The 288358-nt window shown below is 37.6% G+C and overlaps 5 protein-coding genes and 1 long non-coding RNA gene across 12 annotated transcripts in view; 2 read left to right on the forward strand and 4 right to left on the reverse strand.

The window, feature by feature from the left end:
• Window positions 1-3551: 3551 nt before the first annotated feature.
• Window positions 3552-27296, reverse strand: CPNE3 (copine 3). Of its 2 annotated transcripts, none has more exons than XM_087706894.1 (16): window positions 26812-27296; window positions 24214-24345; window positions 22365-22544; window positions 20830-20904; window positions 20371-20442; window positions 19069-19152; window positions 18654-18743; window positions 16276-16374; window positions 15421-15507; window positions 14410-14469; window positions 13793-13926; window positions 11022-11076; window positions 10677-10728; window positions 9755-9888; window positions 8060-8296; window positions 3552-6673 (listed from the first exon to the last, which is right to left on the reverse strand). In XM_087706894.1, the coding sequence occupies exons 2-16, from the start codon at window positions 24343-24345 to the stop codon at window positions 6542-6544; spliced, it is 1623 nt and encodes a 540-aa protein (XP_087563020.1). In that variant the 5' UTR covers window positions 26812-27296; the 3' UTR covers window positions 3552-6541. The 2 variants fall into 2 exon arrangements, with proteins under 2 accessions (XP_087563020.1, XP_087563021.1); XM_087706895.1 differs by lacking the exon at window positions 26812-27296 and adding an exon at window positions 26007-26027.
• A 224-nt stretch (window positions 27297-27520) lies between these two features.
• RMDN1 (regulator of microtubule dynamics 1) lies at window positions 27521-42716 on the forward strand. Of its 2 annotated transcripts, XM_014069209.2 has the most exons (10): window positions 27521-27719; window positions 28791-28908; window positions 30555-30642; window positions 31262-31421; window positions 32336-32425; window positions 33884-33939; window positions 36884-36971; window positions 37374-37404; window positions 38890-39023; window positions 40334-42716. In XM_014069209.2, exons 1-10 carry the CDS (start codon window positions 27576-27578, stop codon window positions 40370-40372), a joined length of 948 nt encoding a protein of 315 aa, XP_013924684.2. In that variant the 5' UTR covers window positions 27521-27575; the 3' UTR covers window positions 40373-42716. The 2 variants fall into 2 exon arrangements, with proteins under 2 accessions (XP_013924684.2, XP_087563024.1); XM_087706898.1 differs by lacking the exon at window positions 38890-39023.
• A 635-nt stretch (window positions 42717-43351) lies between these two features.
• Window positions 43352-111045, reverse strand: WWP1 (WW domain containing E3 ubiquitin protein ligase 1). Of its 4 annotated transcripts, none has more exons than XM_087706892.1 (24): window positions 110916-111045; window positions 82030-82120; window positions 78587-78728; window positions 77529-77653; window positions 73320-73457; window positions 73166-73232; window positions 71105-71268; window positions 66534-66879; window positions 65976-66071; window positions 65008-65182; window positions 63710-63764; window positions 63549-63633; window positions 63331-63459; window positions 60690-60762; window positions 60527-60598; window positions 59203-59291; window positions 56608-56767; window positions 50516-50649; window positions 50282-50422; window positions 49455-49575; window positions 49147-49251; window positions 47230-47326; window positions 47034-47106; window positions 43352-46121 (listed from the first exon to the last, which is right to left on the reverse strand). In XM_087706892.1, exons 2-24 carry the CDS (start codon window positions 82097-82099, stop codon window positions 46022-46024), a joined length of 2757 nt encoding a protein of 918 aa, XP_087563018.1. In that variant the 5' UTR covers window positions 82100-82120; window positions 110916-111045; the 3' UTR covers window positions 43352-46021. The 4 variants fall into 4 exon arrangements, with proteins under 4 accessions (XP_087563018.1, XP_087563019.1, XP_013924678.2 ...); XM_087706893.1 differs by lacking the exon at window positions 110916-111045 and adding an exon at window positions 97686-97938 and having other exon boundaries at window positions 73166-73229; XM_014069203.2 differs by lacking the exon at window positions 110916-111045 and adding an exon at window positions 97686-97938.
• On the forward strand, window positions 97947-151209 carry LOC148049156 (uncharacterized). Its single transcript, XR_015695609.1, has 2 exons — window positions 97947-98226; window positions 150699-151209. It is a non-coding gene; the product is annotated as an uncharacterized LOC148049156 (long non-coding RNA).
• ATP6V0D2 (ATPase H+ transporting V0 subunit d2) lies at window positions 129006-152423 on the reverse strand. Of its 2 annotated transcripts, none has more exons than XM_087706897.1 (8): window positions 148754-149466; window positions 148012-148183; window positions 142029-142207; window positions 137817-137896; window positions 136000-136077; window positions 134696-134872; window positions 132510-132587; window positions 129006-131454 (listed from the first exon to the last, which is right to left on the reverse strand). In XM_087706897.1, exons 1-8 carry the CDS (start codon window positions 148788-148790, stop codon window positions 131293-131295), a joined length of 963 nt encoding a protein of 320 aa, XP_087563023.1. In that variant the 5' UTR covers window positions 148791-149466; the 3' UTR covers window positions 129006-131292. The 2 variants fall into 2 exon arrangements, with proteins under 2 accessions (XP_087563023.1, XP_087563022.1); XM_087706896.1 differs by lacking the exon at window positions 148754-149466 and adding an exon at window positions 152201-152423 and having other exon boundaries at window positions 129008-131454.
• A 118194-nt stretch (window positions 152424-270617) lies between these two features.
• The window catches only part of LOC106540908 (carbonic anhydrase 2), an 18067-nt gene continuing 326 nt past the window's right edge, over window positions 270618-288358 (reverse strand). Inside the window, exons 2-7 of the mRNA XM_014056209.2 lie at window positions 285909-286106; window positions 277607-277725; window positions 275580-275672; window positions 274553-274615; window positions 273365-273520; window positions 270618-271206 (exon numbers count right to left, since the gene is read on the reverse strand). Coding sequence (XP_013911684.2) covers window positions 271087-271206; window positions 273365-273520; window positions 274553-274615; window positions 275580-275672; window positions 277607-277725; window positions 285909-286106 — 749 coding nt within the window. The 3' untranslated portion in view covers window positions 270618-271086. The remainder of the gene's footprint in view (window positions 271207-273364; window positions 273521-274552; window positions 274616-275579; window positions 275673-277606; window positions 277726-285908; window positions 286107-288358) is intronic.

Below are 288358 nucleotides of genomic sequence, written 5' to 3' on the forward strand. Positions count from 1 at the left end.
TTTTCCCTTCCTCTTCAGCCAACTGGAACAGGAATAAAGGTAAAGGTAAAAGTCCCCTTTGCACATATGTGCTAGTTGTTCCCAACTCTAGGGGGCAGTGTCATCTCTGTTTCAAAGCCGAAGAGCCAGTGCTGTCCGAAGATGTCTCCATGGTCATGTGGCCGGCATGACTAAACGCCAAAGGCACACGGAACGCTGTTACCTTCCCACCAAAGGTGGTTCCTATTTTTCTACATGCATTTTTACATGCTTTCAAACTGCTAGGTTTGCAGAAGCTGGGACAAATAATGGGAGCTCACTCTGTTAAGCGACACTAGGGATTCAAACCACCAAACTGCCTACCTTTCTGATCCACAAGCTCAGCGTCTTAGCTACTAAGCCACCACGTCCCTTTTGAAAGAGGAATAAGCACTCTTAAAACAGTACAGGTAGTCCTTGACTTATGGTCACAAGTGAGCCCAAAATTGCTGTTGCTAAGTGAGACATAGGTTAAGCAAATTTTGCCCCATTTTATGACCTTGTTTCCCACAGTTGTTAAGTGAATCACTGCAGTTATTAAGTTAGTAACACTGTTGTTAATTGAATCTGGATTTCCCATTGACTTTGCTTGTCTCAAGGTTACAAAAGGTGATCACATGACCCTGGGACACTGCAACCATCATAAATGAGTCAGTTGCCAGGCATCTGAATTTTGATCACATTACTATGGGTGATGCTGCAATGGCCAAAAGTGTGAAAAATGATCATAAGTCACTTCAGTGCGGTGGTTAACTATTAACTGTCACTAAATTAAATATAGGATTACCTGTACTGGAAACAAGAGAGAACCTGGTCACAATTTATTAGGCAAGCAACTGTAGAATTCACAACTCTTAATACTTAAAATAATGTCGTTCAAATGATTTTGTCTTGAGCTCCAGACAAAACCTATTTTTCAACTTCTGAATGTTTTCCACATTCCTCTTATAAAAAAATAGTGATAAGAACTATGCACATACAAAAAAAAGGTTAAAGTTGCATAAGATTATAGGACTGGAAGACTGAAGTCCATTCTATTTTATTGATGCTACTAACCATGCATAAGCCATTCTGGAGCCTTTTCAGCAGAAGAATGGTAGTGGAACAATAGGGGTGGCGAGAGTAGTGCAGCTCTCATTTTAAACATGGGCCGGTTAAACATTCTGTAAAACAATTGACCTTTGCTTCCAAATAATTCCTCTGAAGGTTGTTTCTTACCTCACAATATACAATAATACAATAGCAGAGTTGGAAGGGACCTTGGAGGTCTTCTAGTCCAAACCCCTGCCCAAGCAGGAAACCCTACACCGTTTCAGACAGATAGCAATCCAACATCTTCTTAAAGACTTCCAGTGTTGGGGCATTCACAACTTCTGGATGCAAGCTGTTCCACTGATTAATTGTTCTAAATGTCTGGAAATTTCTCCTCAGTTCTAAGTTGCTTCTCTCCTTGATTAGTTTCCACCCATTGCTTCTTGTTTTACCCTCAGGTGCCTTGGAGAATTGTTTGACTCCCTCTTCTTTGTGGCAACCCCTGAGATATTGGAACATTGCTATCATGTCTCCCCTAGTCCTTCTTTTCATTAAACATCTTTTCTACATCGTGACGACCAATATGAAATTGAAAACCAACAGGAGAGGCCCTCCATAAAATGAACAAACTTAAGGTGCTTTTTACTAAAATTAGACAAGCAAGAATAATCTTATCATTTTTATTGGACTATCAAGAGAACAGAAATAGCAGGACTTCTAAAGTCGTACCTACAATCTTGATAATTAAAAATATACTTCTGATTTTTTCCCCATTGGGAATTACTAGTGTTAAGGATAAAGTGAAGTATAATGGCTTATACTTTAAAAAAATATTTGACTGGGAACAGTCACTGAACAATGCAATATATGAGGCAACAGTATATTCACTTCCTTGAAACTTTTCCTACTTGCCAGAAAAATTGCTTTGGATGTCTGCATAATCCTCGAAGAGGAATCACTTGTGAATGAGAAATAATAATAGATTTCTTCACCAGACTTCCTCTGTTGTGGCCATCGATCATGTTCTACTGTTTCATTCATAACAATAACTTTCCAGGGAAATGCTCCATTTTGGTTAATAAAGCACTGCTGGCCAAAAGGTCAGCTCCAGCTGTACTGAGCTATTCTAAAGCCATTCTGATGTTTTATGACCCTTTATTGTTCTAATGTTATCAGATTAGGGAGAGGATTGCAGGAGACTTCCCTAGCCTTGAGATTTTGCATTCTTTATATAGTGCCTCTAAGGATGAAAAGGTCTGTTGCAGGTCTCTAACTCAAAGGTGGCTGCTCCAAGGGCACTAGCAGAATAAACAATGATGGAATTGAGCCAAGAATAAAGAATGCAATTGTACGTGGCTTGTTCTTACTCCCAATAAAATACCTGTATGACTCTTGATTGAGAAGTTCCCTCCACCAAATGTCTTCTTTGCAGAATGCTTAAAGAAACTAAAACAAAGACAGGGTTTCCCAATTCTGAAAGTGATGCAATGTGAATTGCTCACCTTAAGGAGTTTAGGTTGCTATATGAACTCAACAATTGTGAAGATGTTGGGAAACCATTTGTCTGAAATGGTATAGGTGGCACTCAGAACCCTCTCTGTGGGCAGGCGCACCATCGCCAGTTGCTCTTTTGGTTTACGGTGTGCATGTGGCCATATTTTGGGCTGTTTTCTGGGCCATTTTCCAGGCCATTTTCTGGCTGGGTCAAAAGCAGCTCAAAAAATGCCTGAAATCTCCCTAGAAAATGGCCTGGTTTTTTGGCTGTTTTCTAAGCCATTTCTGGCCATTTTCTGGGTCAAAAACAGCTAAAAAAGGCCTGAAAATTTCCTGAAAAAGGCCGTGGAAATGGCTTAATTTTTGGCTGTTTTGGGGCCATTTTCTGGATTGTTTTTCAGGGAATTTTCAGGTCATTTTTCGAGCTGTTTTTGGCCCAAAAACCAGCTGGAAAATGGCCCCAAAACCAGCCTGAAAACAGCCCCCAAAAACAGGCATGTGCATCCCAGGCTGCTGGCCTTTGGGTTTTTGGTGCTCCGGCATGCACACATGCACGCATATGCACACACGTTGAAAAGGTTTGCCATCACTGGTATAGAGTTTCCTGCAAGGGGTTGGATTAGAAGATCTCCAAGGTCCCTTCCAATGCTGTTATTCTGTTAAATTGTATTTTTTTCCCAGCACAGTATTAATTCTTCCTATTACTAAGTCTTCTAGGAAGCTATTCTCAGTCTGGTAACTTAAGGTAAAATGGGCAGCCTATACATTTTATATTAATATGATGAACAACTATTTTGGTCAAAGAATAAATTGGAGAATGTAAGCTAGGTTTTGAAAAACATATGGGCAAAATCATTTCTTCTCTTCTGCTATAATTGGACCACTAGTTCAGCAAACACATTTTCCTGGAGGAAAAAGTTAAAAGACAAGAGAGCTATTGGACTATAACAAATTTGGTTTATAGGTCACTAAAATATGCCACGTCAGATTCAAAGTCAGCTTCAACATCACATACAAAAACAGGTTTATTCAGAAAATATGATAGTGCAAGACATATATATGATATTGTATTTTCAAAGCAAAATACAAATTTATGATGAAAGTATCAAGTAGGAAAAATAAAAATAAAAAAATTGGTACAAATATGCCAATATCAAATTCTATCACAAGGTGGTGCTAGCAACTGGCTAGAAAAGGTATGCTGAAAACATACATAAGAAAAAGTATTACTTAAATAAAGTATTAAAAAGCAAATACTATATTCATATTTTATGGTTGCAGTTCTAATCGTAGTATTTTTTTTAAGAAATGCAATGCTCCTATGGATTTACTTGCATAGCTGTAGCCTATGCTGTCATTTTTCAAGAAAGGAAAAGTTCAACACAGTAATTTTCAGAATAGTGAGCATTTGTTGAATTTTGTGAGCAATGGCTGACACAGTGGGCAAGGCAGTCACAAAATATCAATGGTCCAGAAGACAACCGTTCTTTTCAATTTAAAAAAATCCATTTAAAAAGTTGCATAGCTTGGCATATGGACTTAAGATCATATGTTGAAGGGAGTGAAAAACATGCAGGAAGTGGCCCCTGTTTGAGATATTGCCATTTCCCTTTTAGGTCAGAAAATACAGTATAAGGTAGTAACAAAGTGCAAAAATAAAATTTCAGTTTTTCTTACAAGAGCTCATAGCAAATATCTCAAGAGTTTACAAAATATAGCTTTTGTATTCTAATTTTTTGATCCTGAAATACTTGGGACTCCAACATGATAAACCTTTGATGCAAACTGGTCACAATACAGTAAGTAATATTCACAAAGCATACCATTACACAATACATTTTTACACATTCCGGACATCTAGTTTTTTTCACCGAACCACTAGCAACAAATCCCTGATCTAAATAAATAATCACCTATACATAGGCACGAAACAAGGAAAAAACGTTTCCCAATAGAATGCTAGAAGAGACATGCTAAATATTTTCTTATCACAGAATATTCCTAATAAAAATACCTTTAATTAGATGAATAGAGGATATTCTAAATGCATGCGTACTTTTAAACATGGAATTAGTTATGTTATAAGCTGCAGATTTTTCAATTTTTAATATGATCTTAATGCAAAGCTTCAGGACAGAAGGCTGGTATTTTCGCTTTCCCAGAAAAATGCATACCTATCAGCTTCTTTGCTATTAACACTTTCTATTTTTTATTTTTTTTTTGCCTTTTGAGACGGGCCTACATAATTTATGCTGTACAGTTCACAATCCTTTTCAGACAGCTCAGTCCAATTTCATTTCACTTAGAGTATACACCCAGAAGAACAGAACTGTTTATGGGCACTTCTTTGTTACTGAACAAACGGGAAGAAAATATACTGATTATTAGTCAGCATATAGTTGGAATATAGAAAAAAAAGGCTGAAAGCAGATAAAACACAATCACAAACTGTCACTGATGCAAAAAATCCCCCAAAGACCAGAGGACCTGAAAGAACATGCAAAATAAGATAATCTAATACATGGGAATTATGAGAAAAAGAAAATTTACACTCTTTCGCTTCTCTAAATCAGCTGTGGGGAGCACTTCTGCTTATACTACTGAATGAAAGTGATAAGGCATCCTGGAATTAGCCACAGCCACAGAGAAACCTTTTAAATAATACTTAAAATAATACAGATTCTCTTAGGACATAGAGATCTCTATATATACAGCTATAAAACAGGTGAACTTCCCCAGGCACACACACACACATATAGCTTTTATGTCAATGTTCTTATTTTATGCAGTTGTATTTCTCAAAAATCAAATTGATTTGTGATAAAATAAGCAAGAAAAATAATGCTAATCCTATTTATATCCTTTATGTGAACACAAAGATGGACACAAACTGTTGGCAGCTATGTATCACAGTCAGATGCCATCTTGATTTATGTTGTGGCCCGCCAGCAGAGCTGGCAGCAGAGTCAGATACTGAGGAGGTTGGGGAAGAACATGGGCCAGTCCTGAGGGTTGAGGAAAGCTCAGAGGGCTCTGTGTCGGAGGCAGAGAGGGAGTTAGAGAGCAGTGAGGCAGAAGAACAGCTGGAGACTGTTCCCAGTGTGCATATGCGCAGAACTGCCAGAAGACAAGAAAGCACAGTCGACTTAAGAGTAAAGCCACACCTTGGAGATGATTCGCCCCTCCCATAGGAAACAAAAGAGGAACGAATGGGGAGTTGGCTTTTGCAGGAAACAATTCATTCATCTGATTTGTTCAAGATTGGCAAGTTCTGTGTGTGACTTTAAGAGACATTGTGCCAAGTTTGCCTTGTCCTGCGTTTGGAAACTAGTTATCTGGCAGCGCTCCAAACGAGATAAGGTGTGGATAAACATTCCCCTGAAAGACTGTGACTGTGAATGAAAGGAATTCATAGTGTAAATAAAAGAGGTTTTGCAGGGACCAAGACTTTGCTTTTTGTTTTCAAAGGAAGCCTGGGTCAGAACAATTTAATACTACAAAGCAAGCTGTAAATTGTAATATAATTCCGTTCCAGTCTCCAGATGATACTCAAAAGTTTTCAAATGTTTACTGTTTCATCAAATTGCAAATATTCAGAAATAGAAAGGCAGATGGAGGAGGGATGAAAAAAGATACTTAAATATCCTGAACTTAGCACCCTGGTCTTAATGGTTCTGAAGTTTGAAAAAAAAGATTGAATATTTAACATAGGGCATATGCAAGAATTAAGCACCCACAGCAAGTTACACTATCATTTCAAAGTAACAAAAATGTTTCTACTGCTCTGGGATGTGCTGTATATATTGTTGGAGACCTTGTATGCTAGACAACTTGCAATGGGGTTAAACACAGAGCATCTTTGGCAACTCAGAACAAAAAAGGAAAAGGCTATCTTAGCATGGCGCCTTTTCTGTAAAATGTATGAAAAAGCTTTTATTGTGCATCACAATCAAGAGACACCACAGACAGGCAGCACAGAAACTTCCCACAGAGCGATTCATGCTTGCTTCTGCTGTTCTTGCTTGGCTGACGGCTTGTTTGGTGGCTGCAATTTGTACATGCTGAAGTAGCCCACGACTTGCTGTGGCACCTCTGCCAGGACACTTTGAGCAAGAGCTTCCTTGGGAGCCTAATTCAAAGGACAGAGACAGAAGTAAAGCCAATTGATTTGATTCCTGCTCATCTAGGAAGATCTCAGGAGCGCTTTTTTCAAAGGAAAGACCGCTACCACAAACTGACTTGTTCATTAAGGTTGTCTTTATGAGCTGCCGTGTCATGGTGGAGGAGTTCTTCCTTTTACACTGGCTTCATAAAGCCAAAAAATAGCAGCAGAGCATTTTGGATATGAAAATTAGATGAAAACATTATGCAAGATCTATAAAAATCACCACTGTGCATTGTTGCAAGACATAACCAAACATTGAGCAATGTTAAATTGCTTAATTAGTGGAATTTCATTAAGATTTATAAAGCCAAACTTTTCCTGTAGTCACCAATAGAGGGCATCCATCATATCCTCTTTGACTGCCAACTATATACTTGATAGCTTCCTCCAAGGTACAAACATATTAATAGAAAGGAGCACTGCCAAGTTTCTAGCTACAGCCATTCAACTGAGAGTTCCTTATCTAGATCAGGTTGGGGTCAACTACCAAGAGGATGGTTTTATCTTATTTTATTTGATATGGTCATTAAACTAATCTGTAATTACTAGAGTAGTCACTTCAATCTGAATACTTTTTAAAGTATTTGAAATCAAACAACAGGTACTATAATCAAGTTCCATTTTTCAAAGCAAATGAATCTAGTTTCTCCCAGGCATATACAAGCAACTATTAAGTAGCAAACTAAAGCGTAATTCTCCACAGTGGCAAAATTTTAAAATATAAAATAAGTCCTTTCCGTTGTAGCATTTAGCATTCAGAAACAATGGAAAGTAAGGATTAACTGGGTTTTTTTTCCCCTAGCGGACAGAGATTTGTTGCAATGATAACTATATTCACTGCATTACAAGTAGTACAACAAAGTAGTGTAATGTAAGTTTTTAGTAGTATAGTAATGTCTCGAATAGACCTATGCAGTGAGACATAGATGTACTTCAATGAAGTGGTATGGGTCAGAGAGGTGACATATAATAACTATAATATTTTAGACATGTACTTACTGTTCTCTCCCTCACAGGGATATTCCTTTAAAAGAAGGCTCACATAAACCTACTACTTCAAAAGTTTCCATTTGGGATGAAAATTGATTTCATTCAGAATTGCTCTTTGATAGTTTAATTGACTGCATGTTTCAAGCAGAATTCAATAAGAATGCTTGGGGTGTACAAGAGCACTAACATAGCATCAATCTACAACTTTTGAACAGCCATAGTTTTCCTAGATGGGAAAAGATGCAGCTGCTTTAAAGAGCAACAGAAAGTTGCTATTACATTCATCTTGTCACATGTTCTAAGCACACCTTCCTAGGACTCAACCTGAAGCAATGCACATCTTTAAAGAAGAACACTTACATTGTGGAAGTGTCTAAATGGCACAAACTGGACAATGTCTCGAACAGCAGCCTCTCCTGAACGTGATCTCAAAGCTCCGCTGTCACTGTCCAGAAATTCCATGGCACTGAAATCAGCACCTCCAACACCAACAATGATGATGGACATGGGAAGCTTAGATGCACTGACAATAGCCGATCTGGTCTCATCGAGGTCTGTTATCACCCCATCCGTGATAATCAGCAGTATAAAATATTGCTGTTGAACAAAAGGACTTTGTTAAAACTGAGGAAAATATATTCCAAAGATATATTTGGGATACCAGTTGAGACTGGGATACCAATTTATAAGGATGGCAGAAAGGAAAAGTTCAGATGCTTGGCAACTGGTTCATATTTATGATGATTGCACGGTCCCTGGCTCATGTACTTTTGCAACCTTCCTGCAAGCAAAATTAATGGGAGATGCTATATTCACTTAACAACCATGTCGCTAACTTAATAGCTGCAGTGATTCACTTAGCTGTGATAAGCAAGGTTGTAAAATGGGGAACAACATCTCGCTTAGCAACAGAAATGTTGGTCTCAATTTTGCATCATAGGTTGAGGATTACCTATACTTTAAACAGTGAAACTTTCCATTAAGTTTTCTCCATCAAATCTTAAATCAACTTTTTACCCAACTAAATTTACTTTTATGTTTGACCAACACCAATACTCACTTCTATTTTAATTAATTTCATTTTAGTTGCCAGAGACATATTTTTATACAGAACCATTTTTGCTTCTTTAGACTTTCATTTCGTCCTATCCATCCTCTTATGTAAGACTCCAGATAAAGGGAGTTTCTTGTTAATACCATATTGAGGTTTAGAGCATTTTAAGGATATTGCTGCATCTGAAAAATATAGCGTCCACTAAGGCCAACTCACAACTCAGAAAAATAGCTAATATGTGGTGAACAGGGTTCCTAAAACATGCAGGGAGGTAACTGCTATGTTCTATCACAAGGAAAGGAAAACTAGTTTTATATATATAGTTTCTTAGCCTGACAAATGGTAATAAACTCTTTTTACTTTTTTTTTCATTCACGCATTGTTGCAATGAATTATTGTTGAAGTTATATATACCTGCCTCAGGAATCTTACAAAAAGTCATAATTCATATTCTGAGCTTATATTACTGTTTTCTAAATAAGTAATGATAGAATTATTAGCAGGAAGCCATAAATGCCTGGACAATTGGAATCAGGCTGATATCTCAATTATGACTTCCAAGTAGCATAATTATTCAAATCAACAGTTACCAGCATTCGTCCCTAAGTGTAACAGATGTAAATTTGCTTTATGAAAATCAAATTGCTTTAAGAGCATCTCAGGGAAAAGCAATGGACAGGTACAGATATTTATGCTCTACACAAATAGCAGTTAGTACTGTTCTTCATGCCTCATCTTAAATAATTAATCTCTGTTTTGCTTTTTTGTAACATTTCACTCTTAGTACAAAGTACTAAAAGGATTCTAACATGGTAGAAATGCTTGCCAAATGTAGTTGCTTACTATATATGTATGGGGGAAAAAATCAACTTGTTTGTTTATATTTTGTCATTAGCATAGACTTTGGCTAATTGAGAAATTCACTTCACTACTCATTCCCTCACCGGTATCTTTTCACAACAATTAAAGAAAAAAAAAACCCATAGCAAAAAGATACTTACGGAGGCTGTTCTCTGCTGTGAAGCTGCAGCAGCAAATCTAGCTACATGATTGATGATTGGAGAGAAGTTGGTGGGCCCATACAATCTTATTTGAGGAAGGCAGACCCGGTATGCATCAACAATACCCTGGACACCTGCAGGGAATAAAAACATAATGAAGGGAATTTATCCATCATGGTCACCCTCCACTCTAGTTTATGAAAGTCTACATCAGGGGTGTCAAACCGACGGTCCCCAGGCCAGATGCATCACGTGCAGGCCACATCCACCCCAGCTACACGACGGGAGAAAACTTTACGATACGTCATATGACATCCATGGTCTATACGCTGAAGCCTCAATAAGCTTTCTATTGCAAACTGTCTATATTTAAGGCAGAAGATCTACAAAGTTGCTTATCTGAAGCATTGAAGTAAGCAGTCTAGCTAGTCAAATAGTGAATGAAACTTAAATCCCAAGGACTTTTGAAGGCCACGTGACTTTGGAGAAGAGCTGTCAGTATTTCCTGCAAAGGTGATTCTTTTCATATTGTTAAGTCCTGAAAGTATAGGAGCCAGCAGAGAATTACATCACGACACAACATCAAAATACTTGTACCAACTCAGCTTCTTGTGCCAAAGAGAAATGCCTGTAGTAAAGTATTAACAGTTCCACAAATGGCAACTCCTTTATGGAAAGAAATCATAAGAAATTCGTACACTTTAGGAGTCCCTTTGTGGCACTTCATTAGAGTGTTGTATTTGTGAAGGTTTTTAAAAAACAAATAATTCCTTCCCATATTTTCAGAAGTGTCTAACCTGTTGCTAGTATGCAAAATTAACAGTATTAATTTTAGAATGTGCAATCACTGAGTCAAGTGTTGCTCTACATTCAGCATGCCTAGAAATGTCAGGACATGCTTTTATTGTATATTAAAACTTACCATTGCAGAAGGGGTTTGATGGGTTGAAGCTCAACGGGAATTCATGAGACACCTGAAAATACATAAAGGTATTCATTTTTCCCCCGCAGGTTCACTTATCTTTCACCAAGTAGCTTTCCACTAAATCAACCTTTCACAACTTCAGCAATTTTCAGATTGATGGATGTCAACTCCCACATTTCCCAGCCAGTAGAATTCTGGGAATTGAAGTCCACCTATCTTAAAGTTGTCAAGATGAGAAACACTACTCTAAATCTACATCATGTCACTATTTTTTTAAATTCAATTAATGAACTTTAACAATGTTCTAGAGTTTAAATTATTTTCATAAAGCATACTGCTTACCTGCCACGAAGGAGGGATCTGAGCACCAAACCCAAAAACTGGAAACATCTTATCTCTGTGTAAGCAATTTAGAAAAACAATGGTAAGTAAATCCATAGTTGTGCATTCATTGGAATATATGTTCATGAACAGTACAAGTAGCCCTCGACTTACAACCATGACTGTCACAGCATCCTCAGGGTTATGTGATCAAAATTTGATCACTTGATACCTGGGATGTATTAGGAGTGATGCGGTGGCCCAGAGGTGGAGCTCTTGCCTCACAATCAGGAGGCTGTGAGTTCGATCCTAGGTAGAGGCAGATATTTCTCTCTCTGGGCACACTGAGAATATATCTGCTGAACAAAACTCTGCATTGGCAGCAGGAAGGGCATCCGGCCATTAAAATACCTTCTAGCTCCATGCCCCACAAGGGATTATGGAGTTGTTAAATGACGATAATAAGAGTCAGGCAATCGTTATTCATGACCTTCCGAGCCAGCTTCAGACAAGCAAAATCAACTAGGAAAGCTTGAGTTGTTTAACAGCTGCATGATTCACCTAACAACTGCAGTTATTCCCTTAACAACTAGGGCAAAAAAGATCATAAAATGAGGCAAAACCTATTTAACAACTGCCTTGCTTAGCAAAGAAAAATTTGGGCTTAACTGTGGTCATAAACAAATGAGTAGAGTCCTTCCGTAGTTCCTGCTTACCTGAGAATATACCAAATTATCCCACTACCAAATTATCTGAGAGTAAATTTAATTGAATCAGTGAGTGTTTATTCTAAGTAGGTAGTGCAAAATGACACAGAATAAAAAAATGAAGTCCATGGGAGGAAAACTCTTCCCCCACCTGTGCAAGCCATTCACCAAACAGACTGTTCAGGATTGCCCCAGATTGAAGATTTTAGGAGGTTCAAGTGAACAGAGAAGCAATATAAAAGGATGAGAAAAGCCTTCCTTATTTACTCTTTTATGTTAGGTTTATCTTAGGAACCAAGTGTACTCCCCCCCCCCCAGTGGACTGCCATTCCAGTCATCTGATTTACCCAAAAGAGTGTAGCCAAAGTGGAGCTGAAAATTAATTATACTTTTAATCCATCCAATAACTGAAGTTAAATCATGATTACAATAAAGCAAAAAGATCCAACATGATCTTCCACGTGACACCAACCAGTGTTTCCTCCAATTGCTCAATGCTAACAAAGTGGTTTGCCCAACTTTGGAAAGACAGAAAGCTTGCATCTATGACTCATATCTCCTTCCAAATATCTGCTAAATTATTCTGCATAGATGGCCAAGCTACGATTCTAATCTCCTCATATCACTCAGTTATTGCATATTGTTTGCAACATCAATTCCACAATAAATAACCTAGTGGCACCAACATATACAGTACATATTATACTGAAAGCTACTAAGGCAGTCCTCTAACCAATGTTTCTCAACTTCAGCAACTTGAAGATGAATGGACTGGAGAATTCTGGGAGTTGGAGTTTAGATATTTTATAGTGGCTGAAGTTGAGAGACACTGAACTAAAACATTCAGATTTCACAACAGTTCTATGATTTATATACAAAGAAATGAAAAATCTATGAAATCCTAGTGCCATCACTTATCTGCAGATGAAAGATCTCTGATGAAACTGTAACTATTGCCAAGTAACACAGTGGTTAGAATGTAGTATTGCAGGCTAATTCTACGGACTGCCAGTTCGATCACGACTCGCTTAAGCTTGACTCAGTCTTCCAATTCTTCCGAGGTTAGTAAAATGATGACCCAGATTGCTGGGGGCAATATGCTGACTCTGTAAACCACTTAGAGAATGCTCTAAAGCAGCAATATATAAATCATTTGCTAGTGCTATTTCTCCTATATCCCTGCCCTAACATGCCTCTCTAATGTGACATTGCATAGAAGATATACACACTTTTCAAAGGTTAAATACAATTAGGCAAAACTGGAGATGTAAGCCTCCTAAAATCTCTTATTTCTTTGGGAGAAGAAGTTGAGTTGAAGGTCTGGTTCTGATTTCCAAATACTCAAACTGTGGGATATTAAAAAAAAAACCTTTTGGTTCATCAGATCCAAGAACTATGCATACAGCATGGAGTTGCACATATGGTTCTGCAAGTGAACAGGAAGTACATATCTGCAACAGAAATTTGGCAGGGGAGCGCAACGAAGGATAGGAAAAATGTGTAAGATAGTGAAAAAATAAATAAATAGAAAAGCCAACTAAGTAGAGAGCCAAAAAGATGGGATAACTAGTTAATACTTCACAGAAGAAAGATGATTCAATAATAACTAGATGGGCTGATGGGTACACTGAAATAAATAGGATGTATTTGAATATGAGAATACATTTGAGAGTATTAGTGCAAGAATACAAGGAAGGAAACAGTGAAAGTTTTAGAGGGAAGGTTGCTATTGGACAAAACTCTCCTAGAACAAATTACAGAACTTTTACAAGGAGGATATTCATAATACAAAAGTACAATTACCTAAGCAACTGTTGGAAAGCCATCATTCCCCCCCCCTTTATACTTTTTTTCACTGAGAAGATACATCAGTGAGAATATTTAGTTTTAGCTTAGCCATATTATTTAATGAAAGTGTATATTGAAAACCCACAATAATATCTTATTGATATTAGCAAGGTTGGGAAATTTTAAAAATATGCAAGCAATGAATTAAAATATTTAAAATAAGCTTTGGCTTATTGAATAATCCAAGTACACTCATCATGTTCAACAGTTTAAGAACAATTCAGTAAAAACACATACGCATCATAATCCTGAATGACCATTCCTACAGACCAAATGGCTGACAAGTATTCATTCACTCCATTGGGGCTGATGTAATGTAAGGAGTCTGAAGAACGAGGATCTCCATTAGACCCAGTAAAATCAATACCAACCTGTAATAATAAAAATAACAACATCAATAATAATAATGTACAAACATTACTTTGTTTCATATTGCCTGTTGTAATATCAATCAACAGGCCAAGCTAAGTTTGTATGGGAAAATGTGAAAGGTTCCCCCCCACTCTCCGGAATTAACAGCTTTTGTTTACAAACTGTATGAAGATTAGAAACTGCACTTTCTTCAGCTTCTTTAAAGGCAATTAAGATAAAATCACAGACGCAGGAAGTTATAGGAACTGAATTCCAAAGCAATGCTGCAGAAAGCAATGTTTAAAAGCACAGAGAAGCACTGAACATAAGGCTCCTGTCCCCCAGCAGGAAAATAGAACATCATGTCTCCTGTATCCTCTTCTATAATGCCAGTGCTTTAGTACTAATGGAATAGTTCTGGCATGGAAGCATGTATCCAGTCTTTCTCAAATGAAGACAGTTTATTGCCAATACTTAAGACAGGGGAATTATAGTTTACTTACAGTAAAATTCAGCTGGCATCCTCCCATGACGTAGTCAAGGAAAGTACATTCTGTGATGACCTATAGAAAAGTCATGTAGTATAATGTCATATACATAAAGCAAGGAATCAGCTTTTTTTCCACAACATAGTTTTGTCCCAACAGGACCATGGCAGGCTTTTCTACATGTAAATTGGGGATGGGGGTGAACTGTGAGGTGGGAACAGCAGTGTCCTAGTTGCAGAAATTTAAGGATTGACTAAATGAAAAATCCAAGTAAGATATCTGATGCTTGGTGCTATCTGGTACTGTTGCAGTAGGAGTCACTAAGGCACTGCAGAGTCTCTGTTTGTAAGGCCAAGGCTGCTTTCAGAGCATGTGAGGACACAAACATAACATGTGCTGGCAACAGTTTTAAACAGTCAGATTTGGGGGGGGGGGGGATAGCACAACTGTACTCTTATAATCCCTTAGAAAAGACATTTGGTCCAAGGGACTGCAGACAGGCGCTCCAGAGTACCTTTTACCCCTTTGAAACAGAACAGCATTTTACAGTTATTTCACAACTTTCACTAGCTTCAACTACCGTTTTTCTTTTTCAAAAAAAGGAAAGCTGTGCAGTGGCTGAAGCAATGCTGTGTTTGCAATCTTTCCTCTTTGCTAAACAAGGAAGATTCAGTTCTTCAAGGAAAAGTCAGAACAGATTACTGCCAAAGGCTGCACCAAAACAACTTTTTCAGACTAACTGATATCAGAATAGTTGTACGTTGGGAGGGGGGGACACTTTGTGTTTGAGGAAAGACACTTTGTGCTCTTTTTAAAAAGCAGGATAAAAATCTAATACATGAATAAAACACTGCAAATTGTTAACCTCATAAAATTGCAGAAGCTGCATCAAAATGTTGGATTTAGTCACAGTGCAAGGAACAATGTTTTCTTCCAGTACAATCATTAAATCAAATACTATTGTTTCCCTTACTGCAGCTGGATTTGTCCACATAAATATGAACACAATATTTTGAAAGCACTGACCTCACAGTGTTTAAAGCTCACAATCCCCGAGTTCTTGTAGCTTTTCTTTTTCTGCCTCTTCTTTTCATTGATGCATTCAAATTCAATCTACAGAAAAGGGTAAAAGTGGCACGTATTTAGACTGTGATCCCATGTGTGTTTACTCAGAAACGTGCTGTCACATACATGACTTTTGGCAACCTTTGTCTAAGTCCTGTTCAGATCTGAGTCTAATAAAACCTACTTCTGAACTTTATATCATAAGTCATGATAGCATAGTTGATAATTATTTATGACAGATTGTGTGAAAAAACTACTTGTTTGAACTTGAGGAAGAAAAGAAGCAAATCTGTGCAACATGTTGCATTTACTGATTTTTAGACTGTTATTAAAATATTGCTGATATTAATATTTGGTAGATCGAATCTCACCAGGCTCAAGATTCAGCCTTCCATGCTTCTGAGGTGGGTAAAAGGAGGACCCAGATTGTTGAGGGCAATATGCTAACTCTGTAAACCACTTAGAGAGGGCTGTAAAGCACTGTGAAGTGGTATATAAGTCTAAGTGCTATTGCTATTGCTATTCTGCCCACACCACAAGACTATTAAAAGTAATAATAAACTTTTGGGAAGTAGCAGTCCAGGGCTAAATGCCATAACTGCTCTCAAACCTGTGAGAAAAGGGAACAGAAAGCAAGCGGATACTGTCATGCTGCACAGCAGTTTTCATTTTCTCCAATAATATATTTTGGATAACTTCATTTATAGGTTCCCCTTTTGAATCAATCTCTTTATTGTAGTAAAGCACCAAGGACCAGCAGTATTTGCTTCCACATTCATTTCAATTAACATGATAAAGATGTATAAATAAACTAACTGGTGAATGTCGAGAGGCTTCCTTCAATTTAGACATTGTAGCTTGAAACGTCCCTATGAGATCATGCGATCCATCATTGTCATAGTCATAGCACTCAACCTAAAATGAAGCACACAGCATGAGCCTAGAATATTGTACATGGTATCACGATATTTAAGAGTATCAAACTACGCTGCTGCTCAAACATAGTTATAAATTCAATAACTGTGATAGCATCAACTTTGTTTTTAAAAACAGTCCATCAAAACCTGAATGCAACAGTAGTAGTAATGCACTACTACTTAATGTGCCATTACAAGTCTCATGTATTTGCACCTCTGCTTTAAAAATTAAGTTTTAAGGCAATTCAGTTGCTGCATTTATCATTTTTGATGAGTTCACTGTTACTTCGTCTAATATATAAACACTGCAATGCAGCACATATCCAAAAATACATTTTTTTAATGTTCTTAAGATACATGCACAGACATTCTCTTTAATGCAAAGCATGCAGAGACTCCTATTACCACAGATGATTTGTGGAAAAAGATTTTGACATAATGAAAGCACACAGAATAAAGCTGAAGTCAGGGGTGGAAGACACTACAAATACCCATGATTCAACATGTATTTTATGGACATTCCTGGATTTTATGATTAACATACTGTAGTAATATGCAAATCATTGAGATATTCACCCAAAGTAATGTTTAATATAGATTTTATAACCTACTGAAAACATACCACTCATAATAGAAAAAAAAAAGAATTCATGCTTGCTGCTTCAACACACAAAGAGACACATTGAAGATAACTAATGAGGTATTCAGCTGAGATGCTTCTGCATTATGATTGAATAGAGAAACAAACCATTTGAACACATAAAATGACAGTATTGTCAGGAAGAAATAGAAAAGTTATTTTACTTACTACAACGAAATAGGAAGATATGTACGACACCGTGTGCATAAAGTATGAAAGCATTGTTCAGTTATTGTAAGATCATACTTCCCTGTCTTGTTCATTATAACTGATTTTTAATTCCTGAAACTATCAAAGTTTTTCCATTTTGTCAGATGTACTGAATAAGGAAGTTTATACTCCAAGCCTGATCACACATCAGATCAAACATTCACTACATTTGATTTTGCTCCATCAAAATGAGAGACTGGCATTAAAATGGCTCATTGAAGAATAGTATTATTAATTATGCAAGAATGAAAATGGAAAGAATAATTCTCCTAAAGTGTTAAAATGCTAGTTGCAGATAGGAATGAAACTATAAACATATGGCCTTTACTATTTTCATTATTTTTCCTTTCCTATGGAAATCCTTAAGTCAAAATAGAGAGAGAGTGGAACATCAACATCTGGAATAAACAAAAAAGTATCAAAGCTAACAAAGGCAAGACAAAACCATATTAATAAGCTGAAAAACTCCTCTTGAATTCAAGGAAATAAAGATGTGAGCAGATGAGATGGTGTTCTTCTATTGCGGAATGTACTGCCAGGATTGCTACGTGATTCAGTATTGCTTCACACTTTCTCTTTAAAAAAAAAAGGCTGTGAGGTATAAGAAGATGGAGAGAAGCAAACTATGTCACATTAAGCAGCCCTGGAGATAAGTTCACATGAAATACATTTTTGCAAACACTTTTAGAGAACGCAGCCTTTGCTTGTGGCTATCAGGGTGGTGTTTAAATTCCAAAACAGTATTAAAGGAAAAAGAAGGTTTAAATTAATTATCCCATTAAAGAAATGTGGCCTACAGACAGCTCAGCTACAAGCATAGAAGCAAGATTTGATGTAAAATATGTAAAACTAGTTTTAAAAACAGTTTGTAAAATCCAGCCAGCTACTACTGATTTATTGCATTTTAGAAAAATGAATCATGGTACACAGTCTTACATAAACTCAATTACAATTGTATCTCTAAAGAAGAATTAGACCATCTTTTTCCACTTTCCATATGTTGCTTTTTCATCAGCTGAAGATTGGCCAAGAGGCCTGCTGGTTGGATGCTGGTAAGAGTTTTAGCCAAATATAGTTTCATACAAATAGATGTTGATAAACTAGGGAAATTCTTGAATAGGCAGCTTCTGTGTCAACTGACACATATTCTCCTGACCTCAGATCTATCTATGATATTTTGGTAATTGATTAGAAAATTTTGCTTGTTTGATATCATATCATTCACTATCCACCAGTGTATTTTGCTGCCATATTTATGAATCTCTTTAATTTTCAGAATAGCATTAGGAAATTTTATTTAGCGTACAAATTCATTCATACCTCATAAAGCTACAGAACAGAAATTTATGTTAAGTTTCTAAATTAAAACACCTTTGTTCAAAATACTTTCAAATTATAATGATAGTTCTGCTTTCTTTCAATATTACCTTGATTGCTTTGTCCATGTCGCCATAACACAAAGAGTTGAGAGAGATTTTGAATGGTCTCCAGACAGGATTCAAATTATTTTTAATAACCTATAAAATATGTATTTGATATATTAACACGACTTCTGAATAAATCATTTTGGATAATACCTGCTGTTCAATTATTCCAACTAGCACAAATTTATCCAATAAATAACAAATGTATCACTGTATAAGAAAGTAGGCCTTTATTTCAATACTGACATTGTTCTATTAAGAAAAAACAATCTAATGAAAAAAATACCTTCTTAAAACTTACAACTGATTTTTTTAAAGAGCTATCTATTCAGAATTTAGTTGCAAAGTTTCAGAAGTCAGAACTAAAGATGAAATAAGCTATGATATGAAATAACCAAACCCAGAAAATGACACTTACTTCTGTCCTATGCACCATCACCCATTTTCCCTCAGACGTTTGCTTGTGAAATTCCAAATAAGGATCAGATTTTCCAAACAAATCCTGGAATTAGAAATAAAATATGTGAATTATATTCCAAATGTATTCTTTTGTAATAATAGTCCTGTTGTCCAAAGCAATTCTGTTTATTCCCTCTCACTGATAGCTTTGCAAAGGGCCAAGTATAATTTCTTTGATAATAGACTTTCTACCTTGAAAAAAAAATCAGGAAATGCATAACAAAAAAACATTGTTCTCTAATGGCAACAAACTAAGAAGGCAATTACACACAAAAAAATCCGGTTAAACAAGGAATGAAAAAAATCAATATGATACCAAGATGTTTGCATAAAGTTCACTGTAAATATAACCATTCCTCCCTGAAACAGAGTTATTGCAATTTTTTTACAATTTCAATGCACTAATCCCCCAATTCATTCCCCAAAAATGAATATTTAAAAATTAACATTCCATCCTTAGAACAATGCAGATGCAATGGTTCTGCCATAATTAGGTAATATGATTTGGGCTGTAGAAAGAACTTCCTTCTCCAAAACACCCCCTTATTTGAATCCCACCTATTTGCAAACTACACTTCAGTCAATTAATATTATATATTCATTTATTTCTGTTGTTTTATTTATTATTTATTTATTATATGTATACAGCCACCCATATTTTAACCAAATGGGCGGCTCCCAACCAAAAATTAAAACAATACATAAAACCATATTAAAATTATAAAACCAAATATGATGAAACATTAAAAATAATCTGGCACCAAGCCAGACTTCCAATGTGCAAAATGCAATAATATCCCATTGCTGGGGGGTGGGGGGCAGTTCTTCAAAGCTTTATGGAAGACTAGGAGGGCAGAGGCCTGCCAAATGTAAGGAGGCAGAGTGTTCCACAGGGCAGGGGCTGCCATGCAAAAGACACACTTCCTAGCTCCCACCAGATGGCAATATTCAAGACAAGTGACTAGGAATGTCCCCCACTCCCTCATCTGACCTGGTAGGATGGGAAAATGTTATTCTAAACCAAGAAATTATGAGAATCCAAAACCTTGATCTTATGCTATCAGTTTGAACCAGGTTTAGAATTTTGAGTAAAACTTGCCATAGCATGACAGATAGTGGTTTCTAAAACAGCAAGTTGTTAAGAGAAATACTGCTGGGGTGGGGGTGGGGTAATACATTTAGCTGACAGGCACTTTTTTGATCCCTAACCCAAGAAACAAAGTTTAGGAATTGGGGTGAGAAAGTTTTCCAGTTATCTCACCTTGTTGTCTAGTTTTCTTGCTTCAGCTTCAAGTAGGACGACACGGTTGTCTTTTATTTCTTCTGCACTAATCTGAATAAACACAGACCAATATTTACCATTAAGACACTACATTCTAATATGGGCTATGCTTTATTTTATGGAAGATGTTTAAACTATTTAAAAGTATAAACCCAAATCTGATATGCAGCAGGTTTGTCTTTGGATTAAAAATACAGTTTCCTATTTTTCACACCACAAAATGAAGAAGAAAATGTTGGACAAATGAGAAAAACATAATAAATAATTTTATGGAAAAACACTTTACAAAACTTCAAACGCATATTTGCAGAAAAGTAAATCAAACTATGCTGAATGACCAATCATTCATTTCTCTTGCTTATATTTAAATACTGGAAGGAAGTGGAAAAGAGAAACTAAAAAATAATCAATCAGAAAATTTCTGCTTTGTTTTCATACCGTAATTACACCTTTTCCTGCAGGTTTGCCATTTCTTAACAATAAAGGTCTGGTAAGCGTCTTGCTAGAAACAATCTGTAAAATACAGAAATATTCAGGAAAAGAAAGCAATTTATTACAATTGTCACCTCTAGTAACTGAAGGTTGTTCCAGATGCAATTAATGAAGTCAAAAGCTATAATCAAATTCATAATCTCCAGCACTGCCCTTTTGCTGATAAGCCATACCTTAGTTTTTGTTATACTTCAATTCATACATTTAATTTAAATTAAAACTTAGTTTCTTAGTTTAGATGAAATAGAAAATATTGCACTAAGGAAGATATCAGAGAAACTACAATGTACCCAAGTATTCAAAAAGAAAATCATATCTGCCATACAGAACTTGTTTCAATAAATATAAAATATAAAAAGCAATGATTATTATGGCTCAACCACCAAAGTAGTCAAATGTCCCAATATATTTTCACCCATTCTTATTTTTTAACTGCAGAATCATAGAACGTAACAGAAGGAAGAATCTTTGGAGATCATCTAGTCCAGGGGTGAAATCCAGCAGGTTCTGACCAGTTCTGGAGAACCGGTAGTGGAAATTTTGAGTAGTTGGGAGAACCGGCAAATGCCACCTCTGGCTGGCTCCAGAGGGGGAGGGAATGGGGATTTTGCAGTATCCTTCCCCTGGAGTGGGGTGGGAATGGAGATTTTGCAGCATACTTCCCCTGCCACACCCACTAAGCCACACCATGCCCACCAAGCCATGCCCACAGAAATGGTAGTAAAAAAAATTGAATTTCAGAACTGATCTAGTCCGAATGTAAAATTCACTATTTTATCAACTATGTTAAACTGAGAGAACCAGTTTGGTTTAAGTGCTTTAGATGCCAAGCTAAAAACCAGGAGTGTGACTACTAGTCTCAACTGAGGCATGAAGCCAGTAACTTTGGGCTTGTCAGTTTTCCACAGCCCTAGGAAGGAGGCATGTAAAGCCATGTCAAGAAAACTGCAGGTGTATCTTCAGGCAGTTGCTGGGAATCAAAACTGAATTGAAGGCCTGCACATATTCACTCACGCACATTAAATTAGAAAGATTTTTAAGTAGCTACTAGTTTCGTGCTTTTAATTTCTCGGAAATCTGTTTTGATTTTAAAGACAATTTAAAAATCTTCAAATTGCTTTTAAAGAGTATAGTTTTTTTTTGTTGAAAAGGAGATGGACAATAAGTAGCAATTTCTTCAATTTTCACTGTGTGTGTGCAAAGAACATTAATTAGCCAGCATAAATGGGATTTCAAGTCATGCCATTTGCTGGATCAAATTCAATAGTAAATGAACTAATTACAGTTTCTAGAATGAAACCATCAGAAAGCACAAATTAACTGAAATTATACAAAAATCTGTTGATCAAGCAATGGTTATAATAGAATGTCCCTTGTCAAAATAAAGGTATCTTGTCAATGTTTTTTAGCCTTCCCCCCTCCCTCCCCCATGGCCAATGCTATTATATGTTAAGAAATGTCCAAAACCTGTTTGCACATACCTGTGCCAATGTGCATTCAAATTCTCCTAAGAAGTCATCATCGTTCAGCTGAACAGTTGTATTGTCAATGTCAAAAACCCCAAATTTGAGTTTCTGAACCAGTTCAAAATAGTAATCAATCTGGAATTTCTTGGAAAATTTAGGGTTCAAACTGTTTTTGATCCTTTCTGTGCGATCAACCTGCAATATAGTACAGAGGTTCGTCACATATTTTTTTTCTCAAACTTGTTGAGCATTCTGAAAAATGCACTCTCCCCCAGACAATTAAAGCAAATAGGGGTAAATATGCAATCCCATACCCATCTACATTAGCATGGAGGAAGGAGTAATAAATATATTTGCCTCCTTGAATTATTTATAAAGTAATAAAGCATGGATAAAATAATGAATAAAATGATATGCATAAATCTTAGTAAGAATAAATGGATTTGCACAGGATTATGCTGAAATGTTTGTAAAGTATCAACCGTACATTTTAGGCATGAAGAAAACTTTTAAAAAAATTTATAATGAGAGAATGCTGACAGATTTTCCTTCACAGATTGCTAAAACGTATAGTTTACAAGAAACTCTTTTTAATCGAATAAATAAGTTAATATAGCAACACAGCAATAACAAATATAATACAAATATTTTAGATTACATCAATAATTAATAATCAATAATTCTGTTTATTTTGACCAAACTTACTTGGAAATAAATATGAAAAAAATGTTATTATACCGTTTTTTCCTATTTTTCAGAAGCACTTGAAATATTATGCAGTCTTTTAACACAAAATGTGATTTTAAAAAAACCTAGAAAATATGTACTTTTAAACTGACATTATTTTATTGATTCTTTCCTCAAGGCACTGCAAATCTATCAAGGAACACCTATTCAATTACAAGGAGTCCTTAATTTATCACCTTTCATTCAGCAGTGGTTGGAAATTGTAGCAGTCATTTTAGCCCATGGTATGATGTGTTTTAGGGATGCGAAAGGTCAGCAGTTCAGCGGTTCAAATCCCTAGCGCCATCTAATGGGGTGAGTCCCTGTTACTTGTCCCAGCTTCTCCCAACCTAGCAGTTCGAAAGCATGTAAAAATGCAAGTAGAAAAATAGGGACCACCTTTGGTGGGAAGATAACAGCATTCTGTGCACCTTTGGCATTTAGTCATGCCGGCCACATGACCACGGAGATGTCTTTGGACAGTGCTGGCTCTTTGGCTTTGAAACGGACATGAGCACTGCCTCCTAGAGTCGGAAATGACTAGCACACATGTGCGAGGGGAACCTTTACCTTTATGTTGTGCTTTATGACCACATAGCTTCCCAATTGTAGTCATAGGTCAAGGACTATTTGTAATGGGACTTCCTTCATACTTCTCCTTTAACTATGTGTCATGCACATTTCATCTCCCAAAAAGACACTCAATCTTCCGGAAAAGATTTGTAAGACATTTGGCATAAGAACTACTATTCTGTTTTTGTGTCAGATTGGCAAAGTGGGATGCAATCCTATATGTGAACAGCAAAATGGATTGTCTAATAAAAGGAAAAAGAAACAGAGCTCTTCTTACACTGCTTGAATGTGTAGAAATTCCCATTTGAAATGGTTAATGGTGCATTTTTGTTTAAAAACCAAGTAGTCCTGATACCTAAGGGCAAAGTCAAAAGAGGACTTCCTGAATTTGCTATTTCCCAACAAGAAAGCAATCAGACTATATTAATAACAGTAGCAATAACACTTAGACATATATAACTTCATAGTACTTTCCAGATCTCTCTAAGCAGTTTACAGAGTCAACATATTGCCTCCAACAATCTGGGTCATTTCACCGCCCTCCCAATGGCCATTATAAACATACCTCGTACCACTGCTGTCCACTTGTGTATTGAAGTAGCACACAAAGTGGGTCTGACTTGGAGCTAATATCTTTATCCAGGAGATTGTTACAAGAAACAGTCAGTTCCACCTTTGTTACACACTGTGCCGCCATCTGCAATAAGATTAGAAAATCAATTATCATGTGTATCCTGCATATATCAATAATCTGTTATCTTGTTTAGCAAATTGTATCTACATGTAATTTTTGAAACTATATCCCTCCAGCTGTTATTGTACTTAATGTCACTTAATTTATCATTTATTAGACTTTAATATATCATCCCATGTTATCCACTGCTTATATTGTCTATTTACTCTTGCTTTCAATCAAGCACCTTGTGCAAATATTAAGACAGATATGGGTAATACATGAATTTCATATTTTCAGAAACACGGGGTCGATATACACTTCTTTACTTTAGATGTAACTTGAAAATCACACACTTTATGCAATGTAATCTCATCTAGTAAAGTTTGCTATGTAGTGTCACAATCTTAAGGATATCATCAAATGCATATTCTGTAGTTTTAATGTTTAGCCAACTGTTTCTTATCCTGCTATGAGCAGTTTCCAAATATTTATCAAATCTACATCCTATCAAATTTTAAGTATCTCATAGTGAATCCTCCATAACAATGTGTCAAACAGAATAAAAAAGAAACACATCATGAATATAACTAGTAAATGTGACTGGAAACCTCTTAGACTTTTTACATGAAACAAACAAAGAAAATGGCATGTGGTTTTGATAACTGGGAAAAAAGAGATTATAGAAAAAATGTAAGCTTTGTAATTGAGAGCCAATTTGGTGTAATAGTTATGATGCTGGCCTAGAAACCAGAGATTGAGTTTTAGTCCAGGCCTACGCATGAAAGCTATGAGGGTTAGGTTGTTGTAAAATAGGAGGAGGAAAGACTATTATATATGTCTGCTACTTTGAGTTACTTCTAGAGTAGAACTTTCAAACTCCCGGCCCATGGGCTGGATGTGCCATGCACTGGCCATGCCCATGTCCAGTTTAGCGAAGGGGGAAAAAGTCCCGATACGTCACGTGACTCCGCTGAGATGGTGTGAATTTGACACCCCTGTTCTAGAGTAATAAAGGCACGATGAACAACTGTATAAAGTACTTTAATAGGTAAATTTACATTTGTCACTTATAACTGCTATAAAGACAATTGAAACCTACTTCTGTCTATATTTTTTCTTTCCTTCTTGCACTCTTGTCTTTTTTATTAGTTCTTGCTAGTTTTTGATTTTTAAAAACTTTATTAAAGTTACACACACAGACGTCACACAACTAGTGAACTAGTTAAAGAAACCAAGCTTCAGAGGCTGCACAGTCATTCTTAAGGGCCTTCCAGAAGAGTTCATTCTTCAAAATCTCCTGGAACACAACTGAGGAGAACAACATAGCTTCCAGAGAAATGGTGATGAAAAAAACCACCTTTCTTTGTACCCCTTCTCTTATGAACCTGGTATATCATAAGCAATGTTTCCCAAGGAATAAAACGTAGAACATCTGTGGGCTGTTTTGTCATAATAGTCCTATTAAGACTAAGGAAAAAATACAATAATGTACCAGCACATTAGTGCAACGATAACACTGGGTCCCATAATGTCATGTGATAATCTAAACCAGAGATTCCCAATTGGTGGTAAAGAGGGGACTCAGCAGCAGTATAAATGGGACCCATGAAAAACATTTTAAAATAATAAATTACAAATAGAATATCTTCCAGCATAATATCCTTTTCAGACAAAAATACAACCTTGTACTTCTGAGGGAGCCAGTTTGGTGTAGTGGTTAAGCCATTAAGACATCAAGTTACAAATCCAGAGCTTTAGTCCAGCCCTAGGCAGCAAGCCAGCTGGGTGACTTTGGACCAGCCACTCCCTCTCAGCCCTAGGAAGTAGGCAATGGCAAAATCCCTTCTCAAATCTTGCTAAGAAAATTGTAGTCTTGTCCAGGCGGTCACCAGGAGTCAACACTGACTTGAAGGCACACATGCACCCACAAACCTCTGAACAAAAGAGAAGAGTAAATAGCCAAATAGGTTTTTGTTTCTAACAGTGGGGTCCAACTTCTTAAATCAGCAGGATCTGCACAGTGTTAAACCTGCTCTTGCCACAGCCTGCACAGGTAAGGCATGAAGTGGACCTAGCATATCATTCATTGCCTTTGAGTCCCCAACACACCTAATTACGTCCCAGGAGCCACACCTATTGGCAGCAGCTTCTTTTTCCAAAATTATCTACAACACAGATACTAATTCGCCCAAAAGTTGTCTCCCGGCCTGTAATCCACGACCAATGTTATGACTGATATTAAGGATCAATAACAACCAACCTATTTATATACACTTTCCTCCTCTGCGGTTATTCTCCCACTCACCCAAACCTTTTCTGTCTTTTTATCCCTCTGCCACCCGCCCCACACTTCGGGATCCACTTTCGTCTACCTCCACTAGTGTTGCTCACATTGATGCCTTTCAAGGTCCACCATCCCCCGGCCAACCCGACCAAAAAGGATGCAATTCGACCCATCTGGAAGGGAATACTCGCCCCTGTACCGACCTCGAGAGATCACACCAGCCTCCGTAAGCAGCGATCCTTCTCCTCCGGCCTCGCCCAGTTTCTGTTCCACGAAGCACGGCAAATATAATGCAACGCAATGCAATCTGCAGCGGTAAGGCCGCGCAGGTATTTAAAGGGGCGGCGCTTCTGCTGTCTCCCCGTTTCCTCGCTGCCAATTGTGTAATCCAAGCAATTTTCCCAACGTGGAAAGCCTGCCAGTTGTTGGCACCCAAAGGCGCATGCGCTCTGTTTTGCGTCTATAAACCACCGTAAAGGTGGTTGGTTGTTGTTGTTGTCTTTTTAAGATTCCTAGACTAACCAAAATTTTGTGGGATGCTCTTCTTCTCCTGAAAATGACAGGGATCACGTGACCAAACTCTGGCAACTGGGCTTGTCCGGGCGTGGAAAGTCAGTGAAATGAAGTCTGCTTTTTTCAAACTGGGTAACTTTAAGACGTCTTACACTTCAACTCCCAGAATTCCCCTGCCAGTTGGAAAAAAAAAACTTAACTCCTCAGGGAAAAGCCAAGAGGGCGGTGGGTGGGATGCTTTGAGAAATCACGGTTGCCAAGGAAGAGCGGAATGAATGCTGCTCGGATCTTGTTCCTTCCGGACTTCTTCAGAATTGGGCTTTTCCGGCGTAGATCACAGACATGCGAAAAGGCTGTGGAAGAGTTGAACAGGCAGTTCCTGTTTCCGGTAAATGCGAGGAAAGGGTGATTTTGTCGGTGCCGGGGAAAAAATAGCAAGGAAAGGTTTCTTGTCATGGCGCTGGGGAGGGTGGCGGTGCGACATTGGATTCGAAGTTGCTCTTTCCTGAAGACCCGTTTCTTTTGCGAGGCTTCAAGAATAAAATCTGGCGTTGGCCGTCAACTTTCTTCAGGCCATGGAGGAAAAAGGGGAGTCGAGGTATGACCGTTGTTATAGGCGCCGCCCTTCTTATCCTCGCCTGTGCAGGGCCCGAGTTTGTTCTGGCATAGGAGAAAATGATGGTCTTGGTTTGGTCGGAAAGCACGGCTCTCTTTTTTGGCTCCAATTTGGGGATGGGGACATAAGCACAAATTTCTCGTTTTTTGTGACACTGAAAATAAAACCTTTTTTTTAAAAGAAAAGCACGGCTCTCTTAAATGTTTTTTTTTAATCTGCCCTGGTGTGAATTACTCCTTCAGCTTTAAGCGCTACTCTTCTTCGACCTTCTTCAATATCCCATATCTCAGTTACCACTGAATAGGATCCTCCAGCGCCCCAATCCTTTCATGAGGAGGAATGATTCTCAGCAGCCTCTCATGGGGTGAATGCAGAAGACAGGCTGAATCTCAGTGGATGAAATGGTCCTATGTTAACCTCTTGAAGGTTATGGTTTGGGACAACCATGATCAGCCAGACAAGGAATAATGGATGGAAGCTGAACAAAGAGAGATTCAACCTGAAAATAAGGAGAAATTTTCTGACAGTGGGCGCAATTAACCAATGGAACAGAAGTTTCCTTCAGAGGTTGTGGGAGCTTCATCACTGGAGGCTTTCAAGAAGAGATTGGAGTGTCATTTGTCAGAAATGTTGTAGGGTCTCCTGCTTGGGCAGGGTTTTTTGACAAGATGACCTACAAGGACCCTTCCAACTCTGTTAATCTGACCTTCTAATTTGCTGAGTAGGAAAATCAGAAAAATTAAGTTAATAGACCTATCATTTTTCTTTGAGAAAAAATGTATGGCATTTTGGGAGTGTCTATGGAGATTGTCAGTCATCCAGGTTCATGGTTGTCCCAAAGGTGCTTTTTCAAGAGGCAACTGGACTTTCTGATTTTTCTTTGAAGACTTTTCTTTAGAGTTGAAGAAGCTTCTTGGATGAGAAGCAAACTGTCTTCAAAGAAAAGCCAGAAAGTCCAGAAATTCCACCTTTAGCCACTTTGTGAACATATATGCTTAGATTTTAAAAAATGGTATCAGATTTGTAAATAGTTATATTGATTTTTTTTATTAGGCATTTCAAAAATCCAGAATTTTCAGAAGAGGGTTTATATTCTCAGCATTGTCCTACCTGGGATACAACACTTATCTAGTAATCTCTCAGTCTGCTATGGTTCGTGCTGATGTGAAAAGTAAGAATTGTTTTTTCTAAAAATGTACAGTTGTCAAATCCAATCCTCTATTCCTAAAATATAATCTGATTTTTTTAGAGGAAGGATTAAGTATGGCTACTTATTTTTTGCTTGTTTTTTCTCTCTGTTATCCCTTTATAGATCAAATTTGTAAATCCATACAACTCAATAGAACTCTAGTGGGATACAGATTATATAGTATAGGGATGTCAAATTTAAGGCTGGATGTCAGGATCCAGCCTGTGAGTGTTTAATTCTGACCTGCAGTGCCAGCCTGGAAATAGCAAAACACCGGCCTGAGGTGCCTCTGGCAGTCAAAATGGGGCATGGTAAGGGGCGCATACTCCCCCCCCCCCGCACCCCATTTTTGGCTTGGATGGCCTGCAGCAGTCTGCGTTCCCCCCCAACAGCCTGTTTTGGCCGGCAGGGTGCTGCAGAAGACATCCATCCCATCTCCCCTCCCCCCACCCCAAGCAGGCCCTGCCAGAGGAGAACTGCACTGCTGAGCTGACACCCCTTTTTTAATACAATACAAAACAATGTGATAACCAGGGAAACAACATACCTCAATAGAAAACACATACTCAGGTGACTCCTACTCCACCTTACCCTAAGGCCTGGAGGAAAAGCCAAGCCTTCAGTGTCCAATAAAAGGGTAACAAGATCAAAGTTATGTGATCCTATGGGGAATATCAAGAGGCCTAGCACCGAAGTTACTCAATGAAGAAAAATCCATATATTCAGCCTTGCAAATATTTAGATTCTAATTTTGTTCTCTAAAATGAAAAAAGAATGAAATATTATTTCAATCAGTATTTTAAAACCCTGAAGGTTTAAGGAATCTATTTTACTCTTCATACCCTATACCGAAGAGGATAGTTGGAAAATATTGGATCCATCTTCAGGAGATCTTGGAAACTGCAAATAATTTTGCGGACTATAATTTTGTATGCTTTCTATGAGAGCTCTTAAATAACCTTGAAGCTCAGGAATTAATTGTATATTTAAAGTAATCAAATAGAAGGACTTTACTTAGAAAAATATTGATGAGATGAAAAAGCTGTCATAAAATGATTATTGAGATGAAGATGGGCATATGTATCAAATTCTACAGAATTTGCTGCCAATGCATATAAATTGGATTTTGCATATTTTATTTGTTTACAAAATTTATATTTTTGTAAATACTTACATAAAATCATATTTAACATATTAACATATTCCTTCTCTAGCTGACTTTGGCCTTTTATATATCGTCTAATATTTATATGACCTACATCCTTTGGGGGTTTTGTGCCAGTAAAACTCATCTAACTTATCTAAGAGGACATAAATTGGGAAAGATTAGACTAGATCAGTTTTTTATCTTGTAATCTTATATCTCTTTGACACTGGCTCAAAAAGAGGGGTAGTTGTTGGAAACACTTCCTGTTAATAGAATCAGCCTAACAGTATCATATAGAGCTGTTGATAGAAAAAAAGAAATGTGTTTTGACTATCATGATGTTATTTCTATTAAAACTGTCTTCTATTCCTAACTTGAAATACTAGTATGTCTGTGTGCATTATGAATTATTTTTATATTAAGTAATACCTGCTTCACAGATGGGCAGATTCACTGAATTCTTGTTTTATTATATCATAAGTTAATGAAATCCTAGATCAAGCAGACTATCTCTATGGAAGTGGAGAAACTGAAAAGCTTTATCAGTTGCTGAGTGAACACAAAAACAGGTACAGTATGCTGTTTCGGCATGCTCTAATGAACTGAGGTTGGCATAAAGCGCACAGCAATTATACAAAATCACTAGATACTGTAGATGGAAGAGTTGAAATCAGAATTTTAGAATACATTATAATGGACCTTTTAAGTCTTTTTACTCTCATTTAAAAAACAACTTTTTCTTCTAATTGCTTTCAGTGGAAAAGAAAACACTCAAAATGAAATATTAACACATCAGTGCATGACACTATAATAATGATAATGAGCAATAAAACAGTTTGAAGTTCTAAGATCATTTTTTTAACACATTTAGCAGATTGGGAATGTACGGTTCATAAAAACATTCTCTTTGGGTAAATTTGAATATCCCCAACTTTAATTTTTGGAGTTGATTACACTTGTAGAATACCTCTTCTTTCACTAGATATAGTTCACCATAAAATACTAAGTTAAAATTATTATAGTGTCATGCAGTGATGTGTTATTATTAAGCTACCTTTATATTATTTTATATAAAGTTATCCCATAGAACTATTTGGTAATTAAAAGTATAATAAATATGTCTTTACATTGATACCTTACTATGGTACATCATAATCAATATATCCTATTATATATGTTAATATGTAGTGAAAATGCACAAGTGTTATGGCGTCTGGCACGAGCTTTACGAGACCTTGCTCAGCTTAGTCAAACTTCAGCAGAAAAAAAGAAGCAGCTGGCTTATGAAGCCCTTGATTATGCAAAGAAGGCACTTGAGAAAGACAACAAATGTTATTGTGTACACAAGGTCAGATAAACAAATAATTTACATTTTATAGTGGCTCATTTCTGAGTTTAGGAATTTGAAAGGAAAATTGCAACAATTCCTTCATATCGTAAATGACAAACTCATACTCAATTTAATTAGTATATAGCAATTATAATTTCAAACCAGCCTACCAAATGAATCGAAACCAGAAAGTTCCAGAAACACTAGCTGCAGTAATATTTCTACTGACTTGATCACTTTAAAGTAGATACAATATTGAAAATATTGCAATGAGTGATCCATACCAAAGCATATTTAAAGGCAAAACAATGCAGAAGTAGCTGCATGGTCTCAAGTAAAGATTCAGTTGCTTTAAAAGATAAAAGATACATATAACTTGGGTGACCCTGCATGCCCCACAGCACCCTTTTGCTTTTAAAACAAAATTGTTGCATAGTGGAAGATAAATTATAGAAGTGTAATTGAACTAAGTTATTGCCAGTTATTTTTGAGTTCAAATTTTAATTTTAAAAGCTTAGACAGTTGGCTTAGACAGTTATAGCTAGCAATGTCCTGTTTGAATATGAACCTGTCTAGACATTAACATAGAATTTCTTTTAAATGTCTATTTTTTCAGAGCCCTGTCTGAATGTAGGATGTGGGAAAGTTTCTTCTTCACTCTTCCAAAAATATTCTCTCAGGACTTTTATGTAATCTCAACTTGCTTTAAAACCTCCTTCAGCTTGGCCTTGTAAGAAATTGTATGCCATTCATTTAGTTTTAACTATAGTTCATTTTAGACAGTTAACCACCTAGCATTCCCTGTTGACTGAAGCTTAAAATAACAAATCTTTGTGTAGTATGGTTAGAACTGTATTTATTGACAATATGATAATAATTTAATCCCTAAATATTTCATATTGCTAAATAATCTGTTTTATTCTTTTTATTAGTGGTATGCAATATGCCTCAGTGATGTGGGAGATTATGAAGGAGTAAAGAGCAAAATCTCCAGTGCTTTTGTTATTAAGGAACATTTTCAGGTATTTCAAAGTTATTAACTTTTGTATTAACCTTAAATTGTGTCCTCTGCCACACAAACCTGAACATGAGGGAAGAGCAATTTATGATGAAGAATAAATTAGAAACTGAAGTGTTTTTAATTGTTGAATTATATATGAATCATTGATCTCATTGTCTTCATTAATAAGGAATGCTTAAAAATATTTTAATGGATTTTGTGTAACATAGAACATTTTGGTAAGAAAAATATTACAAAAAAATGTAACATTTTTGAAGCCTACATTGGATACATTTAAGTATTAAGAAACCAAAGGATAATTCGTTGTCTCTGAAAAGTCATGATAGGCATGAGTTTAGAATGGTAGTCCTTCATGTTTCAGAAATCTTGCCATTCTTTTTTCAGAGGCAATAATTTATGTTTGCTGCATGCTTGCTGAGGGACACAGTTCTAGTCCCAGAAACTTGAATGCTTCTGTACTCTACCATTGGATTTTGCATTTTTATCCTTTTCAGTGTAGTTAAACTTCTTTGTTTAAAGGGGGGGGGGGGGTTGAAATAACAAACGCAAAGAGCAGTTTAAACTTTTCAGTATGTCATTATATGAAGTAGGAAATTAACATTTCATTAACTTTTAAAATATAGAGCAGAAAAGGTTCACTAACTCAATTTATTTCAGTTTATTTGGCCATTTTCCCCCTTTAATCCATGCTTTAAATGATGTTCATGTATAGCTTGCATTCTGTTCACTGTAGCTCGGCCATATTAAAAATATGGCCACATTTTAAAAATTCAGTATTTCTAAAGGTCTTGAACTTTTCCTGCATTAGAAATCTTTGTGGTCCATTTCTCTTAAAGTACATAATAGTTAAAGTAAACTCTATGAGGATAGGAAATTACCTGTGTCCTTGTTAATAAGCTCCTCCAAAGTGGATAAATAAGTTAGGTGTAAAATTGTTTCAGTTTTCATCCTGGAGGTGAGTTTTGCTGTTCCTGTGGTATCAAAATATAATAAACTACATTCTCTTTTGGAAGATGTACTTCTGAGAATACACAAACCACTCTGAAATACTTGAATTAGGTTGTTGCAGGGTCAGATATAAATCCTAGTAAGCACCTGTTGAATATTGCATATTCCTGATTATAATTTCTTCAGTGTTTCCTTTTTCCTTCAACTACATGTTTCAGGATATTTATGTTTTCAAATATAGTTTGGGAAGCTTGAACAGAGAAAGTTAGATGCTAGAGGACTTAGTGGTAGCTTTCAGAATGTACATCTTAACTATACAAGCCATAGACATGTGGACTAAATATTAAGGATATTTCTCCCTAGACCATATGAAATTCATTACTTTTTTCAGACAAAAATATGCAATGCTGTAATTACATTGTTGCTAAGAATTAGGTAAGTGGAAAGGTAGGAGTTATGGAGGTAAATATTAAACAATGATAAAGAAATGCTTTTGCTTTGTTTTTAACAGAAAGCAATTGATCTGAATCCAAAGGATGCTACTTCACTTCATCTTATGGGCATTTGGTAAGACGATCTTTCTAAACAAAATTATATTTGAAATGCCAACATTTTTGCCTGATATGTGGAATGTGAAATAATTACACAGTGCTTTTAATATTTAGCAATATATTTCTGAACAAATGAACTACTCTATCAGCATTGTCTTACATAACATTATATATACATTTCAGCAATATGTCTTCACTAATTGTCTTTTAAAAACATTGTATTTGCATTTGATTTATCCTCATTTCCTTCTAATTAAACACCAAACTTACCCCTTCCCACTCTACTCTGTTAAGCATATTGATTTAGTGGTTTCTCAGTCATTATTTAGAAGATATTGTCAAGGAGAAATTTACTTTTTCTATATTTGATCCCTGAATAATTTAATTCAAGGATAAGCAGCGTATGGCTCTTTTGATATTTTATTATGTGCCCTCAATCAGTGACAACTCTTAACAACCACATAGATAACAATTGTTAACAATCACATAGATTTTCTCCATGACAATCTCCTTCACTTAGTCCTTCAGGTCTTAATGGTATATTCATTCCCACTGTAACTTGATCCAGTGTTCAGTGGATCAATAATGGTATATTCATTCCCACTGTAACTTGATCCAGTGATCAGTGATTACTAAATTTCAACTTCTTCTTTTTTTTACTATTATAAAATTTTTATTAACCATTTCCATAACATATAATCACATGTAAATTATTACCTAGACAATATCATGTTATAAGAGAGGACAATATACATGTGCAATCATCTTGCTTTAAAATCAAGCCTAGTATACTTCCCCCCCCCCAAGCCCCCACAACCTACCCCCCCTGACTTCCCAGAACCCATACACTGCATAGATATTTAACAACCACAGTCTAAGATATATTGATAAAAAATAAAAGTAGGAAGTTAATAACATCTTTACGTTGAACTTAGCTCCTCCTTGCTAAACTAACTTTAGACAATTTAAATCATTCCTAATTTTAAGCATAGGCTATCTGGAATTTCTTAGTCCCATATTTATTTTGAATATAATCAATCAATATAATCAATTTTTTCCAGTCTCGTTTATATCTCTCATTTGAATGGTCTTTAAGATAGGCAGATATTTTAGCCATCTCAGCTAAATTTGTGACTTTCAGTGTCCATTCTTGAATTGTAGGCAAATCTTCCTTCTTCCAGTATTGCGCCACCAACAGTCTTGCTGCCGTTATTAAATGCAAAATCAGGTTAATCTCTACCACTGTACAGTCAGTAATTATACCTAACAAGAATAGCTGAGGAGTAAATTTTATCCTTTTTTTAAGAATATTTTGTATAATCCACCATATTTTTATCCAAAATGCCTTTTGACAATTTCAACTTTTGTTAGCACTAACATACATGACAATAACAAGAGATCGAGACTTGTATATGATAGTATTTGGAGGATCATATATTTTCCCATTCCAGTTTTTACCTAATGGTGTAGAGATTGCATTTATTATTCATTAATATTTACTTTACTAATCAAGTATCATGTCTTGTCTCTTGTGATAAGTTATTGACTGATTTATATCCTAGGTGGCAACATTTTCCCCAAACCTTTTTTAATTAAAAAAAAGTCTTCTTCCCTAATGTTGAGAAGCTCCAAACTAGGTAATACATCATCTTAAAATATCTGCAAAAACAGTGATGAATATTCTTGTCTTAAACAGGGCCAAATAGCATACAATGAAAGAGATACAGGCTTTGACATGTTAGTCATATTATAGCAATAGCAGTAGACTTATATACCGCTTCATAGGCCTTTCAGGCCTCTCTAAGCGGTTTACAGAGAGTCAGCATATTGCCCCCAACAATCTGGGTCCTCATTTTACCCACCTCGGAAGGATGGAAGGCTGAGTCAACCCTGAGCCGGTGAGATTTGAACCGCTGACCTGCTGATCTAGCAGTAGCCTGCAGTGCTGCATTTAACCACTGCGCCACCTTGGCTCTTTATTATATTATTAGCAGATTGAGCCTTATCTGAGTAAATTAAGACTTTTACATTTCAGCTTTAACATTCTTTCATGAATGAATCTTCCTCAGCTTCTCTAAGCATAGTCCTGCGCACTTCAGGTATTTTTCCCTAGACTTGCATTTGTTCTTAAAGCATTCTTAAGTGAGCACATCTTTATTTATTTATTCAATTTCTATAGCTGCCCATCTCAATTCAGTTGACCCCTGGAGGCAAATTATATCACAATAATTAAAACCATTAAAACAAAATTAGTTACAAATTTGTTCCTCTTTGGCACTTTTCTTCAGCAATTCTTGAATGCTTCGGTGAGTCTTATCCTAATGTCAGCCAATATCCCATAAATCTTAATTAACTGTTCAATCCATCTACCAGCCACTTTTAATCTGGACAGAATAATGATTCTGTCTTCAACAATTATTCAGATGGCTAGTTTGTTTTAGCCACTGTTGTATGTTAACTGTCAGCCTGATCTTTCATTGATCAGTTTCTTCTAATTTTGACATGTTGTCCATGGAGGTTTCTAACACTCTATGCCACCTTTGAAGCTGCGCTTCCTTCTCCACTGAGAAACTGAAGTTATATTCTTATAATTTACCAACCGAGCATAGCATAGACCCAGAAGAAAATGTGTTTGGCTTACTCTCCCTACTCTCAAAATCATTTCAGAGTAAATATTTATATACTTATCTGACTAGCCAAGTCGTAATATCTTTGTGAATCAAAAACTAGTGTTCATACAGAAAAAAAACTAGTCAGTGAGGCCTTTCTACACTTAAGTGGCATTTAACTTACAGCTTTCTCTAGTTGTTTTTTTTGGCAGTGATTTGGAAGTGTAATATTCAGTTAAGCAAACATCATTCTAGAGTTGGGTTAGTTAGAATTCACTGGCCTCCTCTAGTTATGTGATTTTAAATATCTTAGGAGACATATTTAATAAATACATTTTTCATATGTTACAGGTGTTACACATTTGCTGATATGCCATGGTATCAGAGGAACATAGCTGCTATTTTATTCTCAACACCACCCAGCTCTACCTATGAAGAAGTATGTGTCCCATTAGTATTTTCTATAACTTTTTTGGTGTATTATCCTTTAAAACATTGGGAAAAAAGAGATTGAAAGGTCAGTCTTTATAAGCTATGAGGCTATACTGTCAGGCAATAGATTTTTGGATAAAACTTGATATTCTGAAAAATAAATATACCATCTACTAAATGAATACTTATTGATATAATCAATAATATACCAGCTATTTCATAAAATACATAAGATTGATTACATTTGTAAATAAATATATCCTTGAATATAAACTATACAGTATATAACATTCCCTTTTGTGTTTTCTCTTAGAAAACACATTACATTGCAGTTATTGAAGTATTTTAATTTAAAAGATTTAAATTACTTTAATAGTATTCCTCTAATTTTAATGCTAATGTCTTCTAGGCATTACAGTACTTTGAAAAGGCTGAAAATGGTAAGTTATGTTAAGAAAGCACATTGCATGACAATTTAATTGAAATCAAAATTAAAATGTGTTAGATACTATATGAAAGTGTAATTATTTATAGCAGAGTCCCCCAGCGTTTCCGGCTTTGCGGGGGGAGGGGGATGATTTGCTGAAGTGGTTGGCAAGCATGTGTGAACACAACTCCATTTCCACAAGCAGCATGCATGTACACCTTATGCTCACACAAATGGAGCACGCTCACATGACGATGGTGTGGGTGCCCTCACTAGCAGTTTCCATGCCCCAGTTGCAAACACAGCCCACTAATGGGCCATGGGCCACAAGTTGGGGACCCCTGATTTATAGTATTACTTGAAACAAGGATATAGGTACATGAAAGTTCTTCAAATTCCCTTCATCTCTATCTAATATATCTACTGAGGTATCAATGTAGAATGAAAAAATTAGAATCTCTAGTCATTCGAGAGATACCCAAATTATAAATTGGAAAATCCATAATGTTTCGGTAGTGAAACTTGAGTATTGAATATGCAACTTTTTAATTACACTATTCAATACACTATTTAATATTCTTTCAATAGGGATGCTAAAGGAATTGTATGTTAAAACTATCTTGAGAGCATAGAACAAACATATTTATTAAAATGTTTCTATTGATTATGATAAGATTAAAATTAACACCACTTGTTTATACATTGTGTTTCTCAGAAGAGGAATGTGAAATATTTTAGTCATAAATGAACTTGCATCAGAATTTGTATTATAAAGATGTATATTGAAGTGATTTTCATATTGAGGAACAGAAACAAAGTAATTTTCTTCTTAAATTTAATATAAATATATGTTGCATATATATGCAACATATCTATGTGTTGCATTTGTGCTGATAAATAAATAAAGGGAGACTAGTATAGATGTATTTCAAGCTATTTAGCTCTCATCAGCTAGCCATACCCTTACTGAGAATTGAACCTGGGCTGAGAAAGGAAGAGGGCCTGTGGCTTAGTGGCTAGCTGATGAGAACTAAATAGCTTGCAATAGATCTATTCTCGCTCTTGCTCTCTCCCTTCCTCTCCCTTCCTCTCCCTCTCCATGTATGTATGTATGTACTGTCACAACCCCTGGTATGCCCAAATATGGGAGGAAGCATACTGCTTCCCTTTTCTGTCTTTCGGCTCACCCTAAGAACCATCCAGGCAGAAAGCCATTTTTTTACATTTACTTTGTTACATTTGTGCTGATAAATTTATTTTTATCAACATAAATTTATTTATCAGCACAAATGCTGATACACACAGATGTCGATTTGAAATAAAAACATTACAGTGAAGATAGAACCAAATATCCTTCACCACTAAGCAAAATGTACATTATCTTTTTTCTATATATGTACTGAGATTATGCTTAACTTTTTAAAATATTAGAAATAAATAAGCTGTACATTATAAATGAAAAACCAGAAGTTTTTTGTTTGTTTTCATTTCTGTGTAGTTGAACCAAATTTCTATAGTAAAAACTTGCTGTTCTTGGGAAAGACTTACATGAAATTAAATAATAAAAAGATGGCCCTTCTCTGGCTAACAAAAGCTAGAGATCGGCTACCACATACAGAGGAAGATAAGCAGGTAAGTTACTTTCACAGCCAGATATGTATATGGATATAAAAAATACATTTTCAAATATTCCTGTGCTAGAACACATACTGAACGCATATCAATGCTGTCATTAGCCTCATGTTTTAGCCTAAAGCCGTGTTCCCCAATCTTGGTAATAAATTGTTCCACTTTCAGATCTAACCAGCCAACATGGTCTTTGTTGAGAGTAATCATCTGAGTCATTGTGAATTGGACATGGACAGCATCTAAATTTAATAAATTATTAATCTAAAGAAACAAATCTTGAAAATGTATATTGAAATAATTCATAATTTTGTTATGAAATGTTAGATGCTGACATACTATCAAATTATTATAGAAATGTTAGATCTGGCATAATATGAATATTGTTATTAAGCATTGTCAATGTTTTTCATTGAAACTAAATTTAAAAATGGACGTTTGGAATACGCCGTGGTGGTGAATCTGTGGGCATGCGTGCTGTCACTAGCTGCTCTTCTGGTTTCTGGCATGTGCATGTGCCAGCCAGCTGGTCTTTGTGAGCGCCGGAAACCCGAAGACAAGCTGACTGGTGTGCATGCTGGTCTTTGGGTTTCCAGCAGTCTGGCGTGTGCGCATTCGTTTGGGCATTTGGTGCCAAAAAGGTTCGCCATTACTGGAATAGAGGAATTTCCTGTAGATTTCTTTCTGTCCCTTTTTCAGGCTTTGAATGGGTTGTAAATGATTTTATAAATTTTGATAACGGTACTCTGGTTGGGTTCCACTGAACTACTTGTGAGAATTTTATCTGGAGCTTGGCTTATCAGTTTTAATTTATAGCTGCCCTGAGGTAAATTGGTTTAAGCGATGATTATTGACTCAGATTTGTAACTAAGCAGAAACTTGAAGCCAACTCTCTCAGTGGAAGTTCAGAGCCCAATATTGTTTGTTTGTTTAATATCTTTGTATACCAATGCAATAAAGAAAACCTCTTTGCTGTTCACATTAAAAAGAAATGCAGCCCAAAACCCCATACAAAATAAATACAAGGTTTTTTTTAAAGATGGTACTATTAAATCAAAATGGGGAGGGCTCAGCAAAAAAGCCTGGCTTTTAAGATCAGATGCAAAAGCAATACAGAAAGATTTCTGATTTCTAGGGAGAGGCCACACGGCACCAGTTTCTATCTGATCTAATCTTGGAAATCAATGTCTGTGTAGATTTTCTATTTTCTTAAAAAATAATCAAAGGCAAATTAGCAGATGAGTGCATTACACAACTATTTCTCCATGATTTGCATGCTGTGTCAAACAATATTTTTTTCACTTCTATTGTTCCAGGTACAAAAAGAAGCATTGGAAATATTAAATTCTATATGACATGATTTCTCAAAATATCTGAACTAATGAACTAAGAAACTAAAGAGAAAGCTAAACAGTTATATTGTGGTTCAAATTGGTATATGAAGAAAAGAATTTTTAGAGAAGAATAAATTCCAGATTTTATTGACATTTCCATCTACATCTATTAATCCATTTGTATACATTTTTTGTCCAGAATGGAGAGAGAAAAATCAGGAAACAGTTATGAAATTTACAAATATTCAGAAATAATAGCTTTTAATTTTAATCTCTACTTTTCTTGTTTAAACTGTTATTTTAAGTCATTTTCTGGCATGGTTTTAGGTAGTTCATTTGGATAACTATACTGTTTTTGTTTTGGAGAATTTAGTAGGATAGAATATGCTTGCTTTTATATGTCAAAGGATAATTTGTTAAGATATTGTTATAAGAGTGTGGTGGCACAATGTATGGAGCCGGGAGTTCAATCCTGATGGGCTCAAGGTTGACTCAGCCTTCCATCCTTTCAAGGTTGGTAAAATAAGGACCCAGATTGGGCCAACATGCTGACTCTTTAAACCATCTAGAAAGGGCTGTAAAGCACTATGAAGTGCATATAAGTATGAATGCTGTTGCTAATGCTATTGTTTACCTTAATATGTAAAGATATTTTTAAGCACTGTAAGTGCTTATTTTACATTTTGACTTGCAGCCAATATATGAATAATTGAGCTTTTTGGTTTCTGGCAAGATTTATTGCCTTTCACATCTCAATCATAGTTCCTTAGAGATATAATCTGTTTTCTGATTTTAAACAATACCGTTCATTTGCAATAATGTTCTTTTAAAATAAAAAAGACACCAAAAAACCCATGAACAAATCTAAATATGAGAAAGAAAAATTCAAAAACAATATAGCTTTTGACTAATAGTCTTGAAACACAATATTAAACTATACAGATAGGTATTTCTTTCGATTAGGTAAAGTCATAAGCAGAGAGCAAATGAGCTCAAGGATTTAAAACTAGGATGACATATCCTTTTATTATAAAAATAAGTTCATGCTTTACTTCAATATGAAGACTTCTAAATCATGCAAATAACTAATATCTACCTAAATAGTTATCTTTAATTTTTTTAATGAAAAACCCTAGTCCTGAGAATAAGTCAAAAATTTTGGGTGCTGTTAATGTATCTGCATCAAATAGTGAAGTTTTTCTTTAAAAATGAATATATATTTTTATAGCAGAAGAGCTAACCCTATATATTAAAAAGCTGAAGGTTTCACGCTCCTATCCTCAAAGCCTCTGTGCCTATACATAGCTATGTTTTTTTATATTGAGGTTTGATAGTTACATTATAAGAAAAAATTATAAGGAAAAAAAATGAGGACAGCATGACCATATAGTGATTAGAAAAATAGCCTCTATCTCTTTGTGGGAATGTAAATCAGCTAAGGCAAATCATTGACATAACTTATATAGAAATTGGCTTGGTTGAAAGAATTGGAAAAATGCTTTTTACTTTTAAGCACCTAGTTGTAAACTCTGCTAAAGAAATAAAAATACAGAACTCTTCAAATCACTAACAGCATCTTAGAAGACATACCAGTAGAAAAATATATACAAAAAAGGCTCAGCAGTTCTTATTAGAAGAAACTTTTTATCACAAGTAAAAGAAATTGCATTTAACACCAATTAACTTTTCTCTATTCTAGAAAATACTTCGGTACAGTTTTACTTGTATGCTATTTATTAGCTGAGAAATCCTTCCTGCAAATTCTAAATTTAAGCTTGGAGGAGCATCTGATTTGTTTCATCTTCCCCTCCCCATTTTAGCACACAGGTTCTTGGCTATCTCTCTCCTGCCAGAGAAATGCGTGCAGTTACTGAAGGAATGAATGCTTTACCACCTAGAGAATGAAGGGTCAGAAAATTATGTGAACCTTTTGAAATGCTATGGGTTGTTTTTTGGGGGGAGAGTATTTGTATATTGGTTTTTTATTTTTGTAAGCTGCTGAGAGTCATTGAGAATAAGTGGACAACCATATAGTTGTTTTTTTTTTAAAAAAATATATCACATTTTTAGTCAAGTTTCAGAGTTCCAACGCTTATTTGGAAGATATTGGTACATTGTTATTCATATAAAGCCTTATTTTTTAGAATATTGCAAAGGGTTTCATGAATGCAATACAGAAGCCAAACCATTGAAACATTTGCTCATTAAAACCAGCAAGGTGCACTTTGGTTATCCCATTAGTAACATCTTTCTCAGGCATCAGTTACTTTTTCTCTCTCTTATAAAACTGCTTGGGGAAGCCAAGGCATCTTTTTGAGCCTTTGTATTAGAGAGATGGAGATAGAAATTGAGAGTTGCACAAAAACATACAGATCCAATACATGGGAATCTGGATCCATTCTAAATTTTCCACATAAATTATAATGAGCACTATTGATTTTCGAAAGAGAGCATTTATATCTCCTTTCTTAAATACCGAAATCTTTTAAGTATATCCTTGTTTTACAAAAATATATACAAAGTAGCCAATCTCGTGGAACTGGAAGAGATATTTTTGAGAAGATTGCTTCTGTAAGCTATTGAATATTGATACTTGGATTTCCTAATTGAACTTGAACGGTTTTAATAGCTAATTGTGATGAAACATTGCACAATGCAATCTGTCTATCTTCCTTGGCAGACAAAAATACTGTTTCTTTGCTATTGGGAAATCATATAAGAAATCATAGTGTGATATCTTTAACAGCCAGTGAATCAAGGTCTGCCAAATTGTGCAAAAATTGGCAAAGTAAATAAGATATTCTGTTAAAAAAATAATAATACCCTGCACTCATGACTTGCACTTAAGTAAATTTCATTGCAGTCATTGAAACCTAAACTCCAACTGGGGTTACTGTTCATGAAAATCGCTCATTGATAAACTTAGAATACATGCACATTGCCTAGTCTTCCCAGCATGGGAAAATTGCCATAGCACATTTGTTCAACTCTTTGACAAACTTTGGGGGGGGGGGGAGGGGAGAGAAGGAATTTTTGAAAAGTTGCTCATTTCCTCCAATCTTCCAGACATAGAAAGGTATTGCTAAATACCTTATTGCTTTTCTCTTGATAGTCCATTAATCAATGTTTATGAACCTAAATATTTTAATATCTCATGCTGTAATTCTTAACTTCAGTAGTTTCCCTTCCCATGGTTGGAATTGGATTTAAGTATTCCATTCATGACTGCACATATGAGGAGCACAGTTCTCACAAAGTTAGAACACTGGGCAGTCAGCAGTGCTTGTGTTTGAGACCTGTTGCTGCTATGATTTGGGGTAAGCTCCTCTCACATGCTTCAGCTCCTGAACCAGCAGTTCAAAAGAGGGTGACAATGAATAGATTTATGGGTACCACCTCAGTGGATAACTTCATGGGGACAGAAAAGGAGCCCACAACTGGATGTCCCTAGGCAACAGTGATGTCATCGGCAAACCTATGGTGCTTCTGACACAGAAAATATCACTGCTATTAGCAGCAATTAGCTAAAAGATACATAATTTAAAAAAATGAACTGAGCCAAGCCGAACATCTCTAATTTACCAGTAAAACGTGGAAAAATACAAAATGGAAGAAAAACTACATTTACCTTTACTTACCTAGGGCTGCCCTTGTTTAGCTCTTCTAACTTCCAATAAAACTGGCCTTGAGTTTTATTTTCCTCTTTGCCCCTTTTCCCAAATAAACTTATACAAGCATTTCATTTGTATGTTTTCTCTTTGCAAATTGTCCTCTGAATAACAGACCCAATAAAAATAAGCATACTTTGTGATGCACTGTATTCTTTATTGTTAATTACTGATTTACAAGATTACCTTTGCAATGTTTCAGTCATTCAATAGTGCAAATAATAGTGTTTCTATTGTTCTGAATGTAGAATTTAGGTAAACCATTTCTTTGGATATTTTTTGAAGTTTTTTTCTTTATAAACTAGCATAATTCAGATGACTCCAGACACATTTTTTTCCCAAATCTTCAGGGTATTTTTAAGGCGCCTATGTATATTGTGGGAGGGCATTATGACATTAAAAACATATTGATAGGGGGAAGTTATCTAAAAAGATAGACTGAAGGCCCATTAATTCAGTGCTTTTATCAAAGCATTCTCAGGTTAATATCCATGAATAATAAAGTGTAACAATATGTAGAAAAATAAGGTTTTGGTAGAATTCAACTGCTATATTGAGAAAATGAATAATAGCAGATTCATACTGCATTTACAGATTTTTTTGCAGTTTGATATGTTACAGAAATGTTAATTCTAGGAAATTTATTTTGTGTGTGTACAAAACTGTAGGTTTAATGGAATTTACAATGAATAATGAATGCATGATACAATGGTAATTTAAAATGTTACTCTAGTAAGGAAGCACAGTTTGCTAAAAGTAGCATTTGATATAATTCACATCAATGTTGTAGAATTTATCATAGATTTGCAAATAGCAAATGCCCTCAATACTGCTAAAATAATTTAATGTTTTATATATATATATATAATATTGTACACTTAGTGACAAATAAGACAGCCTTTATAAAAACAAAATTTAAAGATGTTTAGCAACATCTGGATTTATTGAAGTTAAAAATGGATGAGAATACTGAACACTATTAAAATCAATTCAATTGTGCAAGCTTTTGTGACTAGTTTCAATAGGGGTCTCTAAATCCATAGCAAAAAAAATAAAAATCCATGAGCAGAAGAATTCACATTACTTTTCATATTCTACTAAATTTCAAATTAATTTATCTTATGAAATAGAGGCATATAACCAATATTGTGGAAAAGCCGGTAAAATACCAGAGTAGGGCAGAATATGAAAGCAAATTTTGTTTTTTCTTTAAGATTACCTACTGTTCTCTTGGAAATAACCCAAGATAATATGTAAACAATTTTTAATGCTGATCAGTGAGTTAAAATAGTCTGTTCAGCTTCTGTTTGTGAGTCAGAACAGTGGCACCAATATCTTAATCACATTCATTTTACTGTACATTACTCTTGTGCAAGTAATAAAGGCTTTACCTATGACCACAGCTACATAGACGTAGCAAAGAGGGTTAACAGTTATTACTTTTTAAAGAAATTAAGCTGATAGAATTATATTCTATCATTTAAAAGAGCCAGCAGCATTTTTCTATATAATGAGATGTACTTGGCAGAAGCCTTTTAACATCTTTTATAACAGCCATGCAATAGAAAGAACCTTAGAGATGTTGCATAAATTAGAAGATTACAGAGCAGTCTGTACATTTCTGAAGTCAGGAAGAAACTCCTGATCCTCTGAATGGCTGTGATATTTTTTAAGTTTAAAGCTCTATAAAACTAGAGCTCACTTGTTTATATGTGTATATATATGTGTATGTGTATATATACACAACATAAATACACATACACACACACATTTTAAAATAAAGCCTCTTTCTGCTTCAATTTCATTCTGGCCGATCTCTGAGGACAAAATAAATAAGTAGAGAAAGTAAAAGTTTTTGCATATCTTTGTGGAAGAACAGAACTGCTTTTTAAAAAGATTTCCAGAAAAACTGCTATACAGAGAGACAGCTTATGTACAACTAACTGTGCAATTTAGTTGCTCCAGCCTATCGGGGGAGGTGAAAGCTTCACTTTGATGAATCTTACTCTTGTCCAAATCCTTCTGTTTCTTCAATTGCAAAAAGCAACTTTTCTTTCAGCTGTTCATAGCTTTTATAAGGCGGTAAATCTAAACGATTAAAACTGCAGAGAAAAAAGAAAAAACATTTATTTCCTATATTATTCTTTCTGATAAGATCTCGCCATTAGTTTAATGATGCAATAACTTATCATTTTATATCTTAAGTACTTTCAAATCTCACATTTTAACATTTCTTTCCACTGATCCAAACATTCAAGAAAATTCTGAAATATGCATTACAGATTAGCAATTTCCAGAGTTATAGCTCAGATGTTTACATTTCTTTGCCAGACAAGCACAGTGATATTGACAGATCCTCCTCCACTTATTTGTTCTTGTATTTTTCACTTAGCATGCATTGAGAAATATTTTGTCTGGTTGCCCTTAAAAACCCACCTCTGCTACAGAAAAGAATTGTTTTAAATCTTTCAATACCTGCATTAAAGAACACCTTTGGTGTGAATTAATGTATATCTCTTAATAAGACAATGGCTGGCACTTGAAAGAGCTGAATACAATACATGCAGCAAAAAAGCAGATGTGTTATTATGTCGTTAGAAATCACCCCAAAGCTAAGATAAGTTGTAGTTGAAAGGGGGCTAAAAAAAATTCTAGGACTGTAAATTACTAAAAAAAACCTAAAAAAATTGGCAATGGAAACTATTTCCATGTTATTGCTAAATAAACTTTGGATTTGTCTCTGTAAGAATTGAATTGCAGTACACCTCAGCATATCTTACTAGTATGCTAAGTAAATATAACACGCACTAGTCTATATGCTAGTGTAATATCTGCAGCCAGCGATACCTTAAAAGTGTAGCAAAACTACATCATAGATTTCTTGCTTGTTGTCTTCTAAAATAATGGACCATGAATCCTATAAATGTACTTAGTTCAATGGATCTACACAGCACACAACTACGGTAAGTCTGCATTAAGGTCTTCCTCCACATCATTTTTCTGTTTTAACTCACCATGTGTGACTTCTTGGTAACCAGGTTTCCTTCCCAACCTTTTCAACACAGAATTTCTGAGGACCATTACTTCCTGGGAGAAAAAAAACCCAAACCCTTTTTTTAGCAGCCATGAAGAACTTAATATCATTTTAATATTTCAGAAAGGGTAGCTTTATAAGATACCAGTTAAGAATTATTTACACTGATTAGTTACCCATGAGCTCTGCAAATCCTCCCAGTGGTAACCGGCAAGTACCAGTGACAAATTGCATCAGTCTCATACGGACTTCATTATCAGCTTCTTTTATGAACTATAAACAGATGTAAAAGAAATATTATTCTGAAATGTCATCTAATTAAAAATTATTTTTAATAGAATTTTACTGTTATTACACTTGCCTCAACTTTTTCTACTAAAATAAAATGCAAAATGCAGGAGAACTGTAACACAAAACCAAAACACATACCCTATCAAAGAACTGAATATCATCAACATATCTGTACAAAATAAACCTCACATAAAAATCTAGGAACACAGTCCATAATAATGCGGTTACAACACATATCTCAGAAAAATAAAGAGCACCCCAATAAATATCTGCAGAACCAAGATTATCTTATTACATTATAAGATTTTACACTGATCTTCATTTATTTGACCTGTTTTCTGAATTGTTGGGTTTTTTTAAGCATTTCAGATGTCAAATATGCTGTCTTGCTAAACAGTAGAATGTGCATGACTCATTACTGGTTTCCTCTTGCTAGTAAGTACTGATACTCTATTATTTACATTTAAGGTATAGATGATGGCAGTCAGACAGGGAAAATTGTTTGTTTCCCTATTTGTGCCTTCTTTAAGTTCATATTTTCTTCATTCTTTGTTCCCTCTTTGATATTAATGATCATTTCAGCAGCTGGAAACTGCAATTCTACTTTTTGTTTTTGGCAGTCAGTCAAGGAGAAAAAGGTAAATATTTTTTTTAATATTAGCCAAAGGACACAGTCCAATTTCTTGTCTGCCTGAAAGCCTACGTTCAGACACCTGATAGAGATTTACAAGAGAATATTTATTTTAAAACACTTTTAAAGTACGTCTTTAAGGGGCTAACTGGAATTATTTTTTATTCTTATTGTTCAAACATGTAACTTATTAAGTGTTATGTGAAAGATTAAAAAAAGTGGACCCATCCTCACTTTTTATCAGAATAGATAAACCCCTATGGCAAATAACTGTTGTCAGTTGAAGACTTCCAAATTTGGCTGCAAAAGCCTAGCAGGGTCAGTAGATCAGCAGGAAAGGCTTAAAGTTTTCAGCCTTTGTCCAGATATTTGCAGCACTAAAAACCTGTCCTGTATCTAGTGTTTCATAAAGCCAAATATCATAATACTGTTTTGCTTTAGAATTTGAGATTAGTACAACATGGCTCAGGAAAACATTTCAAATTTGAAACAAAATACATATATACATGTATTCATGCGTTCCCCTAATTTCTTACAAGTGCCTTAAATATACACTCTAATGATCTTTATTTATTTGACCTGTTTTCTGAATTGTTGGGTTTTTTTTAGCATTTCAGATGTTGAGGTAAAATGATATTAATATTTCAAAAAACCTCTTTATAATTGAAAGGTATAGCCAAGGAATTTTTAAAAGATGTCAAGATGAGCCTATAAAAAGCTTTAATTGGGACATTGGATTCATAGCCCAAGTGAACGTTTTCAACATTTTTGGAATAGATTAGCAAACATTCATATGTTCTTTAAGTACAAATAAAATTATTGCTCTGTCCAAATGCATCCATGTTTGATGTCTTCACTTTGAAAAGAAATTAACATTGAATTCCATCACTACAAACTTTTCACTACGACACACGGGAAACAGTAAATTAAGAATGCAAGATTATTTCAGTGTAGAGAAAAATGGGAAATATCAATTACATTGAACAAACTTACCTAAATTTTTGGGGACTTCTGCAAATTACTATAGTAATCATACATGATGGATATACGAAAAATTCCTGCAAATATCAGGAATTTAAAAATTTTGCTTTATTTCAGAATTGCTTTTTTAAAATCCACATGATCACCCACTTTATGTTTGCTGATTCTCTGAACAAATAAAGTAGTATACCTGCCAGAACCACATTATTTGTTTGCTATTTCTTGTATAATGGCGATAAACAGTGTTTCTTTGCCAGTCCGCCATATCAACCTCTTGCATTCCACAAAGCATAACCTAGAAAAGTTCACAAAATTTAAGATACTATTAGCTTGTTTTTAAAAAAATATAAATTAAAATATTTTTCAATATACCATTTTACAGCACTGCCATCTGCTTGTTTATTTACTGAATACGGATATAGCTATTTACTTGTATTAATCCTCATTGTAATATTTTAATTTAGAAGAATTTTATCCACTACAGCTGAAAAATCTCACCTCCAGTTCTTTTTCATCAAAATACTGTAGCCATTGAAGAGGAACAACTTCATTGAATCCATCCAAGAAAGCTTTGGTTTGTTCTTGTACTCCTCGTGAAAACCGCCACTCTGCCATTAAACTAAAACAGAAGAAATATTATAACTCTGAAAATAACATTTTTTTATTTTAAAGTATATAATGCAGGGGTGTCAAACTTGCGGCCCAGGGGCCAGATGCATCACATGCAGGCCACACCCACCCTGGCTCCACATAGGTAAAAAATGTTGGGATACATCACGTGACGCGATTGAAATTTGACACCCGTGATATAATGTATAACAAATTGAATAAACCCAAAAGACTCCAGAATTACTATTTTTTTAAAGACTGCATTCATAGCATTACTGATTATGTGCCATCAAGAGGGAGTTGATTCTTAGCAAGCATAGAAAACATTTTTTCCATTGCAGTTTGTCCCTAACCTGGTCCTTCAGGTCTGCCAATAGTCTGCTATTGTTCCAACATATTCCATATTAATATTAGTTCTTTCTTCAACATAATCTGAGCATTAACTATGAACATTTGCAGCCTGAACTCTAGCTATAAAAACAGAATTCAGGGCCATTTGAAAAACTGGGCTACCCAATTTGTATGTGTGTGTATATATTTTGGGCAATTCCTTTTTCACAAAGTCTTGGGATAAAGAAAATCCTTTCTGTCCTCATATATGGTTCTTAAAGTTCATCGCACTTTGGCATTGAGAGAAAGCCAAACATTATACAAAACATACAACTATGTATATAAACAAATTTATCCTTGTCCTTTATTTTACTCTATCCCCCTACCCAATATATTCTTCTTTGTTTTCTTCAGTGACAAGTAAATTTGATCCTCCTGATTTCAGCTCATGTGATGTAACCTTTCCTAGCAGCTCCATGTCAACACAGAAGTACATTTCTAAATTACATTCTTCTATATTGTTGTCCCTAAGAGAGAAAGGTTAAAAAAAAGAGATTAACCAAAAATGTTCACTTTATTTTGACACAAAAAACTGTGAACATCCGAAAAGATGTACAAACCTTATCCAAATTAGAGAATTATAAAACTCAGTGTCAATAGATTCCAAATCTTTTATTGTGAGTTTCTTATTTAGCATGCGCTTGTAGAATGGCAGGGAAAACCCAGTATCAATGAATTTGCCATGAAACAATGCCTGTTGAAGATTTAAAAGGTCAATGTAGTATTTGATATAAACATTTTTAACTATTAACTAGAAAACTTTTAAAGAAAATAGTACATCTGATAAAAACAGTGTACTGATAACTCAAAATGGATTGTTTCTAGTTGTAAGTAGAATGACATATATGGATTGTGTGGAAGAATGCTTAAGCAGAATAGAAAAGAAGAACACTCCATACTGAAGGAAGCCTTGACAACAATTACCCTGGGAGGTGATATTTCAGATGTAGCTTCAGAACATAGCCATAGCCAGTGCTATGAACAGAATAATGGCTGTGAGCTTCATGTTCCAAGTCAACACTCTACATAATAATGCTCTAAACATACATCTGGTTAAATACCAATAATGTTAAAACCTAACCAAAAGAAAATAACCTATAGCAAGTATGAGGAACTAAAGAAGTCATTTTAAATACACTTAAAACACAAGAACAGTTTTTCCCCGAACACCATCACTCTGCTAAACAAATAATTCTCTCACCACTGTCAAACTATTCACTAAAGCTGCATTACTATTACTATTAGTCTTCTCATTGTTCCTATCACCCATCTCCTCCCACTTATGATATATGACAGTAACTTTGTTGCTTGTATTCTTACAATTTATGTTGATATTGTTTCCTGATTGCTTATTTGTTCCCTGTGAATATCATTAAGTGTTGCACCTTATGATTCTTGACAAATGTATCTTTTCTTTTTATGTACACTGACAGCATATGCACCAAAGACAAATTCCTTGTGTGTCCAATCACACTTGGCCAATAAAGAATTCTATTCTATTCTAAGTGCAGTTAAGGGATCTACCCAAACTATTCTAACTTTAGAAAATATATACATATTTTTATTTATCCAGAGGACGCAACTAAATCCAATTGTTCTAGTCTGTATTAATAAATTTTGATTATATTCCAACAAATAAGTGATTTTTATCTCTTAAGGTGGGAGCGGGCAACTTTCTTAAACTTATTTATTAGACGTAGATCATCTCTGCCCTTCAGGAGCTCAAGGCAGCCTATCTAGTGCCACCCTCTCCTCCTATTTCCTCCTATTTACTCTTATAATAACCAACCTCTGAGATATACTAACCTGAAAGGGCTTAAATTCACTTAAAGAGCTTCCATGAAGGAGAGTACACTAAAATCTGCACATCTTCACTTTAACATTTTTCCCTAATACATCCATTATTGTATGCCCATTTTAAATTGGAAGTACACTGAAGACACTGAAGAATATGAAGAACTGTCTTTTTATCAGACATAGTAGTCCAATTAGTGTGAATGATATCATCTCAGTTATAAATAATTTAAGAAAGTTAACTTATTTTCTGTACTAAATATATATGAAACCATGCAGATTAGAACACAATTCCCAGTATGTTCCAAATAAAAGCAAAGGACATATATTTCCATAACAAGATACTTTGCCTAGATCTTTCTATTAATTTAAGGCAGAATAAAATGTTAAAATATCTATGTTACATTGTTAAAACTTACATTGTCATGTTTATATTGAAATATATATTTACATTTATTAGTATTGGTAATAATAATATATACATAAAACTACATAAAATCATGATTTCCCCCAAATACATACAGATTAATATGTAGCTATGAATATATAAGTATGCATGATAATCTTAAGGATCAAGTGCATTCAGATGAAAAAAGTGTATGTCTTCTTTGATACCTGGATTTATTTACTGTTAGAAAGTAACACTCAGCTAGATACAATTTCTTGTTAATTTATGTCAACAACAACAACAAACGATTCAGGTATTTGAAATAAACTTTAAACTAAGATTTTTCTTCTCAAGGAAAACATAACTTGCTCCCTCCATATTCTAGTCTTCTGAGTTTCTTTTTTGCCTATCTCAGCACCTATTATTGTTACGCTGAATCTTATTGTCCCCAGAGCTAGACAAAGCATTAGTATGTACTTTAGTATTTTATGAAGAAAATCCTTGCAAAATCCAGTGAAAAGCCTTACTTTGATTTCGGATATTTTTACTTTATAAAAATAAGTTATTAGAGACACATCCAAAATACAATATTAAATCAGAGTAAAGTACATCCATTAAAGCAAATTAATAATCTGACCACAAGAGCTTGCTTATATGATAGACACCAAGGTTTTGTCAAATGAATAACTTTCTTCATGCTTTTCCTGTATATTCACTAACACTGCAATGGATATATACTGTACTCCTAAAGGTTTGTTTCTCTTGCTCTGTGCCAGCTTTATTACTCAAATTTCCCTTTCTCAATTAATGATTGTCCTTCAATCCCATTCTCAAATCTCTGAGGATTTCTAGCTGATCTTCCCACCATTTCCTTCAGAATTTTCTTTTTCTCCTCCCACAACCTAAAAATATTAAAATAGCCCTTCCCTCCCCTTGCTAGGTGGTACTGATGGGATGCCTTTTCAGTGTCCTGGGCATGATTGGACTTGCCTTTTTTACCAGCCCATGTGTTCCCAGTCATTCCTATATGCAAGGCTGTATTAACTCTCCTGCTTATGGTAAAGGATATTTATTGTCTTGTCTGATAAGCCACTGATGGTACAAAATTCATGAATGGAGGTGGGATAGAAGGTTATTTATTATGGACCATTCAAAATAGTTTTTGTCTACAGGGCGGGGCATAACCTTTTCCTAGGGGGTCACAGCAACACTTGTAATAACAACACAAATAATTCATACACCATTCGAAAGCCCATCAAAAACTGAGTTTATTGACACGATTTAATAGTCAGTATGACCACCATTAGCCCTTCGAACAGCATTCAAACGAGGTGCCTCTCGAAAGGCAATGCATTTTATTCTGTCAATGATCCTTTGTTCTTCCGAATCGAATTTTCCAGCCATTCTTAAAGCAAATTTAACATTTAATAGCTCATTCAATTCAGTTTTTTATGGGCTTTAAAATGAGGTGTCGCAGAAGTTGTAAACTGCTGTCGATCTTGCTGTGACCCCCTAGGAAAAGGTTATGCCCCGCCCTAGAATTGCAAAATAATGACTGTTTGAAGATTTGTTGTGTTCTTATCCACCTCGTTTGAATGCTGTTCGAAGGGCTAATGGTGGTCATACTGACTATTAAATCGTGTCAATAAACTCAGTTTTTGATGGGCTTTCGAATGGTGTATGAATTATTTGTGTTGTTATTACAAGTGTTGCTGTGACCCCCTAGGAAAAGGTTATGCCCCGCCCTGTAGTCTAAAATCTTAGGAACTTAAATATGCCCACCTGCTTATTCTATTTCTCCTACTTTTTCTTCAAGTGCTGCTACCTATACTTTCCAGAAATACATGCCAATTCATTTTTCAGACAGATACACAATCACGCACAAGAACTGCATGTGACTGTTCTATTCATATTCATGTCTGTTTCTTAAGGCATTAACCAATAGAAAAACTGTTATTTCTTTTTGTGATAATTTTCAGTAAATGCCATATTGTTTCTGGGGTAGATCAGTGTATGGGATCTGATAATACTTTCCTTGATTGAAAAGACAAAATCAGAAAAAAAAATTTAAAGACAATATATTAAGATTTGTTGAAGGAAGCATTGATAACAAGGTCCACCTGCTCTTCTACATATTTTCCTTCTTTGTTAAAGTTTCTTTAGGATGTTTTCCAGTAAGATGGGTGGGTTTATGCTTCAAGCTGGAAGAAGGTGATAGCAACAATTCCCTTCTATCTCTCTATAGAAATCTGATATTTTCTTCATCATGAAAAATTATTTGTGAATATACTAGTAATCAGAGTATTTCACTGAGGATTTCTACCCCCTCTATATAATCATAATTCATGTTTTTCATGCTTATCTTACCTACCAAAACACTGCTCTTTGAGGAGTTTGTTGTCTAATAAATATATGCATGGTATGAATATTTACCATGTGTGTCTTAATTTTTCCATTTTAGCATAATTTTCTTAATTGTCAGTGTAACTGCCTGCTTTTAAAATTATTCCAAAGTTTGTAATAATCAGAGCATATCCTCCTCAGATGTTTGACACTATAATTTTAATCTGCTGTTTTTTCCAGTGTCATTTTCAATATGTAATGTGAAATGAGTGTATATTTTTAAAGATGGGTTTTTTAGCTCTGAACTTTTATCCTCTTTCTATTTGCCAATATGTCTTTACGTTAAGGCTGCAATCCTAAATTTTTACATTAGAATAAATATCACTGAACTCGTAGAACTTACAAAAGTTCTGACCAGATAGGTTCAAGACTACAATTACATTTACTCCATGTAATTAAAACCATTTGTGAAGAAAGAAACCACACTCAAAAGTAGGGCTGTGCAAATCCTTTGAAAAGAGTACTATGGTACATGTGGAACACTCTAAAACCATTTTTCTAAAAAAAAATTAAAACAACTAAATCTTTTTGGATTTATGTGGTGCTTTAACAGTTATTTCTAATTGTCTCTACATGCACAGAATTCAGAGATAGCTATAAATAGCTACCAAAGAAACAATATGAAATTCAATGGTGAAGAGTAAGGTTCTACATTTAGGCAAGAAAAACAAAATGCACAGGTACAGTATAAGTGGTACCTTGCTCAATAGTAGTAACTGTGAGAGAGATCTTGGAGTCCTAGTGGACAACCATTTAAATATGAGCCAGCAGTGTGCAGCAGCTACCAAAAAAGCCCACACATTTCTAGGCTACATAAGCAGAGGGATAGAATCAAGATCATGTGAAGTGTTAATACCACTTTATAATGCCTTGGTAAAGCCACACTTGGAACAATGCATTCAGTTTTGTTTGCCACAATGTAGAAAAGATGTGGAGACTCTAAAAAGAGTGCAGAGAAGAGCAACAAAGATGATTAGGGAATTGGAGACTAAAACATATGAAGAACGGTTGCAGGAACTGGGTATGTCTAGTTTAATGAAAAGAAGGACTAGGGGAGACATGATAACAGTGTTCCAATAGCTCAGGTGTTGCCACAAAGAAGAGGGAGTCAAACTATTCTCCAAGACACCTGAGGGTAAAGCAAGAAGGAATGGGTGGAAACTAATCAAGGAGAGAAGCAACTTAGAACTGAGGAGAAATTTCCTGACAGAACAATTAATCAGTGGAACAGCTTGCCTCCAGAAGTTGTGAATGCCCCAACACTGGAAGTATTTAAGAAAATGTTGGATAGCCATTTGTCTGAAACGGTATAGGGTTTCCTGCCTAGGCAGGGGGTTGGACTAGAAGACCTACAAGGTCCCTTCCAACTCTGCTATTGTATTGTATTGTATTGTAATATAAACCTAGATATAGATATCATTTTAACAAGTCCAAGACACGTTTCAAACTTGTTGTAGCATATTACAAGATCCTCCTTATCAGTCATATATTCTTTAGTGCACTGACACTTAATTCTGACATCTTCCGCACAATAAACAAATAATTTCTGAAATGGAAGGCCAGATCTACTTGTAGAGTTGATTTAACATTATTTAAGAATTGTAATCATGCAGAATTCTAAATATCTGTTGCAGATATTCATTCTTCTATGTGTAGAGGACAATGCAGCCAACTTATTGAGAATTAGCTGTATGAAATCTCTGTGCCTGCTTAGCACATGTGCTGCTATTTTCAGAAACGTTTTTGTTATATATTTTTCATAGATGATTACAATAGTTTAGACACTAATGTGTACATGTATTCCCTTTATTTCTAATTCATGTTATCTGCCATTTTGTTAGTCAATCAGTATATGGTTCTGTCTTGATATTAAACAATATATGCCATTACTTTAAAAAATCAACTAAGTATTTCAATGAAGAAAAATACCCCAGTTCTTTTTCATGTATTTATTAGTAATTATTCTAATGAACAATGTTGGTGCCAAATAGAAGTAATTCTCAATATGATAGCCATATATATTTACATGCTAAATATTTCAGAAAATAAAACAGAAATCACCCTTACCATAGCAATAAATCGTCCAATGAAACAGAAGTATGAAAGATGATCTGGATTTATTGTTGAAGCTGGATTTATCTGTAAACAGTAGTTACTCTTGCCAGCGTATTCAAAAAGACAATACATAGGATTCAGCACTTCATGTGATAGCAAGAAGAACCATTCTCTATTCAAAAATATAATAAATAGATAATCAAACACGGCTATCTCCAAATGTTACAAATATTGACCTAAAAATTTGAGGAACTTAAGCAGATACGATAAATGTTGTAAAAAAGGTAAAGGGAATTACAGCATAACGAAGTTTGGTTCAAATGAACTCTGAATTAATTTAAGCTTTAATAATGCTATGAACAATTATATGAGTTCATGTAACTGTAATTAGTTTGAAAGTTAACACTGAAAGTTATCTTTGAAAAACAATTCATGTCACCTCACAATGCTTTTTTTAATTAAATGTTATTAGTGAGATATATATTTTTATATTTATATAAAAATGCATAATATAAAATAATATATAAGTTACTGGTAGTCCTCAACGTACGACCAGAATTGAACCAAAAATGTCTTTTGTTAAGTGAGACATTGTGAATTTTGTCCCATTTTACAACTTTGCTTGTCACAGTTGTTAAGTGAATCACTGCAGCTGTTAAGCTAGTAACATGGTTGTTAAACGAATCTGGCTTTTCCCCATTGCTTTCGCTTGTAAGAAGTTTGGAAAAGGTGGTTACAATCTTTTGCAACTGGGCAAAACCATCATGAATATGAACCAGTTGCCAAGCATCTGAATTTTGATCATATGATTGTGGGGATGCTGCAACATGGTAAGTGTGAAAAACGGTCACAAGTCACTTTTTTCAGTGCTGTTATAACTTCAAAGTGTCACTAAATGAACTGTTGTAAATCAAGGACTACTCGTAATTTATACATAATTTATTTCAACAAAATTATATTAATGGATGAAATAAACATAAAAAGGAATATATACATATGCACAATCCATATAGTAATAATTTGATAATATATGTTAAATCTTATAATTAAATCTACATAATTAAATCTACATAATTAAATCTACATAATTAAATCTAGATTTTGCTCCCTCTTGTTCTTGGAATGTAAACGCTTTTCAAAATTGGTAACAAGCACATATCCTAATCCATTCCTGACCATAAGGAAAATATTAAGTCCTGGTGGCATGTTAATTAAAATGTAGTATTGCAGGCAAACTCTGCCCACAGCCAACACTTGGATCCTGACGGGGCTCAAGGTTGACTCAGTCTTCCATCCTCCTGAAATTTGTAAATTGATGACACAGACTGTTGGGGGTAATATGTAAATAATGCTTACATTGTAAATCACCCAGAGAGTGCTGCAAGGTGCTATGGGTGATATATATAAGACTAAATGCTATTGCTATTGCCACCTCTTTGCTGAGCGCCAGGTTCAAAAATCAAACACAAATTTAATTTTTTCTTCATCTGGTAAATTGAATAATGTCTTTTTGTAATTTTTATCAATGGTAGAATCTAGGCATAGGAAAGCCAATCAATAAGCACTGGGTAAAAAATATTAGTAATATTTTGTTCTCTTAATTGATCAATATATGTTACAATAACTGGAAGATCCAAAATGTACTAATAGTCAATTAGAATCCAAAGAAAAAATGACCACTGAAATTTGAATATAGCAATAGCACTTAGATTTATATACCGCTTTACAGTGCTTTACAGCCCTCTCTAAGCGATTTACAGAGTCAGCATATTGCCCCCAACAATTTGGGTCTTCATTTTACCCACCTCAGAAGAATGGAAGGCTGAGACAACCTTGGACCTGGTGAGATTTGAACTGCCAAATTGCAGGCAACCACCAGCAAAAGTAGCCTGCAGTACTGCATTCCAACCACTGCGCCATCTTCTCATCCAGTTGCAATTCTTGCCATTACTCTTAGTTTCATTTTTTGTTGTTTCCTTCTTTCTGATGTTTTAAACAATTCATAAACCAATCAATGTCATTTTTATGATTTTTTATGATTTATGATTTTATTAGAATTTATAGGCCGCCCTTTTCCCTGAGGGGACTCAGGGCGGCTTACATAAAATAGGGAAGGGAGGGTACAAGACAATAAACACAAAACAATACATAAAAGTAAAATAGTAAACAACATTCATTCATCATTCGGGTGGGGACATATTATCTTTATCCCCAGGCCTGACGGGATAGCCAGGTCTTAAGGGCTGTGCGGAAGGTCTGGACGGTGGTGAGGGTACGAATCTCCACGGGGAGATCGTTCCAAAGGGTCGGAGCTACTACTGAAAAGGCTCTCCTCCGTGTGGTTGCCAGTCGACACTGACTGGCAGATGGAACTCGGAGGAGGCCTAATCTGTGCGATCTAATTGGTCGCAGGGAGGTAATTGGCAGGAGGCAGTCTCTCAAGTACGCAGATCCACTACCATGGAGGGCTTTATGAGTGACAAGTAGCACCTTGAAGCGCATTGGAAGTCATTGGAAATTAGTCAGCATATACATTTAATAAACTATTATGGTTGACAAATTATTATTATTGTTTTTAGGTCATGAAATTTCAATAAGCACAGTTACCTGGCTAAGCCTCCATAATCCAACCCTTCCTCTCCTCTGAATATGACATACAATCTTCTCCTTAAGTCATAAGGCTTTAAAGCCATGATCTGTAAATAAAATAATAAATCAAACTAGAAGTATCAGTGAATATCCAAGGTAAAATTTAGAAAAATATAAAACACATATTACAATATATTAAGCATTACATCCAACTGCTCTTCTTCAAATAGAACTACATTCTATTTCTAGAAATTAAAATGTTAATATGTTTTAATGCTTTAAATACAGTTTGTACTTTTGTTTGTTTTTAATTCATGTAGCAACCGCCTACTACTTGTCTATAGTATTTTTTTACTCCCATTCTGGACAATCAGAGTAAGGTATGCATCATGTGATTATTGAAAAGATGTAACCATAAAGCTACATTCAGCATACCACACTGCCATCAAGGACAAATAGGCCACAGCATTCATCAAGGAATAAATGCAGAGTCTTTACTGAAGGAATAGGTAACGTTCCCATATTAGAATACTTTACTGTGGACTTGTCTCTTTGTTTTCTGCAAAACAAAGTATCTCCACTGTCAGATCCTTCCTACTGATCTTCCTACTCTTTGAAGAAACAATAACCTACTCCTAAAACATATAAAGAGAAAAAAAATGGAAATAATCTTCTGTCTTAACATTATGGTCAAGTACTTCTTCCTTTCTTCATACATGAATGACTAGAAATTTTATAAAAGTTGGCCTATTGCTCCAATGGGAAAACAGCACAGTGGAAGTGGTTAATTGAGTAACAGATATCACCTCCTCCCACTCCGCCCCACCCTTCCACATGTCTTTAGATTTTAATGTTTTGTTTTAATTTATGTTTTAATGTGTGTGTCTGTGGAAAGAGGGAGAGAGATACATTTTGACTGTAAGCAAAATAAAATAATGAATACAAATAGAATAAAAGATAAAAAGTGGCATGGGCATGCTGCTTAATTGCCAACATTACACTGCACCAGTTCTGCAAGCTGTTGTTGTTGTATTTGTTTTTTTCCCCCTTTGGAATGACAATTTCTTTGTTTAATTTTAAAATGTAAGCTGCCCATAAATGTTCAGACATAGCAGTCTTAAAAAAAACTAAACAAAAATACAAACAACAAATGGTTGCTTATTAAATGTATAAAGACTTCATAGGCTACATTCTTTCTTCTGGAACTTCTGAATAAATAAATACCTTCAAATGTTTTTAATTAGAATAAGATTTTTTTCCTACATAAAAGTTATTTTTAAGATATTAATTTTTTCAGCGTTGTGTGTTAGTTTCATACTTTAGGATATTAATAGTATTTTACCTGTTGAAAGGAATCTTCAAACAAAGTTTGTCTGGATACATTGATCTTCACATGGCTTGGTAGAGCATTTGACTATAGAGAGAAAGTAAATGATTAATGCAATCACAAACACAAAAATTAGAAAGGGAAATTTAAAGTTTAAATTTAGACAGTATTATCATACCTGACATAAGTAGCGGAAATGAGCTAGTTTCCACCTAAAGCTGCGTTCATAAGCAATTTGTGGTCCTTTATTTCTATAAAGAAACATATTTAAATTTATTAAACACAACACGATTAAAATTTCTCAGCAATTTTATTTGGTCTAACAAATGATGTAACAGCTAATGTATGTATACTTCCATTCTAGCTTAATTTTATGATCTTATCTTCTAACAAGATGATGAAATTCCATCACCAGTACAGGTGTCAACAAAAAGGAACATGTGTTTGTTTTGAATTCCAAAGAAACACTATGTGGCTCAGAAGTTTCATCAAACTGTCCAGAAAGGTCAAAGTATGGTTAACCTAAACTCAGAACTTCTTGGTTACTCTGGGCTTTGCTAAGCCAAATTCTGGAAAAAATCTTATGAAGCAAATAGGACAAGTTTATACATCTTTCCTTATTTCTTAATGCAGTAGATACGTTTTTCCCAAGCTTATGGAGAAGCCTGGAAATAGCTGGGTTCCTTTAATTATTTCTGCAAAGCATTATCTTCCAAATAATATTTAACAGTATTTAATCTTATCACCCAATGCTTCAGATATCACATGGTATAACATGTAACTCCTGCATATCCTTCATTCATACAACACACAAACTCAGATATCTGCAGGTACCAGTAGTATCGGCTTATAAACATTTGTTCAGTGATTGTTTGAAATTATGACAGCTGAGAACAAAGGGATTTATGACTCTAACCCTAACCAACATAACCCTTTTTCCCACCTGCTGCCTTCTACTCAACACTCCAGCTGACCTTCACAACCATGTTCTTACTCCCGCTGCTGTTAAGACGTATCTGGACTGGTTGCTGTATGGAGCTGGCTTCGCATAGTGAAAAGGTGGTGGTGGGGAGTACAGAGCTGCTTAAAGGGGCAATAGCATACCAATATGCCACTTTTTGGGGTGCTCCATATGAGGTTGGGTTTATGCTCCTTTATTGGCACAAAGCCAATGCCATATGATCCAAGAACACAGAAAAAAAATCAATGTTTGTTGTACTCTAGCCTCTTTTTCTGTACTCTAGCTTTCTTTTTCACCATGCAAAGTCAACCCCATAGGGCAAAACAGCCAGGTCAGGCACATCTCATCATCAACAGGAACAAAAAGAAAGTGATGAAAGTGAACTGAGGTAGCAGAGGGCAGGGATCTTAAACTGTAAGGTGACAAGGATGCTCTGATCTACTTGGTGGGCTTGACTTCAATCTTGCCTTCTTATAATTCAGCGTATTAGGAAGATCTCTGCCTGAGCTGTTTCCAACTAGTATCTTAGTTTGGACTTAAAATATGGTTCAGCCCTTTTTGCCTATGCAAGTTTTTTGCTTATTCTTCCTCATTCTGTATATTTTTTGCATGTAATTTTGTTTGCTTATTTGTATCCTACCTTTATTATTTTTACAAATAACTCAAGATGGTGAAGGTGAGTTCTTCCTATTTTCTTTGCACTTTAACAACTCTCTCTTTAAAATCTTCCACTCTATCTAAAGTAATGACACTCTTTTATTGATAACCAGAGTTAGAGAAAATTGAATTACCATCCCTGATTTTTTTAAAGTCAAACTGCTCAAGTTAGCTTAAGAAAACAAACTATATATACTGGGAAAGAAGGAAGAATTATTTCACTGTATGTATTTCTTAATCCCCATTATATTTTGTAACATTACACATTCACAATGATTTAAAACAGAACCATAAAGCAGCACCAAAAATATTAAAACAATTACAATTATATAAATAAGGATGTTTAAATACCAACAATGAAAATAATTCATTCCAGAAACCATGGTGATGGTTTTACAAATGGTTTAATTCCAACCTACTGCCAGATGAGCCTTCTACAATGTTTTCAGTAGGGGAAAATAGAATATATAGACAAGAACATCATGGAGTTCATACAAAATAATTCATCAAACTACTAGTGGCCAAATACTATAAATTATGCTAACTCTATTACCGTATTTTCAGAGTATAAGACGCCCCGGAGTATAAAATGCATCAAGATTTTGAAGAGGCAAATTTTTAAAAAAAGTTTTTGCACTCTACAGATCTCAAAAAACGGCCCATTTTTTGCAAAAACGGGCCCTTTTTTTTTTTTTTAAAGGCATGAATAGCCTTTAGGAGGCTTGTAGAGTGTTCCGGGGGTGGGGGGATGAGCAAAAAAGTGCCCATTTTTTGTGAAAATGGGCCCGGTTTTTGTAAAAAAATGGGGGGGGGCATGCATAGCCTTTAGGCGGCTTATAGAGTGCTCCGGGAGGGCGGGGGGCAAAATTGAGCAAAAAACGGGTCATTTTTCACTCATTTCTGCCCTCCCCAACTTCCAGGAGCACTCTGGAAGCCTCCTAAAGGCAATGCACGGCCATTTTGGTGAAGGGGCGGAGTTTCGGGAGGCAAAAAATGCTGTATTCAGTGTATAAGACACACCCAGACTTTCAGCCTCTTTTTTGAGTGAAAAAGGTGTGTCTTATACTCCAAAATATACGGTATACATATTTAACCCACTATAAGTGTTTTCAGAATATCCATTTACTGAGTCCCCTTCGGGGGGGAAAAGAGCAGCATATAAGTATAATAAAATCAATCAAAATCAAATCAATTTACTTACGCAGACAATTTACCAGTACGAGGATCATTGAAGGTAGTTGTTCGTGTATTATGATCAACAAAGTATCTTACACCTTCTCTTGTGTATCTGATTTCCCAGCCTTCTGGAAGGGGATCTTCATTTTGTAAACTGAAAAAGTTAGTCAACAGCTTTTTTAAAAATGCAGTAATTTTTTTTTTTAGTTTTGTTTAATGAGTAAAAACAGATTATCATCATACCCTTGAGTCCGTGGATCTTCCCACTGTGTTGTCTTTGTATTGTGATTTACAAAATATACTCTGTCATTTGAATCAACTCTCCTTTCTGTAATAAAAATGAGCTATGTAAACAATATAAACAATAATGAATGAATATTATTTTACATATTTCTATTTCTTACCCCAGCCTGGTGGTAAAGGACCTAGTGGATCATTTTCAGCAGAAAGCATTGAAGCCTAGTGGGGGGAAATGGAATTATTTTTTATTACTATTTAATTGCACTTGATAAAAATCAATCCTTCCATATAAACATCTAGTCAATATCAGTTCCTTTGCAAATTATATACATTTGCTAAATAAAGAAACAAATGAGTCTTTCTAATCAGACAAACTACCCAATTCCCAAATTAAGCTTATACTATCTACCTGGAATGTAATAAAACAAAAACCCATTTTTGAGCTTTCTAACATTTTTAAAATTAACAAATTTATTATGGCAATGTTCTAAAGATATTTAGTCTGAGACCAAATAGTTTATCAGCCATGGACTGGTATCAAAACATACTGTATTTTTCGGAGTATAAGATGCACCAGAGTATAAGAAGCACCAAGGGTTTAAAGAGGCTTTAAAAAAAAAGTAGGTAGGTAGATATAGGGATAGAGAGGGAGAGAAAGAGAGAGAAATACAGTAGGTAGGTAGAGAGAGAGAGAGAGTAGGTAGGTAGGTAGGTAGGTAGGTAGGTAGGTAGGTAGGTAGGTAGGTAGATGTTTCCAGGTGTATTTATCCATGTGCTGGAGAAGAAAATTGCTGACAATCTGAAGCACCTAAGACTTTCTTTCTGCTGGCACAGCACTTGATCAATGTAATTCTCATCAATCAGTTAAAGAGCTTTCCGAAAGGGAAGGGAAAAAAAGGTTTTGCACTCTGCAAACCTCCCCAAAATGGCCCGTTTTTCGCAAAAACGGGCCCGTTCTTTTTCCAAAAAAAGACATGAATGGCCTTTTTCATGGGGGTGAGGTTTGCAGAGTGCTCCTGGGGGCTGGGGGAGACAAAAATGAGCAAACAATGGTCTGTTGTTCACAAAAACGGGCCCGTTTTTTGTCAAAGAAATTGTATGCATAGCCTTTAGGAGGCTTAGAGTGCTCCTGGGGGTTGGGAGGCAAAAACCGGCCTATTTTTTGCTCATTTTTGCCCTCCCCAGCCCCTAGGAGCTCTCTGAAAGCCTCCATAAGGCTATACATGGCCATTTTGGTGAAGGGGTGGGGCTTTGGGAGGCAAAAAATGCTGTATTCAGTGTATAAGACGCACCCAGATTTTCAGCCTCTTTTTTGAGGAAAAAAGGTGCTTCTTATACTCCAGGTTAAACAGGTCAAGGTTTTGGTTAAATCGTGGCTTCACCTTATATCTGAGTTCAGTCATTGTTAGGGTAATATAAAATCATATCCGTAAAATAATATGTATTAAATATCTAGCTTTACCGAATAGAGGTATCGTTGGTTAAATTGTTGCATAGCTCCTTGCAATTGATTTCGTTGCGACTGCCATTGTTCAAAATTTCTGACTGATTCCATTGTTGGTCTCTGCCATGTTGTTGTTCGTGTGTTATGGTCCACATAATAAACTCTTCCACGATCATCAACCCTTCTTTCCCAGCTAGGAACAAATTACAATATTGAGAATCATGTTATAGCAATAAATAACTTGTTATAGGCACTATTAACTGTATATTAATAGTTATGAAGACTTAATCTATAACTTTTTCTAGATTAAAAGGTAGAAGCTTTTAATTTGAAAGCTATTACCAGAGGAATTGCTATTATAAAAAGGAAAGCATTAAACGACACAAAATAAAATTCATAATAAATTAGTCTAAATATAGAAAAAACTAGTGGTAGCCACTCCAAATCAGAATCAGAATTCTGTGAATTTTAAAACTATTTTATGTATTACAAATTTGAATATTTTTATTTTGAATTTTATTAATTAGCATATTGACATACTTTTTGTGGAACCGTTAATAAAAGGAATCAGTACCCTCTTCTCTCTTATATAATGTGAATTGGGAGTGAAGGGCAGTAAAGCTTCTGTGAAATAGATGTGCAAAATGGGGCAGACTTCTGACTACTAATACCTTCCTATTCCTCTTCCCATTGTCCAGGAAGTTCACCTCAAAGTCAAAGGGCATAAATAACTGAAGAACTATGATGGAAGAAACTTTATACTATCCTAATTATAATTCAAGCACATGGATTTACTTTAAAGATTGCTAAAGACTACCTTTAAAAAATTTATGCTAAACTTATTTTAGCAAGCTTATTATAAAGAAACTTAAATTCCATTATATAATTTACATACAAAGAAACAAATACTATAGCAAATTATCATATCTACATTTAGGTAGCAATTTGGTAGCCCTTATTAATATATGGAAGAGTATAACTATTACCCTGGTGGCAAAGGTTGAGGCCTTTCCCAAGTTGTAGTTCTTGTGTTATGATCAACATAATAGGTTCTACCATGTGGATCCTTCCTTTGTTCCCATCTTTGAAAAATATAAAAAGTAGAATTTAATATAAAACAAAAGTTCTATCCTGAAAAGCTGAAATTTACAAAAACTGCAACAAATTTCAGGTCAGTTATAGTTACATGGTTACATTCTTAAAATACTGTTACTCTAGCATTAAAAACAAGTTAGTCATCATCACAACAACAATGCCCAATTATTTTTGCATGCATATATAACAAATTTGATGAAATATCTTCAACTTAGTTCCACTGGATAGATAAAATCAATAGAAAATACTGGGCATAACCTAAAAATATATTAGACATAAATGATTTCAAGAGAGATTAAATTCAGTTACTTTAGTATAAAGCAACACATTGACAAATACATTTCAATAACATAATGTACACACACACACACACACACACACATACATGCATACATACATTAACATTTCCATGTGAATCTAACAAGTGCATCACACTTAATCTCACATACCCTGGGGGCAAAGGTTCTACACTGGTGTTACCAGGTTGCTGCCTTATAGCTTCACCCGATACATTAGCAGATGGTTTTGCTACTTCTGTCATTGGTGTTGCATTGTTCTCTGTGCTAGAGGATACTGAATCTGAAGGAGTAGGCTGAACAACAGGCTGTGTTGAAAATTCATTAAAGGCAGTTGTAGATGTACTGCTTTCAGCGTTACTAGTAGTAGCCTCAGTTTCTATAGGAGTTTCTGAAGCAGTAGTGGTACAATCTGCAGATGTGGATGGTGCTTCTGTAGAATCCATAGGTATATCGGAGATTGAAAGATTATCAGCTTCCATTATAGATTCACAACTAACTGTAATACACAAAAAGAGAATAAAATGTGGATAAGCATTACTTTCATCTTTTGAATATGACATCTGAAATCAAATATGAAACCAGACTGCTTAGCCAGCAATGGTAACCTGCAAACATTATTGATTTTTAAAATATTATAGATTATTACAAGGCTAAAAAGTGATATGCAAAGAAAATGGCAACTGGAACATGATTTAATTATGTTATGATCAACTTAATAGGTTTTTTTCATTTTTGACTTCTAAAGTCATTTTCAACTTTTAGTAACCATATAGATTTTCTTTATGACACTATTTCCAACTTGTTCTTTCAAGTCTCCCAATGATGCACACTGTAATTGAATCTGTCTATATTGTTGCTGGTCATTCCCTCCTTTTCCTTTTTTCCCACCTCTCCCAGTAGAATAGCTTCTCCAAAGAGCCGAGTTGCCACATGACATGCTCAAAATAGGATAATTTGAGCTTAGTGATTTGTGTCTTGAATTCTGGATTTATTTTTTCAGTGATTCACTGGTTTGTTTCCTTGCTATCCATAATATACTCAGGAGTCTTTTTCAAAATGAAAGTTCAAAGGCATCAATAATCTTTCTCTTCTGCTTTTTAAAATCCAACTTTCACTTCCATACAGTGTCACAGGGAATACTATAGTTTGCACTTTTCTGATCTTGGTAAAAATAAATACGTTGCAGCATTTATTTTTTCTAAGGCCTTCATGGCTGCTCTCCTATACATGCTCCTTTTGCATAGTCTTGTTCTATACAAATATAACAGTCCAACAAATTCTATATATTATTTGTTCTATAAGTCATAATTTGAGGTCCACTGAACACTTGTAATAGAAGTTAAAACATTCACCCATTGTCTATGCAATATAGGGATCTCTGATTCTTTGTTCCATTCATTTCTTACCATCTGCATATTAAGTTGATTTGCTGATAACAAATATTTATAAATAATAATAATAAGCTTTTTAGTTCTAACAGATTTAACAGGTTCTAGTACCTCAGGTGTTTCAGAAGCTAAAATTGGTGCTAGCCAATAAAATATTACTAAGAAATGTTGCTGTAAATATTTCCATTGGATTATATCGGATAGATAATATTTAATTCTTAACACAGTGTATGTTAAATATTAATCTTCATCATCAATCAGTTAATTCAAAGTAAATATCTCCATCTCTATTCAATTTTTCATAGCTTCATTAGATTAGAAACTTGACATTCTTTTTCTGCGGTTCGTCATATTTCAGTGAGTCCTCCATCAATTCTTGTAACCCTCTGACTTGTAATGCTAATATAATTTCATTTTTTGATACTAGAGTTTCTTGTAAGTAAGAAATATCCTCTAAGGTATCTTGGATGTTGAGATTTCTATTGCATAGTGTTTCAGTATACTCCTTCCCTCTACTTTGGCCACCGTATAATTAATTACTATTTATCCATTGGTGTCCTTTAACATAGACATTTGAACCTCCTTCTGAATTCTGAGATCATTTGAAAGACTCTCCATGTTTTTCGATGCCTGTTTCCATTTCTACATTTTTGCAGATGTTGTATATACTGCATTCTGCTTGTCTCTTCTAACAGTTCTCAAAAACTGTTCTGAAAAAATCTCTTTTTGAGATTTTGTCTTCCTTGGCTCTTCTTGGCAATTTCCACAGTTTATCTTGACATAGAGTTTGCTTTCTTTCTTATTTCAGTTTTAACTGAATCGTCACAATCATATTTAAAGACTTTCTTTACATAATTCCTCTGGTTCCCTATTATTAAAGTTTAGGAAAGCAATTCCAATGTTCTTGTATTTCCTTGAATCACCTTGACATTGCAACGTTGCATGTGAAAAATAATAAACTTTATTTCCAAAGCTGAAGCTGAAAAGGTCAGCTGTCAACATTCTAACAATTTTAATGCAAGCACATTGTCCTCCTTTTGAAGTTGGGAGGAAATTCTGAAAAGTAATGAAAAGAATCTGCAGCTAAAATTCTGTACTTTACTTTAGAATAAGCTTCAGCATTATCTTCTCAAGCTACGGGACGGTTTTACCATAATACTAAGTAAAACAACATTTTTTGGCAGCAGAAGCTGGGAAATAAAAGATAAAAATTAAATACTGGGGTGAGAATCTGAGCATTACATGATTTGACTTAAAGTCCTAAGTATTTTATTGTCTATAAGAGCAGATTATGCCCTCTTGTCAGTATTAAAGATTCAACAATCGTTTTAGTCCGACTCTGTACATGACTTTTGCCTTTTGTCTTAGAGAGAAAGACAAACTATCAATCTTACACAGAGCAAGGAACAGCCAATACCCAGTAGGGAGACTCCAGCAGTAACTGAAGGTAAAATCTTTTATCCACTTTTCCAAAGTGAAAGGGGTACTCACCATTTTTTTAAAAAGATCTTTGCTTCTATCCAGCCAGAACAGAAGGTGAATCTGGCAACTTTTTTTGCTTGATAAGCAAAATCAATTAAAAACAATAGATATGGTAGATATGTAGCTTTGTCTATATACTTTAATATTAATTACCTTGAGACTTTTATAAGGAAGACATAATATCTAAGAAATAAATTACATTATCACAGCAGTATATTTTATTACATTTATGATTCTTTACTTCTAATTAGTTTGAGTTTTCAGGTAATATACTGTTACATTTTAAATCCATAGAAATTAGAAATAATAGAATAAAATAGATTAATAATAATAGAAGAGACTAGCTCAGGGTGGAATTGTGGAGTCCTTGGGCTCTCTGAGCTTGGTTGTTTCCTTGCAAACATTTCATTATCCAACTAGGTAAAAAACATCAATGCTAGAAGGGAGGGGGGGTTACCTCTCTGTTTATATACTAATCACTAATGCCTTGCCCTGTCAGTGTCAGTGACAGTATTCTTGGTGGTTCCTTGATTAGTCATTACTGCATCCAGAATGCCATTCAGCAGTCCTGTTTAGTGTGGCTTATAACCTCTTAGGGAAAGACAAACAGAGGAATATCTCAAAGGATAATATGCCAATACTACTAGAAACTTCATAAATAAGATCACTTAGATCAGCTCTAATTTGAACACTGCCTGAGCAAGTCCTACTGAAATGACTGGTATCTGAGAAGAGTTAATCCTGTGGGTCTAAAGGAAGCAGACAGAGTTCTCAATGTTTCGAGCACAACCACCTGTATGATGAACCTATGTTCCTCCTGGTTAGTCAAGGCTGTTAGGAAATATGTGTAATGATAAGGGACAAAGACTTTGGAAGATGGGGCAAAAATATGCTGCCTAGGGAATAGTCAGATGAGAGATAGCATAGTCCCCAGCTGTCTAGTGAGTGAGCAAGAGGCTCAGGAAGGACTTTCCCTAAGTTATCAGGCTGTAAAATTGACAGCAGGAAAATTGTAAGTTCAAACTTGCAAGATTTTCTTAACTGTACAAGAAACTGGAATTAGTTTATCTGGTCATGTTTCCTGTCTGGTCTACCTGGTAAAGCTGACACCAATCTTGCATCAAGGTCCTCTTCCTTACACTCTACAGGAATAGCATTGGGCCCCAACCCTGTTGACCTTCAGGAAAGAATTAAAAAGTTTATTTTTCCTGCAGGTCCTAGGTAATTTGTAAATTATTTGAATGGTTGCTATTTGAATGCTTGTACATTCCTTAACATGTTGCTATTATTATGGTATTTCATCTTATATTTAAATTATGTTTTAACCTATTATATGCTAGCTTGAGTAATTTCACTGACGTGAGTCTTTTAAATCAGATAAATCAACAATTCCACATCCCCAAGAAATCTGAGTTCAAGATTATTGCATTTTTATTCCACTTTCCCTCAAATAGATGTTGACCTCGTTCTTATAAATTAAGCTATATACATATTCTGAATAAATGTTTACAATTTGCAGTTTCCTTCTATTTCAATGAACCTATCTAATAGCATTGATAAAACATCTTATCTCAAGGTGACATACAAGCCTTTTTAAATCCATTTTTTTACCCAACATTTTTCCATATTATGCTTTAAAAGCTGCTGCAAAAAGTCAAATTTATTTGATGCAACAGTAAGTGTAGCACAACAGAGAAAGTGACATTTTGATACATACACATACTGAAATATTCTCATCCTATGTACTAGATTCTCAATAATCTAACTTAATAAATCACTTCCTAGCTTTAATTTAATATTTCCTTAAAAAAAATAAGTCTAGTAAAATGCCTTAGCCAACATTATTCTTACCAATGTTGTTATCCTGTTCACTTGACAGTGGTTTTGGTATTGGTGAATTTTTGGATCTGGTCACAATATGAGGAGATGATGAGTTGTCTCCATTGTCTCCATTAACGGCATGTATAGGGAATGAGATTTGTACTATGGAACTTGATGGTGTTTGATTATCTAATCTGTAGGAAATATCACACAGGTGATAAAAAATATGTATTACATCTATATATTCCCCACTCCAATAACCCACTACATACAAATCCAATAACCCACTACATACGAACAATTTTCATATTCTTCTTCCTTCACCTGTTTTCATTTCTCAGCACCGTATCTAATTTGTGTATCTGTCATGTTTTCAGCCATTAGAGCAAAGAATATAGGCAGCTCTTGTCAAATGACCATTCATTAGCAATCACTTAAAGTCATGATGGTGCTGAACAAGGGGGGATTTACAAAGGGTCCTCGTAGTTGCAGCCATCACAGCATACCTGGGGTCACGTGATCGCAATTTGGACACTTGGCAACTGGTTCAAAATTATGATGTTGCAGCATGCCATGATCACCATTGTGACCCTCACTGCCAGCTTCTGACAATAAAAGTCAATAGGGAAACTATCCTCAAACAGTGCTCATTTGGCTGCAGGATACTACAGCTATACAGGATTTGCTTCATGACAGCCACTGGGATTGTCACAACTGCCATTGTAAGTCACAACTGCCATTGTAAGTCACATGCCTTTTCACTTTACAACCACATCACTTAGTAACAGAGTTGCAGTTCCAATTATCATCTCTAAGAGCACTACCTGTGGTTTTCATTTGTCTGTTTATAAATAAAATTTATTGGCCGACCATCTTACCATAAGATAACTCTGGGAGACTTACAAACATAAAAAATCATCTACATTAATTCTGTTCTTTGTAAGAGAACCACATATCTATAGAAGAATATAAACAAATGGTGTGTAAAATATCAATTATTCATATTAACTATTTCAATGTGTATTTGGATGTTTATTGAATGTGATCTATAACATCTTGCCCCTTCACAAACAAGTTATAATTTCTTTGTTTTCTGAATGTGCATGCTATTTTAATAAGTATATAAGATTTCTTATTAGGTAGAACTCCCAATTATTTTTTGACTATAATAAATTTTAAATTTCATTACACAAAAGAACATTCCTGGCCACTAAAGTTGCTAATTGATACTTGATAAAACTGGAAGCATCCTGTCAAAATAGCTTAGCAAAACAATTCAGTGTAACACATTTTGCACTTCACAGTAGTTTCAAAACAAACTACCAGTGGACAAAGAAAAATGAAGAGGACAAATAAATAGATATCCTCAATGTAAATAAAGACTATGCTGCTTTATCTCTGTAAGAAAACAAGGGACACATTAGACCTAAAGAAACAAACAAACAAAAAATAGCAAGAGGTAGAATGATGTTTAGCTGGATCAGGTATTTTGCTGCTAAACTATAGCCTTCTTTTCTTACTTACTTACTGTTTACAAGAGAATCCCAGCTGATTTACAGCAAGAATAAGTGGAAACAAGGATTGATTTTGAAGTATTTTTTGTAGAATTCATCTAGGTAAGTTTCTTCCACAAACACATTTACTAAAATAATGCTACACTGCATTTAAGAAAGCAACAGCACAAGGTACTGAACCAATTTAACTATTTTTTTCAACTACCTGAACAGGAGGGAGAGGTTAAAAAGAAGATTTTTTTTGTTATACTGATGTAACATAATGTAAATTCACTGCCATTCTTTTCTTAACTGTTTTCCTATAAATTAAAGTCACACATATCCCCTATTAAAATGTTTTATCCAATATATTAATTACTGTAGAATATTTCACAAAATATTTTCATTATGTGCATGCAAAAATATACACAACTCAAATTCCTCAAAGTAAACATTTAATCAAATTAATAACATATTTGATACGGCCTACAAATTATTCCACTATCTCTTAGCCGAGGCTACAATGTAATCTGATATTCCGCATATTCTATTCAATGACATTTAGTATTCAAATAGTATTCTTCAAAAGAAATCTAACCTTGAAGTGGTCCTAGCTGGTGTTTCTCTATTTTCATGTAAAGCATCACCATTTTGCTGGACTTCTACTAAACAATAAAACAGAAAATTAGATTTTTCCATTTCTCTTTTTAAACTAAGGGATAATAATTTTAATTCCCTTGAATTTAACTTACTGGTTACTAGTGAACTGCGATTTGAAAGAGATTCTGTTTCAAGCACCAAACCATCAAGCACTATTATCAGTTCTCCTGTTTGTATCAAGCCACTCTTATTTTCCAGTGAAAGCTTCAAATGTTCTTTGACATGTTCTACTATCAGAAAAAAAGTGTTTTGTAAAAAAAAAAAAAATAAGCCACTTATTAAAACAGCAAATGCATTTTTCAGATCTAACTCTACTACCTAAATATGTAGGAGAAAAAAAATCCCTGTGTATGTCTAATCATTTCAAATATTAAGATTACATTTCTAAAACATGGTTATCAAATTATGCAGAAATCTATACAGGTATCTCACTATTTATGGAGCATAGTCGGTAATAATTGTCTAATTGCCTATGTGCAATGCAAGATATAAAGTCTTACATCAAAATGAACCTATAACACAGGGGTGTCAAACTCAAGACTTGTGGGCTGGATGGGGTCTGTGCGATGCTTAGATCTGGCCTGTGGGGTCACTCTGGAAACAGTGAAGGACCGGCCTGTGGTGCCTCTGCCAGCAAAAATGGGGCTCAGGATAACCACACACAGTCCTCCTGAGCTCCATTTTCACTGGCAGAGGGTTGCAAGAGGCCATCGCAGCCGAGCACTTGGGCCACCAAGGAGCCCAGAACACAAGTGACATTGAACTGGCCATGCCACCCTCTACCCCACCATGGTCAAACACAACCCTCATGTGACCATCAATGAAATCGAGTTTGACACCCCTGCTATAACATATAAGGATCTTTATGCATTTAAAGCACAACTCACACAGACTGAAAGCTGTTCATGAAATGGAGGGGTTTTTTAATTCCTTCTTACCCAATGCAATATTTATTTATTGCATTTATATTTAATCTTTTTTATTCTAATATTGAGCATTTTTTAATTCCCTTCAATTGTGTCTGATTCTTGGAAACTACATAAATAAGCCTTGGTATGATTTTTCAGACGTGATTTACCACTGCCTCTTCTGTAGGGTTGAGAGAGAATGACTTACCCAAAGTCACCCAGCTCGCTATGTGCCTAATTCAGGACTAGAATTCATGGTTTCCTAGTTTCTAATCTGATGCCTTAGTTACTGCATTTCTTTACATTCATTATGGGTTTTAATAATAAATTACATAGCACAAACAGAAAAAAATGAATACAATTAAAATATAAAGAAAAGTTAAACTTATTAAAATAAATAAAGTTTAAAAAATATATAAGAATTTACCATTTTCCTAAATAATGGGTGAATGGGAGCCAACTGCATCTCCTTAGGGAACCATTCAATACCTGGGAGCCATACAGAAGAATGTCCTTTACTAAATAATTGAGAGCCATGTTTTTAGCAGCAGGAGAATTTTCAGAATTGTGTCTACTGATCTACGCAGCTAGCCAGGTTCATGGTGGGAAAAATGGTTCATAGATAGTTAAGCCATAAGTCATGAAAGAGTTCTAAAGATCAACACCAGCACGTTATATTGTGCCTACTAAGCAACCCAAAGCTGACACTGGATTTGCATAGTTTTGTTCTTATCACCTATGGAAATTGCTTGTAATAGTATGCATATGCATATATCTGTGTATGCATGCACATATGTGCACATAAACACCCACATCCACAGACATATATACATATCTCCTTCAGAACAGCAAGTTTCATTAAACTGGATGAGTTTAATCCTTGGCAACAGAAGTTTTATAAAAATTGAAGGGCTTTTTTTAAAAAAAATATATCTTATTTTGGAATAAATAGCAAAAGTGTGATTAGAACATTGGTATTCTGAAAGTTGTAAATGGACCAGGGAGCCAGAGGAGTGTAAAATAGATTTTGAAATTAAAAGCAAGAATCCTTCCTGTGGATTCTTTAGAATTCTACTAAACATGAAGATGAAATGAAATCTTATGAAATTAAGTATAACAAAAATTTCCATGAAAAATGCTGTTGATTAGAAAAAATATATAAGATGGGACTTTTGAAGTCTGGACACTAGAGGGAACCAAAATGAACTAAAGATTATAATTAAAGGAGAGGAGACCCACTAATATAGAATAGATCAAATACTCTACCTTTGAAACAACTCAAGGTTATTTGAAAACAATGCACTCTGAAAATACTATTAAGATTATATGCTATCATAAAATGGTTTGAAAAGAGGTTATATAAAAATTAGTTTTACTGGACAAGAAAGAGATTGATTAAAAATGACAACTTAAAAATGATATGGAAAAAGATGTTACCTAGAATTTACAAATGAAACCAGGTGATGTCAAAATAATTAAAGGGTATACGCAAATAACAAACCTGAAGATGTACTCCAATAATTTTTTTTCTTTTGGATTTACCAAAGAGACATATTGGGTTTTCAAAGGACAAAGAAAAAATGAAAAGAAATTAAGTTCTGGGATGCTATTGAAAGGATTTAAAGATCAAGATTATTAAAAACAAAGGGAAGGAGTACATGTATTTGATCAAGGTTAAAATATATATCTTATTATTCAGACTATAAGATGCACTTCCCCCCCCCCAAAAGGAGGTGGAAATGTCTGAGCGTTTTACAGAGCAAATGTTACTGAAACCCTGCCCACCTGCCGGCCCCCACTCGCTGGCCTATGCCTCTGAGCAATTTGCCTCCTTACAGCAAACAGCAATCAGCCTGGTCAGCTTCAGCACATCTGATTTAGCATGAGCAGATGATTGGCGGTTGGATCTGCATCCCGGAATACCACTGATCAGCTGTTCCAGCTGTGGGGATCTCTGCCATCCATTGCCACTGCCACCTATTGCCATGTCCACGTGCGCCATTTCCGGGCTCCGCATGCCCCGTTTACGGCCTCTGTGTGTTCAGGCGGCGGCAGGGAAGCTGAAGCTGACCAGGCTGTTTTCTGTTTGCTGCAAGGAGGCAAATTGCTGGGAGGCAGAGGCAGATTTTTTTTTTCCTCCTCAAAAGCTAGGTGTGTCTTATAGTTCAGAGCATCTTATAGTCCAAACAATATGGTAGGTTGGTGTTTGTGGCAACTCTTAATGGATTTTGCTGACTAGGACTGAATGCCAATTAAAATTTAATTTTAATTAAAACAAATGTAAAGATTTGCTTGAGGACAAGAGATCACATATGGAAAGAAGAAATCTTCTGTTGTACTTGCAGAGAAAGTGACATTACTCAAATGAAAGTAAAGGAATTTAAAGTTGTTTTATTTAATTAAGTTTAATATATATATATTAAACATACATACATACATACATACATACATACATACATACATACATACATATATATATATATATATATACATATATACATACATACATACATACATACATACATACATACATACATATATATGTATGTATGTATGTATGTATGTTATTTCTGGAAACTTAATGGACTTCTGTTGATTAGGGCTAAATATGTTTGTTTACAGATAAGAAATGACATATGGTAAGAAGATATATTTTGTTGAAGTACCAGGGAAGGTGATAAGTTTCTGAAAATGTTTCTATTTATCGTGATAAAGGACAAGTCTTTCTTTATATAACTTATTTTTTCTTTATTATATTTTTCCTTTCTTTTTAATTTGTTTTCTTTGCACTTTTTCACCTTTTTGATGGGATCTGCAATAGACTTCTTCTGCCAGCAAGAATATAGAGGGGCAAAATGGTTCCTAAGATAGCTTGGAACTACACCATAAAGGACTTTAAAGGTAATGACTCAGGTTTTTAATTGGACCCAGAAGCAAATCAGCAGCCAGTGCAGTTGCGTAATATTGGGGTTACATGTGCCACCCTAAGAGTCACTAAAACTATATGCGTGGCTGCATTCTTAACCAACTTTAGTTTCCAAAAAATATTTCAAGGCTAGCCCCCTATAGAGTGTGTTACAATAACCCAAATAGGGGATGACCAGGGCATGAGTGATTGAGTGCAGAGCCTCATAATCCAAAAAATGATGCAACTGGCATATGACCCACGGTTGTTCAAAAGATCTTCTAGTCACAGCTGCCACGTCCTCTTCGAGTAGAAGTCACAAGTCTAGCAGAACTCTCAAGGTGTTCACTGAATCTGCCTGGGGTAGTTCAGAGGGGATTATTATCATATAATATTTAGCGTACCTATATTGAAGGCATAATGGGAGCATAAAGTACAGAATATTAAAAATAAATAAATAAGTGGATTTTATGCAGACTTTAACTTACATCTTCTATTGTGAACTTCCAAAGCTTGTCTAAGATCTATGGTGGCTTTTCCTAATAAAGCATCAGCTTTTAAAGTATGATGGCTCCAAACTCTAAATTCCAAAGTGGTCTGTGGAGTCACATTCCTATACAGAAACAAATTCCTTTTTTAAAATTGGAAATACATTACTGCATATATTTAATAATCCCCAACATGTAAAGCAATAATTACTTTATTTGAATATTGTCCTTTGATTAGAAAGCAGCATGTTTAGATAATATTACATCAATACAATTATAATACAGCCTGCGTTCAATAATTAAAAGGGTTAAAATTAGGTCATATAATATAACCTAAATACAGAATAATCAAACTGTTATAATATATTTTTCAAAGTAATCTTCATCTTCTTCTTCCTCAATATTCAAACTATCCTGGCTGTTTTATTGCTGTGCATATCTTTTTTAAAATTAATTTATATATATAAATGGAAGTATCACCAAGGAATAAAAGCCAATTGCAACTAGTAGAAATCTTCCAGTTTAGGATCTAACTTCAATACAGTATGTGATACTCTTGAAGTTTCACAAAAACAAAGGTAACTAAAGTTCTTTCTTTAAGGATACACTTTCTACAATTTCCAGATAAAGCTTTCTAATTCGCTTTCCCTTGACTTTTATTTTAACACTATTCAATATTGCCTTCTGGTTTGTTAATATAAAATATGCTTCGGTTTATTTATGTTTCCACTTACTTGTATTTCCTTTATGGATAGAAACAAAGCCAATTATTGATGAAAAAATTATTTTAAAAAATGGGGATTAATTTGTGTTTGTTTCTTCATCCCAATAGTAGGTGAGACAATCCTGGATGCTATCTAAAACAGTATCTCGTAAAATCTAACAGAGGGGAAACTACTCTCTTATTCCATCATAACACAGACACTAACTTCATATCACCCACTGTTTTTCCCTCATCTTGTCCATTAAAAAATAATCTGATTAAGTGGTCTGCTACCTGCATATTAATTCTGGACATTTGAAATAGAAATAGTTAATTATACAAATATTCTACTTACACTGTCAATTGTTCTTCCCATTTTGGATTTGAGGAACTGCCAGACTTAGACGTTTTCTTCACTTCATTGTCTGCTACTAGTTCTGTATAAATGGCAGCTAAACCAAAAAAGTTCTTTTTTCTTTTCAATTTGGCACTAGAAACTAAAAAAAAAAATACTTAAAGCTACTGGAAATAGTTCTTTTTAGAAAATGACAATTAATTACAATGTCTCTATTCAAAACTAATGAATGGGGGAGCTTAGTTTTACCACTATCCAGAAAATCCAGGCCAGGTGAACATTTTGTGATTACAAACAGTGTTTTACTGTACATTAAAATTGCCTAGAAGTATTACAGGACTCTAATTTGGAACATAGTGACAATCAAAAGGCTTCTGCTTTGTTGCAAGAAAAATCCCTTGTATATATTCCAGCATGACAGTTGAGATGCAGGAACAATCACACTTCACACTTCCATTTTCATCTAGCTAAAAGGACCTATGTTAGAAAAAAACAACTGATGGATGAGTACTACTGGAAGGGTGCTATAACAAGCAGTTAAAGAGATCTATTTGAAGTTGTTCTTCACACTTCACTAGTGACAAATCAGTACACTAATATTAACTGTTCATTGCTTGAGTTGTATTTTCACTGAAAATGGTTCCAGCTCCTTAAATAACCTTCTGAGAATGTTTTATAAAAGTTACTATAGCAACATGCCGACAGAGGTATTATGTAATCAAACAGCAAACTTTAAAATCTACAGATATAGTTTTCACTAACCCTATCATCAAGAACTTTTAACAATTCCTACTCCTTCTTAACCGACGTTTTGAAAGGTCTTAAACCTAGTTTTGTATAATATCACAAAAGCAAAAATGCTTACATGAAAGCTATACCTGAAGAACTGGTCTCTTATACCCAAAGACTATATTTTGCTTACTCAACAAGTAAAAATACAGGTATTCCTCAACTTAGGACCGCAACTGGGACTGAACCTCTGTCACGAAGCAATGTAGTTGTCACATAATCACACTCCTTAGTGACAGCACTTCCAGGGGTCCCAAATAAGATTAGAAATTGCAGAGCATATTCTTATCTTGGGATTGTAGATTTAGGCAGAGGTTTGTCCTCCGAGCTTGCTGGTTGGCTCCCAGACTTTTTGTTACTAAACTAGGTAACATCTTCAGTTTGGGTGAAGTGTCTTGTTTGTTTATATAGGTTCTGGGTTGTCGGTTAGTCTTGTGATTGTCATGTAGTTTGATAACAAAATGTCCACAAGTCAAGCAGCAAGCTCAGAGGACAAACCACCGGGATAGACGTAAAGTAAATAAGAGGATTTAATGAGGCCTGTTTGTGAAATTTTAATTTTGGTGTTAAAATTTAAAACATTAAAAAGATTTTTAATGTTTATGATTTTAGGATATACTGAACAGTCAGGTGAAAAAGAAAGCAAACCCTCCTTGAATTCTAGACTTTTACATATCAGGACATAGTAAAAATCATCTGGTCCTTAACAGTACTTAAAAGTAAGTAAATACAATCTCAGATGAACAACACATGATATATTACACCATGTCATCATGGCTTTTCCATTTTGACTTTATTTTTGTAAAATAAATGATGATATGATGCAATGTCAGGATGCAGTCCCACAAAGGATTTCCACACACATACACCTATGCATGGAGGGAAGAGGAATTGCTTCCCTGCCAGCTTCCCAACTGATTTTCTGGAGAAGCCAACAGAGAAGATTGTAAATGCCAATTACATGATCATGGGGTGCCTGGCAATTGGTCATAAGTGCAAATTGGTTGCCAAGCACTCACTTCACAATCATGTAGCCACTGTGACATTTCACAAGAACTTTATAATTTGAATATACCTAAAGCTTACTTAGTTCTTTGAGATTTACTGTCTTCCATGGGATTAAGCTTCTTTAGATTTCAAGTATCCTAAAACATATCAATGCAATGTTCTTGTTTCACAGAGATCCTTATAGCTGTTTTACTGCCTGTACTGCCTTGGAACAGGTGCTTTACAGCCGATAAAATATTTTCAACTTTAATAAAGCTTTGTACTGGATCCCCTTGATCACACGATCACATTTACTTGACAAGTGTTTGCATTTATGACCAGTTGCCAAATATCTTGCAATCATTTGAAAGTCAATGGGGAAGCCAGCAGAGAAGGCTACAAGTGAAGGGGAGGTTGAAAAAGGTCTGTTCCCTTAGCATGCTGGAAGGAAAATCTGATCTGGCGAAAATGCTACTGAACGCCATTATTCATATGATTGTTCTCCCTAATGGGGCTGGGAAGGACCAAGACCTCCGAAGTATGGTGGAAGGCCCCTGTCCTTACCCTACCATGTTTTGGAGGCACAGGCCCCCTCTCCAGCCCTCCACTTAATGACTCATGTATTCACTTACCAACTGCAACTGGGAGAGTTGAGATTGTGGTTACTGAGCAAAACAACACATTATTTAATGGCCACTTTGCTCAATCACAGAGATTTCAGGCCTCTGAGTGGCCATCGGACTATCAGTACAATACCAATAACTATAAAACCTTTTATAGGCAAGATTTGGTATCTACTTAAACTCCCAAAGCAGACCTTTCACTGAATTTACTCCCCATCATATATCCCAAACTTCTATCAGCAACTGTAACAATGTAAATAAATAAAGATACTGAGAGAAAACTCAGAAAAACCTAATGTGATTAAAACCAATTTGAATAATCGCCTAAAATATTCAAACTAAACTAAAAGTCATAGTTACTAACTGTGAAATACAAAGAGACAACGTACACATCCCTCTTAATTCAGAAAATTTGTTAATCTTAGCAATTGAAGCATAGGACAAGCTAACTGGCCTTAGCAGTTTTCTATGCCAAAAAAACACCAAAAACATTATGATTAGTGATATTAAGATTTGTTTAAAATGAATGGTACAAAATTCAAGGAAGGAAAAGCAATTTTCTCTTTCTTATCAAACTACAGGTGACCATCTAACTAAAGCCAAAACACATGGAAGTTCAACAAAACTTGAAGGACCATGATGTTATTTTATCTTTCTATGTGATTAGCTATTTTTAAAGTAAACACAGTAATAAATTCAAAAGAACCAAAATGATATGGCATAGGGTTTCCTGCCTAATCAGGGGGTTGGACTAGAAGTCCTCCAAGGGCCTTCCAACCCGTTTCCATTCCATTCCATTCCATTCAAATGTTAGGGCACCACCAGGCATTTCTCTTTGCTCAAACTAATAGGATATAATGTAGTATTTCTATTTTAAAAAGATATATAAAATACAATTGTAAATCTGCAAAGGATTAAATCTGTACTAGTCACTTCAGGGAGAGACATAATCAAACACAGATAAAAAGAACAAGAGATAAATCTATTTTTGTTTATCAATGGCAGGCAAATAATAAGACACATCGTTTGAATATTTTAACTTACTTGTTACTTGCATCTGTAGTCTTCCATCAAAGTTATTACTGCTTCCAGATGTTGGGGAGGCTGCAGCCATATCAGAGGATGCACTTTCAGCCTATTGAAGAGGACAAAATATTTGACTATATGTCCCCACTATTCTACTAAAATTGCAATTAATTGATAATAAATTCATGAATCAGGTTTAGTTCCTATAAGCCTATTCTATTAATATTATATTCCTTGTAGTGTTTATCAATGTAAGTAATGTTTACATATCTTTTTTGAAATTATTGTCAAAAATGTTTATTTTTATTTGTGTTTATGTTTTATTTTTAAGAAAATAAACAATAACTCTAATCTCATACTTCAGGTCTTCATCACTTAAGCAACCATTCAAAGTTACAATGGGCATCCTCAGCTACTTATGACCTGTTTTTAAAATTCAAATGCCCACATGCAGTCACATGATTGCATTTTGGGCACTTGGCAACTGACTGACACTTAGGGCCATTTACAGCATCCCAGGCACATGACCACAATTTCTGACATTTTTTGTCAGTTTCATTTCTAGTCCCCCCCCCCCCAAAAAAAGTCCATTGAGTATAATGGTTCACTTAACTACTGCAGCATTTGCTTAACAACCAGTGTTTACATAACAACCACTTCAAAAAAGGTTGTAATATCAGATGAAGTCACTTGCTAAACCACTTAATAATGGCTACAATGTACGACCATAAATCTGGATTAATTAGCCCTAAATCAAGAATTACCAATACCAGTGATGGCTAACGTTTTTCTCCTCGCACCGCACACAAAAAGGCTGTGCTATGCTTTTAATCAGCGTGGTCTTTCCTGAACAATTAAGGGCAGCCTCAATGTCCATTAGAAGTTCCTGAGGCAAAAGATCGTAGCTCAAAAGGGCGAACGCGGAAAGCGCTAAATCTAGGGCTAAAGAGCCCCGCAACAGCGCCTATGGCGCTATGTCACAGCAAGATATACTGTCGTTCTCTTCTATTGATGTCAAACCGATTTATATCACAATCCAACAATCTTTCCAAACCTAAGCTGAGAGGTCAAGAAAACGAGTCCTGTGAGCTGAGACTGAATTGAAAGACTGGGGACCATTGCCAAGGAGGCATGTCTTCAGAATTTCAATTCAATTAATGAACTAGCAGGCTAGAATAATGTATCCTGGACTCTCCCGTCGATACATGGAGAATGATACCATAATCAGGCAGGGGTATTACAAATAGCTTTTCAGGAAGATTGATGTGATCTAGGGAACTTATGCAGGTGGGATATAAACAGCAAACCAGTAAGTCATTTATTCAATGTTAATAGTCTAACATGCTACAGAGCTCTCTGTTATGCCTATCTTGTCCTGTGTAATACTGCAGGGAAGGTAGACTACTTTTGCACTGTAAATTTGCCTGTGTTTTAGAGGAACATGAGAGACTAGCCAACATGTTCCATCAATGCCCTTTCAATAATAACTTGTTCCCTGCCTTTGTAACTTTACCTGTTAACATGCCCTCTGAGAATGACTTTTGTTTGCTTTATAATATCAGATTGTACATATGTAATATTTAAGAAACCAGTTGAAAACAGACTTGAACAGCTGAATTTTTTTTACTGCCGCTACTGCTTTATACAGAAAGGGGTTAGGTATATAAATAAAAATATGTTTTTATTGTTTTATGTCTTGTTACCATGTAACTGGTTATTGACAGCAATAAAGTTATACATAAAGAATAATATTTGATCGCTGTTCTCAGGGTTCCTGAAAAGAAAATTTTATGTTTGTCTTTCCAAAATTCACCTAGTAGATTTCCTGTAACTGTTGACTAGACTGGTACCAGAACTTGGCCTTCTCTGGTTTTGCTTTATCATTAACAACAACAAAAAAGATCTGTATGAAATGTATGCTAACCAATTTATCTCAAACAAAAACAGAGAGAATTTACAGATAGTCCTTTACTTACAACCATTCAATGACTTGAAAGAAGGACTTGCAACTCTGATCCAAAGTTCCAACAACCAGGTCCCCTCTGCAGTCAAATGATTGCATTTAGGGCAACAGCCTCATTTAAATCCATTTGCAATATCCCACAGTCATATGACTATATTTTATGCTGTTTTTGTCAAAATACAGCACTTAGTTCCAGCTTTCAACAAAATACTGAGCAAACTATTGGCTCACTTACTGTCTGCCATATTGACTTAATGACCATTGCAAAAAACCATAAAATTGAGTCAGCCACATGACCCAAGTCATTTTACAATTGTCACAATGTAAGATCCTAATAGTCAGGCATCATTGTAGACATATGTCAAAGAAAACCTGTACTACATTTCTACAATTATGTTCCTCTTATTCTCAAATAAAAAACAAATAACATATTTTACTTTTTGCTCTCTTAAACTAAATTAGAATTATATATAGTAGTGGTATGCAACTATGTATTAGTTAAAATATAGAAAAAAATGGCTAAATATTGAGAAAAACTATAATTATAGTAAATAGGACAAAATTGTATAAGTAAAAACTAAACATAGTTTGATCCTAGGTTAATAATTTAAATATGTTACTGAATAATAATCAATTGAAAAACAGCTGACATTCTAGAATGCAAGCAGTTGTTTATTGTTAATATTAGCTAAGATAAAAATAAACTATTGATTTACTTTTAAAGTATTTATACCCAATTCTTCAGCTGAAAAGCTTTCAGAGCAGCTGTTATAATTAGTAACAACAGTTCCTGCCCTTAGGGTCTTATAATGTAAAAGGTATGAGACAAGTAAAATGATACTCCATATTTAGATTAATAATCCATATTAGTGAAAAAGTAAATGTTAGTAAATGTTACATATAAACCTTAACCTAAACTGACAAAATACTTTAGAGTGGATGTTAGCTCACCTTCAATATCTTGGTATGGGTGGTTTGTCCCCTCTACCATTCATCTCTTCACTTAATGCTATTTTTCTAACTGAAATATCAGAGCATAGCGCAGATCCATTGTAACAGCAGCTTGATTACTCATTTTTCCTTTTTTTTTTCATTCTAGGTCTCAAACCATAGTTCGAGTACCAAAACAGCAAAAACCACACCATTCCAAAGCAAACTGATCCTAATATTCCATATTGAATAATACATTTTGGAAACTGTACGTATTGAAGAATGTATATTAATTGATTTAATTTCAAACTAAGCTTTTGTACTAGTTGATATTATAGAAATGTCTACAATGTTATAAACTCCAGTGTTATAAAGCAAAGTGTAACACAAGAAGGAAAAACAATGAACTATCAAAAACCTATTCACAGATAATTAACCACTAAGCTCATTATACCACATTAAGACAAAGAAAGAACATTCTCTTTATCATTTTTCCAGATAACAGAATGTCAATACAGATATAATGTACCTTGCCAGACAAAAACACACAATCACCACCTCCCACAAGAATTTGGAAGTCTCAGAGGAAAACAAACCTCCTGCACTTGTATACAAGTTGGAAAGTATGTTATTTATTTAACCAACCTAAATTCTCATCAGTGCACATATCCACTAAGTCATCCACAACAGGTGACTATCCAGTCTTTCTAGAAAACTTCCAACAAAGGAAGTTTTTCACTACATTCTAGATAAATTGTTATATTGTTCAATCACTCTTACCATCAGAAAATTCCTCCTAATATTGAATGATTCTTTATTTCAACATGTTAATCATACTGCTCTTTTTCAAAAAAGAAATCCTCTCTTCCACATGACCTTTCCAATATTTACAAATCACTACTTTATTCTCTCCCCATTTTACTTCTCGCAAGTGAAATATGCCATGCTGATGTAACCATTCTTCATAATGCTTTCACCTCCTTACATCCAAGTAGTTCTGGTCTGAATTTACTCCAGTTTCTGTATGTCCATTTTAAGTTGAGGCACTCAGCAACTGACACAGAAGCCCTAATTCTTTCTCATATGCAGTGTCACTTTATAAGTCTTCTACTTTTTATAATATGTTAGCTTTTTCCAGTCGTCCAGCACCTCAACAGCTCTCTCGGAATTTTATTTGTTTTGCACGCCATTGCAAGTAACAAAGATTCCTGACAATTAACTTATTTTTTTAAAAAACCATAAAAACATATAAAATTGCAAAAAAAAATTAATTGTAAAAGCAATAACCAACAACAGTATATCACTATCATCTTTCAAAATAGCTTTAGAAATTTCAAACTTCTACAACTTTCCTGGTGTTTAATATTAGGGAGAAGAGTGTTACAGAAGTCATTAAGAAAAGCATGTTTCTAGGCTTCAGCTTCCCTCACATCCTAAAAAAATGAGAACCACTAATAATTACAAAGAAAATGCTAATCAGTTCTGCTTTCTCCCTATTCTGTCATTATTCCTCCACTTCCACTTTTACTGTACTTCAGACATATTAGAACACTCACAATCAGATCCAAACTCATGCTATATTTTGAATTCCTTGCTAGCCTTATTGTCTTCTGAGTTTTGTCTTTCTGACACAAAGAAACATCCTTACAAGCTTGAGGTACCAATTTCTTGTCTCAGTTATTGCTCCTCAGCTTGGTCTTATAATTGTTTCCCAGCTTGTCGCATCTTGGTCTTCATTCAATATAGATTCATATTTTTTTTTCTCACTGAGATCTTTCAAGCCTATACTTTTAATACACTTGGCCTTTGCTATCCACAGTCTTTTTATACATGCTTTCTCATATACATAATTAACAAAGAGTGTGGTGCCCCCAGCCTCCTTGCCTCTGACAGTGAAACGGAAGTCAGGGGCACCGTGCATGTCAATCCGGAGCTCATTGCTCAGCTGCCTTTCCCAAGGCCTCAGATAGCAAAAAAGAGGTGGGGGGGGCGACACATGCATAAATCTGGAGCTCATTTTTCAGCTGCAGAGGTCTTTCTGAGGGTTTCTGAGGGCAAAACAGAGGTCAGGTGGCAACACACATGTCAATCTGGAGCTTGTTTCTCGGTTCCTGAAGGTTTCTGATGATGAAATGGAGGCCGAGGGCAATGCATGCAAGGGGCCGCATAAGAAGTGGGCCAGCAAGGCGAGGCAGGTGTTGGGGCATGGGAGGCCTGGCTGCAATTGTACTAATGTAAGCAGGTGCAGGACACGAGGCAGCTCCACCCCCCATCCCTGTGCGCCTCCCATGCGCCACGCCCCACCTCATGCAACCAGGTAACCATAAAGTGGGTGCAGTCTTAATTAGTGCTTATTTTTCAGGTAAGGCTTATATTGGGCACAGACGTAAAAATCAAGCTAGGACTTATTTTTGGTGCAGGTCTTATTTTCAGGAAAATGAGATGCATACCAAATAATGTAGTTAAGAATGTTAAATCAGTGGACCAATTAGGCAGACCAATTGAACTGTGCAGTTTTAGGTAAAACCAGGTATCACAGAAGTAATTATGTTGTTTGTTTTTTAAAAATAGTCCTTGGAAAATTATGTACTACAAAGATTGTATGTATACAACCAGTGACAAATAAACAGCAGTGGTAAAGTAGTTATTGAGACTGAAAACAAATGCCTTTGCTACCCTGTGCTCTGCCTCAAAGACTCAAATATTCCTAAACTGCTTTGCATATCTTAAATCTTCCAATACCAAAAAGACATTTTAGCAAGTGATCATCTAAGAAGCAACTTGTTTGGTCAGATCAACAGTTATATAGTCCAATAATTTAGTCAAGTATTCCATTTTTCCCACTGGTCAAAGGTATGTTATTCCAGGGCAGCGATGGCGAACCTTTTTTGGCTCGCATGCCATAAGTTGGGGGAGCGCAGGGGGGTCGTGCGTGGGCATGCCACACCCATAATGCAATGTGAGACCCCCCCAGTGCGCATGCATGCATGACAGGCCCCCCCATTTTTGCATGCTTTTTTTGCACTCCCCAGGCTCCAGAGGCTTTATAGGAGCCTGGAGAGGTCGAAAACAGCCCCCCGCCCCTCCCCAGCGGCCCTCTGGAGGCTTCAAGGACCTTCAGGAGGCTTCTCTCAAGCTTCCAGAAGGCAAAAAAAGATCCTACGAGGGCCATTTTTAGTCCTCCAGAGCCTTCAGGGACCTTCAGGAGGCTTCCCTGAAGGCTCCGGAGGACTAAAAATGACCCTACAAGCAAACCTCTTAGTGTCATTCTTAGGGAAGGCTCCTGAAGGTCCCTGAAGGCTCCGGAGTGCTTAAACCGACCCTACGAGCAAACCAGAAGTCCGTTCCCGTACTTCCGGTTTGCCCGTAAGGCTATTTTTTTTGAGCTCCGGAGGCATCCGGGAAGCTCCTGAAGCCTCTGGAGGGCCTCCGGGGTGGAGGCTCTTTTCGCCCTCCCCAGACTCCTATAAAGCCTCTGGAGCCTGGGGACAGCAAAAAATGGCTTTAAAAAAGGCTGAACTCAGCTGACCAGCACGCCGCTGGCCAGCTGACAGGGCAACGCCTCACGTGCCCTGACAAATGGCTTGGTGTGCCACCTGTGCCATAGGTTCGCCATCCTGGTCTTAGACATAATTCATCAGGATTGTATTAGAACTTGCGCTTAGTTTCATGGTTCATATATGAAGCAAAATGAAAGAGTATCGTTTACTAAAAACAAAAGGCCATCACAGCTCTTAGATGAGAGATAAGGTTTTGGGGTCAAATAGTGAGATTGCTCAGCATACTTAACCCACTAGCATTAATGCAGAAGTAAAACACATTGCTATAATAATTTAAAAAGAAACGTGAAGAAATTTATCTCTTCCTTAACTTTCAGAGAGTGAAATCAGAAAACTAATCAAGAATTTACTCCACAAGGCAAGAAACATTCCTAGTATATCTATTTTATTTTGGACACTTAAGCCAAAACATAATCCAACTTGAGCTTGACTCTTAGACATCATAGGCATCTCCATGTATTGTTACCAGATAAAGCAAGTTTTTTCAAGCAAAAAAGAACTTAAAATTATTTTTTAAAAGTTCTTAATGATTTTTGTCTTTCATAAAAATGCAGAAAGGTCTACTGATATTGATTGCATAGCCAGTTTAATCAGTATACCAGTGATTTAACTTTCAGAAGCCTACCAGGATTATTTGACATGGCCATTTTAAAAACTATGCATTTTAATCAAATGTATAGTGTAAAATGAAACTTTTAAAATATTCTCCAAAAATATGTAGATCACAGGTTCTTTTTTCTGGAAACATTGCTGAACAGAGCAAAATATTAAATACAAATCCTAACTAAAAATGCTACTAATGCTATACTATACTATACTAATGCTATACTAATACTTTTCTGGTTTGACTAGAAATATATGATAGAATATTTTTCCTCAGTACAAAACTATTATTTAGGTATACCAACACTTCGATAGTTATTTGTTCTAGGAATCATGACTGAAAGAACAAGATAACATATCAAGTCCTGAAAGCATACTGAAACAGTCAATTCTTTATTTCTTCATTAAAACTCAGTAGCAGGAGAACTGAACCAATCGCTGAAGGAAAGTTTTTCTTGATATGCCAGGCCATGTAAATTTGACTAAATACATTATGAAGAATAGATCTTGTACTTTATAAAGCCTTGGTAAGGCTACATTTGGAATACTGCATCTAATTTTCTATGCCACAATGTAAAAAAGATGTTGAGATAAAGATTGCAGAGAAGAGAAACAAAGATGATTAGGGAACCCAAAGAATGGTTGCTGGAACTGGATATGTCTACCGTGTTTCCCCAAAAATACGATAGGGTCTTATTTTCTTTTGCCCCACGAAATATGGCCTTGGGCTTATTATCAGGGAGGCCTTATTGTTTTGAGGTTGCCGGGTGGCTGGTCCCTTGCAAGCGGGCTCCCAAAGAGCCAGGCACAGCCTCAGAGGCGAAGCCATGAGGTAACCATGCTCACGAGCAGCTGCCCAGCAAATCCCCTCTCCAACCAGGCAGAGCACCATTCACTGACCTAGGGGGTATCACTAAGGCTCCAAGTCATGTGATGCTCTGCCCACCCCCCGAGCTTGGCACATTCGGGATATCCCCTAGGTCAGTGCATGGAGCTCTGCCTGTCTGGAGGGGGGGTGTGAGTGCCTGTTCAACCCCCAGCCTTACCAAGCCCTTGCGCAGCTCTCCCAGGGCACTGCTGCTGGCCGGCGGCGGCCACTGCCGCCACACTCCAAGCATAACTTCCAAACTCTAAAACTCAGGGCCGAGTATTCCAGCATCGGCCGCTCTAGGAGTGCTCTCTATGGTGGACCGGCTGCCGGACAGAGAGTCTTCTGGACAGAGAGTCTTCTGGGCAGAGAGTCTTCCAGCAGCCGGTGGGTTGAATTTGATTGGTTCTTGCTATTTTATCTCTGGGCCTGACACTTCATCTTCTTGTAATGACCATCTTCTAAGTTATTTTGGATACTGACATCTTTATTGCACAAAATTTCATAAGCTCCATATTTGTTTGATCTTCTTAATCAATTAAGGGCAAGCAGCCTAGCGGGGGGCAGAGGAGCAGGACAGACCAGTCATCCATACCGTCCTTCATCAGCCACAGCAGATAGGGACAGTGAATGCCGGCAGTGGGCACTCGAGAAGCAATTTGAGAAGGCCCAGCGCCAGGCAGCTCAAACCACTCAGCAGGCCCCAGCTCCAGTAGCGCCAACCCCTTCCCTCCCCTCTATTGGGGACCCCCTGCAGGTCATTGAAGAGGAGGTGGAATCCCAAGATCTTTCACCTGACATCTCCATGGCAGACCCAGGTTCATCAGTGCCTTCCTTTGTTTCTGAAGTGGCCCCTGGGGCCATGGCGCAGCCAGATGGGAGGGCTCCAGCTCCATCTTTCATAGAAAAGTCACCCCCCTCTCCCAGAGCTGAGTCCAGGATCGACCAAGAAGTCTGAGCTTTCCGTCCAGGCGCAATCTCTCAGGGCATCGCAGAAGGGCTCCAGAAAAGAGATCATGCTTCAACTAATCCAGCTCCACCCCAGGCAAGGAAGGAGGCGCCCAGCACTACCCACAGGGTACGCCACCCTTCCTTGGAATCCTCAGTGGTCAGTGAGGCTTCGGCATGGGAAGACCCGGAGCAGGAGGAGCAGGAGCTGTTGGAGGACGAATATCTCCCCCCAGACGTCCCTGCTTTCTCTGGGCTCTTTAAGCCCACCCTCTTTAAATCTATTCTGCACAAAGCCAAGGCCACTACTCAAGTGGGCACCAAGGCCCAGGCTGCCCAAGGTTCAGCTGAGCCTTCAGTGGCTAATCCTAATGAAAGCATGTTTAAGTCTTAGGCCCCACCACAGGAACTGGTTCCGGTCCCCAGCCTTTTCCTGGATGTAATTCAGCGACAATGGGTCTAGCCGGGCTCCCTTGCCACGGCTAGTGGTGGGGATAAGAAGTTATACTCAGTGGAACCTGCACTGGAGGACATCTTAACTCTGTCTTCAGTGAACCCTTCAATAGCGGCCCTCATTCCAATCCTGTTCTCACAGCAGACCTGATGGAAGGTCTTAAGGCAGAGGACAAAAAGGCAGAGAAGGAAGGCCTGCCATAAGACTCATCAAGCGGCAGCATGGGCCATTAAGGCATCTTCCTCTACTTCGTTCTTCAACAGAGCTTCCATCATTTGGCTGAGGGAGTTGCAGGCTAAGCTCCCAGCGGGGGATGCTCACCTCTGGCAGGAGTTACATAGATTATTGGAGCAGCCCAATACTCTGCCGATGCCTCTCTTAATGCAGTGAAATTCGCCTCGAGGGCACTGGCCTCCAATGTCACATCCAGATGCCTCGTGTGGCTTCGCCACTGGCAGGCTGACCAGAAGAACAAGTGGAAGCTTGCTTCTGTCTCCTTTAAGGGAGCCAAACTCTTTGGGGAGGTCCTAGATCTGTTCCTGATCGAATCTAAAGACAAACGTAAGGTACTTCCCACTCTGAACAAAAAGCAAGAGCGTAAGTCCACTCCCTATTCCAGGAGGCAATCCTTTCATTCCAATGATTCCTCCTCCACTGCCCCAAGATCATATAATTAATCTTCCGATCGCTCCCAGGACAGACAGTCCTTTTGGGACAGGGGCAGGCAGCAGTTTAATTTCCACAAATCCAACCGGGAGGGGGCTCTCACAGACCCTTCTGCAAATCCAACAATCACCTCCCATCGGGGGATGGCCCCAGCTGTTCGCCTCCTATTGGGAGCAGACGGTGGACAGCTTCAAACGGTCAGGGAAGGACTGTCACTGGAGTTCCTCTCCCCACCTCCAAGGAACTTCATTCAATGCCCCACCCCCTCTTGTCGTCTCAAAAGAGAGCTCATGGCCCAGGAGATTCATCATCTCCCGGAGATAAATGCCATAGAGCAAGTACCATCCGACCAGGAGAGGAAGGGATTTTACTCCATTCACTTCCTGGCCCCCAAGAGCTTAGGGGGGTGGAGGGCAATCTTGGACCTCAAGTTCCTCAACCGTCACATCGCGTACAAGAGGTTTAAGATGCAGTCCCTGCAAACCATCTTTGCAGGGATTCACCAAGGGGACCTCCTGACATCCATCGACTTAAGGGGGGCTTATTTACACATCCCAATTCGGCCATAACATCGAAGGTTTCTGCTGGGTTTTTTTGCCAGCCGACACTATCAATACAGGGCCCTACCATTCAGCCTGTCATCTGTGCCCAGGACCATCAGAAAAATTTTGTCAGTAGTCGCAGCGCACCTCAAGTGCAGACCCGTAAGGCTCCAATGTTACCTGGACGACATTCTCATTCAGTTGTCGTCCAGGAGACAGGCCTTGCAGGACCTCCACATCACCATGACGTCCCTCCGCAGCCACAGGTTCTCCTTGAACCTAGAAAAGAGCCACCTTTCCCCGACTACCAAACTTCTCCACCTGGGGTGATGATAGACACTTCCACCTGCAGGGTGTCCCTCTCCCAGGACAGGATAGACAGCCTAGTCTCCCTAGCCCGCAGGGTTCAAGGGTCGAGGCAGGTCCCAGTGCTGCTTCTCTCACAATTGCTGGGGAAGATGATTTCGTGCATCTCTGTAGTTCCATGGTCACGTCTGCATTCCGGGGAGTTGCAGTGGTTACTCCTGCCCCATTAGAGATCCAACAGAAGCAACTCCACCATGAAGGTCAGTCTTCCTCCAGCAGTCAGAAGGTCCCTCAGAGGGTGGCAATCAGCCGCTCTTCAAAAAGGTCATCTTTTCAAGGAACCTGAGAGGATTGTCATCACGATTGATGCCAGCCTTGCTGGCTGGGGCGCACACATAGAACTTCGTGTGACTCAGGGCAGGTGGTCCCCAGGCGAGACGACTTGCAGCATCAACTTCCTAGAGCTAAGGGCAGCCAGGCTCACACTGCGTCATTTTCAACAGGGCATTCTGCACCAGCACGTGCTCTTGATGATGGACAATGTGACCACCAGGGCCCACATAAATCGCCAGGGCAGCACAAGATCCAGAAAGCTCTTGGGGAAGGCAGAGGCCCTGGGCAGGTGGGAAGAGCGTCACATCGATTCTCTCCGCTCTGATCACATCTCGGGGGTGGACAACACCCAGGCTGACTGGTTGAGCAGAACCACCATAGACAATGAAGAGTGGAAACTATACCCAGTCCTGTTTTGCCAGTTGTCTCGCAGATTCAGCACACCAACGGTCGGCCTGTTTGCCACTAGCGAGAACACACAACTCCAGTGGTTCTTTTACCGCTTCCACTTACTTTGAGCTCTTAAAACATTTCACTTTTCCCCATATTTTTCTCCCACCTATCAGTTCCACTGACAAAAATAGTTAAAACTACCATGCAACCTACCTAATTCGTATCCCGACCCATTTTTTATTTATTATGTTTGTTGGTGTTGTTTTTGTTGTTAGTTACAAAGTCGTGTCAGACCCATTGCAATCTCATGTATAATGTTTCTCTAGGCCTCCCTATCCTCTATCATTCTCTAGAGTCCATTTAAGCTCATGCCTACTGCTTCAGTGACTCCATCCAGCCACCTCATTCTCAATTGTCCCCTTCTTCTTTTCCCCTCAATCTTTTCCAGCATTAGGCCCTTCTCCAGTGAGACCTTCCTTCTCATTAGGTGGCCAAAGTATTTGAGTTTCATCTTCAGGATCTGGCCTTCTAAAGAGCAGTCAGGGTTGATCTAGTCTAGGACTTGATCGCCTTGCAGTCCAAGGGACTCTTGGGAGTCTTCACCAGCACCATAGTTCAAAGGCCTCAATTCTTTGGCACTCAGCCTTTCTTATGGTCCAATTTTCACAGCCATACATTTGCAACTGGGAAAACCAGCTATTATGTTTACCATGTTTACATTTATTCATCTCCGTACAAAGTCATCTCCATGTCCACTATCCTCTTTTTCCCCTTTGAGCTCCAATATATGTCTTTGCTTCTGATAGCTTTTAAAAGAAGTTAAATTAACAAACTAAATGAAATTCTACTCTTCTTTTGGATTTCTTTTTGAAGAGAATGATCTAAATCTCAGGGAAGCATGGAATAGTAGGCATTAATGCTGCTTTAGCTATTAATTATGATCAGTGCCCCCCTCCTCAACTGGACTAAGCTATTGCAAGAAAGCTCGGTTATGGTGGTGAAAACTTTACTGTTTTTGATGTCAATAGAGGAATAAAGCTAATTATATCTGCTCTGATGAAGGCCAGCCTTTCATTCTTTCTAGTGAATAGTGTAGCAACAAACATTTTACAACACTGTAGCACAATGACTTATTTTAAGGATAGGAAACTTGCTCTGGAAGCTTTATCAGCTGAAAAATAGGACATAAATACTTGAAGTAAATAAGTATGGTCATTCCACTGAATCTGCTGCATTTTGGTTTCTATCTGTCTCTTCTAAACAACTTTCATCATTGTTTAAAAAACATTGTTTATATTTAAAAACTGGTATCTGTACTGTCTTCATCCTTTTTGCAGTACTGTATTTTTTATATTGCAAAGTTGATTAAAATATGAATTAGGCTACAATAGTTCTTTAAAACAACATGATTTATAGCTTAGTGTGGCTTAGTACAATAACTGAACCTAACCTTCATGAGACTTTGTTGAAATAACAGAGAATTGCATAAGAAATGATGCTGCTTAAATATTCAAATACTTGTGTTTCTGTTTATTCATATTTAGATCTGTAATTTGAAAAGGCCATCAACATTTGAACAGAACAAGCAATTACATTCAAATCCCGCTTGCTTCATTTTGTCTCATTAGCAATAATTTCAGAGTTCTGCAAAACTATTACCTAGTCAAAGAGTAGCAACTTTTCTAATTTTCCATATCCATTAAAATCTACCTTATCTCTAGCTACTAGTGTTTTGAATTATGCTCAGAAAACAAAAATCAGTAATGCTATTTTAATACTGCCAAAATAAATTCTACTTTTTTTAGTTTCCAAGCATATAAAACAATTAACTTGATAGTATGCTTCATTTAGCTCAGTGAGACTAATCTTTATGTCACTACTATAGTTATAAATATAGACACTAAACTGCAATTAGTCACTATATTATGTTTCAGTTGATGTTTATAAGTAATACACCATGTTGCACTGTAGCACATTAACATAGATGCTAACAAGACATATGTACTTATGGCAACGCTCTCTTTGTTTCAAATATTATTAAGCTATAAATCTAACTTTAAGAGAAGTCTTAGACTGGGAAGTAAAAAAAATCTCAGAAGGATGCAAAAACAAACCACTTCCATACTATTGCCAAGAAAGCCTAACAGATATAGTCATGTCATCAGTACTAGCTGAGCTTGACTTGAATACATCTGTATCTTTTAAAATTACATATTTTTCTTTCTTTTTTGAAGTGTCATTTGCCACCAGCTTTTATACATGTTGAAATGGAAATAAATCCTGCTAACAGTACTTGGTTTTGTTCCCAGTATTGTAACTGGAAAACTTCACTTGATTAGTTTCTGCTAAAGAATAGTAAATCGATCACATATAGTACAGAATTCTTAGTGGGTAGGAGCTAAGTTAGTCCATATCTCAACTTATTATTAAGGTAAATTACCAGCTAAATAAGCAATATTTTGAAAATTAATATTTTTTGTCTTTTTTAAGTGAGAATTGTGACTACAGAGATGACAAGCTGGAGGAAACAATATTTTTATGTTTAATAGTGATAAAAACAAAACTATGGCAATTACAGCCTGTTAATGAAGAGTGACAAAGACTACTGCCCAAAATTCCTATTCCACAAGTACCTGTGCATTTTATTATCTTAAAAGATGACCTATATGTAGTTAAAATAAATCAGTTCCATACTGTAGGTTAGATCTGAACCTAAAAACATTTAAGACACTAATCTGCCAAAAACAATTGAAAACATGTTTAAGATCTAGGACATATTATTCCAAAATGTGGTAGATATTCCTGAGCAAAGCAAGCCTTAATGGAAAGCCGTGTATCACATTACAGTGCTTGATAAAAAGACAAAAATAAAAAGTTTATTCAATAAATTTTAAATAAAACTTTATTAAATAAAACACTTCAACCTCAAACAATTGCATAAAGCAGAATCAAGTATGACTTGAATACTAATATCCACCAACCCATTCCAGAAGACTAATGTCACATCAACTTCACTTTAAAATGCAGAAAGATTTTAGTCTCAAGACTTCATTATTCGGGTTTCAGAAGAATGCTATTAAACTTATTACATAATGCTTTTTTCCTACCATTTCAATCAATGCTACACCCCTGCACTTTTTTATTGAAAACAAGTCAGGGACTTAGAAAGCTGTTTTCAAATCAGCATCGGCACTATCTAGCCAGCTACAAAAAAATGTTCAAAAGTGTGTGGAAATGGGGAATATTTTGGTAAGATATAATCAAACCCTTCCAGGCCTTCAGCCTTCTAGCAGCAATATGCTCTACACTTGGAGAGAAAAGCTGTATTACTGTATGCAGTATTTTGGGGCAAGGGTGGGGGGGAGGGGGTTGCACAGAGCAATCGAGCACAAGAAACGCTGCAGAGTTAAAGCAAGTCATCCTAAAGTGAGACACTCCTTTTCCTCATCACCTCCTGCCCAGAAATAAACACCAAACAAACATAAGGACAGAACCCAATATCCCCCCCCCCCCGTCCTTTGGATCCAGAAATAAGTCACCCCTGGTGTGGCCAAAATGCTTCCCAGGGCACCGGGCGCCTCTGCCAATCAACGCTATTAACGGGGTTCAAAGTTCAGCCCTCAACCTGGCTCGTCTCCCACGGCCCGCCTTTACCCTGACCCCCTCCCGGCAGTTAAAGACCTAAAATGCGAATAAACAAGGTGACACCAGGCCAAGGAGCGAGCCGGATCTGTGAAGAGAAGGCTGGCAATCAGCCTCTGCCCTCCGGGTTTCCCTTGAACAAGCCGGGCGGGGGGGGGAGCAGAGGGCAGATCTCGCCCTCCTCTCCCATTTCTTCAGTCGGGACGTCACGAAACCGAGAGGGGTCTCCGAGGGGCACAAACACGACCCTCAAAAGAAGCAATAGCGTCTCTTCCCCCCACCCCTCCTCGTGTGTGTGTGTGTGTGTGTGTGTGTGTGTGTGTGTGTGTGTGTCAGGCCCCCCCGCCAAGGAATAGAATAGCAGGGGCGAGACTACGGCGGCGGCGGTGGCTACGCAGCCTATTTATTTGTCAAGAGTCAAAGCTGGCTGAATGGCTGCTTTTCCTCTCACTCGCTCGGTTCTTACCGTGGCTCGGAGCCCAGCTGCGAAGTAGTGCCGCCACCGCCGCCCCCCTTTTCTCTCTCTCTCTCTCTCTCTCTCTCTATCTGACAAGAGGGGTTGGGTTCTCCTCAACCTTCGGCACCGCTCCCAACCGTCGGCACCGTCGCCGTCTCCGCCGCCGCCTTTAGCGCCGCTGCCGCCCCAGCGCAACAAAATGATGCCATCTCACAGCAGCGGCATCGGAGCCTCTCCTAACAGGAGAGCGCGCTCTCGCGCTCGGGCTCCCGTCTGCCCCTGGCGGCGCGCGCCTCAACCGTCGAGGAAGCGGGTGGGGGGGGAGCAGGCGAGACAACCCCTAAAGCCGTCAGGGGAGGGCGAGGGGTGTGTGAGGGAATGGATCGAGACTTCAGGGCAAGGGAGGAAGAGTACGCACGCGCAACATCCGCCGCCTAGCCAAGGAACTGAAGTGACAGAGATGGTAGTTGCCAATGCAAAGAGCGGCCGCGCTTGATTTACTGCTCCCCGCTGGAGCAGAGGTCATGGACTGAACCACTACGTGTGAAAGGTAAAGGGGTGACATCTGAAAGTGAACACTGTGTAGCCGGGTAACATTCATGTCTCGCCCATCCCCGGTACAGTTCGGACTGAACCAATTGAGAAGAAATCGAGGAGGGGCCGTTGTCACAAACGTAACGAGAAAAGCTGGGAAGTAGCAGTCGCTTGTACCTCTTTAGGGCAACCTATTACTTAATTAATATTTATTGGATAGATCACATTATTCAACCAGTTGACCGGATAATCTGTTATCTTTAGCCTACAAGGTGTACACAGGTCTTTAGCCTACAAGGTGTACACAGGTCTTTAGCCTGCAAGGTGTACACAGTAACAAAAGTGAATTGGTACACACTTTGTATAGATGGATGCCTGTGAGTAAAGCCTACTGAACAAAATAAAATCTGCTGAACTAGTTACAAGGCAGGCTAAATATTTTTGTCTAAATTGTTTACCTATAAGTCACTTTATGTTATATATAGTAGATAGAAAACATATCTGTATATACGTATCTATATCTAATATCATCTATTAATATTAAGATGGAGAGGAAATCTTAAGGAGCTTTGGGATAAATGTGACACTTTGGTTAAAGTTGCATACGATTAAGCTATGTAGCAAGAAGCGGATAGAGAAAGAGTGAGGAATGCTATCTAGGCCACTGAAACACTAATAGACCATTGAAACAATGACACTTAGTCCATCATCAAAGTATTTTGGTACCAGTCCACCTCACAGACTGTCTTCTGCCAACCTAGCAGTTCGAAAGCATGTAAAAATGCAAGTAGAATAAAAGGGACCACCTTTGTTAGGAAGGTAACAGTGTTCTGTGCACCTTCGGCATTTAGTCATGCCAGCCACATGACCACAGAGACATCTTCGAACAGCACTGGCTCCTCGGATTTGAAACGGAGATGAGCATGGCCCCCTAGAATTAGGTATGACTAGGACATATGTGCGAGGGGAACCTTTACATTTACCTTACCTTTCTCACAGGGAAAAGTGGGCACATCCTGAGTGTGTGTCTATACACTGCATATACCTTCTAGTTGATGCGATGGAGCTTGCAAAGTCCTGAATAGAGACTCCAAAATGAACAGAATAATATAAGCATCCTTTGGGCAAAGTATTAGTACTGTACAGGGTACAAGGATGATGAGAGGGTCTGAATGTGGGACAGGTCATTATTTTATCAGGAGTGGATCTTAAGAAAATATGGACATGGAATCCAAGGAAAGAAGAAAGAAAAGGCAAAGACAAAAATGGTTCTGTATAAGAGTTTGTTTCTATTCACTTTGTTAAATAGATGTAAGGCATTTAACATATGTAACCAGTAACACTGAAGTGCTTAAGAAATGTGTTTGCTGAAACTAGAAGAAATAGAAAGGGTCATGAAGATTAATCAGTACAAAAACTATGCTAGTTTGGTTGGTCATACAATTCAGAGAATGAATCGGATACAATTGCAAACCTAATATGTAAAACAAAAAGTGAATAGATTAAGAGAATGTAAACATTGTGGTTGGATGAAATTCAAAAACAGAGAGGTCACCTATATATTGTTGCCAGTGATGGGCAAATATGTCTAATTTCACATAGGTTGAGTAAATCTAAAGAATAGGACAGGGGGAGGGGGGAAAGAAGACAATGTTTAAATAGAGTATAGATGGTCCTTGACTTACCACAATTCATTTAGTGACCATTCAAAGTTATAACTCTGAAAAAGTAACTTATGGCCATTTTTCACATTTACGACCTCATGGGTCTTGTGATGAAAATGACACTTGGCAACTGATTCATATTTATGACCATTGCAATGTCCCAGGATCATGTGATCACCCTTTGTAACCTTCTGAAGCAAAGTCAAGGAGGAAAGCCAGATTCACTTAAGAACCATGTTACTAACTTAACAATTGCAATGATTCACTTAACAACTGTGGCAGGAAAGGTTGTAAAATGCAGCAAAACGTACTTATTAAATGTCTTACATAAGCAACAGAAATGTTGGGTTCAATTGAGGTTGTAAGTTGAGGACTACCTGTAGATAGCAGTGGTATGTGATCAAACATTTTGTAAGAAAGACTGAAATGCTTAAAAGGATGGAGAAAGAAAGAAAAAACAAGTTGCCAAGTGAGAAAAAATATGCTCTACCTCTTTCAACTAGTCCCTTTTCTATTTCCTAGCATATAGTCCTCCCGAATGTATTAGTCCCAAAGTAGTATAACCCTTCTACCTAAAGCAAATGTCCCTTTGTACTCCACATAATTCTATCCAGTTTGCTGTCAAGTACAGATTTACAGATTCTGATCCAAACATTTTTTCTATTCAATGTTCTTGTTAAATTGACATCTGTGAAGACCTTGCATTACAGTAACTCACTAGATTTATTGATGTTTGTTTATAATATCTTCAAAATTGAAAGTGTAAAGCATTTTTCAGCAGGACTACATTTAGCAAACAGTACAGAATAGTATGCCAAGAAGCAATGCTCACATGAAAACTATGCAATTTAAGAATCTGCATGAAGCCTAATTGGTATAACCAAGTTTGGTGCAATATCTCATCATAATTTCACTGCAAGTGGGCCACAACAGTAGCAGTAGCAAAGTATATTTAAGCTAAATGTTGGTCCCATTATGCATGTTTGCATTGAAAGAGGGGAGGTTTTAAAAGATTAAAGTTAATTGAGGTATAGTATCAAGTTCTCCATATCATCATACATATGTTGAAAGAATAATGTGATTATTTAAAACAAACATATCCCATGGCATTGTTTATTTCCACAGGACAAACAGCATACCCATTATGGTGCCACATAACAATTCTGATAGAGGCCTGATGTTGCTGCTGTAACGCTAATATCAATCCTTTCCACAAGTCATAGCATTTTTGTAAAGATATGTGCGAATGAGCTAAGCCCAGAGACGTGCATATGGAACAGTCAGCAAAGAGATAGCATAGTCCATAGCTGAACATTAAGCAGGATAAGAGGCTCAGAAGACGCACACCCTAATATATTGAAGTATAAAGGAGACAGAGGAGGAACTGGACTTTTAGACTTGCAAGAGTCTGTTAAAATAGCCTTATAATAAAGTAGAATTAGCTTATATGGTTGTGTTTCGTGTTCTGGAACTATTCAGGTCCACTGGTAAGGCTAAAAAATTCTATAGTGATAATGTTTAATCTATTTTTTGTTCTGGACATATGTTGTTCCATAGTCAATTTATGATGTTCAGTTTCTTTTGCACATCTCATCTATGCTCTAGACATAAAGAAAAAGATACTTCAGCACTTATATAGATGAGAAACTTGTATCACTCTTCCACAATCACAAATCCTCCTAGCAGATTCCATTTTTTAACTTTTTTTAATTTACATCTATTAAGAGTATTAATAAAAGATTAATCAAAAGAAAAAAAGAACAAGAAAAACAATAGAGTGCAAGAAAAGAAAAAGAAAAAGAAAGTTAAGAAATACAGTATAGAAATAACTTATGGCCTTTTTTTAAACAGATAATAATATCTTTACTATTCCTCCTTCCTCTTAAATATTTTACAAATCCCTCATCCTCTCATTCTGTATTTTTCTTAATCTTCAAAGCCATAAATCATCAATTCACTTTTTTCTTCTTTCAACTAAAGGTTTGTGTAAGATTTCCAGACTTTCAAAAAAAAAGTTGTTATAATTTATCTTGTCACTAAATACCATATTTTTCAGAGTATAAGACACACCCTTTTCCCTCAAAAAAGAAGCTGAAAATCTGGGAGTGTCTTATACACTGAATACAGCATTTTTTGCCTCCTGAAACCCCGCCCTTCACCAAAATGGCCGTGCATAGTTTTTAGGAGGCATTCAGAGACTCCTGGGGGCTGGGGACGACAGAAATGAGCAAAAAATGGCCCGTTTTTTGCTCAATTTTGCCTCCCCCCCAGCCCCCAGGAGCATTCTACAAGCCTCCTAAGAGCTATTCATGCCCTTTTTTGACAAAAAATGGGCCCCTTTTTGCAAAAAATTGGCCGTTTTTTTGCTTGTTTTTGCCCCCTTCCCGGAACATTCTACAAACCTCCTAAGGGCTCTTCATGCCCTTTTAAAAAAAAAAAAAAAGTGGGCCCATTTTCACGAAAAATGGGCCATTTTTGGGAGGTTTGCAGTTTGCAACAACCTTTTTTTTAAAAATTGCCTCTTCAAAATCTTGGTGTGTCTTATACTTCGGTGCGTCTTATACTCTGAAAAATATGGTAAGTGAATGTCTCCATTTTTGCAAATTCTGTCATTCTTACAATCTTTTCCGCTGCTACAAGAATTTCATTATTTCTCCATCTAATGGGTTAAGTTTTGAAAGGCTTGTCATATTTAGAGCAAATAGCTGTTATGCCGAACACAGTTGCAGCACCATTGCCCTACATGCAAAGTCCAGAGAGAAAAAATGGCAGCCAACTAAACAGCAGAATTTGTCTGTAAAATATGCAAAGTCATTTCTCTGTAGTAGCTGATATCAGCATAACACTAAGCACACATAAGTTCATAGGGATGGGAGAAACTGCGCAAAAATCATAACGAATAGCATAACATCCCATTCCATACACTACATCTATGTGAAATGAATATCATTTAGTCATGAAAATAAATATCATGAGAACAAAGGGAGAATATCCTGTGTCTCTCATTACTAGTACTTTTCATTAGGCAATTTCAGTATGTGTTCACATTTATCTGGCTACCTAGAACAGAGAATGTTGGCATTAAAGGACAGTTACAATTGACAAAAATAAAAGTACATTAAACGTTATATTTGAACTGTTTTCAGTTCTGAAAATTGCTGTTTTAAATTGCTGTGCCTAATTATCCCAGCATGCAAGATGAGAAGGATAAGGTTAGAAGACCATGTTGCTGGGACTCATCATCTCAGCAGGACTGTATCTTTTCATTACACTACAAGGAAACATAATCTGCTCCATGTAGTACTCTTCCTTTGTAAATTGACCTTGAGGTGCCATAAAGGTTATATGCCAAAGCATAAATCAACCCATATTTAATTTCTCCACAAAGGGACTTCATTTAACCTTACTTGAAAAGTAGAATGAAAAACTGTAGGTCAGCAGGACACTGCAATCCAAATAACCTGTTAAAAGTTTTTTGAATATTAAAAAAAAAAACGATGTTTCTGTCTTTTTTGAAGATTTAGAATTAGAATTCACTACTACTCAAAAGCTAAAAATTGATTAAAGCAGTAATGCTGATGAAAGTAGATTAAAGTTACAACCATGATTTCAGAGAAATTAACAAAAATCTTAACATTTTGCTACATTGGTTTTTTGTTGTTGTTTTGTTTCTTTTAAAAATTAAACATTTACAAGGAGTAATATGGAATGTCTCTGTTTTAGAAATAGTTAATGATTAAGCAGCTTAGAAATATAAACAACTAAGTACTCAAATTCAACCCTCAGTTTTTGAGGGGGGAGAGCTATCACTTTATCTGCCCTTCATTTTAATTCATGGGACAAGACTTTTGAAGATAAAATGGGAGGGAAGAACAACCATGGAATATATAAGTGGAATATAAATTATTAATATATAAGGTAAATACTGTATAATGTAGTTATTACGAACTGGGCAGTGGTATATCACATGCTAGAAGTCTGATTCTAATTGGACAGATGTGGTTGTTTATGAGTAGAGTTAATATGTTTATAAAACAATACAAAGTAAGTACTAAATAAAACAAGAAAGCAAGTAAAAACAAAGGAAACTGGCATATAGCTGCTGGCATTGCTTTTTATCCTGTTCGTAATAGACAAGGGCTGCAAATATCAAACATTATAAATTTTAGTATTTTTTTGCAAAACAAAATATTTTTATACAGTCTCACCTCCAGAAATTTGTTTGTTGTTTATATCCCACAACCTACATGAATACTTTTCCCAAGATAAGTAACACAACAAATGTAGCTCTCAAATTCTGAGCCCTGGGAGGTCATTGAACTCCATTCAAGCACGTCATGAAATAGCTGCAAAACTTCTACAAGAATTTTAAATCACATCAGTGGCCTGTCTAGTTCAGAATTTAGTTCTGACAATTGCCAGCAAAAAGCCTATGAAAATAATACAAACAAGATATTTATTTGTAACAAATTTATATAGCTACCCAAGTCACACATAGGTGATTCCAGGTGGTTTATAAAAAAATTTAAAATTCACCATATAATAAAAGCCATTAAAAGAACCTTTCCCCATGGCAGCAACTGAAATTAGCCATTTGATGGGCTCCTTCTACATTCCCAGGTCCTCTGACAAAACCACATTTTCCAGCCTTTCAGAAAAGCAACAGTGGAAACATGCCAACAGTACCTCAGAGGGAACTATATTCCATAAGGAAGGGGCCACCACCAAGAAGGCCCTTCTTCATAGTCCCACTAATAACAATTCCTAATTGATACAGATTAAACTGTAGACTAAACATAACAATGCAGTACTTTCAGCTAAGGAAGCTCAATGGATGAGCCAAGTCCTCTCTCTCAGATAAATGTGGCCATTATTGTGGAGGAAAATTGGAGAGGAGATTTTTATATCCAGGGATTATGGTCTTGGAAGAAAGGCAATATATAAATCCAAACAAATAAAGAACACAAAATGGCAATTATGGGTCAAGACGTAGTGTAAATATAAGGAAAGGATAAAATATTACAATCAGAATATCTATTTTAACAAGAGAAATATTGCACTATTATTAAAGTAGCAACATTTTAATAACTTTATTCCACATTACACTTTTTTTTAACCCGTATGTACTCCAGGTAGAACCAAATCTGACGAGCAAGGAGGCTCCAAGATCCTTAGGAATGCTGAGATCAGGAAGAAAGGGTGGCATAATTATTTTATCAAGCCATCCAGGTTGGTGTGCATTACCACAGCTTGTGGGTAGTGAATTCCAAAGTTTGATTACCTGCTGTGTGACAAACAACTTCATTTTTCTTTCCAAATCTCCCATTATTCAGCTTCATTAGGTGATGCTCATTTTTTAATATAAGGAGAGAAGACAGAAATGTCCTCATAGTTTAGTCTCCACAGATATTTTTGTAAAGACTTCACCTCAAATAATGTGCATATAGTCCTTTATTTCTAAAGCCATCCAAACATTGATATAATTTGTGTCACTTGTTCAATAAATGTCTTTTGCATAATTATAAAAAATATCATTCATTCAGTGACCGTTACAACAGCACTGAAAAAAAATGATTTATGACACTTTTTTCACAATGTTGCAGCATTCCCTTGACCATGAGATCAAAATTCAGACATTTGGCAACTGGCTCATATTTATGACAGTTGCAGCGCTATCTGCTTGAGAGCTCAAAACATTGTTAGAGACCCCACACACCCACTTTACGGTTTGTTTCTGTTGCTCCCCTCTGGGAGGAGGTTTCAAAGAATTTCTAGCAGGGTTACCCGATTTTGTAACAGCTTTGTTCCTTATGTTATCAACATTAGCGTTGTTGTTGTTCCCAAAGGTGCTTTTTCAGGAGGCAACTGGACTTTTTTGTTGTTGTTTTTTTCCTTTTGAAGATGTTTTGTTTCTCATGTTATTGTTGCTGTTACCATATTTACCATCAGATAGCTAGGGAAATGATATTATTAATCACTATATTCCCTAAAAAAATACAATCACTTGTCCATGATCCAAAATGATCTGCTACTTTTAATAGGCTGACTTAATATGACTGAGTCCCTGAGTGCACTTTAAAAAAAAATCCTCTGAAATGTTGGACTGGAAACAGAAATATGTTCAATCACTTTAGGTGCCATGAGTAAATTATTGCTTAACTCCGCTAGCCTATTAAAGTTAAACCTGACTTCTTGTCCTCTGAATTCAGTGGGATTGAATGGTACTTTATTTTTGCTAGCTGCTACTACTTGTGTTATGTGGGGTATATTTTGAATCTTCAGAATCTGAATCTGTAATTATAAACTATGTTATGAAAGAATTGGATGTCCAGTCAACACACACGGTTCACCCACAAAAGGGCGAACGACAAAAGCGCGCCTGACTAAACCGCGGTGACAAAACCGCGAGTTCTAAAGCGCGCCGACAAATGAGCGCTGAAGCGCACCAACAACAGCGCGCTGACAGAAGCACGCTGTAACCCTAAACCTAACCCTAAACCTAACCCTAAATCTAACCCTAAACCTAAACCTAACCCTTACCTTAACTTAAACCGCACTTCTGTTGGTGCGCTGTTGTCGGCGCGCTGTTGTCGGCGCGTTGATGACATCGTGGTTTTAGCGACACGGTTTAGTCGGCACGGTTTTGTCGTTCACCCTTTTGTCGGGTCACGAACACACACCATGTCTTTTTTAAAAGAGTCTGCATTGCACTGCTTTTGTTGCAGCTGGCTCCAAACATTTTACTATCTAAGAAGTGTCCATAGCTTCTTCCTCCTCCTTCTCTCGTCCATTCTTCCATCCCTATTTGATGTTTTTTTCCATCTGTTAGATGGAGGCATTCACTCCTTGATGTCCTCCAGGCAAAAAGAAAAAAGTGGACCCTCAGAGTAAAGAACTGTGGCAAAAATTGCATTATAATGGGTTTAGCCCAAGTGTCAGCCCTTATCCCTCCCTAAACTGGAGAATTCATTTTTCTTTTTTCTTGCAATATCACATAAAATTGCTGAAAACAGATTGCTAGAAAGAGTTCAATGATATTTTTTTTTGTACATTTTAAGTTTCTGGTATGCCAATCTGAGGTGGATTCTTCAGAGTAATTCAGTTGTGGGTGTGGAATCTCGAAGAAGAACTGAGGCAATTTGGAATGAGTTGTGCCACTTCAGCCTTCACATAAACAACATTTTGGAACAAGCTCCAAGGTTTTTGGAATGAGTCATTACAATTGGGGCACTGACTAAAAACACCTGGCAAGCAGAATGAAGGTGATATTGTCAAATATGTAAATACTGTAAGGATTCCCAGTTGCTGGCCAATAAAAACAAACAATCATTTTGAGTTTTCAGAATGACATTAGTCACAAAACATGGTGATAGTCTTCAGTATTTCAGACACATATAAAAATATATAGTACCTTTAAATAAAGCAACCTATTTCTTGTTAAAAACTGGGCATTAAAAAAATCCTGTTGAGCTTGAAATGAAAGTGGTTTAACATGACTTTTAGGCTATAATCTTTTGCGTATTTTCCTGGGGTAATTTTAATTTAACTTAATAGCAATATCTCGTGTGCACATTGCACATAGCAAGTCCCCATAGATGACATTGTTTGATTGAAGGAACCTGGAGCACACTCATGCTGCTTGATTTCACTGGGACTCTCTCTAAGAGATAGATGGTCCCTGAGATAATCAAGGCCAATGCAATGTAGGGTTTTATAGGGGATTACCAGCATTGTGAATTGTACATGGAAGCAAACTGAAAACCATTACACTTCACAAAGTAATGATGATACATGGGCGTATTATGAGGCATCCACCAATGCCTGTAGGACTGCATTCTGGACCACTTGTAACTTCAAGAATAGCCTCATAGCAATAACACTTAGATTTATATACCTCTTCACAGTGTTTTACAGCCCTCTCTAAGCGGTTTACAGAGTCAGCATATTGCCCCCAACAATCCTCATTTTACAGACCTCGGAAAGATGGAAGACTGAGTCAACCTTGAGCCTAGTGAGATTTGAACTGCCAGCAGTGATCAGCATAAGTAGCCTGCAGTAATACATTCTATCCACTGTGCCACTAAGGCTCATGTACAACACATTGCAGTAATCCAGTCAAGAAGTGATTAGGGTGTGAGTGACTGTCTGAAAGGCCTCGAACTCTAGGAAAAGTGTAACCCAGGGATGTCAAACTTGTGTCGTCACATGACGTATCATGACTTTTCCCCCTTTGCTAAAATGGGAGTGTGGGGGACAGCGTGTGATGTATCCGGCCCACGGGCTGCGAGTTTGACACCCCTGGTACATCCTCTATAAAGGCGTCCCTGGTTAGAGTTACCACCTGCTCCTTGAGCAGGAATCTATGAGTCCAGGAAAAGCCCCTGATTGCATAGCAACCTTGAAGGGGGAAGTGGAGCTCCATCAAAGACCAGACATGGAAAACTTTCAGATCCAGGGAACCCAAATAATCACAACCACTTGGTCTTGCCAGGCTTAGGATTGAGTGTGTTTTTCCTCATCCAGACATGAACAGCTTTCAGACTCTAGGTTAAAATATTGACAGCAACACTTGGATGGAATGGGTCAAGATATATAATTGGATATCATCAGTATATTGATAGTATGAGAGCTTAAAATAATAGACAATCTTACCCTGTTATTTCATGTAGATCAGAGTTCTCCAACCTTTCCAGCTTTGTGGACCAGGGGTATTTGAGGGGAGAGGGGAACATTTCAGGTGAGTGGCTGGCAAGTTAGCATATTGCCCCAACAATCTGGGTCTTCGTTGTACTGACCTCGGAAGGATGGAAGGCTGAATCAACCTTGAATTGGTCAGAATTGAACTCCTGGCAGTGTGCAGAGTTAGTCTGCAAGACTGCATTCTCATCACTGTACCATCACAGCTCCTACTGAAATGTTCGTATTTTTCAGCTCTTATTGCTACAAGATAATCCTTAGCTCGAAGTATTTAAATGATTAAATGGAGGCATGAAAATACAGTATGATGTAGAAAAAATGTAAAAAATATCTCCCATTTTTTTCAGTATTTTACATTTTATCTCAGACTTCTCTCTACTTGGATATTGATAATAATGGGGGGGAACCATCATGTATATACAATTCCATGGGAAAAAAGAATAAAGGAAGATAAATATTCTGTCCCTGGACTTTTTCTCCAAGGAATAGAAAAACCTTGGCCAGATTCTCAATGATAACATACCAAGTGTTTACAATTTCAGCAGGGATACAATAACCTTGGCAAACAGCCTCCAAGTGGCCAATTTGCAACATAGAATTTTATTCCAATGGAATGCTAAAATCCAATATGTTCTCCCGTTAATAGAGATGTCCTTGATCTTGTTCTTTCTTCCAGGAGCTCAATCCCTGGGCATAACAATCCCATCTCCAATTTTCCTCTACACTAATGCCCGCATTTATCTGAGATAGAGTACTTGCCTCAAGGTCATCCAGGGGGCTACCTTGGCTGAAAGTGGACTTGAACTTTATGATTCCTGCCCAATGTCTTGACCACTGCACTGGCTCTCTAAAAGAGCCCTCCAGATAAAAAGCTTGATAGTTCCTAAGGCTAACAATGGCTATGACTGGCTATAATCTCACTTGATTATCTCCAGCGTCAGTTTCCTTGGCAGACCCTAGGATGCACTTGTAGATTGACCAGTAACTTTGAAAAACAATTTGCTTGGAAAGGCTTTCATTTCATTTGAACCTTGCCACCGTTTTACTGTCATATTTTACAGGGCTGCGACTAGACCTTATGCTAACCAACTGATATTTTGATATTTGTTACATTTTTATATTTTAAAGTTTCACTATACAACTATGTCACACATTTCAAGCTTCAGTTCTGCTTGTCCCCTAAAAGTGAGGTTTTAATAAATAAATTGCGAAATCAGCCTCCTTAATCTTCTACCCCCTGGCTAAATTGGGCTCTGCTAGCATGAGGGCTCTGTTGGAATGATACTAATGATTATACCAACATCAGATTAAGGGAAATTATTTTATTGCCTTCCTTTATCTCCCCCAGCTATCTTTTTTTAAAAAAAAAATAAAATCAAGGCCTACAGACAATCCCACATTCATAGGCCACACTCGCCAACACTGGACATTAATTCACACAGTTCATACCTTTAAAAAATCCTGAGTATCAGCACAATTTATTTGTAGATATCTGCTGTTATTAAAATGATAAAATATAACTGTAGCATACTCCTAAAATATTAGGGGACTGGGGTAAAAGAAAATGTGTAGCATGTGGGTGGGTGGGGGAGAAAGGGGAGGGGGACAGAGAGAGAGGCTGCTATTTTGTAAATTACCTGGAAGTAAAGAATGAATTCAATAATACTTACGCTTGAATAACCATGGCCCAAACTGAGTTGCTCGTGATCATGCAGTATTTCATGATCTCTTCTGTAGCATAGACAATAAGTGGACATTCCCATCAAACCAGTATGACCAGTTCAAATACCAGTTTAGAAAGAGCAATAATGCGAGTAGAGGGAAGACTTCTGTTTTCAGTTTAGGAAACTAGAAGACTGTCACAAATCCATTGTGTGTCTATTGGCGGGGGTGTTTTTTTTTTTTAATTCACTGTGAATTATATGTTCTTTATTGCAATATGTTGTTCACAGGAAAAGAAAAGGAAGTGTGCAGATTAACAAAAAAAAACTCTAGAAAGGAAAACGCTGATGTCTGAATGAAATGCCTAATTGTTTCCTGTTTTATGAAAGTTTCAAAATGTTCACATGACATAAATTTTAATTTTATCTTTAGAATTTGTATCAGTAGAATTCAGGAAGGCACACATACCTCCTCAAAACAACAGACTGAATGCTCAGGCACAACATGCATTTTGTGTCTTGCTGAGCCTCCAGTAAGTGTTGTCAAAGCAATTATTCTGCTCTTTTAAAAAAAAAAATAGTGTTCTCATTCCACTTGATGAAAATGCCCTTGCCTTAAAAATCTTGTCAGAGGAGAAGAACAGTTTAAATAAATGTTAATGAGTGAAGTGTATTAATCCTACCCTTGTTTAGGTAAGACATCGCCGAGGGATGTGTCAATGTCCTTTCCATTATCCAGTCCTTTCCATTATTCTGTAAGTCGCTTGGTTTCTCATCCTTCCAAGAAAGTCTTAATCCTCAATTGCAGGAAAAATTATTCTGTTTAATATGGCAAGATTGGGAATAAGGAAATGCTCAGGATGGTACACATGCTGGAACATGTTCTTTCTTACTTCCTTATTTATATCCTGTCTTTATTATTTTTACAAGTAACTCAAGGTGGCAAACATATCCACCAGCACATCTTTCTCCTCCTATTTTCCCCACAACAGCAACCTTCTGAGGAAGGTTGAGCTGAGAGAGAGTGACTGACCCAAAGTCATCCAGCTGGATTTCATGCCTAAGGCAAGACTAGAACTCATGATCTCCTGCTTTCTAGCCTGGTGCCTTAACCACTAGACCAAACTGTCTCTTTTATAGGGCCCAGATCAATGGTTTTAATCTTCAACAGTCTTAACCTAATATTCAAAAGGCACTCAACATGAGTAGCATTCTTCCAATATTAAATTGGTATCCAAAACTAGTCTGAACATTAGCAGGTAGACATGGTAGGACTGAATTATACAGCAACAAAGAAGATAATCTCTCTCACACTTCACTGGGCAAACTCCCTACCACCCATCACCAACCCAACTGCTGGTCAGTTGCTGTTCAGATTTACTGAGTTTCTGAATCATGAGTGTTGATTTACTATTGTACTCTCAGGCTGCCCAAAGCGGAATTGTCCTAGAAGTCAGTGCTCATGAAACAGAGATGAGTAGAATTTATCTTTCTCCATTCTAAGGGGGCTTATAAGTACCAGTCTGATCTCACTTTATGAAGGTTACCTGACTACATCACAGACAGAATAGTTGGTGAAGTACTTTGGATTATATCTATGGCAAAGTTGCATTGTTCTAAGCAGGCAAGGGGGAGAACTGTTTTAATGCAGACATGGCTTAGGTTGGCTTAAGGCCACCTCAAATATGTTCAGGGGAATCCGATGAAGGCAACCTCGTGGGGTTGTGGCAGAGAAAATAAGCTGACAAGGCATTTTTGTGCCACAGCTAAATGCAAGTGAGAGAAGACAGTCTGAAGGAGGGGAAAACCCAAAACTTTTTATCTTTTCTTTTCTGCAGTCACAAGAATATTGATGCAACTTCTAAAACTGTCAACAGTTGGTTGCAATTGAAAATGAACAGCAGAAATAAATTAGGGAGACAGACTAAGCCAAGAACAATGAAAAGCATAAGAGAGCTGAAGAATTTGAAGCCAAATCATTAAATAGTAAATACTCCTTTTCCTTTTTCTTTTTACCATATACTCACCTATGTGTTGAAGTTTTAAGTTGTGTTGAGTTTTAGTTTTAAACCCCCTGAGGCAGCCAATCTTATCTGAGAGGTGTAATTATTGTGATCAATTGGATATGCCTAATACATTAACCATTGCTAAAGATTTTTTTTCTATCATTGCAAGATTTGAATTGCTTCTTGATCTTTTTATCAATAATAATTAATACTTCAAAAATAATGATAAATATTGAAATATAAACAGCTGAAACATTAAAAAAAACTCAAAATGGTTCTACAATAAAATAAATGTTGCATAGATCATAGTAAATGAAATAAGTGTAACAAAGGGGGAAAAACACATAACAAAAACAATCCTTATATCAATTTAGTATCAATATGGGATTAATTCAATTCTGTTTCAGTTCTTAAACTTATCACTAAATCTACACCATATAAAATATATTGCTTTATTTTCTCACTTTTTAGAATATACTTTCCAAAAATGGAAAACAGACTTACATCTCCAAGCTACAGAGGGCCTTGGGTGAAATGAATTTTTTCACCTAGGAATCAGGTCAGGCTATAGTACCAAGACAGCATTACTTGCACTTGTGGTTAACATTTGGATATGGGTGGTATCCTGCTGCACCCTCAACTTTGAGTGTTTTACAGGTCACCCAAGTAACACCTTTGTTGCATAAGTTGCATTTCCAGTTGCTTTCTGAGTACAACTCAAGATGCTTGTTAAATAAAGGCATGCATGGCACAGGGCCAGGTTTACTTGAGGGATTGCCTCTCCCTGTGGGTATTTGCCTATCTTACTAAGTTAATAGTATGGGTGCAGTCCTTAAATGTTGCCATATAATGGAATCTCAGGAACATGTCTTCTCAGTGGCCATCTCAGTCCTTCGGAACAGCTTCCTGCCAGTGATTAGAAGAACCTTTACTTTTCAATACCCCCTTTTTAAAAAAGAGGCAGACAGAGGGGTGGGGAGGGGAGGGAGGAAGGAAGAAAAGAGGAAGGGAGAGAAGGAAAGAAGGAAGGAAAAAGAAAGAGAGAGAGAGAAAGGACAGAAGGAAGGAAGAGAAAGAAAGAAAGAAAGAAAGAAGAAAGAAAGAAAGAAAGAAAGAAAGAAAGAAAGAAAGAAAGAAAGAAAGAAAGAAAGAAAGAAAGAAAGAAAGAGAAATTTCTATTTTCTGGTTATTAATTTCTGGACCTATTTATTTTCCAAAGTTGGATATTCCAGTTGTTCATTTCATGATTCAGGTTTGCAGCTAATGCTAACTTCCCCTTCCCTTCCCTTCCCTTCCCTTCCTTCTGCAATTGCTAATGCATGGAACAAGAGACTCAGAAGGGATCCTCCCTAACTTCTCTGTAAAAGAGATGGCAGCATAATTATTCATCACGTCATGTTTCCTAACTGGAAAGATCTACCTGGGAAAGCTGACACTAATTCACAGATGTTACACATGTTCTGATTATTACATGATCAGTAACACTTTAATCATGATGCCATCCAGCATTCACAAGATTAACAACTGTTCCCCAGATAGGAAATACAAAACAGATACTCTCTACTTATCCCCATCTTTGGAGCGGTCTCCCTGAAGATAAGTGCTTACTTTTGCCAAATGCAAGATGCCACACATCCTTTCTTTCCAGGTGGGAAACCTTTGTTCTTTTGGAAATTACAAGAAGCTTTCCAGTGGTAGGAGAGAAACATGAAAGGGCTGGGGATCCAGAAAAGAAGAGAGAGCTAAGATCCTTCTCCAACCTTTGACTAAATGTGGACTTTCATAAAGAAGTATTTCCAAGTAACAAACCAGTGATGGGTTGCAGGCCCAGTATGCGCATACCGGAGCCAGCCCGGAGCACCGGATACCGTTCCGGTACGGTGATCTGGAGGGACCACCCGCCTGCCCGAGCTCCTTACCGAAGTTTAAAGGCTTTTGTTCTTCTGCCCAGGTGCATGATGCGTACAGCAGCTGCGCGACGCTCTGCAGAGCAGCTGGAGCATCACGGAGGCGCTTGAATGCATGAGTGCTGCGTGCATGTGTGCATGCGCTGTGCACGTCCATGAGGACGCTGCCGGCCTCGTTCCAACCGTACCGGTTGGAATGGGGTTTGCAACCCACCACTGTAACAAAAGGACACAAAGGCACATATTTAGTAAAATAAGATAAAGCTAATTAAAAATTATGTTGATTTGTTTTCATTCTTTTTGTTCATTTTAAGATAATGGATTGTCTCTGGTGGCTATTACCTTCATACAAATTCTGTCCTTGTGTGTAAACTATAATTATGCATACTGGCTCCTTTATATGTCATTGCTTTTAAGTAGGAGACAATTAGCATCATCTAAAGATCTGCTCAAATCTTTTTTTACTTTTTATTATTGGAGGTTCTTCTAAAATGTAGTGTGATTTACTAGCTAAATATGTTGATTTGTTCAATGATTATATTTATGCCTGGCATACTGTTGATTTTTTTAAAAAAGATTCAGTTCTATTTACTTCTTGTGTAATAATCCTATTTCCTCATAAAAGAGGAAATAGAAGATGATTTAAATAAATAAAAGGTTGATTTCCCTAGTCAAATTTCTCAGTACTACAGGACAAAGAAATAGTGCTGTAAAGTACATTAAATATCCTTTCAGTCGTATTTCCTTTTAGTTGCCAGTAAATTGCACAAGTCCTAGGAGCCCTATTTCCTTTGAATATACTGGTAATTGGTGGCACCCAAACAACCAAGTTGCTACATCAAAGCAAGAAGTGGAGCTATGCTATGTAGGCATCAGTGATGTGCGGTGAGGTTTATGGCTGGTGAGGCAGCAATTTTTTTAGACTTGTGGACTTCAACTCCCAGAATTCCACAGCCAGGCATGCTCAGTTCTGATTTAAAGCGACAGCATTTGTTTTTCTCCTTTGCTAAATAAGTTTCCTTTTTTCTTTTTCTTCTCCCTTCCCCTCCTTCCTCCCTCTCTCCCTCCCTCCCCCTCTCTCAAACACACACACACACACACACACACACACACACACACACACAAAGTTGCACCAGGATTCAGAAAATTTAAGTTTTCCTCCTCAGCCCATGTTAGCAATATCACTAGCAGCATTTTGGCTGGCAGGTGTAAGTAGAAGTGGAAATTCATTCTACTGAAAATATTGTTTTTGCTTATGATTGGATAATTAAAATTTCAGAAGACCCAAAGGCATAGTATTAGAGTGTTACATAGTGCAAAAACTAAAGAACTGTCTCAATATGCTCCCTCCCCCCTCTCTCAAACACACACACACACACACTTGAAGTTGCACCAGGAGGATGAAGTTTGAATTCCCCCCTCCCTCTGACTCACACATTTTCCAGCTGTTTCAGAGAGGATTTCAACTCTGCTCTTGCCTGCCATCATGAAAAGAAAAAAAATGTAAAAGGAAAAGGCAAGAGCTGAGGTCAAGCTGAGTTAGTTGCTGCCAGAGTCATCATGGATGACTCTGCTTAATTGTTTAAAAAAGCCTCTTAAAAAACACCCTCTACAGGAGGCAGGAGAACGACGTGCCTCATCTATGTCAATTTTTCAGCTTTTAACCCTTGCTTAACTCTGCTCGAGTGATCATAAAAAGTCAGACTAGATGAGGCATGTTGTTTTCCTGCCGCCTCCTGTAGAGGGCGCTTTTTAGAGGCTTTTTTAAACAGTTAAGCACTAAGCAGAATCATCCATGGTGACTCTGGCAGCAACTAGCTCAGCCTGACCTCAGCTCTTGCCTTTTTCCTTTTACATTTTTTTTTTCTTTTCATGATGACAGTGGTGAGGCTCTGCCTCCCCCGCCTCTCCTGACTGCACGTCCCTGGTAGGCATACAGTGTTTCTCAGAGATGCTTGAGACCTCTAAGCATTTGTCTTACCCTTTCAATCTTGCCCTTACAACTGCTTTACAATTTCTGCCCTTAATAGTAGGGTATAAGTAAGGAAGGAAGGTTGAAAGCCAGGACAAAGAACTGAGAAGTTTGCAAGCTAGCTATAAAATTGCACTCTTCTTTTATGACTGATTACATTAAGGCAAAGTCTCTATGTGTCATTTAAATTCTTTTTCTATAGAATCCCCAGTTGATGGAAGGAGGGCTCACATAAGAAATATGGCTAAACTGTCTCTCATGAAGAAAGGCAAATGTACGTGTCCCAGCATAATGTTGCAGGATCCAATCTGGATCCGTCACTGGGACCAAAGGTTTTGTCTTCTGAGCTTTTGGGCTTGTGCTGGAGCCCATCCTCAATGTGACACATTATGGTGTGTGAGAAGCTCCCTGAGGATGGGCTCCAGCACGAGTCCAAAAGCTCGAAAGACTAAACCGCGGGTCCCAGTGACCAAGCTAGCTTGGATCCTAAACCATATCTTTCATATTTGTTATATTTCCAACATCTCCCTTTTCTTTTCCAGTTTCCAAAATTACCCTTACATAGACCTTTGAAAAAAATACCCCCAAATACCTAGACCCCCACTAGACCCCCAAACTTTCCATTCTATATAGCACCTGAACCAATTTCTTCTGGCCACCTATAGATAATCAGAACTTGCAGGTTTCCAGTGGAAATTTACTGAGCTATTGGAATTTCCCCATGTTAAGAGTCCTGGCTCAACCCACTTCCCAACTTCTGGATCCTTCTCCCAACCCAGCAACACGTTAAGGTTTTGGAAAATTACTTTTTAATAGTGATATGCTACTCTGTTGACTGTATAGCTACTTCTTTTTACAGTTAGTCTTTTTACAAAACCTCAAACATCAAACAGGACATAAATTGAGAAGAAGGGACAGTGTTTGCATGTCTTTTATTTTTGCAGCCTCCTATTTTATCAGTTGGAAGTAAACTCATTGTCTTATTTGGAGTCGTTTGAATTTTGAGGTTAGCAGGGAGGTGAATGGCTTAAAACTATAAATGGTGGTGGTGCTGAAGAGATTTGAGCTTGTTCAAATATTTGAAAATGTCATGTAAAGCACTCATCATATTCTTACTTCCAAGTGCACTTTCCAATCAACAGGCCCCCAAATGGCAAAGAACTGTAGGGTTTTTAAATCATTTTAAAAGCATGGAGCAAGAGAGCTTAGTCTTCAAAGAACAAAAAAACATGTGGTTGTTTTTTTCCCCAAACGTTTTGTTGTGAATCCTCTGGAAAATAATCCTAAATTCCAAATACAATGTTTGATAAATTGTTGACAAGCTAAGCTAGATTTACTAACTTCATAAAGCAGAGAGAACATTTTCCCAACCTGACTTCCTCCAGATGTTTTAAATGCAATTTTTAGGATTTTCAGAATGTTCACTGGATCTTCTGGGAATTCTACTCAAACATCTGGAAGGTGTCAGATTGGAAAAATATTCTTTAAGGATACTGAAATTTATATCTATAACTCTATCATTACTGCTGATTTCAGCAGAAAACAACTTTCTATATTTTTTGTGTTGGGTAGAGAGTCATGTCACTCCTTCCACCATAGGTAATAATAATAATGAAGCAAACACCACTGGCTTCTTTTATGTATTGCTATATTTAAAAAAAAAAATTGAACTATTGCAAGCATATTGATGGAGCTTTCTGTTAGTTCAGTAATCAGACCATATCACATTTTGTGCTTCTGCATTTAATATGAACTCAGTCTGGGCATTTTGGGTGTAAACTTGGAGAGGGCTGGGCTGGAATGATTATGTTCTTGCTATTTTTGATTTCTTTTAAAAATGTTCTTCAACTTTGCATGGTAATCAACTAGCAGTTCGGTACTTGGGAATGCTGTTTGAATAATATACCAAGATTTATCCCTTGGAGAAATAAAAAGACATTAGTACTCTGTAGGCAACTCTGTCTGGGGAAAATAGAGCTCTCCCCACCATAGGTGCTTAGTCTTCTGTGTTGCATCCTATTATTGTGCAAAATGCATAGTTCCTGCTCATGAGGATCTTATTGTGTGCCAAGTTCACCTGAATTTTTTTAAGTAGCATTTTCAGGTTACTGCTATCCCAGCAGTTAGACTACAAGAAACTGCAATTATGACTGACTTTGAAATTATGTTGTATTCATTGTCTATCAGAGAAAAAGGCAGAAGCTCAAAATTCATAGACTTTCATTAGAAATCAAGATAAACATGAAGGAGTTGAAAGCATTATGGGAATCAGATATAAACATTTCTGTATCTGTATTTTTAGTATATTATTAAATTTATATAGAAATTCATGAAATAGATTTTGGTCAAAATTAAGGCCAACTCAGTGAAAGATGGGATTTAATGTCAATGGAGAAAAGGGATTGTAATTTCAAGTTATGGTTTATTGAGGGATGGGCATAAAGACTGGGGAAAAAAACAAGCTTATTCAACTGACGTTGAATGAACACTTAGTTGACATTTTCAGAAATAAGCTTAATTTTCAGCAGGAAGGCTAAAACATGAAAAAACAGTTCAAAGCAAGCCATAAGAAGGCTTAGAGTAAGCTTAAAATATATCTAAGAGTTGTCTCCTGGGATATCTGACCAGCTGGTTTGATCTTACAGTATTAGCATGCGCCTGGTTCCTCCAATTAAGCAATTATGACTCAGGAGGTGTGCTTTCTCTAGAATGAGATTCCCTCTGAATCTAGATGCACAGGTACAGTATAGGTGGTACCTTGCTCAATAGTAGTAACTGTGAGAGGGATCTTGGACACCTAGTGGACAACCATTTAAATATGAGTCAGCAGTGTGCAGCAGCTGCCAAAAAAGCCAGCACAGTTCTAGGCTGCATAAATAGAGGGATAGAATCAAGATCACGTGAAGTGTTAATACCCCTTTATAATGCCTTGGTAAGGCCACACTTGGAATACTGCATTCAGTTCTGGTCACCATGATGTAGAAAAGACGTGGAGACTCTAGAAAGAGTGCAGAGAAGAGCAACAAAGATGATTAGGGGACTGGAGACTAAAACATATGAAGAACGGTTACAGGAACTGGGTATGTCTAGTTTAAGAGAAAGAAGGACTAGGGGAGACATGATAGTAGTGTTAGCAATAGCAATAGCAGTTAGACTTATATACCGCTTCATAGGGCTTTCAGCCCTCTCTAAGAGGTTTACAGAGTCAGCATATCGCCCCCACAGTCTGGGTCCTCATTTCACCCACCTCGGAAGGATGGAAGGCTGAGTCAACCTTGAGCCGGTGAGATTAGAACCGCTGAACTGCAGATAACAGTCAGCTGAAGTGGCCTGCAGTACTGCACCCTAACCACTGCTCCACCTCGGCTCTTCGGCACCTCGGTGTTCCAATATCTCAGGGGTTGCCATAAAGAAGAGGGAGTCAAACTATTCTCCAAGGCACCAGAGGGTAGAACAAGAAGCAATGGGTGGAAACTAATCAAAGAGAGAAGCAACTTACGAGAAATTTCCTGACAGTTAGAACAATTAATCAGTGGAACAACTTGCCTCCAGAAGTTGTGAATGCCCCAACACTGCAAGTCTTTAAGAAGATGTTGGATAGCCATTTGTCTGAAACGGTATAGGGTTTCCTGCCTAGGAAGGGGGTTGGACTAGAAGACCTCCAAGGTCCCTTCCAACTCTGCTACTGTATTATTGTATAGATATCTCCTCACTAATTTCTTGTTTCAATATTTTCACCATCTTGTGTCAATTTTTTCGCTGACTGTATATTTATTTATTTTTATGTTGTGAACTGCCCAAAACAAATTATCATTATTATCTCTGACTATACAATAGGATGCATGTCACTGCCTACTATTGTACAGAATGGTCGAAATGCTGCTATCACTTTAATGCTTCGAGCAATAGAATTTAGAACCATGTTTCTGCTTGAAAGAAGAAAAAAAACTTGAGAAAAATCTCCGCCTGATTAAAAGGAAAATGTGGAAGGCAAGATTGAACATATGCCTCTCTTGAAAACGATAATACCTACAGGGCTGAGAGGCAGCATTGATCACAATCAAAATTAAGCACAATGCTTGGGGAAAGAGAATGAAGGGGACCATGGCTTCAAAGAGGTATTGAATAGAAAACAGGAGCAGAGCAGGAAGAGTGAAGGAGAAAGTACAAACTTTGTGGAGCATGACTATTATTCTCATTATCTTGTATCGGAATCAACTCCTCCCAGTTAAGCCCCTTTGATCCCACTGGAAGTCTTAGGGAATGTTAGGATTTCTTTGATCTTGTGCTTAGAATTTTCCTCTCTTTATAATGAAGACACCGTATGCTTCAATAAGCTTGTGCACCTTAATTTATTTAACTGTAGTGGTCACAAATTTCTATCTATAGTCACATCTTACCCTGGTTCTTCTTAAAAAGATCCTTCTTTGAAGAATGCTTCTTCATGGAACTAGCTTTGGTTTTATGTTTAGGGAGAAGGGAAAGAAAAGAGAGAATATAATGATTTGGGGAGAATCTAAGTGGCATTATATGATGCAGCAGGCATTTTGGTATCCAAAGTCTCCTTGTTGCTAAGATCCAATAAATCCCTGACTTGTTTAACTATAATTTGTTGAATAAACCAAACTTTTCTAACTATAGTTTACAAGTCAACATGATTAGTTTGGCAAGGTGCACTATGCCAAAATCAAGCAAACTAAATTGCAACTGTGTGACAATGGGATTGTGCTCTGTGGGTAAATATGTACTTTTTCCCCAAATGTGACTCAAACATTCGAAAAGTTATTTCCTTGTTGCAAACATCTGAGAGAAAGCATCCAAATCATGGTTCAAGGCTATAGCTGAGTAATTAATAATTCCATCCTGCTTGAGAAAACGGTCTGCCTGCCAGATCCTGATTAAACCGGTCATATAATCTAGCATGCTCAATTCTCCAACCAGAAGGTATAGAATTTAATCTGCATTATCAGAAAGAAATATGGATTGTATCAATTAATTGGCATATATTTCATTCTCAAGGCTAAGACAAGAAAAAAAACACCAGCTACTGGTAAAAATATTCTGGGCCTCTGGCACTGTTCATTCAGAGAAGGACCTCAACTCCTAAACAAGGCAACTTCACATTGTTTAAATAAGATCTTGTTTTCATGTGGTAAATATTCCACACAGAAGTGAATAGAAAGCCTGTGTTGTTTCCCTTTGGAGTGGGGGATCCTTGAAAATGACATTCACTCCAACTGAAAGCTAGATTCACTCAGATTTAGACACTGGCTTGCATCAAAGGCAATCTGAAAAAGAATTCCAAAGAATGTTCCGGTTTGCTGTCAGCACATTTTTCTCCATAATGCTTAGATTTCTGAATAAAAAGGCTTGGGTCACAACCCTTTTTTCAGCTCAGATTCTTCCTGTTGTCCGTGTTTTTGAAAATGGTATAGGAAGAAATTGATAGGGTCAGGCTAGGAAAACATTATCCCCTTGGCCAGTTGTTTGGAACTTCATGACATACCAGCATGTAATGCCAAGTGATCTCTTCAGCATATTTCCTATAGCACAAGGCATGCTGTAGGAAAACAACCCTTTTCGACAGCAGCACTGAAGACCTGTCACTTCCCTGTTTCCAGGGTTGAGGCCACTTGGGTGAGGATTTGTAACTTAGATTGCCAAAATACATTGGGGTGGAGAATAGCGAACTGGGGAATTCCATAGTTTGCTATAGAAAGAACAATTGGAGAAGTATTCAAACTAGAGTCATGCTGTCAAATTGTGTACATTCAATCATGATCTTAGAATGGTCACAGTCTCTTACACATAGGAAAGTTGGAATGGAATTATTGAATTATTTTGCCCATTATACCTTCTAATGAATATCACAATTGGATTGATTAGATATTGATTCTGAAATGTGCGATCCTAACCAAGATTTTACAAGTCATGAAGGTGGTATTATTATTATATACTTTATTCATTAAACATGAAACTCAGTCAACTGAACAAAACGCATCAAAAAAACCACTGACTGAGGCTAATGGTTGATATGGATTGCTGCCAGTGACCTAGGTATCAACCAAATACCTTCTTAAGATGTACAGTGTTCTGATTAGTGCAGTTCCACTAGTGTTATTGCAGAAAGCTGCAATTTCTTGATGTGTTTTATAAAATTCTTGGCATGGTACCAAGTGCCCTGATGACAATGGGTATCAATTATTAATTATTATTAATTATTATTATACAATTGTATCACAGCGGCCAGTTGTTTCGCTGGATTTGGCATTGGTTACTAGTCGGGCCCCACCCAGGGGCCTAGGACGTCGTAACGTATTATTATTATTATTGTACAATTGTATCACAGCGGCCAGTTGTTTCGCCGGATTTGGCATTGGTTACTAGTCGGGCCCCACCCAGGGGCCTAGGACGTCGTAACGTATTTTCGTAATATGCGTGCAGATCCAAGCAGTGCAGCTTTTTGCATTTGACTGATGGTGATTTTGTCAATTTTTAACTGTTTTAAATGTAATTCCAGTGCTTTTGGAATAGCACCCAGTGTGCCAATTACCACTGGAATTACCACTGCTGGTTTGTGCCATAGTCGTTCAATTTCGATTTTTAAGTCCTGGTATCTTGCGATTTTTTCATGTTCCTTCTCGGCGATCCTGCTATCACCTGGTATTGCAATGTCTATGATTGTGACCTTATTTTTCTCAACCAGTGTGATGTCTGGTGTATTATGCGCCAGTATTTTGTCGGTTTGTATACGGAAATCCCACAAGATCTTGACCATCTGATTTTCTGTGACTTTTTCAGGCTGATGTTCCCACCAGTTTGTTGCTGTTTTAATATTATAATTTTTGCACAAATTCCAATGGATCATTTGTGCTACTGAATTGTGCCGCAATTTATAATCAGTCTGCGCGATTTTTTTACAGCAGCTGAGTATGTGATCAACAGTTTCGTCAGCTTCTTTGCAAAGTCTGCATTTGGCATCATCAGAGGATTTTTCGATTTTGGCCTTAATGGCATTTGTGCGGATAGCTTGTTCTTGCGCAGCCAGGATTAGTGACTCTGTTTCTTTCTTTAATGTACCTGTTTTTAACCATAACCAAGTTTGTTCACTGTCCACTTTATCTTTTATTTTTTCCAGAAATTGACCATGCAGTGCTTTGTTCTGCCAACTCTCCATTCTTGATTTTATCACATCTTTTCTGTATTCTTGTTTTGTCTGTTGGGCCTTCAGTAGATTTTTGTTCTTTACTTCGATTAATAGATGTTCTTGACTTTCTTTTAAATAATCAGCCAGTGCATGTTTTTCTTCTTCAACTGTTTGCTTCACTTGTAATAATCCTCTGCCACCTGATTTTCGTGGCAGATATAGTCTATCAGTATCACCACGTGGATGTAAACTGTAGTGCATTGTCATTAGTTTCCTGGTTTTTCGGTCCAAAAGGTCCAAATCAGCTTGTGTCCAGTTAACTATGCCAGCTGTGTATCTTATAACTGGTATTGCCCAGGTATTTATGGCTTTGATTGTATTTCCACCATTCAATTTAGATTTCAAAATTTTCCTAACTCTGTTGGTGTACTCTCGTCTGACATTAGTTTTTACTTCTCCATGCTTGATGTTATCCAACTGCAGAATGCCTAAGTATTTGTAGGCTTCATTTTCTTTGCATTTAATTAGTTGGCCATTGGGCATTTCAACTCCCTCAGATGCAGTGATTTTGCCCCTTTTTATGGATACAGTGGCGCATTTTTCCATGCCAAACTGCATTGAAATATCGGTACTGAATACTCGGACTGTATTTGTCAATGATTGGATTTCTATTTCTGACTTTCCATAGAGTTTCAAATCATCCATATATAGTAAATGCGAAATTTTTTCAGCTTTTTTGGCTGTTTGGTAGCCTAATTTCATTTTTTTTAAGATTACTGATAGTGGGATCATTGCGATGATGAAGAGAAGAGGTGAAAGTGAATCACCCTGGAAAATTCCTCGCTTGATATTAACCATTCCGTAGCTCTCATTCCCTACTGCCAACTCAGTTCTCCATTGTTTCATTGCCTTTTCAGTAAAGGATGTAATATTTTTGCTAATGCCAGTTGTTTCTAAGCATTTTATGATCCAACTATGTGGCAGTGAGTCAAATGCCTTTTTGTAATCAATCCAGACCATATTCAAGTTCGTTTTTCTGTTCTTACAATTTTCTAATATCATTTTATCAATTAGAAGCTGATCTTTTGTGCCCCTGCTCCTTCTTTTGTTGCCTTCTTGCTCTACTGGCAAGATGTTGTTTGTTTCCAAATAATCCATCATGTTATCTGCAATAATGCCTGTGAGTAATTTGAAGGTTGTTGGCAAGCATGTTATTGGTCTATAGTTTTCAGGTGTTGTTCCTTTAGTTGGATCTTTCTGAATCAAGTATGTTTTTCCAGTTGTCAACCATTCATCAATTTGGCCCTTTTGTAAAATTTCATTCAGTTGCCTGGCCAATATTGCATGTAAACTGGTCAAATATTTGAGCCAGAAACCATGTAATTGGTCCTTTCCAGGTGATGTCCAATTCTTTACCTTTTTAACTCGATTTTTGATCATCTCAGTTGTTATTTCTAATACTTGCATTTGTTTGTTGCCAATGCTTTTCTCAAAGTCATGTATCCACTTTGCTTCCTTGTTGTAGTCCTTTGCATTTTCCCACAATTCTTTCCAGAATTCAACTGTGGCCTGCTTTTCTGGTTTTTCACTTTTGGTGTCACCATTCACATTAAGACTTTGATAAAAACGCCGTTGGTCTGATCGAAATTGCTGATTTTGTTTATATTGGATGATTCGTGCCTCATATCTTTCAATTTTTCTAGCTGTTGCTGTTATCTGCTGTTTTACAATCTCTACAGCTTCATTGATGTTTCTTGTATCCAATCTATATCTTCTGATTAGCCGATCTATGATTTTGTTGTTTTTAAGTCGTTGCTCATGCATGTTCTTTAAGTTACTAGCATCTGCCCTTAATTTTTTGATTTTTTGTTCTAGACGGATTTATTATTATTATTATTATTATTATTATTATTATTATTATTATTATTATTATTATTATGTTAATCTTTGGTGAAATTCACAGCCTTTGGGGCTGGTTGGTAGCTCAACAGTTCGGGTCCTAATCAAGGACCTAGGAACTGTTAAGGTAATGTCGGAGGATATAAGCTGTTCCAAGTAGGGTGGTTTTTTGTAGAATCAACATTATTATTATTATTATTATTATTATTATTATTATTATTATTATTAATAATAATAATAATAATAATATGGTTGCTCACACAGTCAGCCAGATATTTAGATTTGATATGTCATTTTTATCCACCTATCGAGTTCTTCCCATGGACCTGAGATAAGCAGATTCTGTCGTTAAAAGGAATGTCATAGCATGCAAGCTGCATGGTACCAAGTGCCCTGATGACAATCGGTATCACTTATTATTATTATGTGATTAATCTTTGGTGAGATTCACAGCCTTTGGGGCTGGTGGTAGCTCAAAAGCTGAAGTCCTAACCAAGAACCTAGGAACTGTTAAAGTAACGTTTTTCCAAGTAGGGTGGTTTTTTGTATTATTTTTAATAACAACAACAACAACAACAACAACAACAACAACAACTCTTCAGGAATAATTAACTGCCCACATGGAGTTGGACAATTTTGACAGAAAAACAAGGAAACTTATGACAATGAATCATGCTTTGCACCCTAAAAGTGATGTTGACCGATTATATTTACCAAGAGCAGAGAGTGGTCGAGGACTCCTACAAGTAAAACAGACTGTGGAAGAAAAAAAACACAGCTTGAATGATTACATCCAGAACAGTGAAGAACCAATGATTAAGGAAGTAAATAAAGGAGGCCTTTTAAAGACAACTAAGTCAAAAACTGAATATAAAAAAGAAGTAATTGAGAAACGAGCTGAAAATTGGAAAAACCAAGCTATGCATAGCCAATACTTGAAAAGTATTGAAGGCAAAGCTGACCAAAAGCTAACTTGAAACTGGTTAAGATCAGGAGCACTGAAAAAAGAAACAGAAGTCTTTATTTTGGCAGCTCAAGAACAAGCCTTAGCCACAAACTGCATGAAGGCAAAAATTCAACGTTACCACCAACAGCAAATGTCGCCTCTGTAATGAGAAAGATGAGACAGTCAACCACTTGATCAGTGAGTGCAGCAAAATTTCACAAACTGACTACCTCCAACGCCATAACCATGTTGCTAAGATCATTCACTGGAAATTGTGCCAAAAGTTTGGATTTGAGTACAGCAAAAACCACTGGGAACATCAGGCTCAGAAGGTTTTAGAGAATGAGAAAGTCAAGATCTTGTTGGACTTCAGAATTCAGACTGACAGGCACTTGGCCCACAACACACCTGACATAACAATAGTTGAAAAGAAAAAAGTATGGTTCATTGACATTGCAATACTGGAGATGCACGAATTGAAAATAAACTGCAAGAAAAAAATCACAAAGTACCGGGACTTGCAAATTGAAGTTGAGCGACTGTGGAAAAAGAAATTGTGTGTTGTCTCGATTGTAATTGGAGCCCTTGGAGCAATACCCAAAGGGCTACCTTGCTATTTGGAAATTTTAAATTTATCAGACTTGAACATTCTGATTTTACAAAAAAACACCCTACTTGGAACAGCTTATATCCTTCGACATTACCTTAACACAGTGTTTTTCAACCTTTTTTGTGCAAAGGCACACTTTTTTCATGAAAAAAATCACGAGACACACCACCATTAGAAAATGTTAAAAAAATTTAACTCTGTGCCTATATTGACTATATATAAGTGTTTTTCCCATGGCACACCTTACACTATGTCACGGCACACTAGTGTGCCACGGCACAGTCGTTGAAAAACACTGCCTTAACAGTTCCTAGGTCCTTGGTTAGGACTTGAGCTGTTGAGCTATCAACCAACCCCCAAGGCTGTAAATCTTACCAAATCATCATCATCATCATCATCATCATCATCATCATCATCCTGCTCACATAGCCAGATATTTAGACTTGATTTGTCATTTTTATCCACCTGAGTTTTTCCCATGGATCTAGATAAGCAGATGCTGTCGTTAAAGGTAATGTCATAGGATGCAAGCTGCTCCAAGTAAAACTGCCTTTTGTAACTGATTGATGGTGATTTTGTCAATGCTAGTGTTATTCAAGTGGTGTTCCAGATGTTTTGGAATTGCACTCAAGGCACTTTTATTACTATTTGTACTATCCTTATTTTCTTTTGCCATATTTGTTGTATTTGCAGATCTTTATATTTTGTGACCCCCCCCCAAAGTTCTTTCTCTTCTATTTTGCTATGCTCAGCTATTGCAATGTCCACTAATTAGACTTTTTTTTGGTCTTCCTTATTAACAGTTACGTCTGGACTGTTGTGTGGCAGATGCTTGTCTGTTTTTCAGCTTTTTTGTTTTCTGTTACTTTAGCTGTTTTGTGGTCCCACCAGTCTTTGCCTGAAGGCAAGTGGCATTTCTTGAAGATATTCTATTGAATTATTGTTGCTACTATGTCATGATATTGTTTGCAATCAGCTTGTGCAATCTTCTTGCAACAACTAACAAACTGGTCCATTGTTTCTTCAACTTCTTTGTAGAGGCAACTTTTGCTGTTGCTGTTTTCTCAACTCTGTCTTTATATGCATTTGTTCTTAAGGCCCTATCTTATGCAGACAGAATTAGCCCTTCTGTCTCTTTCTTCTCTTAGCCATTGCCAGATAAAGAAATTACAAGGGCCAAAACTCACATATCCATAGATATATATTGAGAAATAAAAACAGGCTATATAACCTGTAGATGAATCTTCCAAGTTCTAGCTCATAGTATATATGTTATACATATTTTGACCTTATTTTCATTCAGAGACGCAACTGAAAAATGTGTTGTTGAAATTTTTCTTGTTATCATTCAATTTTGGCAGTTCACATGAGCAGAGAAATGGTGTGGAGCAGGGGTGGGTTGCTCCCGGCATTACTGCCGGTTCGGTGCACACAAAAATTTGGTCCATGGAAAAACTCTGGCCAGCTTTCATGCCTAAGGAAAGACCAGAACTCACAGTCTCCTTGTTGCTAGGCCAGTGCCTTAACCACCTCAACATACTATCTGTCTTCCCCCAGCCCAGGGGTTGGCAACCTTAAACCCTCAAAGAGTCACAAAGATCTTAACCAGAAGCCCCCCATTCAATTCTGGAGCTGACCGGCAGTCTGGTTTTTCCCACTATAGAGTCTCCTCCTAGCATGTCCTTTTTTCCTCTGCTGACCAGAAGACCAGTTCCCCCACCATAGAGTCTTCTCCTAGTGCGGCAGAGGGATGAAAGAGCCACATGTAGCTCCAGTTTCATCATAGCCATGGTGGGCGGAATGGCACAACTCACCACAGCCATTTTGCCAGAACCAATGCGCCCCAGGACAATTCCATGTGGGATAACTCAGTGTGATAAATGTGATCTTCCACCTTTATTTCTATTGACAAAAATGGAAATAATGTCCATGAAACAGTAGTGAATAGCATTTATTACATTGAGTGAAGGAGAAGGAAGGAAAATGGAGGGAATTCTACATTGTCCATATTAAAAGAAGAATGTATGAAATATTACATTTTCTTGAAGAGAAATAAAACATAAAAACAGAAGAAAGCTTATAATTCAGATGTGTAATATAATCCAATTTATCCATTGAATCCATTGAAACATGTTTTATTTCATCAAATGCGAAAATAAGGAGGTGTATACATTTAAAATGGTAGATTCTCCTTGAAGTCAAACTGGAGTTCTGATAACGTCATGAATTTCCCAGTCTAGTCTATAGATTGGATGAATGTATGTAGGTTATTTCTGTGTATCATATGTGTACATGTAGATATCACACATGCTCACAAATGTAAAGCAAGCAAATCTTCACACAGAAGAAAAACTGAAACATTTGTGCAGATGATATTGCACTTCATTTCTGAACAATTTATTTACTCTACTAGTTATTAACCAAGCAACAACAAACATCTATAATTCAATTTTGTTAAAATCATTATATTTTATACATTTATTGCAAGTTTTTTAAACAGCAATTATAACTCAAAATAACTCAAAAATAAGATTCAAAATAGTATTAAGGAAGATTCTGTTGTTGCAATATACAGTGCTTCGAAAGGCAAGCAAATGCCAGAGAATGGGATGATTTTGTCTTTGTGGTTTCTTATTGACTCTGATTCATAAATAGGGCATTATAAGAATCTTGACATTTAACTCAAAGCCTGCAATATAATTTGATTCTTTTAATGAAATACAAGAGCTTTAAAAAGATGTTTCTTTTCCCCTCTCTCCTCCACCAGTGGTGACATTTCTTAGAACCAGCTATGATATTAAATGCATTTTGTGAAATGTAATACAACTTGTTGGAAGTGCAGACTCTAATATTTATATCCAACTCATAACCAGTTTAACTTTTTTCTCTACTGTTCTGACCCACAGGAAAATTGCTCCTCTGAAGCTGCTATTTGAATTGGAAGAATTTTTTTTACTATAATTTTAATAGTTTTGTGATATATCAGATTTTGCTACTTTAAAAAAAAATTAGGTGAGTCAAATCTCACATATAGTTTAACCTTAAATACACAAAAGCCTTTAGTGGCTAGTTACTGCTTCATATTTCTATATATGGAGAGGGGTTTTTTTTAAAAAAAGAAAATTTCTTAATACACATAGAAAATATTGCTTGGAGATCACACATTCTTAATTGGAAATTGATTCCTATCCACAATTGATGATTTAATGATACTCATAGCTTAATTAAGCCTAGCCATCCACTAGTAAATAATAGAAGGGCAGTAAGGCTAAGTATCCCTTTCTTTCCACAAGAGTTAAAATTAAAGGATAGCTTTCTTTATATATATTCAATAATACAATAATACAATAGTTGGAAGGGACTTTGGAGGTCTTCTAGTCCAACCCCCTGCCTAGGCAGGAAACCCTATACCATTAAAGACTTCCAGTGTTGCGGCATTCACAACTTCTGGAGGCAAGCTGTTCCACTGATTAATTTTTCAAACTGTCTGGAAATTTCTCCTCAGTTCTAAGTTGCTTCTCTTTTTGATTAGTTTCCATCCATTGCTTCTTGTTCTACATTCAGGTGCCTTGGAGAATAGTTTGACTCCCTCTCTGGATCAAATTGAGGACATCTTTATCACAGAAAACCCAAAGGAATCTACAATAATTTTATGCAACGTTGCATAAAATAAAGGCAGATTTTTAAATAATTACTGTGACATAATAGAAATGACATCCATCTTGTCAAAGTACGGAAGGCTATGATAAGGTGACTTATATGCCTTTGCTTAATCTCCAGCTGAGGGAGTGTTCATGGAATTCTCCAACACTGGAAATTTTTAAGAAGTGATTGGACAACTATTTATCTGAAATGGTATAAGGTTTCCTTCCTGAGCAGGAAAACCTCCAAGATCCTTTCCAACTCTGTTATTTATTCTGTTCTGTTCTGTTCTGTTCTGTTCTCTTCTCTTCTCTTCTCTTCTCTTCTCTTCTATTCTATTCTATTCTATTCTATTCTATATCAGAAAAGTCAATATGGCAGCCATAATGGTGTGATTAATGGTATACCTGTTTACTATGTGCATCACATATAGGACATACATTAAAACACTCAACATTTCAATTGCACCATTCTGCCACCAGTTTCAATTTCCTGAGCACATCCATAGAAACCTTTGCTTCAGGTGCTAATTATTCACAAGCATTAAAGTCCTGCATAAACTGATTATTATTTATCTTTAAGCCATACATGTCTTGAAAATCTCTTCAAGTGGCGCTTGCCTTTATATTGAAAATCATCTTTGACAGCCCTTTAAATGGATGATTGCCTTTCGTAAAGTAGGATATTTGAAACATCCTAATCACAAGCTTTTGTATTCACCTTACATTTGTTGTAATATAATAACTGAAAATTGCTCAAATCAGGCTATGAGTTATTTCATCTAAACAGATTTAACATGTGGGAACAACGAAATGCTACATTCTAAGACAATTTCTTCCTAATGGCCAAACATGTAAACAGACTGTTTTTTTGAGGAATAATTTAGTAAAGGACCCTTAATAAATGACAACAGGTACCACTAAGAATCAATTTAGAATATAGGGATGTAGTTGTTAATCTTTGTTCTGTGCCGTTGAGAAATGCATTCAGCAATCCATACAATATTTCTGCTTTCTTGTTCCTTCAGTTTAATGTAGGAATAAAAAACGCCAAAATGAAATTGACTGTTAAATGCCAGCACATTCATTTTTACCTATACAAAAGGAGAAATATATTTAATTATTATTTTTTTTAAAAAGGATAACTGGTTATCTCTAAATCATGTCTTTCCCTCTTTGGAATTCAAAAGAGCTTTACAAATGGCAGTAAATTTAAATTGATTTTCCTTTTAGTTTGCTCAGTAAAAGCTGGCCTGAGGTTTAACTATATCTGAGCATTTGTGGCAATGCTTCAAATAGCTCACAGGATCATCAGAAACAGCAGCCTTCACAAAAGGGTCAAGAAGGGCAAAACTGTCTAAAGCAACATTGTGGTATGGTCCTACTTGCTCCAGCCCGTTTCTATATGCATTGTGACATTATACCTGACCCATAGGGAAGTAATTTGTGGCCAGACATTCTGATGCAGCTTTCTTCATTTTGATGCCACTTATCACTTATAAAATGTTAAAAATACATCTTTTTCAAAAAAAATTAGAAGCAAGGAAGTTTGTGAATCTTAGAACAAAGTCCACACCAACCTTTGAGTCACATATCTGAAAGGCCCACACTGCAAAAGAGGATGGGTGCACCAAAAGATGTTTAAAGGGTGAGTATTACATTAAAGGCTTAGTGTATTAAAATTAAACAAATGAAATATTAGTATTATAACTTTGTTTTCATTTTATTATATTCATGAAACATGGATTTTCACACATGATTACAGTGATTTCAAACCCATCATGCCTCAGTCAATTCTTAGAATATAAAATAAATTGAGGTCTCTGTGAAGAAAATTAAATGAGCCCACAGTCACCTTGTAGGAAGAGATGGGCAGCATGATAGATGGATAGATGGATGGATGGATGGATGGATGGATGGATGGATGGATGGATGGATGGATGGATGGAAGGAACCAACCTGTTCTGTTGGTCACATAGGGAACAATAGATATACTAATCTGGGAAACCTTTTCTGAAGTCCTTTCCTAGTCTTGGGAACATCCACAGTACATATGTCTGTTGTGGGGCCCACAAAACAAAATGTCTCGGAGTACATTGAAAATAAAGATTTCGAGAAGACAATGTTTGAAAGGAAGATCAAATCTTACCTCGAGCTCAAAAAAACCATCTTCCAAGGTTTTGTCACCTGTACTACCTCCAACCATTTCAAAGCAAGCCTTGTATTCCTGAAAGCACAAACAGCTACTAAATATTATGTAAAATATTCACAAATTGCTTCTTTTTGTCTATAAGTGCTCTTGGTAAATCGCTTCTTCAGTGCATAGTTTTACTTCACATGTTTTATAAATTGCAAAGCATGTTCCCTCCCTCTTTCTTTCTCCCCTTTCTTAAAATACTCCTTCAAGGAAAGTTTACAGAGGCTAGCGCTCAATGACAACGCATTTGCATGTATAGTTCTTGGATTTAGTTCTAATATCTCCAAAGAGAACTGCTGTTCACTCACTATAAACAGAATCCAAGTAGGTGTATTGCTGGCCTGATTCAGTTTAATGTGTGTACAATGAATCTTTTATGGCAACATCACTATTACATGGACTGAAGTCACACATCATGCTAACCTATAGTGTGCTTGGTTTGTTTTCGATTTAATATATTGCATAAATCCAGTCAACATAATGAACGAGCCACGCTTATAATCAGAGTGTAATGGGATCCCAATAATTCTGATTTATTCAAGACATTAAGATGAATAACCTAGCTTAGCGTCAAGTATAAACTTCAGCATTCCTTATTGCATGTACAGTAGCAAAGAAATAAAGCCATGTTAAATATTTTTTTCTTGCAGCTATATCTTTACTACATCATTTTATTAAATAATTTTGATAATTTATAATTTTATGAGAGATCATAAAAATAGAAAAATAAGGCCTTATTGTAAAAACATACTTTATCTATTCCAGGAAATATAAATTTATTTTCTTTGAAGCCACTTACATAAATATTCTTACATTATGTTCAAATAACTAGCTCTTGTAAGCTCTTCTAAGTGTTCAACAACTGGTTGAGATAGAAAGCAGTACATATTTTCCTTTAAAGGCAAGATAGCTATCCTCATATCTTTAAATTCTAACCCAGGATCCTAGAGTGATTTTATAGGATTTGGGGGGTAATTCCTGTTTGTTTTGAGAACTTGGAAAGGAAAATAATCTGAGTTATTTTTCAACAAGAAAAAAAATTAAGACAATGAAGATACTATCAGTGAGCCCCTCGATGTGTCAGAGTTCTGGAAGCTTTATCAGAGTTATATCTTGCCTTTAACTTAATAATTTAAAGTGGTGTATATAGCACTGAGAAGGGATGTGTTGGCTCAGTGGTTAAGACGCTGAGCTTGTCAGTAAGAAAGGTCGGCAGTTTGGCAGTTCAAATCTCTAGCGCAGTGTAATGGAGTGAGCTCCCATTACTTGTCCCAGCTTCTGCCAACCTAGCAGTTCGAAAGCATGTAAAAATGCAAGTAGAAAAAATAGGAACCACCTTTGGTGGGAAGATAACAGCATTCCGTATGCCTTCAGCATTTAGTCATGCCAGCCACATGACCACGGAGACATCTCCGGACAGCGCTGGCTGTTCGGCTTTGAAAACAAGATGAGCACCGCCTCCTAGAGTCAAGAATGACTAGCACATATGTGCACAGGGAACCTTTACCTTTTCCTTATATAGCACTGAGTTCTGTTTTTCCTATTACCTGTACAGTTGACAGGAAAGGTCAATAGCATCAAAATGCAGGTGTAACTGGTGATCAAAATCCTGTCCCTTTTTTCATGCGCTATATGTTAAGAAGAGGTGTGGCCTCAATTACCCAGTTGCATCCACTATTAAGACACTCTTCTCCCCTAGAGGTCCCCTCCCACTGTCCTCCCCTCAATTATATAGAAATTCCATTATAACATCAACTGTATTTATCAGCACTCCTTCTTCCAGAACAATCATATTTCATATCACAGAAAAGCAAGAACTGGAAATGGAAATAGCAATCTCCACCATTGGCCAGAGAGCTCCATGCATTTCTTTTAATGAAGCAAGTCAGAGGTGGATTGCTCCTGGCCTGATTCAGCCCGGTTCAGCCAAATCAGTAATGGCAGTTGAGGACCGGTTGAGCGCGAGCACAAGCAAATCGGTAGTAAACCGGTTAGTAACCCACCACTGAAGCAGATTCAGTGTTATCCATTTGCTTTGTTTAGAATCTGGTATACCCAGTATGTTAAGATTTTAAAAATTTGCCAACATCTACCCTATAGAATATGGTTTTATCAGGCACAATTTGGAAATTACATACAGCATAGTAGTCCGCCACACCCTTCACTTGCTCATAATCCTCAGTCTTGGCAAGCATATCTAAGCCTTCTGGATACAGTCTGCCACAAGTTGGATACAGCTTCTGTCTGTCCTCTTTACTTAGTTCTGTTCCAAATGAATTAATTGTAATAATAAATGCTCGTCGGTCAGCTTCAAACTGAATAAAGTAAAACATACGATAATTTTACATATTTTTAAAGAATCATTCATAGATGCATAACTGTTATGCTGAGTATTAGTAATCCACTGAAATTCTCTGTCTTTTGGAAATCTTGATTTTTAAAAATTGGTTTTTTTCCCACCTGGTTAAGCTTTCTTCCCTTTGTTAATAATATAAAAGTTAAGTAAACACCTTTCCACCCCACTGGGAACTCACATTATTTCCTAGTAATGTAACATATTCCAAAGGAAGAATTGAAAGAGCACCAATAAAATTGGTTCTGTGCAGAAATAGCTAGATTTTTAACCAATGAAATATTTCAAAACTTACTTATTAAAAAGAAATCAGTAGGCTGTGTACTACAGAAGTGAATCACTTTTTTTGCAATCTTTAATTCTGGCTGTTTATGCCAAGGACCGAAGGATAAGACAAAAAAGTAGATCACTGATTGATTTCAGTTTTTCTTGGTTTATCAGTTTTCAAAATCTTTTTGATTTAAACTTTTGATAAATTTCTTAGTTTTCCATTTGGAATTTTTTGTAAATTCCATTCCTATATGAGTTTGAAATGTCTTTTTAAAAAACAACAACAATGTGTATGCATTTTTACACATTATTCCAAACAGATGTTATTTGCCATTTCCCTAATGTTACATTTTCCTAATGTTAATATTTTTGCATATTTCTTTTTGCAAGCAATTTCCCCTTAATGTAATGCATTCTTGTACATTTATTTCATTAATACATTTTTATCCAACTTCTGTCCAATAGATATACATTAATGTGAATTCATGTAGACTATATTCATAGGATACTAAATTATAGGATCAACAATAGGTATATTTTTACAGGTGGAAAAATCATTAAAGAGAGATTCAACATAAAACTAAGGAGAAATTTCCTGACCGTGAGAACAATTAAGCAGTGGAGCAGCTTGCCTCTGGAAGTTGTGGATGCTCCATCACTGGAGGTTTCAGGAAGAGACTGGGCAGCCATTTGTCTGGGATGATACAGGCTTTCCTGCCATGGGCAGGATGTTATACAAGAAGAGTGCTCCCAATGCTGTTATTTGAAGTTCTAGGATTATAAATGAGATCTAAAGAAGACATATTAATTTTTTCTTACCTCTAAAATAGGACACATTATATCTGCTGTAGTGCCACCTTCTTTTTTGCAAAATGCATAAAAGGCCTCAAGATATGACTAAAAAATAGAACAGAAAAATAACACATTTATTTGAAAAACCGTCTTTGAAAGATCACAAATAGGATTTAATTGGAGTTGTTAATTTAGATGCGAGTCCAGACAGTAGGAAAAATATGAATACATTACTGATATATTGTTTACCGCAGAATGAAAGTAAGGTTAATGTGTTTCTTCCACCATTAAACTTATAACTCATGTAGGTTTTTGTGAAGCAAGAGGAGAATTGGCTGCATCTCTGGTTTGTTTTCTATTTGATTTGACTTGATTGCTATTAGTAACCTTGGGTACGAATTTGAGAAGCAAGGCATAGGGATAAGAATAATTTAGTTTCCTCCACATCCATTTGTCAAATTTGCAAGTTTCTACTTATCCCCCGGAGACTGCAATTAACAATATGAAAACTAGGAACACTGTTGAAGCCAGTGCCTGTGCTGTGAATTTTGAGAGCATATTTATGTGTTCTCAGTAAATGTACTACAGAAAATTAAAGAAATATGTTTGCCTATGGAGATTCTCAATCATCCAGGTCATGATTATCCCAAAGGTGTCCCCCCCCCCAAAAGGCAGGTAGGGATTCTTGGTTGTTGTTTTTTAAATGTTTCACTGCTCATCCAAGAAGCTTCTTCAGTTCCGAAGAAGCTTCTTGGATGAGAAGTAAAATGTTTTCAAGGAAAAAAACCAAGCAAGTCCAGTTGCCTTTTAGAAAAAGAATCTTTGGGTCTCGAGGATATGTTCTTTACCTGTTCCTGTAGCCCACCTGAATTTCATCCCAAACTATATTGCATAAGATCAATATTAAAATAAAAGTTGAATTTGGAAATCTTGGTTTCTACTTAATAACTAGAAATATTGCTGAATTCAACATCAGCTGACAATGCTTCTTGTAACAGCAACCCTCAAGGGCTAGTCCTACCATTAGATAGAGTGATGTCAGGGCATGAGAATGGCAGTCAAATGTTAGAAAACAGAGCTGTATGTAGACAGCTTATCCTCTGATCTTTAAAACTGTATCCACTGTGGAGGAATCATTTAGTGTTAAAATAAGAATGTGTATTCCAGTGTTTTTGAACCTTGGCAGCTTTAGGATGTGTGGACTTCAACTCCAGAATTCCTCAGCCATCCAGCCAGTTGAATCAACTTGGATGTGAAGATGAAGAGAGTGGAAGAATTACTTTGTTCTTTGTCATGCACACCAAAAAGTTCTTGGGATGACTTTTGCAACCTCGTGCAAAATATAAGTTCACTAAACTCAGGAGGGCTGAGATGTGAGCGAACCTGCATAGATTAGCCTCCAGAAAGTTATTAATACCTTCTGTATAGTTGTGCAATCTTTTAATATACAATTATTGTTTGTCTATTGGCAACAGAGATTTGAAAGATTCCATTAAAATGTTATGTCAGAAAAATATGTTATAGAAAACAGAAGACATACTCGTTCTGTTTTTTCCACATGGGATTTGCATCTGAACCTGCTTAAATTCTATATGTTAAATCCTATTTTTGAACAAAATGGCTTTTGTGTGACAGATAATAACATAAAGTAGAACAGAAGTCACAAAGTACCTTTGTTTTTTTGCCACAGCCAGTAATATATAGTATACATCTATCTTATTTGTACTTTTCTTTTATGTATATTTACATGGTACCAGCGATAAATCTGCCACTTATTTTAGTAGCCTTAATCCACACAGATTTCTCTACACAACAGAATTGAATAGAATTCAAGCAGGGTTTACCTTGTACAGTTTGTTGCGCATGAGTTCAATATTCATTTCATCCAGGTCATTTTCAGATATACAATCTTGAAAAAAGTCAGCTGTAAAGAACAATATTTAAACTATAGATCAGATTTCAAAAAAGGTCATTTATTACATTTTTAAAAAAATGTTCAAATGTTAAACAGTTTTTCTAATTATGAAAAATAGAAGAAAAAGGAACAGGAATAGGATCATGATTATGAAACAATGTTAATATTAAATCCCCAGAAGAATTGTGTCAAAATTAAAATGTTAAATGATAGCCATAGCTTCCTGGGATGCTCTTCTAAAATACTAGTTTATTATAGTTGGCTCTTGTAATTGTTATTGATGATGTTATAAGAAAGTGATCAGTTTTATAGTGGCTAGGGAGTTGGCAGCACATTGCCAATTCCAGAAACAGGGTCTGAATATAGTTGCCTTTAAGAAACCTAGAACATTCTCAAATGTTGTTCATTATTGTAGAATAGGTTAGGAAAAGTGATAGAAAAGTTCTCAAGTTCTGTGATTGGTGTATCAGATTTGAAATCTTGAAGAACTATTGTTGTTAGAACACCTCAATTTGCGACAGATTTATGGTTTTTAATTCTGACAATTTTTAACAATAAGTACGTGAGCTGAGACAGTGGGAGAAGTGCCATTATTGGAGACAATTGTAGTGATCTGACTCAGCTGAAGGTAGCTTTGGTTCATATGTCACCAAACTCACATAGAGACCTATTTAGATTGCACATATGTATGCCCCCTTTTGCACGCTAATCCAAATTATCACGATGCAGCTATAGGAGATGCTGAAAGTGTTAAAAACCCTGTATGACTGGTGAAGAGGAAAGGAAATACTCAATACTGAGTTTGACTGTGCTGTGTAAATAAATCTATGAAGGCATCCTTTAAATAAACTTAATTGGGTTCTTAACAGAGGTGGGTTCCTACCGGTTTGGCCGAACCAGTAGTGGCATGGAGGCCTGGGTTGCTGGAACTGGCAGCGACCCAGGCCTGCCACGCCCTCGAACCAGTTGGTCACTGCCGTCACCACTGCCATCTTCTTTTTGGGTTCTGTGCATGCACAGAACAATTTTAATTGAACTGCGCATCCAGAGTGCATGTGCACCATGGGTAGGTTTTAGGGGGTACACCCCAGCATGCGCGTACCCGTTGGTCAAATTTAGCGTGTTTTCCGGTACCTGTTCTTCCAGAGGCCGCATACCGGAATGTTCCCTCCCATTGCCTGCCCCTTTGCCCACTCCCCCTGCCCACCCACTTGCTGATCACTTGCCCCACCTATCCACACCAGGCTTGCCCCGCCAACAGCCGCCTCATTACCAATATGGGGTGGTAAATCCATGCAGAGGCAGGAAAATGCAGGCATTCCCCACTCCCTCCATTGGGAATAAGGTGGCTGTAAGAGAGAAGAGGGCAGCACACTCCACGTGGCTGTGCAGCCACCAAAGAAGGAACAGGAGGCATGTATTTGGCTGTTGCAAAAGCCCATGGGCACGCACTGCCCTTTCTCTCTGACAGCCGCCTGGTTAAAAAGCCATCCCCTGCCACGTTTTTCCCTGGGGGGCTCTGCAGAACATCCCAAGACTGATGCCACCACATTTGCCCTCTTCGGGGACAAGTCCTCTTCAGAAGGATGAGGCCTCCATGGTCCCCCTCGCATTCCTCGTCTTCCAGCTGCGGACCCACACTGTGCAAAACATAGGTGCGCAGACACCTGCACAATTACAGCCCAGATCAGGACCAAAGCCCCTCTCCCAACTGGCCCATCCTCCCTTGGAGGGCTTCACAGGGAAGCTTCTGCAGAAGCCCAGGCGAGTGAGAACAAGTTCCCGCCATTACAAAGTCTCCAATGCTGTAATTGTATGGGGTGTGTGCACAGGCCTATGTTTTCCACGGGCTCCAAAGTCATTGTCAGCCGCACAGAGCCTCAACGCAGCTCCATGCCATGGAAAACATAGGCGCGCGCACACACCCCATACAATTACAGCCTCAGAGACTTTGCAATGGCAGGAACTTGTTCTCACTCACCCGGGCTTCTGCAGAAGCTTCCCTCCGAAGCCCTCTGAAGCCTTCCGAGGGAGGAAGGGTCAGTTGGGAGAGGGGATTTAGTCCTGCTCTGGGCTGTAATTGTGCGGGTGTGTGTGCATCACAGTGTGGGGCCGCAGCTGGGAGACGAATGCGATGACGACCAGTGGGGCCTCGTTCTTCTGAAAAGGACCTGTCCCCAAAGAGGGCAGATGTGGTGGCATCAATCTTGGGATGTTCTGTGGAGCCCCCCCCCCCCCAACACTGCTGCCAGGTTCTTTTAACCATATATTTTGGTCCTATAACTGCAAAATGCTGCAAAAAACCATAAATGCAGGGCAGTTGTTGAGTGTTTTAAATGTGATTGGAACACTCAACATGGTGACCACGGGGTTCCACCACAAAACCGCGGAGTACAAAATCGCGCTCGACGAAAGCGCGCATTTGACATCATCTCAGCGCGACGAAAACATCGCGCTGTGATCAAAAAATGTAAAAATAAAGCGAAAACCTTACCCTAACCCCCCCCAAACCTAACCCTAAATCTAACCCTAAACCTAACCGTTAACGTAACGCTAAACCTAACGCTAACCCTTAACCCAGTGTTTCCCAACCTTGGCAACTTGAAGATGTCCGGACTTCAACTCCCAGAATTCCCCAGCCAGCGAATGCTGGCTGGGGAATTCTGGGAGTTGAAGTCCGGACATCTTCAAGTTGCCAAGGTTGGGAAACACTGCTTAACCTAACGCTAAACGTAACCCTAACGCTCTAAACCTAACCCTAACGCTCTAAACCTAACCCTAAACCTAAACCTAACCCTTACCTTTATGTGAATCGGCTTGCTTTAATTTTAATTTTATTTCAATTTTTAATTTTTTTCGTCGCGCTGTGATGACGTCACATGCGCGATTTTGTCCTCCGCGGTTTTGACAGGTCACGGATCACAGTATGTGTCTGTGAGTGTGTGAGTGAGTGAGAGAGAAAGAGACAGAGACAGAGACAGACAGACACACAGAGAGAGGCACACAGAGAGAGAAGGAGGGAGGGAATCAGAGATAGACCGTCACACAGAGAGAGAGAGAGACAGAGATAGAGACAGAAAGAGAAAGAAAGGAAGAAAGAAAAAAGAAAGAAAAAGAAAGAGAGAGAGAGAGAGAGAACTTATGACCCGAGCCCAAAATTTTGGTTGCTAAGCAAAAGCATCATTAAGTGAGTTTCATCACATTTTCCAAGTTGGCCACCCTCACCCAGTCACATGACCGCCGAGCCACTCCCACAAAACAGGCCACATCTACAGAATAGGTTCTAAAATTTTTTGAAACCCACAACTGGCGTGTGTAAAGCATGCACACAAGTGAACCAGCAGTAAAGCCGGCCTTTACCACCCTTGGTTCTTATCTTAAAATAAGATCAGTGAATCAATTTCCCGAAGTAATTTCTACATATTGGATGCACCAGAAACTTTTCGGTAACGATTGTTTGGAAATACAACCAAAGAGATATTAATTTGTGTGGTTTGGATTCATTTTATTAATGCTGGATCAATTACTCTCTTATTAAAGGGGCATACACTTCTCTTGGCTGAATTAATCAATATTAATGCTTTTCATTTATAAATATGGTACTGGTTAAAATAATCATGATATAACATGGAAAGGAGAAATCTACCTGATCTGCAGCAATAGGCTGGTTTTAAAATCCCATATGATTTTTTTTTTTAATTGACTACTTTGACAAAGGGGCAAGAAAGAAGACATTCCTCAATACTGTCATGGAATTTTTGGTTGAAAACATTTTTGCAGACGGTTTTTCTTTTTTCCCCTTTACCGCTAATATTTTCATTATTATTAATTTTGAGGATATATTATATTGTTAACACTATTGTATGTATTTTTCTTGTGTTAACCGATTTTCTGTTATAAAAGAAATGCATAAAAACATCCATACAAAGGGGTATAGCATGTGATCTACTTAGCTAAAAAAATGTGTAAAAACTATTTAATATGTAATGTGTCTTCCCGGCACTAAAACGTAAATCAGAGCCTAGTAAGTTATGTTCATTTTGATGGGCCTCATGTTTTTTTAAAGGAAGAAGATATAGTAGGAAATGTTCTCTTCCATGGGAACATACTTAGAAATCTACGAAAAGATAAAGTGACATACCTAATGGTGTGTCAACCAAGATTGCATTGAAGAGCTCTGCAGGGTTTGGAGCAATGCTGACAGCTTCCATTTGCTCGAAGTTGCCCAAAGGATGGCACTTAAGAACCAATTCATCTATGGGTCTTTGGCGCAATGTACCAGTAATGAGGAGAATCACATTATCAATCATATAACTATACCTAGTATGACAAGATAACATCAGTCAAAGGTTTTATTACATTCTCTGAAAAATATTTTAAAATCCAACAATCAGGTTAATGTTAAATCTAATATCTTTCTAGCAGAACATTAATTTTCCTCTAAGCAGGGCTCCTATGATAAAATGGAAATAAGAATTTCTTCACAATGCATGCTACATTAAACAAGATGACAATATCGTCTAAAAGGAATCTATTTTGCAGACCATAGCACATTAAGAGATGGGGAAAGTCCAACTATTTTTACATTTCATTATCTTCATGTGGATTTTGTGATCCTCATTCTTCCTCACTTCTCTATCAGCCATTCTGAAACTTATAAACCTACAAATATTTTGGACCACAACTCAATCCTGCCCATAGCAGCTGAGTTGACAGTACTTGGAAAGCAACAGGTCTGGCACAAGAATGTTACTTTATATTGATAAATAGGAGACACATGCTACTGACTCTTATTAATAAGTCACATAGCAATGTGTTTGAAGACACATCTCTGCCACCTTCTTCTCTGGGTGATAAGTCATTTGGGGTAAATATTTAATTTTTCTTCTTAAAGTTTAATTAATACATTTTATAGAGAAGATGTATTCAGTCTTTCTCATTTTTACATAAGACAAGACAATTAGATTGGTGATGTCAGGGACTTAATATAATATTCTAAGAAATGAATTATCAATTGAAATCCATTTATCTAATTGCAGTATTATATACTGCTGACTCCCAAACGGACTCTTAGCAGGTTACAAAAATACACATAAAATCTACTCCCACTAAAGCAGAATACCAAGTCCAAGTTACATGGGCATCCCAGTAAGCAAAATTAAAACACATAGAATAGTTTAATTCATGCATTCCACTTTTTATTATATTAACTCAAAGTGATAAACAAATCCGACACAACTTCCTCTTCCTATTTTTCTCATAACAACAACCCTGTGAGATGAGTTGGACAGAGAGAAAGTGACATGCCCAAGGTCACCCAGCTGAATTTTGTGATGAAAGTGGGACTAGAACTCACAGCCTCCAACTTTCTAACCTGATATCTTAATATCCGTTCTCCACTTTATCTGCCTTTGGGGATAGTACCACCCAAATCTCCAGGTTTAGGATATTCTATGGAAATGGAGCATGGACCAAGAGACGCCAAGTTGCTTTCTCTTGATTTTTTTCCCAGAAGGGCAGGACAAATGCAAGACAAATGCATTGAATGGAATAGTTCTATCTGAAACAGGCAGACCTGTAACTACCTATCCATATTCCAAACCATAAAGGGCTTTATACATTAAAAATAAGCATCGAACTGTACTGCATGTTATACCAAAGCTGGCTTCTGGGTGGTCTTCCAAGGCAATTGCTTATAAAACTCTTTTCAGTAATCAATAGGATATGTTTCTAATTCAGAATGATAAAACACAGCAATTGATTCAGGCACAAAATCATAATTAATAGTTAAGTTAAAAAAAAGAAACAGTGCTTCAAACAAAAGAAGGAAATCTAATATTACTATGATGGTGTTAAAGGTAAAGATTTCCTCTATCCAGTCATGTCCAACTCTAGGGAGCAGTGCTTATCTCTGTTTCTTAGCAGAGGGAGCCAGCATGATTAAGACTTTTCCATGTTCATGTGGCCAGCATGACTATAAGCCGAGGCAACAAGAATGCTGTTACCTTTCCATCAAAGTGGTACCTGTTTATTTACTTGCATTTGCATGCTTTTGAACTGCTAGATGGGCAGGACCTGGGGAGCTTACTCCATCACACAGCACTCGGGTCTTGAACCCAGACTTGTCAGCTGTCCTGCGGACAAGCTCAGCATCTTTAACTGCTGAGCTACTGTGTCCCCTACAATGTTATAAAGAGTTAAAAGGTAAGTATTTGAATGTATGAGGAAGGTTAGAAGGCACCAGGCTAGTAACAAGGAGCCTGTGAGTTCTAGTCCTGCCTTAGGCCAAAAGCCAGGTATTTGAACTTTGGCCAGTCAATCTCTCTCATTTCTAGGAAGCAGACAATAAGAAACCACTTGTGAAAATTTTGCCAAGAAAACTACGGGAAGTAATCCAGACAGTTGCTAGAAATCAACAAAAGAGAAAAAATGTACATATTTACTGCAAATTAGGAAAAAAAATCAATTAGTAACACATAGCTTGTCTGCATGTTTTCAGTCTCCACACTAGTTTATTAAATTATCTTATCAAGTAATTTCTATGGTTTTTCTTTGAACATTACATCATTTTCTTTCACACAAAACACATAGTTTTGGACACTAGTCATTTATTTCAATGGAACTTAAAAGTGCTTAACATGCTCCATTTCTATTTAAATTTATTCACAATTCATAGAATTTGTTCACCACACAACAGTAACTGAGACTATGGGAATCATTTGCTATAAATTTATTTCCTTAAAAGTATGCAAATGTCATCACATGAAATAACATAAGGATATGTTGTTTTTCAGTACATATATTAGGCTTGTGACAGATTTTGCTTTGATAGAATCAGAAGGGGGTTAAAACAGGTTCTAGGTCACTCTGCCTCAATAGGCATTCTCAGCAAAGGGACCCCAAAACATTAGTGGCAACTCAGGAGACAGACTAAGTCATGTTGTTGCTTAAGAGATAATGACAGATGACTCCCAGTCTCCAGTCTAAGTGCATGTTACTCAAAGTCAGTCAGCTATTCTGACATTTAAGGGGAACAAAAAACCTTCTGTGCTGTAAAGATGTAGCAATAATGAACACAGCTAACACATAATTGTTCTTTTATGAAAGTCCAAATTAGTTGCTTAAGGAAAATGTGTTTAGGCTAAAATCAGTCACACTATTTTTCAAGGAAAGGTCTTTAGAAGAAATTATAGATCCATCTCTGGATCTGTTAACTAAAATAAATAAATAGGAAAACAATCAGAGATTTTAGAAGTTTCTTCCCAGATTGCCATATCTCCCACAATTCTTGTGGGCACAGAGCAGCTTCCCAAGCATCACTCATAATAAAAATCTAAGATAAAGGCATCCTGATTTGAACTTGGTAGTTGCATCCAGGAAGAACTGTATTTCCTTTGTCTTCTTTAGAAGGATGGTAGCTTTTATTTACTTTCAGTCTATCCAACAGCCATGGAATTCCTAGATGGTTCTCTATTCAAGTAATTTACCAAGGCTGCTTCTACTTAGTTTCCACATTGCTAGCATCTCAAAGCAATTTTGCCAAGTGAAATATAAACAAGGTCTCTTGACCTAGCATTTGCATCTTTAATTTTTAGATGCAAACTAGTAATTAATATATTAATATATTTAATTATCTCCAAGTATTAAAGTGGTTACAACAATAATACAAAACAATTGTAACCATTTTTTCTAAAAATTAATATGAGCATAATAATAATAATGACATATTAATACAATTTAACTCAATTTAATGACCTAAACAGTGAGTAGTAAACGTTAATAATCAAATACCACCATCCCTGCTTGGTTCCCAAACATACCGAATATTGTTCTACTTGGTTAGCTAAATGCTATATTGCCTAATTAGGTCATCACCTTGTATTATGTAAAAGTGCCATATCAGGTACCCAGAACATTACAGTAATGCAGTGATCAAGTATCCCTAGCATGTCTACTTCAATCCATGGTGCCAATGTCTGGCATGAAAGAGGAGATTTGTTGGCCTTTAGTTACTTTTGAGTTCTTGTTACAACTGCCAAGGCAAAGGCAAAGGCTAAGGCAACCGTGTGAATGCTTATAGGACATAATGTAAGAGTTGCTCACAATGCTTCCTAGCATGCTGTCTACGTGCTACAGGGTGTTTCTCAACCTTAGCAACTTAAGATGGGTGGGCTCCAACTCCCAGAATGCTGGCTGAGGAATGCTGGGAGTTGAAGTCCACTCATCTTAAAATTGCTAAAGTTGAGAAACACTGTTCTAAAGACTGATAATAATAGCACCACAATGTTATTGTGACTGCTCCAAGAGGTATTGAATTATTGGATGTCCTTGCATTTGAATTTGCCCACAAACCTTGGGAGCAACATTGGGTAAGAGCTTTGTGAAAACTTTAAATGAAAATAAGACCCAGCCACCTAATAATAAATATGGTGGGGGGGGCAATGGTTGGGCTGTTGTCAATAATAACAGTGATCATTCCACTATTCAGAATTGCCTGGCTGCTGCTTAACAATGCCAGGTTTTTACAATGATCTGCATTCAACATTCTCTGCACATAGTTCAGGCTCAGTCTATTTCATAATAATTTTTAAATCACTTCTGAAAACTAACTCATGCTACAAGGGGAGGGGGATCATTCTAGATTTGGGCTTCCTGTTTATATGACTTGTCAGCCAGTGGACCCTGAAGCCACATGAAATGATAAATTTACTTTTACTGCAAGTTTTTCAACAGAGGCTGGATGGTGAGGTCCCAGAGTTATTCTTGCAGATCCTCCACTGAATAGGATGGGTGTTAAGCTTTCTTCTACCTCTGTAATTTCTATGTTATGAAATTGCAACCCGTTTTTACAAAAAAAGAAAGATCAACAAGGTTAAAAACTCTCTGACATTTTTATGACTCATCTTTCCTACTGAGTGAAATATTCCTACAATAACAGAAAAAAAAATTCTAGGAAAAAAAAGTTGCAGTTCTGTTTCGGATTTTTAAATAAGGCTACTCAGCGTAGTATCAAAATGTCCCAAAGTCTAGCAGATGCCAACAAAGAGATACAGACTATCTAGCAGTTGTGTGGCAGCATAAAAATGTTCTATTGCTCTAATGTAAGTCTATGTATTAAACTGGCATACAAGTAAAACTAATATTTCTGGATGGAAACGTTCTTTATTTTGCTTGGCCATTCCAACAGTGTGAAGCTACCTAGCCAAGAAGACACAGTTTATGAAGCAATTTGGCAAGCATAACATGGGGATTTTCATGATTAATATTTAAACAGCAATAGCATATTCAAGAATATGTATGCTTGAGATAGCTAGGTTTTTAAAAATAAATTCTAAGATAAAAGTTAAATTTTCCTTGAGTTTAACTTCTGATGAATAGATGAAGGTGTCGGTGTTGGTTTCTTGACTGGCTGGAGGATTTTGTTATGATCTTTTGCAAAGATTTTTGAGTGTCCTACTCTAATCTACACCACCAAGATTTTCCAGTTGTCTCCCATGACGTATTCAACAGGTCAGTTCATGTTTTTAACAAGATGTTTTTATTTATTTATTTATTTATTTATTTATTTATTTATTTATTTATTTATTTATTTATTTATTTATTTTGTCAAGCATTTATTAGATAACGTACTACATAAGTATAAACATGATTTTGGATACATAAAATGGATACGAATAAAAAGAAACATTAGGGCAGGGACAGTTGGCACATTGGTGTGCTTATGCATGCTCCTTACAGACCTCTTAGGAATGGGGTGAGGTTGACAGTAGACAGTCTAAGATTAAAGTTTTGGGGGTTTGGGGAAGAAACCACGGAGTCAGGAAGTGCATTCCAAGCATTGACCACTCTGTTGCTGAAGTCGTATTTTCTGCAGTCAAGTTTGGAGCGGTTTATCTTAAGTTTGTATCTATTGTTTGCTTGTATATTGTTGTGGTAGAAGCTGAAATAGTCATTGACAGGTAGGACATTGTAACGGATAATTTTATGTACTACGCTTAGGTCAGTTATACTTTTTTATAACAGTTATGCAGTTATGTTGTACTTTTCAATAGTATAAAGACATAGGTTTTAGCTCCTCTTCATAGCTCACTGGCACAATAATTTCAGGATGTAACTTTACTTACGTAACATAATTTAGAAAAGTTGAAAGTGGTTCAAAGGCATGATTTCTAAAATACTGAAATTCTGTCAACAGTTTGAATTTTAGTTTGTCATCAATTGTAGAAACGGTAAGAGGACCAGTTTCATTGGCCAAGAAGTTTCCATAATCTGTGGTTTGTAAATGTAACTTCAGGTCTAAAACAGAATTGAAAAGATAATAACAACAAATGTACTGTTTTCAAACCAATTAAGTGACAAATCAATTGAAATATTTTCTAAATCACAATTGGCTCAAACAATAGTTTCTGTTGAATTCAAAAGATAAGTCAGAAATTAGAGAATGTATAACCAAATCAAGATAAATAAATAATTTATTAGAATGTTGTTCTCCTAAAAAGCCAGAATCTGAAAGCAGAATGTACTGTTGGCCCCACATCCTGGTTTAGAAAATCCTGCATCCTGACTAAAGAAAACTAGATAGAAATGTCATTCTTTGAATAAGCCAGCAAAATTTACTTGCTATGGCAATCATAATCTCTACTCAAAATAGGGCCATCAGATCTAAACTGCCATTAGATTGTAGCAATGAGAAAGTCTAACTCAGATGTTATCTAATGGCTATGTGGAATTATGCAACTCACATCTGGTATCCCAGATTAAATATATAAGGGGCAATCATTCTGACTGAGTGTAAGCAATTTAATCATAGGTGACATTGAGTTCAATTTCAGTTAACTGCAGTTTATATACTATCCACTTACTTACCTTGATTCAACTGCCTTCGGGATAGCAGCCCTTGCATGCCACGAAATGATCCAGTTCAGATTTCTAGACTGCTCCTGGAAGTTGAACTACAGGGACTATATCCTTTAATTGTTCCCAATACTCCAAATAGGGATTATTATATGGGATTGCACTCACCATTAAAATGGTAACCAATATAAATCCAGATATTGTTTTGTTCTATAAACAGATTACTGTTGTTGTTGTTATTGTTGTTGTTGTTATTGTTATTATTTACTTTATTCATTAAACATGAAACTCAGCCAACTGAACATTCAAAAATGCATTACAAATAGCAGTGACTGGTGCTAATGGTTTGCTGCCAGTGTCCTAGGTATCAACCAAGTACCTACTTAAAATATAAGATGTTCCGAGTAGTGCAGCTTTTTTGCAGTTCTACTGGTGTTATTGCAGCAAGCTGCAATTTGTTGATGTATCTTGTAAAATTCTTGTACATGAGGCCAAGTGCCCCGATGACAATGGGTATCACTATTACATGCTTCATCCATAGCCATGTAGTTTCGATGACCTGGTCGCGATATTTCATTATTTTTTCTAGTTCTTTTTCTTCGACTCTGGCATCTCCAGGAACAGTGATATCAATAAACTGTACACTTCAGCTCTCTACAGCCATGATATCTGGCGTGTTGTGCTCCAAATGATGATCCTTTTGTATTCAAAAGTCCCACAAGATCTCCTCCACCTCCTCCTCCTCCTCTTCCTCCTCCTCATTATTATTGTTATTGTTATTTGGTTAGTCTTTGGTAAGATTCACAGCCTTTGGTGCTGGTTGGTAGCTCAACAGCTCGAGTCCTAACCAAGGACCTAGGAACTGTTAAGGTAACGTCAGAGGATATAAGTTGTTCCAAGTAGGGTGTTTTTTGTAGAAACAGAATGTTCAAGTCTGATAAATTTAAAATTTCCAAATAGCGAGGTAGCCCTTAGGTATTTATTCCCTAAGCAGTAAAAAATTTATAGCAGCTTTTATAGGAACATTTCAAAAAGAAAACTATGAACATCTTGATTTTTTTTCTTTAAAAAGATTGCAGCTGTATAGATCAAAACCAACCAGGTAAAAAAATCTAGTTCAAAGAAATGCATCAATCCAAGCTGTAGATGTTACAAGACCAAAGTATTGCAAAGCTGCTATCATGTTGAGTCACATAACCTATTGTATATTGTCATACCATAGTTTATAAGTGAAGATTTCTTGCAGAGCACACTATGAGTGCGAGCTTAATTAATATGTTTCAAAATGTTTAAGCTTCAGGAATGCAGTAGGCAATAACCATCTTACATGCCTCCTTTTATTTCCATCAATTCCTACATAATTTCTGGAAACTAACTTCTTCCATTCCAGGAGCAGTAATTTCCTCTTTCCATTACAATGAGATTGAAAGCTCCAGTTCCTTTGTATCATTCTCATAATGATAGTTGTTGTTTGGGTGGGCCAGTTTTTCTAAGAAAAATCCAAACTTTTGGAAGTTCATTTTAGTTGGAAGGAAGAGAGAGAAAATAATTGTATGCTAAATAAATCAGAAAAATGTACCAGAATGTACAAAAAAGGTGGAGTTGGAGATGTGTGAAGAGATTGTGCTACTAGATCGGTGCTGTAAATATTCAGACAGCTGTGAAGGACAGCGACACATTTTCTGTATGTCTTTATTGATATCTAGCATCATGCAGACTTTGAAGGTTAAATCTAGCAGTCACTTTATTTCTGCTAGGCTAAAGCCTGCCAATATAAACTAATCAGGATTGTATGCTAAACAAAGGGCTGCAGAATTCAAAACAGTGGTCTGTTGGTAAAACATTGTAAAGATTATAGCCTTACCTGCGGTAAAAGGGTGAAATGTGAAATAATCACAGGCATTGGCCTGCATATTTGCTTCCTAATTTATTTCTTTTCTTTCTTTTCTTTTTTTAGATAGAAACAGTAAATAGATGAAATTCTAAATGCAAGATTTGCCTGGAGTTAATCACCTCTCGGACTGAATTCAGAAAGACCAGGATCCAAAAATAGCCTATAATGACCTCAAAACCTCAGCCTGTTGCTGTATTCAAGTGACTCTAATTACATTGGGAATTTAAAATACCATAAATATAACATAATGTATTTCTAGTAATTTTTAGTCATGCACATGATCACGTGAAATAAATTAGTAGGGATTCCTGAATTTGTGGCTTTTTATTTTAAGTAATTACATTTGTATTAATTACTCTGGAATTGCTTTAGGTTCATCTATAGTTCATCTAACCCTATTCTAGTTTCCTTTGTAAGTATTGAATGCAGCCCACCAATAGTTTAATAGTCATATATTAGATATATGTACATATTTATTGCAGCTTCTCTTATAAATCTAACCCTAACTTTATAAATCTGTTGCAGCTTCAAGACATCCTAAAGTGTAGCGAAAAATGTTTATGCTTGTGAATTTTTTAAAAAAAATTGTCCTAACATTCTACATCTGCTTGTTTCAGGTAATGTCTTAATGCAGCTAATGGACCTGGTTACTAATATGATTAAATATTAGACTATAGAAGAACATATTCTCATTATTATTAGAACTGCATAACAGAAGCACAATTCTAGTAGAAGTCATAATGTAACCCAAAAAGCTTTCCAATTTTTTTCTCAAGGTGATTTCTGCCTACACCCTACCTGAGACCTAAAGATCTCTTTGTAAGATAATCCCAGGTTTTAATTCTGGTAATTCCAGTGATATATCCAGCATTCTTTTATTAAAGTTTAATCTAATGCCAAGATATTGATGTTTTTCTCTTTTTAAGAGAGATAATATAATTTTGCATGACATGGGGTCAGGTTATTTACAGAACCATCTTCATCCCATTACATAGTCCAGCATCCCACCCAATCAGGCAGGAAAGTTATGTTGCAGACCGCATAAATTAAAGAACTTCAGCTGGTGCGGTCCAGGAAGAGGGCCTCCTCTGCCATTGCCCCCAGATGTGAGGCAGGCCGCCACTCTCCTGGCCTTCCGAAAAGGAAGCTCCATGGCTCTATGGCCTCTCTGGGAAGCCCAAAGAAGCATGCAGCTTTCAGGCTGGTTAGTCCCCTAAAAGCCTTCCTTTACCTTTTAACTAATTTTAATCTCTTGTCTATTTTTAAACTTTTATATATACTGTTACATATTTTAACATTTTATTGTACAGAGCCCAGCATCCCTTTCTGAGAAAGGTGGCCAGTAGATAGATGATAGGTGATAGGTGATAGGTGATAGGTGATAGGTGATAGGTGATAGATAGATAGATAGATAGACAGAAAGACAGACAGACAGACTGATAGATTGATATAGTTAGATAGATGAGAGATGAGAGAGAGGGGGGAGAGAGGGGGGAAAGGAGAGAGAGAGAAAGAAATAATTTTCCCAAAGCCAAAACACTAAACTTCAACATAACCCAACTCACCTTCCAGAGTTTCGCACTGGACTAAGTTAACATAATCAGAAGCTTTCAAGATTCCAGCTTTAAAGCCTCGGACCAGTCCTTCTAGATAACCATGATTAACGTTGAAATAAAATTCTGAGTAGCCTGGCATAATGGAAATCTCCCCGTGTGCAGAAACTCCTGAGTTTTGTGTTTCTCTTCAGTAGATGATCACTAGAAGGAGCTAGAACTGGTTGGGTTCAAAGTGAATTCTTTCTTCCTGCTTCATTGTTTCCAATACAAACTAGCTGTGGTTTTCAGTGCTTACACAACATGAATTTACCACACAGAACTCTAATTTTTTCCTAGAACTGGATACTTCCGTGTATAAGGGATATCTGTGCAAGGCCAACAAAGAGTAGAGACAAACCAAGGAAGCTGTACATTTTTCAAAAGTAGCTTGGCTTTATCTGACAAGAATTTTAAACATTGTGTGCAATGTAGTGCTTAAAAATATAACTAAATCTGTATACCACTTCTCCTATTTAAACTCTTGTGTCTGTAACCTTTAATTGGTGAAATGGTGCGTCATAGGGCTGGGTTTCAAAAAATTTTTAGAACCTTTTCTGTAGGTGTGGCCTGCTTTGTGGGAGTGGCTTGGTGGCCATGTGACCAGGTGAGAGTGGCTTGCCGGCCATGTGACCAGATGGGAGTGGCTTGCCAGCCATGTGGCTGAGTGGGAGTGGCTTGGCAGTCATGTGAATGGGTGGGCGTGGGCAACTTGTAAAATGTGGTGAAACTCACTTAACAACGCTCTTGCTTAGCAACCAAAATGTTGGCTCAGAAACTCTGGCATTTGAAGCATGCAAGTCTTAAAGCTATCAACTTACAAGACCCTTGCACCCCTAACCCTTTAGAAAAAAAACCCTAGGGGTGTTCAAACAGCTTTAAGACTTGTGGACTTCAACTCCCAGAATTCCTCCTCTCGCTCTTCATCTTAATGATGTGCAGACGGGTGGGAGGAGGGATCTGGAATCGGTTCTAAACGGCACTGTAGATTTGTGGAACCTCTTCTATAGAAGAGGTTAGAACTGTCAGGAACCCACCCCTGGGGCAAACCCTTGTCAACAAAGGTACCTCAAATGGGCTAAATTATAGAATGCCAGGAAGGAAGAAAGGAAGGAAGGAAGGAAGGAAGGAAGGAAGGAAGGAAGGAAGGAAGGAAGGAAGGAAGGAAAAAAAACAAGGAACAAGAAGGAAGGAAGCCCCGCACACCCTTCCTGGTCAACCCATTCCTCACGCACTTTCCCCAATCTGTGCCATTCCCCTTGCACACCTTCACCGATCTGTGCAGCAACTCTTGTTCATCCCATGCCCCCTCCCCAAGACATGCTGCCCCCTTGTACACCATCCATGACCTGCATAGCATTTTTCACAAACTCCCAGCATTCTCATGACCTCCTCAATCCAGTTGGCGTGTCTTCTACCCACCCACTTACAACTGTGCTTCAAAAATGTAACATATAGCAGAACCATCACAAACATTCTTTGATTTCATAATTTTATCAATTAATGTAATGTATACTCATCAGCAGATTTCATATTTTAGTTAAATTTATTTTATTTAAAAAAATTTATTATTATTATTATTATTATTATTATTATTATTATTATTATTATTATTTTATTTTGTTTTGTTTTGTTTAAATTAAATTCAAAATGGTCCAAAAATAGGGGGGAAATCTGTCTCAATGACATTAACATCTGTTTTACAGAATGTACTAACATTCACTTTTTTGATGTTCTTCTTATACTGTGAATTCAGGCAACATTGTATGTAAGGCATGACTTAAGGCATAAATGGCTATTTGAATCCACTTAATCATGTTTTTTAACATGAATTGTGGTTAAGCCAGGTATGGATCCAAAGAAAATCTGTTTTTGATCTTGTAATTGCAAGATTCTGCACAAATTCTCTCCCTACTCTACAGATCTTGATAGGTCCTAATAAAAATTCAATTAGGGAGTAAAAGAAACTGATCAACATGAGATTTATTCTCTTTATATTATTTTAATATTGAAAAGACCCATTTTAGATTTCAACCTAGTATGCATGATTAGTTATTTTGATTTGCCCTATGATATAATGAGCATTCATCTTTGTGTTGCCATTTGTCCTACTTGAGAAAAATGAGATAACACCAGTTTGGAAGACAAAGTAGATTTTTTTAAAGCATTGAATTGTGAAAAGAAGTAATTATGTTAATAGAAGATAATATTTGTAGCTTATGCTTGAGCTGTGAAGTCCTTGGTGTCCTCCAAGTTTGGATGTTTTCTTACAGACATTTAATTGTTCATCTAGGTAACATTTCAAGCACTGAAGATATTACTTAGTTTGTAGTGAAACATCTTCAAGAAAACAACCATGCTCAGAGTACATCAAGGATCCCACAATAATTTTATTCTCCCAGTACACCAGTGGTTGGTTGCCGATGGTATTCCCTGATACGCGCATACAGGTGCCTGCCAGAAGTAGCAGCCACGTACTGGAACAGTGCTTTGGAGGGCCCGCCCGACTGCCCTTGTTCCTTACCTGTATTTGAAGGAAATGGGCCATCTGTGCATGCATGCAACCATTTTCCAAAAAAAAAAAAAAAAAAACCCAAACCCCTCCTAATGATTCCAGTATATATACATATCTCACAAAACAAATGTATTCTATTTGATTGTCACTGTAACACTCATAAAAATATTTTCTCGTGTTAAATCACTACTATAGGATAAACTGAATTTTACTTTCTGCATATGACCAGTAGAGGTCTCCCCAACACTGTGACATAACCCCACAAAACCATTCAGGTGGAAGTAATGAGGAACAATTTCAAAATCTGAGTTGTTTCAAATCAAGAAGCAACTTGCTTTGATTTTCTATATATTTCTGCATTTCCTTATAATGTATTCATTCCCCCTCCCCCCCCCCCCCATATCACATTGTTTTCTGTCTGGGGAAAATGGTGTTGGCAAAGAGCAGGTGACAAAATGATCTCTGAGTAATCGGTACTTCCCACACAAATATATGTGATTTGAATCAGGAGAAGCAAATGGAAAATGAGGAATTTTTTTAAAGCATGTGCCCACAGGACTTACTCATTCATCTTAGCTGAAAAAAATGCTTATGCTAATTTCTTCTCGAAAGAAAGCAGACTATGAATTGTTCTAAAAAGTCAATAAAATAAGCAACTTCCTTGTTGAACAAGGTTACACCATGTGTTGGCGTAGGCTGCTTTAACAGTTTTTCTTAGCATGTTTTCAGTCAAAATAAGGGAGAGAAGACCTTGCTAAACAAAGATCTTGCTGATTGCACCAATATTTTTCTAAGCTCTGCAAAACATTAATATGCAAACTCAACCCCTGACATCTGACAGGATAATGAAAACGCTTCAGGCAGCACCTTAAGGAGGAAAAGCAGGTGGGTATAACAACATAGTTTAACTATATTATTAAAATTTGCAGTGGATAATTAAAAAACATGTTGGGTTGAGATGTTCTGCAGGCTTTCAAAGTAGCCACTGCAATATGAAACCTACTTGCTGACTGGCCCACCCTTTCACTTATTCCAAAGGCATTCAGCACTGCCAATAAACTATTAGACATGGTGGAAAAGAGAATAGGACAAAACCAGAAAGAAAGAAAGCAAAAAGATTTTAGCTGTTTGCTGTATGAAATTCTGGACATGGTTGACTCATCCTTCCATCCTTCTGAAGTCGGTAAAATGAGGACCCAGATGGTGGGGGGCAGTATGCTGACTCTGTAAAACCACTTAGAGAGGGCTGTAAAGCACCGCAAAGCAGTATATAAGTGCTATTGCTATAAATTTGCAGGACACAGTTTTCAGAAAACATTTTTTAATAAAATCAAATGCAATTAAATATAATTTAATTATTATATATGGTGGCTTTCAGGAACTATTGGATTTCTGCCCCATCATATACAGGTAGTCCTCGACTTGCAACCATTCACAGTGACTATTTGAAGTTACAATGGTAGTGAAAAAACAACTTGCAACTGATCCTTGCACATGCAACTATCATAGCATTAGCCTGATTGTGTGATCAAAATTCAGGCGTTCAGCAACCAACATGCCTTTACGATGGTTGTAACATCCTGAAGTCATGTGATCACTAGTTGTAATCAAGCAAAATCAATGGGGGAGGGAAGCCAGATTCACTTAACAACTGCATGGCTTGCAAAGCAACCATGGCAAAAATAAAAGGTCACAATATTGGGCATGATTCACTTAACACATTGCTTAGTAGTAGAAATTCTGGTCCCAATTGTGGTTGTAAGTTGAGGACTACCTGTTTGCCAAAATACTGCAAATGACAACCTTCATCAAGAGCCATCCAGCACTGTACTGATGCTACTAATCCTGGATTGTGCTAACCAGAAAAGGCTTACCTGCCCAGGTGAGCTTTTCTGAACTCCAGTATTCACTCGTTGACTTTTAGCCCTTTCTTGGTTTGTTCTCCATTTCTAACTTCTTCTACAGTTCTGTCTTCCTACTTCTCACTGTCAGGTAGGCTGAGAATATTTCATCCAACTTATTTTCTGATGCTTTGCAATAGATCAATAGATGTAGTAGTCCTGCTTAACCAATCCATCAACTGTGAGCGGATGAACAATTATTATCTTATTCTCTTGCATGGTTAGGAATTATAATAATTGAAATCCAATACATCTGGAGGAGCTCTAGGCTGTTGAAGGGTCTCTAAAATATTGTGTCCTGGAGTCATTAGTTGAGCTCGGAAATGTAAACACTATCCATGTTTATATTCTCAGGAGTGTGATAGTAATTTGGAGGCCTCTGTTGTGATATTTTTAGTGATGTGGAGAACAGTTAATACTGATGTGCTCTCCACCCCATACCATCCCACCCCAACTTTTTAGGCTTTACATAAATAAAAGACCATTTGTAAAGTTGAACTCACATACTCTAAATTGTAGCACCATTGTGACTATGGGACTTTAAAGATTTATTTATTTTGTCCAAATGTAAAAATAAACACTGCTTTGGGAATAAGTACTATTTTGCTTTAGAAAAGAGTAATATCCACAAATGGAATAAACTGAGCATCTGGAAACATATACATACCTATCCATCTGCTTGATAATTCTAAAATATTTTTGAAAAGAAAAAAATGATTCAATGAAGAGTATCCTCAAACTCATTAATGCTTGGCATTACAGTGTCGCCTCAGGTTGTCACGCTAAGATCTAGTTGCATTACCCTGTTTCCCCCCCAAATAAGACCTCCCTGGATAATAAGCCCAATTTCACTTTGAGCGCAGGGACTAAAATAAGCCCTTCCCTGAAAATAAGCCCTCCCTGAAAATATTGCAACACAGCAGCAACCATGAGGTGACCACTCCCGCCGCCTCCTGCACCTCAAAAATAATAAGACCTTCCCGAAAATAAGGCCAAGTGCTTATTTCGGGGATCAAAAGAAAATAAGACCCTATCTTATTTTCGGGAGGAAACGGTACTATCTGGAATATTACAGAACCTTTCATGTGGTGGTATCTTGAAAGAGCCAACAACCTCTCTGGCATCTTTAGCAGTCATCTTAGACACTACAGAATCCAGACTTTTCACAAAATGACCAAAACAGGCTTGTATCATCTCAGTTTAAGCTCTGCCACTTTTATATGTTATGATGTATGTACAAATTGGCATAATGTCTTTTCTTGCCCCCCCCCCTTAACTCCACCGTTGCAGATGCTTCTAAAGCAAAAGTTATCTAACCCTCTGAGAAAGTAACCACAACAAGAACAATTTAGAATTGGCAGTTTTTTCCCTAAGATGCTCTTTAGAATCTCTCATTTGAAAATGTATCAAAGTAGGGGAGAAGTATAAAAGAAGATTTTTTGGATAGTGTTAGCCATATAATTCAAGCAAATAAATCACCTATATCCCATGAGGATACTCTTTTAAAGCACACTCCCAGAAGAATATAATTGAGAGTATTTTTAGCAGCTTTAAACTATTCTTGTTAAACTGTGCCCAAGGATTGCCTGTTAAGCATTTTTTCAGCTGTGATTGTTTATGCAAGAAAGTATATTTAATAATGGATCCTTAGTGAATCATCATGCAAACATTCTGCAAAATATATACCAGTGGCAAATGCTGTATATTTAATGGTTGAAAATGGTAGGAAGCAACGTAAGGTTTCTTTTAAAAAGTCTCATCTAGATTTTATGTTTACTTATTCATGTTATTAACATCCACCTTCCAGCTTAGAAAATAACATTAAAAATGTTTTATATATACTAATAAACTATAGAAAGAAGACTTGTACGTTTTAATGTGCACATGTATACATGTACAAACAGATATCCACAAGCAGATTAACTTATAATTCAAGAACTTTCTAAGGTAGGTTCAAAATATTCCATGTAGTCAAAAGTTTTGTAATTAAGGTACAACACATATATGTTTAAGTTGAATTCTCCCATAATATACCTGGCTGGTTGGTTTATTAATTGATTCAATTTATAAGCTGCCTTTTCACCAACAAATGATGTTCCCTCATGGAATTTTTTCCCACCAAAGTTAACTCATCTTCCAAGTTGAAAGGGCATAAGCAAAATTAATATTTCAGAACGTTGACTTGAATGGAAGTACAAATGCTTACCCAGGCCTGCAAGTGAGCTGCTATAATTTGCTTGCATTCCTGATTGCTTGCTTAGCTGTGATAGCGAACCTATGCCACATGTGTCAGAAGTGGTACCCGGACCCATCTCTCCGGGCATGCCAGCCAGCACCTGTTGCTCTTCTGGGTTCTGGCCAGCTGGTCTTCACATGCGCGGGAGTGCCGAAAACTGGAAGTGCAGCTCCCTGGTACACATGCATTCGTTGGGAAGCTGGTCTTCTGGTTTCTGTTGCACACATGTACGCTGGCCAGCTGGTCTTTGCACGCACATGTGTGCCAGAAGACCAGGCACCAGAAACCGGACACTCAGTACACAACAGAAATCTTCTGATTTCTGGTAGTCTCCTGTGGCGGCACCCATTTTGGCATTCACGAACATTGGGCTATAGGTTCAATAAAAGAGAAGTAGCTATAAATCAATGTTGAAATAAGGTTGATCAGAGGCATCACTTAATGGGACATAATGTTGTTAATTTACAAGGCACACATAAAAATGTCTAGTTTACTTTCATGCACATGTACACTTGTCCACACAAACAAGAGAAGTAAGCATATTGCTCTGGTTGACCGCAATTGCAAAGCAAGCAATCAGGAATGCAAGCAAATTATAGCAAAACAATTAAAGGAAGCGAAGGTTATCTAGCTATTTTGCTTACTGTGTACAAACTTAGAAAAGATATGGTCTTTGGGGAGCTGTTTTGTTGACAGAAACAAATAACCAGCAAATGAATGAACAGCACCTGGAAAATGAAATTACTTGCTCTGTTTATGAACTGCCCATTAGAATTTAACACTGCTGGCTTCACGGACAAGTCAATGTAGTTTTCTTGTCTGTGTTCCCCAATCTGTTTGCCACTGTTTTTCTAGAATATTTTTCAAATCAGAAGTTACAAATTTTTATTTTATGCAATCTCAACAATCCACCAAACATATTGATCATCTTCTGTTACAGAATATCTGCTTGAAACTAATGCTGGGATGGGCAACCATAGTTCACCTATTAATTTTTTTGCAGAGCCAATGCCACACAGGGCTTAAAGCTTCAAAGTATCAAACTGGCGGTCCGTGGGCCGGATGTGTCATGCACAGGCCATGCCTACCCCAGTTCTGTGAAGGAGAAAAATGTCCTGATACATCATGTAATGGCAACATGACGCAGTGAGTTTGACACCCGTGGCCTATACTATAAACTTCTTGCCTGTGTATCCAAGGACGTGACAGAATGAAGCCCTACATATGATCTTCCTTCATTCTCTCCAACAACCATCCATTGCTCCAGCAAATCTGGAGAGTGGTATTCTCATTTGTTGGAAGGCAATACAGCTTGCCAGGTAATTCAGATCCTAATAAAGAAGGTTGAAGTGACTAGGGAAGAAGATCAGCATGCAAGCCCCATCCTATCCAATGAAGGCAAGAGGAGAATTGAGTTGTGCTTAGATTGCGACACGTGTATTTATATGTTTCTTAGCATAAAAAAGTGAGAAATTTGGCCCATGGTTTATGGTGTTTGTAGGTGAAATTGTGTTCTACAAAAAGATCACTGTGGTCTATAATGCTGAGGTTGGGAAGGTCCTGTGAAGCTCCTGAGGCTTAAAATTGGCTTCCCTAGGCTAACCAAGGGGACACAGTTCAATCCAAACTCTCAGGTATAAATAAATCTTTAATGTCCATTTTAGTGATTTGTACCTTCTACTTGGTAGAAGGCTGAGCACCAAAGAATTGAGGTCTTTGAACTATGGTGATGGAGAAGACTCCTGCAAGTCCCTTAGACTGCAAGACGATCAAACTGCTCAGTCCTAGAGGAAACCAACACTGACTGCTATTTAGAAGGCCAAATCCTGAAAATGAAACTCAAATACTTTGGCCACCTAATGAGAAGGAAGGATTCACTGAAGAAGAGCCTAATGCTGGGAAAGATTGAGGGCAAAAGAAGAACGGGACAATAGAGAATGAGGTGGCTGGATGGAGTCACCAAAGCAGTAGGCATGAGCTTAAATGGACACCAGAGAATGGTAGAGGACAGGAAGGCCTGGAGGAATGTTGTCCATGGGGTCGTGACTTTGCAATTAACAACAACAACACCTTTTACCTGAGCCACATGTGTTTATTTATAGGGGGAATTTTCTTCTTCTATGCTACATTATATAAAACAGGACTAGAAAAATCCATCTTGCTGCAGATTGACATTCAGTTAATACTGAATTTGACAGATTACTTCATTGCTTTCTTTTAATTATTTGTGGATAATTATGCTTCAGTTTGTATATTGCAAACAAAAGGGGGGAAATGTTTCTTTCCGACTTTTTTTAACTTTTGTGCCGTTGACCACCTGTCCAGCAGCATGATATGAAGATGCTGTTCAACACTGTCACTTAGGTAGCAATTTTATCTTGGTATAAAGATTATTCTCACAGAAAAACATTTCCAATGAAGCAATCCCTTTTTCTTATTTGCAATCCCTTGGTACTACCACTTGCTGTTACTTGCCTCTCAAGGTCTCCTGTGAGGTATCCTTGGCAGATTGTAATATGCTAACTCAAGCAGAGAAGAAGCAGAATGATTTCTTGCTGTGAATCATAGGGAAAATGACAGCTGTGTTTGGCAATGCTAATCAACCAGTCTGTGGATAGGAGTGCTAATTTTTAATCTTGATTCTGTCTGCAGGGGTGGTATTCACTTCCCTTCCCTTACCGGTTCGCAAATTCGCTGTGTCCACCATGTCCTTGCTTGCGATCAACCTTCCGCACATGTGCTTTGGGTAAAAGAAGGGCCTAAATGGGATGCCGTAGAGCCAGGGTGGATGGGTGGGTGAGGCATCCCATGATTTCCTCTACCGGTTCAGGTGAACCGGGCCAAACCACCTACAGTATGTCTGTCTTGCAGCATGTAGACTCTAGATCAGAGGTGTCCAATCTTGGCAACTTGTGGACTTCAACTCCCAGGGTACCCCAATTAGTCATTCTGGAAATTGAAGTCCACAAGTCTTAAAGTTGCCAAGCTTGGACATCTCTGCTCTAGACAGAGAATACATCCTGCATATTCCCTTTTCAGAAGACTGAAGAAAACATACTTGCCCAGAGTCAATCTTCTGACAAAAAAATGTGGCCCTCCTTTAATTACATAACCTCTATTTTATAAACTTGCAAAGTTACAAAAGTTAGTGGAACTCTTATGACAGGTACAGCTATAATTACCATGCTTTCAGGTATTTTTTCACCTGAAAAGGGAAGAAATAATTTAATAAATTTAATGTGTCTATATTATTGCTAGAAGGTGCTAACAACAACCACAAGAGCTTCCCACCCACCACACACACACACACACACACACACACACACACACACACACACACACACACCAAACCTTTTTAGAAGGAGGTTCAGAAGCAGATATAAAAGAAAACTGATATTCTGGTGTTAAAAATATACAGTAATGTCAGTGCACCTTAGCTACTGCTACAAGTAATATTCTGAGATAATCTCTGTTAACAGTGTGGACTCAAATAAGAAGGTCAGAACTCTCTTAAAGACATAGATATCCCATCTCCTCTTTCTTTTTTCATGGTGCCCTTGCAACATCACCTTACACAGCAATATTTATTTATTTATAAAAGTTTTTGGCGGCCCACCATAAGGTGATTCTAAAAATAAATATAGGTAAATATAGGTGGGTGCATTAACTTGATATTTCATGTTCCATACTTTAAAGGCTACAGCCATACAGCATAATAGATGCCAAAGATTGTCTCTAGGGTGGTTTATTTATGTAATCTATGATAGATGTGACCTTCATTTGTTGAATAAGATTTAGACATGGGCAAACAGCTGAGCAATTTGGCAATGCCCTCACTTCCTATTTTTAGGAAAGATTTCCCAGCATTGTGCAGATCAAATGATTTCAGGCTGTTTGTTATATTTTCCCATGAAGTAGATCTTTATAGTGAAAAACTCTTTATTTAATTTACATTAAGGTCTCTACTGGACAAAATTGTTACAAATTCATATTTTTATCTATTGTATTTAAACTTCTTTAAACATGTTGATAAATGACATTGCATTTAGCAGCACTTACTCCCTCAAAATACATGTAGAAAATGCAGTGCTTAATGTTTTTTTCCATGGCATATTTCTCACGGCAGTTTATTGCACAGTTCCAAATTATTCAACTTCCAGTGTTCCAATGGCGAGTTTCCCTACATGAGTAGCCAAATTGTCCTCTCCTGCATAGAAGTGGCTAGAATCAGCAGACTTGGACAACTGTAGGGAACGTGAAGTTAAAGATGTCAGATTCCAATTCTCCGAATTCCCCAGGCAAGCTGGGGGATTTCTGAAAATCAAGGGTTATCCATCTGGAGAAGCCTCAGGTTGAGGAAGGCCTGCAGAAAAGAAAAATGAAAAATGCATCCCACCTTTTTATTGTGTTTTTTTTTTAGAACACCGGCAGTGATGTTTGGGGAATGAGCAGATGCAATACAGAAAAGAGCGAATGACGGCAGTAACGGAGATTTCAGCAAACAAAACCATTTCCCATTGAGAGGCTTTGAGAATTAGGATTCTGGCAAAAAAAAAAAGTGTTCCAATGAAGTTACTACTGACAGGGCACATTTAAGGCTCTGCTTTAAAGCAATTCTTGTTTAAATCTTAAGAGAGAAGCCTCTCTGCAGACCAGTATGTACCTCCTGACGTTTCAGCACATTTCTAAGCAGAAACACTTGTTTGGTGGTGGTTGTTTTCATTGTAAATTAAAGCAGAAGTCAAAGAAGTATTAATATGACATACAGGCTGATAATTTTATATTAGACCTCCGTTCTCACCCAGATCTTCTGCTTCATTGTCATAAGCAATGGGACCAGTCAGAAGTAGGAAACAGCTACAAGAAGGGAGTCAGCTACACAGTACGTTAGGTCTGATATAGTCATCCAATAAGCATTCATTCATTCATTCATTCATTCATTCATTCCATTTATCTATTAGTGGAATTCTTGGTACTACCTTTTCCATTCCTAGAACAATATTGGCATTGAACAAGAATATCAAAGACAGGAGGAGCATCTACTAATAATCTAAACTATACCAAAAAGATATTTCTACCATTGCTTCATATAATGTCTATAAGCACTTAACTGTATGTAGAAATTCTCTCATACATGCTTTGTGTTATGAATCAATAATTGCTCAGTAGCCAAGGTTATTGTGACGCATCAGCAATGCCCAGGAGAATCAAAATCCCAGCACTGAACTTGACAAGAAATATGTCGGCTAGGTAACCTCTGAATAATAAATGGCACCAAACAGTATCTAATTATATTCATTATTTATTTGTATCATAAAAACTTCACAATATTTTTATAAGAAGCAATTTGATATTGTACAACTTTCAGTTTACTGTATTTATCACTTCATTAAATGTCTACATCATATTGCCCATCAAAGTAAGTATAAAATCTTTCTTGAGCTGAATTCAATTCCTGGTGTCCATATAGTTATATGCTATACACCAACATTCAAATTACATGCAGAACCAGGGGTGGGATAGCTCCGACTATTAGCTGGGAGCGAACTGGTTCACTCCGACTTTGAAGTGGGCCTGCCTGCCCGCCCTCCCCTGCACTATACTCATCTATATTTCCTTTTCCAAAGCCCAGCTGATTGGCATGGCAGAGTGGATTGCCACGCCTCAGCTGTTTTCCTCACCAGCAGTAATGTGGAAGGCAGGTTTTCTGTAACCTTTGCACACATGTGCAGAGCATGCCAGGTGCATGCGCAAGCAAAACAAGCGCTCAACGAACCAGTTGTTAGACCAGTAGGATCCCACCCCTGTGCAAGATTACATATTTTGATACTTGTGTTCTTCTATCCATACTTACCCTGTATTTGCAAACAAAATTAAGCATTGCAGTAAATGCCAGCAACATCTTGTGACTACCTTTCAAAGATATTAGAACTTGTGTAAGGACTGCATACTTAGAATTTCTCCAAGCCTGAAAAATTAAAGTTAGTTGAAGAATATTAAGGAATAAAGTTGGTTGAAGAATATTGAAGAATTGAGGGAGTTTTCAATAGTAAATATTTGGGTCTACTAGACTTTGTAAATCAGCAATCTGAGAGAAGTACTGCTGTACACATCTCATTAAGTTCTTTCAAAAGCTTTGGCTTCTTCTCTTACTTCCTAACTAAAGTAACAATGAAGTTTATGAAAGAAACAAACAAGCACAAATATAATTTTGTCCCAAGAGTTCATATTTTCTTTCTATAGGCACAAGAAGAAACGAGGGAGCTAATGGCTGACACAAGTGAGTTAATTTAACTAGCAATTAACTGAATAGGTATTACATGTATCTACGCAATTGCTCTACATAATGCCATATTTATTGTCATTAGCCACCATTATCATCATCAATGATAATGTCCTAAGCCATATTTGGACTTAAATTTCATTTGGTAGGCTAATTAACAGTCAGCCCAACAAAGTTATGGTCTTCCATTCCCTGCCAAGTTAATAATTATTATTCGTGGCACGACAAAACCGCGCTCGTCAAAATCGCGGTGATAAAATCGTGGCGCTAAAGCCGCGACGTCATCACCGCCGCGACAACAGTGCGGCAACAGAAGGGCGCTTTAAAACGGCGCTGCGGCAGAAAGCCGATTTCAATTAAGGTAAGGGTTAGGATTAGGTTTAGGGGTTTGTTTTAGGGTTAGGTTTAGGGTTAGGTTTAGGGTTAGGGTTAGGTTTAGGGTTAGGTTTAGGGTTATGTTTAGGGTACTGAGTGCTTGGGAATGCGCGGATTTGCCCTCCGCGATTATGTCATCGTGGTAGGGTCGCGTTTTTCCTTAGCGCTTAGAACGGCGCGAATTGGTCTTCGCGCTTATGTCTCCGCGGATAAGGGCTTCGCTGATTTGTGGTGGAACCCATCTGACTTGTTACTTTTAATTATTGGAAGTCACCTCTTTTTCAAATAGATATGAACCTCTACTGGTATAAATCTTTTATACATCTTTACATTCTTTATTATCATTCTACAGAGTGCAATATTCACCTCCATTCTTATTTTTCTTTCCAAGAATAAACTAAAGCAGGCGAAAGCAAAAAAACACCACAATTCACAGCTATCATGGATCCTTGCTGTTGTTCCTGTTGGTTGGAAGTGGTAAGAATTGCACTAAAAATATCCAAAGGCATATGGATTGGATTGACTTTGTTGAAGCAGATTCACTAAAACAAAACAAATAGAAATAAATATTATGTAAACCATATTGTGGAATTGGCTCAAAATGCTTTATTTTTTAAAAGTGAAGACAAGAAGCACTTACTATTCATTCTATGCCCTGGAATGGTATTGCTATTTAAATCTTCTCATCATTGCCAAGAAGACAGTACTCTCATCACTTGTGTGTGTGTGTATTGAGTCAATACTGACTCATGGCAACTGCCTGGACTGCTCCCTGTGGTCTTCTTGGCAAGATTTTAGAAGTGGCTTGCCATTGTCTACTTTCCTGAGAAAAAGTAACTGGCCCAAGATCACACAGCTGGCTTTGTACCTAAGGTGGAGATTAGAACTCACAAGCTCTTGTCTTCTAGGTTGATGCCTGGATTATTATATATAGTTCTTTAGCCAGCAAAGAACAGCTGGAGGAACATCTAGCCAGAGCATCTGCCCTTTCAATATCTTTCACCTGAATTCTTTTTCTCCCTCTGCTGATTGATGGGATTAATCCTCCCAATTTAAGCTTTGTCATGGAAGAAAATTAGGAAGCATATATTAAACAAAAATAAATAAATGTTAAAAGACTGTCAGCCATTATTTAAAAATCTTCCCCAGTTTTCATTTGCTAGCTGAGAATGCTGGATTGTTTTAGAGAAAAATAGATTGAGCCAGATTCCAAGTTACCCTTCTGTAATGGAAGATCTCTTTCCATTTGCAGAAAGGACTGCAGTCTAGTGGCTCCAGGTGACTTTTGCTAGTACCTGTTCCCCAGCAACCTCCTTTCAAGTTGTTCCAGAAGGTAATCCAATCCTCCAGAACAGATTTATAGGGAAACATAAATAGAAGACAGTATTAATGAAATCCTCCCCAATGCATACTTCACTTCCAAGAAGAGTATCTCTTGGAAGTGAGTAGAGCTCTATTCATGGCAAATCTGGAACCAACTCATTATAATGACTTTTGTCCATAATACTTTACGGTTGTTAGCTTGTTTTTAAATCTGTTGAAGAGGGGAGGGGGGAGAATCCTGGAGGGACTGAGAGTATTAAATTAATTCTTTCTCTATATACAGCCACTGAATAAAGGCTGTATTTCATGGGAGCCACTGAGCTCCTATGAAACAGAGGATGGCTTTAACCTTATTAAGTTACTGGATGAAGCATTATTGTGAACATTTGTTGCCAAGGTTAATGAAAGCCAATGGAAAAATCTGTTATTTTAGTTGTATAAATGAGACACGGGTAATGGAAAGTTGTTCTGTGGAGCCATTTTATGTCCCATTGTAATTTTTTTAAATTGTATCTCCTTATCGTATTTTTCTTCCTTTTCTGCTTTTTTTTTGGCAGAAATGAGCTGATGGTATAACTATTTGATAAAAGCATTTATTTTATAGCCTGTACAATATGCTGTGAGAGATTCAGAAACCTATATTTATCTCTAACTTCCTCAGTTTCAAGAACAGTAACTTCCTCATTTTGCTAAATCCCATGCCTAAAAGCTTTTTACTATCTTTCTTACAGTTATGATTAATAATGCTGGTGTTTTTTTTCTTCCAATAAAAATCAGGAAAGTATTCTAAACTTCATAAGGAAGAGGAATAACAAAAACAGAATCACAAGGACACTTATATAAATCAGTTTCAATATAAATAATGTGCCTGAGAATTATAGGCAGAGATAGAGATTTGTGAAAAGATATGACTTCAAGACTTAAGTTGCAAAAATATGGATGATCATGTTGTTAGTTATGAAGTCGTGTCTGATCCATTGTGACCCCAAGGACAATGTTCCTCCAGGCTTTCCTGTCCTCTACCATCCCTCAGAGTCCATTTTAGCTCATGTCTACTGCTTCACTGACTCCATCCAGCCACCTCATTTTCTGTCGTCCCCTTTTTCTTTTGCTGTCAATCTTTCCCAGCGTTAGGGTTTTCTCCAGTGAATCCTTCCTTCTCATTAGGTGGCCAAAGTATTTGAATTTCATCTTCAGGATCTGGCCTTCTAAAGAGCAGTCAGGGTTGATGATCTCTAGGACTGACTGGTTTGATCGCCTTGCAATCCAAGGGACTCATAGGAGTCTTCTCCAGCACCATAGTCCAAAGGCCTCAATTTTTTGGCGCTCAGCTTTTTTTATTGTCCAACCTTCACAGCCTTCACTAGACGGCTCCAAAGAATTGTACTTATGACTTTGCTGCCATGTGGTGTTCATCCCTGACTTTGCAGTTAAGCTCTAACACCTCCATCAAAAAAGAAGATAATAACATGGGGTGGGGGAGACAGGAAAGAAGGAAAATTGAGGTGTTCCTGAATAATGCTATTTTCTTCTTTACAGCTTTGATCCTTCTTTAGATTGACTTCTGCAGATAGACATCTAGGGAAGAGGAAACATTCCTTTCTTTGTCTTGAGCTGAAGTTGGAAGCCATTCTCTAAAATTATCTTCATTGTGAAGGAATACTTTTGGAAGCAAATACTTTCTGGGGGCTATTTGCTTGATTTTTTCCCCTAAACCAAGGGTGAAAAACATGATACTTGAACTCACATTTCCATATATTCCCTTTTTCCAAAGGTTTAAGGAACCTGGGCAATTAGAGGTGGAAACAAAGCAGTATTGCTCTCAGGAGTTTCATCTTTAGGGCTGTGATCCATCACAAGACACCCTCCAGGAGCCCCCCACCCCCCAGGAAGAGCCATTGTAGTTCTATCATTAGCGGAAAAAGACAGTCATCTTAGACAGCAGGTCTCTAAAATTTGTACTGAGAAGTAAAATAATTCATTCTGGTTATTGCTAAGGATCATTGATCTTTGACTTCAATGTAACAATTTCAGTGTTTGCAAAGTGTAGGCAGATGCGGACTTTATATTAACCTGTATACATTTTACCTAAATTATTATTTCCCAGAGCAAATTAACTTCATATACCAGCATAATATAAGGCATTTCTAGAATGCTTCTATGTCTCAAATATTTTCTATGCAGCCACAAGATGGTGCAGTTTGGCTAATTATGTCTAATTTGTTTCAAACAGAGCTTCAAAACAACTGAAAGCATTATTATATATTCTCAGATACATTTTTTGTTCGCTTTACTTTCTAGATGTAGAGTTCTAACTTCTGCCTAATGTAAGGAGATCATTGTGGAGCTCCCATCCTGCAGCTTGCCTAGTTTAAAAAAGTGACTTTAAAAACTCTCAATAATTTTTAATTTCAAAGAAAGACTTTGTGATACTCTCCCACAAGTGATACATATAAGTTTAGACAATTGAGATAAAAGCAGATTCTAAATTTGCTTTGTCTCCTTTCCCAGTTATTTTCTTCTATTTTCTAATATCTTAACAGTTCTAGAAGTAATCAAATTCTTGTCTATTTGCAATATTTCTTGGATTGCAGCTCAATCAAAGTAGTGAATGTAGTCCAGAAATAAAGCATAAAATTGTACCGGTTCGCACAGCAATGATGAGCATGAATTGAGTATGGAAAAATAAGGCCATCAGCCAGGCAACTAGTTGTAGATTATCCCCACTCTCCTGTATCCCATAGCTACCTATGGTTGTGAAAGATGGACCACAAAAAAACTAGATCAGAGGAAAATGGACTCATTTGAGATGTGGTGCTGGAGAAGACTTCTGGCATTCCTTGGACAGTAAAGGTGACAAACAAACGGTACTGGGGTATGTAAATAGAATACAATAACAGAGTTGGAAGGACCTTGGTGGTCTTCTAGTCCAACCCCTTGCCTAGACAGGAAACCCTACACCACTTCAAACAAATGGTTATCCAACATCTTCTTAAAACTTCCAGTATTGGAGCATTTACAACTTCTGGAGGCAAGTCATTCCACTGATTAATTGTTCTAACTGTCAGGAAATCTCCTTAGTTCTAAGTTGCTTCTTTCCTTGATTAGTTTCCACCCACTGCTTCTTGTTCTACTGTCAGATGCTTTGGAGAATAGCTTGACTTGATAAAAACAGACAATATTCCTGGAAGGCAAATATCTTAAAAGTTCACCTTAATTAGCCTTACTCACCCACCAGAACCCTTTGGCCTCTGCCTTCCAGCAATTTACCTCCTTGCAACAAATGGGGAAAATGGGGTTTGTGGAGGCTGCAATAGGCTGTAGTACAATGGTGGGTTTCGGATCCCATTGCAACCAGTATGGTTGCAACAGGGCCCGGCATCCTCCACATGAACACATGCAGCATGCATGTACATGCAGTGCGTGCACAGGTCTTACCATCCAGTGACGTCTCCGTAACGCTCCAGATGCTTGGTGGAGCATCAAGCAGGGGCTGTAGGCACCATGCGCGTAAGTGCCAAAGACTTTAAAGACTTTAAAGACAGGTAAGGAGTGTGGGTGGGCGGGTGGACCCACCGTAGCACCGTACCGGAATGGTTCCCCTGCGCTCCGGGCAGGCTCTGGTATGCCCATACCAGGGCATACCACTTGCAACCCACCATTGCTATAGTAGTGATGGATACCTTTTTGTCCTTTTTGTCCTCGCGTGCCGAAAGCAGGTGTGCCCGTGCAATAGCCCCCCTGTGTGCACTGCCCCCTGTGCATGCACACACAAACCCCCTGTGCCCCATTTTGTGCCTAGCAGGCCTCCTTGGAGCCTCCTGGGACCTCCTGAGACAAACATAGGGTGTTATGCTCAGAATGGTCAGCTTGGAAAGGAAATGAGGCCACCAATAAACATAGTAGCTAGACACAATCAAAGCCAACACCAACCAGAATGTAAAACTGAAAGAAGCTATATAAGAATGGAAAATGTGGTGAGAACAGGTCCATAGAATTGTCAAAAATAAGACATGATTGAATAGATGTAATCATTATCATCATCAGTCAGACTGGATAGAATATTTTAAGCACTAAAATAACCAGTCAGAAAACTATATTACCAAGACTAGACGGAGGGGCCTGAGACATAAAAGTTTTTAATGAATTAGAAAGAAATGCAAGTAGATGCTGAAATGCCAGCTGTGTGAATTGATGTGGTATAAAATAATTTCCCTAGGAGATTAATTTTGAACATTCCACGTATAGATAAACAAACAGAAGCATTTATTAGCTTTGAAGTTCATTAGTGTAACTAGATTTGATATCTGCATTGCAAAATTCCACCATGACTTTCTAAAACCACACTTAGATGCTTTTGTATGCAAAAGTAAGATCTCAATAGGTTTCCTGATTTCCCCTTAGAATCCAAACTTCTTCTTTTCCCATTTGTGGATGAAATTTATAAAACATCAGCAATTGTGTTGCTTCATCAGCCTGGTAGCGGACCAGGCTGGCAAGCTCTCTTGAGGGATTTAGTAATTTCCTGAAGAGAGGCAGCAGTTCTACCTTGAGTTTCTCCAGTCATTATGTTGCTATTATACATCATTCAGTCTTCCAGCTGGCTCAAATCCCACCCTTTAGCCCAAGAATCTATCAGTTCTGGAGATCTGTAGGTATATGTGGCGGTAGCAGAGAAAAAGAAACTTGATTTGCTGCCAATGCAACAAAAATGCTACCTGGTTGCAGAAATGCTTTAGCAATAGCAATAGCAGTGGACTTATATACCGCTTCATAGGCCTTTCAGGCCTCTCTAAGCGGTTTACAGAGAGTCAGCATATTGCCCCCAACAATCTGGGTCCTCATTTTACCCACCTCGGAAGGATGGAAGGCTGAGTCAACCCTGAGCCGGCGAGATTTGAACCGCTGACCTGCTGATCTAGCAGTAGCCTGCAGTGCTGCATTTAACCACTGCGCCACCTTGGCTCTTGGAGAAGAGGTATAAAAAGAAAAAAATGTGAAGAAATGAACAAAAGGTCATTAAAATTTTTGAGCATGTTGTTAATTCAGGGAAGAAATTTTTGCTGTGTAGCACTGGATGTGTGTGTATGTATCAGTGGTGGGTTGCAGGCAGTATGCCTCAGTACTGGTGTACTGAACCCTGCCCTGAACACCAGATACCGTTCTGGTACAGTGCTCCAGAGGGCCCACCTGCCTGCCCGAGCTCCTTACCGGCCTTTTAAGTCTTTGGCACTCCTGTGCACATGCATGGCGTGTACAGTGGCTGCACAACACTCCGCTGAACAGCTGGAGCATCGCGGAGGGTCGCAAAAGCAGTAAGATATATGTGCGTGCTATCAGGAGTCGTTCTCTGTACCTCAAATGGTTAACTCCTTGCCTGGGAGGCAATAGAGCATAGGTTCGATTCCCAAACTTGGGTATGGCTAGCTGATGAGAGCTAAATAGTTTGAAATAGATCTATACTAGTCTCCCTTTATTTATTTATCAGCATAAATATAACAAATGTAACAAAAAAGGCAACAGTAAAAAATATTGGGTTTCTGTCTGGATGGACTCTTGTGACAAGCCTAATGACAGAGAGTGGAAGTGTGACCTTCCTATATATGCATGTATACATACATATATACTATATACACATGTGCATGTGCATACATGCACGCATGCACACACATTCACTCTTTAACATCAGAGAATATCCAAATAAACAGATTAATATTAAATATTTGGAATAAATAAAACTTAAAGAAAAAGTAACCCACGTAAGTTTTTAATATGCTTTCAGCAAGCAGTCTCCTGCCACCACTGAAACATGAGAACTAAATGTAGAATGGAAATTAGACACTTTGGAATTTGAAAAACGGTTTAATGAGATTAATCATTGCATACCACTGACATTTAAATAATTACATTTCTCATGCTACTGTGCACTTAATATAATTTCACCATAAATTGTTTTTTTTAAGTGTAGCTATATTTTATGATTATGAAAAATGGCATGAAAACTGACTGGGTGACTTTGAACACACACACACACACACACACTTTTCTCCCTCTCTCTCCCTCCCTTCCCCCCCTTTCTCCCACTCCATCTCTCTCTCTCCCCTCCCCCTCCCATCTTACAGGGTTCTTATTGTGGGGAAAATAGGAGGAAGGAGTATTAAGAATGTTCACTGCCTTGAGTTACTTATAAAGGAATAAAGCTGGAATAAACATCAATTAAATAACTAAAGCAAATAAGATATATTTTGCCATTTTTCACCATTTATCTTCCTTTAAATTAGTAGACGAGAACTTGATTTCTGTTTCCTCGCCCCCCCAAAAGAAAAGAAAATGTAATGTAAAACTTCTCATGGAGGGTGTGTGAGCTCCCTGTACTTCCCACAGTGCTGATGAGGTTGTTAAAGTATTTGTGTGAGTGTCCTGCCTTCTACTGTGTAATCATTCTTCTAGCCAATTTCTGCAATTAAAGCCCAAGGAGAGGAACTTGAAAAGGCCTTTCAGCATCCATTGATATTTTGCTATCCTATAACATTAAAATAAACTCAGAACCACTACTGCTGCATTTTGGAGATTGAAAAACACCCAAAGAATTAGGCAGAAAAAGAAAAAAAGGGATCCTTCTGAGAAAAGAGAAGACATGTTATGACTGCCTATCATCTGTTTCTACCATTTAGCATCCATATGTAGGTCCTAATGGGCCCTAATGATTTTATCAATGCCATTTGGCAAGGCCTCTCAACAAGATAAATCTAGGTCTAAATCTAAAATATATGAGGAACGGTTGCAGGAACTGGGTATATCTAGTTTAATGAAAAGAAGGACTAGGGGAGATATGATAGCAGTGTTCCAATACCTCAGCGGTTGCCACAAAGAAGAGGGAGTCAAAGTATTCTCCAAAGCATCTGAGGGCAGGACAAGAAACAATGGGTGGAAACTAATCAAGGAGAGAAGCAACTTAGAACTGAGGAGAAATTTCCTGACAGTTAGAACAATTAATCAGTGGAATGACTTGCCTCCAAAAGTTGTGAATGCTCCAACACTGGAAGTTTTTAAGAAGATGTTGATAACCATTTGTCTAAAGTGGTGTAGGGTTTCCTGCCTAGGCAAGAGTTTAGACTAGAAGACCTCCAAGATCCCTTTCAATTCTGTTATTCTCTTCTCTTCTCTTCTCTTCTCTTCTCTTCTCTTCTCTTCTCTTCTCTTCTCTTCTCTTCTATTCTATTCTATTCTATTCTATTCTATTCTATTCTATGTGACCAGCAGAATAGAGAAAGGGATGCAGAAAAAATTAACTCCATGTGCTGCTCAAGTATAGCCAACCTATTACATTTATTACTTTCCTACTCCAAATGGAGGATGACAAGGCAATATATCTAGTGCTCCTCCCCCCCCCCATAGCATCACTTCTATGAGGTAGCGTGGGCTCTGTTTGTCAAAAAACTGACGTGAAGGATATTATTTGTCTTCGGGAGGGAGAAAAGAACTGAGGAAGAACTGAGAATAATCACATTCTCTAAACTTTTTCAGAACTTCCCGCTGAAACAAAAACACTGAAATATTTGGAAAAATTCACAGCAGCTCACAGCAAGCAGAAACTTTCAGAACAGCAAGAAAACTACAGTCTTTCTCTAGCTCTGTCGTTCATTCTTCTGATGGCAGAACAATTTGAAGTATGAGGTTCAACCAGTGGTAGGTTTCAAAAATTTTTGGAACCTACTCTGTGGGTGTGGCCTCCTTTGTGGGAGTGGCTTGCCAGCCATATGACCGGGTGGGAGTGGCTTGGCAGTCATGTGACTGGATGGGAGTGGCCAAGACGATGTCACTGAATTCTTCGCCCCAATGGATGATCTACAAAAAGAAGATATAAAAAAGAAAATTTATTATTTTGTGCACTTACTACTTAAATAAGATTAAAATAAGTACACAAAACAATAAAAGAGCTACTTACAGAAGGTAAGTAGCTTACTACTTACTACTTGTATTTCAAATGGAATAAATACATATTTAATTTTACACATGTTAACAGCTGTTGGAATTGTGCTTGCACACCAGTGGAAAAAACAAAGATATGAAAATGAATAAATATTAGAATGTTCAGGAATGAATAAATTGACAATTAAAATCAAGAAGGCTTCAAATACTTTTTCATGTGGGATTTGTTTTATCAATTGCTAACAAACTGAAACAGCAATTAGAAATCTAAAAGTATGAAAGAAAACACCAATTATGTAAGGAAAGGTCACTAAAATGTATAAGGAAATATTATTAGTACTTGATCATTATTAATGTGTAGATAACTGCGGGACATTACACACACACAAACTATGACAGTGCCAGGAAAACACCAAAAAAAATAACAATTCCCCCCCCCCCCAAAAAAAAAAGACTGAGGGGAAACCAGTTTTTTCCCTAACCCTAAGAACAGGAAAGACAAAGCCACTGGAATAAAAACCACCAAGGCATTGTGGGAAATTATAAAGGACAGTGCCAGGAAGCTCACAGAACCAGCAACCACCTCACAATTACCTAAACAACGAACCAGGTATCACACAGAAACACACAAAATCTGGCAAAGCTGCCTTGCACCAACCTGGCCTGCCCATAGAAAAGCAGCCACCTTGAGACACATGCACCAACCTGTACACTTAAAAGCAACATATTGCATCACAAATAATACATTTGCAAAAAGGAATGACATTTCTTGTAATAAACATTCTATAAACAATAAATTAATAAAATTTCCCTAAAAATAATTAAAAACCACCAAGTTTAGAGAACACCAAAGGACCCCACAGTCCTCTCCCTCCTTATGTTTTTCCCTTTTCTCCTATCTCTCTCCTCCTTCCCCCCCCCCCAACCCCACTCCCTTTTAGCGCTGATGATGTTACCTAGTTTGGTAATGAAATGTCTGTAAGAAAACCACTAAGCTCAGAAAGCAGCAAGGATTCCACTATCCCCCACCTTCTTTCTCCTCCCTCCCCCCAACCGCCCATTCAAAGTAGACTAAGACACCTTCTTTTCCCCCCCGCATCAAACTTATGGCAGTCGCCTGAGCTTCCTCCCCACACCTTCTCGCCTTCCCTCAGGTGGAACTTGCTCTCACTCACCCTCTCTCAAGGCTCTCGGCTCCTCTGGGGATGCCTCACCATCTTCCTGCTGCTGTTGCCGCTGCTGTCTGGCTCCAGCAGAATGCGGCATGGGCGGCCTTGGGAACGTAGCGCGGTTGGCACAAAATACCATCCATCTCCCCATGTTTAGAAAAGGAAGCCCGGGTAAGTCCTTTGCTAGCAGGCAGATTCTAGGATGCCTGCCGCCACCAAAGGACCTTCCCGGAGTTGATTTTCTGAGATGGACGGTAGTTTGCGTGGTGCAGCCAGCACTTAGGAGGTCCTAGGAGACCGGGCGTGCCATGTAAGCTCCCGCCCCCACCCCTGTGCCCATGCTTTTTGGTGGCCTGGCATCTTGGGCAAGTCCGGGGACCTTGCAAAGGCCTTGTGAGGTCCCCGAACTTGTCAAAAACGATGGCCATGCCGTGTAAGCTCCCACCCCCGCCCCCATGCTTTCTGGCGGCCATGCGGCCCTGCACTATAAGCGAATCCGGGATCCTTGCAAGGCCGCAAAAGGTCACTGGACTTGCTTATAGTTCAGGGCTGTGGCAGGCCGCTCCAGATGGCCTGCCGCTGCGCCCCCTGCCCCGCGCTTAGTTGCAGCTTACTTACCTCCTTGGAGTCAGCAGGCAGCAATAGAGAGCCAAACAGGAAAAAAGGTAAGTGGGTTTAGATAGGGTTCTTTGAGGTGAGTGGGGCGATTGGTGAGTCAGCCAATCAGTGAGCGGTAGGTGGGGCTAGGATAGTGCGGACGGGCAGGGGGAGCGAGCAATGGAGCAGCTTCCAGATGGGTGGGGGCGAGCAAGCAAGCGACAGGGCCGGGGCAGGCGTTCCGGAACTTACTTCCAGGTCCGGTGACGAACAGGTTCGTCAGAACCGGTGCGGACTGGCAGAAACCCACCACTGGGTTCAACTCTTCCATTTTTAGATTCTACTGTGTTTTTCTATAGCAGCCAAAAACAAAAACCACCTTCATAACTTCTATGCATATTGTAGAACACCCAGGGAATGTTTTAGAGGTGGACAAGTGGCTGTAACATTTTAAGTATTAAAGAAAGCTAGAGAAAGGTATTCCTTTTATATCCTGTCTGGAATTTTTGGACCTTTCAATGCGCTATTGTCTGCAATAAGCCTCATTGGGTTTTGCTGGCTGTTTGTTTTAAGAGATGCTTGGTCTTCCCAATCCAAGGTACAAGTCATGATTGGCTTCCATCATTTTAATTGGCGGGTTCCTGTGGCATTATTACTGGTTCGGCGCTCCATGTGCACATGCATTTGCCCTTAAAAAGGTCTCTGCATGCGCACAACATTTAAAAAGGAAAACAAAATTACGTTTTTTTCAATGAAGATTGTTCTGCACATGTGTAGAACAGAAAATCAAGATGGCGCTGCTGAGGATAGAACCAGTAAGGTCACATGTCCGGCCGAGTTACTACCTATTTGGCTGAACTGGTCTGAATCGAGAGGAACCCACCTCTGATTGTAAGGAAATATAGGAAGTAACTTAATTTTCACGTTTCAATGAAATGCAAATCTATGTGAAAGGAATTCAGCTATAGTTAAAAGCTTGAAACAGCCAATATATCACCACAATTTACATAAATTCCCAGGAGTTCACATCAATAAAGCAATTTGTATCACAGCAGAAGGCCAATTAGAGTTTTCTGTCCTCTGGAAAACTACCTTTGAAGGTCATCAGGACAGGTGCTAACCTGACTGCAAAGGAGAATCATTTTCATAGAATAGGGGCTAGAATCAGAAGATATGCTCTATAAGCTGCTATCCCCTTAACTTCTCAAAAGTGAGCTGGTTTTTCCTAGGGATCATGCATTATATTTATATCATTGCAAAAAGAAAAGAAAAAAAAGAAACACAGCATAAAAATACGAAGAAATAAAAATAAAAATAAACTAAAATAGAACAAGGGTGATAGATATAAAAAACAATACATTGTTTTAATTCAGAAAATTGTATGTTGCCCACATAGATTCTTACTGTCAGGATTATCTGGAGGTAACCTTGAACTGGCTTCTTTGATGGGTGGATTAGTTCTATATAAAGAAAGTAGCTTTAAACTTGTTTAGAAGCCAACCCACGTACATCATCGTAACTTAAGATTTGGATTGCACTTGGAAACTCATGGGTTTTGCTAGCACAGATGCCATATGGCTGTAGTGTAGTGTCTCTCACCTCCCAATAGCTGGGTCATTTCATTTCACACTAACTGCAGTACCCGCAGTTTTGAAATATATGCCCATGTAGAGAGCATTACAATTGTAACTGTTTAGTCAGGTGATAGTATGGGTGCATGTCAACCTTGCAAGGTGGTCTGAGAGGAAGCATGCCCAGATGAACCAATATTACTTTATTGTAAGATTATATTAACAGGATATTGCAAATCTGAAAGTACATTTCTTCCTGTCACCTTTACATGTCCCTTCTCCCACCCCAATTAGCAAAGCTTTCTAAGATTTTTGACATTCCCAATTTCCTCCTGTGGGCTAAGCTGCCTCTGATCTGACCATTTCCCCTCGCTTGTATGTAGGAATCACCTTGAGACACCTTCCCACTTTGTATGAAAGTCATCTCCACATACCGTTCAGTGCAACTTTCCTTCATGAATGCTCACAAGTAGCTTCAGCAAAATTAGAAAAAGTCAGTCAGACTTTTGTTTCCATTATTTGAACTGGACATCTGAAAGTGTGTCTGAGAGAGTATGGCAATATTAGACTTTGCTTCTCTATCTTGTTAGAAGTATGACAGTACTTTTGAACATGTGCAGAATTCTGCTTCCAACTGGATAATTAATTGCACTAGATCCTATCCATTGGGAACAGAGGGAACAGCTTAATCATAATGATCTATTATGCTTGAACTCTAACATCTTCTACCTATTAGAACTGTGAACATACAAGAAACTACCAGCAGTAGCTGGTACTGATAACAAACAGCCCTGTTCCCTGACTTGTTCAGTACAGTAAAATCTAATGTATGCTGTTCCTTATTATTTTGACAACAAATGCAGAATGGTGATCCCCCCCCACCTTTTATGGCAAGTTTCTTTAAGCTGTTTTTGGAAATGTCTTAGTGGAAACAAATTTACTACTGTCTGAGCCGCAAATATCCTCAATATCCACAGAAAAAAGTGGATGAAACCTGCTCTCTGCTCAACCTGATTTTCTACATTCGATAAAGGCAAGGTAAATATAAATATTAATTGTAGCTCTATGATACCTGCTTGTTTGAGCCAGATGTATTCACCATAAAGAAACAGAATAAAAATAAGAACATTTTATTAATGTTATTAATAATAGATATGAAACAACTAAAACATGCAGGCTCAACATGAGAGGTATTCATATATAAATGGAAAAGGAAATTGATGTAATTAAATGAACAAAATTAAGCCCAAAACTAAAATATAAAAATAATGGAATGTTCCAAGAAAACTGGATTTAAGATGTTGAATGAGCCAAGTTCAATTTGGGAGAAAAATTCGGAACACAGTTTTATAACTGAAAGAAACATGTATACTACAAGGGAATGATGATTCAATTCATTTTGAAGATGAACATTATTTCTTGATGGAATCCAAATACTAACCAATTTCATTGTATTTAAGTGCAATGACAATAAAGATTATACTTACTACTAAATTGGTCATTGTATTTATCTGTTTGTCTGTTTTACCTTCAAAATAGCCCAAACAGTGCATTATGCCACAATTTTTGAATCAACATATCTAAAATCCACTAATTTGAAGAATGTGCAAATAATCCAGGGCCCATTACTGCTGTGAAATTGAAATTCAGATCACTTTTATTTGCAGAGTTGTATCCATTGCAGCATCCCCACAGTCACATGAACGTGATTTCCAACACTCATTAACCGATTCTGACAAGCAAAGTCAATGAGGAAGTCAGCAGAAAGTTAGAATTTGTTCTCACTCCTGTTTGTCCATCTGTGGTCATTCTGTTTATCTGTTATTGATTTGTTATTGAAATTTAGTTATAACTATCAGAAAATTTAATGTTCATTTTAGTTCAATCAGACTGGCCTCTTTCTCAAAGGCTGGCCCCATGTGTCACTGGGCTATCTAGTTATATCTAGGAATAAAGCAAATGCATTCAAAATTTAGGAGGTTGTTAATGTAGATTAAAGGTGGATGGAAGAGAGTGAGTGAGAGAAGCTTGGGTATATACATAGAAGTCCATTTTTCCAATGTTACACCTTCTTCCTATTAATTTTCAAAAATTAAAATTGATTAGAGACTGTATGTTTCCCTGATGGGTAGTGCTAGATTTGACCATAAATTCTCATTCTGAGTAGCTGGCAAATTAACTTCCTAGACTCAGGTCCTATTTCTATACACTAGGCCTAGGAATCAATTTAGTATGGCAGAAAAGAAGAAATTCAGATATCAATGGGGATAACAAAAGGAAATAACAAAAGGAACTGTTATTATTACTCTATAAACAGATAACGTGTGTGTGTGTGTGTGTGTGTGTGTGTGTGTGTGTGAGAGAGAGAGAGAGAGAGAGAGAGAGAGAGAGAGAGAGAGAGAGAGAGAGAGAGAGAGAATAAATATGCATGAACATAGTGATAATTTGTTGACTTCTATTATTTCGTAGAAGGGGACCTATATCAATGACTCATACATTTGGGACTTTTGAATAAGCAGACACAAAGCTTGACTATTGAATTAAATGTAACTATTATCAAATAAGCCCAATGACTTCCTAGGGAATTTCAAGTCAGTAAAGATGTTCAATTTTTACTGCCTCTGCTAATAACCTTTCTGAAAAAAGGTAAGATTAGAAAGCTTAGAAGCAGGGTTGTTTTTGTTGCTGAGCAGGTCCTACAAAATGAAAATTTTGCATTAAAAAGGAGCCCAGTTTTACCTCTCAAGAGTCCCTAGAAGACGGCAATAATCTCAACATAATTAATATGATTGAGCACTAGAGAGCATCGTGTTCAGAGTTTATTAGGCACAGTGACAAATGGAGTTGGGAATAAGGAATTTAAACTTATTCATTTGTCCTTATAGGGCTTGATAGACTCCCCTTGTAAAACTATTGCTGGAAAGTAGGGAGGGGAAGAAGATTATATGTGCTTTTACAGATAAAATGAGATCCTCTGCCTTGGTTGGTTTGTTGTTAATTGGAACCCAAATGCCAACTTTGATCAAACCTTTCCAGTAACATCATAGCATCACTAAAAGACCTTTGGCAGCCCACAAGATTGTGAGAGTGCAATTCCTCTGCTTTAAAACACTGTTGTAAAGTTGGTTCCACCAGAGTTAGGAAATAGGAGATTAAACATCAGAAAATAGCTTTTTATTCCAGGCTGTAAAGCCCTCCCTGGACTTGAGATGAGGGGGGCAAAGTAGATTGCTTCCATTTAATTGTGTGGTTGAGGAAAAAAATTACGAAAGGGTGCCTAATCACAAAAGAAGAATAGAGAGAGGTGGACTGTAACTAAAGAATTAGCTTCTGGAAAGATAAAGCACTGAAGGAGCTGAAGTTAATGAAGGATGTCAAGGAAAAGGACTTTTTCAGATACGTTCAAAATAAAAAGAAGCAACATACTAGTTGTCACTGAACGTGATATAAGTGTAAAAGATAAGAAGAAAAACTCTTATCTTACTTTGGTCTTCTCTGTAAAGGGGATATACAAGATTATGGTTTCATCTTCGTAGATGCTTAATCAGGATTAGGGTGAGAGTAAGGGTTAAATTTAATCAGGTAATGGATACTGACCTCAGATGAATTAATTCTTTCATGACCAGACACCATGCATACTAGTGTTCTGAAGGCACTTGATAATCCTGGAGAACAGATGATGAATGGAAGGCAAAGTAACTGATTATTGGAATTGCTGAAAGACTAGGCTAGGAATAGATTTTCATGGAGAAAACCTATCTATGTAGTCCCTAAGAGTGAAAAGTGACTTGATGGAATGTAATCAATCAATCAGACTGATAGCATTTTCAAGCATCTGATAGGGTAGGGGGTGTCAAACTCTCTGTGTCACGTTGTCATCACATGACATTTTGTGACTTTTTTCCCTTCACGGTGCTGGGGTGGGCGTGGCCTGCATGTGACATATCTGGTCCATGGGCCACCTGTTTGACACCAGTTTGACACCAGTTTAACACAAATTTGTTTTCAACTGAAACACATCTGCAATACAGAAAAATAACTTTAACTTTCAAGGTAACAGATTACCTGAAGAAAATAAAATAAAGGGTGAAGCAGATAAACATGGAATCCATTATCAGGGATGATAGTGAATCCCCCTTCCCTGGAAATATTCCAGAAGATGGTGGTCAGCTATTTGTCTCGGATTCTTTCATTTCTACTCCAGCATCAGGGGGAAAATTGTAGTCAATGAACTACAACTATATTTATGGTTCTATGGATATACCTACTATATTTACTGATTTATAAAGACACCAACTCAATAAGTGGGCAGCAAACAACAGCAAATAGAATGAAAATAATTACATGCTAAATACTAAAGCAACACACAAAGTCTTCCTATGAAAGACTTGCCAGAGTGGAAAAAATGTCAATAATGCATATGAAGTGATTTAGGTGTCGAACTTTCTATAATTGTTAAAAAGCCTATCCTATTTACTTAAATGGCAGACTTTCCTCAGTGCTTTCTGGTGACTTCATTTTTCTAAGAAGCCCTGGAGAAGGAGATTTGCAAGAAATCCATTGCTGCTGTAAGCAAAACAGCCTTTGTAAAGGTTAAAAACAAGGTGAAAGAGAGCCTCTGGCTATTCCTCACCTTATGGAAACTAACTACTATCCTGTATAATTCTACTATGGATTTTTTTTAAAATGGCAGGAGTGAAGGTTAACTCTGTTTGGTTCTGGGCTGATATTCCTCCCTCTACCGATTCTCAGGTGCAAAACTCAATTTACTCCCAATAATGTTGATTGGATTCTTTTCAATCCATACTGCATAGATTAACAAACTGTTAAAGGTAAATGTTTTCCTCACATATATGTGCTACTCGTTCCTGACTCTAGGGGGTGGTGCTCATCTCCGTTTCAAAGCCAAAGAGCCAGCGCTGTCCAAAGACGTCTCCGTGGTCATGTGGCTGGCATAACTAAATGCCGAAGGTGCAAGGAACACTGTTATCTTCCCACCAAAGTGGTCCCTATTTTTCTACTTGCATTTTTACATGCTTTCAAACTGTTAGGTCAACAGAAGCTGGAACAAGTAACAGGAGCTCACTCCATTAACACGGCACTAGGGATTCGAACCGCCAAACTGCCGACCTTTCTGATCAACAAGCTCAGTGTCTTAACCACTGAGCCACCAGGTCCCGCTTTGTTATGTATGCTTTGTTATGTATGCTTTGTTATGTATGCTTTGTTATGTATGCTTTGTTTGTATGCTGTTAGATGCATACGTTTTAGCATAAGCAGATAAATTTCAAAGTCTGTGGATGAGAAACATGCTTTAAACTTTTTTACGATACAAAGCTGTGCAGTGTCATTTTTCATACAGTTAAGCAAGCAGCTTAATTAATGAGGACTAAGAGAAATATTGATTTTTAATTAGGTCCAGGTGACCTTCAAGCCATAGTGAGTGAAGACAAATCTTGCAGCACATGATATAAAACTATAAAACAGAACTAACCTGTTAATATTTTCCTAAAAAGAAAATGAATGAAAGTCGAAGAGCTGTTTGTAATTAGGGCCATGAACAATTAGTTGCCACAGCAATCATTCCAAATGGAAGCTTTTTCAAGGTCTGCTTTCCATCTAAGTGATTGCATTTTTCATATTATTAACAGCAATGAGATTAACATTTACTTGAAAAGAGACTACGTCGTCCTCCTGTGCCAAGGGATGGAAAGATTAAAAGATGACCTATGTCAAGACTATTAACACAGCTGCAATACATTTTTTTAAAAAGAACTGAACTTTGAAATAATATTTACAGGCTCTTATAAGAGACTCTCCATGTGCTCTTCTGAGGGATTTAAAGTGCTTCTAGGAAATGTTGACGAGAGTGCTGTGGTTCAGGTTATAGCAAAAACAACTTGTGGCAAACCAGTTTTTTCAGAGTTAAAAGTTAAAAGTAATGAAAAATGTGTGCCTTTTGTAGAATGTGATTTTTGAAGTTCTATAAATAAGTAATAAGCAACCTTCAGATAACTTGGGGTTCAGCTCTCAGCTCTACCAAACAGAATAAATGACAAGAAATTGTGAAAATTGTAGTACAACATATTTAGAGGGCACAATGTACAACAGTGAATATTTTTTCCTTCCAATATAGAATTGAAGAGTCTTTCCTGTATCCCTAAGTTACCATGATAAATTTTCAGATTTCTATTTTGTCTAACTAGCATAAAGGTCTTAAGATGCACCTATTATAGTGATAACAAGATCTTCAGAGGTGAATGCTTAGATATTAAAATCTGAATTAGTAGTACACGTCATTGTTATAAAAAAACAAGCAAAGTAGCAAGATTATCATCTTAGTCTAAAATTTGATCTGGTTATCACATCGCACTAACCATTATTTTTTTTAATCTTGGTTAATGAAATACCCAATGGTGTCCTGATTTATCCAGGTTGTTAATTGATAAAATATGGATTACACATAATAGTCAGATTCACATATTGCAATAAGCCATCTTGCTCCATACTTATTAAGCTGAAAAGTTTACAACAATAAATCTTTTTAAACTGGAGAAATACTCCAGTCTCTTGATATTTCTGACTATACTTTCTCCAGCTGTATAATATCTTTTTTGGAGATACAATGATCAAAGCTTTGGAGATTGTGTCAATGTGTGGTCATTCTATAAAGGCATTGGTTGTTGTATTTTTTTTTAATCTAATGATCACCAGTATTTCAATGTTGCATAATAATTAAAGATGAATTTTATATCTGTCTTTTAATTCACATCAGTATTCAGATATATATTAAGAAAAAAGCAGGTGGGATTTCTGTAAAATGGGCAAAATTTCTTTGAAAAATTTGATGATACTGGAATATTTTCTATGTATTAGTCTCATTTTGATACAAAGTCAGTTTTAGCTGAAAATTGGATCTCTAGTAAAATAGTTTTTTTTTTAATCTTCTTTTCTTGACAGCGTTACAATGCATTCCTTTGTCTACCGAGATTCTCTGTCATCCAGGTCATGGTTGTCCCAAAGGTGATTTTTCAAGAGACAACTGGACTTTCTGGTTTTTCTTTGATGAAGCTTCTTAAGCTCTGGCTGGATGGTGTGGAATGGAAAGATTTATACTCCTTGCAAACAGCTGGTCATTTGAAAATGACCTTTGAGAATGCATTCTTCTATGTTACAATACATTCAACTTTGAAGTTACTAAGGCTGTTGGATGAGCAAGCACAAAAACAGCCAGGGAAGTGATTGAAGCCTGGAAATCGGTCCCTTGACAGTCAACAGGCGTGCTGATTTACCACCAGCCTATTAAATACTTAGGGCTGGGAAGCACAAGCAAACAATAGCTAATGACTTAAAAGCCAGCCATCAAAACACCCTAATCAACATCTAAAAAGTGTCTTACAACAAGCACTATAAATACCGCACACAGAACAGCATACTTTCTGCTAAAGAGAGAAATTCCCTGAAGATGGGCTCCAGCACTAGTCCGAAAGCTCAGAAGACAAAACCTCTGGTCCTGGTGATTGACCCAGACTGGATTCTGCAACATTATCCTGGGACACATATATTCACCTTCTTTTTCATTCCTTTATATACACAACAGATATATCATTCTCTCACCTGAAGATGGTGCTGTCTCTCTCTTCATTTCTCACATTTAATGAATTTCTTATGGTTAATCAATAAAATATTAATTCAGGATGAGAATTTAAAAAAGCAAAGTATGGTTTGCTACATATTTTAATAAAGTTCCTAAGCTTAGAGTATTATTTTCTCCTAGGTCATTTAATGGCTATTTACAGCATAGAAAAGAAGCATTAGTTATATTACTTACTGTATTAACAGTATTCACTTTGTACAAAAAGCCAGACCATTAAAAAATCTCTACTAATGTTGCCCTTATTTATTAAAGGTGGCTAAATGCATCACTTGTTTTGCAGAGGCTATTTGGAGTATTTTATTAAGAGATGTGTGATGAATCTGAATCTTTGATGAAGTTTGGCAAAAAGCAGCAAAGGCCTTGATATAGAAAAATCAGGAAGACAATTTATCTGATATTGAGAACTTTGGAATACATATTGGGACATTTATAATTACACATAGTTAAAAGGATCCTTAGTGATTATGCTACTTATTTTATTACAGGAAATCCATCCAGTTAATGCACAGACTATAATGTACGTTATGCTCACGTTTGTGCAATTAATGACAAATACAGATTGTCATTTATTTTTTTAAAAATCTATCCTTTGTGCTTTTTCAGTCCCAGTGGCTACTTTTGCCAAGCTCACTTCTAAATCTGAATTAAAGATATACATATTATATGTCCATGTATATATGTTTGTAGATGTGTTTGTGTGTATGTCTAGGTATTTGTGAATAATGAACAGTGTTAGGTTGAAACTGGATGGAAAGGAAATGTAGAGCTAAAGGTCTTTATTTTCTCTTATTTGTCTTCAATCTTATTGATAAAACAGTTTCTCTGAATTTATAATCAATGATGGGTAAAGTTGTATAGATAAATTCTGTGTCTTACTCGCTCTTTATTTTCACTATTTTATATATATGGAATGGAATGGAATGGAATGGAATAGAATAGAATAGAATAGAATAGAATAGAATAGAATAGAATAGAACAGAACAGAACAGAACAGAACAGAATAGAATAGGCAGGAAGCCCTATACCACTTCAGACAAATGATTATCCAACATCTTCTTTAAAACTTCCAGTGTTGGAGAATTCACCACTTCTGGAGGCAAGTTGTTTCACTGATTAATTGTTCTAACTGTCAGGAAATTTCTTCTCAGTCCTAAGTTGCTTATTTCCTTGATTAGTTTCCACCCATTGCTTCTTGTTCTACCCTCAGGTGCTTTGGAGAGTACTTTCACTAAACTAGATGTACCCAGTTCCTGCAAACGTTCTTCATATGTTTTAGCCTCCAATCCCCTAATCATCTTTGTTGCTCTTCTCTGTACTCTTTCTAGAATCTCAACATCTTTTTTTACATCATGGTGACCAAAACTGAATGCAGTATTCCAAGTGTGGCCTTATAATTAACACCTCACATGATCTTGATCTATCCCTCTGTTTATGCAGCCTAGAACTGTGTTGATTTTTTTTTTGGTCAGCTGCTGCATACTGCTGGCTCATATTTAAATGGTTGTCCATGATCCATCTCACAGTTACTACTTTTGAGCAAGGTACCACATATACTGTACTGTACTTGTGCATAAAAGCCAAGGTGGCGCAGTGGTTAAATGCAGCACTGCAGGCTACTGCTAGATCAGCAGTTCAGCGGTTCAAATCTCACCGGCTCAGGGTTGACTCAGCCTTCCATCCTTCCGGGGTGGGTAAAATGAGGACCCAGATTGTTGGGGGCAATATGCTGACTCTCTGTAAACCACTTAGAGAGGGCTGAAAGCCCTATGAAGCGGTATATAAGTCTACTGCTATTTTGTTTTTCTTATCTAAATGTAGATCCTTCCTTTTTTCACCTCTGAATTTCATTTTGTTAGATAGCGCCCAATGCTCAAGTCTGTCAAGATCTTTCTGTATCTTGAGCCAATCTTCTGGAGTGTTGGCTATTCTTGCCAGTTTGATGTCAACTGCAAATTTGATGAGTTTCCCATCTATCCCCTCGTCCAAGTCATTGATAAAGTTGTTGAAGAGTACTGGGCCTAAAACAGAGCATTGGGTACTCCACTGCCTACTTCCCACCATATAGATGCAGTTCCATTGAGGACTTCATGTATCTTATTGTTTTTTTTGTTAATGTTTATGTCTGCAATTAGAGATGACTCTAGATCAGTGGTCGTCAACCTGTGGTCAGCAGATCACTGGGGGTGGGGGGGCTAATGTCATCAAAGGAAGGGCCACAATGGTTTAAGCTAATGTTATGATTTAAATTTTGAGTTATGTCTTGGTGGTCTGTGGCCACAAAAGGGGCCCATGGTAAAGAAAAGGTTGAGAACCATGGCTCTAGAGCAACCATAAAAAACTTGCTATCCTCTTAAGATTGCTGAACCACTATTCCCACTATTCTCACTCACCACTATTGACCAAGCTGGTTTGGAGTTTTGGAAATGTAGTTCAGGAACTTCTGTTAACATATGATGTGAATGATCTATTATTGAGAAAGCTCCATACCCCCACCCCCATGACCATGGTTGGAAGTGAGTGTTTCTCCAAGAGAAAAATTTCCTTTCAGATCCCTAGGCAATGCAGCACTGCACCTTCACCCAGTGTAATGATTCATATCTGTTCTCCTAATCACATGTAACCCATGCAATATTAACCACTAGATTAGATTAACTTTGATCTCTATGTAGAAACTGCACAAAGGCAGTTACAAAGAATCTATAAGACAAGTCATTTCCAGACCCAAATGATAGTTTTGACCATTTAATAATTTCAAAACAATACAATACAATAGCAGAGTTAGAAGGGACCTTGGAGGTCTTCTAGTCCAACTTCCTGCCTAGGTAGGAAACCCTACACCATTTCAGACAAATGACTATCTAACATCTTCTTAAAGACTTCCAGTGTTGGGGCATTCACAACTTCTGGAGGCAAGCTGTTCCACTGACTAATTGTTCTAACTTGTCAGGAAATTTTTCCTCAGTTCTAAGTTGCTTCTCTCCTTGATTAGTTTCCACCCATTGCTTCTTGTTCTACCCTCAGGTGCCTTGGAGAATAGTTTGACTCCCTCTTCTTTGTGGCAACCCCTGAGATATTGGAACACTGCTGTCATGTCTCCCCTAGTCCTCCCATATGTCTACTCATAAGTTAAATCCAACTGATTCTATTCAGTTTCCTTAAATGAATAAGGAAGCAAAAAATAGTCCTACATTTCTTAGGTCAGATGTGACCTTCCTGAGCTTCTTGTTGACATAACAAACTAGAATTGATGGGACTTGGAGTGTAATGATATTTGGAAAAAACACCTGTTTCTTATCTCTTAGCTAAGTTCTTGTTTAACTAACCTCAACATAACCTGCCAGGCCATAATGCAAACTGTTTGATTTTTAACTCAAGGTGTATGTGAAGGCAACAAATCATGCTCTTCAAAGGTTCATAGTGAAACAAACCCAAATCTACCTGTAGAACATTTCTGGCATTCCTCTTTGCACTGAGATAAGCTACAGCCAAGTTTTTCAAACTGTGTTCCAATTTCTAAGGATTCTGTAGTAAGGGACTAAAGAAAAAATGTTTATTCAGGCACAAATAATTTTCCATCTCTAGTGCTTTGCCTCTTAATCAATGGCTGGTGTGGGGGATTTCATGGTGTGAACATTTTGAGAAACCCTGATTTAAAGATCCTGATTTATCAATAGTCAGTGCTTTCCCACCACTAATTAAAGTACACTGAGTAATTTCTCAATCCATCCATTTGCTTTTTGCCCCCCCCCCTTTTTTTTTGTATGCAGAGGGTTTGTGCCTTCCTCTTTGTGGGAAGTATGGGTTGTGGTTTTAACTGCAAATATTCACATATTTTTCTTACATTAAAAATACAATGTAAAACCGCAGATGTTTTAGCTGCTGCTAAAGCAAAGAATTAAAGCTACTTCACATTTCCAAACAATTATATTAACATAAAGATCAATAATGCTTAGAAGAAGGTCATGGCAAACCAATATATCGTTTTTGCCAAGAAACCACACAGAAAAGTCCACTAGATACTGGAAGTAAAGCTCAAGGGAGGTTTTGCTATTTTATATACTACATACCATATATATAATTTTAAATACAACAGATTAAAGCAGAAAGAACTTTGATTGACTTGCTCCAGATAGTCTTTTGATTGAACGATTGATTAAATGTCATCAAGTTGGTGTTGTCTGTCAGTGATCAAAAATAGAGTTCTCCAGGATGATCTGTCCTCAACAGGGTTTTTCAGATCTTTCAATGATGCACTGATTGCTACTGTAATTGAGTCTTTCTATCTTGATGCTATTTGTCCTCCTTCCAATTTTGCATAAGTATCCATTATGATAATTTGAACCTGGTCATTTGTGGCTCCAGTGAGCAAGCACTCGGGCATGATTTTTTTCATGACACTTTTTCTTTTCTTTTCTTGGCTTTCCATGTTATTCTCAGATATCTTATCCAATACCAAACTTTAAATGTGTCAATATTGCTATCTAACTTCTGCAAAGTCTAACTTTCACTTTTCGAGAATTATCTTTTTGCCTTGTTGGAGCACAGAGGAACTTTTACTAAAAAATTTTTTGAAGAGTTTTGTTACTTCCGTTCTCACTTCCAGTTGGCAGAAGAGACTTTCCAGGGCTTCCAAAGTTTCATGGTAGTAATGTTGTATCTTGCTTCACAAAGCATTGGTACACTGAAGTATCCCTTTGAAGCTTTCCACAGTGCTAATTGGCAAGTACTAAATAAAAGCCAAATACGTTATTATAATCTGATGCCTCGTGGAAAGGAAACATTGATAATTGTGTAGTACTCTTTTCTCTTTTTACTACCTGCTCACCTAGGTTGTGTTTGCAAGTCAAAATAAACTCTCATTAGTTACTTAGTTTGTGGACTGAACTGGTTTTCTATTTTGCCATGATATTTTATCATAAAGTAACCACAATTGCTACATGGATTTGGGGACACATTGGACCGAAATGTCATTCTCTCTTGTTTAGTGTTTCATGTGAACAAGCCTTAGAATCTTGTACCTGGTCATGGTTTTCTAGCTCTGTAGATGGAAATACAGAGTCAATCACAAACAGTACTATTGGATCCTGCAGTAGTTTATTGTTGTGGCCCAGCAGGATCCGGTTGAGCTGCTGATGGACTTGGATAGTGAGGAATCATATGAGTCTGCCATGGAAGATGTGGAGGATCCTGTGCAGGGTTCAGACTCAGAACAGGGACCTGAGAGGCTGGTTGGCCACCAGGAGGTGCCTGAGGCATGGAGCAGTGGGGAAGATCAAAGTGAGTTTGTCCCTGATGCTAGATTGAGAAGGGCTGAGAAACGGAAGCAGCAACTCTGTTGGCAGTCTCACACAAGATGATTAAGCCCAGGTGATTGTTGATTGGCCCCTCCCAAGAGAGATTAGCAATAGCAATAGCAGTTAGACTTATATACCGCTTCATATGGCTTTCAGCCCTCTCTAAGCGGTTTACAGAGTCAGAATATCACCCCCACAGTCTGGGTCCTCATTTCACCCACCTTGGAAGGATGGAAGGCTGAGTCAACCTTGAGCCGGTGAGATTAGAACCGCTGAACTGCAGATAACAGTCAGCTGAAGTGGCTTGCAGTACTGCACCCTAACCACTGCGCCACCTCAGCTCTATAGGTGAGGCATTGGGAGGGGACATTTGCAGGAAACAACCGATCAAATTAGTAGTGAATAAAATCTATCCGTGTATTCTAGCCATGTCTGTTTGTTTGGACTCTCTGGGTTGCTTTGTTTGGATTATCTGGGTTGCTGCAGAGCTACTGTTTTGAACGTGAGTTGCCTGGGCCCTCAGCCAAAGGATTCGTTACCTCAGTAATTGAGTAGTGGCAAACAGCCAAGCCTGTGTTCTAGTCTATTCACAGGCCGGGGGGTCAGAACAGTTTATATTCGTCAAACAACACTTATAAAATAAAATATAACGGTGACGCGTTTTATAACTTTCCTTATGTATGGAAAATTAGACATCAATGTTTATGGTGATTGATTGTTCCTCCTCTGATACTAGGGCATTCATTTTTCTTAGAGCAGTGCTGATAGGGGAAATCGTCCTAGAGCAAGGGTGTCAAACTTGTGGCCCATGGCCCAGATGTGTCACGCACTGACCATGCCCACCCCCAGTTTAGTGAAGGTAAAAAAAGTTGTGACACATCATGTGATGACAATATGACACCACAAGTTTGACACCCCCTGTCCTAGAGTAGTACTTGCAGCACATCTTAAACTTGCTAAGCTTAAAAAACATTGCCCTAAAGGTATTCTGGTTTATGGAGCCTCTTTCTTGAATCAAAATACCACCTATTGCAGGATTTTGCTGTACAAAATAATCTTGCAGCACTTAAAAGTCATTACTAAACCCCAGTGCACTACAACAAGGAAGGGGGAAAAATCAATTAAAATTCTAGGAGAGAGAAAAAGAGACAATTACACACTGCATCCTGCAGTCATGGATGTAAGGGCACAATATTAGAGATAAAAAAATCTAGAAAGCCACTAGATGGCAACAAAGAGTAATTGTCTGGGTCTGTTTGATGCCACCTAATAGTTGTCTGGGTTTTTGCGCCTCTGATCTACATAGTAGCCCTAGTTAAATAGAGAAAGTAAATAAATGAAAGATTGATAACTAGCTTCACGTGACTTTTTTCTATGAACAAATATATGACAAATATTTCAACCCTCTTTACAGAATTTACTGCCATTTTCTTGCAGTAGAATTCAATTTCTAGTCTACCGCAGGAAGAGTTCCTGATTAATTCCCTGATAACTATTAAAATTCTATAGTCAATTAGAATTAGTATATAAAGAGCTTGAAATTCATACCTATATGAATATTTGCCACATTCTCCTTGGCAAATGTATGTCTTCTTATCTTGGAGTTAATTACAAACTCAGATGAAGCAGTATGAATTGCTTTTTCTAACTGCAGCAACTTGCTTTTTTTTCGTTCCTTAATACTTGCTGATGGTTGACAGAACACAATAAGTTCTACAATTGCTATTTATAAAAATGCCAGAAATTCTATCCTGCCGAAACTCTACCTATTAAATTGGCACCAGTTGCCTTTTTGTGAAAAGATCATTCATATATACATGTCACAATAGCATGGGTTAGGGTTTTCTCCTTTATGCACGAGCCACATATATAAAAGTCATTATGCAACTATATGTATTTCATCATACCTCATCTGACGAACCTTATTCATTTTGTTCATTTTTCTTTATTGGGACAATGTAGGACAGCATACATATAAATGGACATAGTTACAGTTTCTTCATCATGTTGTTTTCAGTTATTAAGACTTTATATAGCAAGCTTCAAAAATGGTTTGAAGTGGGATAAGATTTTAGTATAATTCTTCGCATTCTACCCCCATATTGGCAGTGCGGAATGCAGCTGATATTATTGTTTTGTTTAATTTTCTCTGTTTTCAAATGATTAAGCCCTTCATATAGAAAAGCAGTTCATAGAACTATAGAAAGGATTCATTTAGGTCAGTTGTTCTTAAGTTTTTCAAGTTTAAGAAGTGTGGACTTAAACTCCCAGAATTCCACAGCAGCATTGCTTTAGGCTAGGGTGTACTGGCGGACTGTGGGCTGGATGCATCACGCACAGGCTATGCCCAGCCCAGCTCTACAAAGGGGAAAAATGTCTCAATATGTCACATGACAGCAATGTGATACCGCGAGTTTGACACCCATACTTTAGGCTATCATTAGTCAATGATCTCTGTGGAGAACGCTCTGTTCTCACAACATTCAGTCTGTAAATTAAAAGATAAATTAAAAACAAAGCAAGATAAATGGGAAATGGGTTGTCTGGAGAGCTGAGGCCAGCATCTACCAACAGTTATATTACAGTATATTTCAGCATTGAAATTGTAGGGCAAGAATTAATTTTGGACTATAAACCAGAGCCTTGAAATCTTGCTGCTCAGGTCACTTATCAGAGCAAGCAAGTGCCAAGAACTTTTAATATACAGTGAGTCAGCTAGAACTGTTCTTTGAGGGTTTTGAATTACCGTGACCTCCATTTTTGCTGATTACTACACTGAACAGCTGCAAAATTAGATAACAAAGATGATTGATTGATTTATGTATTTGATATTAATGTGCCAAAAATTATGGTATGTGCTAACAAGTCATTGTCAATTCCTGGTGACCTCTTAGAATAAATAAATATGTTTGGTATACAGTTTATTTATTTATATTTATTTATTAAAACATTTATATAGCTGCCCAATTTATATCAAACTCTGGGTGGCTCCCAACTGAGATTATGGTATGGACACAATAATAATCTGTTGTATGGAAGTCCACAATGAACAACTACTTATTCAGTGACTGTTTGAACTTATGACAATGCTGAATGAAGAGAACTTATGACAAAATCTCAAAGTTGTGCCTGTCAGTGTCTCTGTGGTCATATGATTGAGATTTGAGAATTTGGCAACTAGCTTGCATTTACAACATTGTAACATTGCAGCCTCCTGAAATCACATGATCACCATTTGTGACCTTAACCGCTGGCCTTCGACAGGCAGAAGATCATAGGTGGTGATCTCATGTAACACCATGACTACAAGGGATTCATCTAACTGCAGCAACTTGTCTGCCACAACTTCCAATGTAAGTTGGCACAGTAATGTGACATTGTGTTCTATGAACGTATCAGTTATTAATGGAGATCCTGGTCCATTGGCAAGTAGGAAATCTATAAATGCAGCCTACATTTATCGCATGATTGCTTTAAACTTTGTTAGTTTATAATAATACGTATTGCCCCCAAATAAGTTAGAACAGCTGAATAGTTTCTGACGAAGGATAGCCAATGAAGGGAATTTCTAATATTTTGAAAGTTGACTCAAGAATCAGAAGGATCTTGACAGACTTGATCATTGGGACCTATGCAACAAAATGCAATTTAGTGCCAAACACAGGTATAGGATAGGCAGTAGCTGGCTCAATACTAGTAACTGTGAGAGGGATCTAGGTGTCCATCTAAGTATGAGCCAGCAGTGTGCTGCAGCTGCCAAAAAGAAAAGTCAATGCAGTTTTAGGCTGCACTAACAGAAGGTAGCATCCAGATCACAAGAAATAATAATACCAGCTGATGGTGGTTTGTTCTCCAAGCTTGCTGTTTAGGTTCCTAGCTAAACAGAAGCTAAACAGCAAGTTCAGAGAACAAACCATTGCCAGCATCATCTATCACCTGAGCTACAAATATTTTTTATCATTTCAAATGAAAATACCTCTTTATGCTGCACTAGTGAGGTCACACTTGGAATATTGTGTCCAGTTCTGGTCATGGTGATACAAAAAAGATGTCCTAGAAAGAGTACAGAAAAGAGCAACAAAGATGATAAGGAGTCTGGAGGCCTAAACCATAAGATGAACGATTGAGGGAACTAGGCATAGCTAGCCTAGAGAAAAGAACTAGGGCTCATATTGTTAGATTGGGTGAATGGATGAAACAGGACTCAGGCTTCAGTGACAACAAACAGCTCTTTATTGGACAACTATATACAAATCCAGTGCTGACCTATCTGACAGCTAGCCCTTTTATAGAGAGCTGTCAGACAGCTCAGCCAATCAGCTTTGAGTATTTTCCCACCAGAATGGAGGACCTTGGTGGAGCCTATTGCTCCAATCTCAATATGTAACACATATGATAGCAGTCTTACGGTACTTGAGAGACTCTTAGAGACAAGAAGGGGTCAATCTGTTTTTCAAAACACCTGAGGTCAGGACAAGAGGTAATGGGTAAAAAAAACATTTTTTTACCCATTGCAGAAATGCAATATAGAATTAAGAAGAAATTTACTGATTATAATGTGAACAATTAATCAGTGGAATGGCTTACCTCTGGAAATAGAGGGTGCTCCATCACTGGAGGTTTTCAAGAAGAGAATGAACAGCCATTTGTATAGAATGGGACCCTATATCAGGGGTTTCAAACTCACATATTCATGGTGGCATCATGTGATGTATCAGGACTTTTCCCTCTTCGCTAAACCGGGCAGGGGCTGGGCCAGCATGTGACACATCACGTCTGCAGGCCGCAAGTTTGACACCCATGATATAGGGTCTCCTGCTTGAGCAGATGGTTAGAATAGAAGAACTCCAAGATCATTTCCAAGTAACAGGAAGAAATACAAAGTTGGTTCTGTTTTAATATATATATGCTGTCGCCTATCGTAATCCTTAATATACTTGATTATAACTGAAATTACAAGCCTTTAAGGATTTGTTTGCAGCTAAGAGATATGGGAAGAGGAGATCATTCTTTTGTGTTTTAAGACAAGTGAACAGTTACCAAAATTGTTTATAATTGTGATGAAGGGGAAAGTTACTTCTTTATATATTTCTTTTCTTTTTCTTTACTATATTCTTATTTTTTTCTTGTTTCCTATTTTTTATTCATTTTTTTTCTTTCTCCACCTTTTTCCTTTCTTTAACTTTGTCTTAGTTTTTTTTAATCATCGTAACTATAATTTTTTTAAAAATTACTGTTAAAAATTATCCAACTACTATACTGAGAGTTATTATATGTGGCAAGTGGTGGGTTTCATAATTTTTTAGAACCTCTTCTGTAGGTGTGGCCTGCTTTGTGGGAGTGGCTTGTTGGCCATGTGACCAGGTGGGAATGGCTTGCCAGCCGTGTGACCAGGTGGGTGTGACCAACTTGTAAAATGTGGTGAAACTCACTTAACAATGCTCTTGCTTAGCAACCAAAATGTTGGCTCAGAAACTCTGGCATTGAAGTGTGCAAGTCTTAAAGCTGTCAAGTTACAAGATCCTTGCATCCCTAACCCTTTAGAAAAAAACTCCCAGGGGTGTTCCAACTTGACAGCTTTAAGACTTGTGGACTTCAACTCCCAGAATTCCTCCTCCAGTCATGCTGGTTCAGGAACTCTGGCATTGAAGTGTGCAAGTCTTAAAGCTGTCAAGTTACAAAATCCTTGCACCCCTAACCCTTTAGGAAAAAAAAACCCAGGGGTGTTCAAACTTGACAGTTTTAAGACTTGTGGACTTCAAATCCCAGAATTCCTCCTCTCGCTCTTCATCTTGATGATGTGTGGACGGGCGGGGGGAGGGAGCTGGAACCGGTTCTAAACAGCACTGTAGATTTGTGGAACCTCTTCTATAGAAGAGGTTAGAACTGGCAGGAATCACCCCTGGTGTGGACAACTGCTAACCATTCATACATTGTTCCCTTCACTTTTATAAATTATTTAGATAAATGCAATAAATCAAATTGTACATTCTGTTTGAAGTTATGTTATAAATGTTCTGTTTGAATGCTTTTCTTAGTGTGCCAGTGGGAAAATTTTCTGCTTCAGAAATTTTGTTTCTCTCAGTTTCCCATACAGTGCCTAAAAATAAGCATGTTGCTTGTTCTTCCACAGATGATTGAGTAGCAATGAGTTCCTTCCCAGATGTGCAGAGGTTTAATCGTATTTATCCTGTCTTAATCTTCTATCCTAATCTGGGATCAGGTTTAACCATGTACATGCATAAACTTAATTAATTAGCTATTCCTAAGCATAATGTCAAAATGAGTGCAAAAATTATTGGCACAGAGCTATGCATCTGTAAAACAAGACAACTGTACTTTAATAATTACCTCATTTTTTCCCTATTTGTTTGAATAAACATCAATCACCATATGCCTGGGTGTCAAACTGTCGGCCTGCGGGCTGGATGTGTCATGCACAGGTCATGTCAACCCCAGCTTTGTGAATGAGGAAAACGTCGCAAACCATCATGTGATAGCAATGTGTCACCATGAGTTTGACACCTGTGCCATATAGCATAGCATAGGTCTTCTGGCTGATATATAGCTGAAAAATGAATAAGGAGACAAAATGTATCCCACTATATATTCAAGATGGACACTGATTAATATTCATATGTATTTATATATGAGTATAGGTATATCAGGGGTGGGTTCCTGCCAGTTCTATAGTTGAGGATCCAAAAATCTACAGTGCTGTTTAGAACCAGTTCCAACCCCCTCCTCCCGCCCGTCCGCACATCTTCAAGATGAAGAGCGAGAGGAGGAATTCTGGGAGTTAAAGTCCACAAGTCTTAAAGCTTTCAAGTTTGAACACCCCTGGGGTTTTTTTTCTAAAGGGTTAGGGGTTCAAGGATCTTGTAACTTGACAGCTTTAAGACTTGCATGCTTTGATGCCAGAGTTTCTGAGCCAACATTTGGGTTGCTAAGCAAGAGCATTGTTAAGTGAGTTTCACCACATTTTACAAATTGGCCACACCCACCCAGTCACATGACTGCCAAGCCATTCCCACTGGGTCACATGGTTGGCAAGCCATTCCAACCCAGTCACATGGCCAGCAAGCCACTCCCACAAAGCAGTCCACACCTACAGAAGAGGTTCTAAAAAAATTTGAAACCCACCACTGAGGTACATACATATGTATGTATATAGCATGTCTATATGTGTATTGTGTATGTGTACACTTTTGAGAGCAGGCAGAAAATTTTTCATTTTTAATGTATGCCAGTGGGCCCACAGTAAAAAAAATATGACAATAAAGGTGATCTTTAATCTTAAAATAATAAAAACAACATGATATAGTAAGTTAATATAATAAGGGCACCTTCACATGAGGTCTCTGCACTAGTTTCAAAGTGGCACTGAATCTCTCTGACCTTACAATATTGGCAGTTTTCAGGAGCTGAACTGATTTATTTCCACTTCACATAGATTGCATCTGAAATTGCTGCAACACTAGATTGATCTAGTGTTAAAGCAAAAGGCCAGAAAACAGGTGACAGAATAATAGAATTGGAAGGGGCCTGGAGGTCTCCAGTCTTACCACCCTACCCTATGCTATACTGGACAAATGGCTGTCCAATCTCTTCTCAAAGCCTCCAGTGATGGAGCACCCACAACTGTGAATTCAAGTCCAACCTTAGCCACAAAACCCAGCTTGGGTGACTTTTAGCCAGGCACCCTCTCTTGGCCCAATCGACTTCATAGGTGGTGGTGGGAGCGGGGGAAGAGGAGGAATGTGTGTTAGATATTTATTTTTAAAAATTGTTTTGAATTATTTGTAAAAATAATAAAGGTGGCATACAAATAAATAAATAAAAATGATTGAGACTTGAAAAAACTTCACCTTTAGCAGAAACTCCTATTTTATTTTTCAAGTTTATTTCCAAGTTTCTGGACTTTAACTGCCACACAAGTCCTTCTTAGAGGATGCTGACATGATACTTTAAAGCAAGGGTCCTCAAACTATAGCCTGCGGGCCAAATACGGCCTGCTGAAGCGATTAATCCAGCCCGCATGGCCTCACCCACATCGCCCCACATACCCACCAGCTCCCACCCACCTTCTGGAGGCCAAGGGGGCAAAAAAGGTACACATGGAGGCCTCAAGAGGCCAAAAATGGGCCTATTTTTGGTCTCCCCAGCCTCCAGCGAGGGAGGGAGACAGGGACACACACACACACACAATTTTAACTCTGCACACACCCCAAGGCAGCCGCATCCTTCACTAACCTGCTTTCTACCCCCAGGAGCATAACAAATTAAAGTTTGTGTGTATTGTTTAATGGACTGCTAAATTGGCCATGCCCACCTAATCACATGCCCACCTAGCCACACCCAGCCAGCCCATCTGGCTCCCCAACAGTCTGAGGGACCCTGAATTGGTCCCCTGTTTAAATAATTGAGGACCCCCCTGCTTTAAAGCATAACTACCCAAGATTAGGGAAGGGGGAGGAAGAGAGGTGATGCAACCACATAAATGTATACCTATAGTATATGAATCAGGTTATTATTCTTGGCAATGTATTTTATTTTACCTTTGTATGGAACTAAGAGAACAGACTTTATTTTAAAAAACAACAACGCCTAGAACATGCAGAGTTAAATGTGTTTAGTTCCTTTTTTATAGCATGTTGAGCTCAATGGCAAGAAGGATGGGTCCAAGCAGTGGCAGTATAGGAACAGTAGAATATTTTCTTCTGATATAAGCCAATATTTGGGAGGAACAACAGAAGAGGAAACACTGAAATATTTTTCGAAGCACATAGATATCCATGTGGACAGACAGCTGAAAACCTTTGCTTGATTTTCCAAAGTGAATTGGAGATCAAGCAATATTCCTTTGCATTCACTAGGTTCTACTCATAATCTTTATGTCTTCTGCTGCTTGCAAAGTAAGAGTGGCATAGATAAGGATGACATAGCATGTAGGCAGGGAGAAATTCTGTGAACAAACTCTTTGCCAACATTGGCCTACATTGTAGAATACTAATCAATGGTCACAAACACATGTAGGCTATTTGTGGAGATTGCTGTAAGGCAGACAAAGAAACAAAAATCATTTTAGTTGATTCTAGTAAAGGTACTTTTTTAGAATGACCCCAGAGAGTACAAGTTCTTGCAAATGGCTTATCAATGAAGATGATATATGAAGCAGAAAATAGTGAAGATACAAGTAAGTTTTTAAATGGAGATGTTATAGGCATGAGTTCAAGGTCAGTCTCAAGATGGACAATGTAATTATTGCAAGTACAATTCATAGTAGGTTCCATGTGAAAATTGGGAACTAAGAAAACAGAATGGAACAAACCTGTTAATCAGCAATACATTTCTTGTGGGATTGATAATGGCAAGAAGTGATTGGATTGGCAGAAAATAGAAGTGAAATAAATGTTCTTTTTAGAAGTTTGTCTCAGATACATCCACCAGTTATCTATCATCAAGGGAATGATAGATCTCCAAAAAAGGAGCATGTATGTATGTTTTCACTCCAAGTCCTTCTGAAAACTCACTTGGGTTACTCCTAAAATATTTTGCTTTCTCTTTCCCTCTGCAGATTTCTCCTACTCTTTATGATGATGTTTCTTTACCTTGGCATCTTGAAATTCTACTTGGGGAATTCTGAGAGTTGAAGTTCACGCATTGTCATGTTGACAAGGTTGGGAAACACTAGCTTATGGCTTTTTCTCCATCATTGATTTTTTTCTCTCTCTCTTTCCCTTTCTCTATTGGTTTCTCTGATTAAAGCTCCGCTGCTTGTCAAATTTAGTGTTAGAAGACAAAATAATTAATTATTAAGAAGAAAGGATAGCATATATTGAGATTCCTTCTTCAAAACTGTATATTAAAATCACTTGCCTGGTTTCAGCATTTTTATATAGTTTTAAAAGATCTGAACAAACAAGAAGAATCTCTTAGAGACTTGACTAAATTTGAAGAACTGTTAGCAATAAACATGAAACATTTGCTGGCCCTTATTTGACTCAGAATCTGAACAAGTAAATGTTGTATGGTTAAATAGATGCTATTCTTGCTACTGAATTTATTCCTTCATTTTAAATTCCTGGACAAATCCTTGTAGTTTCTTCAGCAGTGTTTTTCAGAACCTCCCTGCTATTGCCTTCCTGGCGCTGAGAGAGAACAATTAGCCCAAAGTCACCCAGCTGCCTTCATGCCTAAGGCAAGGGCCTGGAACTTATGGTCTTCTGGTTTTATATCCTAGTGTTTTTAACAAATACATCAATCTGGTTTTGAGGCCTCATTTAGTATAGTGCTAAATCTAATTTACAGCATAAATAGATCAATTGCTTGTTTACAAAAAGAGAAAATATGGATTTACTGAGTAAAAATGCATTTTAGCAGTGCTGTGATGAATCCGTTGTTCAAACATTTGTGAAATCAAGACACAAATCAATTTATAATTAAAATTGCTCTAATAAGAAATAATAATAAGCTTTTCTTGCTTATAAAGAATTTTACTGAAGAGTTCCTCAAGTAAACAAGTAAATTTAGATCTAAAAGAAAGTCAAAGGCTGTTAATTTCCCACCCACTGAAGAGAACTGTTATTTGAAATGGAAAATAAACAGTTTACATAGGGAAATGTACTGAAATTCTTATGAATTCCAGAGTGAAAGAAGGCAGTAAAGGAGGAGAGGAGGAGGAAAATTGCAAATGTATAGTACTCTAGAAATCATGTCATGCCATGCAACAATTATTTATTGTCCACAGCTTTGCACTGACAAAAAGGCATTTCTTTTTGCCTTTTCAACAGAAAAAAACCTTACTATGTCTGCAAATTACATCCTGCTAAGATTGCTTGCTTTTTTGCACCACTGAGAATGGATTAGAAACAATCAGGAAATGCCAGCAGCAAGCTGTGCTTCAGTGAAGTGTATAGTGACAGAAATATGATGTAACAAATCTTTGGCTCTTTCCCTCCACCTCAACTCCTGTTCATATAAGACACTGCTGAGCTGATCAAAGAGATGTTATTGACCTGGGCCTTCTCCTACTTCAACCCTCTTGCAAACACAAATATGCCTTGACAACATTTTTGTCCTTGTCACATGCCAAGATGTTGCCTCCATTTCATTTCATCCCATGAGCAAGTCAATCCGTAGTTAGACAGCCACTTGTCTGGAACCTTTTCGGCACCAAGTGCCCAAACCAGAACACATGTGCATATGTGTGCATGTGTGTGCGCCAGAGCACTGGAAACCCGAAGACCAGCTGGCCAGCACGCACATGTCTGTTTTTTGGCTGTTTGGGGGGCTGTTTAGGGGCATTTTTTGGCTGTTTTTGTAATGGTCTTCGTGGGTACAAGTTGGTCTTTGCAGGAACCAGAGTGCTGGAAAATGGCCTGAAAATGGCCCAGAATAGGCCTAAAAAACTGCCTGGTTTTGGGCCATTTTCAGGCCATCTTCTGGTGCTCTTGTGCCTGCAAAGATCGATGTGCCAGAAACCAAAAGAGCAACTGGTGACAGTGCCCGTGCCCACAGAAAGGGCTCTGCGTGCCACCTCTGGCACAAGTACCATAGGTTCACCATCACAGGTTTAGGGACTCCTGCTTGGACTAGAAGACCTCCAAGATTCCTTCCAACTTGGATATTCTTAGTTGCATTGGGTACCATTTTCTTCCCTCCACTCATGCTGACTTCATTGAAGCCTGAAATGTACAAAACCTGACAGACTTTATCATCCTTACTGTGTTTTGTAGGGAAGTCATCCAGGTGGCTGTGATGGTTTCAAACAGAGGCATTAAAAGCAAGGTACAGAAATAGAGAGAGCAATTTCATGATGGTAGTTCCCTGCCTATTCAAGAATGGGTGAGCATTTTGGCTTAGCAGTGGAAGGAGGTCCAATGTCTTCAAGCATCCTTCTCTCTCCATAGCTGCTTATTTAAGATTCAACTATCTAATCTACAACTCTGAACTGAGTGGAGAATATGCATCTCTCCTAATAACTGTAATACCAAGCAGTCCCGACCAGCATAATCTTTAGTGACAAATTCAGGGAATTCTTGTTCAGGAATACCTGGAGGACTACAATTTACTGATCTCTGCAGCTATGCCATTCTTCATTATCTTCTAGATGGTTGACAGTGATCGAGATTCAGCAATTTTAAGTATCTTAAGTGATTCACACACCACCTCTCTTGTATACTTTACACAGCTTTCATATCTTAACACTCAAAAAGTCTTATCTGTGATTCTTCCTCTTTCCCTCTAGTAGTAGAGTTGTAAGCAAAATATTTTCCTGGACAAGGATTTCATTTCCTTTCTTAATCAAGTCCCCAAACATGTGAAAAAGAGCAGAAAAGTTTCAGTAAAACTTAAAAGAAATCTAAAGACAGCATATTGGAAATCGATATTCAAAAGGGGTGTATGTGTGTGTGTGTAGGGGGGGGGTATAATTATATAATTTTTCATGCAATGAGAAAAATTGGTATTTCTAATTAACATGGTTGTTCTTTTTGTGCTGCGGTTACATTAGTTATTTAATTATGTCATCCTTTGTTTATCTTCTATTTTTCCCTTCTTACATACCTTAAGGGGCTTCATTCTTCTTTCTGTTGTATTTTTCATTCAATTAATCCTAATTTTCATCCATGGACATTGGTTAGCATATCATTCTTAAAATATGAGTTTAAAGATGATCTAGGATTATCCTTGCAGTATTCTTTGTTTAGGCAAATATTTAATTCATTATTTCAGACAGTATAAAACAATTATAATGGCTTTAGGAAAGTATCCAAAGCAGGGGGAAAAAAGACTAATCCACCTTTTAAATCCTCCTTCCTAGATATTATATAGGTTTTCTTTCTGTATTAAATTGTATTTCGATACTTACCCTTAAAATATCTACTAAAATTGTCCAAGATGCAGAAATATAAGCACATCCCCATTACATTTAATTTCATGCCTGAATAGGGCCACAGATCTGCCAACTGCTTTGGATAAACAATCAAGAATTTGAAGCAGATTTCCCTCCACTCATTTTGAAATCTGACTTCTCAGATTTCTTCTGCATGGGCACATTATGTGATGACAGCTACTAATCTAGATGTGCTTTAAAATAGACAGTAAAATGTGGGCAAACTATTTAACTATGTAGTTTATTTATTAATCAAATTTGTATAGGCACCCATCTCATCGAAAGTGCCTCTGGATGATACACAACATTTGATTTGGTAATCTTTGTGGGGAATGTGTTGATAATTGTATTCCTTGTTGACAACATATTGACTATGTACCAGTGATGTCTAACCTTTTTCCCATTGCATGCCAAAAGCAGGGAGAGTGCAGGGGGGTCGTGCATGGGCGTGTCCACACCTATAATGCTATTCGCATGACCCCTGTGTGCATGCATATGTGAACTAACCCACTCACCCCTCGCTTTTGGAACACAATAGACCCGTTTTTCACCCTCCTCAGGCTCCACAGACTTTCTAGGAGCCTGGGGATGGCGAACACCCCCCACCTGGCTCCTCCTGGAAGCCCTCTGGACATCCTCCGGAGGCTTCAGGAGGCTTCCCTGAAGGCTCTGGGGGGTGAAAAACAGCCCTATTTTAATTCCTGAACTTCCAATTTGCACGTTGGGTTGTTTTTTGCCTTCAGAGAAGCCTCCAGTGGGTGAAAAACATCAGCTGGCCAGCATGCACATGCGCGCTAGAGCTGACAGGGCAACGCCTTGCGTGGCCTAACAAATGGCTCCACGTGTCACCTGTGGCACACGTGCTATAGGTTCACCATCACGATTATATACCATTATATGAAGCTACTAGAGTTAGCAGGGGATGGTGAGAATGCCAAACATGAAATGGGTCAACTCTTCTCTCTGTTTCTATTAACTCTGCTCTGGCTTTCTTTAGGCATACAGACTTGGATAGCAAAACCTTGGACAACTATCCCTTGTGCTGCCATATCTAATGGTTGTCTGGGCTAAAAATTGGATTTGATACTCCTACTTTTTTTTCTTTCTCATTTACTTTTTCTTTCAACAAAGAAAGTAGCATTCTTTCTAGACATCTGAATTGATGCACATCTTACGATTTTTCCAGCTACCAGCTAAGCCAAATAAAGCACTAATGAAAAGCTCTACAAATGAAAAATAAATGTCAAGCATTGGGGTTAAGGCAACTTCCACAGCAGCAAGTCCCTTAAGGCTTCTGTAAATCTGAAAGGGTCAGATTCCTTCAAGGAATGCCAGAGAAGTGCTGAGCTTGTACAACAGCTAAAACAATTCTTCTGAAGCATTTTTGAAGCATGCACAAGCCTACAATTAATCTGTAAGTCAAATCGAGTTGACAGGAAAAGGCAGCATAAAAAAATATCCTTCTAACGTCTGTGTCTGTCCTTTCCAGAAGGGTAGCTTTGTTAACAAACACAACAAACAATTCTTTGTTCAAGAATAACAATTTTATTGTGGCATTTGATGCTAGTGGTTCTAGCCTGTGTTATCTTTGGGAACATTTCCTCCAAGTTAAATCTGTCCGCTCTACAGGGTCCAGCTGCTGTATGAATTCTCCCTGACAGATTGGGAAGGGAAGGAAGAGGAGGATGAACCCCGTGTCACCTCCTTTTTACCCACCAACCCCAAGTTCAAGTTAGCCTCACCCTTTCCCCCTTCAGAAAAGCATTGAAAATAATCTATTTTGCAGAGCATTTGGAGAAGAGTCGCCTAGAATCTGACTGATTGTAATAAGTAAATACATTCTGTGGCTTCATCATAAAGTTGACTGCATCAGATGCGTAGCATAAAATATGTATTGTCTCTTAACATTATTGCAGCAATAAAGAGGATGTTAGCCATCCATCCTTTGCAGAGATTTTTTTAAAATTTCCTAGTCTAGTTTACAGCCCTGATATTGTCTGGAGGCCCTCTCATTAATACCTAAATAGGCCTGTCACAGCTTCACTCTGCTTCTGAGGCCAGACAAAGATCACCCAAATGCTCCCACTCGCTAGGACTATTATCTCATGGAGCAGGACAAAAATGAATAAAGGAAATGGAAATCACTGTAGAGTCTATTCAGAAAATAACTTGTTGTATGTGACCTATAATGATGATTGATACATGAAGTGTGTTACTAGAATTCTTTCTATTTAATTCTTGTGCAATAGAGTTGATTTTTTTCCATCTTTTGTTCAAGCACCATAAGACTCTTTGTCTCTTGTGCTTATAGGATTTGGCTTGGGGATTAATTGCCTTTGCCAGTGGATTTGTGGTTTTAACCCTGCAGGTAGAGGGTTTACGAGTGAGTCTGGCTATATTACACGTTATGGATGGTAACATCCTTTGGAGAAATTTTCAGGTCATCGTTCAGTACAACAGGCTCGTTTATGAGCTAGATGTCCAGAGCAACCACAGAGTAATTGCTCCATGCCTCAGATTAGTTTTATGTTGAAAAGGTTATAGATAATTATATCCTTGAATAAATTGAGCTTCCTGTTGCTTCCAGATATCTATTTGCAACAGACTCAATCTTCCTTATTCAATGATAGTCAATGAAAGGTAGTGGTAATGTATATTGAGCGCCAAAAAGGATTTGACCTACCATCAGAGAAATATTAGTGATCTATGCATGGCCTTGTTAACCCATGGTCAGTAGCCTATCTGCTTGCTGCTCATATTGCTGGCCAATGTGTCCCCTAGCCTGTGGAAAGCAGCAGCACCTGCAGAAAACTAGCGGCTTGGAGAGCCTTGGCACAACTTTGGGTAGTGTGCCAATTGTGCCAATTCCTGCCCTTCTAACGTCTTGCTTAAATTACTACAACATGGGGCTGCCCTTGAAGAGCATTTGGAAAATTCAACTAGTGCAGAATGTGGCGGCACAAGTACTAAATGGTGACAGATATGCAACACATATAACACCACTACGACATGAGCTTAACTGGCTAACAGTGTATTTCCAGGTGCAATTCAAGGTCCTGGTTGTCACTTTTAAAGTCCTCCATAGTTTGGGACTGGGTTTCCAGAAAGATCATCTTTTATCAAGAATATCCGAAATTGATTCAGCAGATTGGGCATGTTGCAGTTCCCGACAGCCAAAGATTGTCAACCAACGAGAATTAGAAGACCGGCCTTCTCTGCTGTGACTCCTGCTTTGTGGAATATTCTCCCCTCAGAGTGTAAAGAGTAGAGACAATCCCGTTGACCTTTCAGAAGGATTTAAAAACTTGGCAATGTATCTGGGCCTGCAACTCAGAATGTATAAAAGGCTCTATTTCTTAGTTTTATTGTTAGTCAGTTAACTATCTTGGCTGCTATGTGAACTTATTTTGGGTGTGTTTTCATTGTTTCATTGTTTTTAATTGTTTTAACAGTTTCAGCATTTGGCTGAGATGATTAGCTATATAAATTGAATAGATAAATGGCAATGAGGACAAAATGAGGCAATGTAGGTGGTGAGGTCATTATGGACCTCTTTGACACAAAGACCAAAGAGGATGCCCTTTTCTTCATCCACCTCCTTACAGACACCCACACTGGGAATGGAGGGTGATCTTTGAGTGAGGACTCCCCTCCCATTTACTAACTGCTACAGTTTTGTTGCTACAAATAATATTAGTTCAGGATTTGCCCTACCATCAGGCAGAATAAGACATTCATATCACAAAATTGTCATTGTGGCTTATTTTGTTATTCCTTTTTTTTACCCCCAGGGCTGGGAAGAGGTGCTTTTGGAATTGTCTTTCCTCCAGGCCAAAATTACAGATATGAATATGGATAATGGACCTTGACTGACTCATAGGGCATGTCAAATTTTTCAACTTTCAATTTCCAGACATTAAGGGTAAAGGTTCCCCTCGCATATATGTGCTAGTCATTCCCAATTCTAGGGGGCGGTGCTCATCTCCGTTACAGAGCCGAAGAACCAGTGCTGTCCGAAGATGTCTCCATGTTCATGTGGCCGGCATGACTAAACACCGAAGGCACATGGAACGCTGTTACCTTCCCACCAAAGGTCCCTATTTTTCTACTTGCATTTTTTTACATACTTTTGAACTGCTAGGTTGGCAGAAGCTGGGACAAGTAATGGGAACTCACTCCGTTACATGGTGCTAGGGATTCAAACTGCTAAATTGCCAACCTTTGTGAAAGACAAGCTCAGTGTCTTAGCCACTGAGCCACTGTATCCCTTCCAAACATTAGGGGTCCTCAAAAGTTGTGACATGCCTTGGGGATTGTAAAAATATTTTGGTTACTTTAATATAATTTTGATGTGCTTGGTAAGTAACTACGGTACATAAATATCATAACTTTTTAACATTTTATCTGCTTCATTTAGTAGCCGAGTCTCAGGTAGCAAAATGACATGGGACAGTCCTGAGAAAAATATCTTCCACCCTTCTGTTCCATAGAAGCAGTTTCTATAGTTCTTCCAAGACTTTATAATATAGTATTTCTTCACTAAAGCCAGTTTTTACATCCAATAAAGTAAAATACCAAAAATTTGGTGGAAGCAATTTCCTGTTTGAAAATTGCTTGAAGGCTACACTATTTCCCCCCAGATCTCATTATTTCATCTCATGTCTCAAAGAAGACAAAGTTGATAATACTTACTACCATTTAATTTACAAGTATTGATAGTTTTACTCTTAGTCATTAGAGATGCTACTCTGGACATACAAAAGAAGCTAGATGACATCCTAATTAAAATGGGTATACAAATTACAAAAATAAAAATATATAAACTTTAATAAAATTATGTTTACATTTTTAGGCTATATTGGAAATGTTTTTGAAGGCAGGTGATAAATTCTTCAAATGGCAGGTTGATTCTTTAATGTAAATATTAACTAAGAAGATTATAAACAAGCAATAATTAATGAAAAAAGGATGTGTAAAGATAGACTGCTAACCATTAAAGCATGGTGCCGGTATGAATCATTAACTGAAAATTAGTTAGAACAAAATCCTTTTAAAAGTTACTAATCAAGAGCGCTACTTTTCCCAGGAAATAAATTTCAAAAAAGACATTGTAGGAGAATGAAGAGAACCATGCTGATCTATGATACCAAAAATCAGGAAAAAAAAACCTGGTAGCATCTTTTCAGCTTTCACATTTTGAAAATAAAATTATTAATTTGAGAAGATGCTGTCAAGAGATCTAATTTCAACCAAGTGGAGCATTATTGAAAAGAATCTTCTGAATTTGCTGAAAGTACCTTCATTACATAGGTAAAGGCCTCTCAGGCCAAACCAGCCACTATCAAGTTCCTATCCGAAGACTGTGAAGGACCCCTTGGCTTATGAAGGCTACAGAAGTTCAGGGATTAAAGATTAATGGGAATATCTTTGAATCAAATCCACTTCCATAAACATGTTCATGTAGTCATCTTCTTGTGGAAAGGAAGTCAAAACTTCCGCTTTTCAATCTTCTCTTGTCCCAATCTCACAGCCATTTCCAGAGCAAAGGGTGAGAAATTATGCTACAACAAAAGATAGCAAACTTGACAAAGTGGCTGGGAATGACCAAAAGGGGCAGACCATTCAGGAAAACATTCCTTTCAGGATACCAGAGATTCCACCCATCAACGAACAAAGCATCCCTTCCACTGTGTGACTGCTTCTTCTAGCTGCAATGTTAATTAAGCAGAAAGTCAGTTGATATGGTAAACTACAAGCTCAGCAATTTTAAACCTAAACTTAAAAATTGATGACTTGTGTACTAGAAATCTATAGCCACAGCCTACCTTGAGGATATTGCTTTTTCTGTTTCTGTTGTGTAGGAAGAAATGGAAATGAATGACCCATTCACCTTGCTTAATCAAGTATAATGCACTGCTTTCTTTAGCTAAATACCAACTTTCAACTGAGAGAAGAGGGTTCCCTACTAACCAACCTGTCTGCAGATGGAGACAGTGAGGGAAGAGGACTTTCCTATGTACAATATGTACTATATACAATAGCTTATCTCAATGTTCCCCATTTATACTGTGAACTTCAGTTCCTAGATTTTCACAACCAGCATGAAGCAGAGATTACTTTTACAATTAATAGGAAGTAATTGTATATGAAAAAAATGACTTCTTCGGGAACACCTTCTCTTTATATGTACAGGTAGTCTTTGATTTATACTAATTCATTTAACAATTATTTGATGTTACAATGGCATTGAAAAGGGGTACTTAGAACTGGTGCTGGCACTTACCACAACCATGGTAGCATCCTTATAGTCATGTGATCATGTGATTGGTTGTTTGGCAACCAGTATCCCAGGGTTATGTGATTGCCATTTGCAACTTTCCCACCTGACTTCCAACAATCAAAGTCAATGGGGGAAACTGAATTCATTTAATGACTCTGTGATTCATTTAACAACTGCAGTGATTTGTTTAAAAACTTAGCAAAAATCAGTTAAACATACTCACTTAAAAATCACCTCACATAGCAAAAAAAAATTGCTGAACCTATAAATCTGTCCAACATAAACACAGTGGAATTCTTTTAATTATATCAACCTCTTGTCTTCTCAACAACCTAGGAATCAGCACCTGTGAGACCATGGTTCAGTATCTAAGGCTTAACTTACAGTAAGATCAATAATTCTGTAATGAATGCTATTACTGTTGCAGAATATATTAATTAAAGCTGATAACTAGAATGGAAGGAGGGCAGGAATCTAAGAAAGTTAGTTTGCCAAGCTAGAGTTAATAAAATGGTTCTCACCTGCAAGTGTGGTGATGAATCATTAAGCAAGGTGAATGTGTCATTGATTTCATTTTCTTCTTGCACAGCAGAAACCAAAACAAATATTCTAAAGGTAGTCTCGACTTAGGTCTCAATTATAGCACATAACTGATAAGAGTTTTAAGTTTAGCACTTTAAAATTGGATTCAGTTGCAAACCAAGAGTTTGTTATGTTGTCTGTACATATATTTTCACATTGCTCTATTTATCCTGCCCAGCTTTATGACATTTCAGACTCTTTTTTTTTGTGAAAGCTTCTCTGTGAAGCAATAGGGATCCCATAAATAGTAGATCAAGCAAAGTCCATGCTTCAAAAATAATTCTGAGAAATTGTTTTAGACTTCACTCAAATGCATTTCTCTACCATTATTTAAAGCACCTGCTGTTTTTCAGGCTTCTAAAGAAGCCTGGAAGAAATGGGTAACTCTTCTAGCATTAACTTTAATAAATAGGTTCCTTATATATTTTCTTCAGGGATATGCAAAACTTTGAAAAAAGTCAGGCTACTTTCATGAATACTACAGAGGTGCAGAGCTTGTAGGATCCTTCTCCTGAATCATGTTTGAAACACATAGTGCTAACAAAAATCTCACTCCATTCTATAAAACAATATGTTTCTTGAGGAACACCATTGAATTTCCTGAGGGTACAGTACTTCAGTACTTTCACAAGACAAACCAGAATCAATTCACATTCCTCCAAACCTTCACTGCAGGTTGTCAACTTTCAAACAAGGATTGACATTTAACTGAACTGTTTCTCTATTTGGATATTCAGTGGATTGCAAATCCTTGTTCAAGTATGCTGTATCACATAATAATGGCTAACCAGGGTCATTAAGAAAGAGCACAAAATAAACAAGGGAACAATAGCTCTGTCTTACTGTTGTTCCCTAGTAATTGATAGTTAAGATATGACTCCAGGGACAACAGCTGTTAAGGCAAGTAAACTGATCCCCATAAATTTGCTCAACCGTCTTTTAAAATCATCTAAAATGTTAACCATCACCACATCCGAGGACAGTAAATTGTAGTTTAATTACATGCTGAGTAAAAAAATAAAGTGTGAATCTATTTAAGGTGGCTTACACAGAAAATAACTGGTCTAATTTTATTTCTTGAGTGATATGTGTAGCTGCCCAAGAACTGTCTCAGTCAGCTTCAGTGGCTCCAATTGCCTTGCAGTTACTTCAGTACTTTAACCACTATATCACATTGGCTCTCTAAATAATTGATAACAAATGACTGCATGAGTAAATGAGTAAATTGGATTGTTCATGTCATTGTCTATTTAGCATGATCAAAAAACTTGAAAATCCTAGAGTGGGATAATTATCGGTCACATTCAGATGGGGAAGTAGAAATAGACTTTGTTTAAAAGATATGACAAAAAAGGAACATATTATAGCTGATAAGACAGACTGAACTGAAAATGAATTTTAAAAATGGCAGGCTACAAGAAGGGTACAGGAAAAGATGATACTCTGGACATACAAAAGAAGCTAGATGACATCCTAATTAAAATGGGTATACAAATTACAAACTAAGAGTGATCTGGATAATTTTTTTATATTGGATTTATTGTAATCTCGTGTTGTGAGTGTGTGGGTTGTTGTTGTGAGGGAATTGACACGCAGGAGCCATGTATGCAAGACAGATGTTTATTAGTACCAGATGACAAGCGATTCAAAGATTCTCCCTGCAACTGTCAGGGTATTTATACTAGCCAGAAGCAACTGTCAAGCCCAACTGTCACGAGGCCAGCCAATCAGATGCTGTGCCTTGACCAACCAATTAGAACGCAACACAGGTTGTTGCTGGGTTATAACACTCCTTCCCCCCAGTTATTTGTATAATAACCATTCAATTGTGTGTTGTACAATTCATTTACATTTTTGTCTTCCTGTTTTACCATTTGCAATTGTGTTCTCTCCTTCCCCCCAGTCAACCTGATAATTGTAACCACTTGTAACCACTTTAATGTAATGCTTAACTTTGTAACAGAAGTAGACATTTAGCAACTCAAACAGAAGTAGAAATTTAGCAACTCTGTCCAGGAACATTCTGGGTTAGTAGCTTCAATTAGTTTAGTAAATTTCCTTACCCCCCAGTGCCTATTCACATTTTATTTCTTTATTTACATTTTTTTTTCTATTTTTCCCTCACAATCCTGCACATGCCCAATGAATTCCCCAGTCCAGGCTCGTTGAAGGCCTCGAGCAGTGTGGGAAGCAGGTTTGTATCTTAGGAGACAGGCAGGACAGGAGGATTTCAGGCCCTGGAGGCAGCTAAGACAGGGAACGACGGAAGGCCGAGGAGGCGTCGGAAGTCCGAGAAGGCAGGCTTCTCCTTTCCCTTCGTTGAGGCGCGGAGCTGAGGCCAGGAGGCCGAGGAAGCAAGGCAGGAGACGGATGGCAGGGACACGCTTCAGTCCTCCTCCTTCTTCCTCTCTCTCTCTCCTGGTCAGGCAGGCATCGCGGGGAGGAATTCGTGCCCTGGAGGCAGCGAAGTGGAGACAGGGGCTTTGAGATGCTTGCAGAGGCATCGCAGGGAGGAATTCGTGCCCTGGAGGCATGTAGGCGCCGAAGGCTTGCAACGAGCGGCTTCGGCAGGAGTTGAGGCACGGCGGCAAGGCTCGCAGTGGGCGCAGGCAGCACGGCTGGAGAACGGAGGCAGCGACAGGCTTCTGGCTGTCCTGTGGCTCCTTACTAGTTGGCTGATGTTGTTTGGCTCCTGCGGGAATCGCATATCAATCCCACCTTCGTCACCAGTATTGTAATCTCGTGTTGTGAGTGTGTGGGTTGTTGTTGTGAGGGAATTGACACGCAGGAGCCATGTATGCAAGACAGATGTTTATTAGTACCAGATGACAAGCGATTCAAAGATTCTCCCTGCAACTGTCAGGGTATTTATACTAGCCAGAAGCAACTGTCAAGCCCAACTGTCACGAGGCCAGCCAATCAGATGCTGTGCCTTGACCAACCAATTAGAACGCAACACAGGTTGTTGCTGGGTTATAACAGGATTGACAAAATAGGTTCATTTAAGCTTTAAAGAATTTTGTGAGAAGGACCAAAGAAAAAATGAAATGAAGTTCTAGTTCTAATCTGGTTTCTTTTCCTATTGACGTTGCTTGTCAGAAAGTTACAAAAGTGATCACGTGACCACATGACACTGCCATCATCATAAATGTAAACCAGTTATCAGGCATCCAAATCAGAGGTGGTATTCAGCAGATTCTGACCAGTTCTGGAGAACCAGTAGTGGAAATTTTGACAAGTTTGGAGAACCGGTAAATATCACCTCTGACTGGCCCCACCACTATCTATTCTCTGCCTCCTGAGTCCCAGCTGATTGGGAGAGAATGTGGATTTTACAACAACCTTCCCCTGCCACACCCACCAAGCCACGCCATGCCCACCCAGCCCACGTCCACAGAACCGGTAGTAAAAAAAATTGAATCCTACCACTGATCCGAATGTAAATCACATGGCCATGGAGGATGCTGCAATAGTCATAAGTGTGAAAAATGGTCATAAATCACTTTTTTCAATGCCGTTGCATCTTCAAATGGTCACTAAATGAACTGTTGTAAGTCAAGGATTACCTGTCCCATGTGATTATACTGGGTGTGGGGCAAAGATGAATGGATTGACTTCATTTTATCTGTCTGTTTTTATATACAGATTTCTGGTCTGGCATTTTATATATATATAAAACTCACCAGATTGGACTGAGATAAACGGAACATTTGCATGTATTTCTTTTAAACATATTCATTGTCAAGAAATCTCTTTCAGTGTTTTAGCCTTGAAGAGCTCAGCACACTTACTCTAAATGTCAGGGTGTTTGCAGACAGATCTCTCTCTTCTCTAGGAAGAGGGAATGCACAATGTTGTAGAGTAGCCAACACCAGAAGGGCCATCGCTGAAGTTTATAGTCTGCAAAATACAGTGCCAGACATTTGAAATGATAACGCTGAAAATGACCACTTTCTACTGTTGGAAGAAATATCCTTCTGGGTTCAGTTCCATGTGGGGAAAAAGACACTGGATTCATGGAAGTGTTCTGACCTAGGCTTCCTGATACAGTAAAAAGCACACGCTTAGTCCAAAAACCTTTCTTTTTATTTCAAAGGCTGTGAATTATATTCATTCACAACCTGTAATGAGTCACAAATAGTTTGTAAAGAGTGCAACAGTAGGCTGCCACAGTCTTTTGGGATAAGGCTGATAAGCACCCACCTTTATCTTCCTTGAAATGCTACCAAAGATTTAATTGGCAATTAGCTTGCAAGGCCACATGGTACAAAGTCAAAAAGGAGCTTCAGAATTTAAACTGACCAGCACGGACAAAGTTGCTTCCTGCAAAGGTTCATGTGCATTTGCTCCTCCTTTATGTCCTAGAGGAAGGACCAATCACCTTCAAACCTTATTTCCAAGTCGTCCCTTTTGTCTTAACTGTTCTTGCCTTCTGGCAATTCTGTGCATGTGCGCACTGATGTCTGACTCTGGAGATTCCAGATGCAGCACATAACTCCCAGATGGCCCTGGCCCCCTCTTTGCCTCTGACACAGAGCCCTGATCCAAGACTTCCCCAGACTCCAGGACTGGCCCATGTTCTTCCCCAACCTCCTCGCTGTCTGACTCTGCTGCCAGCTCCGCAGGCTGCCAGTGGACCACAATAGGAAGTTGCTTGGAAAGAAGGTTCATTGATGAACAGATTCACATGCCTTGAAGATCTTGGGTGAAGAAAAAGGGAAGAGATGCTGAGAGTGCATGGGTTTTATGCTCTCTCTGGGCTTTTGAATTTGAGTTTGTATTCTGATTGGTTGCCAGACTCCCATGGAGCCATGCAGGTGTAACTTTGTAGGTTGTCTTTTGAGCCCCAGGCTTGGTTGACTCTTGCTGGGTGATGATGTAATGAAGGGCAATTAAATGGCTCTGCCCGAAGGAGGTAGATCTTTGTTATATAGAATAGACTGCCCCAGGCCTTACTAGTCCATTTACAAAGATGGGGTGGGGATGAGTTTCTGCCGCCCTTTTAGGGGAAATATTCTGACCTTTTAATATGTCCTAAAATATTTCATTTTTCTAGGAGATGGGTGGGTGTTAACTTCCTACAATACTTCTACACAGTAAAATCATCCTCTATCCAAAACCCCATGGATTATTTATTTTCTCCCAGGGAAGGATGGACACTGGCTGAACTTTATTCCTGGCAGCAGACATCCTGTCATTGCTGTTATGAAAAAACACCACGTTTCTTCTCAGCAGGACTGTGGCAACTTCTTTTTAATCTAGTGACACCATAGATAGTAACATAGTGATGCCATAATAATAGGCACCACAGCTTTCTATGCTAGTATACCTGTCATTTCACTGAAGTGTTTGGAAAAATTATATACAACTGCCCATTTGTTTTTGGTCTAGAAATAAAACAGGTATCTTAAGCTACTCACATACAAGTCTTAGAATCTATGTGCTATATGGACCTCATATCTGAGTCCCAATGTAGGAGAAATTATTAAATAGAGGACCAGAGAATCATAAATATAACTGGGGATATCTGCGGGAAAGAATGTAAAAATGGGGAGGGTGACGACTGGGTAAGTCACAATGCTTCTGATTATCTTGATTTTAATTAAAGTCAAATTTAAACATCATTTACTCTATAACTCAATGATGTTGAACCTATGGCATGCATGCCCCAGGTGGCTCACGGAGCCCATTCTGCAGTCATGTGAGCTGTTGCCCATCTCTGCTCCACTGCACATGTGCATGTGCCTCCCACCAACAGATTTTTGGGTCTCTGCCGTTTCCCTGCACCCCATTTTTGATTCCAGGAAGCTTCAGGGAGGCCTGCTAAGCCTAAAATGGGGCATCAGGGGTTGGGTGTCATGCGCATGCATGGGGGGAATGCGAGCAGTTGTGCGTGTAAGCGCTGGGGGTGGGGTGCATTGCATTGTGGGTGTGTGCACACCTGCACACACTATCTCACACACAAGTGCAATTTCAGCACGACGAAAAGGTTAGCCATCACTGCTATAACCTATTCTGATCCAGTACTTTTTGGAACACTAATCATTGGCAAGTTGATCCAAGCCAATGTAACCCTCAACTCAGCAAAAGATGTCTAGCACTACTAAAGAAACAAGGAAGCAAATAGACTAGATAAATTGATTTCAGTGCCACTTCTCCAAGTTCTTCACCTTTTCCTACTGTCATGCCAAAGAAATATTCTTTCTGACTGTGTGTGTCATGAAACATTCGTAAGAAACATTGGTCACAGGAGAACAAATAATTGTAGTAGGCTTATTAGATAAAAACTGAATAAAAACAACAGAATGTCTGGTGCAGTGACAGCATATATAGGAGAAACCTGTTGCCAGATGGGGAAGAAGAAACAATAACAGCTCTTTATAATGGGAATTAGAACAATTACTTGAAAGGTGACCTGCATGGCCTACATTTATTTATAGTCTACATTTATTTTCTCAGTAGGAGGGTTTCCACCTTCTAATATAGATTTAGAATTTAAAAGCAAATGAAATAAATGTTTGTGGCGAATATAAAAATGCTTGCATCCTGTTTTGTACATAACTTCTCAACAGAGAAAATGGTTATGCCCACAGGAAAGTTTATTTCCTCCTTAAAATGATCTATGTTTTACGTTTCACTTCAATGGTTTAATTTTCAAAGCTTTGCTTATTTCATAGAAAGAGAATATTGCCAAAAATTTGAAGCGATCAAGGATTAGCGGAAACTAAAAGTCTGTCTGTATTTATGAAATGAATATAAACTAAATTTGACAACATAGCTTTCTGTAAGGTTAAATTCAGACCTCAACACATTTTCTAAGCAATCCAGGACATGATGGGATGTACAGGGTGCAAGTTTAGTTGAATTTCTTGATATGTTGGGAGAGCACCGCCTATATTGCTCCATGCATTATTATTTTGGGGGGTGGGGGGTGACAGCAGCTTGTTCCTTGAGCTGTCTTTTGGCGCAGGTCTAATGCTCAGATGTGCTAGACCCATTTCTAGAAGTAGCCTGATCAACATGGGGTGGAAGATTGGATACCCCTGATGTATTCCAGTGGCCAAACTCTCCATCTCAAGCACCAGCTTCTCTTGCCAAACCCTCACCCACATTAGGGAGGGGTTGTTTCTCTGCCAACATGAAACATCGCATGGAAGAGGAAATTAAGTTGAGGAATTCCACCAATCACTTTCTTCAGTTTTTCTCAAACTGTAAGCACATCCCATTTGCTAATCCCTTGATTGAGATAGAAGATAGGTACAATGCAAAGCACTTTTTTTTAAAATGGCTCCTAGCCTGGAGGAAATCACTCTGATTTGTCTTTATAAATCTATGGGCAGCTATAGTGTTAGAATATTCATGACTGGAAGAGACATGATAACAAGGTCAGCCAATGAATAGGCATAGCAACTAAATCAGCCAATGGAAACTTAAACAGATCTGAGTCTGTGCTGAGAATCAAAACTGAAACTACCCTGTCTGCTCTGAAACTTTTCTGTCCTGCTTGTGTTCTGCTTGTAACTTCTACCTCATTGAAAGAATCTACTCTTGGTATTGTACATTTATTCATCTGTTATTATGAATATAAAGAAGTTAATGGATCCAGATGAATCAGTTATCTGTGTGTGTTTTCTGGATTTGATTTTTCTGCAACAAACTCTGATATATGGTAAACAAGAACTAAAAAGGTTTTTTTCCCCCAGCTAAACAGCCAGGCTGGTGCTTGCAAGCTAGCAAATCAAAAGGTTTTTTTTTAATAGCTTGATAATTAAAACAAATTGTCACATATTAAAATTTATAAACGAAAACTTTAAAAGGGCTTATTAAAGCTTAATAAGCTTAATGGGGCTTATTTCTCTTCATGATGCTTTCCTTATTTTTTCTTTCACTTTTTTTCTTTCATTTTATATTTTGTAATATAAAATGCATATCTCAAATATAATTTTGAATGTCTCAGACCTTGTATAACGTCTCTCTGCAATTCAAGTGTTGTTCTTCTCACTTGTGCACAAGCCTAGAAAAAAGATGCTACTGCTCTAAGAATTGCTTTAATGGCTAGTTTATATTATTATGAATAAACCAAAAGTTGTGATTTGATGTTAATGCCTTATTTTACTGCAGCAGAGAGTCGGAAGTCAATGCTTCTTTTTCCTTTTCCTATTCCTTCCTCACTTTTCTTCCCTCCCCTCCTCCCCATTGCTTTCCTATTTTCTTTTGTATTTTGTATCTTATTTTATCTTATAACTTAATAAAAATGTTAATGGCAAAAACAATTGATTTAATAGGTTGATTCTTTGAAACAGCAGCTCTTTTTTCAAAATAAAAAATAACAAGTGATTGCTTTTCGCTACAGCAGAGACCTGTTATGTTCATGGAAGGTGTGAAATACTTCTGAATCATTGCTGAAATACCCATGGCCCTATTTTGGCCTTTGTTGCACATCTATGGAATCAGCACATCACAACTGGGAATTGCTAATCCTCAGCTGTTGCCTGACCACTTGAAAGTATCAAGATTGTACAACTGCTACAGATGCATCTGATTCATAGCGTTAAACAGAATTCTATGGTTTCTCATTAACCTTCATGCTCTATAATTATCTGTCTTCTTTGAAGCTCAGGCTGTGGGAAAGCTGCAAGCAACCAATCAGCATTCATTTTGTGGCCCTGGAGTGAGCAGGGTGAAAGTATTACAGCTGTTTGAGGAGACAGGGGAGAATTCTAGTGCAGTCTTATGACAATTTCAGAAATTGTAGTGGTTGGCAATGGGGCTAGGTTGGTCTTCATTCTGGCCACTGCAAGACCTCACTGGTTGTTCCCCAGCTTCCTATTCTTTCCATTTATGCAGAGAATGTAAGCCTTTTCAGTTGGCTCCTGTGTGGTCCAATCTACCAATGCTGGCCTTTTCCTTCTGAGATGTTGTTCTCCTCACCAATTTCCATGCCGTTCCTTTCCCATATTTACTCAGGGATGCCTTCCAGCTCCCCCTCTTCCCATATTATCTCCTCTGACACTAACGCCAAGCCCTTTTTTTCCTCTCCCTTAGGACACCAGTGTGACTGTAAAGCTAAAATAAGAGAAAAAAGTTATTCTTTTGAACCTACGTTCTTGTGAACTTTGAAGCAAACAACTGATAGTTCAGCTTTCTGACACTGTAAGGAAGGGAAACTTTGCAGCATCATGGAAAGAGAGTGGGTGTTCTGCCCTGGGCAATGAGATTCTGTTCGGGCAGCCAGTTAACTCCACGCTTAGGAATATCTTTCAGATCACGTTTATTATCAAGCATCCTTAATAGCAAAACTTACAGTTCAGTGTTAAGATTCTTCTGACTGTCCATGATCTGTCCCATCACTAGTGTAAAAAGACATTAATTCCTCTAACCCATGCTGCTGGTGCAAAGCTGCTTCTGGTAGAACCGAAGGCGATTCAGTGAATGCCCAGTAATAAATCAATTTCCCGGGCAGAGTACCTCACTGCCCAATCAGGGAGCACAGATGTGGTCACATGTTATGGGACTACGTTTCCCATAAGGTAGTTACATTTCCCATGAGGTAGTTTCTTAAAGGAGATAGCTCTTAATTCCTATATAGCTATATACTGTTGGGACAGCACAGTGGGAAAGCATGCTGTTTCAACCAGGTTGGGCAAAATGCATGTATGGATGGGCATTTGCAACCTGCAGATCTACTGTTAGGAGAAGGGCAACATTTGGCTCAAATACAACTTGGTATCATTTTTGAGAGCTAGTTCTAGCCAGTTAAGGTTAGAAACCAGGAGATTGTGAATTTCTACTCTCACTTTTGGCATAAAAGCCAGCAAGGTTGTTCTTGTGGGGGAAATAGGATGAGGAAAGAGTTTTGGGGATGTTTGCCACTCTGAGTTGTTTTATAAAAATAAAAATATATAAAAAGTATCAAATAAAACCAAAAGGATGCCCATTGGAAGAGTTGAATGGACTATGAGCTTCTTGGGCTAAGGATCACCATTGTTGCATCAATCCATTTCCTGTTGATCTTTTTCTAGTCTAAATAAATTTATTATTAGGATCTGCCATAATCCATCAGACAGATGAAAAGCAAACATATAACCCCCCATGGCTTCTGTCTCATTTTGCCAGAGTTTTCCCATGCATAAAATTGCAATAATAATGTGAGTACTAGTGCCCTGTCTAAGGAATGCAGGAAGGATTAACATTATTGAGAGGATTATTTAAGATATTATTTGGAGCATTTGCTAGTGCTGTTACCTTGTTACTGTCAATATTACTGTTTTTAATGAACTCTGAAAATGAAAGGTTCTTACATTCACAAAACTGTTTCTTTTAAAACTTATCTGATTTTTTATTTCCTTGAAAAATTTATTTCCTTGAAAAATTGAGGCACTGTTTACATTGTGGGTAAATGCTTTGGCTAGGTTCAGAGGTTGTGCCCAGCCATGTTCTGATTAACTGTAATTTGCTGACACTACTGCAGTTGGCTGATTCACCATTTGCAAAGACTTTCATTATTTGGTTCAACAAGCAGTATATAAATACTTAGAATTAATAAATTGTGCTAAGCTATATACTGGAATAAACAATAAATTGTGCTGAGCTATAAACTGGAGTAAACAAGATGTTGCTATGCTCCTAGCCTTTTTTATCTAACTCATTTTAACATCTAGATCAGGGTGTCAAACTCAATTTCATTAAGGGCTGCATCAGGGTTGTGTTTGACCTCAGGGGGTTGGGGTGGCTGTGGCCAGGGTGGGTGTGGCCAGCATGACGTTACTCATGTCGGGGTGACTGTGGTGGCCTGAGTTCTCTGCCAGTGAAAATGGGCTCTCGATCTCCATTTTCAGCTGCCAGCAAAAATGGAGCTCGGGAGGACCATATCTCCATTTCCTCCGGCAGAGGGTTGCAGGAGGCCATACCTGCTGAAAATGGAGATCGGAAACCCATTTTCACTGGCAGAGGCACTACGGGCTGGCCCTTCACTGTTTCCAGAGCAGCCCTATGGGCCAGATCTAAGTACCCCATGGGCTGGATCCGGCCCATGGGTCTTGAGTTTGATGCCCCTGATCTAGACTAATCCAGGGACTGGACAAAAGGCTAAAATCTGTACAACTTGGTAAGGGAAATATAAATAGCTAGTTTATGTGTCTATATGCTTACTTGCTTAATTTGTTCATATTTACATATCTACTTCATTCATAAGTCAATGGCTTATATATTAATTTAATTTCATAGCCAGACAAATATATCTGGAAGGCTTTCTGTTTAATGTACATGGGGTATATATTTGCAGGAGCTTCTTATTTTGGGTTTTTGTATTTCATTTAAAATTAATACATTTTAAAACATGCATAGAATAGGCCAGGAAAAGTGTACACTTTGCCATGATTTAGTTTACAATTTCAACTGAGGCTTTCTCACTGGGTCTTTCAAAAGACTGGTTCTACATTATAATCTTTTACTATCACTGAAAAAACCTTCTGAATGGTTCTTCATAGTTGTGACAGACCAAAGAAAAACATTTCTATAATTATTTTTCTAGTCCTGACAGGTTTATAAATGAACTTGGACAACTAGGTCACATACAGAAATAGCACTAAATGCTGGCTACATAGTCACTTGACATTTCTTCCTTTTGCATTAATAGAATATACTTCACACAAGATGCTATTTCCAGGTGAAGAGGACAATTTTCTTCAGAAAAGAATTGCTTTCAAAATAAAGGCAGCAGCTATACAGATTAAAATAGAGGCCAGCTTTAACACAAATAAGTGAATTGAGGAAGGAAATAACCTTGTGGACCTTGATCAGGAAGAGACATAATATATGCTTAAATTCAACATTTCATGTTTGCTATCTATGACAGGAATCTATGCAAACTGAGAATACTTGCTTTAAATGATAAAAGTGCTGTAAAAAATAAACTTGACATTAAATCATAAAAAGGAGATAAACAATTTATAGGAGGTGGTCAATAGGACTATATCATATTGGTGGGATTTGTGATGGCATTTAACAAATAAAATGTCAGATTAACTGTACAGAATTAAATAGACCCATTGAACTTCTGACCAAAGACATAGATTTTACTGCACCCTTCATCATCTCTGAAAACGCTTTTAGCTAAAATTTATTTCCAGATGCTTGCCTAGAGAAGGCCCTGGTAGAAGCAGGAACAGAAAAAAATAAGAATGTTGGGAATAGAGCAATAGACAAAAAGACACATGCCACAAATAAAAACATGTGAACAAAAGATACCTTTTTTTAGAATTCCTTTAATTTATGAGCCTTGCAGTATTCCAACAATAAGATGCACATAAAATGAAAATGGCTTCAGTGTGTGGTGTAGATGCTGTTTTGCCTTTTTTCCTGCTACTTATCTGATGGATGGATTTTTGAGGGACTGCCACAAAGAAGAGGGGGTCAAACTATTTTCCAAGGCAAGACAAGAAAAAAATGGATGGAAACTAATCAAAGAGAGATCCAACCTAGAACTAAGGAGAAATTTTCTGACAGAGAAAACACTCCATCAGTGGAACAATTTGCTGCAGAAGTTATGGGTGCTCCATCACTGGAAGCTTTTAAGAAGAGTGAGTTATTCTTTTAATCCAACCTACCTCACTGAGTTGTTTGAGACATGAAAGAACGTTGGAGAACCCATGTATCTGAGCTCTCAGAAGACACAGTCAAAAGGAAATAAAATACATAAGAAAATAAGACTGGCCCTGATCATCACCATACATTGTGAGAGCACTGTTGCTAATGATGGAACAAGCTCCCCCTGGAGATTTGAACCCTCACCACCCTCCAGGCCTTCCGCAAAGCCCTTAAAACCTGGCTATTCCAACAGGCCTGGGGCTAATGAGTCTTGTCCCCCCCCCCCTCGAATGGTATGGTTGTTGTGTGCTTTTAAACTATGGTATTGTTTTGTCTGTCTTTTTATTCCTTATTTGTACCCTTCCCCCTTGACTTGGGTTGTGAGCCGCCCTGAGTCCCCTTCGGGGAAAAGGGCGGCATAGAAATATAATAAATTCAATTTAATTCAATTCAATGGAACAAAATACATGTACAGTACGTTTTCTCTGTAGTCAGTAAAATTCTGCTCCAAAGAAAAAAATATTTTGCAGTTCTGATTTACTCCTTTTGGGAATAACAGGCCCAAAACTGCATCTAATATTTTATAGGAAGTCCTTGTCCTACAAAATTCATTTAGTGACCACTTGAAGTTACAACAGCACTGAAAAAAGTAATTTATGACCATTTTTTATACTTATGATGGTTGTAGCATCCCCATGGTCATATGCTCAAAATTCCGATGCCTGGCAGCTGACTCATATTTATGATGGTTGCAATCCCCATGCGATCACCTTTTGTGATCTTCTGACAAGCAAATTCAATGGGAAGTCAGACTCACTTAACAATTGCATTACTCACTTAAAAAATGTAGTGATTCATTTAAAAACTGTGGCAAGAAAGATCATAAAATGGGGCAAAATTCACGTAACAAATCTCATTCAGCAACAGAAATTTCAGGCTCAGTTGTGATCGTAAGTCAAAAACTATATTTTTATAATGTATCATATCATATTGTAAATGGTTGGTGTAGAATGAATTCTAGAACAGGATGTTAGGCTGGAGGATTTAAACTTTATAGCTTGGGAGCAGATAATTGTAGTAATAAATAGCACTGAGGAAATGATCGATAGACAGATTCTGGGGTAAAGCACTAACTAGACCCTGGGTGTCCAGCTTTTTGGTTTTGCCTGGGTCATATTGAGTGAAGAGAAATTATCTTGCACTGCATATAAAATATGTAATATAGTTAATATATATAAAAATCACAATCACATTCAAAATTTCCAATATTATGGGGCCACATTATTAGCTGTCCAGGGCTGCACAGATTCTTTCAGCTCTCCTTGTCAGAGAGCACACAGATCCCTTTCTTGAGTCACACCAGAAAGACTAATCCAGACCATTTATAGCTTTGTGTGCTGCCTGTATAATTTTCCTTCCTTCCTTCTTCCTTCCTTCCTTCCTCCCTCCCTCCCTCCCTCCTTTCTTTCTTTCCTTCTTTCTTTCCCAGCCTTGTGTGACAGGAAGATTATGTGATTAGACATCAAATGACTTGGAAATAATATACTTATTTGTGTTGAGGAAGTAACATATTTGAAACAAAAAAAACTAGTATGACATAGTCATTTTTAAGAAACTAGAGAAGGTTTCTTTTATAAGGGACAATTACTACTAGGAAGAAATAAGTCTTTTGTTACAGAAGGTGATTTGTTGTAAAATTATATACAAAATGTAATGGATACTTAAATATTAAGGCGTAGTTTCTTATCTAGGTTGCTTTTAAATGTTTTCCCTTTATATTTCTAAGGTTTTGCTCCTTTTTCGATTTTAATTATTTTTTTAGTCAGGGTTTGGTTTTTAATTTTGGGATTTTCTCTGTGCTCAGTAGCATTTTTTGCACTTCTACATACAGTAATTCTTCATCTTTCCTATTACATGTTTTCTTGATTATATATCTCTTTTAATACTTAACTCCTTTATTACTTTACAGCTTATCTGTAAAGTAATGTTTATTGCTTTTACTATCTCTTCCCTCTCTTCTCTGCCTTTCTCTTTCCCCAAATTTTGCTTCTTCCGGCCTTTCCTTCTGGGTGTGATGTCAGTTGCTCACATCAGGAGAGTAGTTTATTCTGTTGACACAATGTCATTTCTCTCTCTCAGCCTTCACCCTTCTCTCACTGGCCTCTGTGGGAATTTTCCTCTAGTCTAGATTAGAATTGATTTGGAATTGATTTTATTTGTAGGCCGCCCTTTTCCCTGAGGGGACTCAGGGCGGCTCACAGAAACCAGGGAGAGGGGAATACAATACAATACAGTACTAAGACGACAACACATAATAAAATAATACGCAACATGCATACAACATTCGGGCGGGGTAATGGTCCTTATCCCCAGGCCTGACGGGCGAGCCAGTTCTTCAAGGCTGTGCGGAAGGCCTGGACGGTGGTGAGGGTACGGATCTCTACGGGGAGTTCGTTCCAAAGGGTCGGGGCCGCTACTGAGAAGGCCCTCCTCCTTGTGGTTGCCAGCCGACATTGGCTGGCCGATGGGATGCGGAGGAGGCCCAACCTATGAGATCTTATAGGCCGTAGGGAGGTAATTGGCAGAAGGCGGTCTCTCAAGTATCCAGATCCACTGCCATGTAGGGCTTTATGGGTGGTCAATAGCACCTTGAAGCGCATCCGGAGATCGACAGGTAGCCAGCGCAGCTCGCGGAGGATAGGTGTAATGCGGGTGAATCGGGGTGCACCCGCGATCACTCGCGCGGCTGCGTTCTGTACTAGCTGAAGTCGCCGGATGTTCCTCAAGGGCAGCCCCATGTAGAGCACATTGCAGTATTCCAGCCTAGAGATCACGAGGGCCCGAGTGACTGTTGTGAGAGCCTCCCGGTTCAGGTAGGGTCGCAACTGGCGCACCAGGCGTACCTGGGCGAATGCCCCCCTGGTCACAGCTGCTATATGATGGTCAAATGACAGCTGTGGATCCAGGAGGACTCCCAAGTTGCGAACCCTCTCTGAGGGGTGTAGAATTTGACCCCCCAGCCTGAGTGTTGGATTAATGGCCGAATTTTTGGGAGGAAAACACAACAGCCACTCGGTCTTTTCTGGGTTGAGCACAAGCTTGTTAATCCTCATCCAGTCCATGACGGCTTCGAGTCCCCGGTCCATTACGTCAACCGCTTCATTGATTTGGCACGGGGTGGACAGATACAATTGAGTATCGTCCGCATATTGATGGTATCTAATCCCGTGCCTACGGATGATCTCTCCCAGCGGTTTCATGTAAATGTTAAATAGTAGGGGGGATAAGACCGAACCCTGCGGCACCCCATATTTTAGGGGCCTTGGGGACGATCTCTGCCCTCCTACTAACACCGACTGCGACCTGTCCGAGAGGTAGGAGGAGAACCACCGTAACACGGTGCCTCCCACTCCCACCTCCCGCAGTCTTCGCAGAAGGATACCATGGTCGATGGTATCGAAAGCCGCTGAGAGGTCAAGGAGGACCAGGATGGAGGGATGTCCTTCATCTCTGGCTCTCCAGAGATCATCCATCAATGCGACCAAGGCGGTTTCAGTGCTGTAACCGGGTCTGAAGCCTGACTGGAAGGGGTCTAGATAGTCTGCTTCCTCCAAGGACCGTTGGAGCTGGAAGGCCACCACCTTCTCAACAACCTTCCCCAGAAAGGGGAGGTTGGAGACCGGGCGGTAGTTATTAAGGACAGCTGGATCAAGGGATGACTTCTTCAGGAGGGGTCTCACCACCGCCGCCTTCAGTGCGGCGGGGAAGTTCCCCTCCCGAAGGGAGGCGGTTACTACCGCCTGGATCCAGCCTCGTGTCACCTCACTGCAGTTAGAAACCAGCCATGAGGGACACGGATCCAAAGCACAGGTGGAGGAACTCACAGCTCTCATGGCCTTGTCCACATCCCCGGGGGTAACCTCCTGAAACTCAACCCAGAGCTGTTGAACTTGGTCCCTCTGAGTCTCGGCTGGAACTGCAGGTGTGGAGTCCAAGTCCGTCCGAAACCGAGCAATTTTGTCCGCTAAGAATTGGGCATATTCTTCAGCTCTGCCCTGCAAGGGTTCCCCCGCCTCCCTTTTGTTCAACAGGGAGCGGGTTATCCTAAACAGGGCGGCTGGACGGGACTCAGCGGACGCAACCAGGGAGGCTATATGTGATCTTTTAGCTGCCCTAAGTGCCCTAGTATATTCCCTGGTGCAGGTGGTTACCATTGCTCGGTTCGATGCGGACTTATCGGACCTCCAACGGTGCTCTAGGCATCTCCTCCGGCGCTTCATCTCCCGGAGCTCCTCGGTGAACCAAGGTGGTCTCCGGGATCCGCTGCCTCGGAGGGGCCGCAGTGGCGCAATCCGGTCGAGGGCCTCTGACGCTGCCGAGTGCCACGCAGCAGCCAGAGTCTCTACCGGACTGTGGGTGAGAGTATCAGGAATAACCCCAAGCTCTGTCTGGAACCTTACTGGCTCCATAAGACGCCTGGGGCGGAACCACCTGGTCGGTTCCTCCTCCCTACAGTGGGGGTTTGGCCTCCGGAAGTCGAGCCTCAGTAGGCAATGGTCTGACCACGACAGGGGTACGATGTCACTCCCCCTCAGACCAAGATCACACATCCACTGCTCCGAGAGAAATACAAGGTCAAGCATGTGTCCCGCCGAATGGGTTGGGCCTCGAATTACTTGAGTCAAGCCCATGGCTGTCATGGAAGCCATGAACTCCTGCGCCCCATCAGAGTTTTCACCGAGCGTCGGCAGATTAAAGTCCCCCAGGACCATCAGCCTAGGGAACTCAACTGCCAGCTCGGCTACTGACTCGAGGAGCGAGGGGAGGGCTGCTGCAACGCTGTTGGGAGGCAGGTACGTTAGCAGCAAACCCACTTGACCCTTGAGGTCCAACTTTAACAGCAAAGACTCACACCCGACAATCTCCGGAGCAGGGACCCTACGAGGAACTAACGACTCCCGGATAACAGCGGCCACACCCCCACCCCTTCCCTGGGCTCTCGGCTGATGCAGCACCTGAAATCCTTCTGGGCACAGTTCTACAAGGGGGACTCCTCCCTCTGGGCCCAGCCAGGTCTCAGTAATACATGCCAGGTCTGCCCTCTCGTCTAAAATTAAGTCCCGGACGAGAGGTGCTTTATGTACAACAGACCTGGCATTTAGCGACAACAGCCTGAGACCAGGGTCCTGATTACTTACACCATCTGGTCTTGGAGTGGGACTCCTAGGGCCGGAAGGAGGGATCTCTGTGATGTAGCGAACCCTCCTTCCCCGGTAATGGCCTGCCCTAGAGTCCCCGCCGTATCTGCCCCTCCCTGTCACGACCGCAATACCCCGACCCTCTCCCGTGTCTTTAGCCCCCTCAGCCACCCCCATAGCCCCCGCAACTCCCGGCAGGTCCTCCGAATCAAGCACACTCATTTATACACTCAAGCAGTCCCCACGTGATAATTAAAACACATAAAATACAAGAGTCATAGGGTAATAAAAAGTGGGATCATCCAATTCACACATTCAATCCCATGCACTCAGCATACCATTTAAAAGTTTGCGCAGCGTCCGTAGATCTTATAAAAGAGTATATATAGAAGGGGGAGTAGCCTTCGTCCCCTCTTATGTATTTGGGAAGGTCCCAAAAAGTCCAGGCGATTAGAAGAAATTGTTAAAGCTGTTAAAGTCCGATTTATCAATAGTGTCAGTAAAGGCAAAGTCTGGGCAGTTAAGATGGTTTCCCTTGGACGATAAAAGATAATATTAACCAGCTGGATGCAGTTAGTTCGTATGTGCAGAGGCCCGGCAGATGTAATTATGGCTATAATTGTAAGTGGAGTGTGTAGGTGGTAATTAAGAAGGCGGTAGAGGTGGAAAAAATGATGAAACCAGCCTAGAACTAGAGGAAGCGCCAGTAATGGCCACTGGAGGGGGCCAGAGGACCACATATGCTGCCTTTCCGGGGTAATGGTGTCCAATACAAGATGGTCTGGTAGACGGTTTTGCCTGACGTGGCACTCCTGAGGCAGCAACAGCAGCAGATGGTACCCAACACAATAAAAAGTTTGTTGTTGCAGACCTGGGATCACAATCCAGGAAGGTAGATGGTAAATAAAACGTTGCAAGGCCCAGTGAAAGCAGCAGTAGAACCCAAAGGAGATGTCGTACCAAGGGGAGAAAGAGCAGTCAACAGGGCCGCAATACAAAACAGTAGAATTGTGGTGGGGATAAAGACCAAGTCCTCCAGACCGAGCAGGCACTTCCATGCAGCTCCTTACCCTTTGATCAGGGCACGGATCAAGCTCCCCAGGGTAGCGGGGCAGCCTCTTGGGACAGCGGGGCCAAAGCCACCGCCGCTCATGCAACGCCGCCACCACCGCCACCCAGCTGTTCAAGAGGGAGCCGTCAATAGGGCCGTAATGCCAGGCACCAGGATTACGGTGAGGGTAGAAAAATAAACCTCCAAACCAAACAGGCACTTCAAAGTCCGGATCCAGCCTCCCAAGGCAGCGGGGCAGCCTCCTGAGGCAGCGGGGCCGAAGCCGCCGCCGCTCGCGCAACGCCGCCACCGCCGCCGCCCAGCTGATCGGAAGAAAAGTCACCGAGGGAGGTAACGCCGTCCCGGGACCACCCGAAGGTAGCCCCCTCCTTAGAAAGTTACCTTCCCTGGAAGCCTGACAGCTGATCGTTTGCGAGGGCCCCTCTGTTGTCATATTCGGGGTCCTCGTCGCCTGGAATTTTCCGCTGTTTCTTTTCGGTAGCCGGAGCGTTAGAGCTCGGCGGCCATTCCCGTTCTCGCGCAACCCAGGAATCTCTTTTCCCACCATCAAAATGATAAACTGCTGGATAAGGAAAGGGAACTGCTGTCCTAAAGATCGTTTAGGCACACAGGAAGCCTGTATAAAGAAGCCAATGTCCACACAGGATCAAGGAAATAAAAAAAAAACTATTTTAGTTCTGTATAGAAACAGAAGAGGATCCTTTTGGGCTTCCACCCAAGAAGCACACAAAAAAATGAGGCAAGGTCATTTTTATACAATTTAGTATAGGAAACAAAAGTAAGAGAATAATTAATCAGTTATAAAGTTGCACAATGGTCAAAATGTGGACAAAGCAAAGCCATCCAACAATTCTCTATTAATTATTTCATTCTACTTCATTATAATACAAGTTGACAACCTCTGGATGTGTTTATTACTAGGATAAATGTTGGTTACTTCCACACACTGGTCCAGACACTTCTAACCACAGCTTAAGCAAAATATCCCATAACCTTCCTTGATTTGAATAATGGGTTCACTTGCAACAGTGGTGAAATTCAATTTTTTTTTACTATTGGTTCTGGGGACGTGGCTTGGTGGGCGAAGCAGGGGAAGGAAACTGCAAAATCTCTAATCCCACCCCACTCCAGGGGAAGGATACTGCAAAATCCCCATTCCTTCCCCACTCCTGGAGGGAGGATATTGCAAAATCTCCATTCCTACCTCTGGGTCAGCCAGAGGTGGTATTTGTCAGTTCTCCGAACTACTCAAAATTTCCACTCCCGGTTCTCCAGAACCTGTCAGAACTTGCTGAATTTCACCCCTGACTTGAAAGGTATCTGAGATGAGTCAAAGTGACAATTACTCTATATAAGAAACCATTGTTGTTATCCAATGGAGTGTTTGTGGTGGATTCCTCTAGATCTTTCCAAGGTGTTAGAGAAGTTGTTCCTTCTAGTAGGCAAAGACACAAATAGGCTAAGAGGTCTGGAGTTAATCCACATCTTATATTTATTTCCTCTAATTATTTATTAATAAAATAATAAATTAACAGGCCCGCAAGTTGTAGGTGTGTCACAGTTATAAGTAAGAACTAGGGAAATTTCCACTTCTCCTTCAGGACAACCAGAATAAAATGAGAAGTCATGAAGCCCAAAGAGCTATGGGGAAGAAAATAAGACAAAACACTATTGATTTCGTGAAATTTCTAATGGAATTGTAGATCAGAATATGGACTATAAAACACAAAAAACAACAAAACTAAATAGAAAGACTCTTCCTAAATTATTTTTTAAAATGACTGATGAAATAGAGTTAAAAGATGTATGGAGAGAAAGAAATCCCACAAATAGACAATATACCTTCTACTCAAATAGACATTTATTATGGTCCAGATTAGATATGATATGGATCTCAGTGGAATTGATTTGTGATATACAGGAAATTGACATAGAAAAAAGTACCTGGGCAGATCACAATCCAATGACAATTAAGTGGAAAGGACAAAGGGGAAGATCGAGATGGACTTTAAATAATACTATATTAAAAGAAAAGGATTTTGTACAGAAAATGGAGAAAGAATTGACGTTCTTCTTCAAAGAAAATAAAAAAGAGGACACATCAATGCAGAATCTCTGGGACACAATGAAGGCCTATGCCAGAGACTTGATAATAGACTATATAAGAAAAAGAAATATTAAGAAAAGACAAGCTTTTAAAATACTGGATGATGACTACAAGATACTTGAAAAAGAGCTACAGAAGGCCCCACAAAAAAAGATATTAAAGTAAAAATGGATACAACTAAACATAAAATGGGGCTAATGGAAAAGGAGGAATTAGCACAAAAAATTAGAAGTGCTAAACAGAATTATTTTGAAAATGCAAATAAACCAGGGAGATGGCTAGCGTATAAATTGAAAAAAGAGAGAGAATCAAGTAAAATAATGCAACTAATAGATGACCAAGGGCAAATTTGTTATGGCAACAGAGATAAGAAAAAATTATACAAGAATACTATGGGAAATTATATGAACAAGAGAAGATAGAGGAGGAAAGATTTAAACAATATTTGCAAAAAGCAAATTTACCCCAGATAACTAAAGAAACTGAAATGATGCTAGAAGGTAATATAACAATGATGGAATTAGTTGAAGTCCTTAAAAAAACAAAACAATGGAAAAGATCCAGGTCAAGATGGACTACCAGTGGAATTTTATAAGACTTTGCAGGAGTTGTTGTATCTCCCATTGTTAGAAGTTATGAACGAAGCCATGTTAAAGATGAAGATACCCAAATCTTGGTCAGAAGCATATATAACACTGGTGCCAAAGGAGTACACCGACTCACAGCACATTAAGAATTATAGACCAATTTCTCTGCTAAATTCAGATTATAAAATATTTGCCTCAATACTGGCAGAAAGACTCAAAAGATACTTTAATAACTTTATTCATCCTGATCAAAATGGATTTCTGCCAGAGACAAATTAAAGATAATATTAGAATAATCCTGGACACTTTGGAATACTATGAGGCACATCCTGAAAAACAAATGGTGTTCATATTCTTAGACGCTCAAATTTCTAGGAATTTCTATATCTCTAGGCAGAGAGTTTAAAAATCAAACCATGGAGCAGTCAGGATATATCTTGGGGCTTCAGTGTTGCCACTTGGTCTACTTCCTATAGTGCAAGGGTCCCCAAATCCTGGTCCATGGACTGGCACCAGGGCATGGAATGCCAGCAACTGGGCCACGCAAACAAGTGAAGCCCCATCTATGGGATGCAGGCAGCATGGAAAACCATGCCCTTTCTGGTCCACAGAAAAACTTGTCTTCATGGAACCGGTCCCTGATGCCCGAAAGGTTGGCAGCCACTGCTGTAGTGGATGAAATTGCTTTCTCTAACAATAACTAAGTATAGGAAGAGTTTTTGAAAAAATTACAACCAATAATCATATTACCTAAGTTATTGAAGGCAAGCAATTTGATGAAATTCTGTTGTTAATAGTAATTTAATTAAAATATAATTATGAAGATAAAAATATAAAGAAATATGTAAGAAAATAAAAGAATAATAAATAGAAAAAGAAAAAGAAAACTATAATAAAAAGAAAAGAAATATATAAAGAAATGATTTCCCCCTTCATCACAAATATAAACAATCTTAGAAACGTATCACTTTCTCTTAAAATAAAACAAATTATCTCTCCTCCCCATTTATTATTTCTTCTTTATAAACAAATCTTTAAAGCCAAGCAAAAGTCTATTAAAGGCTACCAGAGTAAACAACGTATCTATTTTTATCTCTTTTTTTTTTTAAAGTTTTTTTTATTTTAATTGAACAAAAACACAAAAAAAGAATCATCCTTCATTTCATCTTGTAGAAAGCGGGTCGATTGGTTACAGATAATTTTCATGCATTTCTTCCACAGTCATTACTTACAATTCACATTAGATTATACACTTTAAATAAAAAATCTTTGTATATCTTACTATCAATATACCACAATTCTCATTTGACTACAATTATTTGAACGTGCTTTTACCTCAAATCATTCATATTTAAAGATACAACCACATAATGGCATTCATTAGCTATTTCAAAAAATCCTCCAATAACATTACACCTTTATGACATCTTTTAAGTAAAAGTCAATTAATGAAGTTTCTAAACCTTTCCCCCCTCCCCCGCACCCTGCAACTCACTGTTTAGAATTTATATCCAAGTTACTTTTGCCAATACCATAGCATGTATATATTATTAAACAATGTCCATTGACATTTCCTTGTTGTTATTATAATTGGCTAAAAATAGTTTACTATTTATGTCCCATCTCTTCTCGTCATACACCCCCCCAAAAAAAAACCCTTTACACCTTTATGACAAGATCTAAAGAAAAAATTGTTAATAAGATTTATAGGTCTTTTTCTCAGGTTGCAATTTGCAATTTATATCCTAATTTCTTTTACTAGTTTGCCAATACATGTATATATCATTAAGCTGTATCCATTATCATTTCATTATTGTTATTATAGTTAATTATTTGTTAACGAATAAACATTTAATAACAATCTAAAACAATCTAGGAGTTACTAAATTCCTACTTATTGATCACCAAAATCAACTAATTTTTTATTATCAACTTTCATTGTCAACCTGTATCTTTCCAGTAACAAAACAGTCTTATCTCTCTTGCCAATTGTGGTGTCAATCTTTTTTTATCACTTTTATAAATTTTTATAGACTTCTCTCCGCACTTTGTTGCTTGAAGGGTCTCTCAGATAATCTCCTTGCCCACCAGTTGCTACTAAAGTTACTAAAATTAGCTTGTCTTTGGCTGTCAATCTTGCTTCTGAAAAAAATTCTCTTCTTAAATCCATGATCATTACCATTTTTTCTTCTTCTGTATCTTGGAATCTAGAATAGAGCTCCAATTCATCGAATTCCCTTTTCCATATTTCCTTCTTTCCACTTTCACCCACATTTGTTCCGTTAATAAATTCATCTATTGTCTTGTCTTTATCTTCTATGTCTTCATTCTCCCCTTTAATTTTTGGGGCTCCAGCCCCTTATCTATTTTAATCTTGATCAAACTAACCAACCTCATATTCCTGCCTTTTACTTTTAAGCAACTTAATCTTTAGTCCCTTCAGCTTGGTTTCTTTACATTTTTTTTTCTTTGTCCTTCTCATTATATTCTTTAAAACTTTAACAAGCCTCTTTCTAAAATCCAACATAGGGAAATTATCGAGGTCACCCACTTGGTTTCTTATTTGTAGTTCTCTTTTAATAATTAAGATGTCAGCTAGCTTCCTTTATATGTCCAATGAAGCAAATTTTTCTGTATCATTCTTGTGGCCTATTATAACCCATTTTCAGACCAGCCTCAGTCTTGTCAGTTATAACTTGTTCCTCTTTCATAACATCTTTTGCACACAGTCTATCTATAAAGACAGATGCTCTTGAAATTAATTTCTGAATCCATTGTTCAAAAATATCCTTCAATATGTCCAGTGTTAAAATAAAGATGTGATGAATTTCTTTATTTAATGAAGCCAGAGAAATCCTGAATCTTCTGCAGAGATCTCGAATCATTTTCATGTGGAACTGCATTTTTGAAAAATTGAGAGCTTTGAAAATCTTGTTATTTCATTATCTGAAGCCATCTTCATCATATTGGTCTGCTAATAACACACACACACATACACAAACACACTTCACCCATTGTGTTACATTATACTCAATGTAAAATAATCTTCTGACCCAATGAAAGAACAAGCAAGACATCATGTGTATAGCACCATTCCATACTGCAAAATGCTTTTCATTTGCATTTTGTCATGGGGTCTATTATCCTCCTCATTTCTTTGAATAATAATAGATGTGGTGTTAATGATGATAGAAAACAAAATGGTGATAGAGAAAAAGTAGCAATGCAGTAATTAAATGTTGCAAAAATTAGCAAGGTGATAAAAAGACAAAAAAGTGAATACATTCTGTAATGTTTTCATAAGTATAGATATTGTCTTTAAAGTGCGTAATATTTCCTGGTTTTTCTATATAAGAAAAATATATCAGAGACATAGTCTCAACTGCTATTAGAAATGAAAGGAAAAGATGCTTTACAATAATTGTAATGAAATATTTATGTTGCTATATTTCTGCCCTTTATTTAAGAGAATTCCTTCCCTACTATGAAATAAGATTAAGGTGAAAAGAAATGGCTGCATTCACACATAAAACAAAGCCAGAAAAATGTTTCTCTATAACTTACTGAATAAATCAGTAATAGAATGTACACTTACAATGTATAGGTTGACTCATACATGATAATCAAAAACCCAAGACATTGTGATGTAATATTAATGCTAGGAATAAAATCAAGCCACTGATTGGTGACAATTTAGGCTGAAATTCTGTATGTACTTCCTCAAGAGTCATTCTACAGAAACAAAAATGGAAGCTGTGGTTACAGACATCTAGAACAGTTCTTCCTTCCATTTGACCAAGAAACAATTTTATTTTTGTAAGGCTAAAATAAAGGTGAAATGTAGGGTATTGGAAGCTCTAGTAGCTAGCATGCATTATAAACCTGTCTTTTCTGGTTTTAAATGTATGCCACAACCATCTATTGCTTATATCTAAGTCCTGAAGGGTGCAATTATACAGGGACAGTTTAGCACACAGACTCCTACATTAAAGATATGGCACAAGTCTTGAAATGAACCACCATCCATCAATTAGTAACTTGTTGAGGGCAAAAGAGATAGTGGTACATAGAACTTTCTTGACCTACAGATTTCTATTAATTCCATTGGAGAAAAAAACCTTACCCAGTTGTGAAATTTAAAATTTTTATTATCAGTTCTGTGGGCGTGGCTTGGTGGGCATGGCAGAGGAAGGATATCACAAAATCTCCATTCCTTCCCCACTCCTGGAAGAAGGATATTGCAAAATCTCCACTCCTACCTCACTCTGGGGCCAGGCCAGAGTTGGTATTTGCCGGTTCTCCAAACTACTCAAAATTTTCATTACCGGTTCTCCAGAACCTGTCAGAACCTGCTGAATTTCACCCCTGACACCCTGTTTTTCAATGTTGCTACAGCATAATATTACAGCAAAAGTCAGTGGAATGATTGCAGACTTTATTTTTGCTAGATCGTTTTGTTTGACCAGTTAAGGACTTTCAGTTTAAGAGAGAAGATCTTGCAAAATATACAATTATGATGAAGGGCAGGACTCAGCTAATTATTTTGAGCCAGACTAATGGATGGCTACTTTTGAAAAAGAATACAATTACCTATCCAATGAAAGAGAAGTGAAGATCTTAATAGTACACTCCTACACACTCACAATTATGAAACATGCCGTCTTTGAAAAGATTACTCTGAAATCATCTCTGCAAACCTTTTGATTTTACTTTTATGTTTGATGTCTCAAAGGGGAAGAAGAAGGATTGGCATGATACACAACTGAATTGGAGGTCACAGGTTCACACCACAAAGGGATGTATTTCAATGTTCAGTGACTAGAGAGAATGAAGTGCACATTTCTTCAGCCATTTCATCCCAAGTGGATCATTCTTTTCTTTCATTACTTTTGATAGATATTTTAATTGCTTTAAAAAATATTGGTCTGTTTCTCTTTTTGTTGCTGTTTTCAATGCATCTTATTAAAGGATGTGACTCCATATTTAGCAGCTCATGTATTTTGCATATAAATGGAGCCATACATTGCAACATAACTGCAACATAATTTGTTTACATTATAGATAAAAATAGTGCTTTATATAATTCCATATATGTAATTTAATAATTGTTTTACCTAGCTATAAGGATGAAACTCGGATATTAATGGAAGTTTCAGAACAGAGGTTGCTAACATTTTTATTATAATAGCAGAAATGGATATTTTTGACTCTGATCATAAATACATAATTCCTCCCGGCCTTCATAAGAGGGATCAAAGGTAAATGAACAGAACCAGTTCATATAATAGGTTAGCCACCACCAAAAAAATATGAGGTCCAAAGACCAAATTAAATGATAAATTTGGATATACATTTTAGATGGAACTGTGGCAAGCATTCATTCTTTATACTGCAAATCCAGAGAAAATTGTCCCTGAAACTGATGCTAGAGATAGACAGACGGACAGACAATATATGGAAGTTTTCATTAATATCATCAGAATATGCTTCTTAGGATTCATTTTCACTGAATCATAGCTTGGGGAAGAATTAAATTTTCTGCATTGCATTGCAGTTTTGAATGTAGTAATATTATTTCTTGTTCCTTCTTGTTCATTTGCTGCTTATTAGAGGGATTTGTTTGATACAGTGATTTAATTTAATTTGATCTTAGAGGTGAGTCATCTTTTCATTTGTGCGTGTATACAAGTGCCTGCTTAATCAAGAAATCTAGCAAAAAGATGCAGATCTTTACAAAGTCTTTCCTAAGCTTAGTGTGGTGATTATTTACCGTATTTTTCAGAGTATAAGACGTACCTTTTTCCCTCGAAAAAGAGGCTGAAAAATCTGGGTGCATCTTATACACCGAATACAGCATTTTCTGCTCCCTTCACCAAAATGGCCATGCATAGCCTCTAGGAAGCTTTTAGAGAGCTCGTGGGGGCTGGAGAGGGCAGAAATGAACAAAAACCCACCCCCTTTTTGCTCAATTTTAACCCCCGCCCCTTCTCCCAGGAGCACTTTATAAGCTTCCTAAGGGCTACCCATGCCCTTTTTTAAATGAAAAATGGGCCAGTTTTGTGAAAAAATAGGCTGTTTTTTGTTTGTTTGAGAGGGGCATAAATACTCTGCAAGTTCCCTAAAGGCTATTCTTGCCTTTGGAGGAGGGAGGAATGGGTCCATTTTTGTGAAAAAAAGGCCGTTTTTGGGAGGTTTGCAGAGTGCAAAATCTTTTTTTCTCTCTTCAAAACCTTGCTGCATCTTATACTCCAAAAATATGGGTATCTCTTTTTTATTTATTAACTGAAGACAAACTAATGCAGAAGGTTAAACCTCAAAAATCTGTTTTTCTTTCTGATATTTTAATTAAAAATAAGAACAATTCTTTCATATACTGTAATAGACTACCTAATCTTCAGAGACAGTGTTCTAGCAGGAGGAATCAGAAATTACTTTTATTTTATGTCATTTATAAATTTCTATAGTTCAGGTTTTTTTTCCTGGAAGCACATGTGTAGGCAATGTCTTTTTTAAACTCTGGGATGTTATGGTTTGATCTGGACATTGAGATGTCCTTATAATTCTAATTTTGCCTGAAAACTATTCAGATAAGACATGACTCATTTCTGTCATTGAAATTCTCTTCTACCATCTGAAAATACACTCTGCAGCTGCCAGCTGTCTCCAAGGTCTTGTACTAAAATTTGCTAGCAGAACCAAAAGATTTAAAGGCAAAGAAGGAACCAAACTGTATAACATCAGACAGGCTAGTTTGAAACATCAGACAGTTTGATCTTATGGTTAAGGACTAACAATAGGACATCTAAGTTCCAGCCTTCTTATGCGTGATGAAGTCCAGCTGGGTGACCATGGCCAATCATTTTCTCTTAGCCCTAGGAAGAAGACAGTAGCAAACCACTCATCTCCTTTTAATGACCCCGTAATCCCTTGCGGGGTTGAGTCTAGGCAACTGAATGGAGTTCATTGTTTACTGGCCAGATGCCATTCCTGTTGCCAATGAGGAATTATATTCAGCAGATATAATCTCATAGTGCTCAGAGAGAGAAACATCTGCCTCTACCTAGGATCAAACTCACAGCCTCCTGATTTTGAGATGAGAGCTCCACCTCTAGACCACCACACCACTCTAAAACATTTGTAAAGTGGTGCTAAGGAAATGATATGGACTTGTCCATATAAACATCAGGGATCAAGACTGATTCACAGGCAAGTGTGGAAGCAAGGTAGATAAGAGTAGCAATTCCAATACAAAATTAGGCCAGATTGAGGATAATCCTAAATAGACCTAATGGTAAATGCAAAGGACCCTGAGTGAGACAGAGAAAGAGCCTCAGTCAAGAGAATGGTAGGATAAGAAGCAGCTTAGTTCACATTAGGAATAGGGGCAGATAAATGTCTGAGAAGGAACACTTATTATTTTCTTGGGCTATAAAGGCAATGAGGAAGAAATGTATTTTCAGACTTACAAGATTCTGTTAACGTAACTTACAATAAAGTAGAATTAGCTCGTCTAGGCATGCTTCCTGTCTGAACTACCTCATAAGGCTGACAGTAATTTCCAACATATTGAATCCTATAGGCTATTCTCAAAAATCTAAATATGGAAAAGATCAGATGTGGTTAGTAGTTGGCTGGGATCAGTGGTGGGATTCAACCCACTTAAAAACCAGTTAGTCGAAAATGTGAGTGTGTATGCATGTATGTGCGTGGCTTTCCCTGGGCCCCCACCTGAGGCGAAGGGTGACCGGGTGGCATGCTTACCTTTGGTGACCTGAGCAGGCGAGGCACAAAGATTAGCTGGATGGTCTGGACCACGTAGCGAAGGGAAGCTAATATATAGGGTAGGGCAGGGCGGGGTGGGGTGAGTGGGGCTAGCTGGTGGTTGACTTTACTGGTTCTCCAAATTGTGCAAAATCATGACAACTGGTTTGCCCAAACCGGTCCGAACTGGCTGAATCCCACCCCTGGTTGGGAGTATATTAAAAAATTCTAACTACATAAATCAGACTGGGAAGTAAAACAAAAAAAGAAACAAAAACAGAAGAAGGCAATGGCAGATTTTGGATCCCACAAAAACAGGGATAGCAGGAGTTGAATTTGCAGGAAACTTTAATCAATCTCATTCATTTTCCTTCTAAGCTTTGGATTCAGTGAGATTCAGCTAGTTCAGCCAGGCCTTTCATTACTTAGAATGGGTTCATACAGTTCTCAGCTGAGCGGTGTGAACAAAAGACTAAATTAGCTCTGTTTTGGGTGTGCATAATGCAGTTCAAGCACAATGGCTTCAGCATGACACAGAGCACTAAGTTACATGAGTCAGGAACATGTTCATTGTAAATGCCAGGATATTAATAACATTTATATCACGAATTACCATTAATGGCAAGAACTTTATAGAAATGCCTTAAGATCAGCTGTAACTGTGTGTGCAAATCCACCCGCAATATTCTGACTTCCTTGCTAGTTTTGCTGCTAATTTTTCCTTTGATATCTAGATAAAACTTTTTCTATTAGAAAACCATTGCATTGGAACAATCTTTTGAACAAAGTTGTGAGCCAGGTAAAAGTATCTTGAGGTCATTCAGTCATATTACAATACTTATGTAATATGTAAGAGCAATACTTACATAATATGTAAAGGCAGTGATGGCTCAGTAGTTAGAATGCAATATTGTAGGCTACTTCTGATGATTGCCAACTGCCAGCAGTTTGCCAATTCCAGTCTCTCCAGTTCAAGGTGGGCTCAGCTTTCTATCCTTCTTAGGTTGATAAAAGAGGACCCAGATTGTTGGGGGCAATATGCTCACTCTGTAAACCTCTTGGAGGGGGCTGTAAAAGCACTATGAAGCAATATATAAGTGCTTTTACTATTATTTACACTGTACAAAATATTGACTGGATCTCAAAAGATCATTGATCACTATTACTAGGATCTCAACAGATAAAGAGGCACTTTTCTTTTCCACCAGCTTTCAAAGTTCACATAGGTGTTCAGAATACACCATCAAATGAACTACACAATTGCATTATGAAATTATATCACATATACCCATAGACACTCCTGCGTACTTATGAAGTTTGGAGATTCCATTTAAACCCATTTCCAGTTTAACTTAAGTCACTGGTGGTTTTCTAAGCAAAATACCTCTAGTATTAATCTCTCTTATAACACTATTCTCTAAGGTGTACATTGCAAACATATTGGGATTCTAATTTCAGAATTCCTGGCCAGCTGGATGCCTTCACAATTATGGGAGTTGCAACAATTACAAATCTACAAGGTCTCAGAGGGAAAAGATCTATCTTTTTTCAGTTCCTTCACACAAGTTGTATTTGGCAGACTCTTTATTTCCCCACAAGAGACCTTGTCATAGTACAGATTTGTGTGTGTTTGTGTGTGTGTGTGTGTGTGTCTATGCCACATGTTTTATTATATATATTATTTATACATTATACCAATTGTACAACAATTTGCTGAGACTAGATAGTGCTTTCTGCTAGCTGGCTGGCATTTGCAAGGCATGCATCTTAGGATACAGTCTGTACTTCAAGTACTGGCTTTAGAACAGCTTTTATTGCCTAGCAACTGCTTGACCATAAAGCATCTTAACAAAATGATAGTATCTTGAATTAGTGTTCCTAATTAATACTTGTTTTAAGAGGCTTTGGGGCATATTAATCCACTACCATAGTTCCATCTTAACTGTGAAATTTGATACTTATAGTTGCTAACACTTGAATTTTTAGCAAGCTGGCAATATGGGATGTTTGTTATGCATTCATTGAAGATTATGGCAGAGAGGATTTCACAGGATTGAAGAGAAAGTCTGCAGGTGACAATTGCAAAGTGCCACCTTTCTTCTAAAACTGAATATATATATGTCCTTGTTTTAGGTTAATGTTTAACACATTTTTGTAGTCTATCACTGATTACCATTCCATTTCCGATTCCTCTGAAGAAAATATAACAGAAATACAAACTTTCTAAGATTAGTTGTGCATGACTTCTGCCAGCCTGGTAAGTTTTCCAGATAGGAAGCACTCCCAGATGAACTACTTCTGCTTTATTGTAGGATTACATTATCAGTATCTTGCAAATCAGAAAATACATTTTCCCCCTTTGCCTTTACAGCCCAAGAAACTAGAGAGGGTTCCTTCTGAGATGTTTGCCAAACCTACCTTCTTTTTGTTAGCCAAGCCATCTCTTATCCAATCATTCTCCTGGCTGTGGTTCTTCCCTCTGACTCCCAAGATCATTCCCACATACCACTGCAACAGTGGTAGGATTCAATTTTTTTTTTACTGGGCATGGCTTGATGGGCGTGGCATGGCTTTGTGGGCATGGCTTTGTGGGCGTGACAGGGGAAGGATACTGCAAAATCCCCATTCTCTCCCCAACCCACTAACCTGCTTTCCAGCTGGGTTCGCCTGTTCAGGGCAACACAAGAAGATCAGCTGGGAGGCAGCGGGGGCAGGGCCAGCCTATTTGCCAGTTCTCCAAACTACTCAAAATTTCCACTATCGGTTCTCCAGAACCTGTCAGAACTGGCTGGATACCACCTCTGCGCTACAACTTCTTACCACTCTCATCACCCCCATTTTATCTTTGTTTTTCCTTTTAAAAGGTTTCCTAGATTGTAAGCTTAAGAACAAGAATGAATTACCTACCCACCCATTCTAACATCCATTTGTTTAGAGTTCAAGATTTTAAAATGCTTAAATGAACAGTAGCATCTCCTTTTACTCCTCTTCTTATATTAACTGCCTTCTTTCATATTTTAATCCTAGTTTGGTATTAGCAATTTACAGTACATGGGTCATTTCTGGAGCTGGGTTTTACAGATTAATAAGATCCCATCTGAATTTGAGATGAAAAGATGTGGCATTAAATGTGGCATTCCATTCCACATTTAAAACTTGGGAATCAGTGACAGTAAAAAAATTGGTTTAATAGACTACTGGCTGTAATAATTTCCAATTCAAATATATTAGATTTTTTTTGCAAAGGTTTAGCATGAGAGTTTCACCAGTTTTATCACAGATGCATGTTTTGAACTGTTACCTCTTTTAACAAAAATGGAAGCTGTGGTTACAGACATCTAGAACAGTTCTTCCTTCCATTTGACCAAGGAACAATTTTATTTTTGTAAGGCTAAAATAAAGGTGAAATGTGGGGAAAGTTCTGGGCTAAGAAAGTGAAGTAACTTTCTTCTGCAAAAAAAAATTAATCATTTATGGTATGCAGGAGCTGCTTATGCAGGAGTTCTTTTTTGAGCCTTAAAAGTATGTTAACACTATTGCATGTAATATACTGTGTGGTATAAAAAACAGGGTGCGGCGTACTTAATAATCTAATGATAAAACATACTAACGTAGACCAACTGATATAGTGAAGACTCACTCCCACAACATGAGACATGACTGCTACAGACAAGTAACAGCAAAAAAGATTAAATATATTTGTGGAAATGATAAGAATGAAGGAGAAAACTGAACAAACATATAAGTATGAGAAACAAAAAACAAACAGTATTCCCCTCAAACTTTGAAAGACTTTAATATCATACCAGCAACAGAGACCATCGACACATCAATCAATGAACATGTCACCACAAACTCAACTTTGTCTATGTACAGAAAGAAAACTGAAACTATGGATTGATTCTCAAGTCTGTAACAAGTACTTTCTTCTGGGCCTGAGTTGGGCAAAATATATACTGACATGAAATGCCCTGCCCCACATCTGTCTTGTTCATCCGTTGTAATGGGGCCAGTCAATATTGCTACCTGCCCACAGTGGTATTTTCAGAACAGGGTTTCCTGTCTTTTTTCTCCTTTAGCTTCGTCTACTGGTAGGAGGACAAACTGTTTGCTTGTGGCAGGGTTGGGATTAAGGGACCCAGAGCATTCCTTGGCCTTCCCTCTGTGGTTTACTGCAATGAGGTGGTGGGAGAAGGATATGCATGATTAGCAGACCTACAATGATGCACCTTGCCAAGTCACCCTATGGCCGTGAATGCGAATCTCTGGCCCACGTGCCAGATGTGGCATGCAGAGCTCTCTCTGTGGGCATGCATACCAGCTCCAGCTGCCCTTCATGGGCACTAGAGTGCCAGAAAATGGCCCCAAAATAGCCAGAAAATGACCCCAAAATGGCTTGGAAATGGCCCCCAAAACAGCCAAAATATTGGAATGAATGTGCCAATTGATCTTTGGGTTTCTGGCACTCTGGCGCATGCGCATGCACATGTGTTCTGGTTTGGGCACTTGGTGCTGAAAAGGTTCATCATCACTGCCCTATGGCTTCACCTCTTCTCACACCTGCTTTCATGACTGTGTTTTGGAAGCCACCAACTAGCTTGCCATGATTTTTCCATTTTCAACAACACACAGTCATTCAACTCCTCCATCACCTCATTTAGACTCCTACCCAATGATCCCTACAGGGCCACAGCTGTCCCCATTTCTCCAAACTACTGGTCTTTACTTCCTCATTTGAAATCAGGAGTTATACATATTGGAAGAGGGGTACTCCCACATAAGTCTTTGTTATTTTGGGGAACCAAAAGGAATATACACTTCCACAAGGTCTGTATTCCCATGTCTGAACAATAAAAATTTAGAAGCCAGTGAGATAATGGTGCACAGAAATTAGAAACCAAATAGGAGAGGAAATCTTGCAGTGAACAACTGGGATTCTAGAATATTGTCAACCTCTGAAGAAGACCATGCAGACGTTCTTCATAAGGTCTGAATTGTCTTCTTCTGCATGGGAAATAATATTTTTAGTGTAGAACACCTTTAGCCTGCTGCTGCAACCTGCCTCAGGAATAGGCTGACCACAAGATGGAGGCTCTGTTTTAAGGATGTGTCCCCAACAAACATTTAATAGAATGTCTTTATATGGTGACAAGCAATATGTTGTAGATGAGCTCAAAGTGTGAGCTATCCATTGCCTGAATTACCTTTCATCTTTCTGGAAAGCCTTAAAGGTGTCTGGATTCAGTCCAACACTCAAATCATTAAGACTTGTTAACCTAATCTTGAGGAGCTTCTTCTCTGGTAATATAGTACTGCTAACCATAGCATACAAAACGTTTGCTAGACCAATTCTCGAATATAGATCATCTGTCTGGAACCCACGCTGCATATCAGACATTAACACAATTGAGTGAGTCCAGAAATACTTCACGAGAAGAGTCCTCTGCTCCTCTGCTCAAAACAGAATACCTTATGCCACCAGACTTGAAATTTTGGGCTTAGACAACTTAGAACTATGCTGCCTTCAATCTGACCTAAAAATAGTACATAAAATTATCCACTACAATGTCCTACCTGTTGATGACAACTTCAACTTCAACCACAGCAATACACAAGCACACAATATATACAGACTTAAGGTAAACCGCTCCAAACTCAACTGCATAAAATATGACTTCTGCAATAGAGTGGTCAATGCCTGGAATGCACTACCTGACTCTGTGGTTTCTTCCCCAAATTCCCAATACTTTAATATCAGGCTGTCTACTGTTGACCTCACCCCATTCCTAAGAGGTCTGGGGCGTGCATAAGCACACCAATGTGCCTACCATCCCTGTCCTAATGTTTTTTTTTATTTGTATCCATTTCATGCATCCCAAATCATGTTTATACATATATATGTTGTCTAATACATGCTTGATGAAATAAATAAATAAATAAATAAATAAATAAATAAATAAATTTGAAATATTATTTGAAAGGAATAATTCCTGTTGAAGCTTAATACTTCTATGTTTTTCCTCATAAATTGTAGTCTATTTTCCATTTATTTATTTATTTGACCCTCTATTTGATATATCAGCAATCATTTTCTAACCTCTATGTTCCATTTAAGATATATGGAGTCTGTTAAATAGATGTTCTGGTAAGATAAATGTCATAATGATCTTGCACAATATTATTTCACAATCTCATGTTGAGATTTCTGCCGATTCTGCTTTCCCCTTGGCATGGCTTCATTTGTCATTGGAAGGTAAATATGCATGGGAGAACAGTGTATGATGTGATAAGCAAACTAAAACAAAAATGCAAGAAAGGTTCCTAAAGTAGACTCATATGGAGTCATTCTTTGGCCTTTTTTAAAATGCCTGGACACAAAGCTTTTTGAGACGGAAGACCTTAAAACACCCTGAGTTACATATAGCTCAGAAACTAAGTTGGAGCACTTACAGTTTCTTCTTATCAGTTGCTGCAAACAGGGAGAAGCACCCAGTTGGTTAAGCTGATAATGAGCCTATTTTGAGGGCCTGAAAGATGAAATGACTTGAGTTTTTCTACACCTATCAGAAAGTTACTCTTTTCCCTCATTATACAATTTGTATTCATTAAAATGTATGCCTGTTCTTTAAGAACACCTACAAAAAAATAAAATTAATGAAAAATGAAAAACTTAGGAGTTAGTAGATTCTCCCATAGAAAATCCTTCCTGGATTGTATCCCTGTCAATAAGAGTATTTGTTCTCTGTGTTGACTCTTTTATTCATTCTTTACAAATTTACAAATGGCTCGGGGCCGTTAACCTAGGCAGGCAAGTCAACCAACCAATGAACAAGCAAGATTGTGTTGGTTTTGAAATGACCCAGCTAAAGGGAAGGTCAATTAAGGACAGTTTTCACATGAAAACATGCTGTGGCAATGTCCTTGCAGACTTCAGACAGAGAAGTGTATTTTATATTGATGTGTTATTTCTTTCTCATTGCATGCTGGCCTTTCCAAATGTGTCATAATTCCAAAACACCTACAGAAATGCCAGGTCAGTAAATTGAATGCAGGCAGTATATCAACAGGACTAGGTAGCAGGTGTGAGAAACTGAAATTCCAGGGCCACAAACAGTCCCCACGCCCCCTCCAACAATAATTGCTCTGAATTAACATCCTACTGATGCAGGAAATTTGCAAAATTGTAACCTATATCTCCAAAGTAGGGTGAATAGTGAGAAACTAACAAGGCAAAACCAATCACCACCACACTCAAAGCCCCATTTATCTCAAAAGCCCAGGGGAAAAAAACAACAAGAAGATGATTTTTAAGAAACCATGTTTCAAGTCCAGATCAGTGATGGAATTCAGCCACTTCAGGGGAACCAGTTGTCAATTTTCTGAGCAGTTTGGTGAACTGGTTGTTTGAAGAAATCATTAGGGCAGAGAACCGGTTGTTAAATTATTTGAATCCCACCACTGGTTCAGATGCTGAATTGGCTTGCCTGCTTTGTGCCACCACATTCCCCCTTTCCAAAAGTTCATTCTGCAGTTAGGAAAGTTTACCATTCCTGTGATATAAGTAAAAAGTCATTCAGGACAAGCTCAACTCCCAATGATTCTAGGAGCACATCTGTGTAGTTTTCTTGGGAGAAATGTAGGAGCAGTTTGACACTTCTTCCAGCATGATTTTTGTTTTACTTCCTAGTCTAGCTGATATTTCCTGATGGTTTCACATCCAAATACTCACAATGGTTGACACACATTTTTAATTAAGAAGGGGGGAATAGTCTGCTTCAAAGGGGAAGCTCTTACTTGCTTTTCTTGTTTGATAAGTGTGAACCACAAACTAACAAGCTCCTTAGCCTGACTCCATTAGGCAATAACTTCCCCCTTTTGCATTAATCACAACTTAACTACTCCTTCATCCCTGCTAATATGTAATCTTTCCTTGCTGAATCCTAAGTTATGCAACTCTTTTCTGATTTTTAAGAAATTCAAGAGAGGAATTGGAGGGAAAAAGGAAGCAACAAGAGCTATAAAATCTGCCCAATAGAAGCAAATCAACTGGCAAAACTCTGTCTTATATTTTTTTACTACTCAATAATCACTGGTTTAGCAATGAATTAACTACTATAACCATTGCATGATATCATTGTAAGAGATCACTGAATCTCTGCCATAGTAATATTTATTGCTGGGTCCTTTGATTAGTAGAAAATGTGACATTCCCAAAACAGATAGATCACACATTTCTGAGACATATTCCTTGACATTAGCGTAATGTCACTTTTCCAATTTTTTTTTAATAGAATTCATTTTGTCATCACCTGGACTCAATACAATCAAAATTTCTGTAAACAGTCAAATTCCAAAGCTATGGTATTCTAGTCAACATTACACAAACATCTTTAACATTTAAGATTTCATATCCATGAATCTGCTTATATACATTAATATACAACATTCAAAGGATACTAAATGGTCATAAAACTGTGTCATATGGATCAGGGAACCTTTAAATTTCCTATATCTCCAGCTTAAAAAAAATTGATGTCCATTTTTTCAAATACATTCACTGGAGCACAATATGTCAAGGTCAAATAGTGGCTGCCAAGCAGAGGCTTTTCTATAATCTAGGCATTCCTCACCCCACACCCCACATCCCACACCCATCTTCTTAGAGCCTATATCCCTGCCAACCTACTTGCCTTATTTTGCTCAAACACAATTATATGGGGTGTCCTAAAATTTCCATAATATTCCTCTCATTTCCTATTTGTTTTTTATTTGCTTTGCAAAGAGCTGTCGGAAGGTAGAAGACTGAGAAGGACTAATTGTGATACATCTGGCACTAATGGAAAGGAAAAGCAAAAATTGGATTGTTCTTATCAACAGAACTGTAACAAATCCCAACTCCACAAGATGGTCTTGAAGGAATTAAAAAAACTGTCATACTTAAAGTTATTTGCCAAAATGGTTTATGCAATTTTTAGATTGTGCTTAAAATTATATTTTCATTTTTTTCATTTTAAAACATTTAATTGGATTATAGAATAAAATACAAACATACAAAAGCAAATAGAAGGACACAGTGGGAAGGAGAAGGGAAAAGAAAAGTGAGGAGGGAAGGAAGAATAGAAAAAAAAGTGTTGAGTCAAAATTATATTGTCAAAATTATATTTTCTCAATTTCTGCCTTCAGAAATGTTGAATTATGAGTGCCTCCATCTCTAGGCAGCACTTAGCACTTACTTGTCTTCAGACTGAATTACAGATTTCTGTTATATATGCAAATGTTCCCTGTTACCAGCCCTCTGATTGGCTGGTCATTTGACAGTTGCTTTGGGCACGAGTATAAATACCCTGACAGTTGCAGGGACGTTTTGAATCGCAGTCATCTCGCAATAAACATCTTACTCTCTGATTCCATGGCTCCTGCGTCTTTCCCTCACAACATATTCAACACTGGTGACGAGGATGGGATATGCGATTCCCGCAGAGCCTGGAAAACAACAACAAAGAATAAGCCAGTCGCGGCCCCGCGAAAATCAGACACAAAAGCCACAACAGAGAACCAATGGCCAGCATGCACTCAGCAGCAGCAGTAGCCACCGTGAAGCCTTCCATCTACGCCAACTTGAAGGACGAGCCACGCCAACTCCAAGGACGAGCCAAAGACTGCGAAGGCCAACCTTTGCTGGAATTGCCTGCCTGTCTGCAGCCGCTGCTGCCATCCGTCTCCTCACGGCTTTCTATCTGCACAATACAAACTGTCTGCAGCTGCTGCTGTCTGGAGCCTCCGCTGCTCCACCTGCATTACAAAGCTGCCTACCTCCCAAGGCCACCTGCCTTACAAAGCTGCCTACCTCCCAAGGCCACCTGCCTTACAAAGCTGCCTGCCTCCCAGCTCCACCTTCTGCAAGGTTTACACGCTGACTCCACTGCTGACCAACAACCGGGAGAAGTGAGGCCTGGCACTGTATGGGAAGCTGAAGCACGAGGACACCAACCTGCCTTCAAAAAACCAAAGTTACCGACAGGCTTGGACTTTCTTTGCACACGGAGTGGAAGGAGTGTTATATATGCGGGTGTTGGAGGAGTGTTGAGTGTGCAAATGACTGGGGGGAAGGAGTGTTATATATGCAAATGTTCCCTGTTACCAGCCCTCTGATTGGCTGGTCATTTGACAGTTGCTTTGGGCACGAGTATAAATACCCTGACAGTTGCAGGGACGTTTTGAATCGCAGTCATCTCGCAATAAACATCTTACTCTCTGATTCCATGGCTCCTGCGTCTTTCCCTCAAACATATTCAACAATTTCCATCCTGCCAACCAGAGGATGTGAAGGCCTGGGTGGGAGAGAATGGGCTTCAGCTCAATCCTAACAAGATGGAGTTGCTGTGGGTTTTAAAGTCTCCAGGTTCCAAGGACTTTCCATCTTTAATTCTGCATGGGGGTGGACTGCCACAATCAGAGTTGGTACACTACTATCTAATATTGTTGGTGGTGAATGAGGTCAATGGATTCCTTGGACACCAGCAGCTGTTTTTGTGGAGTTGTTTGATTTAATTCTATAAGCCATCCAAAATCAGTTGTGTGTGATAAGTGGCTCAGGCCTACCCAACATTTAGTGCTTTCTGTGTCATCTATATTAGCTGAAAATTAAATATGATGACACTAGTGCAAAGTATGACAAAGTGTTATATCTTTAGCAACCAAGATACTTTACATCCCTGCATTCCAAATCAGAATCCAATTAGAGCCTAACCTAATCTTTGAATGCAGATTGATGGCCTTGTCGTCAACCCATATCTTCACTAGTGTTATCTTTACTATATATAATGTAGATGAAAAATAATGAAATCCAATATGATTATTGCCTTTGAATTGTTTTTTTGATTGCTCATAATGGTTGTTCCGAACCAATGTGACACTTTCTGACAGTTCTAGTTACATAAATAGCATATGTTGCTCTGATATTGACTTCTCTCTGTTTCCAAGCCTATGAATCCTTGAGCCCAGATTAGTACTTCCAAAAACCGCAGTGAATCAAACACATGCCATTTTTTTCATGAGTAAAATTACTTGAAGATAACTGCTGTTTCAAAGGATATGTCCTAAATGCTTTTCTTTTGAAGATACTGTTGTCTAAATTAGGAAGAGTCAGAAAATGAATATAGAATTTTATTTACCATAAATCTCAACAAGAGCACAATACCATTTTAATCCAAAATAAAATTGTGTGGCCAAAAAAAAGGTAATCAACATTGTTAAAAGTACTCACTGGAGTTTTTTACATGTAATATTTTATCTCTAAAATCTACTGGGTTTGTTCCAAATATATTATTCATTTGGGAATAGTATAAAAGTCAGTCTTCTGATTATGCCTACACGTCAGATTATATTTTGAAGGAAGGCCCATTGAATATGGTGAAACTGCTTTCTGATTAATTAAACTTTATATCCTGTTCTGCTTTATTGAGAAGCTAGTGTTGATTCTTTTCATCACTTCAGAGTTAATTCCTAATTCAGGTGAAAATTGCAATGGAAGTTTAGTAGGAAGATAATGAAAAGCAGAAGCCAGAGCTCCTACCGTGTTTTCCTGAAAATAAGACAGGGTCTTATTTTTGTTTGGCCCTCGAAACTTGACCTTATTTTTGGGGAGGTCTTATTATTTTTGAGGAGCAGGAGGCGGCGAGCGTAGTCACCTCATGGCTGTTTCTGTTTTGCAATATTTTCGGGGAAGGCTTATTTTAGCGCATGCACTCAAAAGCCCAATTGGGCTTATTATCTGGGGAGGTCTTATTTTCAGGGAAACAGGGTATTTGCTTGATCAAAAGCATAAATAAATTTAGGTTCCACTGATGCAACATGAACTCTATGGAGAAATGCCCTCTATCTCAGCTTCTCACCAGTGACAATCTACACTATAACTTCTAGTGATATCTTTGATTCCATTTATCTATCTTTTTCATTATTTTCTTTTTCTATTTCTCTCAACTTTGGCAAGCATAATTTTGGTCCTGGATGATCATTTAGTCATATCAATTACATAAAGTATGTAAATTTCTCCTTACTATTAACCTCAGGGAAACAATCAAGTCATTGTTTCATTTAAGACTGATTGAACAATTCTTGCATTCTAGAATATAACTTCTAAATCTATGATTTCATTGACTCTTTTTTCTCTTTATCAATGCCTGTCTATTACAGCCTTCCTTATTATTGGAAACATTTGTTTTAACTTTTCTAATTTTTATTGGCATGTTATCCCTATTCCTTGTAGTTGTACATTCCTTTTTTGCAAATATTTTTTATCATCCTATAATCCATCTGTAAAGGTTTTTTGTATAGTTTTCCTAGTCTTTTATTTTCATTTGCCTCTATTGTATCTTCTCTTTGATTATTCTAAAGTAATCTTACCTTGGTGCTCAATTTTCCTGTGATTTACCTCATCTTCTTAAAAGCATCTCCATTTTCTTGTTATTTTCCTCCTTTTGTTGACATTCTTGGCTGAGGTAATTTCTGTGTCCTACAGTGTTTGATGCTGAAAGTCGGCATTCATCATTGTGCTTCCATGTTGCTCAAAGCTTTCATCCTGTTTTTCCTGACTTTCCTGTCTATCATTACGGATAATTCTAAAAGCCACTTGGTCTCCTTTGAAACTTTTGGATGTTTTTTCCAGTTGGATTTCTGCAATGTCTCTTATCTCTTTTTGTACCTCTAATATTTTATTTTGCATAATTAAAGTGTACTGAATCTGTTCCATATGATGATTTTACATTCTGATCACCGTTTCCTCAAAAATCTTGCTGCCTACTCTCTTTAGGTTTTTATAGGTTTAGGTTTAGGTTTATTAGATTTATATGCCACCCTTCTCCCAAGGAGTCAGGGCGGCGTACAACATTAAAAGAAACACATAATACAAAAGTTTTAAAAAAAATAGAATATCCCAAACCCAATTAAAATTGACAATGACATTTTTTTAAAAAAAATTCAAATTAAAATTAACAGTGATCAATAATTTGTTTTTTTGTTTTGTTCAGGCCAGGCTGGCTTGCTGGAAAAGCCAACTTTTTAGGGCGCGTCGGAAGGACCAGAGGTCGGGAATTATACGAAGCTCTGGGGCAGCTCATTCCATATGGAAGGCGCTCCCACAGAGAAGGCTCTCCCCCTGGGGGTCACTAGCTGACACCGTCTGGCTGATGGCACTCTGAGGAGGCCAACTCTGTGGGATCGCACTGGACGACGGGAGGCTCCTGGTGGCAGTAGGTGGTCTCACAGGTACCCTGGGCCTAAGCCATGGAGCGCTTTAAAGGTCATAATTAGTACCTTGAATCGCACCCGGAAGACAACTGGCAACCAGTGCAGGCTGTCTAAAAGAGGTGTAACATTGGAGCACCTAGGTGCCCCCATGATAACCCGTGCAGCCGCATTCTGGACCAGTTGAAGCTTCCGGGTGCTCTTCAAGGGCAGCCCCTTGTAGAGAGCATTACAGTAGTCCAGGCGAGAAAGGACAAGGGCATGAGCAACTGTGCACAGAGCATCCCGATCCAGGAAGGGGTGCAACTGACGTACCAGGCGAACCTGGTAAAAGTACCCCCTAGTTACGGCTGTCAGGTGTTCTTCTAAACTAAGCCGCATATCCAAGAGGATGCCCAGATTGCGGGCCCTCTATGAGGGGGCTAAAATTTCTTCCCCTATCATCAAAGATGGAACAAGATGCACAAATCGGGATGACAGAAACCAAGCCACTTCGTCTTGGAGGGATTGAGCTTGAGCCTGTTCCTCCCCATCCAGATCCGCACAGCCCGCATCAGGACATCATGTCGAGGGCATCATTTGGGTGGTTTGGGGTAGAGATGAAAAGTTGGGTATCATCAGCATATTGATGATACCGTACCCCAAAACCACGGATGATCTCACCCAGTGGTTTCATATATATGTTGAACAGGAGGGGTGAAAGAACCGACCCCTGGGTCACCCCACAAGTGATGCATCTCGGGGTCAATCCCTGCCCTCCAGTCAACACAAACTGCGACCGATCTGACAGGTAGGAGGAGAACCACCGTAAAACGGTGCCCCCCACTCCCAACCCCTCAAGTCTTCATAGTAGGATACCATGGTCGATGGTATCGAAAGCCGCTGAAGGGTCTAATAGGACAAGGACAGAGGAGCAGCCCCTGTCCCGGGCCTGCCAGAGATCATTGACCAACGCGACCAATGCCGTCTCTGTGCTGTATCCGAGCCTGAAACCCGACTGAAATGGATCCAGGTAGACAGCTTCATCCAGGGACTGGGGAAGCTGACATGCTACCGCATTCTCAACAACCTTCGCTACAAAGTGAAGGTTGGAGACCGGACGATAGTTGGCTAAAGAAGCTGGGTCCAGGGAAGGCTTCTTAAGGAGTGGCCTCACCACCGCCTCCTTCAAGGCGGTGGAAAAGAACCCCTATCTCAATGAAGCGTTGGTAATCGCCTGGAGCCAGCCTCGTGTCACCTCCTGGGAAGCTGAGACTAACCAAGAGGGACACGGGTCCAGTACACTAGTGGCAGCACTGAATCTCCCCATAATCCTGTCCATGCCCTCAGGGGTCACAGGATCAAATTCATCCCAGATGGTCTCCACAAGATTCATCCCTGTTGACTCGTCCGAATCTACCCAGTCAGAGTCCAATCCTGTCCGGATCTGAGCGATTTTATCCTGCAGATACTGAACAAATTCTCAGCCCTACCCTATATTAATTCACATGTTTTATTTCAATAATTTATAATCTGTTCTGTCTTCACCTAGAAGCATTCTGATTGATTCATTAATCTCTCCTAGGGCAAAGCTGATTTAATTTCAGTGATAAATTCTATGATGTTCAGGTGTTGAGTTTCCATTTATGTTGTTTGAAGGAAGCATCACCAATGTGCAAAGATTTCTCTTTACAAAATTCTAATTAATCTATCTCTCATATTATTGCCTTTATTTATTCAAATCTTCATAAATTCCTCTATTTCTCTAACTTTGGTTTTCCAATCATGCAATGGTATTATTATATCATTTCTTAGCTCCTTGATGGCGAACCTATGGCACGCGTGCCACAGGTGACATGCGTAGCCATTTGTCAGGGCACACACTGGGGTCATGAACAAAGCATTATGGGTGTGGCACACCTGCGCATGCCCCCTCCTGCAGTCCCCTCGTTTTTGGCATGTGAGCCAAAAAAGGTTTGCCATCACTCTCTTAGGTTATACTGTATATTTACAACAATATTTTTGAGTATATCTACTATTCTATTCCTTTAGGGCCCTGTGAACTAAATAATGTGTTCACACAATTGTCTGACATAAAGTAGTCCATTCTAATCCACCTAATTTCATTTATTCCTAAAATTGCACCATTTAGCACACTTTCTTTCACCTTCAGATCTGTTTATTCATATTCAGTGTTCTCTGAGGAGCTTCTTCTAAACTGCCCTACTAGCTATAATGGTTTGTGTGAATGATCATAGGGCATTTTCATTTACACACCAGTTGTCTAGTCTGTGACTCTTCCTTTGGTCTGTCAAACTCATTCCCACATACAATTGAACTATTAAACCTCTCTAAATACTACAACTATATCTGTACAATTTTCTTAGTAATAGTAAAGATGTTTTTGGTTTTGCTTTTACATTTTTAAGGTTTGGTTTTAGGGTACTTTATTCTGTTTTAGTTATTGACGAACCCAAAATTGACATATGTGTAGCCATTTTAGTTAGCTTTATCTTATACTCAGTTATTCCTTTTCTTTCTCTCTGTTTTGTAAGGGTTTTTTTCGAGCTCGCAGCATTCTTAAGATGGAAGGAAGGAATAGATAGTGAGCATTGTTTTGGCTAGATCTTCTTTCCCGTGGGAACAGAGGCTGTCCTTACTGAGAGCTGAAGTGGAGTTTGATGACATCGGGCAATGTTGATTTTGCTTTTGTTGGGGACTTTTGTGGGATGTTTCTAATTTTCAATATTATGTGGTGTAATTCCGGTTTGTGTCAGATCCAGAATTACAATAGTCTTTGCCAATTTGATGCCTACCTAAATAAAAGAAATTTGTTTTGGAAGATAGACTTTGCATATTTCTTTTTTGAATGGGTTTCATCACTTGGAAACCTGACATTTACTTTTCTCACATCAGCAGAATCCATCAATCCTCACACCTGTTACTTCAAATTTATTCTTCCCTTTGACTTTGTCAACAAAATTTAATCTAGTAGGAGTTGACACCCCTACCAACATTAAATATAGTGATATTACTAAGCTCTGGACATTATTGGAAGGGTAATTAAAACTCATTGTTAATAAACCATGCAATGGTGATGATTCCTACTTTAGTACTGCTCTTCAAAAGCCTGTGAATTCCAAATAAGTTACTAGCAAATTCACTAACCTGTTGTTATACTGGCTAACTTTACACAATGTATTAATCCAAGTTAACATCAACAACATTTCTGTGTTTACAGAGCAAACTGTGATCAAAGAAACAAACCTTAGCAAACCTTAATGTTGACTCAATTCACACAACAGAATAAGAAAATTGCTGAATTCCCACAGTAACTAAATCACAAAATAATCCCATTTTAATCTACTATAAACCCAGCCTTCAAGACGTAACTCTTTTTATCAATAACAGCCATACTTCCTGGAGTAAACAGACTTGGATCTGGTATAGGTGCCCATGATCAGCTAAGTAGCTGCTTGCTATCCACTGTGCTGAAATGGATACTTTTAAACCTAAAAATTGCATTTGATGCTTACCAAAGAGGAAGGCAAAATCTATGTCATCTTCTTCTTCCATCACACACAGATAATTTAGGAGCATTTCTGTAACACAAAGTCTGATAGGCGTCTTTCATGCACCAAGCAAATTGTGTTTTGTAAAAAGAAGCCATAGTGACCTAATCCAAAGGAGTTGAATTATTGATTCCTTTGCTATGTGGAGATGAAGAGAAGAAGGCACCAATTTGGAAAAGGTGAATTTATAGATAGAATAGAAATTACAGATCAAAGAATAAATTACTCTGTGGTGCTTCATTCAATTATTGGATTACTGGATCTCCTGCTGTTCAATTTGAGAGATGTTTCATATCTTCAGCCCCATTTGAGCACTTTCTTATCCTTTTTTCTACATCTAATTTAATAAATCATTGTTTAATGTATCAATGGGTTATTTATTTGAGTTAAAGATGCTTTGTTTTCTGCAATATATGGAAACTTCTTGCCTGTTTATGGCGATGTCTGTGTAGCTCCTTACTTGCATACAGCTCTCTTCAGTTGTCTAATTTGCTATGTAGCCAGCTAGATTCTCATCATTAGCACATCATAGTTTATACATATGTCTTGTTTATAATGTCAAGAGTTTGGAGACTCATTGAACCGTCTTCCCGGGTTTAAAAAATCCTACTAATTAGTATTTTGAACATATTACTGGCTTAAAATTTAAGCTGCATATGAGTTAATAGAACAAATCTGATATATTCCAGAAGCACCTTGAGAGTAATAAGAAATATAGTGGTGGAACTTAATTACCTGATCAAAACAATACATATTTAATACCTTTGTCCAGTTTCATTATTCTTCACCTTCCATTTTGAGCTTACACACAATATAGCAGGCTGCATATTTCCCTGGGATCCCAAGCCTGATGACAAAACCTAGTTTTGAGGACCGTCCAGAACACCAATCTTAGCAGTGGAGAAGAATTAGCTAGTTGGATAACATATTTCAATAAGCACTGTGCCAATGCTGAACTATGAGAAGAATGGCTCAAAATCCAGGTGAGTCATTTTCCTTGCCAAATCTATTGCTGAAAATATTGTATAACTTCTACTGTAATTGTACATTATAGACAAAAATACACTGTCTCTCCATCCTATGTGGTCTGCAGCCTGCAAGTCCCTAGGGACATCTAATTGCTCCAATTTTAGCTCAAAAATGCTTTCTGAGAGAGACACTCATAAATTCTAATATTTTATCTGTATAAATGCTTTCTTTTAGGTTTTGAGAATGTATTGTATATACATATTGAACTACTAGCTTGCTTACTTATTTGTTTATTTCTGCCTTCGAGTCAGTTTTTCACTGCCTGGACAAGATCCTGTACTTTACTTGGCAAGGTTGTGAAAAAGGGATTGGCTAGTGCAGGGATGTCAAACTCGCGATCTATGGGGTCGATGTGTCAAGCACTGGCCACACCCATACCAGGGGTGGGTTTCAACCAGTATGGACTAGTACGGCCATACTGGATGGTGAAATTCAGCATGCCTTCCCATACCCGTTGGTCAGGAGGCCCTGTACTGGAATGCTCCCTCCTCTCGTTCGCTCTTTCACTCGCCCCACCCAACTGCACCACGCTGCTGAAAGGTTCTCAGAAGAAGAAGCAGAAGAAAAAGAGTGGTGAATGGCTGGGGTGGGATGGGGAGGATGTTGGAGAAGAGGGAAGAGGCAGAGGGGCTGCTAGAAGAGTGTGTGTGTGTGTGCACAGGCTGTGGGTTTTAAAAACGTCTGAGTGAATCAAGGAAGAGGGAAGAGGGGCTGGAAGTGTGTGTTCCTATAGTATCATCCAGCCCCTCTGCCTCTTCCCTCTTCCTGGATTCACTCAGAGGTTTTGAAAACTCACATCCTGTGCCCATACAAGATGTTTTTAAAACTCACAGCCTGTGCACATGCACACATGCTTCCACTCTTTTAAAACCGTCTGAGTGAATCCAGGAAGAGGGAAGAGGCAGAGGGGCTGGAAATGTGTCCGTGTACACAGGCTGTAAGTTTTTTAAAAAATGAGTGAATCCAGGAAGAGAGAAGAGGCAAAGGGGCTGGAAGTGTGTCCGTGTGCACAGGCTGTGAGTTTTAAAAATGTCTGAGTGAATACTGGAAGAGGGAAGAGGCAGAGGGGATGGAAGAGTGTGTGCTGTGCACAGGTTGTGAGTTTTTAAAACTTCGAGTGAATCCAGGAAGAGGGAAGAGGCAGAGGGGCTGGAAGTGTGTGCGTAAGATGGTCAGTAATGTTGAAGACCGGCAAGGACAGTCGTATTTCCTCTGTAAATAGCTGTCTTATTGTTTTGTGTACTTATTTTATTCTTATTTAAGTAGCAAGCGCACAAAATAATAAATTTCCTTTTTTTATATCTTCTTTTTGTAGGTCATTCTTTGGGGCGAAGAATTCAGTGACATCGACTTGGCCACTCCCACCCAGTCACATAACTGCCAAGCCACTCCCACATAGTCACATGATCACCAAGCCACTCCCACCCAGTCACATGACCACCAAGCCACTCCCACAAAACAGGCCACACCTACAAAATAGGTTCTAAAAAATTTTTGAAACCCACCACTGACCCATACCCATTTTAGGGAAGGGGGGGAATTGTGATATGTCATGTGATGCTGCCATGATGACATGAGTTTGACACTCCTGAGCTAGTGCCTCTTTCCCAGAACTGAGAGAGTGACTGGCTCAAGGTCATCCAGATAACCTCATGATTAGAACTCACAGACTCTAGTCCAGAGCCTTATCTCAACTGATTATCTCTTAAACTGTATTGACCTTGAATTTTATAGTGATATGTAGATATTTTAGAGGCTACTGATCTTATCCTCTTCCTGCTTGGCCTTTCCATACTTCATTACTTGCATTTGTCTGTTGGGTGATTCCTATATTGATTGTAGTAGGATAATTTTTCCCATGCTTCAGTTCTGCATAAGATTAAGTGAGAGAAGGCTGTAAAATTTTCCTAACTATGGAAGCAATCATCATAAATTATTACAAGAACAGAAAGGTAATTCTTGCATAGAAGGAGTTAGTTTATATTTAACAAATATTTTCATCCTAAACAAAAGAAAGGTTAATGATAAACTGAAAGTCACATTTCTTATGGCTGTCTTTGAATGGACAACACCTATTAAAAAGTGAAAGGGTGCTGCCCATGTAAGACATCAGGTGATTATTATGGCCGCCTTGATTCATAGGTAACCAACATATCTGGATAAGATAAGTAACCACTGTATCCATATAAGTCTTTTTGTCTGCTTTTCTAATTGGGACTGCCTGTTTGCAGTTCTAACAAGGAAAAAGATCAAGTATAGGACTTTTGTAATCAGAGGTGAGTCTCTGCGATAGTTTTAGGTTGCTTTGCTAGTACATATAAACGTCACATAGCATCAAGCAGAAATTGCAGACCTGTTGAACTTCAACCTGTCAAATGCTATAGTCAAGGAGAACTTTGGAAAGCATTAGGGAAATACAGTACATCAAGCATGTATTCCTCAAGATTCCTCCTCAAATCTGAGAAGGATGGAAAATAAAACTGCCAAATATGTACTTGGATGCACCTCTGCTCAACCCAAAATTGAGCTAAATGATTAAGGCAAATTACATCTACATGAACCTTTGTAAAACCTTTACAACATTTGAGATTTCCATCCATATATATATGTATGTATGTATATATATGTATACATACGTACGTACATACGTACATACATACATACATACATACATACACACACACACATATATATATATCCATAGATAGATAGATAGATAGATAGATAGATAGATAGATAGATAGATAGATAGATAGATAGATAGATAAATAGATAAATAGATAAATAGATAAATAGATAAATAGATAAATAGATAAATAGATAAATAGATAAATAGATAAATAGATAAATATCCATATATATCCATATATATCCATATATATCCATATATATCCATATATATCCATATATATCCATATATATCCATATATATCCATATATATCCATATATATCCATATATATCCATATATATCCATATATATCCGAGCCGAGGTGGCGCAGTGGTTAGGGTGCAGTACTGCAGGCCACTTCAGCTGACTGCTATCTGCAGTTCGGCGGTTCAAATCTCACCGGCTCAAGGTTGACTCAGCCTTCCATCCTTCTGAGGTGGGTGAAATGAGGACCCAGACTGTGGGGGCAATATGCTGACTCTGTAAACCACTTAGAGAGGGCTGAAAGCCCTATGAAGCGGTATATAAGTCTAACTGCTATTGCTATCCATAGTTTGGAAACATAAATGAAAAGTGGAAACATCTTCTAAAGTTGCTTTAAATCAAAGGCTTTTCAAAATTATTGATTAAACACACCTTAATATTTTGGAAACACCAATACGGTGTTTCCGGACAATGATATCAGACAATGATATACACCTTGGCAGTTACAGAATTATATGTGAAATTTATTACCAAAATCAAATATTAAAATTTATCAAATATAATAAAACATATAATAGTACCTACTTAGGAGAAAATTTGAAAACTCTTTTCAATTTGAATTGAAATATGCATATTCAAAATTAATGTAAATAACTATGGCAAATACAAAAAAATGTGTGTATATTTTTGCCCAAAAGTGGCATTTGGGATAGTAAAATAACATTCTATTCAAATATGCTTCATTTAGAATAAATCCAATTACACAGATTCCTTGTCTCTAAATAGCATCCTTATATAATGATCACTTCTTGAAACTGATTGTAAAAAGGCTGCTCTGAATATCGAACATATTTGTGTCCTCTAGCAGCTTTTCATCTATCTGTACATATATTCAAAAGTTTTGAAGCAAATACAAATATCCTATGATCCTGCCTGTAGCATCTTCAGCAGCCCTAAGGGAAGAAGCATAATAAAGCATTAACATTCTTTCTATTCCCTGAGTTAGCACATAAATCTGCTGATCTGTGGATACTAGTGCAAAAGAAAGCCTACTGAATTCTTTGGGAATCTGTTTCTGTGTAAACATGAATAGAATGACTTGTGTATTAGTATTCTGAAAGTTTAATAAGGTTGAATAGTGTATTTAGTGTAGCTTCCTCCCAGGTTAGGTGACCTATAATAGTATAACCCAGGGCTGTCAAACTCCCAGCCCATGGGCAGATGTGTCACACACTGGCCATGCCCACCCCCGGTTTAGCAAAGGGGGGGGGACTCCCGATATGTCACTGACACTTCTGTGATGACGTAGGTTTGACACCCCTGGTATATCCCAATGACCTGTTTCTAGTTAAGAATATTTGGAATAACTTCAGATATTGTAATGTACAATATTGGTACACCAAATCCTTTTTAAGTAATGTAATGTAAGAAAACAGGAATAGATATCTCTATTCAATATACCAAAAGTCATTTACAGACTTTTGGTATATTGAGGACATAGAAAATGATGATCCAGTTTGAAAATATGATTTATCTACTGTATTTGCTTAGATAAATAGATTTATCAATTTTACATACCCATTCACTATCAATCTTTCTGGAAAGATTTACCCAGATGTTCAGCCAAGTACAGTGTTTGATGTTAATGATAACTATGTTCAAATAATAAAGTTTGCACCTCCTTCATTTTTTAAGAACACAAAGTGTCATGGTATTGATTCTTGGGTAAAATATGTGCAATTTCTGAAGATAATTTTCTAAAGTAGGCCCATTAATTTCAGCACAAACTTCAACTGTGATAGAACTAAGGTTGCTATAACTACAAGTAAGAATGAATCACCTATTTTGCACTATAAAGGAAGCCACTATGTGTAAAAAATCAGTAACAGTGACCAGTCATGCATGGGTTCATAGAGAATGCTTCTAGATATTTTTTTTTCTTTCATAACTGATTTTTTAATGTGAAATAGGGTAACGTGAATAGGAAGAGTGATGCTGTACAGAATGGACAGAAATGAAAGATTCCAGTAGAAGAGAATATCTATACCCCAGGACTGAATTGGTGCTGCCATTAATGATGTTGCTACCTAATTGGATAATGAAATGTCTGCAAGCAAGCAAGTTCAGAGATCACCAAGCACTTCACAAATGAAAGATTGTTTGGATTGCCTGAAAAAAATCCTGAATGAGACAATGTAGTCCAATGAAAACTTGCTCAAAAATTTAAAAAAAAACACATTGAAAACATAAAATGGAAGATCTTACAACAATATGTTCATTTGCATTAGTGTATGGTCCAGTGAGACCAAAGCAGCTGAATGATTTCATCTTGTTTCTTTTAGTTCCCCAGCAAATATCCCACTGAAAATGTACTGATTATCTCTATATAACCACTATGGACTACACTAGAGTTCCCAGTGGAAAACAGCCAAATGAGAATCCTATAGAGAAGTCAAATACATAAATCTATGTCTCCAGTGGGATAATACAATGTATAATATACATATGAGTACAGTTGTTGTATGTGCTCATAGGTTTTTAAAATAAGGTTTACAATAATTTAGTAAGGCCTATACTGGGTATTATTGTCTTAGTATAATCGTGTCTCTACATTTTATCCAGAGGTGAAATGCTACTGGTTCGGGCCAGTTTTTTAAAAGTTCCAACAACCGCTTGGCACAGCTGATTGTTGCATCATACAACTGCCCTCTACATCTCATGTTACAACAGTCAGAATAATGTATCTGTGAACTGGCACCAAGGAAATAAATTCACAGTTTCTCTAGATAACAGATTGGTCTGTTCTAACATTTAGAACATTCTTTAGAATATAAAACTTATCCATAGATGGCTGTTCTAAACAAAACTCTAACGTTCACCAGTTCATCAACTATGAGATAAAGTGCATACTACTCACAGACAGGAGCATTATAACAAACTCATTTCTCTTTGTCTTGCCCCTAGTAAGGGATATGTAACAACTTTTCACAGATTGTGGTCAATTAAAATAATTATTTCCTTCTTCAAATTGGATGTAATGCAGGTAGTCCACAACGTACAACCACAATTAAGCCTGAAATGTATGTTGCTAAGTGAAAAAGTTGTTAAGTGAGGTTTGCCCCATTTTACTACTTTTCTTGCCACATGTGTTAAGTGAATCGCTGCAGTTGTTAACTTAGTAACACGGTTGCTAAGTGAATCTGGCTTCCCTTTCCTTGTCAGAAGGCCACAAAAGGTGATCACATGACCCCAGGACACTGCAACCATCATAAATGTGAACCAGTTGTCAAGCATCCAGATGTCAATCAGATGATGCTGCAACGATCATAAGTGTGAAAAATTGGCAAAAGCCACTTTTTTCAATGCTGTTGTAACTTCAAATGGTCACTAAGTGAACTGTTTTAAGTTGAGAGCTACCTGTAATTATATTTTATTCTTTCTCAACTGGTGCCAGTTTGGTCTAGTGGTTAAGCCACCATGCTAGAAATTAAGAGGTTAGCAATAGCAGTTAGACTTATATACCACTTCATAGGGCTTTCAGCCCTCTCTAAGCAGTTTACAGAGTCAGCATATCGCCCCCACAGTCTGGGTCCTCGTTTCACCCACCTTGGAAGGATGGAGGGCTGAGTCAACCTTGAGCCGGTGAGATTAGAACCGCTGAACTGCAGATAACAGTCAGCTGAAGTGGCCTGCAGTACTGCACCCTAACCACTGCGCCACCTCGGTTGTCGGTTCTAGTCCCTCCTTAGGCATGAAAGCTGGTTGGGTGACTTTAAATTAATCACTCTCTATCAGCCCATGATAGCAGATTGGGTGACAAGCTTGTTAGTCCATTCGTATTTCAACCAATGGATCAACTGTTGAAAAAAGCAAACCCTGCACTTGTGGGAAAATGCTGGGAAGAAATAAGATAGATAGATAGATAGATAGATAGATAGATAGATAGATAGATAGATAGATAGATAGATAGATAGATAGATAGATAGATAGATAGATAGATAGATAGATAGACAGACAGACAGACAGACAGACAGACAGACAGACAGACAGACAGACAGACAGACAGACAGACAGACAGACAGACAGACAGACAGACAGACAGACAGACAGATTACTTTGCATCTGATTACTATTACTTTGATTCATTTATTTCCATTTTGGCTCCAATGATAATTCCTAGTATGCAAGTTTAATTTGCACTTTTAAAGTAATAAATACTGCACAGAATGGATAATCAGTGGCTTTAGTTTTCATGAGGGCTTCTGTCCTGCATCTTATCTGCTCCTTTTTCATTCATTCATATATCTTGCTTTCTCCTTTTGACCCTGTCCTATAGGAAACGTTGTCCTTGAACAGCACTGCTTGTTAACTGTTCCACCGTCTCTTCCTTGACACTCTTACACATTTTGGTACATAGTCAAGGTCAGACTCTCATTTAAGAGCTACATTATGTACTGCTGAATCAGTGACAAAATAAAGAGTGGCAGCTTTGAATGAGCCTGCTACTTGTTTACAAAAAGTGGAGGCCTTTTCTTTGTTTCCTATGCATGTAGGGCACTTGACAAAGAACCAACCAAGATCAAACAAATGTATTCCTGCCCTGAATTCTAATCAGCATCTTAGTGCGTAATGTGATAACCACACATTATCTTCTAGTTTAGGTGATTTGTGGATTACCATTGGAAATAGTAATTCGTCTGGGAAAGAGATGCATGTCTAAAGAAACATCACTTCTGAGAAAGGGTATTTAATAACGCGAGACATGAGTTTCCAAAAATCACTTTGTAATTTTAAAAAGTGTGGATGAGAATCAAACTGTATGTGAATGTGAATAAGATTGTGTATGCACGACACAATAAAGCACCATATTCATTATTGGCATTATGAGAACTGTCATTTGTTGTTCTTGGAGTGGAGAAGGCATTTGTGGAGGGGGGGGGGGTGTATAAGGTTTCAGTCAATGTCATTCAGGGCAACCACCAACATCTATCCTTCTGAAACACTGCATAGAACTGCATAGAACTGCATCAGTTCCTGAGCAATGCAGTGGCACAGACTATCTATCAATCCTGATTGCCAAAGCAATCTAATACAGAAGAAAAGAAATCCACTAAAGCCGAACTAACAACTTATTATGCACAGTGGAGAAGAGCTAGCATGCCTCATCACCTCTTATTTCCTATATGGAAACTGACCTGGAAATTAGTATTTTAACTAGTAGCAACAATGGAACTACTGAAGCTTAGTACAGCAGCCTAATCTGAATGGTTCAGGACAAATAGAATAGGTCTTGTCCTCTCATCCTTTTCTCCTGCTATTCCTGTTCCTTTATCTTCTGCATGAGCAGGACCTACACGATGGCCTAGAAATAGCTCATAGTGCTAGCTTTGCAATATGCCATATAACCGATGCTGTATGTACAGGTTTTCTCAATGAAAGCTGCCTAGGCTCGTTTTAAGGGAAAGTCAAGAGTAAAAAAATACCTCCTTTGGCTGATTTAACTGGCAAAAAAGTTCTTGTTCTGCAGCAGTTATATACCAGATTAGGATAGCATTTACTGGTGTCATTGATAGTTTTGTTCATCATTATCTGCATCAAGATCATCCCAGTAAATACAAAAATGTTCAGAAAATATCAAAGACATATCAGGGCTGTGTATGGGTTACATGTTGTGCATCTGAAAATCCCATGAAAAAAGACAAGCCTTCTTGTTCATGATTACATTGCTAAATGGCTCTTTTAAACACATTTGAATTGGTCCTTTCAAGAAAAATTGTGTTTTTAACTGGCAATCACTTTTGTTTTAATGCAATTTAATGACAGAGGAGTGTATTTATGTCTCAGGGTTGCACTGAGCCAAAATGAGACAACTCGCCATGGCTAACTTGATGCAACCAACTTACCACAGCCAATTCATCATAACCAACTGACTGTAGCCAGCTCATCACAGTCAACTTGCCAAGGGACATCTCACTGTGGCCAACTTGCCTTAGGATAACTCACCATGGGACAATTCAACATTTTTATTTAATTATTTAAAATAATTAAAAATTTATTTTAATTTTTTTCATTGACATTTCATTTTGTCCCTCCTTTTGCATCATTTCTTTAATGATCCTGTTCCACCATTTATTCAATGTTAGATAACTTTTGTCCTGCAGCAAGTTGTCCGCTGGTGAGTTGGCTATGGTGAATTGTTCTGTGATGAGTTGACCATGGTGAGTTGGCTGTGGTGAATTGTCCTAGAACCAAACTGACCTTGGTCCTTGGTAGCTTCTGAGCATGATGGTTTTCTCGCAGATGTTTCATTATCAAACCAGGTAACATCATCAGTACTAGCACTGAAGATATTACCTAGTTTAGTAATAAAACATCTGCAAGAAAACCAATAAGTTCAGACAGCAACAAGGACCTCAGAATCTAACCTACATTCAATGCCTATTCTAAAAATACAGGTGTTACTTTCCAGCATGGTGGCTAATAAGTAGGAGCCAAGATAAGGGGCTCGGTGGTAAACGAAGTAGTCATCAAGAAGTCAGCTTTGACATATTCCCTTTTCCATCCTCCCATTTTTTCACTTTCAACCACTTTCACTTCAGAAATCAAATCATTAGTTTTCTTATCTTTGTATTCATTTTTTCTCTTCAGTTTTTGGGGCTCCATCTCCATCATTTTTTTCTAATATAAACTCTATCTTCTTCTCAATTCTCCCAGTTACTACCTCCAATAAGTTTTGAATTGCATCCCAAATCTTTTGCAAGATTAAAGTTTCCTCTTCTGAAAATTGATCCATGTTTCCAAATTGTAAATTACTGTCACTAGACATGCCCAATTTTTGCAACCGTTCTTCATACGTTTTAGCCTTCAGTCCCCTAATCATCTTGTTGTTCATGATTAAATCCTACTGACTTTAAAATAGCTAATCATAGCATCCTTAAAACAGGAAATTATGACGGTTCTTGTATGGATGGAGAGCACAAAGACAGACAGATGTTTAATTAACTCCTAAGTGATTTCAAGAATCCTTTAATTAACAAATATACTTGGAATACATCTAGTAAATTTAGTAATTCACTTCCCATTTATGCACCACATGGCAATTGCTAAACTCTCAGTCATTCCCAAAAGGAACTTGCCATCTGTTTGTTTTGTACTTCAAAGCCATTTTAACTCTCAAAAGGTGCCATGCAGGGGAGTTCCATTAGTGTGTTGTCCCACATTGTTGCAAAATAGTCAGGAGACTGCTGTGACCACTCCAGGAAACTAAGCAGCACAGAAAGCGACCAAAGAACCATTCCTTAATGAACCAAATGTGACAATCAAGAACCACCCTTTAATAGCAAGAGAATAATTAGACTTATGTTTGCATTTTAATAACACAATATTTTCTGAATCAGAAAGATTTTTCACATCTGGCAGTGTCAATGTCCACTGCCAGAAATGGCCATGGACTCCAAGTTTGTTCGTTACATTTCTCTCTTCCAGGTATAATAGACATTGCCAATGGATTCATAGTGCATTGATGTACTCAGGAGGGCGCAGACTAACCATGTTAGCTAATGGTTACCAGTAGCTGCGTTTCTTGGTAAAATACATGGGAAAATCTCATATCAGGGAAAATCCACTTAGGGTTATGGTTAGGTCTCCATGAATTCAGAAAGTAAAATAGGTATCACTTACAAATTCAGAGCCCATCGTTATGTTTAGGAGGGCCCTAAGTTTTCAAACTGGCCTTATCTACATTCCCCCTTAAAGTACTTGGGAATTTTTTTTTGCGGGGAGGAATCCTCTTAGGGTATTAGATCTTCATGAATTTGTAGAAAAAATGAACATCCGCATCATATTTGTAGCACATTCTTATGCTTGGGAAGGCACTGACTTATCTATGTTTACTTGTAAAATGCATGTGGAAATGCCTGTCTTCCTAAAGAATGTCTCTTATTCATGATCCACAAAATATTGATGTTATTCCAATAGTAAAGCAGGCTCTGCAACATCACTGTGTAACTCATGGATAACCAAGCTGGTGTGACCTATATATGCATTCCATTCTGCTTAATCAATGGCTTCCTGCTAAAAATTAGAATGACTTCCTTACATCCCCACTTTGGGAGTATCAAGTTTGTTTGGTGGGTAAATTTAATGCTGAATTTTCTCTTCAAGTTCAGAGCTCTTCCTCCTCATTCAGAGAAGGAAAAAGGATCAGCGGTGTTTCTCTTAGATGCTCTTCAGTTACTGGGACTTGGGCAGTACATGGTTTTAATAAATGAATGATCAGTAAATACTCAAGAAGCTATAGAATTCAAAAGCATTATTTTGTTTTAATGTGTTATATGGATAGCTGTTCGTTTTTAAAAATGAGAAAATAAATGTAAATATTGTCAAGAGTGAAACATTGGTGGCTACGTGCCTCTTCATTTCAACTTGTCACTAGAGTAAAGGAGCGAGGTGTTGATTATGAATTGGTTAGTTCAGTAATGGGTTCCTACCAGTTTGGACTGGTTTGGCTGAACTGGTAGTGGTTTGACGGCCTGTGTCACTGGAACGGGCAGCAACCCAAGCCTGCCATGTCCCCGAACCGGTACTCCAGGCAATGCCATAGGCACCATCTTGTTTTTGAATTCTGCACATGTGCAGAACAATTTTAATTGCACTGCACATGTGCACACACTGCACATCAAGTGCACACATGAGGAAACCAGCAGTAATGCCTGCTGGAACTCACCCCTGGGTTAGTTGGAAAAACAAAACTTCTCCAGTTCCATTGAAATTTGTGAGAGTCTGGAAACTCTTCAGGGACATAAATAGGTGTGAAGAAGGAGGCAGATGGTTCCCATAACACAGAGAACTTGTTTACATGGTCTATATAGAAGCCTGGGAGTTGGGCTCAGAAACTTCATTGTTTAATACTGTGAACTGCTGCTTGAGAAATTCAGAGTTAGTTTTACTTCATCATTACCATGCTATGTCCCCGAACCGGTTTTCCAGACGTTGCCATAGGCAGTGCCATCTTGCTTTTGAGTTCTGCGCATGCACAGAACAATTTTAATTGCACTGCACATGAGCATGCAGCGCACATCAAGCATGTGAAGTGTGTGCGCACACACAGCACACACATGAGGAAACTAGCAGTAGTGCCTGCCGGAACCCACCCCTGGGTTAGTTGAAGAAACAAAACCTCTCCAGTTCTACTGAAATTTGTGAGAGTCTGGAAACTTTTCAAGGGGATAAATAGGTGTGAAGAAGTAGTCAAATGGTTCCCATAACACAGAGAACTTATTTACATGGTCTACATGGAAGCCTGGGGTTTGGGCTGGGAAACATCATTGTTTAATACTGTGAACTGCTGCCTGAGAAATTCAGAGTTAGTTTTACTTCACCATTACCATGCTCTGTATTCAATAAACAGTAAGCTTTTCAGAACAGAAATGATCCCGGACTTTTATTTGGATATTCAAGCTGGATGCTGACAAATATTTTTATACTGCAGTAAAGTATCTATGAGTTATCATATGTCCAATTGTAATTTTTATCTGCATTGCAGTTTAGAGACCAAAAACAACTTTATTAGTTTGAGAATATATCTAAAATACAATGTTTTTATTTAAATTATGACATTATTTTTAAATGTTGCCTTCATTCTTTTCTTTACACACAATAGCATTTCATTTAGATTCATTAACATCTGTGATTAGAAAAATAAAAGCATACTAACATTAAGTTATGGTTCAGATTCATGATTAAAATGCAAAACAATATTTACACATCAAGTTAAGACATTTATTCTTCAGTACCAATGGCTGCATTTGAATGACTAGCTTGAGTCAAAATATCCTAAATCAGATGAAGAATATCTACTTCGGATGCATTCATGTGCTTCCATTAAAGATTCAAGTTTTTTAGTGCATGTAAGATTTTATTCTATACAGTTGTTCTGTAAGAAATGGCTTCATTTTTGTGGCTTATTATCTAGCCCCTAAGCAAGCTGCAAAAGATGATGTCATGTTGCAGTGTCAACATGAAAATCACAGTAATTCTTATCAAGTATCAGATCCTGCAGATACACACCCACGCTGCTATAACTATGCTTTTCCTTTTTGCTGATGGCCTTTTCCTTTTCACTACAAACAAAGATGGGAAGAAAAAAGAACAGTAGGAAAAGAGAGGGGGAGGAATGAGGCAAGTGCATGTATCGCATTTCGATTTGTGCTCAGCAGGAAGAACTAATAGCAATAACCTATTGGAATGAGGCTCTAACTTGTCTGCTCTTCAGAGGCTGACAAGGGCGCCAGTTGTCAACCATGCTGCATTGAGGTTCATTTTCCTTATTGAAGCAAAGGCAGCGGACTTTGTTGATCTGGAGGAAAGAAAAGATATTAGTATTTGTCTACTTCAAGCAGAATTCTTAGGGTTGTGACGTAAGATTTATTAGGAAAACAATTTTTCCTAATTTGTATATATTGTCACAAATAAAAAAATAACAAATAGTCTTCCATCCTACCCTTCCTAGTTATTGGTTATGCCGTTGGTTATGCCCAACCTTGTTTTAGTGAAGGGGGGGGAAGTCATGATACGCAACATGACAACAACATGATGACGTGAGTTTGACTCCCCTGGAGTAGAGGTGTGGTGTCTTTGAACTGCAACTGAATGAAAACAGCTTCTACTTGCAAACAGAATGCTTCATTATATGAAAGCTTTTGCCTTTTAATAAAATTTCTAGTCAGAAAAGCCCCTCAGGTTTCCCCTCCACCAGAAAAGAGCATGTCTCTTTTCCAAAAATATCCAAAGGACTTGTAGAAACAGTAAGCAAGACCTGTTGCAGTTTCTGAGTCTACAAGGAAGAATCATGTAAACTGTTTTGCAGTAGTCTTCTCTTCATGATGAGGGGCATGTGTTACTGCCATAAGGGCGTTCTGCAGGAGTAAATTCAGCAGGTTTTGGAGAACCGGTAGCAGAAATTTTGAGTAATTCAGAGAACAGGCAAATACCACCTCTGGCTGGTCTCAGGGTTCGGGAGGGAATGATGAATATGCAGTATCCTTCCCCTGGAGTGGGGATTTTGCAGTATCCTTCCCCTGCCACGCCCACCAAACCATGCCCACAGAACCAGTAGTAAAAAAAATTGAATTTCAAAAATTGAATTTCTGTGCCGAATAAGGTCCACAACTGAGTAGTAAGCAAAGCTGAGCAAAGGCTCTGATCACAATCTTCAGCTGTTGCTCAAACAACATTCCCACCTGCCCTTTAGGAGAATTAAGTACAGGTAGTTCTTGGCTTATAATAGTTCATTTAGTGATTGTTTAAAGTTACAACAGCACTGAAAAAAGTGACTTAAGGCTTTTTTCACAGTTACAACCTTTGTAGTATCCTTATGATCAGGTGGCAACTGGTTCATACTTATGACTAAATTTCTGTGTTCCATAGTCATGTGAGCACCTTTTGCAACCTTTTGACAAGCAAAGTCGATGGGGAAGTCAGATTCACTTAACAACTGGGTTACTACCTTATCAGCTACAGTGGTTCTCTTAACAACTGTAGCAAGAAAGGTAATAGAATGGGGCAAAATTCACTTAACAAATGTCTCACTTAACAACAGAATTTTTTCTGTTTTGTGATCGTATGTTGATGACTACCTGTAAGCATGTATTAATTTTTTATATCTCCCATCCCACTGATACAGTTACTGAGTAGCTTCCAATATAATAAAAGGTTACAAAATAATACAAAGCAGTTAAAATAAAGACTCTTAATTTGGGACTAGTTGGGGTTGTCTTTGGGCGACTCGGTGGAGCTGAGTGATTACTGGGTGGATGTCGTTCCTGACTCCTACATGGAGTTCACAGCTGTTATTTTTTTCTTCGTGCCCTGAGAGAAATATCTACCATTACCTAGGATTGAATTCTAAATCTTCAAGTGGTCAACGCCTGGAATGCTCTACCCAACTCCGTTGTTACAGCCTAAAAGCCTCACAGCTTCAATCTCAAACTGACTACAGTGGATCTCACCTCATTCCTAAGAGATCCGTAAAAGGGGATGTGCCTAAGTATACCAGCGTGCCTACCGCCCCTGTCTTACTGTCCCCATTTATCTGTATTTACTTCCTTTGTTTATGTTTATGTTCATACCTATACTTGTTATCTTGTACATGTTTGACAAACAAACAAATAAATAAAAATAAATAAATAAACATTTCAGCAAATAAAAATGATTAATATCCATGCCATCATGCAAAATCACACTGAGCCATACCTGTAAGCACTTTTAACAAAAGTACACAAGATTGAAAGCCTACATAGCCATACACTGTGTGTTTGTTTGTGTGTGTGTGTGTCCATGTGTCCATATCCATGTGGGGTAGGAGCAAAAGCAGCTTCATGTTGCTAAGTCTAGCACTGTGAAATTTGATCAGAAAAACCATTTGCCCATGCCCTCTGCTTAGATATTAGAGGGGATATTAGTAAGTCCTAGTGGCAAAAGGTAGGCAGTATAATGTTTAAAGCAAATGAATTTACCTGTTCTTTGCTCACAGATACAGGCTCCTTCAGAACAATCCAGGTGACACATTCAAGCAAAGGTGGTGTGGTCAGTGATCCTGGGTAAGTCCAATAGTCAAGAGAGGCAGGTAGGAGAACGGTGGGATCAAAGCTGGTAAAGTTAGCTTCTTTCTCCTAGAAGAAAGAAGTTGATAAAGCAATCCAGTATAGTGTTTCCAAACCTTGGCAACACAGATGTATAGATTTCAATTTTATTCCCAGAATTTCCCAGTCAGAAATTCTGGGAGTTGAAAACCATGTTAAAATGTATGCTAAGATATTGTTTTGTAAATATGTTTAATGCAACTATAGCAGTGATGAGTTCTCTTAAGTATATCTCCTTTTGGAGGCTAGAGTTGAGTAGCAGAAGGTAGCAAGAAATGTGCCTCTGAATAGTCACACTATCAATCACAGCCGCCAAAGTTTAAAACAAGAATAACTTTACTTGCATTAACAAAAATAAAGTAGGATAAACATTCTCCAAAACAAGCAATAAGTAGTATTGAATTATATACACAGTCTATGATACAACACATTGGTTTACAGATGCTCAACTCACGATTCACCATATAGACAGGTAACTAACATACAGAGTAGTCACCATCCACTATACAGTATTCAACTCCAATAACAAGCACGGAGAACATACAGGAACAACCAGGAACAAACAATAGTAGTTCCTACTTCCTCTTATGGCTGATTAAAGCAACAGCATCCAATCACATCTCACTTGAGTATTTAAAGTGACAGATACATTATTTCAATCAATATATCAATCAATATCAATTGAATCAATCAATTCAATATATATTGCCAACCCAAGATTAAGATTACATCCCTAACAAGTTCCTACCGGTTCGGACCAGTTCAGCCGAACCAGTAGTGGTTTCGTGGCCTGGGTCACTGGAGCCGGCAGCGACACAGGCTTGTTCACCAAGTGAACAAAAGCTTTAAATATATGTAGGTAGAAATGAAAAGTAAACATGTCTGCTATGATTAAATATAGCATTTAAAACAAGATATAGTTAAGCAACCATTGCCATTTAAAATACAAATTAAAAGCAATTTTATTTCAACAACCCCCCCCCCTTACAGTAACATGTTTTCAAAGAATAATAAAATTAACAGGTCTGATATTACTGGCTACCAAGAAAAATAAGCACTTACTTTGTGTTTAATGGAATCTAGTGTATCCACAACCTTCTGTAGTCCAACACAGGGACTTCCAACCTGTGAAATAAAAGGATAAAGAGAAACTTGAGTTATGCCTTGTGCCCATGTGCATATGTTTATGTAATTTACCAAATGAAGAAGCCTTGTAAATTCAGCCCTCTGTCCTCCTTCCAAGATGTTAATATTAATTCCAATATAAAATCAATACTCAGCTCCTAAAACAATATTGACTCTGTTTACCATCTATTACCATTTTTCTGAAATACATTTGGAAAAGCAAATTTGCCAATTGCAATGGAATGTAACTCTACATACAGTAAGATGAAAATGTAGACATGAATATATACACAATGAAGTATAACAAAATACACAATGAAGTATAACAAAAATATGCATTACTACAAATCAAATATACATAATTTTTGTTGCTTATTATTTTATACAGAAGAGCCATTTAAACTCAACTCTTCTGATATATTTAAAAGGAAAAATTAAAAAATCTATTATATGCATCAAATTTATACGACTGTTATATTAGGTACATGTGCATATGAATTTTGTACTTGTACCTCATATTTGAACACAATATGTTGCAAGAATATGTTAAATACGGTTAAAACTGGGTCTTCATGATTTTTAAGTAAGAAGCTTTACTGGTAAGTATCTGTTTTTCTGCAATGTGTTCCCTCACGTGTATCATAAAGGGTTATTTTCTCTGCAAACCATGTAGCTTAATTGGAATCTTGTTGCATATAAATTAAGTCAATTTCTGATAATTCTGTAGCGGACCAGAAAATATGCCCACCTGACTTTTAGACCCTTAAGATTCATTTTTTTAAAAAAAAATAACTGACCTCTTCAGTTTTCAGTAGAAATTAATATAAAGAGAATAATGTTATCATTGAAACATCTGGAATGACTGTAGGCAGTTAATTCACTGCTGAGTAAAGCACAAAGTCACCTTGCTCGATAAATATTCTGAAAATCCAAAAATCACAGAAGGAAATATAGAGATACTAACCTTCAAAAAAACTCCCACAACTGCCAGGCCATCCGGATGCTTCACAGCTTCTTCAAAAGTTCCATATTTTGTATTCCAATGCACTAAGTGGAGCTGGAATCAAGAAAAATATGGAAGACAGAAAACATCCATTAACAGTCTTTCCTTTAACCAGGACTCAATAAATTATATATTAATCTTTACCCTGAAAGAGTCTCTTGATTTCAGAGACATTAAAAGAAAGAACTGGCTTGTTAGTTCCTTTTCCCAATGCAATAAAATATTCAAATACAACTATATTTCTCACACTGTCTTCTCATGCCATTCAGATCATTACTAATATGTGAGCAGACTGCCAATCCTTTTATTCAGACATTTCTGTGAAAGCAAGAGCTATATTATATATAAATTTGAGAAGGATCAGGTAGATTGAAAAAAAATTGCAACAGCTATGTAAAACAGTGCAAAATGCAGTAGCAAAAATGATTTCTGAAAGCTTTTACTGGTTTTCTACCATGTCCATTGGCTGCTAATTTACTTCTGGACTCAACTCAAACTGATAGTTACTGCATTCAGTGTCATACATTAACTTTTCCCACTTGTTGGCCTTCTAGCTGTTGCTCTGCACTGAGATCTCAATCTAACTAGGAGTATCAGAATACCAGAGAGGAGAAGGCTGACCTAAAGAGTCTAAGCCAGGTTACTTCCACTTCCTCTTAGAACTGGTAATGTATCCATTGCATTTATCATCAGATAGCCCTGTTTCATTTTTTGAGTAGTGACTGAGTAGGCCTGTAAAATAAGTACACCCTAGTCTGTAAGTATGAATATAGAACAACTATGTTAGCTAGATCAAATGTGGGCAACTTTATGAGGATCAGAAATAACAACTTGTTGTATCATCTCTAGATACATCTAAAATACATCTCTAGAGAGAGTTACCAGTGACATTGGTGAAATAGTGATGATATCATAAGAAAAGGCACAAATTATTTGGAGAGTTGATTTTGAAAATGGTTCAAAACTTCCCAAATGGTGCATAAGTGTACTACCAAAATTTGGCAGGAAAATGACTGAATTTTGACAGTGCACCTTTTTGTTAACTTGAAAAATAAATGTATTCTTAATAAACACATTAAAAATAATGTTGCATTACTATGATTGCTCATTTTGCCACCAAATTTTAGCAGCAAAAATTTGGGCACATATTCATGAAGGCCACAAACAGCTTAGAATTTCGAGTTACTTTCTGAAAAGCCTTTTTTAATTTCACTTTATCCTCCTAAAAATTCACAATTTATGGGTTATTTTATTTTGGATTCCTTCAAACAAAGTTGGACTTGATAATCTAAATGTTCCTTTCAATTGTACAATTCTAAGACTCCAAAAACTGATAATATTTTTAGCTTTCAATACTCATTTTATTTTATTGACAGAATTATTTATTCCATTACTAATTTTGTCTTAGGATAAAAAGTAATATGGCCCTTATAAGTATCATACAGAAATTTGGACTCAGTGCAGAAACTAAATCACTAGTTTTAAAATACTTCATCAAGAATATTTGACCCCTTCTTTTACCTTGGACACAATGCTTTTAATGATCAAATACAGATTCTGAATGAGATATAGTTTTGATAATGATGCAGAACTTGAATCAGCATAAATTAGAGCCCCTTTTTAAGAACCCTTAGTTGTAATGAGATTCAATTATTTTCATTTCAATGCCTCTCGTGTTGTTGCTATAAAAAGAAAAGGATGGGTGGTTTTTATCCTATCCTGGTAGGTCAGTATTAAAGTATACTTTTAAAAAACCTAGGTTAACATAGACTTCAGGCAAATAATATTAGTAGATATAGAATATGTAAAAAATGTTCATGTGGTCCATGTTACTGGTTGGGTTGCTAAATAAATATTGAGTAGAAAAGAATTCCAGCTGCCATCATATTAATTTGGCGCATCCCAACATTCATTTCTTATATATTTCAGTATTTTTTCAATAGTGAACACACACACAAATAAACACTTGGAAATTAATGAAGTCTTACCTCTGCATCATATTTCACCCCATCAACTGTGTGTTCAGAACCCTGCCCTTCACAGGATCCCCAATGAATATGGAACTGCTTCAATTTGTAAATTCCTTCAACTGGTCCACCTTTCAGCACTGAAATAAAAAAATAGCTGTTGTAAACTGGTTCCTGACTAAAAGGGAGCTGGTGCCTTGTAACAAAAAGTCTGAATTACTTTCTTACTTTGAATCAATTTTTTGGATATAGTTTCACTAATGTCTTTGGCAGGTTAAGCAATGTGATAAGAACAAAGAGTTGAGAATTATGAAGATACAATCATTTGCCCCAATGATGTTAAGATAGATCATTGATCAAATATGATCTTGCTGTGATAAATTGAATTTCTCCTGCATATCAGTTGAGGAAACATTTCAAAAGCTAATAAAAAATATCTTAAAGATCATAATCTGCACAGGCAAAACACGTTCTGTGAACCTGAACTTTAATTTGAGCTAATTTCATAGGAACATCTGCATGCTAAGAAAGCAATTACATTTTTGACCATTTGACAAGACTAATTCTCAGCTGGCCCTGCATAACTACAAGATTTAGAGCATTTCAGTGCTTTGAAAAACAATTTCCCCTCAAATGGCTACTACTAATAGAATTTGATTTGCTACCTGGTGTTCAATCATGGAGTAAGAAATGAAACAGGAATCTACAAAAATACAATCCAAAGTATTTCTGTAGAATACAGTTCACCTATAGTTTCTCAAAAACTAGGGCAGATGGCCTGAATATATATGTGGGTTATGACAAAAAAATTATTATATGGGAGTAGACATTTTCCCAAAATATTTCATGTTTAAAAATTCAGTATTATGGCTGACCTGAGTTGAACTAGTAAGGATTATAAAGGATTAGGCAGTTTTGTCATTCACTTACCCACAGGCCATTATTGAGTTCAATCAGGGTGAATTCTAATCATTATTTAACAGTCTACCAACAGGGCAAATTGTCGTTTTGGAAGATGATTTTTTTTTTAAATACTATCTCTCACAAGCACACTTTCTATATTTTTTTAATATTTGGTTCTGAATTAGCACAAACAGAAATTTACAGGCCGGATGGTTATCTTAATTTCCTAGTTTAGAACCTCTAGAACCAGTCAGGCAAAACTGTTCACATGTTTAAAAATGTACTTTTAGTCATTTCTTCTGATAAACAGCAACTGGTTATCTGAGAGAAGTCAGCAGGAGACTGATAGCAGCACAAGGTTTAACTTTAAGAGATAATTTGGGGGGAAACCCTTCCCTAAATGGTATTTATAGATATTACTTACTGGCTGTTTGTCAACAATTACCCTAAATGTACCTTGGAGAAGTTCTATTTAAAGACACAAAAATACCCATATCTCAAGTCCTCATATGACATAGGGGACCTAGGCTAATTTCATATAGAACTACCTCCTAGAATGGTATCACTTGCAGGTAGAAACAATTTACACAAATCTGTAAATAATTATTTGGCTGCTTGAGTATGAGTTAAAAAGTGAAACTGAACCAATGCTTTTTTATTCCCTGCATAAAAAAGGATATATCATATAAATAAACTATTATGGTATTCACGCAACATACTTAAACTGTTTTCTGAATAGTTAGCCACTCATTGGGTGTCTTTAGTTATTATTAGTTATCGCCTCTTTCAATGCAACCTGTCTCGCATATTGGTTACTACCGTTTGGAAGATAAAATGAGGGGATATCTCAGTGGTGGGATTCAGTCAGTTCGCACCACTTCAGGAGAACCGGTTGTTAACTTTCTGAGCAGTTAGGTGAACTGGTTGTTGGGAGAAATCATTAGGGCGGAGAACCAGTTGTTAAATTATTTGATTCCCACCGCTGGCATATCTCCATCAATGCTGCCTGATGAATGTAATAAAGTGATATAATTCCTATATAAGTAGATAAAACAGATCCCCGCTGGATCAGATGCCTGGTCCATTTAGTCCAGCAGTCGGTTCTCACAGGAACCAACTAACTTTAGTCAATCAGCAGAGGTCCTTCAGAGGCAGCCACATTGCCATTAGGGCCAGTAGCCATGGAGTTTCATGACTTTGATATAAATTCTTAGAAATTAGATGAAAATCATGGAGCTCAATGGCTTACTAAGAATTTGGAGAGAAGATTATCAAACAGACTTATGCTGTATAGTGTGGGAAGCTAGACTTCTCCTATTTGATATATTTAATCATTCTCCCAAGCCTAAATATTCTTTCTCATGAGTAAGTTCTATTTATTTCAGTGGAGGTAGTTTATAAAATATGGCAATATTTGGCAAACTAAAATATTGCATTATTTGATGTTTGAAAACAATTCCATGTGAAAAGGAAATTATTGCAACTACTATTACATTCAGGATAAAAATCAGACAATTCAAACAATGAATTAGTGTTATTTCACCCAATAAAAACTGTGATGAAGACATTGAAGAAAAATGTCTGAGGCAAGCATTGCCTTGTCCTTGGGTGGACAAGGATGGCTCTTCTCCTTCTGGACAATTATGTTTTAATAGCCATAAAACTACCTATGTTACTTATGGCATGAGAAGAACTTCCCAAATCATGCTGGAGAAGAGTCTTATAAAGGAGTAGGCTGTCCTTGGTTGATACTCACTGCTTATATCAGAAAGTTCTGCCTGGGTGAGGTTTAACTGTTATGTGTGGTTCTATAGGATATTTTGGGAGTAGTTTTATAAGGGAGTTGCATGAGTAATCCCTCCAAAACATCTGTTTTATCGAAGCTTACAACTGCCAAAGTAAAAGAGATATCTTTAGTAAGTATCTTTTTTTGCATCCTTGTATGTTTCAGCTATGCACTCTATTATTAATAAAAATATATTTTAAAACAAGCTTCAAAAAGTATTAATTATATAGAGAGTAATTTACCTAGAAAATTCAAGTTAAAATCTATTAGATAATTAAGTACTAATTAGACTAATTTCAATTTTATTTCCTTGAAAATAAAAGTAGAAGTAGGGGCTAACTATGTTGGCTGAGAATTCTGGAAATTTAAATCCAACATAAGCTGAATGGCACCAGGTTGGTTACTGTAAGTTGCTTGTGCAATGCAAGGGTTATTTGTCTTGGCACTTTGGTCAAAACCAAGAATCAGAAAAAAAAAATCAGATGTCACCTTGCAGCTTCAAGGCAGAGCCAGTCCAGCTCTGGCTTCTGCACATGCATAAAGTGGTATATTCATTAATGGGTCAGAGAAGCAACTAAAGGAAAGAGGTTTATATACTTTGATCCATTCCATACAATGTTGGATCACTATGAGGCTCGGTTACAGTGGATCTGAATCTGGATTTTGAGGCTATGCTCTACACATTTTCTAATCAAATCAGCCCATCAAAACTTTGCAGAGTCCTAATACAGCATAATGATTATTTAAAAAAATCATTGAATTGATCTATCGGTAATAAACAATTAGAGAAATTTATATATTATGCATTTTAATAAGATATTTATATGTTATTTTTAAAAATAAAGTCAGGACAGAAATAATAAAAAATACATATTAATATTATGTAGATAACATCCTTAAGCATTGTAATATAACATATTGCAAAGGACTCTTTAATTTCTGATGCCGTTTATTATCTAGGCTGGGAAAAGAGCAAGTACTAGCAATTTACCACAGTTAAAGAGACTACAGCAAAGATAGGGAGTGGGGAGAGAATTTGAAGAAGCCTTAAACATTATTACAAATGTTACCTCGCATACACATTTTGCAAAAACAGCAGACCAATCAAAATATTGGCAAAATTAACCCCAGGGAAACAGTGAATCTTATCAGCATTCTGTAAGGCAACTGTTTAAATAGTATCCTTCAGTAGTTTCTTGATTCCCACAACAGTTATAAACTTTGGTACTCAGGATAAAAAATGTAAACATTATCAACATATGTTGTAGTATAAATAATAGAATAGTCACAGAATGTTCTCTCGACTTTCAAAGTAATGCATTACAGTCTTAAATTTGTAATGCTGTTTCATCTTGGTGTTTCAAGAAGAAAATGGATTTTAAACTAGTCATTTTGAGAATGGAACAGGCTAATTCCAATATATGTGTGGTCTACATACAAGATATGGGAGATGGAGAAATATTGATATATGGTACTTATTTCCTTCTCCTTCCCATATTTGTACTTTTAGAAAAAAATCTGCAGAAAAGAGAAAGTGGGCCATGAGACAGTGACATAAGTGAAAGCTTGAAAAGATGTTTAGAACTATTTTTGTCACATTGTTACTTTCTCCAGCTAACTGACCTTAGTCAGTTTGAAGGATAACAACAGAGGGTATCTCTGTCCTCCTTAGAATACTGAATTTCTGAATTTTCAGCACTTTTCTCCCTATCACTGGCCCTATTGCCTGTCTGCAGCCAAAGAGAGGAGGACCTAAGGACATGAAAAATAACTAGGAGGGAAGGAACAGTTATAAAATTATGCCACATGCACGCTGGAGATTATCTGGCATATCTCCTAATGCAAAATATAGTGATTCTTGCAGAAATATGAGCCTCAACTCTGTTTTCGTAAGAATTAGCTACAAGTCCATATGGATAGTAGAGACTTTCTTTCCCTCAGAACTGTGAACAAAAATCTCAAATTCCTGCCCATTCCTCAAGAATCATAGCTTCTACCTACATTTCCACTGCAACCTTTTCTTTCCACTCTCTGTTTCTCTCTCCAAAACAACCAAAGTAAAAAGGTGTATCTTTCTCAATAATCACCAGTTTTACAACCAGAACAATATATGTAGATATATTATATATTTTATACTGTGACTACTCATGCATGCAAACCCACTAGAGGCTGAGATAATAAAAAGGTTGCCAAAAAAAAATCCATTACACGAAGAAACATAAAATGGGCCTCCTTGCTATTTATGTTTCGCATGTAGTTTTCTTGTCATATTTCAGACACTGAATTTCATTAAAGGGTCTGGATGCAAGATAGTTGAATTCTTCTGTCTGCAGTAACCACAGACCGAGAAGGTAATTGTGGGTGAGAACCTAAAACCTATTCCAGTCATAAAAGAGATCCTGCACTGAGGTATGTATTTAGGGGTATTTTTCTTTCTATTACAGGGAATGCTAAGAGTAAAATGGATTGTACACACTTTGGCTCCATTGCACAACCTATTTTCTTCCAGAGTAGTCCATTTAAATATTAAAAGAAGCAAGCTTTGGACTCTAGCCGCTACACGGCTATTTTCAATGCTGTTTGGAAAGCTTACATATCCAAGCTGTTCCAGGTTCTTTCAAGAAGTCCCCTCAACGAGGCTGCCAACATGGGCTGAAAATACAGAACATTTGCTTAAGCAAATCAAACCAGGGAGTGCTGAGACACAGAACAGCCCATTTGTTTCTAGCACCATCCTGTCTCACACTAGAAGGCTCATTCATGGATACTGAAAGGGGGAGAAGATTGCATTGGCAAATCAGAAGGATTAAAAAGCAAACATTCCAACTCCTGTTCCTAAGATCAGCTGTGCACTGCCAGCAATTGCAAAATCGTCATAAAGAACAGAGAACTTAAAAAATGCTAAAAAGTGGGAGTTAATTTAGAATTATTGTGAATAGAACATCCTCCAGCAAAGAATGACTAACTGAAACATATGGAAATGTGGGGGAAATGTCATGTTGTTTCTTCTTCTTTTTTTAAATCGAGGAATATTAAATGGAGAGAATTGGAACCTAATGGCAATTAGAATCACTTATCTTGGGATAATCATGACATATATGTTCCTGAATAATGGATGATCCTAGTTATAAAATGAGCTTCCGTTAAATGTTTAATTCAAAAAGACATACTTACAGAAAATTTTCTATATCAACATTCATAAAACTCCCCCAAAACAATACACAAGTCTGTTGAGTTTTACTTTTAGTTCCACTGATCTGGAAACTATCAAATGAATATTTTATTTTTCCATTTTATGTCCCTCCCCTTTTTTTAATCCAAGCCCTCAGCTATATTTATTATCTATCTTATATATATATATATATATATATATATATTCCACAGAAAAAATAGAGGAATGTTACAATATAAAACATCAAAGTTTCATAAATGGTTATTGTTCACACAGATATTATCACACAACTTCTACATTGCTTGGAAAACAATATATACCCATAGAACTCAGGTTGAATATAAGAAAGTCAACATGTATGATGAAATACAGGTAGTCCTCAACTTACAGCCAAAATTTATGTTGCTAAGTGAGACATTAGTTAAGCGAATTTTGCCCCATTTTACGATCTTTCTTGCAACAGTTGTTAAATGAATCATTGCAGTTGTTAAGTTAATACCTCCGTTTTTAACTGAATCTTGCTTCCCTATTGACTTTGCTTGTCAGAATGTCACATAAGATAATCACATGACCCCAGGACAGTGGTGGGTTGCCAATTTTTTTACTATTGGTTCAGGCACGCCCGTGACGCATGCACAGAAGCATCTGGGCAGATGGGTGGAGCCTCCTGCCGCAACTACTACCAATTCACTTGATTTGACCAAACCGGGAGCAACCCACCTCTGCCCCAGGACACTGCAACCGTCATAAATATGAACCAGTTGCCAAGCATCCAATTTTGATCATGTGACCATGGGAATGCTGCAATGGTTGTAAGTGTGAAAAATGTTTGTAAGTTCCTTTTTTCAGTGCCATTGTAACTCTGAACCGCCATTAAATTAATTGTTGTAAGTCAAGGATTATCTGCATAGGCAGATGTAATTTATTTAGTTATTTTACACCTCGCCTTTCTAAAAAATAAATAACCCAAGCTGGTGAACATATCTAATACCCCATCCTCCTCCTATTTTCCTCACAACAACCCTGTGAGAATTGGGCTAAGAGTGACTGCCCCAAAGTCAGCCAGCTGTTTTTCATATCTAAAGCAGGACAAGAATTGATGGCCGCCCTGTTTCTATCTTGGTACCTTAACCATTACACTAAATTGGTTTTGGATGATTTGGATGTGAAGCTGAAAAGATGCTTTGGAGTATGCTATAAATCTCCACAGCTGTTTAATACAATGCATCCTTTGCACGGCAATTGCATAATCCCAGGAAATCCCAGGCATGTTTGTGTCAAAGAGGCCGTAATAGCACATCCAAGCCCGCTCTAAAGCCTTTTCTTGTACATTGTCAGTGCCTCCTTAGCTCAAATGTATATTTTGGTGGGACCATACATTATCAATGTGAAGCTAAGAAAATGGACATCATCTTAAAGGAAGTACAATAGATACAAACTCAAAGTAAACTGATCCAAATTTGATTGCAGAAAATACGATTTCAGCAACAGACTGATCAATGCCTGGAATGTACTACCTGACTCTGTTGTTTCTTCCCCAAACCCCCAAAACTTTAACCTTAGACTGTCTATTGTTGACCTCACTCCATTCCTAAGAGGTCTGTAAGGGGCATGCATAAGCGTACCAGCATGCCTAATATCCCTGTCCTACTGTCCTCAATTATATGTACTCAATTTTACTGTCCATGTTTATTCTTATTCCTGTTATCTTGTACATGAATGACAAACTAAATAAAATAAATAAATACATACATACATACATACATACATAAATGCGACCATACTTATCCCAAAGATTTTTTTTTCATTTCAGACCCACTGCATGGCATATCCCTACTATGTAAAATATATCTCTTGTTGGCCTATAAAAATACAATATTTTGGATATGTTTGCAACACTGTACAATACAAATGTATCTGGGAAAGAAGTCTGCTATGGATTATCTTTGGAACCAATACAGTATTGCAATGTTACACTGGTATTTGATCGTCAGATGGCAAGGACAATAGATTACAGGCGGAGCTAATAACTCCCAATGCCCCTTTCATCACTATTCACAGTGGCTAATGGAAATTATATAGTCCAACATATCCAGAAAATGTTAAATGGGAAAGGCATACTTCTCTCTCTAAACTGCTTCTCTAGTGGTAACTTTTTGAACTTCTTAATATTCCTGTACTTGAATCATCACTGAAGTGATCACTGAATAGCCCCCATTGCTGTTCTATTAGCACAAGATTCATTGGTTTTAAAAGACCTATTGCCATTGAGGGGGGGATCATCTATAAAAAATGACTTTTATCCTTTTTTCATATTTCATAAAATAAAATACAGAAAACAGAAATATCCCTCTGCCATACATCAATTAAGTTCTCTCTAGTCAGACCTTCCCTCCCCCTTGGCTGCAGCTTCCATCTCTCCCACAAAGCTTTAAACGTAAGAAAAGTGATGAAATACTAACCACACTTGTCTCCAGAGTCATCAAAGACCACATTGAAGGAGTGCCCATTGTTGACTATCTTCCTTGCTGCAGATGCATCGTATGTAATGCTCAAGCTCTTCAGTGCAGGGTCGAACTTGGAAGATTTATGTTGGATATCAATGGGTGATTGTCGTTCTCCATTGGCAACAGGGAAGTTCTTATGCCAAACAGCAGGTCCTAAAACAGAGAGAGAAAAGTGCACGAATGAAGCCCCCACATCACGAAATAACAGCAGGAAAGGGAAACAAAGAAGGTCAGTGTTTTTCAACCTTTTTTGTGCAAAGGCACACTTTTTTCATGAAAAAAATCACGAGGCACACCACCATTAGAAAATGTTAAAAAAATTTAACTCTGTGCCTATATTGACTATATATAAAGTAATTTTCCCACGGCACACCTTACACTATGTCACGGCACACTAGTGTGCCGCAGCACAGTGGTTGAAAAACACTGAAGAAGGTGAAAGGCTTAATTCTTAAGACCGTTGAAAATTAGGATGACAGCAATAGCAATAGCACTTAGACTCATATACCACTTCACAGTGTTTTACAGCCCTTTCTAAGCGTTTTACAGAGTCAGCATATCGCCCCCAACAATCTGGGTCCTGAATAAAGATAAAAGATCAGAAAGAAAAAGATAAAAGACCAGGAAGATAAAGATAAAAGATCAGGAAGAAAAAGATAAAAGATTAAAGCACCTTTTGTTACTAATATTTTATTAAAAGGCATGAGCTGCAGTTCACTTCATCAATCTAGCTGTAAGGAAATGACCTTGGAGAAGTCAAAAAGCTGTTAAGAAAACAAAAGGTGCATAAGAATGCATTAAGTGCGGGGAGGTGGGAAAATATTAGAAAAGACTCATTCAGGCTCCCCTGAATTCTCTGAGCTATAACAGAGACATTTGGCGTGGGGGTGGGGGTGGGGAAACAAGTAAATTTTTACTATTACAGCCGATATCAGCAAAGTATAGTTCTAATCTTCTTCTGGAGCCAGTTACCTGAGTTGGTCTACCTTGCAGGGCTGATATTAGTCCTTCTATGCATCTGAGGAAGTGAGCTGAAGTTTGTGCCTTTTCATAAAATTTTGTTAGCTGCAAAAGGTGCTACAGACTCCTGATTTTTTGCTACTATTGACTAACTTGGCTCTTCTCCTAACATAAAGATACCTAAAAGGTTTTTTTTAACGTTTTTGAAGGAATGAAGTTATTTTGGCCAGATAGAATTTGAAGCTCAAATGATAGAAAGATCACATAGAGAAGCAGATGGAAAATGAGGAAAAACCTAGTGGGGGGGGGGAGAGATGTGGGGGGGGGGGTAATTTGAATCTATTCTTGCACAGATATAGCAAACAGGGGCACAGGGCCTGAGGGTTTCAGATTACTCCACTAAGGTATTGTTGGGAATTAAAAGCTAAGGATGCTTAGCAGTGACAAACTGGAAGCCCACCTATCTTATTTAAATTGGTGCATCAAGTTCAAGGAGATTCTAGGAATTTAACATATAGCAACCAAAGTTCACAAGTCACCCCTTCTTTGCAAAGCAAAACACTGGATGGCACATTTACATTTTCCCTTCCATGATTTTGCTGTACAAATAAAAATAACAGCTTTCCATTTCCCAGTGTATTATAGAGGAAAAAACAGTTGCTTACCCAATTCTAGGCAAGCAAACTTGTTTCTCAATTTAGCGGGAACAAAATTCCCATCTCAAACGATCACTGTGCTTGGAAATGGCAAAGCAAATCTTGGAATGTTAAGTCCATATTCTAATGGAATTCCTGAAGATACAACAAAATCCTCTCCTGGGCATTTCATTTACCTAATAGAAACTGGAAGAAGTGAGGTTCCTTTGCTTACAAGTGTCACTGCAATTGCAACACAGTGTATGTTCCTGAACTCTGCTTGGGAGGAGGATACAGGAGTAAAAGGCAGGTGGAAGTTCAGGTGAGAAGAATCTATAGCAGCCTTTCCCAACCCGTTGCCTTTCAGGTATCCCACAGCTCCCATCATCCCTAGTAGACACAGCCAGTGCTGTAGCTGGGTCCATCTGAAGGTCAAATGGCTGGAGAAGGTGGCCTACCAAGTTGCTCATCTATTGCACCTGATACCTTTGATGGGTTTGTAGGATTACTTTCTTCTACTCACAATTCTAGTTAGAAATCTTATTAAGTTCCTATAGTCAGTCTCAGTCCAGCTCAAAGGCTAAAAAGATCAAGCACATCCACCTATCCCATCTCCCACCCCTCGCTCCACAACCCCTCCCCCCCTTTTTTTTACTTTGCAGCAATTAATATGAGCAGAAGACAGTTTAACTGGCGCGGGGCAAAAGCTCCGTTTCGTCTCTTGAAGGTCAGGCTTCCTTTGAGCTCTGACCGGGAGCGCGCAGCCTATCCGGAACAAACGCCAGCTCAGGTACTGCAAGAGGCAGCGGG

Source organism: Thamnophis sirtalis, unplaced genomic scaffold, assembly GCF_051295495.1.
Source record: "Thamnophis sirtalis isolate CommonGarterSnake01/CBP01778 unplaced genomic scaffold, rThaSir2_p1.2 scaffold_2, whole genome shotgun sequence".
NCBI classification, from domain to species: Eukaryota; Metazoa; Chordata; class Lepidosauria; order Squamata; family Natricidae; genus Thamnophis; species Thamnophis sirtalis.

Excerpts from the sequence above, each read along its gene's own strand:
- CPNE3 (XM_087706894.1), bottom strand. The coding sequence starts at position 24,345 with ATGGCGGCACAGTGTGTAACAAAGGTGGAACTGACTGTTTCTTGTAAC. Across the intron at positions 20,905-22,364 it reads TTGAATGCACATTGGCACAG|ATTGTTTCTAGCAAGACGCT; the intron begins GTATGTGCAAAC and ends TGTATTTTACAG. Across the intron at positions 18,744-19,068 it reads TGATGGTGCATAGGACAGAA|GTTATTAAAAATAATTTGAA; the intron begins GTAAGTGTCATT and ends CATATTTTATAG.
- RMDN1 (XM_014069209.2), top strand. The coding sequence starts at position 27,576 with ATGGCGCTGGGGAGGGTGGCGGTGCGACATTGGATTCGAAGTTGCTCT. Across the intron at positions 32,426-33,883 it reads TTATTAAGGAACATTTTCAG|AAAGCAATTGATCTGAATCC; the intron begins GTATTTCAAAGT and ends TGTTTTTAACAG. Across the intron at positions 36,972-37,373 it reads CCAGCTCTACCTATGAAGAA|GCATTACAGTACTTTGAAAA; the intron begins GTATGTGTCCCA and ends AATGTCTTCTAG.
- WWP1 (XM_087706892.1), bottom strand. The coding sequence starts at position 82,099 with ATGGCTGCAGCCTCCCCAACATCTGGAAGCAGTAATAACTTTGATGGA. Across the intron at positions 66,880-71,104 it reads TGAACAGGATAACAACATTG|TTAGTTGTGAATCTATAATG; the intron begins GTAAGAATAATG and ends TGTGTATTACAG. Across the intron at positions 60,763-63,330 it reads CGTACTGGTAAATTGTCTGC|AAATAAAGGACCACAAATTG; the intron begins GTAAGTAAATTG and ends GTTTCTTTATAG.
- ATP6V0D2 (XM_087706896.1), bottom strand. The coding sequence starts at position 152,330 with ATGCCAGGCTACTCAGAATTTTATTTCAACGTTAATCATGGTTATCTA. Across the intron at positions 137,897-142,028 it reads CTTGGTTGACACACCATTAG|CTGACTTTTTTCAAGATTGT; the intron begins GTATGTCACTTT and ends TGTTCTTTACAG. Across the intron at positions 134,873-135,999 it reads TAATGTGTCCTATTTTAGAG|TTTGAAGCTGACCGACGAGC; the intron begins GTAAGAAAAAAT and ends TACTTTATTCAG.